Source organism: Thunnus maccoyii, chromosome 4 (assembly GCF_910596095.1).
Source record: "Thunnus maccoyii chromosome 4, fThuMac1.1, whole genome shotgun sequence".
Lineage (NCBI taxonomy): Eukaryota > Metazoa > Chordata > Actinopteri > Scombriformes > Scombridae > Thunnus > Thunnus maccoyii.
The window spans coordinates 30,697,157-30,978,516 of NC_056536.1; the positions used below are offsets into that span (position 1 = coordinate 30,697,157).

The 281,360-nt window shown below is 39.2% G+C and overlaps 7 protein-coding genes, 1 long non-coding RNA gene and 2 other non-coding genes across 17 annotated transcripts; 8 read left to right on the top strand and 2 right to left on the bottom strand.

Annotated features, from left to right (window-relative positions):
• The first annotated feature begins 17,636 nt into the window (after positions 1-17,636).
• Positions 17,637-23,583, top strand: rps21 (ribosomal protein S21). The gene is made up of 6 exons (XM_042407752.1): positions 17,637-17,736; positions 18,196-18,275; positions 19,341-19,404; positions 21,850-21,921; positions 22,495-22,550; positions 23,515-23,583. Exons 2-6 carry the CDS (start codon positions 18,226-18,228, stop codon positions 23,522-23,524), a joined length of 252 nt encoding a protein of 83 aa, XP_042263686.1. The 5' UTR covers positions 17,637-17,736; positions 18,196-18,225; the 3' UTR covers positions 23,525-23,583.
• Positions 23,584-25,399: 1,816 nt separating this feature from the next.
• On the top strand, positions 25,400-28,722 carry LOC121896105. Its single transcript, XR_006095923.1, has 3 exons — positions 25,400-25,615; positions 25,875-27,777; positions 27,977-28,722. It is a non-coding gene; the product is annotated as an uncharacterized LOC121896105 (long non-coding RNA).
• An 11,220-nt stretch (positions 28,723-39,942) lies between these two features.
• Positions 39,943-159,688, top strand: lama5 (laminin, alpha 5). Of its 2 annotated transcripts, none has more exons than XM_042409250.1 (80): positions 39,943-40,690; positions 47,936-48,088; positions 85,769-85,886; positions 89,209-89,327; positions 90,006-90,176; positions 91,486-91,583; positions 107,358-107,473; positions 112,201-112,319; positions 112,772-112,862; positions 112,954-113,088; positions 113,193-113,255; positions 113,882-114,022; positions 115,183-115,320; positions 116,609-116,743; positions 117,264-117,398; positions 117,719-117,856; positions 118,686-118,738; positions 119,200-119,299; positions 119,406-119,458; positions 119,892-119,997; positions 120,144-120,243; positions 121,247-121,403; positions 123,119-123,248; positions 123,572-123,714; positions 123,912-124,015; positions 124,265-124,418; positions 124,508-124,671; positions 125,488-125,596; positions 125,792-125,889; positions 125,996-126,209; positions 126,900-127,026; positions 127,140-127,279; positions 128,129-128,244; positions 128,493-128,704; positions 128,854-129,055; positions 130,417-130,561; positions 130,678-130,818; positions 131,557-131,718; positions 134,482-134,589; positions 134,775-134,858; positions 136,293-136,523; positions 136,695-136,808; positions 136,937-137,067; positions 137,296-137,376; positions 137,954-138,168; positions 138,386-138,486; positions 138,873-139,056; positions 139,896-140,036; positions 140,233-140,384; positions 140,513-140,623; positions 141,103-141,214; positions 141,683-141,856; positions 143,343-143,539; positions 143,624-143,740; positions 144,507-144,661; positions 144,882-145,011; positions 145,124-145,226; positions 145,353-145,466; positions 146,231-146,413; positions 147,309-147,451; positions 147,565-147,744; positions 147,909-148,048; positions 148,803-148,962; positions 150,411-150,544; positions 150,694-150,859; positions 152,145-152,279; positions 152,575-152,726; positions 153,653-153,785; positions 154,502-154,645; positions 154,774-154,904; positions 155,012-155,173; positions 155,270-155,402; positions 155,503-155,657; positions 156,788-156,983; positions 157,147-157,284; positions 157,571-157,730; positions 157,826-157,956; positions 158,392-158,485; positions 158,596-158,715; positions 159,524-159,688. In XM_042409250.1, the coding sequence occupies exons 1-80, from the start codon at positions 40,388-40,390 to the stop codon at positions 159,670-159,672; spliced, it is 11,097 nt and encodes a 3,698-aa protein (XP_042265184.1). In that variant the 5' UTR covers positions 39,943-40,387; the 3' UTR covers positions 159,673-159,688. The 2 variants fall into 2 exon arrangements, with proteins under 2 accessions (XP_042265184.1, XP_042265183.1); XM_042409249.1 differs by lacking the exon at positions 123,119-123,248 and adding an exon at positions 122,542-122,680 and having other exon boundaries at positions 39,944-40,690.
• Positions 159,689-160,751: 1,063 nt separating this feature from the next.
• On the bottom strand, positions 160,752-168,752 carry adrm1 (ADRM1 26S proteasome ubiquitin receptor). 2 transcript variants are annotated; one of them, XM_042409252.1, is made up of 10 exons: positions 168,668-168,752; positions 167,019-167,255; positions 165,475-165,591; positions 164,842-165,052; positions 163,898-163,976; positions 163,416-163,552; positions 162,571-162,702; positions 162,323-162,480; positions 161,887-161,989; positions 160,752-161,330 (listed from the first exon to the last, which is right to left on the bottom strand). In XM_042409252.1, the coding sequence occupies exons 2-10, from the start codon at positions 167,226-167,228 to the stop codon at positions 161,242-161,244; spliced, it is 1,236 nt and encodes a 411-aa protein (XP_042265186.1). In that variant the 5' UTR covers positions 167,229-167,255; positions 168,668-168,752; the 3' UTR covers positions 160,752-161,241. The 2 variants fall into 2 exon arrangements, with proteins under 2 accessions (XP_042265186.1, XP_042265185.1); XM_042409251.1 differs by having other exon boundaries at positions 163,898-163,979.
• A 176-nt stretch (positions 168,753-168,928) lies between these two features.
• Positions 168,929-199,596, top strand: dnajc5ab (DnaJ (Hsp40) homolog, subfamily C, member 5ab). Its single transcript, XM_042409253.1, has 5 exons — positions 168,929-169,010; positions 191,899-192,055; positions 193,383-193,596; positions 194,277-194,448; positions 195,447-199,596. Exons 2-5 carry the CDS (start codon positions 191,949-191,951, stop codon positions 195,542-195,544), a joined length of 591 nt encoding a protein of 196 aa, XP_042265187.1. The 5' UTR covers positions 168,929-169,010; positions 191,899-191,948; the 3' UTR covers positions 195,545-199,596.
• Positions 199,597-201,216: 1,620 nt separating this feature from the next.
• Positions 201,217-221,606, top strand: trim101 (tripartite motif containing 101). 2 transcript variants are annotated; one of them, XM_042407955.1, is made up of 12 exons: positions 201,217-202,061; positions 203,450-203,659; positions 209,080-209,261; positions 209,361-209,535; positions 211,223-211,318; positions 211,791-211,868; positions 212,431-212,586; positions 214,010-214,032; positions 214,274-214,398; positions 215,782-216,209; positions 219,811-219,940; positions 221,546-221,606. In XM_042407955.1, the coding sequence occupies exons 1-11, from the start codon at positions 202,050-202,052 to the stop codon at positions 219,895-219,897; spliced, it is 1,572 nt and encodes a 523-aa protein (XP_042263889.1). In that variant the 5' UTR covers positions 201,217-202,049; the 3' UTR covers positions 219,898-219,940; positions 221,546-221,606. The 2 variants fall into 2 exon arrangements, with proteins under 2 accessions (XP_042263889.1, XP_042263888.1); XM_042407954.1 differs by lacking the exons at positions 219,811-219,940; positions 221,546-221,606 and adding exons at positions 217,482-218,561; positions 218,697-219,683.
• Positions 221,607-226,129: 4,523 nt separating this feature from the next.
• Positions 226,130-253,631, top strand: tpd52l2b (tpd52 like 2b). 4 transcript variants are annotated; one of them, XM_042407956.1, is made up of 7 exons: positions 226,130-226,386; positions 230,306-230,463; positions 230,642-230,790; positions 240,550-240,597; positions 244,664-244,765; positions 251,380-251,428; positions 252,800-253,631. In XM_042407956.1, the coding sequence occupies exons 1-7, from the start codon at positions 226,368-226,370 to the stop codon at positions 252,884-252,886; spliced, it is 612 nt and encodes a 203-aa protein (XP_042263890.1). In that variant the 5' UTR covers positions 226,130-226,367; the 3' UTR covers positions 252,887-253,631. The 4 variants fall into 4 exon arrangements, with proteins under 4 accessions (XP_042263890.1, XP_042263891.1, XP_042263892.1 ...); XM_042407957.1 differs by having other exon boundaries at positions 252,806-253,631; XM_042407958.1 differs by lacking the exon at positions 240,550-240,597.
• Positions 253,632-257,613: 3,982 nt separating this feature from the next.
• trnae-cuc lies at positions 257,614-257,685 on the bottom strand. Its single transcript has one exon. It is a non-coding gene; the product is annotated as a tRNA-Glu (tRNA).
• A 528-nt stretch (positions 257,686-258,213) lies between these two features.
• Positions 258,214-265,266, top strand: ppdpfb (pancreatic progenitor cell differentiation and proliferation factor b). 2 transcript variants are annotated; one of them, XM_042407962.1, is made up of 5 exons: positions 258,214-258,338; positions 261,835-261,930; positions 262,780-262,857; positions 264,685-264,778; positions 264,984-265,266. In XM_042407962.1, the coding sequence occupies exons 2-5, from the start codon at positions 261,876-261,878 to the stop codon at positions 265,096-265,098; spliced, it is 342 nt and encodes a 113-aa protein (XP_042263896.1). In that variant the 5' UTR covers positions 258,214-258,338; positions 261,835-261,875; the 3' UTR covers positions 265,099-265,266. The 2 variants fall into 2 exon arrangements, with proteins under 2 accessions (XP_042263896.1, XP_042263894.1); XM_042407960.1 differs by lacking the exon at positions 258,214-258,338 and adding an exon at positions 260,246-260,420.
• Positions 258,813-258,894, top strand: trnas-aga. Its single transcript has one exon. It is a non-coding gene; the product is annotated as a tRNA-Ser (tRNA).
• Positions 265,267-281,360: the final 16,094 nt, after the last annotated feature.

Sequence of the window (281,360 nt, forward strand, 5' to 3'; positions counted from 1 at the left end):
TATTGGTGAGTCATGAAGTGGTGTTTAGGTTGCTAGTTGACACTTTATTTGTGTCACTTTATTTGCTTCATTTATTTGTTCTCATTTAAATTAAAGTGAAAGTACAGATCCATGTGTATCCTGTGACTCAAAGGCCAAACAACAATTCTGTTTCTTAGTGACCAAACAGTAATAAAGTGCCACAGCCTGCTTTCCATGTGCGTGAGTGTGTGTGTGGAGGGATTCCCTGTGTCCATACATTAAAATTAGAAATACTGCCCAATATGTGAATATAGAACCCAACAATACAACAATACAGCAGTGTGGAATAATTGCCTGCTTTCCATTTTGTGTGTGATCGCCTTTTGTTCTGCTCTCCTGCCCTCTTGCACTTCCTCAATCCACCAACCTTGTTTGCTTTTTTATGCAAAAACAACAAAGCATCCAAGGTTCTCTCTAGGAATTCCCAGATATAATATGACAAAGATTCAGAAACAGAATAATGAACACTTGGCCTTGATGAAGTACCAAAATGTGGTTTAATAGCAGTAAATTCATGACAGCAGACCATTTAATCCCTCTTGTGGTTTTTGGTTGTTTTTTTTTTTTATTTGTTGTCATGTTGTAAACGTCTCTTAGCTTTGCAAGACAGCGCTTTGTGAACTACATTCCAAGGCTTGTTGATGTTGGAGTAATGCCAAGTTGGAAGTGAGGAAAGTGAAACAAAAGACTTAGTGACTCACTGCCTGCAGGACATGTTGTATATGATTCATCTACTTTCATTGTGAAACTCTTAATTCAGTCAGTTCCCAAAGAGGAATTGCAATGGATGATGTCAGGGTCATGTCACTCACAATTTCTTTTTTCTTTAATCTTTATTTAGTCAGGCAGTCTCATTGAGATTAATATCTCTTTTCCAAGAGAGAACAAGAAAAATTCATAAGACGAGAACACAATCAGCAGACAGAAACAACACACAATCACACAGTAAATAAGAAATGAATAAAAACAGTTTCGAGAATCATAAAAAAACATCAGATAATAGAGCTTTAAAATCTCCAATAGGAATGTAAGACTTTAGGGCAGTTTGCAATTCATTCCTTTTAAAAGGTGCATAGTACCTGAAACTAGCTCCGCCAACATTAGTGCAAAGATGAGGGATATCTAAAGTTAAGTAGTTACTCAATCGTGTTCTGTAGTTAGTAGTGTGCACACTGGCACACACATCGTCTCCGTCATCTTCGTCTTTAATGCTTTGTTGCTGCATGTCCAACATGTAGCTAAATCTCTGCATTTCGTCATGGTTGACAGAAGTTGGCAAAGAGGTAAAATACAGAGACAGATGTTTTTTAAAGAAACCTGAGCTGGTACTTTTTGTGCGCCAGGAACATTCAGGTTGGCTAAAAGTCGAATGGAAAATTTATATGACCCAACATCTCAGCCCACTCTTCTACAACTATGAAGTAATCAATGATAAATGTATGCATCACTCTCGATGTCTCTGACTGAGGAAATGACACAAAGTTCAGGACAGACCATTTCATCATGCCTGAAAATATCTGATCAGATATTTATAAATAAACAGTATCACTCAAATATTAATGACAAAATAATCAAAATCAGAACTCAATCACAGTTTCAACCCTGATTAAATACTAAATGGCTATTTAAGCATGTCATATAGACACTTCTGTGTTTCATTTCATGCGATTAGTTTTCATTTAATTCAACAAAGAGCAAAAGTAGAAGTAACTCTGCAGAAGTAACTCTCACAGAACCAGCAGTTTCCCCATGTCTCAACTCTATAATTATCATTATAATCGTCATTCTAAAATTACTAACTTGTGGGTATGAACAAGAGACAGATATTTCAAAACCTGGGGAAATGAAATTAAACTATCTGCATCTACTGTAGATGCCTTCAAATTGAACAACTTTAGTGATGGCATATAGCTGATCAACAGGTGGCATTTCACTTCCTCCTGTGAGCTTAAAATACTAGGCTCCAAATTCTGTACTTGCTTTCTGTCCAAACTCTGTCACCATATGCTTTATGATTATTATGTATTGAAATTCCATAATCCACTAAAAGCAAGGGAACAGGCTAGTTGAAGACAAAACAGGGTTTGAATATGAGTCAGCGTAGGTAGCAGACCAGTTAACACACGTCTGTTGACGGTAGCCCAGGGAAAGCCTCCTGAGTGGGCGTGTGTCTAGGCTTCCCCAAGGCAAATTCAGAGGAAGCTATTGTTCTGTAGTAGCGGATTCCCCCGCCACGCCTCCACAATCTCTCTCACCTTGTTTGTTGCTGTTTGTTACATGGAATCAGTCCATCAAGTCAGACATATGATGAAATAAAGGTGATAGAGTTAACTCCACACTGATGTCTTGGTACTCAAACTAAATTTTGTCTAGTCTTTTGTCTGGTTGTGTCTGTCTTGTACAGTACTCATACTACTTTATCAGACAATGATTAAGATTAAAAAGTTCATGCATCTAAAAATTACTCAATGATTGTATAAATATAAATATAAATATAAATATAAATATAAATGTAAAATATAATATAAAATATCAGCTCCACAAATGACCCTTTCCCAACAGGAAAATGGATTAAGCCATTATAAAGTCAGTATATTAGTTCCAGCACTGAGTTTACATCAGGTTTGGGTTTTAAATCAAAACTTAAAATGGGTCTGACTCTAAAAAATCATTTATATTGAGTGTTTATGTTGAAGACCTTAAAAATTAACCCTTCAGAGAATTTAATGACTTTTAAGCTCTGATATTTACTAAATTGAATGTATGACTTTTTAAGGACCTGCAGATAACCTGGAGGTTCAGATTAAATCCAGCCAAAACAGATAAATAAAACAGACAAAACACAAGTTACAACTGACAATCAGAAGTGAAATATATTCTTGGCACTGGCCAATAATGCCCGCCTCCAGTGTTTCCCCTTTGATGCAAATGTGGTGTTTCGTCATAGCCAATGAATATAAATGCACCGTTGCCATTGACAAAATGCACTGAGCTCTATAAAAAGCAGAGAACACCAAGCCAGAGTTTAAACAAGATAGTACAAGGACAGCTCCCATTCAACTCTGGTTTCGAGGCATTTGATCCAGCTTTTAACCATCATCATGGACTACACTGCTTATCTGGTGAGTACTGACAAAGATCTGGGGGGAAAAAAAACAAATATGACAAGTGTTAACAGTTTGACAGTTGATACGTGTGAATGCTCTTTCAAGGGTTCTTCATTTCTGTGTTTCAAAAGTTAGTGCCTGCAAGTACTGAACATGCAGCATAATAATAATGTTTGACTTGTATGTGACTATTTGCCTTCTGCTTGCAAAAAGAGGTCAGATGGTTTAGAACAAGCCGCCATGATTTGGCCCTACTGGACACCTAAAAATAACATTTATTTCAGTTTTATTTCAGTTGTTGTTCACAATTTTTCAAAAAGAATGTACATAGAAATAAATATATAACAATAAAGCCTTAAAGGCTTAAAAGGAAAACTATATAAAATAAGCTATACAAAAACAAAACAAAAAAGAAACAAAAACAAAAGTTCCAAACGTTTCATACTCAGAAATGGTCACAACTCAGTTTTATATTTGATTACCACCTTATTTTTAAACATTTTTTTATTCTTTCAATCAAAGCTTTCAAAGCTATTTCATTCATAGAAACAGCTGGTATGAGACCATTTTCCCAGCAATATTATTAATTCTTTTATTTGATAGTTGATAGTGACAACAGAAATGCAGAGAAAGAGCTGACATGCAACAAAGTTGGAATAAGAGGAGTTCAATTGGCATGATCTCAGAACATTACCTGTTTGGCTGTTGTGGTGAAGCATTGATGATGTGACTTATGTCTCATTGTATTTGTGTTTCCAGGTATTAATGGCACTGATGGGGACAGTGTGCAGCAGCCCTACTTGCCCTGCAGACTGTGTATTGGTACACAAAGACAAACACCCTACTCATCATTCCCACTTCCAACACGTATCGAAACTTAAAGACTCTTCAGTTGCACCGTGGAACCTAACGTGAGTTTTCTTTCTGCCTGCCTATAAAGAGCGCAACAAAACATCTTACTTATACAAGTTGCATTTTTGAAGCTTTTCTTCAATAACGGTATAATTAGTGATGAATAAGTGAGTAGAAGAAAACCTAGCTTTTTACTGTGGATGTTCATTCTTGACCTTTGGAAACAATAATTGATGGAGAGAATCTAAGCGCACTTACGTGTAAGACTGTGAGATATGGTTGAAAGCGTCAGTGCTAGTAAGTGGACCTTTGTGCTTATACTTTCTCCATCAAACTTTTTAAACCTATTTGGGGGAAAATATATTGAGTTACTTTCCTCTGGAAGCCCAGGGGATCATCAAACTTGTTATAATTGATTATGTTGGGACCATGAATGTTTGTACCAAATTACATTGCAATCCATCCAATATTTGTGGAGATTTTTCACTCTGGACAAGCTTAAGAATATAGTAAGAATTGCAGAGAAATTTGTATAAAATTATAAATTAAGTAATTGTGTAATTGATGTAATTTTGCAAGCGTAAAAAAATTGGCATCTTGGACTTTAATACTTAACTGAACTTCAGAGAAATTCTGTAACAAATCAAATCTGCAACTTTTTACACTTTATCTTCTGTGGCTGCAAAAAGCCACCTGACACTCAAGCCGTTTATCAACCAGCCCGGGTTTCCTCTAATCAGTCACTTCCACCCTTACAGTTGTTTCTGTTTCAATTATATATAGCCTCCATTTATTCATGGATACATTTCTCTCTTTTTTTTTAAGGAATGATGTCACAGAAGGCAGAGAGCCCGAGAGGATCCAGCAAGCCAGGTGCATGCATTGCACTGTGGAGCACATGATTGCTGAGCCCATCGTCATACAGATATCAGTCTACCAGAGGATACGCAACAACACCCGAGACGCCTGGTGCAAGTGTCCTTACAAAGTGGCTGTTGGATGTACATGTGTCAATAAACAACAGCAATAACCGGCAGACATTAGCTGTTGTAGATGTAGTCTTTGATGTAGTAGCAATTGCAGTTGCAGTAGTAGTAAAAAGAAATAGTGTAATATTATTTGGTTTAGCATAATTAATAATAATAATGCATCTGATTTGTACTGCACTTTTCATTCATAGTGAAATGCAAAGTGCGAGAGTATTAATAAAATAGAACACACAACATAAAGAAAATAATAATAATAAAGAGTTAAGATGAAAAAGCCTTCCTGAATAGAGAGGTTTTTAGGCCTTTTTTAGACGAGACTAGGGTCTGTGCTGCCCTCAGATTGTTAGGAAGGCTGTTCCACTAGCGTGGTGCAGCAAAGTAGAAGGCTCAATCCCCCATGGAGCAGAGCTTGGTACTGCTGGCCTGGAGGAGAAAGTTACTGGCAGATCTGGAGGTTTGTGATGTGATCAGTTCCTGTAGGCAGGAAGGTGCTTAGCCATTGATGGATTTGTATGTGGGTAGCAGGAATTGTAGTCAACCGTGAAGGAGACAGGGAGCCAGTGCAGTGAAAACAGGATTGTTGTTATGTGTTTGTGTTTTCGCACTCTCATCAGGATCTTCAGAGTGCTGTTCTGAATGTACTGGAGCTTCTGCATCCAGGGATCCAGAGCTCCAGCCTCTGGGATCCCTGTGAAGAGCACATTGCAGTAGTCCAGTCTTGAGGAGATAAAGGCATAGACGAGTTTCTCTGCATCTGACTGGGTTAGAGGAGTTTACAGATGTTTTTGAGATGGTAAAAAGAGGTTTTGCATGAGGGTCAAACCTAACACCCAGATTAGTGACTGAGGAGGAAAGGGGGATGGGGGATGTCCTGGCCATCAAAGTTGAGATGAGGTATGGGGAATGCCTGAACCTGATGTACTTGATTTATTTATTAATTTATTGGTTACAATTAAATATCGTATAGATGGATAATATTTATACCCTTTATTTAATTCTACAAGCAGTCATAACTGTAGTTGTACGTATGTATGTCAGTGACATGAATTAACTCTGTAACATGTATTTTACATGTGATGAAATGTTATAACTTGCTGTGTTTTTGGCAGCGTGGCATTTAAGAATATGTTTTACATTGAAAAAAACCCAGATGCTTTATTTAAAGATTTGTTGTAAGATGTGATATGCAGTAAATATATATCACACAATTATTACATGTATCATGTCATTTACAATATCAATGACTTATAATCATAATTTCAGAATATTTGTGTTCAATACAAATGTGAAAAATATTTGTTTTGCATTATGTGCATTGTAAAAGTCTTCTTGATTGATTTTACTTATTAAACTTTATTGAATTTAAGTGCAATCAGAGTGTTTGTACTTTTTGTATTGATGACCATTTAAACGATACCTGTACACTATATGGCCAAACTTATGTTTGGCCACTCCTGTCCTGACTTAGATCAAATGAAGAGAAATCTTAAAGCTACAGCATACCATGATATTTAAGACAAGTGGGTTTAGTGTGCTTCCAGCTTGGCGGCAATGATTTGGGACGGATCTTTCCTGTTTCAACATGACAATGCCGCCATGCCAAAGACAGGTCCATGAAGAAATGGTTTTCCCAGTTTGGTGTTGAAGAACTTGACTGGCCTGCACAGAAACCTGACCTCAACCCCATCCAACAGCTTTGGGATGAACTGAAATATAGACTGCAAGCCAGACCTTGTCACCCAATATCACTAATGCTCTTGTGGCTAAATGGGAGCAAAACTTTTCAGCCCAAAATCTGGTGGAAAGCTGTAATGTTCCGGGTGTCCACATACTTTTGGCCATGTAGTGTATCTAAATGTAAATAGCTGTTTTTGTGCTTTTAAGCTGAGACAAAAAACCTAAATATTTCATAATACAGCACTACAACATAATGAAGTTGGCAAAATATCACATAAACAATTACAATTGTTTTCCGTTAATCTAATCAGGTAAGTAGTGGTTTATTTGATTCATATAACATTATCTATAACAATCAAAAACCCAAAGATATTCAGTTTGCAATGCTGAGCCCATTACTGTCTATAAATCTCATCTTTTTAGCTGTTAAGTGTTTTCATTATCATAGTTTTTTGCTTGTTTTGTATATGTAAAGTGACCCTGGGTTATTTGAAAGGCACTTCAAAATGATTTCGTACTTATTTATAGTTATTGTTAATGATATATGAGGAAGAAAAGCAACAAATCCTCTCATTTAAGAGGCTGTTACTAGAAACATTTTGGCTTTTTTCCACAATTTTTGCTTGAAAAATGACTGAAATGGTTGAAGAATGAGTTCACAATTTTTCAAGTCTGTCTTAAAACAATAGGCAGGTTCCAAAATGAATATTGAAACAGGTTTTTCTTGACATAATCATTCCTCCTGATCATACTGACCATTAGAAAATCTCTTCATAATGCACTTACAATGTAAGAAAATAAAAGGCAAGGCAAGTTTATTTATATAGCACATTTCAACAACAAGGCAATTCAAAGTGCTTTACATAGAGCATAAAAGGCATCAAGACGGAATATAAAAGCAACACAAGGCAATGTAAAGAGACATTTAAATACAATTAAAAAGTGTTACATTTGGAAATAAAAAAGAAGCTAAAATAGAATAAGACTGGTCTAGATGATTCATAATGTAGCAGCAGATCAGAAATGTATTTCGGCCCTAAACCATTCAGTGCTTTATAAACCAACAGCAGTATTTTGAAATCAATTCTTTGACAGACCGGAAGCCAGTGCAAAGATCTGAGAACTGGAGTTATATGATCCACTTTCTTTGTCTTAGTGAGGACTCAAGCAGCAACGCTCTGAATCAGCTGCAGCTGTCTGATCAATTTTTTAGGGAGACCTGTGAAGACACCATTACAGTAGTCAAGTCTACTGAAGATAAATGTATGGACAGGTTTTTCCAAATGCTGCTGAGACATAAGTCCTTTAATTCTTGATATATTCTTCAGGGGATAGTAGGCTGACTTTGTAATTGTCTTAATGTGGCTGTTGAAATTCAGGTCTGAGTCCATGACTACACCAAGATTTCTGGCTTGGATTGTGGTTTTTAACATTATCGATTGAAGCTGAGTGCTGACTTGTAATCATTCTTCCTTGGCTCCAAAAACAATTACTACACTTTTATCTTTGTTTAATTGAAGAAAATTCTGGTACATCCAATTACTGATTTGTTCAGTGCATTTACTCAGTGCTTGTATTGGACCATAGTCCCCTGTGATATGGTTACGTAAATTTATGTGTCATCTGCATAACTATGGTAACATAGTTTGTTGTTTTCCATAATCTGGGCCAGAAGGAGCATGTAGATGTTGAACAAAAGAGGCCCCAGAATAGGGCCTTGGGGAACTCCACAAGTCATTTTTGTCCGCTCAGATGTGTAATTACCTATAGACACAAAGTAGTCCCTGTCCTTTAAGTAGGATTCAAACAAGTCCAGTACAGTCCCACCCAGTTTTCCAGTCTGCCTAGTAATATGCTGTAGTCGACCATGTCAAATGGGGCACTGAGATCCAGTAATACTACTACTGAAATTCAGCCACAGTCAATGTTTAAGTGTATGTCATTGAAGACCTTAACAAGAGCAGTCTCAGTGCTGTGTTGTGGTTGAAATCCAGACTGGAAGACATCAAAACGGTTGTTTTGTGTCACAAAGTTGTTCAGCTGTTGAAAAACAGCCTTTTCAATGATTTTACTTAAAAATGGGTGGTTTGATATGGGCCTGTAGTTGCTCATGAGTGAGGTGTCTAGATTGTTCTTTTTTAAGAGTGGCTTGTTGACGGAAGTCTTCAGGGCCTGTGGGAAGACACCTGAAAGAAGAGACGTGTTGACAATTGGTAGAAGATCTGAGGACATGCAATTTGAAACAGTTTTGAAAAAGCCTTTAGGCAGAATATCAAGGCAGCAGGGGGAGGATTTCAGATGTTGTATAATGTCCTCCATGTTTTTAGGGTTGATCGGATAAAATTGTGTCATACTATTTGAATTGATTTGAAGTGGACACAGGGACAACACATATCCTGTACCTGATATGGAGGCACTGACTGCTTGTCTAATTTTCTGAATTTTATTTGTGAAGAATGAGGCAAATTCATTGCAGGCCCTGGTGGATAAAGGTTCAGGGGCTACTAACACAGGAGGTTCTGTTAGCCTGTCGAAAGTAGCAAATAAGGCATGTGCATTATTATTGGTTTTGGCAATTTTGATGTCAGAGAAGAAGGACTGTCTTGCATTTCTCAGTTCCAAATTAAAAATGTGATGTCTCTCTTTATAGATGTCATAATGAACCTGGAGATTTGTTTTTCACCACCTGTGTTCAACTTTTCGACACTCTCTTTTTTCTACTCTGACCAGCATGGCATTTCTCCATGGAGTTCTTTTCTTACCAGCGACCAACTTCACCTTAGTGGTTGCAATGGAATCAATCACATTTGTAATTTTAGAACTGAAATTATCTACAAGCTCATTAACTGACCCAAGAGAGGGCAGGTGTGGACAAGAAAGCCTGAATAAATATTTCACTGGTGTTTTCAGTGATATACCGTTTTGTGATTACTTCTGTTTGAACATTTGTGTGCACGGAGATAGTACTCTCAAAGAAAATACAGGAATGATCAGAGAGAGCAACATCAATCACCACAACCTTGGAGATGATTAAGTCCAGAGTATGCCCCTTGTTGTGTGTGGGCTCCGTCACATGCTGAGCCAGTCCGTAGTTATCAAGAACACAACATATTTCTTTAGTCCCTCTGTCCTGGTGGTTGTCAACATGGATGTGAAATCACCAACAATAACTACAAAGTCAAAGTCAATACACATAATAGACAGCAGTTCAGCAAAGTCATCAATAAAGGTTGCACAGTATTTAGGTGGCCTGTATATATTTAGAAATATAGCTTTAGAGGAGAAATTCAACTGAAGAGCCACATATTCAAAAGAATCAAAATTTCCACAAGACATCTGCTTGCATTGAAAGAAATCATTAAACAAAATGGCAACTCCACCTCCTTTCTTATGCACCCTAGCTTCACTCATGAAACTGAAGTTGGAAGGGGTTGACTCGATAAGAACAGCTGCACTGTTATCTTGGTCTAACCAAGTTTCAGTTAAAAACATGAAGTCAAGATTGTGCTTGATGATAAAATCATTGATTAAAAATGTTCCTCCTGACAAAAAACCATATGTTTAATAAAGCTAAATTTAGTGTGTTTAAAGCATAATCTGACCAACATTTTGGGACAAGCAGTGGCTGACAAGATACGGAAGCTAAATTTGATAAATTTGCAGAACCAATTGAGTGTTTCTTGATTGTTAGCATATTCACCATTCTTTTTCTATTACCTATCAAGACAGGAATTGATAGGCATACTGGCCAATAATGCGTACAACTTTAGTGATGGCATATAGCTGATCAACAGGTGGCATTTCACTTCCTCCTGTGAGCTTAAAATACTAGGTTCCAAATTCTGTACTTGCTTTCTGTCCAAACTCTGTCACCATATGCTTTATGATTATTATATATTGAAATTCCATAATCCACTAAAAGCAAGGGAGCAGGCTAGTTGAAGACACAACAGGGTTTGAATATGAGTCAGCGTAGGTAGCAGACCAGTTACCACACATCTGTTGACTGTAGCCCAGGGAAAGCTGCCTGAGTGGGCGTGTGTCTAGGCTTCCCCAAGGCAAATTCAGAGGAAGCTGTTGTTCTGTGGTAGCAGATTCCCCCGCCACGCCTCCACAATCTCTCTCACCTTGTTTGTTGCTGTTTGTCGCATGGATTCAGTCCATCAAGTCAGACATATGATGAAATAGAGGTGATAGAATGAACTCCACACTGATGTCTTGGTACTCAGACTAAATTTTGTCTAGTCTTTTGTCTGGTTGTGTCTGTCTTGTACAGTACTCATACTACTTTATCAGACAATGTTTAAGATTAAAAAGTTCATGCATCTAAAAATTACTCAATGATTGTATAAATATAAATATAAATATAAAATATAATATAAAATATCAGCTCCACAAATGACCCTTTCCCAACAGGAAAATGGATTAAGCCATTATAAAGTCAGTATATTAGTTCCAGCACTGAGTTTACATCAGGTTTGGGTTTTAAATCAAAACTTAAAATGGGTCTGACTCTAAAAAATCATTTATATTGAGTGTTTATGTTGAAGACCTTAAAAATTAACACTTCAGAGAATTTAATGACTTTTAAGCTCTGATATTTACTAAATTGAATGTATGACTTTTTAAGGACCTGCAGATAACCTGGAGGTTCAGATTAAATCCAGCCAAAACAGATAAATAAAACAGACAAAACACAAGTTACAACTGACAATCAGAAGTGAAATATATTCTTGGCACTGGCCAATAATGCCCGCCTCCAGTGTTTCCCCTTTGATGCAAATGTGGTGTTTCGTCATAGCCAATGAATATAAATGCACTGTTGCCATTGACAAAATGCACTGAGCTCTATAAAAAGCAGTGAACACCAAGCCAGAGTTTAAACAAGATAGTACAAGGACAGCTCCCATTCAACTCTGGTTTCGAGGCATTTGATCCAGCTTTTAACCATCATCATGGACTACACTGCTTATCTGGTGAGTACTGACAAAGATCTGGGGGGAAAAAAACAAATATGAAAAGTGTTAACAGTTTGACAGTTGATACGTATGAATGCTCTTTCAAGGGTTCTTCATTTCTGTGCTTTAAACGTTAGTGCCTGCAAGTACTGAACATGCAGCATAATAATAATGTTTGACTTGTATGTCACTATTTGCCCTCTGCTTGCAAAAAGAGGTCAGATGCCCTTATCAGGTTTAAAATAACATTTATTTCAGTTTTATTTCAGTTGTTGTTAACATTTTTTCAAAAAGAATGTACATAGAAATAAATATATAACAATAAAGCATTAAATTAAAAGGAAAACAAATATTGACTGAAAAGGTGTAGGTTAAAGCTATAGCTTATTATATTGATCTACCCTTTTTACACTGCTAGGTTTAGGCTATACAAAAACAAAACAAAAAAGAAACAAAAACAAAAGTTCCAAACGTTTCATACTCAGAAATGGTCACAACTCAGTTTTATATTTGATTACCACCTTATTTTTAAACATTTTTTTATTCTTTCAGTCAAAGCTTTCAAAGCTATTTCATTCATAGAAACAGCTGGTATGAGACCATTTTCCCAGCAATATTAATAATTCTTTTATTGGATAGTTGATAGTGACAACAGAAATGCAGTGAAAGAGCTGACATGCAACAAAGTTGGAATAAGAGGAGTTCAATTGGCATGATCTCAGAACATTACCTGTTTGGCCGTTGTGGTGAAACATTGATGATGTGACTTATGTCTCATTGTATTTGTGTTTCCAGGTATTAATGGCACTGATGGGGACAGTGTGCGGCAGCCCTACTTGCCCTGCAGAGTGTGAATTGGTACACAAAGACAAACACCCAATTCATCATTCCCACTTCCAACACATATCAAAACTTAACGACTCTTCAGTTGCACCGTGGAGCCTAATGTGAGTTTTCTCTTGTATAAAATTTTAAATGAAGTAATTGTGTAATTGATGTAATTTCATAAGCGTAAAAAAATGGCATCTTGGACTTTAATATTTAACTGAACTTCAGAGAAATTCTGTAACAAATCAAATCTGCAACTTTTTACATTTCTGACTCTTCTGTGGCTGTGAAAAGCCACCTGACACTCAAGCCGTTTATCAACCAGCCCGGGTTTCCCCTAATCAGTCACTTCCACCCTTACAGTTGTTCCTGTTTCAATGAAATATAGCCTCCATTTATTCATGGATACATTTCATTTTTTCTTTCAGGTATGATGTCACAGAAGGCAGAGAGCCCGAGAGGATCCAGCAAGCCAGGTGCATGCATTGCACTGTGGAGCACATGATTGCTGAGCCCATCGTCATTCAGATATCAGTCTACCAGAGGATACGCAACAACACCCGAGACGCCTGGTGCAAGTGTCCTTACAAAGTGGCTGTTGGATGTACATGTGTCAATAAACAACAGCAATAACCGGCAGACATTAGCTGTTGTAGATGTAGTCTTTGATGTAGTGGCAATTGCAGTTGCAGTAGTAGTAAAAAGAAATAATGTAATATTATTTGGTTTAGCATAATTAATAATAATAATGCATCTGATTTGTACTGCACTTTTCATTCATAGTGAAATGCAAAGTGCGAGACTATTAATAAAATAGAACACACAGCACAAAGAAAATAATAATAATAAGTTAAGATGAAAAAGCCCTCCTGAATAGAGAGGTTTTTAGGCCTTTTTTAGAAGAGACTAAGGTCTGTGCTGCCCTCAGATTGTTAGGAAGGCTGTTCCACTAGTGTGGTGCAGCAAAGTAGAAGGCTCAATCCCCCATGGAGCAGAGCTTGGTACTGCTGGCCTGGAGGAGAAAGTTACTGGCAGATCTGGAGGTTTGTGATGTGATCAGTTCCTGTAGGCAGGAAGGTGCTTAGCCATTGATGGATTTGTATGTGGGTAGCAGGAATTGTAGTCAACCGTGAAGGAGACAGGGAGCCAGTGCAGTGAAAACAGGATTGTTGTTATGTGTTTGTGTTTTCGCACTCTCATCAGGATCTTCAGAGTGCTGTTCTGAATGTACTGGAGCTTCTGCATCCAGGGATCCAGAGCTCCAGCCTCTGGGATCCCTGTGAAGAGCACATTGCAGTAGTCCAGTCTTGAGGAGATAAAGGCATAGACGAGTTTCTCTGCATCTGACTGGGTTAGAGGAGTTTAGAGATGTTTTTGAGATGGTAAAAAGAGGTTTTGCATGAGGGTCAAACCTAACACCCAGATTAGTGACTGAGGAGGAAAGGGGGATGGGGGATGTCCTGGCCATCAAAGTTGAGATGAGGTATGGGGAATGCCTGAACCTGATGTACTTGATTTATTTATTAATTTATTGGTTACAATTAAATATCGTATAGATGGATAATATTTATACCCTTTATTTAATTCTACAAGCAGTCATAACTGTAGTTGTACGTATGTATGTCAGTGACATGAATTAACTCTGTAACATGTATTTTACATGTGATGAAATGTTATAACTTGCTGTGTTTTTGGCAGCGTGGCATTTAAGAATATGTTTTACATTGAAAAAAACCCAGATGCTTTATTTAAAGATTTGTTGTAAGATGTGATATGCAGTATATATATATCACACAATTATTACATGTATCATGTCATTTACAATATCAATGACTTATAATCATAATTTCAGAATATTTGTGTTCAATACAAATGTGAAAAATATTTGTTTTGCATTATGTGCATTGTAAAAGTCTTCTTGATTGATTTTACTTATTAAACTTTATTGAATTTAAGTGCAATCAGAGTGTTTGTACTTTTTGTATTGATGACCATTTAAACGATACCTGTACACTCCTGTCCCGACTTAGATCAAATGAAGAGAAATCTTAAAGCTACAGCATACCATGATATTTAAGACAGATGGGTTTAGTGTGCTTTCAGCTTGGCAGCAACAGTTTGGGGACAGACCTTTCCTGTTTCAACATGACAATGCCGCCATGCCAAAGACAGGTCCATGAAGAAATGGTTTTCCCAGTTTGGTGTTGAAGAACTTGACTGGCCTGCACAGAACCCTGACAACCCTGGTACACTGAGCCCCGGCTTTTCCTGGGAAGAGTCATAAGCCTTGCAGCCTAGACCCAGCACATATCAATTAGAGCTTGCTGTATTTTGAACAGTAATTGGACGTGCTGTACTTTTATCAGGCTGTGGGTATCAGGATGATTGTCAGGGCACTGGGCTCTGCCTGTTACTTGTTCTCCCATTTTCCCAGGAAATGATTTACTCTTGGGCTTTGTTCCAAGAGAGTTCCAAGGAGGACTACCACTTGTAGAATTATTATCTGGTACACAGCCCTCCTGTTTCTTGGTAGTCTTGGTGGTGCTAATTAGCTGTGTGTTAGCATGCTCTTGTCCACTGTTTTGAATCCATGGTAAGGTGGTGTCATTTCCACATAGTCCATTCACTTCTATGTTCACTTCTAACCAGTGAATTTTGGTTTCCAGCACTGAAATCTTCTGTAGAAGTTTGTGGTAGTCATCCGTGGAAAAGGGAGGCATCTTGCTGCTGATTAGCTTTTGCTAAGTACCAAGTTTACCGTCACTGCAGTACAGGCTTGTGCTGTTGGTAAGCCTCACTCCCATAGTGCTGAGGAGGTCATAAAAATGTGACTTAAAAGTATCCGGGAGCCACTGCTCATAGTTTATCACAGAAGAAAACAAAGAATATCAGCAGAAAAATCCAAGCAGAAGCAAGAGCAAGTAGCAAAAGCATCTGCACTGTAAGAAAGCCACACAGCCATGTTGGGGAGGACAAAATCCACAGTCCGCCCCCTGTGCAAAAATGTATTTAACTCATGGTGCTCCTGTGGTTTACTCTGGTGGCTAACTCAATGCAAAATTTTCAACCAACACCGAACCTACTGTTTGTTTTATAAATATACACAAAGATTAGATTGTAGAGCGTGTCCCCAAGCTACTAATTCACCATATGAGCTGCAAACTGTTGAGTGAAAACCGAAAATTCACAAATAAGGTGTGATACATTTTCAATAATGTAACTAAGATTACAACCCTGATTTAATTTAATTACAACTAAAGGACAAGTTCATAATTTTTCAAGTCTGTCTTAAAGCAGGATGACCACCGCTCCATCCAGCTTGCATGTACCCAGCTCTTTGTTAAGGTGCTGGAAGCATCAATGAGTCCAAACTGATAGAAGAGATTTCCGCACCCTTAGATCTATGCAGTGTTTCGCTTTATTTTGAGCTTTCAGTCTGTCCTTCAGACCTTCATCTGAGCAGACATGATTAAATAATGGACAGGCAGGTAAAAATAACCAATCCCACTGTAATCATTGGTAGTTTGTAAGACACCTGTGCATACCCTGGTAGTAAAAGCTCCACCTCTTGGGAATTGTAGTTTGTAGTACTGAATGGAGTACTGTGAGGCATACAAATGGAAGCCATACTTGTTATAGAAAAAAATGGGTGGAAGACAGTGAATATGGACAATATAGAAAAAACACAGCACCATACATATATAATATTTTATCACATAGTAAATGGGGAGATCCACAGATCTATAAGAAAACAAGCATCTCAGAAATACAACAAAGAGCTACAGTATGTATGGAGGGGTATCAGGCAAGGGCCATCATGAACAATAGACCCCAACTTCAACACTAGAAATGAAGAAAAGAAACAACTTGGATTACAACATAACACACCCTCCTTATCAGCAGGCTTGATAATAATCTCTGAGTCATTTGAAAATTTTTGTAAAGCCAAATGTCCATCTTGACTGAGATTAGAGAGAAAATGAGTGTATCTGTCTTAAAATAAGTCAATAGAGGGATTTGAGATGTAAGGCATAAATGTATTTTAGGCTTAGATACATTTTTATCAGACCTTTGCCTATCAGAGATGCCAAACATATTTTTCAGTTTAATCTTTCTAAGGAAACAAGATAAATCTATCTTCACCTCAAAACAGTTTATTTTGCACGTGGGGACAAAACTTAAGCCTTTTGTGAGAAGTTGATAGGGAGTGAGTGCCTTATCTGAAAGGTTAATCATAGGATTTCAGCTTACTGGTGGGTGCAGGGCTTGTTTCTTTGTATGTCACCTGGTTACCATCAGACATGGACATCAACAGCATTTTTAGATGTTTGTTTTTATGTAGACTATGTGGTGCTGTTTTAAGATGGATGAGTTAAGATTTAGGCTATTTTGTGTATGTTTTATAAATTATTTCACTTACCCACAACCCGAAAAAGTTTTAATGCAGTAACTCGCTTATATTGCTTTTATTTTGTGATTTCCCATAAACACGGAAGTGCTTTATTTTGAAAATCCATTAGAGGCATGTAACACACATAGCTTGACGGTAAGTCACACTTGCACGGTGCACAGATGAGTCTTTCCTCACGTAAATGTCACACGACAGTCTCCTTCACTGGGTTATTGTGGCACTATCCACTTGCCATAGTAAATCCCTTCATAATGTACTTACAATGTAAGTGACGGAGGACAAAATCCACAGTCCTCCTTCTGTGCAAAAATGTGTTTAAAACTTTATCTGAAGCTGATATGATGCTTGAGCCATCCAAATGAGTCAAGTCAAGTAGGTATGTTTTAATGTTACAGTCTTTTTAGTGCCAAAATCCCTCTTTTTGTTACTATACTTCCACCGCAGCTCAACAGGGATACACTGTCTCAGACTGCTGAAGCCTCATATAAGCTTCAGATAAACTTTAAAATGCATTTTTGCACAAAATGACTGTGTGGACACACTGTGGAATTTGGCCCCCATCGCTTAAATTGAAAGCACATTTGAAGGGGATCTTTTAATAGTCAGTATGAGCAGGAGGGATGATTACAGCGAGGAAAATCTATTTCACTGTTCATATGGACACCTGACTGTTGTTTTAAGACAGACTTGAAAAATTGTGAACCTGTCCTTTAATCGATTATCAAAATTATCTTTCTGTCGAATCATTTCAGCTCTATATGCCCACATACTTAGGGGCATTTTTGTGGTTGTAGTAATATCATCCAGCAGATGGCGACAAAAACAATCAGAAAGGGATATTTTCATTTCCGGGTCAGCAGCTCTTCCTTTCCTGTCAGCCATTTCGGCATACGGTATGTATCTGTCGTGCTCTCGTCTTAAAATGTTAAAAATGTGCTGTCTTTTGGTCTAAAACCGTACTTTCTGTGGCGTTGGTTTACATTAACATGAGTATTCAGCTGTATGTCGTGATTAAATGGTGTTTATCACCGAAATAAAGTGTAAACATTAGGCATTTGTCGGTGAGCAGCCGCACGCGGCCGTACAGTGCACTCCGCACGCTAACTGCTGGCTAACAGGCTAACACTGTTGTAACTGCTGGTTTCTATATAGACACACATTTTAATGTTTTATTGTGGTATTTTATGCTGCTTTACGTCGGGCTACTTTGGAAACAGGTGGCTGTAAAACCTCTCACAGTTTTGAATATGTGCTGGTTTGATATAACGTTATGTCGGCAGAGTTACGGTAGCTAGTTAGCATTTAACGCATCAACTCCTCTCATCTTTTTGGTCCAAATTTGTTTCTTTCAGATTTGTAAGCGACCTGTACATCCCCCAAACATGCAGAACGACGCTGGCGAATTTGTGGACCTTTACGTCCCACGTAAATGGTAAGAAGGCTGAATGGAGTTTTATACTGACTCTAAGATAAAAAGGGGGCATCCTTTAGACAGTAAAGAAATTACTACTACTACTACTTAAGTCTTTATCCTGTACCCGCTGACCCCAGAGGTATACTTTTGTCACATCTCAGGTTCTTTATTCTATCATTCAAAGTTTTCATTCCAATCCAATCCATTTTCGTTTTACTCTATATGCAAATCAACTGCACCTTTCCAAAAATATTATGGGTTTTTTTGCAGATGACAGTAATTACATAGCTAATGTTCTTGAGAAGAAATAAGCTAACATTTTGCTACGATGGTTGTTTCTTACAGTAGTTTATTCTTAGGGTCCCCATGGATCCCAGTCAATAGTCCTTGTATGTTAAAATATGGTTAAATATGTTGGTAGGATGAGGGTTAAAGTCTGTGATTTGGAGGTAGAATAATCTGAAATGTGTGAGGAGGGTCTTCCCCTAATGCATTTCTATTACTGTGCAACAACATAGACGAAGAACATATCTCACTCCAGTACCTCAAACCTTTGTTAAAGATGTAAATCTCACAGAGGAACTTCAATTAATCTGTTTTGGTCTTGTGACCTTATCCAAACAGACTTTAATATGTTTAATAACTTTTTCATTTGTGGCAAAGACGGTATTTTACCGTTTGTGGTCAAAGCCACACGTTCCCTCTGTTAATATGTAGCTGGAACAGATTGCTGTCCTAATGCTGCTGGAGAAGCTGACTTATGATTTAAATTAAAAAAAACCAAAGAAGTTTGGGAGGATCTGGGAACCATTATACTTATTTTTGCAAAGATTCTGTGTGTATTTTTTTTATTTGTATTATTTTTTTCTCTATCTTTTAATTGTTGTGGTGCACCATTGGGTGGGTCGGGTGTAGGTCCTTTTCTGTGTCATGTTCTGTATTTTTTTAACTTTAATTATAAAACACTATAAAAATAAAGTAACTACTATTTTTTATTCAAACCACTAGGTAAAAATTAGTGTGCATGACTGTGAAATTTCCTTTACAAGAAAACTGAATTATAATACCGTGTGTCTGTTGCAGCTCTGCTAGCAACAGAATCATTGGAGCCAAGGACCATGCCTCCATCCAGATCAACATTGCTGAGGTAAAAAAAAAAAAAAAAAAAAGAAACATTAAAAAAAATGTAATGTTAGCCATGAAGTTTATCATGATATATTGTGCACATGATATGACCCTCAATATGATGGGATTTAGCCTGTGTTGGACATGCTGTGAGTATTAACTGTAAGAGTAAGACCACAGCAATACTTAAAACTTACTTCTTTTTTATTAAACAAGTCAAACATAATTTGTAGATGTGTGAGAATACTAGTTCTTGTAAAAAGTTGCATGAATTCATGTACCCTAAAGTTAAAGAGCACCATATTGGACTTTGTTCTTCTTTTTTTTTGGAAATTATACTTGGAAAAAGTGGATTTATAAGCTAAGTTGTCTTGTACTAAACTATCTCAAGCCGCTGAGTAGTAGAATGAGTCCTGTTTCTAAACAAAATGGCAAAGCATTTGATACGTAACGCTTCATGTGATACACACTCAAATGCTGTTTCAGAATTTTGAAAGAAAAGGTTTCATTTTGCAGCTAAACGGTGTGTTATAATTACATGTGTTTAATGATGCCAAAAACCATTTTGATTAAACTTCCAAAGATGATTATCACTTAAAAGCTAACATGGATGGCAGTTTCTGTTTGCAGAAAAGTCCAAAGTTGGATTAAAGGAAAGGTTCACAATTGTTCAAGTGTGTCTTACAACAGTCAGTTGTCCATATGAACACTGAAAGAGGTTTTCCTCACTGTAATCATTCCTCCTCTTCATACTGGCTGTAAAGATCCCCTTCAAATAACCTTATTAATGTAAGTGATGGAGGCCAAAATCCACAATCCTCATGTTGGGCAAAAAAAAGAGGCTTCAGCAGTCTGAGTTAGTCATATCAAGTGGATATCTGACACATCTACAGTCTTTTTAGCATCAAATTCTCCTCTTTGTGTTTCCTCGGACAGTGTTTCCCTGTTGAGCTGCAGGTGGAAGTATAGTAACAAAAAGAGGGATTTTGGCACTAAAAAGACTAACATTGAAAGATATCTACTTGATTTGACTCATTTGGACGCTGGAGCTTCATATTAGCTTCAGGTAAACTTTGAAATACATTTTTTTGCACAGAAGGAGGACTGTGGATTTTGTCCCCCATCACTTCCATTGTAAGTACATAATAAAGGGATCTTCTAATGGTCAGTATGAACAGGAGGAATGATTATTAATGTTCATTTGGACTCCTGACTGTTGATTTAAGACACACTTGGAAAAACCGTGGACTTATCCTGAATACTAAATGAAGTCAATATTTCAGTCTCATTGTTGAAGATGTGTCACACTTTTTTGTTTTCACGTATCAGTTTGCAGCTCACATTGCAAACCTGTAGCCCGGTGACACATGCTCTGCTATCTAATCTTTGTTTATAGTTGTAAAACAAATAGTAGGCTCAGTGTTGGTTGAAAAATTTGCGTCGAGTCAGCCGCAGGAATAAACCATCGGAGAACCATGACAGTGAGGCTGAATAGCGCAGGGAAAATTGTAAGATAACATTATGGAAGACACATTCAGTTTGGAAACAGGCTGCACGGCATGGAGGCAGGAATACGACTGGAATAGTTCTGTAAGCGGCAACCCACAGACCCATTACGTCACAATGTGAAAACAAATAGGCTCCAATAATATCAGTAGTTTGAGTCTAGCTGTCACGGACAGACAAAATGCACATGTACTTATATGTACTTAATTTTATTGTCAGCCCGCACAACATGCTACTGTGTTTTTTAGATTCTTTTATGGCGGGGGAGTGTATTTGTTCTACAGGCAGTCATTGATTTTCATTCATTTCCATATAATATTGAAATGAGAGCAGACTTGTGAAACTCGCCTCATGTTTAAGCCATCACAGGGAACATAGAGTGCAGCCTGCATTACTTTTTGAATGCATTAGAGCTGCAACTAACCACCATTTTCATTTTTTACTAAATTAATCGTCCAATCCTATATGTCCGAAAAATACTTGTTATAATTTCCCACTGAGATGTCTTAAAATATATATCATATATAACACAGAAAAGCACCAAACCCTCACATTTGAGAAGCTAAAAATAGCAAATTTCTTGCTTTAGAACATGACAAATGATCATTCAGCTATCAAAATAGTTGCTACTTTGTTTTTTTGATGGATTAATCGTTACATTTCTAGTATACATTCCATTATTGTGTAGTTACTGGTTCAATTGCAGATTGCTTTTTGAAGTCTACACTAAACTATCATGCAGCAATAACATTGACAAAAATGTAATGTTCATTGTGATGGATTACACAACTTCTGCAAGTTTCAAAAGTCTGTCGGAATTAACAAACTAATTGATGCCTAAAACAGGTCAAAGTACATTCTTTAATCTAAATCTGTACGGCGTGCTTAAATTAGCTGAAAACTCAACTTTCCTGTGTACAACAGTTGTTTTCAAATTATTCTTCTTGTCTGTTTTCTGCAGGTTGACAAGGTGACCGGTCGCTTCAATGGTCAGTTCAAGACCTATGCTATCTGTGGCGCCATCCGCAGAATGGTGAGTCTCGGTGTAATCTGTGGTGCATTGTACTTTTATTTGTTGTCAGCCATCGATAACAGTCTTGTAGCTGAGGATTATTCAGTGAAGTGTCTTTGTTTTAAATCTGAATTAATTTTCCCCGCAGTAAAACTGAATTATTAAACATTTCAAGGCCAATTTATCTTTCTTTCTTATGACTTAAAAGATCAAAGTGACACTTGTGCATCAACTCATATTTCTCATTTGTCATCAGGTGATCCTCTAATTGAATTTAGAGAAATTCCAACATCAATTAGAATTGTTTGTAATTTCACCTGTAATTGGATTCTAGTGCAGAATAATTTTTCTAGATGTTTGTCTTCCTTTAAACAACAACGAGACAGTAGAGGACAAGTTTGCATGTGATTGTAGGACAGACTTGAGATTCTATTTGACTAAATCCGAAGGATATCTTGTCTGTTCTGCAAGGGAAAAGGCTTTAACCTTAGTGTTGGGTGGTTGTAACGACCTAAAGTCTTTACTGGAAATGTGCCTCTGCTGAGAGGTTTTCCTCTTAACGCTTATATCTGAACATCTTTTTCCCTCCTACAGGGTGAGTCTGATGACTCCATCCTGAGGCTGGCAAAGAACGACACCATTGTTGCAAAGTAAGAACCTGCTCTCGAATTTCATGATTACAACAGAGTTACAGTGTGTGTCTGTGTGTGTGTGTATGAGAATATTCCATGTATAAAGATGCATGAATAGGGACAGTGATGGGAGACTGATGAGTCTGTCATAGTTTGCATCACCAGTTTTGTTTTTACCAGTTTCGTTACTGTCTGGGTTTCGATAGAAAGAAAATTAATCACCAACTGTTTTTGATAATCGATTCATTGTTTTGAGTCATTTTAAAGAAAAAATGCTAAAATTCTCTGGTATCTTTGGGTTGTGGATTGTTGGTCGGGACAAAGCAAGACATTTGAGGACGTAACCTTGGGTTTTTGGGAAACAGTAAGCAGAGGTCGTGTTGTTTGACACAGATGGAGAGGGAGTCAGTAAACACAATGCAAGAAACACATTCAACAGTTTCACACTCCTTTTAGAAACTTGTACCTTTTTCCCATCAGACATTCTGATTTGTCATAGTAGGGAAGCCACAGTTGTTACCAACACCGTTAAAAATGGATCCATTCTATTGAAGTGTCCCAGTAAATCATGAGTTAGACAATGAACCAGTAAGCACCCATACCAGGACCCTGAAAGCTAAATGGAAATCAGCCGTCATTCATTTTAGTATTTACACCTTTACTTTTCCTACATGTCAGAATGGGGGGAAAAAGTCAAATTTAAAGCCGATCAATGGCTTCGTCACCTGATGAATCATTTGTCCCGTTATGGAGATGATCTCTGTGCTGCAAGTTGTGTTGTTGACATTAGAAAAAAGGTTTCACATTAAAAATAAATAATGGAGTCATTAGTGCTCCATCATCATCCATCAGTTTATTTCTTTGGCAAATCCATTTGTGGTATCTGTTCAGGCAGGATGTTTATCAGTTTAGATCTGTATCAATCTACAACTTGGACATGGCAACTAACAACTTGTTCTCTCTTTCTTTTTTGTTTTTACAGGAACTTCTGAGTGTAACATTGGAGCTGTGGAAACTTTGTTAAATAAAATGGAAAAAAAACCAACTGTCATCACTATTGTTGTTGTCATTTTTTAATAACTTCTGCACCACATAAAGAGGTTTCTCATAGTCAGCCTGTCAGTCAAATATGTGAGTTTTAATATCAGGCTTCAAGGCAATATTTCAATTCACTGGAAAGTTTTCAATCTTGATAAGACTAAAGCCAGACGGTAACGCTCTATTTTGATTCCAAAATAGGTCACCCCGCATACATTTAGAATTAATTTCATTGTAACACCTGATAAATTGCCTGAGGGATCAGCAGTGTGGCTGTCAGACAATCAGTTAGATTTTTGGCAGGCCAGAAGTTTTGCTTGGCTGTCTTACAGTTGCACTTTCTGGCATGACTGCTGTAACTGAAACGTGTAGCGCAAGTTGAGACGACACAGATTAGTAACGCATTGTTTACCAAGCTTTTTAGCTTTAACTTTTAATGTTTTCTGGCTTGTGGAGTCAGTGGACTCACTCTGTGAATTCAGTCATTGGAACAATGGCTGGACATTGGATGATTTATGGTTAAAAAATGTTAAAATATTCAGTTGAGAAGAAATTAAACCGATCACATGTAGTAAAGGCCTAAAAATGTTTGGCGTCATGGTAAAGATACTCTTGTTCAAGCCTTGTTTTTGAAACATTATGCACAGTAAAAATTGAAACAATGCATTCATATAATAGTCTTTTTACATAAAGTGCAGGTGTAGCCATAACATATTATCTAAGTCATAAAATGTGTCTTTGTCCAGACGAATAAGTTTGCTACCAGCAAGTAAAACGCTGATGCAAAGTGGTGTTTGAGTGTAAACTACCGTTCAGTGTATGTGATTATAGTAGTAAACATGATTAAGACATAACATCCCAGTATGGACTGTTTAGTGATCAGCTGGAGAAAAGAAGGTGTGTTTTGCAAAAACAAGTTGGTTTCTTCAGAGAAAAAATACTCAAAAATAGTTTAACACCACGATGAACGTGAAAAACAGTATGACATGAAACCAAAATGTGAGTCAAGAGTCCAGATTTTAGACTTCTGAACAGCAATTTTACAGTCAAACTGTAATCTGAAAGTTAAATGCTAACACTCTGCACGACAATGATTTTTTACAGTTATTACAGTTTTACAGTTATTAGTGTAATGCTGTACTGAATATGGTTTAATTGATCCAGTTAGTAGAAAGTCCAGGATCTTGCAGACACAAAACGATGAATAGAACGTGCATGACATGATATTTAGTGGTAATCTGCTGAAATAAACCAGCTCAGTGAATGTGTGTTGGGCTATAACTTATTTTCATTGATTAACCTGCAGATTTTCTCAGTAGTTTAGTGAATGAAATGCTAAGAAATTGTTTGAAAAAATAATAGCATTTACAATTTCTCAGAGCCCACAATGGTACCAACAATTTTTTCTTGTTTTTTGTGTCAGTACAAAACTGTAGGATTCTCAATTTACTGTCATATATTACAAAGAAAAATAAAAAATTTAAGAAACTGGAACCGAAGAAAATTTGGCATTTTTGCTTGAAAAATGAAACAATAAATAGATTATCAAAAAAGTAGTTTCTTTTGATCAACTTATTGATTTATCGACTAATCGTTGTAGCTCTAATAATGTGAGTGAAATGTGGCCTTTTCACATTCTGACAGTTTGAGTAGTCCTCTAAATCATTTAAAATAGCTGTTTAGATCTGAGGTAATGTTTACATTTGGGAGTATAACCTGAATGAACTAACAGATTTTCTGGTATTTTAAAATATACAGTATTCTTCCCAGCGCTCCATCCCTGTCACTGTTAGTTATTTTGACCAGCAGAGGGCAGCATGTGACAAGAAATGGGCTTATTTTAAAACTAGAAAAACCTGTTCAAACTCTTGTAGTATTGCAGGCAGCAAAGAAAATTCACCTTCGGCTCACAGTGTCAGAGCTGTAAATGTTTTCAGTTTTTTGTACTTTAATTGGATGGAAAAAAAGAAAAACCTCAAGAAAAATACAAGAGGAAACGTCTGCATCTGATGCCATCTCTTACATGTTTCAGTCATCTTGATACTGTAATTATATAACGGCACATCACTCCCGATTTTCCATTATTTACTTGAATGATGCCTTTAAAAATGAGAGCTGATGAAACGCAGATAAATGCTTTTCGCCCCTAAATACTTTTTTAATGATTGTCTTTCTCTTGAATTTTCCTTTATTTCCTCTTTTACCCTCTTAATTTTGTTCTTCAACCTATAATCTTAATCTTAATGAAAATATTCAAACGTTTCTTTGATTATTTTACGCACATGATGGTTACAATTCTCGCAGCGCGGTCCTCAAATGTGTGAAACAGCGCCCCCCTCGAAGACAACGCAATGTAAAGGCCAGTGCGTGTGTGGTGGAAGCGGGTATTGCACCCGCGCTGTGAGTTCTGCGTGAGGGAAAACAGGTGAAGTTGACGTCCTTTGATTAAAATAGTTTCAGCCATTTATATTTATGCAGCAAGGAAACTGAATGGTTTTGAAAACAGGCTGTATCTGCTGTTTTTTTTTTACTGCAAAACCATAAAGTGTTGGCATTCAAATGAAGCACCTGGGAGAGGTGGCTTATTTTTTTTTTTTTATTATTTATTTATATGTGGTATTTAGCTAGTTTGACTAGTTAGCAGTTGAGTGATGGAGGACAACAAACGAAAAATAAAGCCAAAAGAAGTCTAGCCATTTGCTACAAATACTTTACGTTTTTATCAACCAGTTAGGTTTTATATTTTTGGATGTATTTTCATACTTTTCCAGGCAGCCATTTGTTTCCATTCATTTCCTTATGGTTTCAGTTTGAATGCAGTTTAATAACAGACTGACTTGAAAAGTTTGGGGTAAAGTTGGCAAAAAGCTGACTTGATCTTCACTGTGATTGTGTTTCCAATTTTCTGATTTTCATACCATTTGGGAATGAATGGAAACCATGGATCTAAAAATCTAAAACTGCAATTGAACTCAACACCTTGCTGCCATGAAGGAGAGTTTATCTTCACAAACTCTGGTTTTATTAATGGCCAGATGTCCTGCTGTAGCTTTGTTCCTAAACATGCTGGACAATATGTGTGATTATGTGATCATCTTGCTTAAATGTATTAGACCTTGTTTGTCGGGATTTAACTGTTATATCTGTTATGTCTGTTATATCTAGGCCTATTTAAGTTATTATATCACTTGGATGCTATCGATAATAGTTATAGCCCAATATCATTAATATAATAATTTGCGTCAGGGGGCTTTATAATCTGTACAGCAATACAACATCTTGAATTTGGGGATGGTGGGGTGAAAAATGGAAGAACCCTCAGGAGGAGCAACAGAGGATGGATCCTGATCTATGACTGTGCTGTCCTATATTGCTGTCAGAGTGAACCCACCCATTTCTGGCATTCACTTCTCATAAAGTTTGACAAATGTTAAAGGCGACCCTTTCAGTGATCTATCAGGAGAGAAAAAGTTTTAATCTATTTCCATAAAAGTGAATAAAACATACATGCAAAATCTAAGATGAGGCTAATTTCTTTTTTACCTTGCAAGGCAGCTGGATTCACAAGATCACGTTTATTAAATCAGGTCAAATTTCTTCATCTGAGCTCAGAGCCCTCACTAAAGGCTGGAAGCTTCATTACAACAATACTGATGTTGGACTACTTCTTCTAGTAGATTTTTACTTGAAGATCTTGGAGCAGGGTGGTTTACATGTTACTTACTGTCTGCACCATCTGGCTGGTTAAAGAATGAGCAAGCAGATGAAATAGAGGTCAAAGTGGGAATAACAGGGCAAGGTGAAGGCATGGGAAGGTTACAGTGGTCATTAGGCTAACCACAGTGTGGAGCTGACGGGACCAGTGGTGTGTGAGAGCGGTTTCAGGGCGTCTTTAACCTCGCACAGGCTCAGAAATAGCTGTCATCAACTGTTGCTTTACTGCTTTGTTCCCACACATTCTCCCTTTTTTCCTCCTTCAGGTGAGTAGCCGAGTAGATGAGAAGGATGTCATCATCGTCTCTCTCACCTCCTCTCTCCCCTCTCTCTCTCCCTCTCTTTTTCCCAGAAGGCCATGTGAATATTTGCTTCCACAGAGGTGACCACTCCAAGGGCAAACGTTGCAAAGTGCTCTTGCCCTGTCGACTTCACATATCCTGCAGCCAATAAAAATGATGATGCGGAATTATTGTTTAATGAAAGAAATCAGGTGTGTCACTGATCACCACATGTGTGTCTGATCATGCAGTTTTATAAAATAAAGCTCAGCAAAAACAAACTACTGGAATGAGGAGACGCAGTGAAGCAATTTGCAATTCTAAAACATGGTGCAGATTATGATTTAACTTTTTTTAGGTCATAGTAGCAACACTAATGCTGTAGGTAACTATCTCTCCCCTCCTCGGCAGTCTCCCTCAGGTGGAATGACAGACTCCAGTGCAGGTGCTCTGCTGTTAAAGCCTTTTAATTGCATCACTTCCCATCCATGGGCAAATTACAAACCTGTCTGCTGTGAGAGAAACTCACTCAGATGCAAACCCATCTTGTCTCCCATGTGGCTTCCAGTGTGCAAAGACACTCAGAGAAAGAGGATTTCTTAAGGCTTTAAAGATGCAGACTTAAAAACGGACGTAAAAGATGACGACAAACAAAAAAAAAGAGAAACAACTTTGTTACTTTTGTATATTGTGTATATAGCATAGTCTTGAATATATCCATTTATATAGTAACATTTTATGTATACAAAGATCATTAAATACAAACTTCATTTCCCATTGTATTATAACAAGTTCCTCATTAGCATATTAACATGCAGGTATTTGCTTTAACAGCATCGTGTAGCATTTAGCGTGTTATAGTATGATAATGTATGTGCAGCTAGGATATTAGCATGTTAGCTTTTGTGTTAGCAAACGCATATTACTAGGAAATATAACATCACATTACCATGTGTACAATTACCATATTTCCTTTTGAAGGGATGCAACTAATGATTATTTTCATTATAAATGAATCTGCCAATTATTTTGTTATTTAATAGCTTTGTCTATAAAACGTGGTAAAATAGTGAAAAGCGCCCGTTACAATTTCCCAGGGTCAAAGGTCACGTCTTTTAATGTTTTATTTTGTCCGACCAACGGTTCAAAACCCAAAGATATTCAGCTTACTATAATGACTATAATGACAAAGAAAAGCATTAAATCATCATTTTTGAGGAGCTAAATGTTTTGGCATTTTTTATTAAAAAAATAAAAGGATTATTTGATTATCAAAATCGTCGATTAATTTTCTGTTGATTGACTTATCGATTAAGTCACTAATTATTTGCAGCTCTAAGTATCGGTCAAGTGGATATTCTGACTTGTTGATGAAGAGAAAGTAAGTGGATCACTACCTGTGTAAAGCACACACACACAGATTGCATCTCCTTGTGGAGCCAAACTCTTAATCTGAATGAAATGCTAAACATGCGTGGTGTTTCTGAGCCTGTGGCAGGGAGCGCCCGGCGAGTCACAGCTCGCCAAACAATGATCTTAACATGAAGGGATGGAAACCCCTCACGCTCCCCCTGAACCCCCTCACCTGGCCCCCTGCATACCTCTGACACACAGAGGACAAAGAACACCCTGTTTCTGCCCCGAGACGAGGGACAGAGAGCTAATATGGTTTTATGGCACAACATCTGTTTAATACTAAATATTCTATATAGAGATTTTGATTGCATTTGTGCTGATATATATATGTTCTCTATCAGAAAGGTCTCTTTGGCTCTTTCCTGCTGCACAGGAAGTGTAGTTGGTAGCAGCAGTGGCAATCAGGCCTGAATGTTGAAACAAGTACATGAGCACTTCCAGCTGCAGTTCCTTTAATGGCCACTAGATGTCTACTTGAGCAAAACTCAGACTCTATTTAACAGACTATATTTTATTGAACAGGTGAACTCCCAACTTAGTAATATTAGTAACGGACAAAGTAAAAACACTGAAAGTTTTTTTGATCCCACATTTTTTTGTCCAGCTCTCAGAATCTACATCCTGCTGTCTACACCTCACTTTTTTACTTTTTTACCATGCTTCATTCCCTCTTCTCAACCTGCTCCTTTCCTCTTTCTCTCTCTCTCTCTCTCTCTTTTGTCATGCTTCCTCTCTATCTTTCCATCGCTCTCTCGCTCATCCTTTTGTCTGTCTTCAGAGGCAGCCGGGCTCATCTCTTTGTGTTTCTTTGTCCTCTTTTAGACGCCAGCAGACTTCAAAGTGGGTGGGATCCGTGAAGGGAGAGGAGGTGAAAGAGACACAGGAGAGAGAGAGAGATGGAAAGAAAGCTTGACTGGATGGAGAGAGAGTGAATGGCTCAAAGAAAGGGAGGAGACTGCAGTTTAAAGTAGAATTCATCCTTATTTCTATACTAAAAATCTGCACAACCCAGCTGCACAAAACATTTATTATCAATAGTACTATACATCTATTATTCTGCAGTTGCTCATTTCTTTGTTGTTAAGTTACATTGGGTAATTGAAGCAAACATAATATCACTAATAAGCTTGTTTATTGCTTTTCTCAAAACAGAAGTTGTTAACATGCAAGTGCTAAAGTGGCAGCTGAAATTAGGGCTGAAATAAATATACGCTTAACCTGATTGGTCCATTGATAGACAGTTAACAAATCTAAGTCAGTTGAGCATTTAAATCATGGATCAGGTATTTATTTAGACAAATTCCAAGACATGTATGTATCTACGTATTAAAAATCTTTCAAATATTGGACTGATCATTGGACAAAATGAGCAAAAATCAGTAAAAATCAGTGAACGGGTAATCAGTGACAAAATAATGGTTAGATGCTGCCCTAACTTAAATTATGTAAAGGACGTAATGCTTCACAACAACACAGATTCAGTCATAACAAAGATAATACACTGAAAACAGAAACACTACAGGAAAGTGTTAAAGAAAAATGACAGAACAAAAAAACCTAAAAAAAATTTTTAGTGGGACTAAAACTGTGAAGTTTGTCCTGAAGGTGGAGCAAGAAAAAGGTCACATGATCATTGAAATCCACAGGTCAGTAAATTTCATGGTGAGATTATAAAACTATCATGCTTGTAAAGTTTACTGTCCTTAGGGTGGCAATAGAAACTGAACATGTATGAATGTTCTTATGAAACCTCATGGCAATCTGTCTGTTTGATTTTGATATTTTTGGTGTAAAAGCAACCATGTTGACCTGGAAAAAGCAGGACAAAAAAGGGCAGAGGGTCTCTAGATGTCGTGGTCTGGAGTGTGATGTGTAAAGTGTTGGGTTGGATCAGGTTCCTCAGGCTCTGAATCCTTTTTTAGGGAAGTAAAAGCAGAACTCATATAAGGAACAAAAGAGAGACGGGGAGAGGAGAGGGCCCACCAGGAGTGTGTGTGGTTTCAAGTGTTTTGTTGAGGAGACAAAGAGAAGGGCATGTAGGTACCTGCTTCACACACACACTATTTAGTCCGCTGTCAACCCAAAACATCCCCTCCCCGGCCCACAGCACTTCAAACATATCCGCCCTCAGCACTCTGTGTGTGTGCATATGTGTGTGTGTGTGTGTCCATCTCAAAGTCCTATCTAGATCCAGAAATGAAGGTGGAGCATCCGAGGAATGCTGGGAATAGACACAAACAGTATTTACTCAATACATTTATCATCTCTATATGAAGTTATGGCTCCAAGAGAGCGAAATATGAACTGTATGCAGGCATCATGTGTGTGTGTTGTGTGTGATATCTGACGATAAGAGCATTAAGTTAAGTTTTGACTGAAGGCAGGTATCAAGATGGATTTAGATAGAAGCATCTGGTTTTCACTAAAGGGTGAGGTTCACATTCAGATTATGACAATTTAAAGCTAGCAAAAGCCTGTAGCTTTTGGGGCATGTCACATCCATCAAGAGTGACGCAAACTAATTCCTGGAAGCAGTTGCATGCTGCCAGTGATGAGACAACAGTGGTCCAAAGAGTATGCTAGCAAATATGCTTGGAAAACCCAGGACTATGCTCCTAATATTTTTTTATTCAACATTAAAGGGGACCTATTATGCTTTTCCTTATTTTCTGTCATATATCTGATGTTACAATGACAAATGTTGATACAAAACGTGGCCAAAGTTTCAAATAATGAGGTAAAGGTATGTAGAAGTGAGCAAAAAGCACCAGCTTCGGACTGCTCTGAACACTCGGTTCCCAATAGTTTTTTCTGCTTTCAAACCAAGCAGATGTCAGCTCGTGACAGATTTATGTATATGGTCAGCTGCTCTCATTGGATTTCACTGCTCCGCTAATATTATGGCATTTCTTTGGCTGTTTCTGCTTGTACTGTTCCTCTCTGCATTATTTCTAACTGATCTGCCGAACAAAGAAATCCAAATATCTCCGGATCTTGTGTCAACCAGATTTATCAGAAGACTTGCGCCGAAGCTCCACCAAGACGGTGGATAAACACCTTTCATTTCCTGTAAATTCTTCACAATAAAAATCTCCTGTTATATAGTCATTTAATCTGAAACAGCAAAAGCAGGAAATGGTTTCATTAGGTTTTCATCAGCAGTAACTTAACACGACTGATACGGCTGAAAGCGATCAGCAAAAATAAGGCAAATATCTGAAAATACAAACAGTAGGGCAGAGAGAAACTAAACTTCAAACCAGAGAGGTTCAGTTAGAAGCTACGAAAGTACTGAGAGCTGAACACAGAGAGGATAAAGATATCTAACAATAAGCAGTTAATGAGCCTTACCAAACAGACACATCCTGCTGTAATCTTTGTTGCTGCAGATGTTCATGCTGTCCATTCGCATATTTCAGATCGGATTTCAGCTCCAACAAGTACAGATGTATTTGAGAAGCTTATATTTTGAGTAAAGAACAAGAACAAGACGCAAAATCCGACTAGGCTACTATGTTTGTTTACGCTCCCTCCAGAGCCTTTTCCTAGAGCTGGGGAAAGCTTCCTAGGTTTTGAGTTGAGCTCAATTTTTTAGAGGTCTTAAAACTAATTCAGCTAATTATAAGAAACATCATTTGCCAATTGGCGTCCCTGCAAAAGAGGACGCCACAAGCAGTCGTTTTTTGGATTTGATTTATTTGGTCCTTATTTGAACAGTGTAACAAAGGGGTACATATATACATAGTTGAATCATAACAAATTATATCAAACAAACGAAGAAGGAAACATTATTAACTGAAAAACTGTAGGCTGAAGCTTCAGCTTATTATGCCAACCCTTTTTACCTCATACAAAATACAAGCAATGCAAAACAATAGTCCCAAAATACAAAATCAAACATTTCATTCACCTATATGTTCACACCAGTTTTATATTTGTTTAATATCTTATTTTTTAACATGTTTTAAATTTGTTAAATGTACTACACATTTTTTTTTATCCCTGTCCGTTATTCCATAAATTAACCTATTTAACAGCACTTGTTTTTTTAAAACGTAGATATTCTTCTAAGTCCATACTGACTCAACATTTATTGCACAAGATACTGTGTTATTATTGTGTTAAGAATAAAATATATGTATAGCACTCAGATATTAAATGCCTTTATTTTTCATGCCCATCATTGATTTATCTAGCCTAAACAGTCACAAAGATGTTTCTATTAATCTGTATATCTTTAAGTGATGACAAAAAAAAAAACATTCAAACTCTATTTTAGTGTTTATTCTATATCTTTGTTGAAACTTGTTTATTTGAGTGTCATTGTCAATACATTCATGTCACACTGTTAAGAATGTGTCAGTGTGTTGTACATATTACAGGGTTTTACATGCCAGCAGTGGTGTTATGCGGAAACAAAAGCTACTGTCAGCAGCAGCTGTCATTTTCATTTTGTATGTTAAACATGATTGGTTCTTCATTATATACAGTATAACGTAACGATTACTGGAAGTACAGATGAGGTGTAAGTCTTATGCTATGAGATATTTTTACTTCTTTATCAAAAAAAGAAAGAAAAAGTTAATGATTAATTTCACACTCCTGTTCCCAGCATCACACAGGGATGCAAGCCAGTTCCTGGAGGTAAGTGCATGCAGTGGTCCAAAGAGTATAGTTTCAAAGTTTCAAATCAAATCAGTTACAAATAAAAAAACATTAAAAAAATAAAATAAAATAACAATACATGGTAACAGCAAAAAATCAGTAGAGATAACACCACAATACTATCCCATAAGCATACACAAATAAATAAGGAAGGGAACAATTGGAGAAAAAAACAGAAGAGAAATATAAAACCTTAAGCACATTCAAAGGCCTGAGAGAACATGTGGGTCTTAAGTTTGGCCTTAAAAGTGTCTACAGAGGGGGAACACTTAATTGAAAATGGTAAAAGCTTTGTGATGGCTATGGCAAACGCACGATTGCCCCTTCACCTTAGCCTCAATCGACGGACATCCAGGAGCAGCTGGTCTGAGGAGTTCTGGAGTTGGAAAGGGGGCAGAGGAGCTCAGAGATGTACCGGGGCGCCAGGCTGTGTAAAGCTTTAAAAACAAATAATAGAACCTTAAACCTTAAAGTCTTATACTTGACCAGTAGCCAATGTAGGTACACCAGTACAGGTGTGATGCTGTCTCTCTTCCTGGTACCAGTTAGTAGTCTAGCAGCAGCATTCTGCACCAGCTGCAAGCAAGACAAGGATGACTGGTTAATTCCTAAATAAAGAGCATTGTAGTAATCCAGCCGAGAGGAAATTAAGGCATCTGTGACCATCTTCAGGTCATTAAATTAGGTTTAAGTTCAGCAATATGTTATTTGTGTTATTTGTTTGTCAAATTTTAAAGCTGGATTGAAGATTTCTGGCATGGGCATGAAGGTTGGGCGCCAGGGGCTCTAAGTGATCAGTTATTCCCCTGATGGAGTTGGAGGGACCAAATAAGACCACTTTGATCTTATTATCATTTAACTGAAGACAGTTCTTTGTCCATCATTTCCTGTATAATATTGGATGGTTTAAACTGAATTAAACCAGCTGAAGTGACTTTGCTCGGCTTTGTCAAACTTCAAACACCCTAGTTGCTGCTCGCGGCTTTAACTTTTGGCCAATTGAGCTGCTTCCTTCTGTTGAGCACAAAAAGGTTTGGACAGTGCATCATAGGATACTGAAAGCTGCAGATGAGATGGCAGCAGTTGTGTCCTCGAGGCTGCAATTCTCACTTACTATATTTCCTCCCTTCCTCTTTCTTTCTTTCTTTTCGGACAAATTCCAACCTCTTCATTTGTGTGTGTGTGTGTGTGTGTGTGTGTGTGTGTGTGTGTGTGTGTGTGTGTGTGTGTGTGTGTGTGTGTGTGTGTGTGTAGAGAGACCAGCAGGGGGTAAGTGGGTTCAATTGATGGAGCAGTTAGCAGTTACCACGACAACAAGTGGCCTATCCCTCACTTCTCCTTTGGTCTCCTTGGTAACCAGGAAGTAGATTAGTTATAGAGTTCAGAGAGAAAGACGGGATTAGTGAGGTGAAGTCCTCTTTCCTCCTCTCCATTTGTTCGTCTCTCTTCTCATCCTTTTTTTTTCTCTTTCCCAGGTTTTCTCTTCACCTCTTCTCAATTTCTCTGTTGGAAGATGACAGGATTCCTCTTTGCTCTCTCAGCCTCTTCTCTTTTCATCTGCTCGTCTCTCACTCCTCAGAACAAGTTACACTCTTCTCTCACCGACTGGTCAGCAGGCCACCTGCATGTCTCACATCATATTTACATGCACTCACAAGTCACTTAAAGCAGATAAAGGCAGTACATTGATTATCTCACTGTAATAAAAAGCAGCATTTTGATGCATTACGAGGTTTTACTTATCACCTGTCTGAATACAGGTGTGCAACGATTGCTCTTCCTGTATTACTATGATGCCTAAAACTTACAGTCAGTTGCCAGTTTATTAGGTACACCTAGCAGGAACCTGCAATAAATCCCGCTTTCATCAAGGTTATAATATTCCGTTTTTGTTTGATTAAACCTAACAGTTATTTTGTATATAAAAGGTTATAGGAAAGGTGTTTTTTCACCCAAAACAAGACATTAGAAGATTTGGGCTCTGACAAATTGTCACAGGCATTTTAAACTATTTTCTAACATTTTGTAGACGTAATAGTATAAAACATGGCGCTCAACATAAAGACGTGGGGGAGGCTCGGTTGCGTGTAACTAAAGTCAAAGAAAGGAGTTTGCACACCCAAACCAATCAGCTAGTTTCTTTTTATTTTATTTAAATTGTCCAATACAAGCACAGATGGAAAATGCACAGATGTTTCAGCTGTGCCTTCCTCAGAGTGTAACAGTCCTCCAGTTTCCTGGTTTGGTTCTCTTTACTTTTCACCAACAATGAGTGTCAATCAACTTATTCACAACAGGTGTACCAACTGACTGCCTGTAATCAGACGCACCCTCAGATTTGTCTCTCTGAAAACCTCATGAGGCCCCTTCCCAACATTAAATCCCATAAACTTTACAGCCAAAAACAATTATACATACATGCACAGAACTATATACTGACTATACAAGCAAACTATTACTAATATGGGCCATAATGGCAGTTCCAAAACATAATTTCCAACTACTATAGACAACAATGAAAAAACTACATGACAATGAAAATATATAGATTGTAGATGAAAATGCTAATTGATTGAAAAAGCAATCAACAGATTAACTGATAATCAAGATTATCATTCGTTGCACTCGTGAAGCAGAGCACGCTAACCATGGAAGTGTCTTCACTTTGACCTCATCACCTGCAAACAGCCTGTGGAATGTTCTAGTGTGTCAGTGAATGAAGCGCTGCTGCATTAACACACTGCCTCGAGACTCCTTTAAACTATAGGAGGTCACTGACCCCTGTGTGTGTGTGTGTGTGTGTGTGTGTGAGTGTGTGTGTGTGTGTGAGAAACAGACATCAGTCCACAGGTTAGAGTTCAGCATGTGTTACACAGACGATGGAGGAAGTGGCTGTGTGAGGTTTCTGGACTCTGGACAGTGTAGACGATGCACAAACACGGCATCAGTTTTACCCGACTGACTGCGTTATATATCTACCTTTCTGTCTTCTTCTTTCTTCCCTGCAGACTCTTCAGTGAGGAGATTTGATTCTGATATAAACATCCTTTTGAAACCAAAAATGCCTGAAAATATTACTTAAACTCACCTGACCAGCTGTCATCTATGTGTGTGTGTGTGGGTGTGTGTTTGTGTGGTGGAAAAAAAAAAACTCTTTCATCTTCTAAAGTGGTTCCTGTAGCTTAATTAGATGGTGGTGCTCCACAGTCCATGAGAAAACACACACACACACAGCTGCTCAGGTGTTTCAGAGTCTGTGTAGGCTGTGAGGTTTTTGTCACCTGAAGTGATTTCTGGTGCTTTGAATTTTAACTTATGTTAAAGGTGCAGTGTGTAAAATTTAGCAGCATCTAGTGGAACAAACTCGGCAGAAATTGAGTATAATATTCACAAGTACGTTTTAATTGGTCTATAATCACCTGAAATAAGAATTGTTGTGTTTTCGTTAGCTTAGAATGAGCCCTTTATATCTACATAGGGAGCGAGTCCTCTTCCGCATAGTCCGCCATGTTTCTACAGTAGCCCAGAATGGACAAACCAATCACTGGCTCTAGAGAGGACCTTTCGCATTTTTTGCGAGTTTTGTGGCCACCGTTGGTTCTCCTACACGCTTAGAAGGAGAGTGGGGGATGGGAGGGGTATTCATTTGGCTGCAATCTGCAACCTCACCACTAGATGCCACTAAATCCTACACACTGGTCCTGTAAATAATCCTCCCTATTTCATTCAGTTCCATATACACTTCGTTCTTGTTTAATATTACACGCTCTTACACAAGTTATGCATGTTTATACATTCTGTTTGTTAAAGATCCCCTCCAGACATGTTTTAAGACTTTTTTTGTTGTAAAAAAATACTCTGCTTTGAATGGGAATGTGTTTCTGATATTGTTTTTCCACACAAATCAATTACCAAGTTAAAAAATTCTTTGAATTTAATTCATCCTAACACATCTCTGCACATTAAAATGATAAGACAATCCTTTGGTCTTTCTTTACCTTTACACCTTCTCCTTCGTTAAAAAATCCATAATGTACGATTATGCAAATATTGTTTATTTTAAAAGTTTACCTGCTGGACACAAGATGGTTCCTACTTCACTGTAAAGTCCATTTTCAGTGTTTGTGCACTGGAGGTTTCAGGTTTCCATATCACACTTGTGTAAGTTGCGTACTGGACAACGATTGGCCCCAAACTAGTTGTGATTCTATTGTCAAACTCTGCACAGAGAAGCTCAAACATCTAGCTGAAGTAACAATAAGCAAAACACATTTTTGAGTGAGTGGAGGGACTTTAAGACTTTAAGAAATGCGTCATCCTTTAAATTTCTCAGGTAGAAGTTTCTTGTGATGAAATTTTCAACAACCCCCAGAAAATGCGCCTGAACTTGTTGCATCGTGTTTGTTTCAGTTAAGATGTTGGTGAGTGAAAAGTGGAAAATGCGTCATTACTGATCTTGGTGCACTTGAGCTACCGTGGAGGAAAAACATGGAGGCCTGTGGTAAAGTCTTCGTTTGGCTGCTCATGATCACCGAACAGCCTGGGAGCTTCTACACCCTTTAATCCATCCTTGATGTTTGTCCAGTTCTGGAGGAGGAAACAGCCACCAAACAAGAAAGAAGTGCAACGTAAAAAACGCTCTTGAGCGTTGCTTGAGTGATGAGTCGACCGAGTACTTTACTCTTGTTCAGCCGCAGCCTCCCTCACACATTTCTTACACTGAAAGAGACAGATATATTGTAGAAAAAGAGAAAGAAGACTTATTCAGAAGGACGACAGCAACTCTCGAAGGGATTCAAACTGAAGACTGTTGAGTTAAAGACGATTATTCTGGTGTCTGTTTCTCAGCGGAAGAGGGTGACAGGAACAGTTTAGGGGTTTAAGAGAGCAAGTGTCAAGAAGGAATACTGAGTGGACACACTGTCTCTCTCTCTCTCAGTCTGTCTGTCTCTCTCTCTCTCACACACACATACACACTTACATTGAGCTAAACGCTGACTGACAGCAGCAGCAGCAGCAGCAGGAGGACAAAAGTCTATACGGGACAGTCTGACAGCTCCCAGGGAGAGAGACAAGATTACAGAGGGACAGACAGTGAGAGGAGAACGGATTTATAAGCAAAGAAGAAGAATGACAGGCTGCTCGCCATCTCCTGGGGGTTAAGCAGACAAACACACACAGTCTCACACATTCACACACACGGAGGGACGTAATCTCTTAAACAAACTTTTACTGTGTCGTCGTGGTGATCCAAACCTCAAACTGTAAAAGTATTGTAAGTGTAATTGTACATGCAGGTTTTACCCCCCAGCTGATAGAAATAAACAGGCTAAATCACTCATATTTACTCGACAAAATAATCTTAACTCAAGGTCCTCTTACTAGCTTTTTGCAGAGCTTTCAAGAGTTTTCTCAGTTGTCATGGAGTTGATCCGGTTGTCATCATGTGACCTAAGTATTTAACTTTGGTGAGTCACTAACAGCTGGTCTGATGTACAACACATTTTGATACTTAGGTCTGCGAGATGTGATTGAAAGCTCCAGAAAAAGCAACTTTAGGTAAGACTACTTTGTCAAACTTCTATTCTCAAGGTAAAAAAAAGAACTTTGATGCACTATATTTATTGTTATTGAGGTCATAATCATCAAAATAGATGTCAAACCAAACAATGTGTGTCTGAAGTTGCACGTCAGACTACAATGAATTTAGTTAATTACATGGATCTAATTAAAGCAGTGACATAGATGTTCACTTCTCAAACACATCCAAACCATTTGTTCGCTTTATGTTTGTTTTTAAAATGCTTAAAAGCTGCGAAATAACAGTTTTATATTCTGGATCTTCAAAGTGTAAAAGCAAGAAAAGTACAAAAAAGTAATAAGAAGTTATAAATCAAAGTTTCTGGTACCTCTGATCACTGTGATATTTCAGCTTCAAACCCTTCAAAATCTCTTTTCCTGTGTATTCTTGGAAATAGTCTGAGTGTGTGGCCGTCTGTGTGTGTGTGTGTTCAGCACCTGTCTGTGTGTTTTTATTTGTTTGTGTGTTTAAGAGACTCTAGAGTCATGATGCCTGTTTCTGTGTGTGTGTGTGTGTGTGTGTGTGTGTGTGTGTGGTTTCATTTCCCATTTGTTGTTTTGCTGCTCGGTAGGTTCACCGCAGGAAATGAATGTGAGATTAAAGAAAGAAACAAAGAAATCACATCGTCTCTTTCTCCTTTATTGAAATATCCTGAATCTATGAACTTGGAAATATTGATCATTTCAAAATAAGTGCTGGACGCGAGATTTCTCCTACTTCCGTTCTCTAGTGTCAAACTCTGCACAGTGAGGCTCAAACAACAACAGACATTTTTTGAGAAGGGAAACATTAAAACATTGAGAAGAAAAGGATTTATAGTGTTTTGTTGGCATTTGTTAGTGGCTGTGCCCTCCTCCAACCACTGGGGACAGGATAACAGAGAGAAAGAGGGAGGAGGGTAACAGATAGAGTTGGAATAGGTGTCTGGTGCAACACAGAGTGGGAGAGAGAGAGGACAGAAACCTCGACGCACCGCTCTCCAAGGCTACAAACTACCTCCGCTTTCCTCTCTTTCTTTTATAGTTTGCATCACATTTCCCTCCAGATGCATATTTCCCATAGAAGTTAACGTCTCATCTCTCCTTACACCTCTGATTTATTTATCCCTCTAACTTTTTCTCTCGGACCGGATCGAAGTGGGGGAGACAGGTGGAGAGAGGATGGCGAGCGGACGGGCGCCGCTTGTTGCTGCGCTCTCCCCGGCTCAGCGCACCCAGACGCGGGTCGCGCTGCTGCTCTGGTCGCTGGTTGTGACCCGCTGCCACTTCGCGTCGGCTCAGGAGCTGCCGACCAACGGGGTTAACGGGTACAGCCTGCACCCGCCTTACTTCAACCTGGCCGAGGGCACTAAGATCACCGCCACGGCGACCTGCGGGGAGGACGACACCGGCAGGACCGTGCAGGACCTGTACTGCAAACTGGTCGGAGGCCCGGTATCCGGAGACCCGAGCCAGACCATCCAGGTGAGCAGGACAAAACTGATTACTGTTGTGTGTCAGTGACTGTAATCTACCTAGTATAGTTATAATATCCTATAAATCATGCGTAACCTAAGCTTCATCTCCCATAATGCAGTTATAGGCTCTAATAAAGTGCTACAGTATTTTTATAATGACACTATTTTGCATTTTATTTCTCTTGTAGCGTTTTTTATAATACAATATTGTATTTATAATATTACAGTTAGGGCTTTAAAGTGTGTTTGGGATGCACATTAATGATTAATCATGTTTAATTGCAAATTAATCCCTTTAAAAGTTGTTATAATACACATTTAGTGTGACTTTGGTGCTCTTCATCACAGTTTTATCTTTTTATAGTGCATCTTAGTGCATTCATATAGATTCAAAGTGTGATATACTGTGTCTCTATAGCTATCCAGCAGTATAAATTAACACTAAGATTTGTTTTCCTTTAATATTTATAGGGATTTGTAATGAGCTATGATGTCCTTATCATATTTTAGTGCTTTTATGGATACAATATTTCAATATCAGGCTGCTGTAAAGACTTCATCGTGTCAGATTTACATTTATAGTATCCTTCTAATATTTGCTATAGAAGCACTTCAGCTCATTTTTAAGAGTTTTTTTTATCACTAAACAGCAACTCTCTTCTCTTCGACCTCATGCAGATGCCAGTCTACACACTTGACTGCATTCAGAGTAGAAAGCTGAACAGAGGAGGTCAGCAGTGTGCATGAATCTCCCAAACCGCTCTGCCAAGTCATTATTTCATGCACTGCTTCCTTTGTAGGACTTGGCAAACGCTTTAACACGGGCCACTTATATAAGGACAGGCAACATTTCAATTTACGTTTGAAGTTTCCACGTCATGCGTTACATTTGTTTAATAGATGACTTTTTAATAGGATGATGAGCTTGTAAAGACCAACCAACAGTGGGGCCCATTGTGTGTTTGACAATTAAGCTTCCAGGTATCACTAGTTAACACTCAAAGGATTATTGCGGTTTCATGAGTTAACCATTAAAGCAACCCTCTGGGCGATAACATGGCTCAGAGGGTTGCTTTCTATTGCCTTCTCTCCCTCTGTCTCTCTCTCTCCCTCTCTCTGTCTTTCTCTCTCCCACCTGTTTCCCACATTCCTCGCGGTGACTGACCCGTGTCCTCCAATCAGACCATGTTTATCCGCTCTGTTACCGCGAGATTATCAAAACCCGAACGTTGATTCCTCTGGTTGTGATGGGCATTTTCTAGATCCTGGTGTCTCTTTTAGCTCTTATGTTCAGTTTCTGTAAGTGAATTGAATGTGACAAAAGGGACTGTTGAACTGAACTGAAAAGTAATCAGATAAGGATGTAAAGTTGGTGATAAGAGGATAGATTGATCAATAGAGGGAGAGAATGAACAGCAAGCCTGAGATTAAAGCCAACACAAGACAAAAACATGTGCCTTCAGGGCTGTTTGGTTGTGTCAGTGAGAGGACCTTGAAGAAATATTTAACTCAAGAACTGCACAGAGAAAAGCTAATTCCACCTTAAATGGGAAAAAGAACAATTACAGTATATAGTTTACTGATAAGTAATTAAAGGTACTGTGGGGAGTTTTTGACCACTAGCTGTGTGAGTGGGTCCCTGCTTTATTTGTTCTAGTGGCTGAACTTAATGGCAGGAATGGTGTGACACACACACACACACACACACACACACACACTATCACGCTGATCTAGCAGGCGGATACTCACCAAGAAATGCACCAAAGCGCCAGAAAAGGGAGTGAAGAAAAAGACTGCTAGCAAGTAAACATGGATGTAAACAAAGCAGGTTGCAGAATTATTAAAGGAGTTGGTTTTCCAAATAATGTGTAAGGAAGAAAAAGAGACTTTTGTGTTTAAGAAAACTCCACAGAGCACCTTTCAACCCTCAGTTCAGCTGGTAAATTGGCCCTCTGCTGTTAAACGCCTTCTGAGATTCATTCTTCCCCAATTTAGAGGTGATCTCGACCACGTTTTGCCCGCCTCAGCTCCTCGACACTGAGGAGGATTAGCCTGTACATTTTCTCATCAGAGTTTTCATTCAGTCTTTCTCTGCTCTGCCTCCTCACAGCGGTTCGGTCGGAGCGGAGAAGTCGGTGCGTAATTAGCTCAGGAAATCTCCGAAAATGAACCCATGAAATCTGGTCATTAGCTCGAGGAATGGTGCATTATGTGTCCAGGCTAAGAGGTTTAGCCCACTTTGCTTCGGCTATTGTGGCTTGGCCCACTTGTTGGGTTACAGCTCCCCACTCGTCCCCCCCCCCCCCCCCCCCCCCCCCCCCTCACCGATATACACACACACACACTCGCAAAACCAGAAGACACACACTTTTCTGTGTCGAGGTTAATCCTGTTTTGATTTGACAGCAAGACACGAGAGTGTTTTTATTAATTAAAAACAGCAGGAGGAGGACCAGAGACTGGAATGTGTGTGTGTGTGTGTGTGTGTGTGAGTTAGTGTGAGTGAGAGAGAGAGAGAGAGAGAGAGAATAACTGAGAAAAAACGTGTTCTTACACTTTTCTTAATCAACAAGCCAAACCAGAAGCTTATTTTCCGTACCTCGGGCTAAATCACATCATCACTGATTAACATGTACTTTTATTCATCTTCAACATGCTCAGCATCATTTTTAGCCATCGGTACACTCATACCCCCCTAAGCATGAATGTTAATAAATTTGATCCTCTGACTTTTCATCAGGTCAATACTTTGGTTTATGACCAAATACCTGCAAAACTAATGACACTCCTATCAGCCTTAGCTGTACTTTGTGTTAAATGCTAATTAGTAATTTTTAGCATGCTAGCACGCTAAACTAAGATGGTGAACATGGTAAACATTATACCTGCTAAACATCAGCGTGTTAGGATTGTCAGTGGAGTAATTCTGCACATCAGTGGCCTCATATGGCAGCGGGAAATAAGTGTTGGACTTTATTACCCAGAAATCTTGTAACCTGACGCAAATAAACTACACTAACCTCTGTTTGCTAGCATAATACATACTGAAAACAATAAAAACTTACCAGACTTTTCAACTTTTCAAAACTGAGTTGAAATCATAAATTTAAAGGTGAATTTTGGCATATTTTGAGTGCTATCAGAGAGAGAACATTACTGACTTAATTACCCAGAAATGCTTTAAGAAATATCAGTAATCTAGATTTCAGCCTTCTGAGGGTTGAGGTGTGTCAGCTGTGAGTCCAGCTATGTGTGGACGATAAAGTTGATGTTTTTAGGAGACAGTTTTCAAGTTTGGGCATCTGTTGTGGGGTCAGGAGGATTTCTCTTAACTTAACTTTTGTTAAATGTCATGAAATACGGATATCATGTAAGCACAGGAAGGTGAGACAGACTGGAAGAGGAAGAGAGGTGCAAGAACAGAGGAAAAGACAAACAAACGTAGAAGGAAAATTAGAAAGCGACTTAAAAGGATGTACGATAAAAGCCGAGGGTTTTTATTAAGAGAGATAAAAGATAGATTACATAAGGTGGCAGATGTTGCCTGAGTAACACACCGGCTATGCCCTGAGGACATGGATTCCTCATTCAGAGAGACAGAGAGTTTTGCTTGAAAGAAAGAAACAGGAAGAGAGATGAAAAACGATTTGAAAGTGTGTGTAACACAGAGAGAGAGAGAGAGGAGAATGTGCTCCACGTGTTCATTTCCAGGTGGCCTTGTCACTGAGACTCTGGCTTTTCAAAGGAAGGAACAAGAGAGGAGTGAACGGGTGTAACAGAAAAAAAAAAAAAAGAGCGAGATATACAGTGTGAAAGAGAGTTTGACAGTCAGGCAGAGATACAGAAGCAGACATCTCACTAACACATACCTGGGTAGGAAATCTGCTTTTTGTCAGTTATTTCAAACCAAACTTACACAGTTTTTAGATCAGAGAGGCGACTTCAAATGATGGTTTGTTACCTTCATTTCCCCACATCCAGCTGCTGATCGGAGGTGATCTACCTCCCTGTTGTTACATTGCTGTGTTTTCAGAGCGATGTGAGCTGCTGTGTGGATGCAGATTTGACAGAAAACATGACAACAATCAATACTGAAGGAGATAATTAGTTGATTATTGATACAGAAACAAAAAAAATGGGAAAGAGGAAAAGTAAATGACTACAGAGCCTCATAGATGTTGCTTAGGTGAATATTTTATAAATTATTACTTCAAATTAGTCATCCATGCTTTAAAATTGCTTAATTTGTTCCCTCAAATTGTGTGTGTGCTTGAATCTATTACTTCATGCTCTCAAATTAACTTAAATTATCGAAGGCAATGCACCTTCGTCAAGGAAAACTGCCACAATTTGAAGTATATCAATATATCTCAGTTAAGGATCAAATGAATCTTAGAGTGATAAAGTGGTAATGCAGTTCTTTTGAGGGAATGAATTAAGCAAGAGCAAGAATTAAATAACTCAGAAGTGTAAATTACTGAGCTAAACTGTCACACAAATTGCTAATTAGAGGAAATGATTTGTAATTTTAAGTGCACAGATTGTTTTAAAGTGTCTGCTGACATTTACCAGGTCTGTTCAAGATCCACAGAAAATCTAAAGACAATGCCGCCTGCTCGGGTTGATTGACAGGTGATATCTGGGAAACGTAGAGAGGAAGTCGGGACAGGAGAAGGGGAGGGGGGGGGGGGGATATGGGGGGCAGATAGGGAGCAGTGACCTCTGACCCCAGTGACCTCCAGTGATAACATCTCCTAACCCGGGCTTTTGTTCAGGTCCACACTTGTTTAGTTTATGCTAATGCTTACATAGCCAGCGTTAGTTGGGCTAAACGCTCAGACAAGCAAACTGGATTAGCTGAGAATGAGGAGGCTTTAGAAAGCAAAGAGGTGGAAAGGCCACTTCAAGTGGACATGTTCACCTCTGCTTTTGCACCAACTATTAAAGCAAACCATGGTGTTTTGGATTTTGTTTCCATATATGAATACTGGGCTTCCACAGGAACGCTCCCCAATTTCTTGCCACATTTCACTAAGGGCCAAATCCACAAAGAATGGATTGCACCCGCTAATAGACCCATGAATTGTGCAGCATTTGCACCCACAATCTGCCCTGTTTTAAGGTCCTATTCACAAAAAGATTTATGGGCACAAACACACCCATAAAGTTTTGCAGCTGAGTGCAATTTACCCTTGTTTTGCATCTGATTGAGTAAGCAGAGCAGTTTCCAATGTTTCTGCACGCAGATTGGTTCATAATGAAAACTGCAGAGAGCACGAAAACCTCAAATTGTTTGTCTTTAATTAGCAGACGTGCACACACAGAGCTCTCTACAATCACAAACCAACTTTCTTGTATTTTGCTTCTTTTACTTCTCTAGGATTTGGCATCTATAACATGATCTACTGACATATCCATCAGAATAGGCTACAGCTATTATTATGGCTCAGGCAGGTCTGAAACTTGTTAGATCAATGTCTGAATCTTACAATAAAGTTGTTCAGGTGTCACTGAATGTATCAGTACTGATGTTCTGTTTGATGCCCACGGTTGGCTGCAGCATCACGCAGCAGCTGAAATGATAAGTACATCTCCAAACTGAAGAAGAGGCTGTGCACATTAACGCACACGGCACAGCAGCAGTAACATCATTAACACCGGATCAGCCAGGATCTGATGGTTATTAATGTTCTGCTGCACATCTACAAAGATCAGCTGTTACACACAGTTTCCAGGTTTATAGGATGTAATTGTTTGTAATAAAGCAGCCCCTTACTGCATGGATGAATCCTGAGCTCTGTCAGAGCTGTCAGGACATTTTTTTTATTTTTAAGTAGCTGAAAGTCCGAGATAAGCCTACCGACCCCCGTACCCACTTGATCCCCCCCTGACGTCTGACTGAAGATTTCACGCTTGATATCTATTCAATATCATTCAAGCCTCACAAGCTTGAAGATTTGAAGACAGAGAGAGAGTGAGTGTGCGAGCCATTAACACCATCTATCTGCATTAGTGGTCTTTGTTAATTAGACTGTTTTTGCACCAACGCTTATTTGCATATATAGGGGCCAATTTTGCACCAAATGTATGAATATTACCTAATTTACATACATGCAGATGGCACAGCTGCACCATGACATTATTTGCGTGTGCTTTGTGACTGCAAAAGATGTGCAATCCTTTTGTGGATTTGGCCCTTTGTGTATTGATAACTAACCACATTATGAAAATCAACAGGCACTTTAATCAGGTGTAAAAAAAAAAAGTAGAAACAATTTGGTTTTTCCAAAGTGACAGTTGCCCTCCAACTTTTTCTTTTTTTTACGGTTGATGGGTCTTTAAGTGCTGTTTGAAAAAACTTGTACGAAACAATTTAAATTGTAATAGCACAATAGAATTAGACATTTCTTTTAGTGACATAAGCTACAGTCAAGTCATATGCCTCTGTCCCATATAGTCAAACCCTGGTGTCAGTTTTGTATATAAGTCTGTAGACTGAGTGAATTTAGCACAAAACAGGCAGAGTGAGGAGGCAACCTGATTGCAGAAAAACACTACAAGCGCACGAGTATTACTGTCAGAGTAACCTGAGCAGAGTCACCTTTCTGTTAGAAAATAAGAAACTTGACCCAGGTACCTTCAGGGACAAACAGGAAATATCTTCTTTTCATAGATGTTTACTGTGACTCTGAAAAATGCTGCAGTCATTTTTGGTGACTATAGAGGCCTGGACTGTAACTTAAGTCTATAACCATGTAATCTGTCAAAGTGTCTCAGACCTTGTCGCAGGGATTTGGAAGATTACAGCAGATGTTTTCACCGATTAGTTCCTCATCTCCAGTTGAAAGTGTCCTGCCCAGTAGAACCACCTGGTGTATTGACTGATTGGTGTAGAAAGCTGCTGTTGAAATATCAAATCATCAAAGCATAATTCAAAAGGCGAAAACATCTTGGGCATACTGTATGATATGGTGAATTGATTGATGAGAACAAATGCCCAAGATTAATTGTGAGGATGGTATATCACGCAGTCTGGATGTTGGTAGAAACAGCTGGAAAATGTACAGCAAGTCCATGTCAAGCAGGGAAGAAGCTTCTCTCATCTTTCGTGAGAAAGGCAACTTTGGGGGAAAAAAAACGGTTCCCACAAGGTCTCAAGGACAAAACTCCTGCCCGTAAAGCACTCTTTTATGACTTCTGCAGCTTTATATACTCAACTGAGGATTAAAACTCGGATATGTCTTCTTCTCAGGGCCAGTACTGTGACATCTGCAGCCAGGGGGACAGCGATCGCGCCCATCCCATCACCAACGCCATCGACGGGACGGAGAGATGGTGGCAGAGCCCGCCGCTGTCACGCAGCACCGAGTACAACGAGGTGAACGTCACCCTGGACCTCGGACAGGTAGGACTCATTAGATATATATACAGTATATAGACTGAAACACATGTAGACATGGATGTTTGTTGCTGTTTGATGGAGTACAGATTTACCCTCTTTCTTTCTCTCTACGGTATGTTCTTGAGTGCTTTTAGAGAGTACAGACTATTTTGAACATTATAGCTGTCCGTAAGTTTGTAGGATGCTAGAAGGTTTGCAGTATATCACAATGTTTTATGACATTTCTGGAATATTCCCACAGAATTTAGAATTTTTTGGTTGTAGATGACAACATTTCTTAGATTCCTGACTATTTATAGTAGCAATTGTAAAAAAAGTAGATAAAAGGAGGCTATCGTAGTGCTTGGACAGTGTAATCTTTAGCTTTTTTCAAAACAAATTGTAGGATTCTAGGCTGTCAGATAGTTTTTTCAGGTTGAAGACAGTAGATTCTCAACTATCATATGGCAGCGACAAGGCAGTGTGGTATGGATTGCGGTTTCCTGGGATTTTGTCCTTTTGAGATTATCATGTATTTCATAAAGCCTAAAAAGTGTCTTGTTACGCTGATGATGTGTTTTTGTTTCTAAGATTCTTGAATGTGTTGCTAACGGTCATAATCGTCTTTGAAGACTCTGTCAGGATGCATACAAAAGTGTTCAAATAACATTTAAAGTATGCCTTTCAAGTTTTCTAAAATTTCAGCTTGAGTACATTTCTACTCCCTTCTCATTGGTGCTATAAAGGGTAGTTTCCATCTACCAGCCATAATCGGCGGCATAATCCAACATCACCATTAATCTCAGGTGTTTTATCAAAGTAGTGATAAAACTGATCGGATTTCAGCCAAAACGTCTGGTAGTAAAGTCACCGTCACCCTCGTTGGCTGCTGGTAGACTCTCATCCTGCTACTTATCTGTTATAAACCGTTCAACCTTGCCCACTGTTCGGCCCGCTAATTGGTTTAGTAGCTAACCTGAGTGATAAATCAGCCTCCAGTTTGAAAAATGGCTTCACTGTCGGTTGACTTAGAGCTGCTGTTCTTGGCAGGACGCTCTGTTTGTTCTAGTTTGTCTTGTAGTGAATCCATCAGAACGACACACACTTGCATATAAACCTGTATTCGCATACACAGGTACGCATTCAGGCACTCACACACAGAGCACACAGAAAGCTTCACTCTCTGTCCTCCTGTGCTCTTAAGTCAACCTTTTTGTGTTTTTGAACGTCGCTCTTCAACAACCTTTTATATGTTTCTGAATGTGGCTCTTTTGTGCCGGGCTCTCCTGCTCGAGTGCCTTCCTCATTCATCAGCAGAGAGACATTCGCTCAGTGTGTCCCTCTTCCATCTTTTCCCCCCTTTTTATCCTCACTTTCTACTTTTTTTTTTCACTTTCCTCTCTTTCTCTCTTGAGTTTGAAGGTCTCAATAGAGAGAAGCAGGGAGCTGTGACTGTCACTGCGTGTGTGTAGGGCTTGTAAAAGCTTTTATAAGCCTGTTTACCTCCTGACAGTAATAAAAAGAATGAATAAGAAGTCTGTGGAGAACAATATGAATACTATCAATGCCCAGCTGAGTTTGTTCTAATAATCATGTTGGCATTGAGTGGCTGGCGTGCTGTCAGCAAAATGAAGGTTGCTGCGACTTTTTTTTTATTCGTCTGCAGCGACTGTCTCTGTTTTTATTTGTTTTTTCCCCACTGTGCCATCTTAATGTGATGTATACAGTAAGAATTTGATAAAGTAGGAGATCAAATATGATGTATATATTAGAGCTGCAAGTCAATTGATAGAATCGCCAACTATTTTGATAATTGATTAATCATTTTGAGTCATTTTTTAAAGAAAAAATGCAAAACTTCTAATTTTTCCTTACTTCTCTATGACAATAAAAGGAATCTTTGGGTTGTTGACTGTTGATCAAGACAAAAAAAAGACATTTGAGGTGCATCTTGGGCTTTGGGAAACATTGACATTTATCACCATTTTTTGACATTTTATAGACCATAAAATGATTGACAGATTAATTGCAAATGAAAATAATCATTAGTTGCAGCCCCTAGTCTCTATTTGTTGTTTTTCATATTGTACTTTTTGAAAACATCTGGTTCAATCCTCACATTTAAGAAGCTGTAACCAGTAAATTTCTTGCATTTTTTTATTTTAATTTTGTCAGCTAATCGTTGCATCTCTAAAACCAACATGTAGCAGCTACAGATGAGCTTAGATGTTGTTTTAACTATCTCCAGAGTGTCTCAGTATTGCAAAAGAACGCTTGACGCTGTCTCTCTTCAAAATGTTTACAATCTACATCACATCAAAAATGTTTTCTGGGTGGCATCGACGCTAAACTTAAAGGAGAGAAAAAAAAGAGAGAGAGAGAGAGAGAGAGTAGAGGAGGAGGGGGAGGGTCTGGAGTTACCAGGTTGCAGTTTAGTCTTGAAAGAATGTAGGTAGGCTAAGGGCAGGGTTTATGAGTGTATGTGTGTCAGTGACAAGGGTGCAGAGAGTGCGTTGAAGACCCCACCACACACACACACACACACCTAAACTGCCCCCCCCCCCCCCCTCCTCCTCTACCTCTGCCTGAATGAAGGAGAAAGAGAGGAGGGAGAGATTGGAATGTCAGTTAACCTGTCTCAACCCGCAGAGGGGAAGGCTTGTTAAATTACCCCCAAGTCCTCCCCCTTTCTCTCTCTCTCTCTCTTTCTCTTTCTCTGTCATCCTGCAGCTTTGACGCTGCTAGTAGCACTTTATTATTGTGTATCACCCACCATCTGTGAAGTACAGTAGTAATTTTCCCGTGCGAAAAAAGCCCTGCTTGACCAGTTTTACTTAAGATAGATTCAAAGGCTTTTTGGTATCAATTCTAGGGCTGCAACCACCAATTATTAATCTGCAGTTTATTATTTACTAGTATTAAACAATTAATCATTTTGTCTATGAAATGTCAGCAAATAATGAAAATGCCTATTATTATAATTACTTTAAAGGGTCTGCTGGACTTCTTCCTGACACAGAAATCCTTTCCAGAGCTCTTCAAGGACAAGGAACATGTCACCCAGATGTGTTTTTAATAATTTCTGGACAACAACAGAGGTCTGTGGCACAGAGGAATAAGATATATCAAACTTTGGATGTATACACATCGATATACATCAGGGATTTTACAATAACGGTTATACTGTGGCAGCTGTCCTTTTATTATCTCTGGGTCTGTGATAACATGGTAGCCAGTGTTGCAAATCAATAAGCAGGTCGTCATATTTGGCATTTTTGTTTCATGAACAGTATAAGATGTAATATATCACAATATAAAAAGACACACACACACACACACACACACAGTGTCAGATACTCCCGATCTCTCTGTTCTTTTGGGACTTTGATTGAAACTCTCAGTGCTAACAGAAGTAAAGCGCATTAGTCTGTGAAGAAATGTGTGTGGTCGGTGAAGATTAAGATAAAAGACTAAATTCTTTGGGTGTGGAATTCAGTTGGCAGTAAATTCACTGTACAGTCACTATCAGTATCAGTATATCAGACATTACGGCAGCAGGTGTGTACCAAGCACAGACTGCACCCTCCAGCACTCAATATATTACACATATTTCACTGGAACCCGCAGGATGGGAAGTTGAGCATTTCAAAAGACCTTGGCACCTACTCATGAATCACTTCTACATCACTCTTTTTTTGATCATCCTACAATCCCTTCTAATTCTCCCTCTTTTGTTTCTCCAATCTGTTTGGATCAAATACGATGAGTCAGATTTTTTAAATAAGGAACATCAGTACCTCCCCCTCCTCTTCTTCTTCTCCCTCTTCTCTTTCTATATCTGTACCAGTCATTCAGCATATCTTTTTTTACAGATAACAACCAGCCTAATATAGAGCATGTCTATCTCCTCTACCTTTCTGTCTTCTTTCTTCTGTTATCCCCTGGTGAAGGCATCTAAAAATGACCTTTGACAGCTCAACAGCAAAGTGTTTTTATTCCTCTGAATGCTAACCATTCACATTTTACTGAAGAAATGGTCCCTATTATAACAACTGATACTGAGATCTGTGGATTACCAAAGTAATCGGGACAGTCGGCCTCATGCAAGAACTGATTGACAAGATTTGTCACATTTATCTGTTTTGAAATATTTTGAATTTTCTCTTTGGTAAGAACAAACACACAGGGAAAAACACTTGTTTGAATTATATTAATCTGAATGTCAAAAATGTTACAGAAATTAAATATATTGTATTATGAAATGAAAGGAATAAAATGGCATGTGCATGGCTTAGATTTTTAGAGAGGTTTGACAATGTTTTAGAACAATCCAGGTGTTGTTAGGAGGAGTCTTTCCAGTGGAACTTACTCCATTGCATCCAACAATGTTTTATTACCTGCTGTATAATATTCTCTCCGTCTTTGTGACCGTTACCTCCCCTTGACTGGCTCCCATCATGTACCGCTTGGCTTCAACAAGTTGTGTTTTGGTATCTAACTTCAAATCAGACCGTTCATTCTTTATTTACGCCACGATACTGATTCCTGATTCCTGACAGCAGACCTTGAAGCTCTGTGGTAGCATTTCAGTGAATGAATTTCATGTAGAACAGGCAACCTTTCATAGCAAGTTAGTGCACTGATTATGCTAATGATCAAATGTGCACCTACTCAGAAGAAAGGTGTCATTCATTTAGTTGAAACTAAGCAATTTACATCAAGTTTGTGCAGTTATGAGGGTTTGCTGAATCTGACTTGAAATATTTTGTACGAGCAAACCTCATGGAAAATGTGAGAGATTTAGGTAAACAGTACAATAATGTTCTTGTGTGCAGCCCGTTGAATCTGGAGGAACAAGTTGCTGTTGAAATTTGTAATTTTTCAATGTTTTCAACAGCACAAACAAAATTCCTCCTACTGCTAACGCACTGGGGTGGCAGGAGAGACGAATATCTGAAAACCCTGGTAGAGCTTATTTCACTCGTCTCAAGCCATTTTCACATATGAACTCGATGTTGTCTGGAGTTGCCCTTTCACACAAGTAGCACACGCCAGGAGATTGTGTCAGACACCTTATCACCTACTGGAAATACTCTGTTTGGTTTAGGCGAGTGGTAGCACCTGGGATGCAAAAAATATGCTTCAGTTGTAATTCTGCATTTTTAAGCTTTTCGCCAGAAATAAAACAGGAAGTCCTCTCTCCCTTTAGCGCTAGCTTCACAGAGGAGCGTTCAGGCCCAGTCAAATCAATGCAGCTTAGCTGGCCAGAAACATCATCAACACACCCGCTCGCTCGCTGTGAAATCTTTGGGAATTACCTGCTGTTTTCACACATAGGCTCAGTCAGACATTACACGGACTTTGTACTAGGGAGATGGCAGGTTAAAGTCCGTTAATTGTGGGGTCTGATTGAGTCGGACATTTGAGTTCACTCATGCAGCTTCTCCAGACAGTGTCTGGAAACTTTCAGGGTTGCAGTGCATGTGTTAAAGAGGCTTTTATCTTTACCTGTAGTTGCCTCAGTCTTTGTTTGTTATTGTTTTATCTGCACGCTTGGTGAGGCAGAGAAGGTGGAGGAGAAATGACAGCTTCCTGATGAACTGTGGCAAGAACATGAATCATCCAATGAGGTCATACCCAGTTCGACACAATTCACCACTGTCCTACATATATATATGTGTGTATATATAAGCTGTGTGATCTGAGCGTGTAACGTTAGTGTGTGTGTGTGTGCTTTCTCTCTGTGCACAGGTGTGTGTTTGCGTGCAGTTTCATTCCTCAGGTGTGCGATAGTGGAAGGATTCTGTAATCACAGGTGAAGAGGGGAGGGGAGGGGAGAGACAGAGGGGGAGGGGGGAATGTGAGATGGCATGAAGGAGTGATAAATATAGTACGATGGCAAGGTGAAACACAATTCCAAGGAAAAGGAGGCGGACAAGGAGGAGGAGGAGAGGAAGGAGGGCTAGAACATGGAATAGAGGAGGGAGGGAAGAAGGAAGAGGAAGGAGGGTGATGGCATGGAAAGAGGAGGAGGAGGAGGAGGAGGAGAAGGTGACATGAAAAGACCAGGGGATTTCTGTCTGTTTCAGCAGTGTATTATTAGAGTACAATATAGGCTTCAGTGTGTATGTGTGTGTGTGTGTGTGTGTGTGTGTGTGTGTGTGTGTGTGTGTGTGTGTGTGTGTGTGTGTGTGTCTGTGTGTGTGTGCATGTTCTTCAGGTGAGGTCTTCTCGTTTCCATAATCCTCCGAGTCTCTGAGTAAAAGAAAAGGTCGTCTTGTTGTCAGAGTCTTCAGCCCTTCACAGTTGAATCGAGCTCTCTGCAGTTTCAGATTTGAAATGTTTTTTGTCTCATCTCAGCAGACACTTAAAGGGTCAGTTCACCCAAATTAAGGTGCAGAAAGCCGGCCATTCATAACTCAGGGTCATTTCAGCACGTATTTGCTTTCTTCGAGATAAAAAAATGTGTTGAAATGTAAGACAAATATTGCCAAAAGATTGCATTTGAGTCATGACTGTGCGGCTCTCTCCTCCTTTCTTTGACTTCTACCAGTGAGAGTAGATGTGCAACCAAATAAGAACCTCACTGCATGCAGATAGTTCAATTACATTACATTTAGTTGGCTGACACTTAAGTCCAAAGCGACTCACAATCCATTCATTCATTCATTCATTCTTTCAAACCACAGCAGCAAGAGCTTGATATCATCCAAAATTGGGAGTGTATCCCCTTTTAATTACACAATTAAAAGCGTGTTCAGTTCTACAGTACAAGTGTTTAGAGATTTTCTAGGTAATTAGACCTAAGTAAGTGCCAGCAAGGGTTGTTGAGATATAATCTGAAATGGTGGATTTTTAACCTGTGATGGAAAATGGGTAGTCCTCTGGGTGATTGTAGTATTTTTGTCTAATTTCAGCAGATACTTAAAGCGTCACTTCATCCAAATGAAGGAGCCATAAGCTGGGCACTCATAACTCAAAAGTTATTTTAGTGCATATTTACCTTCTTCAGGATAAAATGGCTTAAACATAGGCCATACGTGCAGAAAAAGATTGAGTTATGACCGTGCAGCTTTCTGCTTTCCTACCCAGATTCCTCATAGTCGGCATCACCATGGTGTTGTCATTGGTGATGGACAGGTCTCAGTGAGGGGATCCCTTCCCCTAGAGGAACACAAGCTCAGTCTTGTCCAGGTTGAGCTTCAGGCGGTGCTTTGACATCCATGCTGAAATGTCAGCAGGGCAAGCGGTGATGTATGCCTCCACCTGAGTGTCACATGGGAGAGTGAGAAGAATAGCAGGGTGTCATCAGCATAGCGATGGTGGGAAAAGCCATGTGGGGGTATGTAGCCAGGTTTTGAGATATCCAATGGTGCTACCCCAATACAATGGAAGTGAATTGAATTTTTTTTCTTAATGAAATGACAATTTAAGCTTCAACTTCTTTTTATTTGAACAATAAAAGCAGAGGTCTGTGTGTTATCCAGAGTAACTGTGATATTGTTTCAAGAAGGAAAACTAGCTTAAATGTTATTATCACCTTGTATCTCAAAACCTGCAGAAATAAAACCAAAGCTATCTCTTTGGAGAGATACCACAAAAGGTTAGAATAAATATTTATTTTGTAATTTGAATGAACTGACCTTTTAAAAAGCCTTCAAAGTGGACTTAACCCCACAAATCTGAAGTAAACCAAACATGGCAACACAAAGATGGACTTCATTCGACATTGGACGTGAGTTATTAAGGGATTTGAGTGTTTCCCACTGTCACATGGTCCTAGTTTCCTGGTTAGTTGGCAGGTTTCCTCATAGGACAAACACAAACACTGACACACATACAGATACACACACCCACTTGCAGTGTTGAGGTTGCTCCATTGTTCACCGTGCATAACACTGAGAACAGTGCCAACTGCTCCCGATTGAATGCTTCCTGCTATTGATGTGGTTTGGACGTCAGAGCTACTTTTTAAGTGCCAACCAGCTCTGAGCTGCAGGGTCGAGGTTAGTGTGAGGTTTATATTTGGAAAATCCTGACAATTTCTAAGAAGCTTTTTGGGATTGTCAGATAGTTTTGGGTGTAATTGAGCAGCTGTGGATGACCGTCACCTGTAGATTATGCATTTATTGGGGTTTTTACTTATTTTTCATGTCTGCCTTTTCTTTTCTTCCTCCACCAGAAGAAGACTGTGCCACTGCTGTGCAACTTTTAAGAGCCAGTTGCAACTTTTTATGGGACACATTCTCATTCTTTCTGTAACCTGACCAAAAAAACAAGCCAACTTAGACAGATTTACAGTGTCGGGGAAAATTGTATACTAAGCATATCCTGACTTGTTTAAACAGATTCACAGTAGCATGAACACTGTAGCTTTGTTTGTTGCTTCAGTGTTTTTTTTTCCAGTCACTATTCACTAGTTATTTGCTCTCAAGCAAGCACAGTCGTAAATCAATCAGTCTGTCATCTATCGCCTTTGAGTTGTGTTGAAGTGAAAATTAACAAAAGACATCACAAAGCGTTTGATCAGTTGGCCTTTGTTGGCACTAATGGTCTGAACTTCAGGAAGACACAAAATCAGCGTGCACGTTTGAAAAATTGAAAAAAATCAACGGAAAGGCAACTGAAAGGAATTTACAAATATAAAAATTTTTAAAAAGTTGCAATTTATAACACAGAGATTCCTGAAATTTGTGTCTTTTAACATGAAATTGTGATATGACCCCCTAAGACAAGGGTTTATGGGTATTAGGAGATTAATTTTACCATCTGATAACCAGCAGGCGCTCGTACACAGAAGACAGCGTGGAACAAAGATGATTTTATCAATTAAAACATGACAGACATTAACATAATGTGTTATCCTCTCTGCCTGCCTGTAGTCTGAGATCTCGTGTGTGTGTGTGTGTGTGTGTGTGTTTTGTATTAGCACTGTATGAGGCTTGCAGATTACAATCAGTATATTCTCTGCCAATTTTGCTATTTTCGAGTAACAAGCAGGGGAAGCACACTCTCTACCCAGAGCCTGTGTGTGTGTGTGTGTGTGTTTTATTTATGGTTTGACTCTGTTCAGACAATTCCTGTTTGTTTTTTTCTAACACTCTTCAGGTGTGACGCCCTGTTTGTGTGTGTGTGTGTGTGCCAAGCAGACTTTAAAAAAAAAAAAGATATCATGTTTTATTCACTGTAGCGTCTCACGCTCCATTTTTTTCCCTTCCTGAAACCCTCACATCGCAATCGCACTTCGCATCTTTCCCTTCTCTCACTCTCTCCTCCGCTCTCTATTCATCTCTATCCAACTCTTTCCAGCCACAAAGAATCTTCTGTCAAGTGTTTGACCCGGTAATGATGAAGGACAGAGAAAAAGAGCGGATAAAGATGGATATGATGGACATCAAACATCTCTCTTCCATTCCTCTGTGTCACTGTTTTCTCCTCCCAGAATCCCTCTTTGTCACTCACTTTTTGGTTAGTGCGAGTACAACTAAAAAAAGCACACAAGCTGTAGTTCACTATTGAAATTCCTCATTAATCATTTATAATTAATCTACATGCTGTTTAATCTCAAAGCCAGTCACAATACTTTGGAGTTCAGCAGCCTGCCACTAAACACTGCACTCTTCCATATTAGCATGGGATATCTGTGTGTCCCAGCTCTATATTATATGCTAATAATGTGAAGTTTACAAATATATTATGCTGTAACATTTTGCACTAACAAGAAATAATGCAAAGAATGAATGCAATTATTATCATCAGTTATTTTTGACCACGAGGGTGAAAGGTCTCCAACACAAACATGACAGGAAAGGAAGACAGGAATGAGTATTTAGCTTATCCAGTGGTTATAGCTTACTTGTTAGCAAATAGTCGCCTACCTACGCATTCAGCAGAAACAGAGAAACATGAACATCACATTGACGTTCTAGTCGTAGTCCACCTGTCGAATGTAAGGCTAGTATTTAATCGTCTTTTAGGTCTGGTTTGCTCTGCTGATTACTTTGAAAATGTTTGAATTTCTTTCAACAGTCTCTCATTTCTGCTTTTTGGAATTTTGCACTCAACATGTAGCATAGTACAGTTAGCTTGTGTATCGTTGTATGCCAGCTGTTTTATACAAAATAGCAGACCATAGTCTGAACTAAAAGTGGCTGAAAGCTGCAAAGAACTGCATAGTTGGGTGTTGATCCTCAGTGGGATCGGCAGTACTAGCAACCCTTTGACATAATCAGGAGCCATTTGATTACTATAATTTTTTTCCACTTCATGTAACTTTGTATTTTCTGTCCCCTTTCTCAGAGCTGTTGCACCATTGCTCACTTTTTTGTTGTCATTCAGCTGTGAGTAGCTGCTTTGTTGCATTTGAAATATACTCAATTTTGTAATTTTTCCAGTGTGAATGTGCTACATTGTCAGCCTTACAGATGCGTTATATGTTACCATCATTATCAAGTCTTCAGAAAAGTGACGTAATTTATGTGTGTGTGCACTTTCCTTCTTTCCTTTCTTTCTCTTTCTGTTACAGCATTTTCCATAATGACTCAGTTAACCACACGTTTTAGTCACATTTTATAATAGTGGCCCTCTTTCTATGTCTTAGTTTAGACTTTGGCTGTCATTTTGAGCTCTAACAGTTGCACTCATTCATTCATCCGTTCTCTTTAGTCACTCTTATTTCTGTCACCATCTTCTGATCATTCCTCATCTTCCTGTTTCCCCCCCCCCCCCCCCCCATCTGTCCCTCTCATTTAGGGTTAAACGTTGCCTCTGAAACTGCGTCCTCTCACACAAACACACAAACACTGACACACAGTGCACATTTTTCTGTCATTCATTATGTGTACTGAGCAGGAAAATGAGCAAAGAGAGGGAGGAAAAAAGAGGTGGGAGAGAGAGAGAGAAATCTGACCTTAATAGGAGTGATTCAGCTTTGAGTGAACAGAGAGAAAGAGGAAGAAGGGATAAAGTTGATGTCACAAATGGAGGGAGTTCGAAAAGAAAAAGAGAGTGAAGATGGAGGGGAGGGCTGGCAGTCTGAAATAGTTGGCTCCTATTCCAGAGGTCTTTTTTTTTTTAGTCCTTAGCTGTCTGCTTCTGTATGTTGTTGTAGTTGATATCAGGGTGTGTTGATGTTGGCGGGTTAACACACCCTCACTTTTAGCTTCAGTTTGGTATTTTGACAAATTAAGATAAATGTAGCGTCACAGTTTTTTCTCTCTTTCTCTCTTATTCTGTTCTCTCTCTGTTGGAGCTACTTAAAATAAGATGAATAAATAAGATATTTTAAGTGTCTGACATAAAACATGATGCATTTTACCGACACTTGAATTCCACTTTAGTTTGCTGAAATATGTGAAACAATATTGATGTACTATTTTTGTCTGTGCCTTTGTTTGGAGATCACTAATGTTGTAGATTTTCTAGGGTTTTTTTTTTTTTAGCCATTAACCAGTGCAGCGAGGTGACTCATTGACGTGTTTTATAATAGTTTTTACACAACAGAGGCACATATGGCACAGAGGAATATCAGGCTTTGGACACACACACAGTACTTAGTAAGTAAGTAGGACAAGTTCATTGTTGGTCACCAGCCATGTCCTTGATGGTTAAGGTTAGTATTAGGTTAGGGTTAGGGTAAAGGTTAGGGTTAGAATTAGGGTTAGGGTTAGGATTAGGGTTAGGGCCAGGGTTAGGGTTAGGATTAGGGTTAGAGTTAGGATTAGGGTTAGGGTTAGGGTCAGGGTTGGGATTAGGATTAGGATTAGGGTTAGGATTAGGGTTAGAGTTAGGATTAGGGTTAGGGCCAGGGTTAGGATTAGGATTAGGGTTAGGATTAGGGTTAGGGCCAGGGTTAGGGTTAGGGTTAGGGTAAAGGTTGGGGGGTATTGTTGTATTGGTTAGAGGCAAGAGATGGCATTATGTCAATGAGGGTCCTTACAACTATAGAGAGACAAATGTGTGTGTGTGTGTGTGTGTGTGTGTGTGTGTGTGTGTGTGTGTGTGTGTGTGTGGCTCCCTCGTTATGCGTGATATCTGTTCCAACCTGTTGATCCGTCACGGTCAGCCTGTCAAAGGTCATTGTCAGGCTCTTTACTTTTTAACTTCCTGCCGCTTTGAACTCAATGACCACTCCCAGTGTCTCACATGCACATGGTTTTTCTTTTTCCTTCAAATGTATCTTCTTATGCTCTGTCTCTCTTATCCGTTGGTTGCCCTGTTCACCTTGTCAAGAAGAACTTATCTTCTCACCATAAATCTCTCTATATCGTCCTCATTTTCTGTTTCTTCCACTGATCACTGTACCTGCCTGGTCCTGATTTCTTTACTTTTTCTGCCACTTTTCTGCCTGTCTTTCCTTTCTGGTCTTTATTTTTACCACCCATCCATCTCCTCTGTCAGCCTCTCTCCTTCCATCCTCCTCCCTCCATCTCTTCTTCCCTTCAGCTCTGTGTTATCACTGAGACAAACGGCCTCAGCTTCCTCCTTTCCTGCTACTGGAGGGCAAAGAGAGGAAGACAGATAAACTAAGAGACTTACAGCCTGAAAGAATTATGGAGATGGATGGAGTCACATGGAAAAATGAACTGCAGTGATGGAAGGAGGTAGAAATTAATGGGTAGAACACTGGCTCTACTCCAAAATCAGGCTGATGGTGTAAATGTTTGAAAAGCCGTAGAATAGTCTGACTGAAGATGAGAGCAGGGACAATTGGCACTGGTCTTCTTATGTAACTTTTCCATTAGTCTCATTATATACAAAGACTTCCAGAAATATAGATGTACTTATCTGTTAAAGTTTGCATGATGATGCAGTTGACAAGGTCGTCCTGGGTGGTGCCAAATCGATTAGTCGAAAGTCATTTATTAAGCAAAAATTGCCAAACCTGATTAGCTGAATATCTTTGGTTGGACAAAACTATGTGAAGTGATTCCAAGTGACACTTTTTAATATTTACTAACATTTTATATACTAAATGTTTAATCAGTAAACCAAAAACTGATCAACAATAGTTGTAGCACTATTTTATATAATTGTAAATTGAATGTAAATTGGGTTTTGGACTGTTTTGGATGTTTCCTTGGGTTCTAGGAGGTAGTGATGGCCATTTTTCACCATTTCCTGACAAATTAATCTGTACAATGTTAGAAAATAGTCAAAAATGCTCATCACAATTTCTTCGAGCCCTAGATGAGGTCTTCAAATGTCTTTATTTTGTACGACTAACAGTTTAAAATCCAAACATATTCAGTTTACTATCACATAAGCCAAAGAAAAGCAACAAATCCAACAAGATTGAGAAGCTGAAACCAATGAATATTTGACATTTTTACTGGAAAAATGACTTGACTGATAGATTGGTGATCAAATCAATTTTCCCAGCTGTAAATGTGTTCCTGATGTGATTAAATGTGGCTCTTTAGTGATTGGTTTTCAGTGCTTCTTCAATACATTTGGGTACATTTGTGTCCATTTTCACAGCTGTCAACTTGTGATTCAATCCCACAAGACATATTTTAGCGCTTGGCAAGAACAGGACCTTTCGTGATAGGCAAAAGGCACAAGCTCTCCGCAATCTGGTTCGTACATGTTGACTCTTTTTCTCCAAGCAGAGCGGCCCAAAGCGTCTATTCGGCTCAGTCCCTTTGTCCCGCCGTGTTTGCTCACCCTCACAACCTCCTTTTATGCAGCAGTGGTCCTGAATCCCTCCCAATGACTTAGCATTCAGTAGACTTGTCAATGGGCCCTTTATCACACCATTGTGTCAGTGAGAGTGTTTGGCCCATTCAGTAAGACTGCAGAGAACAAACATGAAGGAAACAGTTGGTCGTGAATGGCTGGTGAAGTGTCTTAGATCCTTAACAGAGAGACGCAGGAAATGGGATTCAATGGGGAATTAATTAAAAAGAGAGAGATTAGATTGGTTAATCTTTCACTTGAGGAGCATTTCACGTATTGTTTTCATGTATTTACCTGCAAACATAATATACATCTTGTATTTCTGATTGGGTTTTATTTATTCTCTGTAGGGTAGGGATGTATGGTCTTTCCAAGGACAAGTACAAGAACACATGAATGCATTCATGTGACACACAGATTGAGTTGTCAGTAGGTCAGTGGTTGGTATTCAAAGGATGTTTAATTTTTTCAAGTTAGGTCTGAGCCGTTGACACACAGGACAAAGCTGTATCAGCCTCAAAAACACAACCTGGTTGAGGTGGAAATCAAGATGGAGAAGTTTAGATTGTTGTTGTTAACTTGACTTGGGCTGATGTCTTCAGTGACCAGTTCCAACATCAGATCTACACATTTAAAAATCACCTACTGTGTCGTCATGAAAATAAAACTAATCAGGGAAATTATTACTGTTGTTGGCAAATCTAAGACTGAAGGGAAAAAATGATGCACAATGATGAGCAGGAACTAGTGAAGAGAGCTTGTTTAGCTTTTTTGGTCTTTATTGGATAGTTGATGTTGATGAGACAGACAGGAAATGAGGGGAGACGGGGAAAAACCTCCATCCAGCTTTCGCTTTTTCAACTTCTCTCTGTTATGTTTCGGATGTTGGATGTTTCAGCTCACTGAACCAAGACTAAATTTCTTGGTAAATTTTCTCATTGCGGTTCGCCGTCTCAAATTCCTGCTGGATGTCGTCCTCAGCAAAAAAGGCCTAACAAAGCCTGGACATCATCATCATTCGATCTATCGTCACATCTCTTCTGTAGCAGCGCAATGAACTAAAACCAAACAGACTTGTTTTTTGATCAATCAGACCAATCAGAAACGCTCAGTGCTGCAAGCTCCACCCTGTTCCTGTACTTTTGGAGAGTACCAACCCCCAAGGATGTACTTTTATGGGGGTTGAACAATCTCCCAAGAACTTCGTTTAGATCCTGGTTCCACCGGCAGCTACAAAGATAAAAGACCTGAGGTCTTCAAAAGGTTCTTACAGCTGAAACAGGGCTTTGTTGTATCTTGTGAGCCAGCAAGCTAGTCACAAATAAGTCCAAGGATCAACTGGGTTTTGTTGAAAGTTGTCATAGTGGTAGAAGCTGGCAACTTTAGTATGAAGATGAGACTCCTACGAAACATAAATAGATAATGTGTAAATATTTGGACATGGGTAAAGAATCTTATTTATCAAAATGAGTATTAAAATGTTTTATGGGTCCTTACATGTAAAAAAAAAAAATCTAAGTTCCAGACTGAGGTATTAGCATCAGATTCTTCATGGGTCAGGTTGTAGATGTATGTCCAGCTGCAGTGTGTGAGGAGTGTGTGCAGCTTCCTCTCTCGACAAAACCCAGACAGAAAAACACTTTCTGTGCCAGGTTCATCTTCCCTGAAGGACACCAGTGACTTTGAGCGGTATTCTGCCTGCTCTGCCAAACCCGGACTAAGAATAGATTGATGCTAATGTCTGCCCGCTATCACACAATGAGCTCATTTAGTGTGATAGGAGAACCGGAGTCAGACGGGCCGGAATTAACTGTGATACTGTGTTCACTGTAAAACCTCCAATGACTTATTTTTACCACTTTCACATTTAAGCCTCATCTGATTTGGATTTGACAGCTTACCGAGTTGATATGAAGCAGACTCTCTAAATTTGGCTCGTTAAGATAATGGTGGGATTTTTTTTTTAATGAATGTGAGTCATATTATGTCCCTAAGCAATACTGAATAAACCAGTGGGTGTTTGCAATAAATGCAAATAACTGAAGAAAAAGCAAGTTAAGTGGAACTCAAGTTTAGGGCTACAACTAAAACTTTCATTATTGATTATTTTCACTTATCAATTAATCAGTTTATCTGTAAAATGTCAGAAAACAGTGAGAAATACCAGTTATAATTTCTTAGATCTCATGGTGACATTTTCAAATTCTGTCTGATCAACAAGATCCAAAGAAATCGGGTTTACTATCATGTATAACACAGAAAATCTTCAAATCCTCACATTTGAGAAGCTGCAACCAGTAAATGTTTGGCATTTTTCCTCAAAAAGTTACTAAAACCATTAGTTAATAATCAAAATAATTGCAGATGAATTATCTGTCAATCAACCAATTGATTAATCGACTAATCGTTGCAGCTCTACTTGAGTTAAAGATTCTTTGTCAAACTGCTATTTCATTTCTTCAGGTCAGAAACAAACTTTTATGTTCAGTGTTTTCATGTTGTTTTCCAAAACTCTGCATTATGCATTAAAATTGCAAAACAATAAAAAACCAGTGTATTCAGTACAGCGGAGGACCGCTTGTTGGGACGGCTGTGTAGCAGCTGGAGGTTTGAGGCAGAAGTTAGTTACAGACCAACCAGGTGTTTATTTCACCCACAATGAAGACATAGCAACAATAACAGTCATAATTCTCCACAGAAAATACTGTGGACCACAGGCAGCATGTGGTCCTGACAGCAGCAGCGCCTTATATAACCTGCCACCGGCAACGACCTGGACCCCTACCACAGTATAGGGAAATCAGCCCCTCACCTGACGTCAAACTACACAAAACCTAACAAATACTTTAAAATACATTTATACTACACTAATGTCAAATAGTCTGCATTATTATTAATTTATGTTACACATTTAAATAAAATCATAGAACACCTGAACAGCAGGTTAAAGTACACTAACACCCCTACACTAATTACCACATGGTATCTCCCGAACCATTTAAATTGGTGCTCAGATACTCTGGAGAGGAGACACAAACATTACACATTATATTAAAGCACAATCAAACAATGATTAACCATGCATTGAGTCCATCATCATTTTGACAAAGGTTGTATCACAATGAGCTCATTATGTTGATATATAATAACCAAACTAGCCAAACTGAGTGTATATGTTTGTCTCTACAAGGCTGAGAGGCAGCTACAATATCATCAAAACACACATCATTAATACGCACATCAATTTCAATAAAAAAACAAGTTCAAGTTTGTGTCTTCTGCCTTTTACCAGTACTGTACACAAATTGTGCTACAAAATACCAGTAATGAATAGGACCTTCATTAAAGTGCTGTATTCACCATGTTTTTAGTGTGGAACACTGGCCAAAACAGAGAAAAACAGACATTTGGAAATTGTTTCCATATGAAAATCTTCCTAACGAAATTAAGCTTAACTAGTGTTTTTTACTTCAAATTCAAATCTGAAGATGCTTAAATGATCATTTGTCATGAATCATATTTCTGACACTGTTTTAAAGTCGTGGTTCCTCTTGTTCTTCTTTCTCTGTCAGTCTCGTGCTTTTTAAAGTCTGGAATGCAATTTTCCTTTAAAATTATCTGCAGTCCATCAGTTATCTTTCCCCATATTTCACTTATCAACATTTTCCATGAATAGAGAAAAACAGGCACACAAGCGATAAAAAAAAAAAAAGAGAGAGAAGGAGAGTGGGAGGAGGAGGAGAAACAGCGGGGACAAAGAGAGAGGTTTGCCTTGTTAATGTGACAGTAAATATTGGTTTTGACCAGGTCAACTCCAGCAGACTGTTTGAGTTTCTCTTCTTTTCTTAGCTGCTGAATGAAACAAAGGAGCAGGGGAAGAAAGAGAGAAGGAGAGGAGGAGGAGGAGGAGGAGGAGGAGGGGCTGCAGAGTATTACGAAGTCTAGGTCACAAAGTTAAAGTTCATCTTTTATATTAGACTTCCAATGATGAACACAAGTGGCATTTTACTGGTCTTCATATAAAAACCTCAACAAAACAACACAGAGAAAGCACACATTCTCACCTTATTAGTCATGATTTCCACACAGGTTGTCATATCTAAATCACATATTTTCCGAGGTTTAGTTTAATCCGGAGCATGTTTTAGTGTTTGCTCGAGATCTCACGCCAGGCAGGGATGCGACGCATCACGTAGGCAGGGCGGAGCAGGGTCTTTGTAGCATACGGTTGCGTGCCAGCAGTGTTTTTCTGAGGAGATTATGATCAGCTTCACTGCGTGCATATTGAGTTTTGCGAAGTGATAATGCAGCAGGGTTTGGAAGCAGCTATAGTTTATATTAACTGATACTGAATTAATTAAGTTTTAGCAACAGGATCAGGAAAACACATTGATTTGATTGATTTATTTTAATGTACAATGTAAAAAAAAAACCCAAAAGGTTGCACTGCTATTTATTTTAATCATTTTTAAACAGATTTTACTCTTTTTTTCTTTTTTTTTTTACACAGTCCTATGTAGTTTTTTAGTTTTTACATGGACCTGAGTTGGCCATGCCTGCACAGTTGCACGCGGCTTCCGTGGTCATTGCAGCAGCCTACATTAGATATCGGTGTGCAATCTTCAAGACATTTGATTGGTCAGTGCAGCACTTTGCAGCACTTTGCACATTCGAAATGAAGGAGAAACTTGTGGTTTTGATACAGCGCTGTTGTCGCTGTGAATGCGGCCTTACAGTCGTGCAGCTGCAGGAATGTCTTTAACCTCGTACAAACAGAGGAGCGGAGGGGGGGCGGGAATGGGAGGGGTGGGGGGGTGGGGGCGAGTCAATGGAGAGAGAAGAAGGGGTGGACAGCAAACAGAAGGGAGTGTTTTCCCATAGTTAAGTCATAAAATGGTGAATGGGAGTGGAACGGAGGTGTGTGTGTGTTTGTGTGTGTGGTATGGGGGTTCGTCTGTTTAACACACACACACAGTCAGAGGAGGGTAAGGCGGCGGGGGGGGGGGGGGGGGGGGTGTGCACACATGGATTGGTAGCACACAGTTTTCCAATTAGAGCTGCAATGCTTAATTGATTAGTTGATTGACAATATATTAATCTGCAACTATTCTGATAATCAGTTATCGTTTTGAGTAATTTTTTAAGAAAGAAATGCTATAATTCTCTGGTTTCAGCTTCTCCCAAAGTGAGAATTTGCCACTTTTCTCTGTTTTATATCGTTGTAAAGTGAATATCTTTGAGTTGTCAGTGGACTTAAACACAGTAGATCTTTATTTCCGTTTCCTGTTTCTTACCAACATTGGTTTCATTTAACCAACATTCCCTGACCTACAATAATAACCACCATCAAAACCTTCCCTTACCTTAACAAAATAATGATTTTAAGGTTTTTGCAACAAACAGAAAACAGTTTTACTTTTCAAACAGTGATTTTTTGATAGGGGCGTGAGATCAGAGAGCACTTTTTATATGCCTGGGAGTTGCTAGATGCTATTGGAGAGCAAGGACTAAACATTAACTAAGTATCTTATCATTTACTTTCAAGGACTTGTTGAAGAAGATTGCACTTGCAGATACGTATTTGAATCATTTCAAACTATTTTGTATTCACAGAAACAACCAAAACTGAACCAAAAAACTTTTAAACTGCTGACATGACATGAAAAAGCACCTCTGATCGTTTACTACACTTAGCCCTCATGTAGGAATTTCTCTCTTGTTATTCTATCTGTGTTTTCTTTGTTTTGTCTTTCTTTGAATCCCCCCCCCCCACTTTCACACTCATGCTGGACTAGCTAAGTGAAGAAGCATTACCTTAATCTTCTGTTGATCCTTTAGATAATATATAGCTTTGACTAAAAGCTCTCAAGTCTAAAATCCATGAAAAATACTCTTTGGATGTCTTAAAAAAACTGACAGACAGTAGATTTCTCAGATTGAGAGATTTGGTCTTCATTTGGTTGTGTGTGTGTGTATGTGTTCCCTCTCATTCCGGTATGTGTGTTTACATGAATGTGTGTTTGCTTTTGTCCAACTCAGCCAGCAGTTAACGGTGTCTTAATGAAGCTTAGTCAGAGTTCAGAGACTGTGACTGACCGCGACGCGCTCCACGGGACAAAGTCCACATTTAAAACTTCATCATGCTGGGAAACTGGCTATAACCTGAAAGAGAGAGGGAGGGAGGGTGTGCGGTCAGAGAGAAACATGTTATAAGTGGGGTTTTTTTAGCCGTTTTCAGATCTCTACACTCGTTCCTCGTCACATATCTCTCTTAAAAAACTCCTCTCTTGTGGTTCAGACACATTAACGGGACACCATCAGCTGCTGGCAGGGATTGAACTCGTGACCCCGTGAACACGAGCGGCCGGGGTCGACCCGCCATCAAAGCAGAGACAGATACATAATACATTTCTACTGACAGACTGGAAGAGAGAGGAGGAGATGTTTATTAGTGACTGAGCTGAGGGGGAAACAAGCTGAGAGGGAGCTGCGGCAACTGTGTGACTGGTTCCATTAACGCCAACAGCTGGGGAGCCTCCGCACTCCCAGTCACCATTAACATCCAAACTGTACACTGTATCGCATACTGGGGATACTTGGCGTCGTAGAAGACAAATCTATCTGTCTATCTGTCTGCCTGTCTGCGTGCTAGAAACCAACACTCTAAAAAATGTAAAGCTTTTCAATCAGAGTCCTAAAATTGTTAAAACGAGAGGTTATTCCCAATGTTTACAGATAACAACGAACTCCCAAAAACATGATTTATTAAGCGCGATTACGATGTTTCGACACGTTGAAACACTTGTTATTTATATACTGTTATGATATCAGATGTCTGTGTTAAACAAATGTGCTTTCAATTGGAAGTGATGGAGGCCAAAATCCACACAGTGTGTCCACACAGTCTGTGTTGGAAGTATAGGCTCTCCTCCTCCTTCTTCATTCACACAACCTGTACTCCTCTTTCCCTTATCGCTCGCTCTCTTCCCTCCTCTTCCTCCTCCTAATTATGGAATTCGCCCCAGCTGTCTGTTATAATGAGAGATGGAGAGAGAGAACACACACACGGGAAAAGAAGAGCGGATCAAGAACGAGGAGAAAATCAAGGTCACAGGAGAGGAAACCTCCCGTCCGTCTCCTTCTGTCCTCCCTTTCAGGGCCTGTTTCTTTCATTAATTTCTAGTTCTTCTTCTCTCCTCTTTGAATTTGGAATATTTTCAACCTCAGTATCCCACAACATGTCAGCTGACTTTTGATTTTAGGGAGTTTAGAATCCTCTTATTCCCTCAAATTAGTAGCGTTTCTGAATGTGAGATATAACATATGAGGGGTTTTTATGAAATGTGACAGAAGGATGCCTTTCACTGCTGTGTTTAAACTTAACAGCTGGGTTGAAAAGCTCAAGGGAAGTGCTGCAACATCCATATGTCAGGCACGATATCTCAAATACTTTGTGAGTTTCATTTGGGCTCTTCAATCACCATTAAAATGTTGGGAAAAATGAATTTTGTTATTAATTGAAGTCTCAGTGTGTACAGTGTACAGTTTTTCGTTTTAGTCATTTCTTAAATCATAAATACCCAATATTTGCTGGTTGCAGCTTCTCATATTTGATGATTTCATGCTTTTCTTTGTCATATATGATAGTAAATGGAATATTTTGGGGGCTTTTTGGACTGTTGGTCAAACACAAAAGAACAATATAGCGATAATGCAAATATTCATTTGATGCAGCCGTAGTACAGCGGTGATGTAGGAGAGCGTGAGAGGGTGATGGTAATAGACGAGGACACGATGAGGCTAATTCGTCCTGGAATGTCTAAATCCTGTTTTCTCACCTCCTTCGGACCCACAATCCCTCAGTTCTTAACCAGCAATCTGCCAGCAGAGCACCAGCGATCATAAACACACAAGGATTGAATGTTCTCATACGTTTGCGGATTGACAAAATGCATTCCTCACCCTCTCAACACATAATAAACCATCATATAGACATGTCCGAACACCTAAACTTAACCTTAACATCATTCTAAAGCCTAGTTTTAACTCTCTAACATCCTCTTTGAAGAATCAGCTACTGGCCAAGTCTGTTTACGCATAAAAGGAATTCGACCGGACGAAATGTCCTCACTTTCCAAAGAATATCCTCTCTCTCAAGGTCTAAAAAAGTACAAGAAGAGCACACACACACACACACACACACACACCTATAAAGAGAGGGTCTTTCTGTCAACTAAAACATCCAACAGTAGGCTTTGGCTACACAAACACAGACATGGGGAGTGCAGGAGTTTCCACATCCTGAGGGGATGTTGAACTGTCAGACTAAGTTGTGGATCAGGGCATCAATCTGTAGAAGAGCTCAGAGGATGAACTGTTCCTCCTCTGTCGCCTCCCTCCCCTCCCTTCCCCTTCCTCTTTCAGTCTGCTCTTCCACCATCTTTTTCTCATCCCTGCGTTCACACTTTTTATTCTGCTGTTTGTTCATTTAAGCAATTAGCTCGTGTTTTCTAGATGGGGAGTTTTTGCACTCAGGTGGAACAAAGATGCTTGAAACTGCAAGTTTTCTTCTGCAGCTGTTTGTTGTTTGTTAGAAAGTACAATTGTAGTTCAAATCGGCTGTAAGAAATGCAGAATTTTATGCTTCAACGAATCAAAAAATATATTTTTTATCACTTAAATCTGTTAGTTAAATAATGTTTTTGTTTAGGTTTGTTTTCTTGTATTTCATTTTATGCTTTTATGAACATGCAAAAATAACAAATGTACATAATCTGTAACTAAAACACTTCATAGACAGTAAAGTTCATCATCATTTTCAACTTAAAGTTACTGCACTGGATTTATTTTCAGCCTTTTTGCTAATATCTTGTCACCAAAACTCCAATATTTGTTTTCATGCTCTCGTAATTTCTTCAATAAGTGAATCTGAACACATATAAAAATAAATACAACTGAACTTGCAGCGGCAGTAGCAGAACAGGTGTGACCACCCTCCCTCCTCCTCACTCCTGCCTTCCTCTCCTCTTCTCCTCCACTTCCCTACATCCCGTCCTTGCTCTCTATCTTCCCTCTCGCCCTCTTTCTCCCTCCCTCCTTCCTACGTCTGTTCTGATAAGAATTCTGTGAGAAGAGGCCTCAGTCGGTATTTCCATGACCAGAGTCGTCTGTCTTATCTTGTCTCCTCTCCTTCTCCTCCTCTTACTCGTCCTATCTTCTCCACGTCTGCTTTTCTTTTCTCACTATCTTCACCACTCTTCTTCTCGCTGTCTTCGCCCTTACATCTGTCACCTCGCTTCTTCTCTCTGTCACCTTTTTTCCGCTTTTATTTAATTTCGTGCTCCCTCCTCTTTGAGGTCATGATGTCTGAACATTGGAAATGCAGATGTTCATGAGATCTTTTTGGCCCGAATCTTGTTTCCTGTGCAACAGCTAATGTTATGCTAATATTATTAGCATCATTTGCAGACTAGTTAAAATAGAGCGTCTGATATTGTGAGTGCAACTTTGCAAATATTTTTTTGCAAAAGTGCAATCATCTATGTTACAGAAGCACGATGCATGCAACAAAAACAAAAAAATATAGATGTTTTGTCAGAATTCAAAAGAATATTTTAAAAATTATAACTTAACAGTTTGTAATTACGTCTACTAGACTCCATAAACTACGACTTCTACATCTTGTAACCATGAGAAACCCTAAAGAGGAAGAAATCTCATAAATGTGAGAAAAAGATCTCATAATTAGTAGATACTGATCTAATAATTGATAATAATCAGAAAAAGATCTCATAAGTCATTACAACAAGTCAAATTTACAAGAAAACTAGAGTCATGTTATGTGTGATAATGTTGAATATGACACATGAGATCAGCTGGAGGTTTCCTAACAGAGTTAAAATATTGATCAGATTTCCAACTTTCCATCCACTGCATTATTCCTCGTAGGAAGTCAGTATTTCCGACTTTGTGACATCCCTGGAACGCAGCCTATCACCAAGTCTTAACCAAGCTTTTCTTCTCTTGCCCCGACATGTGAGAGATGCTGGCATACGGGTATGTGCAGAAGTTTAAACACTGTTCAAACCGGCGTGAAGATGGAAAGATAAACACAGAGTCTGTAATCTTAACATTTCTGAAGCGTTTTTAGAAACACTGAGATCACTGGTTGAGCATGTATGGGCCGGCTGCATGGATGTATAGGCGCGGCGGAGGTGTGAAGGTGCAGGCTGTCTTCTTCTACTGTGCATCTTTAGCCTCTGGGCAAGTGAAATGCCACCTGGAGAGCTGTGTGGTTGGAAACATGCAGGCTGTTATTAGCTACAGTTGTCTAAAAGTGTCGGTTGGGTTTCTTCTTCCTTCATTTACAGGCCTGTAGGTAATATGTAGCTCCAGGTGACACCGTTTATGTTATAGTGAAGAAAAAGACATAATGAAGACAATACAGTAAACACAGTGGCTGCTGATAAGTGACCAGGGATTAGATTTCTTTTTGATATTATCACAGTTTTTTTGAGGAACATTAATATTTTATTAAATGTTGAATGTTCACGTGGACTAAGACCCCTGTTAGCCTAGCGCTTATAGCTCAGTTAGCCTTGAGCTAATTTTCCATCATCACTTTGAATGTGGGATTTTCCCACCTTTAGCCCGAGGCTAACTAAACCCCTCTCCGGACCAGAACTGTGTCTCAAATCGCTTCACTTCTGTACTTACGCTTAACATTTTGAGTGCATAAGTGCGTTCACACTGAGAAGTATGGAAAAATGCAGTGCACTGTGAGTACCCGATGGTGCACTTAAAACGGTCAAAAAGTTGAGTGTGGAACCATGGACACTTCTCGCCCTTAATGGTCGCCATCTTGGCTACAAAGCCGAAGGGGAGGGACCGCTTTTCAAAGTGGAAATGGCGGCCGAGTACGTTGTAACTACGGTGAACATCGCCACATTATACAAATTTAAGTTATACATGTGTTTTTTAGCACTAAGCACCACTATACTGTTGTCAGATATAAGCCATCAGTATGTTTTTTGGGTTATTTTAGCAGTCTGTAATGATTTGGTTCAAGCGAACGATAACGCGAATGCTAACGCTAGCTAATGCTAATTTGCGATCGTCATTTCCGGTGAGTGCACAACGGCTGTGTTTGATTTTAGACGACACTACCCTGTCAAAATCCGCGCACTACGCCAGTAATATATAGTGTACACAGTGTACTAACAGAAGTATGTGATTTGAGACACAGCTCAGGTTTATCTCTGTCTTTTAAAGAGGTCATATTATGCCCCTTTCCCAGTTTAATATTTTCATTTTTGTGTTCTATTTACAAACATTTGCATGTTTTTATGGTCAAAAAGCACCTAGTTAGAGCTATAAAAGCCATGGATGCAGCTCCTCTGCCTCACTCAGTCTGAAACAGGCAGTTTTGTTTGTGTCTGCTCAATGCCCCTCTCTTCTGATTGGCTGACTTTTTTATGAGTGACGCATGCCCAGGCCAACCACAGCTGACTGTAGCAAGGAAAAACCAGGACTCTGAGTAAAACTCACCGTTAAATTGCAATGGCCACCACTGAGGATAATGTTACCCAACAGTTAATAATGATAATAAAGTAATAGAAGTGTGTAATAGTTGAGTGTAAAAGTTAATTCTTGACCTTGGAAACAACATCTCGCTCAAAGTCCACTTATTAGCTTTCTCCAGAAAAATCTAGTTAGCGCAATAAGTTTAAGCTACATTTATGGGCCGGACAATAACGTATCCTGACGTGGTGTCAAATCAGCATTACGGTTGTTTTTACACAATCATTCATTTTGTTTCAAGCATACTGAACCCCCAACTCCTTCAATACAAATGGACTGAAAACAGGTCATTAAGGCTCTTCGGTTGTGTCGGAGGATAAATCACTCCGCACAGTGGGAAAGTCAAAGCCTTTGCTTTGATAGCTACAGTATCGTTTTCAGCCCAGCAGTGTTGTCTTCACTTATAATTCAACAAGACAAGTTTTATAGAAGTGTGAAACAGTGAAACCTGAAACAGCCAGAATATGTCCTCACTGAAATCTAAAGAGCCGTGAGAGTTTTCTCTCCAGACTCCCGGGCAGGAATTCTGTCCTGGAATTCTGGAGGAAGAGTAGACAGACATTCCCGAACCCCTGGAGAGAGAGAGACCAGCTGAGGTAGAGACAGAAATGTATTTCCTCTTCCAATATGGTTGACATCTCTCTGACGAGCATTTGAAGTAGATGTTGAGCTGTTTCACTAAAACTTTGACCTGCTTGAGGTTCCAGAAGAAAAGTCAGAGGAGGGCTAAAGTTTTGGGAACGTATCCTCAAGGGATCTTGAATAAATGTAGCACATTTCATGGCAATCCATTAAATAATTCAAGTCATTTTACTCTGAACCACAAATGTTAACGTCATGGTGGCAGAAACATTGACGGAAAAGTCCGTAGGATTCATCCCCTGTACAAAATTTCATATTAATTCATCCAATAATTGTTAAGGTATTTCAGTCTGAATCAAACTGATAGATCATAACTGTGGAAAAATGTGTGGATGACTGATTCATCCTGTCACAATTTCTAAAATAGACCTCATGACTTTTAACTGGATTTTTGTGGCAGACTGGGACTTTAAATGAGGATAAAAACATAATCAGGGACGAACAACTGAACCTTTTGTGAAGTGTTATTTGTTTTTGATGAACTGGACCTGATTTAAAATCCTTAACTGATTCATACACATATAAAAACTCTATTTGTTTGCCAGTAAAGAGCATCCATTCTTTATTGTACTCTGGCATCACAAGAATCCTTTTAATGCTAATGAAGCCGCTGAGAATATAATCCTGAGTGTGTGTCTTGAAACAAGAGATATTTAAAGAAAGAGAAAGATAAAGAAAAAGAGGAGATGACTACATGTTCGGTGGAGGAAAGAGGAGAGACACTTAGATTGACTTGGAATGTCAGGAATGACCCTCGATCTTTGGGAGCTGTCCAAGCCTGACACACACACACACACACACACACACACACACACACACACACACATTTATATATATATATTCTTATACTGACTCATAAACATAGCAGTTGCCATCCCTCCAGAGAAATTCACTGACACACTCTACAAGGAATAAATCAACTTTCCACCTCTTTTTTGTACTGGAGATTATGTGTGTGTGTGTGTGTGTGTGTGTGTGTGTGTGTGTGTGTGTGTGTGTGTGCGTGTGATATTACAACAGCTGCTCCTCAGTCTGGCACCACTGGATCTGTGTGCAGAGACAGAGTGAGACAGATTACACCCTGACAGATAAGTGACAGATAATAAGAAGAAGTCAGTGGAAACAGGAATGAATGGATGGATGGAAGGTTTTATGTTTTCGAGGAGTGTCGGGAGGAGGGAAAAAAAAGCGTCAAGTTAAGCTTTTTACATTTCACATCTTGCCCGTGTTAATTCTGACACTATTGCGTGCAGGTATTATTCACTCTTATCCGGTTTCAAAGAGAAAAAATAACTTTTGAGTTTCTGTGTTTCGTCAGTTAAAGTGTTATTTTCGTTTGTCAAGAAGCTGACGCGTCACATTTTGCAGATTTGTGCAAGAACTTTAACGTGAAGATTATAAAGTTATAGGTTTTTTACTCTGAGAAAGACATGATATGTGTTTGGATTTAGTTGTTGCACATACTTAAAGGCTTTAAATATAACTGGATGCTCCAGATTTCATCACTCCAGAGTCATTGTCCTGTCTTTGCGTTGGCTGTTGCATGGAAAAAGCTTTTCAATTTGTCTTTAACATGTTGTTTGTTGAAATAAAATCAAATTTTGCATAATAAATAACTTAACAATTAATCAGTTTTCAATTAAATTATTAATTTTCTCTGTGGATTAATTGACTTTGTTGCAGCTCTACTTGCAAACTTTGCCAGATGCTGATCAGACTCAATCTCTAGTGGATGGATAAATATGTGCAGTGTTTCCAACTATATTCATTCTGCAGTGGTGCTGCTAAAAATGTCACATTATCATTAATATCAATGGGCTACTAATGATCTTCATTTGCACACTGTGGGAGCATGATAACACCCTCATCGACTAGTGCATCAAATCCCAGAATCCTCCCTCTCCTCATTCTTAGAAGGACGTCTACGTGAAAGGTTATAAGAGTAGCGTAGCTGCTTTAAGGAATAGGGCAGTGCGTAATGTGCGTGTAGCGAGTGTGGCGGCAGAAAAGTGACGGTGGATGCGAGCGGAGCAGAGGAAAAGGCTGCAGCGTGTCAGTTAATAAATGCTGCAGCTTCTCAAGACTAAGACAAGTCTTTCCTCACCTGCTGGAAAAGTGAAGGAGGGTTAGCTCTGAAGTTAGCAACAGTGGGTTAGCTTAACCTGACCAGGCTCACTTAAGGTGGACTGACCTTTTAAGATGGACCAGTTATTCTCATTTTGGTGTCAATCTCTGCTGCTCTGTAACAGAGGATCTCTGAGTTCTCAGCCGCTGCCCCCCCACCAAAGCCAAAGCCAGTCAACTTAGGGGAAACACTGTATTTATTAATATGACCTATGAGATGGGTATATGTTGTCATGCTTTATTAAAATAATCTTCCAGTGAGTCATTTTTTTTCTTAAGCAATAACACGGATCACGACACATTGGTCCTTTAAATCTCTTGTATTCTGACAGATGCAGCTGCAGCTCCGTGTCTCCTTTACAACAGGCTTTTATTCTCTAAACCCTGTATCTTATCACCCTCTCTCTCTCTCTCTCTCCCTCCCTCCCTCTCTCTCTCCACCTCTGGACACATTTCCTAACACACACACACACACACACACACACACACACACACACACACACACACACACACTCTAACACTCTCTTTCTCAATTCTGACGCCCTCAAGACGCCAGAATAATCTGCCCATCCGCCTGGCTTACTGTCGGAAATATCTCACACGCGCCTCCACACACACACACACACACACACACACACACATAGAAGAACATCTGTCTGTGCTGTGTGGTGTCAGTACATGTATGTGATGTTAAAGACTGCGAGCTGTGATTTAAGAGCTTTTTTTCTCCAGGGACACAAACTTTAACGGCTCAGTTTGGATGGATTCCAGTACATTGATAGTACATTTAGAGTGCATTTAGAGTGCATTAGTGCTGGAACGAAGGATCGATTAATCAGTTAATTGATGACTGAAAGTTTGTCAATAGCAATAGCAAGTTTATCATTGCAATTATGATCATCCCTTAATTGTTTAAAGTAATTTAACAACCTTAAATACTAAAATTTAAAAGTTTCAGCTCAGTTTCATGTTGCTAAAAATGTACTTTACAGGACTTTTCTTCCTGTTACACTTAAAGACTAAATAATAACTTAATCAACTGAAAAAGTATACAAGCACACTGTAAGTCAAGGTTCTCTTACTAGCTTTAACAGAGCTTTTGACTGTATCTCATGGCCTTCCTGTGATTCGCTGAAGAAGACGCTGTGAGATAACAGTCCAAAGCTGCAGAATAATCTCATTAGTAAACCTTGATGTGAGATATTTCACAGATATAGTAAGTTCATACCATCACTGAGCCTGCAGAATCTTGAAAACTGTTATTTAAATAGCAATTGATTTATCATGAAGAAAGAAAAATGATATTTTTAAATAAGAACGACACATTTCTCTGGTTGTAACTTGTCAGTATTTGCTGTTTTTTTTGTTTTCTATGAATGTAAATTGAACATCTTTTGGGTTTTGGGACTTTTATTTTGACACAACAAGACATGAAGACGAGATCTTCTGGGGAAATGTAACTGGCTTCATGAGGAAATTACAACAATGTGAAGAAATACTCATTTCAAGTCTTATTAGGATTTAATTTGATGTCATTACTGCACTGAAGGTTTTAGAGATAACAGCTAAAGTGTGTCCTCTAGATACACACACACACACACACACACACACACACACACACACACACACACACACTTTCAGCGTTGTCAGTGATGTCATGGGTTGATTGGCAGTCGTTCACAGCGCTGTGTTTTCTCTGCTCCGGTTTTCTGACAGGAACGTTTATTAGCTGTCCAAACTTCTCTCTGTCTATATGTCTGTCACACGCTGTGATACTGCACTATCTCAACACACACACACACACACACACACACACACACACACACACTGTTATAATGCATAATGACAGTGTCCAGCTCTGCCCAGAGTGTCTTTTTCTGGAGGCCATTTGGGTAAATTTCCTGTCTGTCTCCTCCAGTCATCCATCCGTTCTGTCTCTCAGGTGTTCTTTTCCTCTGTAGAGTCACAATATATTTACATTCATTAGATTTATTTCAACAATCATATCACTTTCATATCGGATTTTTACAGCTTTTCCATTACAGCCGCCCCGCAGAGACCAAACTTTTCTTTTCTTGGAGCCAGAAAACGGTTGATTAGATTTTGGAGGTGATCCAACATTGTGGGATATCAGCCGTTAGATTTTTTTATCATTACTTAACGCTGAAACTCACAGAACAAAAGGTTCTGATTTCAAAGCCCCAAAGGTACGTTTAGATAGTAAAAACATCAATTTGACTTGATACTCTGACGTAAAAAGAAATGATGTGTTTGAGTGAAGCAGTAAATCAGAGAATTCATCTTGCAAAGACTTATTTAGTAATAATAATTTATTTATAAAGCACTAAACAAGTTCTTCACAGATATAAAAACAGAAAATACACATTAAAATGAAAGTTCAATGCAATCAAGAAATAGATAAAGATAGATAAAGAGATAGATAAATAAATAAAAAGATAAATAAATAAAAAGTAAAGTAGACGAATAAAAAGGAGTAAAAAAAACTAAAAAAAACTAAAAAGCAGTTCAAAATGTTGTCTTTTGAAGAGGATGCTTGGCCTTGGCATCTGCTAAAAGATTAAAATCTTATTAACTGTGTTTCATGGTTTACAGAAGCATCTTGTTTATGTGTATAAAGAGAAATGAATATATAGTAATATGTACAAAATGTTGTGAAATCTGAGGATTTAGCCTTTTTTTCCCCCATAAAAGTGCAAAAAATCATGACCAGACTTTGTCTCAACAGGTGACTTTTAAAGTTAATCTGTCCGTGTTTATCTCTTCAGGGTTTGTACATGTTAAAGTGTCTCCTCCCTCCATCCCTCCTCCATCCCTCCTTCATCCCTCCATCCTTCCCTCTGTCCCTTTGTTATGTGTCTCCCTGTCTTATCTCCATGGTTACCTGAGGCACCGGGAATGTGGTGCCACCAAGGAATGTGTACAATTATTAAACCAGCCAGGGGCCACACACACACACACACACACACACACACACACACACACACACACCTGCATTCCTCAGACATATACACACACACACACACATCTATATCACAGCAGCATCTATACTGCATGTACACATTCAAACAGTGTCTGCTGTCAGGGGTCAGTTAGTATAGAGTTAATAAGTTAAGATGTTGATATTTTATAATTTGCATGTTGACATTTATTATACTTTTTGACTTCTAGAGAAACTACCAGAAAGTCACTTTTAGGAAGGAATTGTGCGAGAAAGTTTGTATCAGGTGTCCAATCAGGTGTCTAATTTTGAGAATCACACACACTGAGGTCATACGTGTCCATTTAGAAAACATGAAATATTAAAGAGTCATGTGACTTAAACTCTGATGGGATGTTTATAGATCTTTGATTTAGCCTTGTATAATCATCCTGGATCACTGGGAACCATCTGAGTTGACTGTTGTCAAGCTACAACTAGAAGAAATTTGGTTAAAAAAAAAATTACTACTATTATTACTAAATATTATTACTTATAACCTAATTTTACATACAGCCAAGCCACAACAATCTTTTCATTTATGTATTTTTACCTTTAAATAGCACTCATGCGGTCATATTTTTGACATATTCAAAGTGTTTTAGCTTGTGAGAACTCTGTTACAATGTAACTGATAATTAAAGGGAACATCACCTCGTTAGCTCTCCAATAATGGTTACTGATTTTGTCTTTCATGCATTTAAATGTTATGTTAGAAAGAAGAAAGGGTAGACAAAATAAAATAAAAAAACTTGCAAAATTGTGAATACCACATCAGTGTATTTATCATTTAAAGCCGTTACAGTATTTTATATTCATTATCTCCATGCTGTTGTTATATGTGGTTAGTGAATATATACTGTAGCCAGGCACATGTACGCACTATATCACCATTATTACAAAACAGTATAAACAGTAGTAGCTGCTCGGCCTCAGGTTCAATAACTGGGCCTTCTGATTATCTCCACTCTCATTCATCCTGCTCTTATCCGGTCTGCACTCCCTTCTGTCACCACGAATCATGAATCATCGTAGAGCTTAACCTCTTCACGTATCGTCCTTAAGGACACGGCGCTGCTGTTGTGGAGAGAGTCCGGACGTGCGAGGTTTACGTGATGAAGTCATGCTCGTGTCTTTGTCTCTGGCTTCGCTAAGTGCACTTTTAGTAGCTTGTATAGCTGTTTGTATGAGACAAAGTGGTCTCTAGATGGTCTTTGATGGCTGGACTCTGCGCTGAGTTGTGAGGACGGGGGCTGTCAAAGAGAGAAGCTGTCTCAACACTGACTCATAACTTCAACAAAGAGCGTTTACTGTAAACCTTTTTAGTTTCTTTTTGTGTTTTTTCAGTCGTATCCAACAAAAAAGTTTCTTCTCTACTGTTTTCTTTCCTCGTTCTCTCCATCATTTCCCCCCCTCCTCTCTCCCTCCCTAGCTTTGACCTGTTGCTGTCTGTTCGTTGCCGTGGTAACAACGCTCTGATTGATGGGTCTGCAGGCAATTCAGGGAGGCTGACCTGGGAGGCCGCCACTAATCCATAAATCCTATGGAGGTGTGTGCGTATTGGGGGAACAAGGGGTCAGCAAAAACTTTTGTTGAATGTGTGTAAGCGTGTGTGTGTGTTTGTGTGTGTGTGTGTGTGTGTGTGTGTGTGTGTGTGTGTGTGTGTGTGTGTGTGGGCCAGGCAACAGACTGGCTCCCACCGAGAGCTGGAGACAGACAGCTGAGAGAGTGACAAAGAGTAGTCGTGGTTTAACTTTGCTTTTTGCATAAAGTGACACCTTTATGTCACACCAGCGGGGTTTTCCAGAGCTTGTGATTTAAAAAAAAGCAAATTTCCCATAAATCTCATCTACTATAAAGGCTGCATCTACACTTCCTGGTAAAAGATTCCTGATTCATCATGAAAATTTGAAATATTAAATGGAATGTGATACTTTCAAATCGGTTTTTGTGCTACGTTCGTGTGCAACTGTGTGCTCAATTTGCACGTCTCCTGGGGCTTTATGAATCTAAAGCGTATAATGACAAGAGAGGAAAAAGGAGACTGGAGGGAAATAAAGAATTTCTGGTGAGTTCTGAGTTCAATCAGAGGTTTAACTGAACACAAACACAGGAACACTCCCACTGACTCGGTCGGTGTGTTTGTCGCTAGCTAATTTACAGCTAACATATGAGTTAGTGGGTATTTTGGCTGTTTGAGGCGAATAAACAAACGATCCAGCAGTTAAAATCAGGGTGAAACTTTGCTTTACATTCTGTCTGAACACACCTCCAACCTCAGCTGTCGTAGGGACCATTTCCACCAAAATTAATACTTACATTCACCATCTAAATAAACATTTTTCATTCACCGTTTTCATATTATCTGAATTGTCGGGGATTTCAAGACTTTTTACTTAATCTGGTGTCTCCAAACATAAAGATAAGCTTTACCCTAACACGGCTCAGCCTCCGGCCTCAGACACAGAGTCTGCTTCTTCCCTAAAATCACAGACTACAGATGTTGACTGTAGAAACACTTGACGTTTATCTGATCGGAGAAGAGACAGAGAGAGAGAGAGAGAGAGAGAGAGAGAGAGACCTGCACCGGGACTCGCTCTCCCCCCGATGCCTCCGTCGTCTGTCTCTCTCTCTCTCTCTCTCTTTTCACTCTCCTCACACCCTCTTCCTATCGGACCGCCACCGCCAGAGGAAAATAAATAGATATATATATACAAATATTCAGATACTGATTTTTGCCGTTCGAATACCATGGCAACAAACGGAGCTTTGAAGCCTCAGAAGTTTATTCATTGGTTTATATGCAAGTTTTTGGTTGAAAGCAAAGGAATCCAAATGGCTCTTTTAAAACTAGGTGGCCAAAAATATTGGATGTAGACAAAGCTGGGGTTTCGTGTCTTGCAGGTGTAAATGTAGGCAAAGTAGATCGTTGCCTTGACGATTAAAGACTACATTTTTCACTACACTTTCTTTCAGTTTGTTACAGAAGTCATACCGACACGTTCAAAGGAGGGAGCCATCGCAGTGGATGATTATCAACGTCAAAGCGCCGCAGCTTTGAGTCAGGACAGAAGTTCAGTTCAGAGCAGATCACCTGATTTTTTTTTTTTTTTTTTCTCTCGCATGTTCAGTCGTGTGTTTCCACTTAGAAACGTCTTCTGTTCAGAAGGATCTGCTCAGAGTTCGCTCCCTGAACAGGTCAAAATTTAACCCTGAGATCAGTGGAATGCTTCTGGATTTTTCTTTCAATATCTTCGGGCCCCCGAGGGACGTGTAGAGGCCTTGCTTTCTGTTTCCTGTCCTTCAGATCTCTCTCTCTCTTACAAACACACATGTACACATATTCTTATATATATATATATGTGTGTTTGGTGAAGCCTCCGTCTGTTGTTGAGCCGAGGTTTGGTGGATACATATGAAGTAGAATTCTTTCATTTGATCATCTAAAAACAAAGTTACAGCGGATAAAGAAATCTCTAATAACCATTTTATGATTTAATTATTTGCTTCTTGTTCATATTGAAAGATATTCCAACATAGTTTGTGTCTTTTAGGGGAATGAAAGACACATTTTACTCACTTTTTACTCAGTTTGAGTCTTTTTATTGTTTCTGAAGTTGTCGAAATTACGTCAGAAGTGTGATTGGAAGGTGAATAATTATTCTTCTATTCTTTCTAGTAACGGAGTACAAATGGTATGGTAGGAATGGAGGATTGATGGATGAACTCGAGTCTCCTCTGTCAACAAGAGAAAAGATGACACGTTCCTCTCCTCCTCCGTTCCTTCATCATCCTTTCCTCTCATTCGTCAGCCTGAAACACACACTTGTGGCATTCCTCAGTGATGGAGGAGTAGTTGTAGTGTTTGTGTGCTTTGCGTGTTGTCGTCACCTCAGACAGAGCTGGCCCGTCAAAAGGAGGAAGTCTGGAGATCACAGGCCCAACTCAACTGTGATGGATGATGAAAGAGAGAGAGAGAAAGAGAGAGAGAGTGTGTGGTGAGACAAAGAGCAGCTTGAACTTGTAGGAACATGAACAGAAAGTGGTTTTTTTTTACACACAAGCAGTTTGTCTACATCAGCTCCGTGCAGCTTTTACACTGTAAAGTCTAATGTTGCGTCTGTTGCATCAGGACTGTATGTGTACACAGAAAATGTACATTTGAAGGCACCGCAGACACATTCGGAGGCAGTGGAAGGAGATAAACACGTTCAGATAGATACAGTTTTGCTCTTTGAAGCAGCAACAGAGAGAAATGTTTCACATACCTGGAAATTTCTCCCAACAAATTTTACAGCTGTAAAAATGCGTTTGTTCTTCTCCACAAAAGTTAAATTCCTGCACAGTCCCTGTTGTTGCAAGAAATGCAAATTTATTTCAAGAATGTCTCATCGACTGTCTCATCTCGTACTTGTGAAGCCATTAAAAAGGCATCTTAGCATTAAATATTCATTCAGTATGTGTGATAAAACTTCAAGGAGGATCTGGAAGAAGCAGAATCTATAAAAAAGATATATAAAGAGATGTCAGTGTGAACCATTGTTATATATATATATAACTTTGAAACATTACAGCTCAAGAGACAATGACGTAAACTGTAAAATATTAAAGAAGTATTAAAGAAAATTATCAAAGAAGGAAAAAAAACAGCACAACATACAGAAGAAAATTGAAAAAAAGGTCAAATGTTTGAATATAAAATGACAGAATCAAAGCGACATGTAGCTTTGTGCTTCAACCTATCGACCGTTAAAGCCGAGGCTCTGAAACACTCGTTTGCATCTTTAGACTTTAAATCATAATCTTTTAAAAAATGAGGAAAAATGGTGGTTGTCTGGTTGCATTTAAAATTAAAGATGTCACGTAGAAATGTTTCAGGCTTCACCCTAAAAGTCAAAAAGTACCCATCGTCAAATCACTTGATCCTGATTCTGAGTCCTACATTTCATGAATGATGTCATCAAATCAATCACTTTATTTGTCCCCTGAGGAGAAAAAAATGGTTGTGTAGCAGTGAATCAAATGTTCCTGTAAACTGTCAAACTGTTCTCACCCTCAATTTATTTAATGAAAACAAGAAAGAAACGACAGATTTTTAATGTTAGAAAAAGTGTTGACTTGTGAGATATTTCCTCTGTCTATAATAAAACACAGTTTCATGTATCATGAGGAATATTTTGGCATCAAGTGCAGCATTTAAACTCAAATATTAAGTCAAGAACCCAAGAGAGATGATAATGTGAATAGTTTCAATTACTTACATACATACTAAAATCATCACAGCTATCAACACACACACACACACACACACACACACACACACACACTCAGAGGAGGCGATCGTGATTCGTTATAATGTTATTATGTGCGTCATTATGTTATTTCAGTGTGTTCTGTTTCAACTGGGGAGTGATTTCAAGGTCTGACAGACAAAACAGTGCAGCTGAGCTCTCTCTCTCTCTCTCTTTCTCTCTCTCTTTCTCTTTCTCTCTCGCTAAACCCATGAGAGCAGTTTGTCATCGCCGTTTAACCAGCCTCAGGGCCTTTCAGGAAATGAATGAGGGATGACAAACGAAAGAGAGAAGAGGCTACGGTCGAGCTGAAACCAGAGAGTCTCTATGTGATGGAGAGTGTGTGATGAAGGGAGCATCTGGTGCTCATTAGTGACAGGAATCAGCTTTTTTTTTTTTTTTTTGACTCATGACATGTAACACGACGTGATAGATCGAGACGTACTGTAGTTGGTTTTGATGTGACGTCTCCTCGGAGGGGAGAAGTTTCACAGGTCAACCGTTCGGGGTCGTCGCAGGGGTCGACGAGGCGGCTCGCTTTTCCTGTTGTTTTCTCTTCTCTTTACCCGCTTTTTTTTTTGTTTCCCCTTTAATTTCTCATCCTTTCTTTTCCTCCTCTCTCAGCTTTGTGTCTCTGCTCTCTAAATGAACATTTAACTCCATTTTAAATCTTAATTAAACATATTTTTATCCATGAAGGATGCATTATCCCTCACAACCAATCAGTCAAAGTCACAAATGGTCGAATATCCATCATTTTCATCCTTTAATTCTTGCATCAACAGCTCTGATTTTAAAGGCTGAGATTAGAGTCAATCAATCAAAAGAAAGATAATCAGCAACGATTTTAATAATTGATTAATTGTTTCAGTGGTTTTTCAAGGAAAATACACCAAAAATCCTTTTTAAATGTGAGGGTTTTTTGCTTTTCTGTGTTTTGTATCGTTGTAAAGTGAATTCTTGTTGGGTTTTAGACCGTTGGTCAAACAAAACAAGATATTTGAAAGTCATCTTGGGGGCTCGGAGTAATTAATGGACAGTTTTTACAGACCTTTTTTGACATTTTATAGACTGAATGATTGATTGATAATGAAATATTGTTAGTTGCAGCCCCAAAGTTTTGTAAAAAACTGAGCTTCTTCTGTGATTTTTCTTGTGATGAATGCATGAATAAAGAAACAGAAACTGGTTCTATTCCTTTCAAGGTGAATATTTTTATAAGTATTGATATATTTGTATTTGTGGTGTGTGTATTATTACCTCAGAGGTCATTTGTAATGTTGTGTAAATCACTCGCTTCATTTAGCTGCAATGTTCAGGAACAATCCAACAATAACTATGTTTGAATATGTAATTTAACAGGAATTTCTTCTTCTCTTTGTGTCTCTGCAGCTCTTTCATGTGGCTTACGTGCTGATTAAGTTCGCCAACTCTCCTCGTCCGGATCTCTGGGTTCTGGAGAGATCCATCGACTTCGGGTTGACCTATCAACCCTGGCAGTACTTCGCCTGTGAGTAGAAGCGCGCAGACACTATTCACCTATACATCACGTACATACACACGCGTGTGAGTCCAGATGTTTGGATATCAGGACCAAACCGAGTGAGATTCCATCAGCATCACTTCATGCTTTCCTAACCTCCCTCAGGGCGGGATTTAATTCTCCCTCTAATCTCAGAGTGAAACAGCAGCCCCGAGGGAAGGCGGCTGATTGGTTGATTGGTTTGTTGGTCAGATCGGAGGGGAGTTGAGGGGTTTGGGGAGAGGGGGGGGGTCATTACATCAAAGAGCTGCCAGCTGATTGGTTACGGCAGCTGTCAGTCCAGGTGAGCTGGAGGGGAATTCCAGGCATGTCTGCCAGCAGGTCGCAGCTTGATGTTTTACCTGAGTAAAACAGACAAGGTGGGGGGGGGTTTGGGTCGGGTCTGGTTCTTGTGTGTGTGTATGTGTTTTAACAGTAGTAGTGACCTGGCATTAATTTGCATCATTGAAAGCTGCTCCAGGTCTCCAAGAAGACTGGTAGATAACTGAAATCTTGATGGTTTGTAGGACATCTTAACTGTGAAATCCTTCAGTAAACTTCACCTTTACGCTGACGATTCACCTCAGTATGTTCTCACCGTTGAATATGTTGATGAAGGCTAATATACCAGTATACTCACAGGAGCTTAATCATTATGTTTACATGCACTTAAGTAACCAGGTTACAGTTTGCTTTCTCAAGAAAGCTGATTTCTGAAGTGTTAAGTAAACAAGAAACTTGATTTTCCCAGCTAAATTTCTCCTGGAGAGCACCGGCTTGTGTACGTCCATAACAATAGACTGCAGACAGAGAAAGCACATTATAGATCACAGATCATTACACGGTGCAGTATGTCCTCGTATTTAAAATGATTCCATCCAAACTGAAAACTGAAGCTAAAACAATGTTAACTGTCCGTTTGCCTGTCAGGCTGCTCCGACACGGACACACACACACCAAAAAAAAAAAGTTACCTGGTTACTGATCTGCTGCATGTATGTGTAGATTTACAGTAATGTGGTTGTTACGCCCAACCCTCGGTCGGCCCTACAACAATCCACCATTTACCCAATTTAAAACTCTTAACAACCTTGTAAAACACCCAAACCATGAGATTTATTAATGAAAAACATACAAAACAACCAGAACACTAAATAAATGCTGTAAACAATCAAAATACAACAGAAAAACTAAAAAACATAAAATCCCAGGCTGAGAGGAAAGACCAGCAGTCCACAATCAAGAAACCTCAACCTCTTCCTCACTGGGCCAGGTGCATCTCATTGTGGACTGATTGTAGATGGGCAGAGCAACAGACAGCAGGCAACACATATGAATGTGTAAATGTGTTCCCTGCACTGAATGTCTGTCTGCTCAGGGTTGTTCATACCAGAGAAAGAGGTCAGTGAAAATAGTAGATCTTGAACTTTCCTTAAAAAAAAAAAGAAAACAGTAAAACTGAGTAAAGTAAAAGACTATGCAGCCAGAAACCAGTCACTCTTTATTTTGTAGAGTACATTACCAAACACTTTCTGTTGTTTAGGAGTTGATCTTTTTCTGCTCTGATGTTTCAATTAATCACAAGTCTTAGTTATGTTGCGTACTTGCCTGAAAATGATTAATGTGTCAAACCTTCTTGGCCTAAAAGCATCCAAAAGCAGCTGAAATGAGGGTCAAACGATATAAGCTGTAGACTGACACCGGCTCACAGCTGACCTTAATCCTGCTAACTGGAGCTGATTTTCAGCTCAATCCTGCACTCCCAAAATCCAGCAGCCATGTTTGTACCAGAGCTGGATCACATGTGCTCATCTGATCATTGTTAACCTGACTCAGCTGACAACCTGGAGTCTTTACCTCCATCTTTACCTGAAAACTCAGCTTACTAAATAATTTGATGTTTTTAACAGTTTTCTCTTCACCAAGTTAAATAAACTGTACTATAGATGCATTTTATAGGTTCACATGACGACTGTGGAGCAGCATTGATGAAAGAAGCTTCTCCAACATGAAACAGTCTGAGAGAAGGCAGGATAGTAAATAATGAAGAATAAATCGGTGTTGACCTCAAAGCTGTAAATCTCAGAACCATTGGACTTGGCTGCAGCTGTTAGACACACACACACACACACACACACACACACACACATATGCACAAATAAACTCCAGTACGGCTGGATTTGGCATCTTGGCATTATAAAACCAGAGTTTCTCTCCTCCTCTTTGTCTTGTTGTTCACGGTTATTCACTCTCCTTCTATGTCAGGACGAATCTTAAGATAAAGTGAAACTATTGCAGGAATGTCTCTTCATGAAGAAACAATGTGACTTCTGACTCAGGCTGAACTTCTCTCTCTTACTGTCAAACATCCTTTTACAGTTTAATGAATTCATTAAAAGACTGTGGATGTCTAAAGCCAGAGAAACAGAACGATATTTATACAATGAAATAAAATTAGATGATCACTGAAACTTGACCTCACAACTGCTCGACATATGGAAAGTCTTTGTCACATTAGCATTTATATACTGGGAGCTTATTGGTAGCATACTTAACTCAACTTTTCTTTATACAGCACAGCACCTGAAACACAGTTTATCTTCACAGCACAGAGAGAGAAAGAAACAGAAAAAAAAAAGGAGAGAGAGCGATGAACACATAACATCTTTTTCATTAAGATCCAACCAACCGTGTAGACTCTCCAGATTGATATCTTTTATATCTGATTTCTGTAAAGCGGCTGAATTTTGGATTATTTCTATTGCTTTAAGAGTTTAGTTTATTAACAGAACACTAATCAGCTACAATTTTGATAATTGGTTGTCATTTTTCAAGAAAAAATGCTCCTTCAGAGTTACTGTTTAACGTCTTTATTGCCTAAATGATTCACTGATGGATAAAAAAAAGAAAATATATTCAGATCCTGCATTTGGGGTTTGAATCAGGTTTACAGCAGGCTGGGTTTAAAGAGTTATACCGTGTCGGTGTAGTCAGTGGACGCTGATTATTGTCACTTCCAGCTGTTGTGAAGTTGTAGCTGAGGTGTATATTTAAGGAGGGGTGTCGGGTTAAACATACAGCTCTACCGAGTCGGACCCTCCTCTAATTATTACACTGAGACACATCATTAAAATGCCACAAGATGGTTTAAACTGCTGAAGTTTTAACACGAGGGGACCTTCACACGCTTCCAAATATGTGGTTGTAACTGATTATAAGCTTTTCTTTTCTTCTCTCCTCCCTTTCTCTGACTCTTTCTCATCTGTCTGTGTGTGTGTGTGTCTGTGTGTGTGTGTCTGTGTGTGTGTAGCCTCTAAGTCGGACTGTATCGAGCGTTTCGGACAGAGGTCCATCGAGAGAATCAACAATGATAACGACATCGTTTGCACCACTGAGTACTCGCGTATAGTGCCGCTGGAAAACGGAGAGGTGAGTCTGTGTACAAAACACTCACATAATACTCCGTCAGTTCACTGTTTGGTCCATAAAATGCAAGAAAACAGTGAAAAAATGTGCGTCACAGTTTCCTAAAGTCCAAGGTGATGTCATCAAATTTCCTGTCCAAAATCCAAACATATTGAATTTACTATCACACAAGATACAGACTAGAAGCACAATCCTCACAAATAACAAGCTGGAACTGGGACATGGTTGGCAGTTTTGCTTTAAAAGTGACTTAAACAACTCAAACGTGAGGATTTGCTGCTTTTTTCTTGTCTTATTTGAAACTGAATATTTGGAGTGTTGGTTGGACATAAACAAGCGATTTAAAGACGTCACCTTGAGTTCTGGAAAACTGTGATGGACGTTCATTTTTCTCTAATTTCTGACATTTTATAAAACCGACAATTAATCAATTTCTTGACAAAAGAATCAGCAGAATAATCAATAATGAAAGAAATGGTTTGTTGCAGCCCTGTTGTTGTTTTGTCTTTTTTCAGAGATCAGGAACATCATTATAATTTTACTGTAAATCTGCCACAGATTGCAAAAAAAAACCCAAAACAACAAAACCAGTTTTGTGCTTGATTTGGTTGATGTTATCCCTCCCAGTGCTTACTGGAAATCTCAGGCTGTAATGTTTATGTTTTCCTCCTCTTCTATCAGATCGTGGTGTCCTTGGTGAACGGGCGTCCCGGAGCGATGAACTTCTCCTATTCGCCAGTGCTGAGGGAGTTCACCAAGGCCACCAACATCAGGCTCCGCTTCCTGAGAACCAACACGCTGCTGGGTCACCTGATGGGAAAGGCTCTCCGCGACCCCACCGTCACCCGAAGGGTAAAACAACGCAAGACATTGATTTAGTAATGATTGACAGCAAGAGCATAAGACTTACCTCTGAATATGACTTACATTATTGGCTGTTTGTAGCTCCATATATGTAAAAAATATGTTTTATGGATGTAAATATCAATTTTCTGATAGAGTATTTTAAGTACTTTACATTTATGAACTTCTTAATTCCGCTTAAATCACCCTAAGCTCCACATAGCTTTTAAGGGAAAAGGAAAGCTCCATTTATTCCACATCTTATGATAATATCACATACCATATCTGTACCTGCTTATTTTAATGAAGCTATGTGGCTTAAGGCAGTTCAGACTTTGCAGGTTGCAAAATGTGAGGTGCACTGCTTTTTTTGTCGAAGCCTACAATTTAAAAAAAGAACAGCTGGCTGCATCTTTTTTTAATTATTGCTAGGCAACCACTGAATCACCTGTACCTTAGCCTAACTGTTATTTTGCTGTGAGGTAAACTCAATCCAGGCCTGCTGCTTTCTATTCACATCATGGTAACTACGGTCGGTAAAGTCATATAGCTCCAAGTATCCAGCAACAGCTACCACTAGTTTGTCCTCCATGATTGTTGTCTCCACTTGTTATCATCACCATCACACAAGGCCCGCCTCTCATTTCATCCGATTGGACAATGGGGGAAAAAAACGCTAATAACATTAGGCATTTTTCTGCTCTGAGTTTTCTCAACATGAGGCGTTCAGGGCGCATAGTGCAACAAACGTGAGGCACTCAGCAACACAAAAGCAGCGAGCAAAAAGCTTCACTCTAATTGAAAACAATCAGAAAAAGCCTCCAAAGGGCTGCTAAAAAGTGTTCTGTCTGATCGGGGTTTAAATGTGTAAATGTTTTTTAATCTGGAGAATTTCAGCAAATGACATATTTGGTATTTCTGGAAACATGATTCAGGATTTTCACTATAATTTAAAGGAATAGTTTTGGGAAATATACTCACATGTATTTGCCATTTCGCTGAGATTCTAATGTGAAGATTGATACCACAATTGTTGATTAAACAATCAGCCTTGTTGGTAGGTGTATTTTTTAACTTTAGAAAGAGCCAGGTTAGCTGTTTCCCTCAGCTATTTCCCAAACTATTCCTTTTTTTTTTTTTGAGTTGTTGGTTTAACTTGCAAACGGCGGGTCCAGAGAGTTAGCATCAACAAATGAGAATCTGATGTGTCCTATATAGATCCAAAATTTGTGTTTAGCTTTAACATTTAATTAAAACATTATAAATGGCAACATGTTGGTAATGACTCATGTTGTGTACTATTATTATTTTTCTACAGTATTACTACAGTATCAAGGACATCAGTATCGGAGGACGCTGTGTGTGTAACGGTCACGCTGAGGCCTGCAATGCCAAGGAACCCAACGACCCCTACAAGTAAGACACAAATCTGCACCCAGCCTTCAAAGGACGAATGAATATCAGACACACAATCAGAGTGCACTGTCATGACTCACAGACCTGCAGAACACCAACATTGTTTTGACTCAACTTATGAAGTTTAGCTACGTGTGTGTGTGTGCGCGTGTTTGTTTGTATGCTCGACTGAACAAAGATGAAATCTCGGTAAACACAGCAGGTCATAAAAATGATTTATATGATATTACAGAGACTCAGATGCGTCTACCTGCTCACACACACACACTCATCTCTGCAAAAAACACATCACTAAATTTATGCCTCTGAGTTATGACTGATCTGAAGCACCATGGTTTTAATTATTCTGGTTGTGGTTTCATTGGGTGCCAGCTCTGTCTATCTTTACCTGCATACCTTTTAACACAAATAAGTGTTCAGGAACAAGTCAGAAATCAGTTTGAAAGTCTACAGATGGAAATCAAATTCAGGCCATTAGTGTCAAATCTGAAGCAGAAAGCTAAGTCAGAACAAATGAAGTGTCTAGTGCCAACTCGACATCTGTAATCAATTAAAATATCCTGTCAGTGGAATATTGCTCTTTTATTGGATGAAGGCCAGTGTCAGTTATGATTTCAGGTTACTTAAATACAAATTTACAATGCAAATTCACATTTACAGTCATTGAACGACATCTGAAAGTTTAGGCTCAAACTGATTCATTCTGTAAATAATCAGAATAATCAGAAGAACAATTGATCTAAACAAAATATAAGGGACAAAATGGACCAGAAATAAATATGTATGAAAGTATATAAAATTCTTGGAGTGGCATTTCCTCCACTAAAGTCCCTATTTTCTATGTCAGGACACTTCAGAATGCGTTTGTGGTTATATATCAGGGTCAAGGTGTGTTCAAATTTTTGTCAATTTTGTAAAGTGTGTTTGTAGTCAGTTTAACTCAAGGTTAATTTAGTTTCACTGGCATGATGATGGTGTATTGTTGCTAGAGTTAACTGCTGTTTAATATACCGTAAACAGCAGCTACATACAGTGTGTACATGCTACCTCTTGGTGAAATTTTATGGCAGCTACGGTATCAAATTTCACCGTTACGCGGATGACACCCCGATTTACATACCAATTAGACCTGATGATCGTTCACAAATTGCAAATCTTGAATTATGACCAGTAGCTGTTACAAACTGGATGTCACAAAACTTGTTATGACTAAATGCCAGTAAAACTGAGATGCTAGTTGTTGGCCCAAAGATCCAACTCCCTCTTCTTGCAGACCTTACTCTAAACTTCGGGGACCGCATAATTATCCAGAGCTCCACAGTTAAAAACATCGGTGTTATTTTTGATTCAGCTCTCTCATTTGATGTTCACATTAGGGAAATTCTAACACATGCTTTTGTTTCTTCACAACTAGATTACTGTAATGTCTCATTCTCTAGTCTACCTAGCTGCAGTTTTAAAACATTACAACTTGTGCAAAATGCTGCTGCCAGAATACTAACTAGAACTAGAAAATTTGACCATATTACTGCAATCCTAATCTCTCTTCACTGGCTCCCAATCCAAGCCAGATCCGACTTTTAAGGTGCTTCTCTTAGCTTATAAATCACTACATGGGCTTGCACCATCATATCTTTCTGACCTCATCACCCCTTATACTCCTCCTCGTGCACTCTGATCTAGAATCAAGAAAAAAATCAGTAGGCAGTCGAGCGTTCTCCTACCGAGCTCCCTATCTCTGGAACCAGCTACCTCTTACAATCAGGGAAGCTACCTCGGTTGAAATCTTTAAATCTAGACTCAAAACATACATATTCTTGCAATCATATGACCTGTTTCATATGACCTGCTTCAACACCAGTGGTGTGGGTTGCTCTACACCTCGGGGTGCGTTTGTTGGGCTGTAGAACAGCTTATATCTGCATTCCTGCTATCATTGGTAGTGATGTGATAACATGCGTGTGTCACATGATGGGCTACTTCAGATGGTTTTCTTTGTTTTGGACCCTCTTTAAATTTTCCATAATTTATCATTTTGTTGTCCTTCCTCAATTCTTTTAATATTGTTCAATTCTTTTAACATTGCTTTACTGCTGTAAAGCATATTGAGACACCTGGTGTGATTTTGCACTTTAAATAAATTAACTTTAACTTACACAGACATTTAGAACAGTGTTTAAACTGCTCAAAAACTTTGTTTTGTTTTGTTTTTTCAGGATGTTTGTTTCTTTTTTTTTTATCCTGTATTTAAACAGGTCATCTTATTGAGATCATGATCTCTTCTAGCAAGAGAAACCTGTGGATGAGAATAAACATATACTGTTTAAGCTTTGACAGATTCACAAAAATATCAAATGAAATGAAAAGCAATTCTTATTTTTGATTGCGACAGCAGAGAGATGTGTGTGTGTATGTATTAGTTTGTTTGTGTCCTTGACTGAAAAAGATATGTGCAAATCTTGGTAAACACACCAGGTCATAAAAATGATTTACGATATTACATACTCAGATGCGTCTAACTATTCACACACACACACATATTTAAACACACACTCACTCATCTCTGCAATTCATGCCCCCGAGCTACGACTGATCTGAAGCGCCATGGTTTTAATTATTCTGGTTGTGGTTTCATTGGGTGCCAGCTCTGTCTATCTGTACCTGCATACCTTTAATGCAATTAAGATACAAGAGAAAAACAAGAATGCAGTGAAACAAAAATGCTAATCTGCAACATTTTTATTTAGATAAATGTCTTTTGCCACCAGAGATTTGACCAAGACTCAGTTCCAAGTGTTCAGGAACGAGTCAAAAATCATTTTGAGAGTCTACAGATGGAAAATCAAATTCATGCCATTAGTGTCAAATCTGAAGCAAGAAGCCAAGTCAGAAAAAATGAAGTGTCTAGAGCCAACTTGACATCTGAAATCAAGTAAATTATCCTCCGTCAGTGGAATATTGCTCTTCTATTGGATGAAGGCCAGTGTCAGTTTTCATTTTAAGGTTACTTAAATACAAATTTACAATGCAAATTCACATTAACACAGTCATCTGTAAATAATCAGAACAATCAGAAGAACAAAATAAACAATCTAAATAATATAAAGTGGACAAAATGGACTACACTACACTTGTTATGTGACATGGTTGACCAGTTGCAGATGATTGTGTGACTCAGCGCAGTGAATGAAGCCTTGTGAAGGTTTTGATCAGTTCAGCCAGTAAGCACTGCAGCAATCAAAGCTGTATTTATCAAATCAACCATATATGAATATGTTAATCTCAGTTTTGTTTTGAGCATAACACAGTATAGTGTATTTTAGCAGTAATACATGATGAGATTTAAGCAGTCAAACAAGCTTTATTGTCATTGTCTCAGACAAAGAAGTGGCAAATTGTAACTCCAGTCAGGTGCTGAGTCAGAGATCATATGCATATCAGATATAAAAGATATTAAATATACAATTTATCAAGAAAGAGTTTGTTTTTGATTGCAACAGAAAATGCAGGGAGAGAAAAGAGGGATGACATGTGGTTTAACCCCTTTCACCAAAGTCATTGCTTAACATAAAAGATGGAAACAAAGCATATGACGGTTTAAACATTTAAACACAGAGTAAGAGGACATCTGCAGGGAAAGAAATGAGGCATCTATACGTAACAGACGGGGATGACAGGAAGAGGTAAAGAGAAATTGTTACTTTCCTCAGGTAGTTTATGCGATTGCAGGGCAGAGAAATAGCCAGAGGCGGAGAGGAAGATATATTTTCTGATTACAACTCGGTTCCAAATAAATTTCCTGTCTCACCTTTTTAGTTTTGTATTGTAGAGGCAGACGGAACAAGACGGAGCTTGCTCTAATACATGTGGGTGAACCATAGACTGTGTGTGTGTGTAGGTGAATTTCTTGATAAGTAGGTCTCTGATAAAGGTGGAAGTGGGCAGTGTGTTATTAATTTAATAATACGTAAGCATATGTGTGTGTGTGTAGTTTAGCTACCTGCAGGCTGTGTGGGATTTTACAATAAGCCATCATTACTCTGTCAAATCCAACATCAGTCACACACACACACACATGAACAGTCACATATCCGCCTATAAACATTGTTCACTGTCTGTCTTTTGTTGTGTGCATGTAAACACACACACACACACACACACACACACACACACATGCACTCTCTCTTACCCACAAACGTACAGACGATCACACATGTATCAACACACACACTCGTACAGACTTGTTGAAGGTCTCTGCTTCCTTGTAAAGCTGGTGATGTAACTTTTTTTTTTCCATGTTGTTGTACATGAGTGATTTAGGGAATTTGGGGAGGAAAGAAGGGATTTTAGAGGGTGGAGAAGGGAGACAGGGGAGAGGAGGTAAGATATATCAGATATATATATGTTGATGTACAGTAAAAGGAAATACACAGCAACATCCCACAGGAGATATTTAATCTATGATTTAACTGACAGTAGATAGAGAGACGCAGGTGGCTCTGTTTTTGGTTGTTAACCTGGAGGTCAGGATCTCTCCAGGGGTTGTGAGAACATATGTAAGATGAGAAAAAAAAAATGACATTACTGCCATAAAATGTTTCTCAGATTTTTTTCTTTTTTTTTTATCACATGGGAAGAGCAGCTTCTTCCAGAAGTCCATAAATTCCCATTTTAAAGTTTTCTTTTAAAAGAAACTCATTTCTTAGCTTTTATTAGTACGGCATGGGAGATAGCACTAAATACTATGACACCCGTGAGCCTCAGCTGTCGTCGCTGTGCAGAAGAAGGAAGTTTAAGGCGCAAATCAGCTTTCAGACCACTTTAAGTCATGAAAAAAAATAACCAGCAATGTGAAAAGTGAACTTATTTAAACCACTCAGTTGTTTTATCAGGTTTCTATCTTTTGCCTCAGGTCGCTGTTGGTGGCACAGTTGCGCAAACTCTTGTTTCATGTCTATTCAAGCCTTTTGAAGTACTTCAATTACATCGTATTTACTCAAGGCAGTGTCAACATACAATATAATAACGAATAAATGATGGCATATAAGAGGAATGCAGGTGCAACATGAATTACTTGAACAAAGATGAGGCGTTCGATATGAAGGTTTACATATTTCTTTGCATTTATCTGACTTTAATAACAAAATTAACTCAAACATGGAGTATTAAGTGTTCTTTTTCTGCCTTGCTGCCACCCAATCCAATGAAAAAAAACACCCTGAACAAGGTGAAACCAGTTCTCCACTTGAAAGGGAACCAAATTTACACATCAGAGTCTGTTTACAGGTGTTGGGGAGTGTCACTGTATATGTGTAAACAGTAGTATAAAGCCTTTTGTGTCTCCAGAGTGAGCTCTATGAAATCTGATAAACCGCCTGAAGTATCACTTGAGTCAGCGTCGGTCGCTGGGCTGAACGCTACAAGTTTGAAAATGTAAAAAAAAATAATAATAATAATCTGTGGGGGTGGAGTTACAAAGAAGTGAGATTAGCCCGCTCCCAAAGCTACATTAGACGCTATTAGCATAACACACCTCAACCTGTACAGTCGAGTGAATCGAGTTTAGTTGAAATGTAGGCACCGGTCATGTGTGGAATGAAAAAGACAATATCTCTGACAATGTTGTAGAAGTGCAAAGCTCCTCTCTTTACTACACGGCATATTAGGGGTGCAACGGATCACAAAACTCACGGTTCGGATGGTATCACGGATTTGAGTCACGGATCAGATCATTTTAGGGATCAGCAAAAAAAAAAAAGGGGGGGTAGGAATAAATAAAACTTTGCTTTCTTTTGTCCATGGTGTTAAATGAAAACGACATTCAAGATGACCAATGTTTAAATAAAATCTTAAAATATATAAAATACTCAACGCTCAATTGTTAAATTAAATTGCAATATGAGGCCTGATACCTTCCTCTTTTAAACATGGTAGTGAATGAAACAACAAGTCTGTGTCCACATCATCACAACTTGATAACTTACAAACATGAACACACGTCTTGTCCTGCAGTTTGTTGAATGAGCCATAAAACAAACATTCAGCGGGGAAAAGTGCACCGCTGACGTCAGTTAGCAGCTATGTAGCTAATTAGCTGCTCAGCTGCAGCACATTAAACATCAGGTAACATACCTACAGACGTCACTGTGGACCCGTTAGATGCTGGTTTGGTCATTGCTCTTCAAAATCCCTGTTAACGACACGCTGTCTGTTCATTACTTGTACTTACAGCAGTTTGTTTACATTGTCTTAAATGAGTGGGGGGCGATCTGTACGGATCATGGATCAACTACGATCCGTTGCACCACTACGGCATATAAAGCTGCTGATAGCGGCTCGCAGGTAGGCAGCGCTGTGTTTTAAGGGGCCACAAGTCAAAAGACTGATGAGGAAAGTGTCAGTTTTACAGACCAACCTGCAGGGAACCACTGAACGAGATGAAGAAAAATGTAAAGATGGGATAAAGCATTGAGAAAACTGAAATATGGATGGTAGGATGTGAAGAAAAATACTGAAAAAATGGGGGGAAATTAATAAAATTGAATAATGTGGGGGAAGAGCCATGAAACAGACCGTAAAACTCATTGAAGAGTGAAACATAGAGGTGAGAAAAGGAAAGCAAATGTTGAAACTAATGTCAGTGTCAATGCATGATGGATGAGAAGAGAAAAGAGGGGGAACCTTTGAGAAATGAAGAGGAAAAAGCAAACATTGCAATTGAAAAAATATTACTATGAAAGATTAGCAAAGTAGCAATATTTTAGAACAGGTCTTTGGTTACAGGTGAGACAGTGATTGATACATTTTAGTGGTTGCATTCCACAGTCATGCTCTCTGCGACTTGGATAGAAATGTAATCATCATAGTTTGACATCTTGACAGTATTCCTGCCTCGGGGAGTTTAACACGCCGATTTATTTTTTCTTCTTTAGCCCTGTCAGATACACAGATATGCTTAACTACAGGATGTGTATGTTAAATCTCAAACTTTATCTTGTTCGGAAGCTGAAGGTATGCAGTTTGAGGCAGTTTTTCCACTATTTCTCGACAAGATGAGTTTTAGTCATGCGAACATTTCTGGTTCAGTGATATTAGACGGAAGATCAGTGAGAGACGAAAGAAGATGTGAAGCTTAATGCTTCACTATTAAACTGTTAAAAAATAAACTCCAGGTCGCCAAGTTCAACCATAACCATAATAGCTTTAAAAAAAATCATTATTACGTTTAAATATTTTATTATTTCATCTGACGTTCACCAGTAACAGCTGACTTTGGAATTGATCATCTTAAAGGACCATCAATCATTCTTACAGCTTCATCTATAATGTTGGAAAGCCTAAAACTAATATCTGCATTGCTTAAAGGTAACATACTGTATGCTTTCTGTGGTTCTCTGTTATTTATATACTGTTATGATGTCAGATATCTATGTTAGACATGGTCAAACTTCCAAAACGTGAGGTTAACGTATGTAGAAATGCTCCCTGTAAGTCTAAAAAAGTTTTCTCTATTTTGTCAGCTCATCGTCCATGCCCATAAATGGCCGTCTGTCCGTAGCCTTGGTTGCTAAGGTTGTTGATAAGGTTTCTCCATGTGTTGTTTGCGTTGTCCACACTCATATTTCGGCACAAACATGTACGGATGTATTAGAGAAGTTCACATTTTGAGTAAAGAACAAGAAAAAGTAGTGAAATCTTGCTACTATAGTTTGTTTCATAGTTTGTTGATGTAGCCTCCTCAGCTGGCCAATTAGAACAGAGTGGGCTCATCAGGAGGCGGGCCTTAAAGAGACAGGAGCTAAAACGGCCTGTTTCAGACAGAGGCTGAACTGAGGGGCTGCATAAAGGGCCAGTATAAGATAAATAAGGAGTTTTTTGAACTTTAAATCATGCAAAGATATTCTAGTAGAGCCCCAGAATAAAAATACAGACCTAGAAATGTGCGTGATATGTCCCCTTTAAACTGTTAATTATGATAATTTCTAGATAATAACAAATTATTTTGACTCTGAGGAGGTTTTGTGTTTTTTTACCTTTACATATATAGAACTGAAGTAAACTTTTATTCAAGAAATCTCTTCGAGATCAAGATTTCCTTTGCAAGAGAGAGAAGAGAGAACAGATTACATATAACAAAACAGAAAACAATCATCGCACACAGTCACATTAAATAAATGCACCTGACTTCAGCCTGAGTACCCCAACACTTCTCCATCATAATACAGTCTGTGTTTTGTGGCCTTTAAACTGCAACCCGAGTTTCTCTCAGTCGTGATGATATCAGCAGTGCAGCTGCGGGTCGAACCATTCAGTCACCTGCTGCCTTTAAACACAGACCTGCTTTACTCTATAACACACCTGCTGGATATAACAACCTTAAACAAAGTCCAGCGTTGATTTAAGTTCTCGGATCAAGTAAAAGCTCTACATTCCTTCGCTCTGACGCACACCGGACCAGCGAATCTCTGAAAGCTTGATGAGGTCAGGAGGAGATTTATTTGAATTCCTTATATCGTGTTCCCATCAATCAAACACCTGTGTACATGAAACAAGAGTAAATATCTGTAATAAATGTATTCAAACCTAACAATGATTGCATGATTCAAAGGGTATTATTTTAAACCTTTGAAAGTATGAAGAATATTTGAAGATTTTTCCATTAAAAATATAAATCACATTGCAGCAGATCAATCCACATCTCTGCTCTGACTGTTTAAAATACCAGAATTTCCCCTGAATCACATATTTATATCCACTGCATTATCACAAATATAATCGTTTGAATGCCATTAACAAAGCAGAGATTTTATTTGAAGAGTACTTTAAACAGTTTGAAAGGCTTTTTTCCATTAATGTTATTCATTGTTTTATGTGTGTAATACCCAGATGAGTCACAAATTAAACACTTGTCTGTCTCCTGAAGCTCAGTCTATTCTTAGATAAAGCAGCTGAATCTCAGGGTAAAATCCATCCAAGTCTTTTTTTTATCTTTTTAATTATTTTACTGATAAAGATGTAGGCTCATTCAACCTTCAGCACCATGTTAGCTTTCAGTAAAATATGTCTGGACTGGAGCTGATTGCGAAGAGCTCTGAACGTCTATTAACAACCTCCTCTTCATTCTTTCCTAACTTTACATTTTTCTTACTTGTTCTCTTTTTTTTAGTATCTGTAGGGTTTGGTGAATTATTGGTTTGTCAGCTACAAGTGAGGTATTACAGGTGTGTGATGAGTCTAATAACAGCTCATATTATAATGAAAAAGGTTCACTATAAAATGGTTCAAAGAAACCTACAGATGTACTTGTAGTGGCTCTCAGTCAGTTCAGTAACATTTTAAAGTAAAGTGAAATGTCTGAGAGATAGGTCTATGTTCTTATCTAATGGTTAGTTAAGTAAAAACTGACTATAAACTGTCTTTTTTTAAGTTTTAGTCTCAATTCCAAAACCCTCTTGGAGATTGAGGAGCATCAACTCTGTTAGCTAGCTAGCCAGCGAGTTAATTTAGCAGACACTGATGCTAATCTTAATAGCTTAGCCTATTTTTGGGTGTTATAGATGTGAACAATACTACAATCAAATTGAAAAAAAAGAAGAAAAGAAGAAGTACCAACATTAGAACATTTTCTCATAGACTTCCATACAATCGGACTTCTTTTTGGAGCCAGTGGAGTCGCCCCCTGCTGGCCATTAGAGAGAATGCAGGTTTGGTTTCATTTTTCAGACCCGCAACTACCCGCTTGGATCAGAAACCTGATGGTGCTGGATAATGGATAATAATCTATACATGTAAAGTGCCTAAAACCTTTGCACAGTGCTGTATTTAGCATTTATATCAGTACGTACTTCATAGTATTGCATAGAATTGGAAAGTACGTTAGCTCTCAGTCACAGCTATAATTAACTTTGATATAATTTATGTACTATATTCGCTAAGGGATAAACTTCTCCTGCAGTTCCTTCCTCCTTTTCCTTGATTGTTATCTGAACACTTTGCTGAAACCCCTAGGAAAAGTCTGTTTTCTCTTACTCCCCCAGCATTTGCAGTTATACACACACACACACACATTCAGACACAATTACATTTGAATACACACACACACACACACACTCACATACACCAGCTGTGCTAATGAGTAATCCAGATGTAGTCTCACCTCTCTGAGCTGTGATCCTGAACCAGAGGTGATGTAGAAAAGTGAAACCAAATGCTGCAGAACAAAATAAACTACGTCCAAATAGCCAACTGGCAAGAATATGATCCAACATGATGCCTGCACATACTTTATATACCTAATCAGGCATAAAATGCTAAAATACCAGGCTAAAGCAGTATTTACTCCCTCTTTAATAAGGAGTTTATCATATATCTGGATGTTTGGGTCCTGATGTCGGTTGCAGCAGCTGTATGTAAGTTCAAACTTAGCTTAGTTATAACCAAAGTGTCTAAGTGTAGATTAATGCATCACTAAATTAAAGCTGGTTGCACCACGCAATCTAATTCTTACATAGAGATGAGTTGTGACTAAATATTTACAGCTACTAACTGGCAGGTGGAACTGTTGTGTATACTAGTTGAATGAACCAGCTGACAAAACTAACAGCATGCAAAAAACAAAAAAACCACACACAATATACCTCACATTACAAAATGTGCCAATAACTAAATGACCGAACAACATCAGTTAGCTTAGCATAATCTCACTGTAAACTGCATGAATACTACTAATTCTTAAATACACATTTTTCTCCAGGTATGTAAATATGTCGTACCTACATTAACAAAGGATTGTCAGTTACATTAATTACATTTTTTGGCCCCTAAAACTATTATTTTTGGAAGTTATGTTACAGCTCGTGATGCTACAGTGACTTCCTGTTTACATAGTTGGTTGCTTCTCATTGGACGATGCTACAGATGTTTCCCTAGCAACTGATTTACACATTACTTAAGTATTTATTAGATAAGACATTTCTTAAGTTTTAATAGTGCAACCTGATTTAGTAAATCACTGGTTTGAAACTAGCTAGTTTCTAAGAATTTAAGGACTTAACACGCTAAAGTAATAATAATAATAATAATAATAATAATAATAATAATAATAATAAGCTTTATTTATAGAGCACCTTTCATGACATAAAATGCAGCTCAAAGTGCTTTACAAAAGAAATGTAAAACATAGATACATATGCACAAACACATAGATACACACACACACACGTACATATATATATATATATACACATACATAAACTCACTGTAAACTGCATGAATACTATGGGATAAACGGGATAAATATCAGTTAAGACATAGTAAAGTAGTGATCTCCTGCCGAGTAATGATCATAGAGTGTATCAATTACATTATACATATCTTTATTTAATATTTTCATGCTATCCTGAAACTGTTGTAAATCAATCTTTTCATATTAAAATGCTTTGTACCTCCTACAGTTGATTATAGCAGCTGCACACTATAAGGTGTGACATTAGCACACACCTTATACACCTGGTTACTTTTTCTTTAACATTACATTTACACTAAAAAACACATTAATTGTAAGGAAAACATTCCTTAGCTTGTGTGTGCAGCTTCAGTGAATTACAGTCGTGCCCAAATTAGTCTCGTGAGATGTATCAATGTGCTTCTGAAACCCCTCCGATGCCACGAAAGGGGAGTGAAGCCAGGACTCCAGAAACGAGCCTCGCTCATAAGGGTACTGTATATTTAGGTTGACTGTGCACTCGTTGTGGGCTACTCATCATTGGCCTGCAGACACTCTCTGTTAAACTGTCATACATTATCATGGGCAGTATAAACACTCTGTGCAGTTAAATACATACCAGCTTGCAGAGACAGATTAAAGCGAACATACTGTATGAAATCTGAACTATACAACCAGAGCCATTAAAGCACCGCAGTGTGGTTGAATTACACATAATTGTGTTTTTAGAAGATATTTAAGATGTCAGTCTAACCAGCTCTGCAACAAATTACAGTGTTAGAATTAGTTTTAAAATGCAACTACCAGATTGGTGGCATTAGCACAAGAGTCCTGCAAAGTTTGGAGTATTTCAATTTGTCATTTTAGCACATCTGAAGTTTATAAGCAGTATGTAAGCGATACAAATCTCTGGACAACGGCTCATTTTTTTAATAAAATAATGCCTATAAAAGAGAACCTCTTTATGTTTCTGATTCTATGATCTGCCTTCAGCTTTACACATCTAGGGGAGAAGGTCTCAATATATAAACGTGTGAGGTTCTGTGTGCGTCTGCAAATGTGAGCGTGTATGCATGCAAGAGCAGATATGTGAAAGTATACACTTCTTTATGCAGCACCTATCGGGCCCCCAGAGATATTACAAACACACAGTCCTATACATCCGTCTGCCCCCCCCCCAAAAACCAGCCGCAAATACTGACAGACGCACAGAGGACACAAGGTTAAGTTTAATTTCAACAGATTCCTGCTTTCGTTTAAACACACACACCTGACAGAGTGACAGAGAGGCCCCGAATCTGCTCTGGTCTGTGTCTGCGTGATATAGACTCAAACACAGATTCAGCTTTTTGAGAGAATTATTGCGGTTTGTGCGTTCAGTGTAGCAGAAGATCTCCAATTCTCTGTCTTAGAAAAATTACATTTTATTGTATGAACACAAAGAATAAACAAACAAATAAATATGCAAATATGCCAACTGAGATACAGTACATCATGTTCAATTTAAGGGCAGCACTTAAGGTCAATCACTCACCAATAAACTTGCATAAAAAAAGTGGTACAATTACAGAATTCAGAGCACAAAGTACAAATAAATGACTGTTTTCTCTCCGCTGCAGATGGTGGAAGTGAAGAGTTTGAAATATTAACCCTTTCCGAGTTCCTGACGCTTATTGGGAAGCAAAATTATTTGTACTTATTTATGAGAAATAAGTAAAAAATAGAAGCAAAAACAATAAAGCAGGAAACGTCATTCTTGACCTTGAAAACTTTAAAGAGAAAAAAAGTAGTGGCTTTATTAATCTTTAATTAATTTAGCTAATTTAGTCGCTTTTTCCGGAGGTTTCAACTGTATCTCACAGCCTTCATCAGTGGATTTTAGTTGTTTTTTTTTTATATATAGGAATAAAATTCTGTTCAGGAAATAATTAATGAGAACATAGAATAGCAAACTGTGTATTGTAATACCATGAATATTACTGTATTGTTCTGTACTATATCAAACAGAAAACACATGTTAATACTGTATGTGTGTGCTTGTAATGTCAAACTATTACAGATTTACAAATAAACGCGAAGCTGTAATTCAGCTGAATAGCCTTTATAGCACTGACTGCCAGTCAGGAAGCTGCTGGTCCGCAGCTAACGATCAAAACCAGGAAGTAGTGAATTTGGGTGGAAACCCTCCATTGAAAGTCATTTCCCTAAAATGCTTGAGTGGAGCTGATCGCCAGGGAGGAACAGAGAGCCAGAGAGTCAGAGGATGCACGAGGGAGCGTGTGAATTAAATAGTGTGTGTGTGTGTGTGTGTGAGAGAGAGAGAGAGGGAGAGAGAGTGAATGAATGGATCTGATAGTAGGTGAAAGCTGGAAACACAATCAGCTTGTTGAAACACAATATACAGACATGTTATCAGCACAGGCCAGAGCACAATAACACACCTCCCCACAGCAGAAAGACCTTTATAAAAGACATTTTTAACTGTTAAAATACTTTTAACCTTTCAACTCACATTTGAAGAGGACACTACTGCTTCACAACTCCCAAAAAACACATGAGAAGAGCTATTTCTGGAGACAAAACGAGCTTGATTCTGCCGTGTTATTATAACTTTGAAACGGAAAGTAAAGCAGAATGATGGTAGTAAGTACGAAAGGTAAATAGTTCTGTAATCTAATCAGGTACAGGAAGAGTTTGCTTCACCACAAGGACCAAAGTGAAAGTTACAGGCTGCTGAATACGAGTGGATGCAACCGTCAGTATGCTAGCGTAGTTCATCGGGGACTAAAGCTGTTATCACTGTAATTTTGACAATCTAACCTGTGACAACACATTACCTAAGGGTGTAGGGACTATAGTTGTCGGTAGCTGTTGTTGATTTCGTTTAAATATGTTGAATTGTAATTTTATGTGTTTCTGTTTGTCGGACGATTGAGCTAAGCTAACTAACGCTAACGTTAGCTGTCACTTGTTGCCATAGCAACGGTAAACATTCACACGGGATGTGGGAGTCATTGTAAATATAGTTAAGATATATTGTATTTAGCACAGGAAGTGGGATTTTAGTAGTTAGTTAATTGTTAGAAAAAAGATTAATTTGTAATAATTAATTTATTGTAATCTTCGGGTTCATATATTCTACAAAATATACTAGTCATAAGAATTGATTTTTATACAATACTGTGATTGTTACCCTATTTTGTACATTGTTCGAAGCCAGATGAGTTGGCAGTTACACTTAGTAAAGAGTGAAGCTACTGTTTTCATTTATTCTTTCAGAATAAGACCATCCCTCCTTTTTTTAAAAAAACAAATATGTCCAGTGTGATTCGTGGGTGCAACATAGACACACAGTAGATTCAATTCTTTAAAAAGAGAATGATTTTTTAAAGAAGAAATGAGATACAGGATCCCTGCATTACATTAAGAAGAGAAGAAGAAGAACATATACATTTCCCAGCCTGATTCTGATTAACTAGATTACATAAATACAGAGTTAGGATGCTAAGAATAGTCAGTTAACTTTTTAACACTGTATTGATTCTTTCCAAATGTTTTGAACAGTAAGTTAACAAGAAGATGCAAAGTATAAGAGCAGCTATACAACCATTAGAGTCACTCTATCTATGTAAACACCCTTTAATATAAATCATGTGTGCTATAAATCCATTAAATAAATATCTCCATTTCCTCCTACTCTAGTATAACTTCAGCCAGGCCACTAAATCAACGCTGTAGGGTAGATTTAGGATCATCTAGGGGTTACTTTTAGTCTGGAAAAGATAAAAATTCAGTTGTTTTCTTTCTTCAGACACTTAGTTTCTCCTAAACATGAGAAGTTTAAGAGTTTTTTTTAGGAAATATGATCGACTGCAGGAGAGAATCGTCAGCAAAAGTTAAGAAAAATAAAGAACTTTGCTTTCTGCTCCATTTTGAGTCATATTGAGACATTTGCTGAGCAAATAGTTGTTTAGGAACTTCATTTAAACTAAAACCACATGAATAACATTTGTTTTTGGTGATCTCGGTGGATTTTTTTCTTTCCTTTTGATCATACTTCTCTCTCCCGTGACTCCGCTCCTCTGTGTTTGTCTCTCTTTGACCGGTTAAGGGTACTCGGAGAGACGAGAGAATAGCGTTCAGAGTGGGTTTTCTCTCTCTCTCTCTCTCTCTCTCTCCCTGCTGTGTTTTGGCCACACTCGGCAGGCCGCAGGTTTTCACACTAAACGGATTAAAAGAGCCGAGGTGAAGCAGTCAGCCGCTGTCGATGGCGGAGGAAGATTAACTCCTTCATTGTTGTGGGGACCCCTCCCCGCTTTTCTTTCGTCTTTGATGTGACATTAGCAAGTATAAGAGCTAGATGAACTTCAGAGAAGAGTTCAAATCATGTTTTACCCAAAACACAATAGGCTGAGATAGTTACATACCACAACATATTTCAACCTTTTGTGCCTGCAGTGTGTGTGTATATGTGTGTGTGTCATTTATTTATGTATTTCAGCGTTATTTTACTCAAACTCTTGTTTTTTTTAATTTTATTTTATTTACAGGTTACTGTGCGACTGTCAGCACAACACCTGTGGCGTGTCTTGTGACCAGTGTTGCCACGGATACAACCAGTTACCGTGGAAACCGGCCACGACCTACAGTGCCAACGAGTGTGAACGTGAGTACATACTATGCAACTACTCGTGCTTGCTTGTGCACACACACACACACACGCACATACACATGCACGCAGGAGCCTTGTGGACTCCTCTGAGTTGAATCACTGATCCCTGCAGAGGAATGTGTTTTTCTTTCATGCGTTGGTTCAACAGAACTAGTCGGCCTTCGTTTGATGAAGCTCAACAGATGCAATGCTGCTGTTAAGTTTCACACACGCACAGATGAACAGTGTCTCTAGAAAAGTGCTTCATGGCTGAAGTCATCACCAGTATCTGGAAAACAAGTAGATTTGTCTATTTAAGCTGTTAAATGGGGGTCATGGGAGCCAATTTCTTTCATTTTATTCAGTTATTAATTGTTTTCAGCCTTTTGACTTGCGATCCTCCTTACTAACCCTGTTTTCTGGGTTTTTATTTATTAACTTTTTGCTCTTTTTTTGTATTTTCTTTACTTTTTTTAAAAACTTTTTTCCTTTTGTGTGTACGTATGTGATCGTAGTCCTTTTTCCTCTTGTCATTTGGTGAACAAGTTAGATTTTTCTGTTTTAATTTAAAGTTTCTTTTCTTTTTTTTTCACCTAAATCCCAGTAATTTAGAATTTAGAAATAACATTTTCTCTGCTTTTTGTGTTCATAATTCCTGATGCATACACATTGACTCAGGCATCTTAGAAATACAGTTTACTGCAGCATGAGTGAGACTATTGTATAATATTATATAGTTTTACTCATGCACATGTATTTTATATCATCAACACGGATGATTTGAAGCATTTCATCCAGATTATCAGCTAAAAGTTTTTGATCATGCGTCGTCTGTTTCTTATAACATTCAGTCGGGGTGAACTTGGTCTTATCAAAACTCCAGTTCTATTTACATGCGAGGGCCATCTGTTATCAAAGCTGCAGTTATATTTAACAAGGGACAACATGGATATCACAGTGACAGAAATGTCACTAAAGGGCAACATGATATGAACAGAACTACACAGAGAGGCAGCACTGGTTGCACTGCTGCAAGGTTGCTTTCAAAATGTGACTCGTACTGCAGCTACAGTGAGATTATAGCGGATAAAAGTCTGCTCACGCTGGAGCAGGAAGTGTGTTTTCAACCACAGATATAACACATCAGATTCTAACTGAACTTATTGAATTAAGAGATGAAAAATCAGAGAGCTGGAGGCATTAATGTGCAACCTGCTGTGTAACTGGAAACTCAAATCTGGCTCAGCAACCTCCAAAGTCTATATATAGACTCTTCTCTGGTCTCCAGGGCTGCAACTATCAATTATAATCATTATCGATTAACCTGCAGATTATTTTCGTGAATGCTTACTCTCTGAATTGATGATAAATTGTCTAAAACAGTCTAACAGCACCTTTGAGAAGGTGCAACCAGAGAATAGTTGTCATTTTTGCTTGAAAAATTGTTGCAGCTCTACTCTGGTCAGCTTAGATGCTCATTGGCTGAGATTGAGGTGAACATACTGTTGCAGAAATTATATTGTTTGCACTCAACAACAACATATCCCCTCAAGTCTAAGCCTCAGAAGCTCTACCAAAGCCTCATTGGAGCTGTAATCTCGATGAAGGGCTCAAATTTTACAAGCCGGTACAGACGTAGATACTCATTGATCAGAAAAATCTCAGTATGCTGTCATTTTTTAGCTTTTTAGAAACATAAAATGAGGAAAAGCTGTATTTGGTTTGTTCCTAGGCTACAATAGTAGAGCAGAGGCTGGGTATGAGGTCAGGACTTCATTATTCAGAGTTATCCTGGTCTGCTTTGCTTATCACTTGACTCACTGCATTAGTAGGTAGCTCTTAAATCTCTCTTTTTTTAAGTTTTTGGGTCTGAGAAAAACACTCAGTATTATCAGGCTGGAGTCAAAGCAACAGGATAAGGAGCCCTGGTTTATTCAGTCGGCACTTCTCAGGCGCTGAGGGGCAGATAAGAACAAAAAACCTCCATCAGGGTTTCTGTATGAAGAGTGAAGTTTGGTCTGGGACGTGCATGCGATTCTCTTTATTTTACTTATCTACTTCTTTGTGTGTGGGAACGTCTGTTCTGTAGCTATGTGACCGGGACCAGTTCTTGATTTAAAGGACCAGTCTGTAGAATTTATTGGCATCTAGTGGAACGGACTCGGCAGAAATGTTATATAATGTTCATAAGTATGTTTTAATTAGTTTATAGTCACCTGAAAATGAGAATTATTGTGTTTTTGTTATCTTAGAATGAGCCCTTTATATCGCCATAGGGAGTGGGTCCTCTTCCATGGAGGCCGCCATGTTTCTACAGTAGCCCAGAATGGACAAACCAAACTCTGGCTCTAGAGAGGGCCTTTTGCATTTTTTTTGCAGGTTTCGCAGCCACTTTAGGTTCTCATATACGCTTGGAAGGAAGGGAAGGGGGAGGTATTCAGTTGGTTGCAATCTGCAACCTCACCACTAGGAGTCACTGAATCCTACAGACTGGTCCTTTAATACATCAGACTTCCTCTTTTCATAATTCAAAGTTTGTTGTAGCCTAGAGTTTAGCTAGTCCTTCCTGTATTTTAAATAAAAATGTAAACATTTGCTTTCAGAGCAGTTTTCAAAAAAAACAACTTTATAGCTTACATAGCAGATGTTTGGGAGGCTGTAAAAAACAAGACTGTAGTCAAATAGATTATTGAGGCAGAGAGAAACCAGATGGTCCAACGACAAACTGGTGAGAACCACAACAACCACAACAAGAACTCTAAGGAGTTCTTTTAAAGATGCAAAATATTGTGATTAAATGAGGTTCACATGTTAGATTATACAGTAGTGTGTTTCATAATGTTGTGTTCCATAATGCAACATTTTATATCGTTGAGTCATAAATAAGGTACAAATATGTACAAAGAAGAGTTAACTTCATTTACCCGTCCTCTTTCCCAGTACACGCCATTTGTGTCATAATTTCTACCCCTTAATCTCAAAATTATAACTCTGTCAAACCACAATGTTCAGATGCCACACAGTGTAGAAATCAGAACCTACTCTTTACAGTGATGGCAGCGTCTCTGTGATCTGTTGATAAGTTTCAGCAAATCAACTTTAAAATCATTTAAAAAAACCAAACGCTCCTTATATTTAAGATCCTGGTTCATAATCATCAGATTTATGACTTTTCCTCTAGTAAAAGTAACCAGCTGATCTTTGTACAGATATGTTCATGTCTATGTGTAAACCACAGAGTGTAAATCTATGGAGCAAAATCACTTTTAAAAAAAAGACATTTTTCTTTCATCAAACATAACATCATAACTTTATCACTTAGAATGACGTCACAAAATGTATTGATGCCTCGCTGGCTTAGACAATCAGAGTGACAAAATCTATGAAAATGGGGGTTTTTATATTTTGTTCCTTTGACACAATAATGTTTGGCTCCTTTAATCTCGTCTATCCATTCATATATGGATATTTGTGCTGTATTAAAAGCTTTTTTCCTCATAAAAAGTCTTTTAGAACATGTTTAGTACCACTAACATGCAAGCTGATGTTATTTCTGAATAGTCTAATATATGTTAGTCTTGGTGACACATATAGTCTTACATGAAGGAAATTAAAAAGTACAAAATACACAATGAGTTTGCATGTATATATACAGAAGTTATGTTAAAATCAAACATTTCAGCTCATCTCATCTTGTTTCTTCTTGATATGTGAATTAGCAGCTTCTTAAAATACATATTAAAGAAACCTCAAAAAGTCCATCACAGAGTAAAACCCTACACCAGTCTGTGATCACTGACTTTCATCCGACATAAAAAGAACCTTTATGATTCATAAAATAACTCCAACCCTCCTATTTGTACTTCAGACTACTACAGTATAGGATAATCGGCTTTCACCGAACGTCCCTTCAGGAAATTATTAATTACGTGCGGTTGTGTTTAATTACAGCTTCTCTTCATGTCTGACTTTCTTGATTTGTTTGGAAACCTGCTAAGTATGATCCTTGTGAGTGTGTAATCTCCTGCACTAAGTAACACCTGTCAGAGGAAACAGCTTTTTTAAAAAACTGCATTTGAAGTGACTTCATAGAGATTCATGTTTGAAGTCACTTCAGATGTACGATGCTGAGCAGAAGACAGAATGATACTGAGGTTTTCTGTTCATTTCCTCTAAAATAGATGTATATCTTCTACTGAACTAACTGATTTGTTTCCCTGTGCTTTCTACTGTTTCCTCTCATCCTCCTCTTTTATTCTCTTTTCTCCTGTTTTTCTGCTTCTTGTCTCTCGGCTTGCAGCAGTTTTTACTCCTCAGGTGAATGTTAACACTTGTTTCTAAGCGATTTCTGAGCGTTTGTGCTTTTTAATTTATTATATATATATAAATTGTATTTCCAGATGTTGTCTGAGATTATATTATTTCTCCTTTGCCGTCTTATACTTATTTAATATTAATAAAAAAATGAATAAATATAGAACATTACAGGCATTTCAACTGAGTCTGTACCGAGAATTTAGTGACTATATATGTGACTTCATGAAAATTAGCAATAGATAGGAAATTATATTAAAAAAAAAGAAAAAGTAGGAAACTTGACATGAAATATATATTTGGGGAATAGTTCAAGTTGTCATTATTATTAGTTTATAGTCTTTAATTTGTTTTATCTTGTTACATAAAACTCTGCCATCTGGTTCATATTCTAACTGTGTTTTTACGTTCGGTGTTGTGTGTTTCAGCGTGTAACTGTCACCGTCACTCGTTCGACTGTTACTACGACCCCGAGGTCGATCACAAGAGAGGAAGCTTAGATATCCACGGACACTACCGAGGAGGAGGAGTCTGCCTCAACTGTCAGGTAACTAACAACTCCTCACTTGTGTTGAGTAGTGATTAAAGGAAAGATTCACAATGAGGGACAAAATCCACATTCCTCCTTCTTTTGTGCTGAAATGTATTAAAAAGTTTATCTGATAGCTAATATGAAGCTTCAACCATCCAAATGAGTCAAATCAAGTGGATATCTTCCAAAGTTAAAGTCTTTTTAGGATCAAATTCCCTCTTTGTGTTTCCCTGTTGAGCAGAAGTGCAAGGATAGCAACAAAAAGAAGGAAATTTGCACTAAAAAGTCCACGATATCCACTTGATTTGACACCATTTGGACACTTTTGGACATCTTAATGGTCATTATGAACAAGAGGAACGATTACAGCAAGAAAAAACTGTTTCAATTTTCATGTGGGCTTATTTTAAGACTCGAAAAAATTGTGAACTTTTCCTTTAACTGTAACTGAAACGTCTCCGTTTCAGCATCACACCACCGGAATCAACTGTGAGCGCTGCATCCCGACCTACTACAGGTCACCTGACCACTCCATCGACTCCCCATTGGCCTGCTCACGTGAGTGACAGCTGTCCATCGATTAACATGTTCAAACAGGCGTAAATCCATCATTGATATTATTATATAACCTCCGTCTGTCTTCCTGCAGCCTGCGACTGTCAGTCAGAGTTTACAGACGGTACCTGTGAGGATCTGACCGGTCGCTGTCTCTGCAAACCAAACTACACCGGGGAGAACTGTGAATCCTGCGCCAGCGGCTTCATCAACTTCCCCGACTGTTACCGTGAGTTACACTGACAGACAACAGTTTGATCTCCAAAGAGCTTAAACAGAACTAATTTTTTTCTCCGGTTTCTAATCTTTCTTCCATCTTTTTCTTTCCATCAGCCATCCCCACGTATCCCACCAATAATAACAACGGCGAGGCCAAACCAGCAGGAGAGATCATCAGTAAGTCTTTAAACTTTATCTCACTTTCCTGCTTTAGAGTCCTTTACTTCTTATTTTATGTATTTTTGTGTGATATATTATTGTTGCTGCTGGATCCCATCCAAGCAGCATAAAGCTTTTGGCTCTCGTATCTCATATCTAAACCTGTAAAAAGTATTTAAGAGTAAGTGTCACAAGGAAGAGGTACAGTTCAGAGAAAAGATTAAACTTTACAAAGAACATTTGATTGCAATAAAACAAAATCAAATGAAAGAAATGGAAAAAAAACCTCCCCAAAAAACGGGAACCTGACCTTGACTCAAATGTTTCATGTGTATTTTCTCATGTTCTCCTCTCACTTGTTCAGTCAGACGTTTGGAGGAGTTTTGGGAAAATTCAGTATGGTGAGAATCTCGCTGGAATGTGATAAGCTGGACAGAAAACACTGTTCGGCCTCACAGATACGTGTTAGTGTATTCTACAGAAACACCTGCTGCGGCTGCTCCTATCAGCCTGTTTGTGTGTTTGGTTTACTGACGGGACTTTTGGAAAGCACGTCCTGTTTTGTTTTGCTTTTTTCTCTCTATCAGTAATTGATTATTGCCGAATCATCTAATGCAACAAACGTGTTAATATTCTCTCTCCAGACTGTGAGTGCAGTGCAGCGGGCACCGTAGATAACTCCTGCAGGCCGGATCCCAGGACTCGAACCTGTGTCTGTAAACTGGGTTTCACTGGTGACCACTGTGACACCTGCGCTCCGGGTTTCTATGGACTCAACTGTCAGGGTGAGAGATGGATTCATAGACTTTAGCGCTTTACAATTTTTGCCTCTCATTCACAAACACACTCGCACACCGATGGCGGCGGAGCTGCCTTGCAAGTCGCTGGCGAGACCATCAGGAGCAACTCGGGGTTCAGCATCTTGCTCAAGAACACTTTGACACATGGACGGGAGGAGCCGCTTTTGAGTGGCACAGAATACAGACAGCAGAGCATTTTATTGTACTAGAGAAGAAGAAGAAGGAAACAGGATTGTGATGTGTTCATCACATTTCAAACTAGCTTATAACAGATTTGCTTCTATTTTAATCAGTAGCGCAAGTTTTATGCATGTTAACTGCAATCTGAAGGATTAATATCTACACTTTAAGTCTATTTCTTACATTTTGTAACTGCAGTGATTGTGTGTTGGCGTCTGAGCTCTGCCAAAACGCAGGTGACCTACACTCAATACTGTACCTGAACGCATCCCGTGAGACGCAGACAGCAGAATGAAGACGCTGCTGCTTTTGCTACGCAGGCTGTTTTAGGACTCAAAGTCCATGATGAAGCACATGTCACTTTTCATCCTAAACAGCAGCCAGGTTTAATGACTTTACATTACGTTAGCATGTTAGCACCGGCTAATGAAGTATGAATCCTCCAGTGTGCTCTAATTAAGGAGTGTGTTCAAATTACCAGACTGCAGAATTTGCAGCTATTTTGGTGTTAAGATTGATGGATTGCAGCCCATTTGTTTCTTTACACACACACACACACACACACACACACACACACACACACACAGACAAAATACAAATACACAACCAGAGCCAGGAATCCCAGACGCTTTATTTATCAGTTTGTTTTCTTTATCCAGTGTTAGTTTGCCACCCAGGAGTAACTACACACACACACACACACACACACACACACACACACACACACACACACTCCTGAGTAAACAGCATTCCACCAAGCTGTGTTAATCATGTACACATTCCCATCTGTGTGACTAGTTAACACACACACACACACACACACACACACATACACACACACAATGAACTCTAAAATACTTTGAATAAATCAAATGTATAAACAAACATATTATTTATCGCTCTGTATTGTTGCTGTTTTGTTTATCTTACTCTATGTGTGTGTGTGTGTGTGTGTGTGTCTCCAGCTTGTCAGTGTTCAGGTCCCGGCTGTCTGGATGGGTCATGTGACGCATTGACGGGTCACAGCGTGTGTCGAAGTGGTTTCCAAGGTTACCAGTGCGACCAGTGTGCACCGGGCTACTTCAACTACCCGCTCTGCCAACGTGAGTCACTGGTGGAAACTCTCTCTTTCTATTTACCCCCCATCTGGAGACTTTTCCACTGTAAAAAAACCAAACAGACATGTATTTTAATCTGGTATAATCTGTTGTGGCTCTATATATATAGAGATCCAGGCTCTGTCTATGTCATCTGTTTGTCAGACAAGTACTTCAGTTACTTAATATCTACTTAAGACTGTATTTACATCTGGTATTAGACTCCGCCTGCCGAATTAGCTTGTTGAAATACACAGTGCAGGAAAAATCAAGTTAGGAGTGGCTGATTTGAAGGTGACACATCATGAATTTATCAGCTGTCAACAGATGTTTTTCTGCTGTTTATACTGCGGTTGCTACGCCTTTCACATCTCATCTGTGTAAGTGAATTTATGGCAATGCTGCAAATCAAGGAGGAGGACTTTATTAATGTTTTTTATATTGATGAGATGATTGATTTGTCAGGTATTTAGTTAACTGGTTTAGCCAAAGAAAGACTAACCTGTCTGCCAGGTAGGGTGAGTAATTTCAAAGGTCACAGGAGCAAACGCAGTACAAACACAGACGACTTGACAAAGACCGAACTGAAAACTGGACTATAAATACACAGGCTGTGATTGCAAACTACACACAGGTGAGGGGAAAACTAGACACAGGTAATCAAACACAGGAAGTAAAGGTGATAAGACACAAGGAGAAAAAATTTTCAAAATAAAGCAGGAACTAAAATAAACAAGACAACAGGTGACACAACACACGGGAAGACACTGAGAGCAGGGCTGGGCTAACCAGGGTGATGCAGGGCAGGTGAGAGGAGGTGCACATGAACACAAGAGGAATAAAGGAATACACAAGGGAAACAGAGAAAAAAACCAAAACCAGACAACATAAATGCAACACTGAAAACTCAAGAGAACAAAATACACAAAGAGTCCAAAAATAACAGATAAAGTCCAGGCAGGACGTGATACTGTCAGGTTTTCATCCATTAAGCTCTATATCTCGACATTGTAATGTAAAATTTCATTTTTACTCATATTACACAATCCGAGCATCAAGATAACGAGAACTCTTATTAAAACCAGCTGAATTATAGAACCATGTGATCAGATGTCCTGATAACACCAGCTGGAAACGGGGCACCAGTCTCTCTTTCAAATAAAAACCAGTAGAGCCACTTATAAAAACAGATCATACTCTATTAAAAACTGACTGTAAAATGTAAGTACAGAGATGAATCAGTTGCATGTGAGTAGATATATGTAACATTACTCTCTCTCTTCTCTCTCTGCAGTGTGTGGTTGCAGCTCGCTCGGCTCTCTGCCTGAAGGCTGCGACGCGTCCGGTCGCTGTCTGTGTAAACCAGAGTTTCAAGGTCCTCGATGTGAACAGTGCAGATCTGGATTCCACTCCTACCCCAACTGTCAAGGTATGCACACGCCAAACCAAATCCACACATACCGTAATGAAAATAGAGAATTTTAATATCCCGTTAGACTGAGCGCATGTGGACTCGCACATGGAAACACTTAACTTTAACGCACCTTCTTATGAAGTGTTATATTGCCTCGTTAAATTTTATGATTCTTTATTGAGGTTCGAGCTTTGCGGTGTGAAGTAGAATGAGTCAGTAAGAAAGAGGATATACTAGGTATATAGGAGCGTTTTTAGGATAAAAATGCAGGACAAGCTGGTTAGACGGCTGCACAACTGGAAGGAAATTTCATTCAAAGCCAAAATATGGAAATAAAATTGTCAAATTGAAACTTCTTTTTCCATTGCTGAGACATTCAAACACTCAAAACTAAAAAAAACAATTTGACGACTCATCTGTACCTAAATATCAACTTGTATTTCTTACCATTGATTCACATTTTCTTTTATTTTTTAAATTGCTTGTTTTTTTTTTTTAAATTTTTCTAACATGTCTCCCTTCCTGTTTTTCCCAGTGTGCACCTGTGATCCTCGCACCGCACTGGACGCCAGCTGCACCGCATCAGGTCACTGCCACTGCCGGCCCAATTACAGCGGAGCGTCATGTGACCAGTGTGCACCCGGTTACTACGGTTACCCGAGCTGCACGCGTAAGTCGCCGACCGACCTTCAGTGTGATGCCTTAAACTCCCGTCTCTGTCTCAGCCTTGTGTGTTTACACTCGTGGACAAAATAATGGAAACGCTTTGTAATGTTTGGAAAGCTCGTATGATTGCCAGACTTCCTTTGAGGCCAGTATTTAATGTTTACCAGCAGTCAGATAAATATGTGTCAGTGTTGTAATGTCTTTTTTTGTGAGGTATTTTTGTCATTTTGTCCACCTTGTGTATTCAGATTGACATATAAAAAGATATATTGATACTAAATCAATCTGTTGATCGACTAATGATAAATAACCCTTTTTTTCCAGCCTGCCAGTGCTCTCCAGAAGGCTCCCGCTACACCAGCTGCGACCAGGTGACGGGACAATGTGTGTGTCTGTCCAATGTGGTGGGACTGAGGTGTGACAGCTGTGCACACGGCTCTTACGGCTTCCCCAACTGCCAAGGTAATAACACACACACACACACACACACACACACGTACGCAGAGTAAAGACAGGCGGATTCTGCCTAACATAATGGAAGTGAGGTGTGACAGCTGCAGTTAATCACACACACACACAAAGAATGTTTAAAGTGAATATGATTATGATTACAAGCATGTTTAGAAAGTATAAATGTTTTTGAAGGCAGAAGTAATGTCTCTGGTTAATGCTGCTTTCACACAATGTTCAGAACAGGAAAACCTCCCGTTATTCCGACTTTGGAATGTTCATGCATTATTCCAAGATAGTTGCTCCCATTTCTAGCCTTAAGTAGCTTAAATTAGGTAGTTTTGTTTTGTGTTTGTTGGAGTTTTTGAACAAGTGAAACCAGATACAAACAAACAGTGTATGCATCTTTTAGATGATCTGGATTGATTGTATTATTGGATTTTAGTTTGTCAGTTTGTCAACACTTCCGTAGTTCTTCAGTATTGTCTTATATGATTATACAGCTAACACATATTGTCACTTACATCCAAAATAAAATGGGAGCAGGTAACAGCAGCTTTATGTAATTAATGAATAAAGACAGCTACAAACAACTAGCATATCTGACATTATGCTAATTGTTTCTTGCTATTTATCAGCTACACATCTAACAACAATAGTTATTCATGATATAAATAAGATATACAGTACATAGCACAATGCACCACCAAATATGTTTATACAGCCAGTCAGTTTAACCAAAACTTAAGTCAGGAAACAGCAAATGTGTCCAAACTCATTAATACATCTACAACCAACTGAGTCATGAACAAATATCGTTTTTTCTCTTTATCATTTGCAGCTGGTACCTGCCATCCTGCTGGCTCTGTTCAGTATGTGGTGCCACCGCCAGTGGTGAGTTTTTATTTGTTTGAACTGTATGTGGTAAAAATTTCCGAAACAAATTTATGATACAAACTAATCGTAACTCGAAATGATGCCAACAGAAAGAGCTGAATCAAGTATTTTGTATCCAATTCGCAATTTAGCTGTAACAGAATACATTTTATATTGTTTGATTTTTACACATTCAGTATTTTTACCTTAAAACCTCATTGCATTTCCTTCATACAAACAGTCCACAGCTATTCATGGTATAAGGTATAATTTCCTCTCTTTTAAAGATATTATAATTCTATAGTTTTACAATTCAGTCATATCATGTTGCTGTTAAAATGTCTTGAGTGTTTCATAGTGTTTTCTGTAAATGCTGCACATACAGATTTTAGGAATGTTTCCTGTAGCACAGTAATATCCGTTATACTGACAGTAGAAATTGACTTGTTGGTTTATTTTCCTGTCGATCTTCCTCTCAGGGTCAATGTGAGTGCCGTCGCCATGTTGAAGGCCCGGCCTGCGACACATGTAAACCTCTGTACTGGAACCTCTCCCCAGACACTCCTGATGGATGCTCCAGTAAGATACACAACAAACACACATCGAACATATGTCCAACTGTTTATAATGCGGTAAACGGAGCATATAAATTAACTATTGTTCATGTGTCTGCTTTCTTCTTCAGACTGTGAGTGTAACATCGCAGGGACTGTTAGCGGTGTCGCAGAGTGTGCACAGGTGAGCAAGTTAAACCTGTACTCCTTCCTCTGACTAATACTGCACTTCCTGTCTATATTTAGACTTTTAAAGATGTGTTTTTTCCTCAGTATTAATACTGTCGTCCCATCCTGTGGAAGTGAATATGCTGTGATGCAGCTAACATATTGATATTTATGCTTAAAGACAGAAATTCAAATCTAGGATTGATGGTTGTGTCCTATTTCTGTGTGTGTAAAACAAATCAAGTATGAGGTTGCATTACGGGATGATACACATGCTGTTGCCATTAGAGTTTGGTGTTGAAACTTTGGTAATTTTGTCTCAATTTTCAATGCTTTGTGATTAATACCAGAATAAAAAGCCTTAAAGATCAGTCTCCATGTGACAGTGCAGGTTCAACAGGTTATCTTCCTGTTATAATACTTAATAATGTCTTTCTTGTTTGTGACAGGAAACTGGTCAGTGTCACTGTAAACCCAACGCTTGCAGTGGAACCTGCTCTACCTGTAAAGATGGCTACTACAACCTGCAGGAACAAAACTACTTCGGCTGCCAGGGTGAGTGTTAGTTTAGAAAGTGAATAAAAACTTTAAAGTAATTGTTTGATTTCCCTTTACAACAAAAGCTTGGATGCTTCAATGCTGCCATGTTATATTTGTTAATCTTACTTTAAATGTGTGTGTATGTGTGTGTGTGTGTCCAGGTTGCCAGTGTGACATCGGAGGTTCAGCAGGTCAGTCATGTGGAGAGAGGAACGGCCGTTGTCGCTGCAGACCCAACATCGAGGGACCAAAGTGTAATCTGTGAGTTTAACAGCAGCTAAACAGACCTGAAAGGAATTTATTTTATTATTATTAATTTTATTTGTATTTTTTGTTTAATTGCATTAAATAATAAGACGATTAAGGTCAAGTCAGCTAACATCACGATGATTAGTGGCCCAGTGGTAATCAAAACTACATTTCCCAGAGTCCCAGTTACCTTATATCACAAAAAAAGATGCTGCTTCTTGACTATATTTACATTTTTGGGTTTTACCAGAGGATAAACATGCAGAAAAGCTGTTTTTGTTTATTTATTTGTTTTTTTTGTTTGTTTTTTGTTTGTTTCCTTCCCCTTTCTGGTGATGGATGATAAATGATACAGAACTATATACAGTGTAATACTGTAGGAATTCAGTAAATCATCAAATTATATACAAATAAAAAGCGCAAAAAATTAACCGTAATAGTTTGCATCTGAAAAGGAGATATCTTACCTCATATTGTTAACTTTGTTTAGATTAAAATGTAAAATGTATAGGGTTAAGGTTAGGGTTAGGGTTAAGGTTAGGGTTAAGGTTAAGGTTAGGGTTATGGTTAGGGTTAAGGTTAGGGTAGGGTTAGGGTTATGGTTAAGGTTAAGGTTAGGGTTATGGTTAGGGTTAAGGTTAGGGTTAAGGTTAGGGTTATGGTTAGGGTTAAGGTTAGGGTAGGGTTAGGGTTAGGGTTAAGGTTAGGGTTATGGTTAGGGTTAAGGTTAGGGTAGGGTTAGGGTTAGGGTTAAGGTTAGGGTTAAGGTTAGGGTAGGGTTAGGGTTAGGGTTAGGGTTAAGGTTAGGGTTATGGTTAGGGTTAAGGTTAGGGTTAGGGTTAAGGTTAGGGTTAGGGTTAGGGTCATAATATATCTGAAGCATTATCAGTAAATAAATAAAAGACATTTTATCAAAGAGAAACATCTCACACCTGCTAGAGACCTCTTGACATTTAATCCAGACCAGGATGTTTCCGCATTAAATCTCCTACTTTCTAAATCCTTTTGTCTGCAGACCTCGTCCGGATCATTACTTCCCAGACCTTCATCATCTGAAGTTTGAGATCGAGGAGGGAACCATGCTGGATGGCAGACCGGTGAGATTTGGCTACAACCGTCTGGAGTTCCCAGACTTCAGCTGGAGAGGTTACGCTCAGATGTCCCCCATCCAGGTAGGAACTTAACCTTTCACCTTTGACCTTTTCCATTAGTCCACACAGTATTGAACTTGCACCAACACTTATAGGTTAATAAAATGGATTAAAGATAAAGATACAGATTTTTTGTGTCTACTATTGTACTTAACTAATGTGACTATTTATGTAGAATTGATAAATAATTATAGACTCGATCTAAATCTCCAGATGTTTATATTTCTTGTCATCTCACATAATTGTCTCACAGCAGAAAAACATTAATATAATATTTCATTTACAATAATAGTATATGTGAATTTATTCTGAATTATTTACTCTGCATTGCATACAGAGATATTATTATGACTGTGGCCCGTCATTTATGCTCCTCCTGCATGAAATAGACAGATTGCTTTATGGTTGAATGTTGCATGCATCATTTAAAGGGATATTTCTCTTTAGTAAAACTACATTTCAGCACAAATACATCTGTAGGATTTATATTACTACTCTTCTGTGGATGTAGTAGTTGGAAGACAGATTCTACTTGTCTAGAAATTGTTCTGAAATTAATTTTGTTTTGTCTGTTAATGATATTAAAACTTTAAAATAGATCTTTTGGGGGGAAATAGTGTTGAATGTTGACCTCTATGGATGTGTGTGTGCTGAAAAGTGGAAATCCAAAGATAAATATTTTGGGATTATTAGGCTGAAAGTGAATCTTTTAAGTGGAAATGTGGGTTTTCTGGTTTGCTTTTGGTGGTGGAGGTGATGGTGTTTTGCTTTTGGCTTAGTTTCTCTTTCTGTGTCGGTGTTGTCCTCCCTCTCTCCTTCATGTATTCTCTCTCTCTGTCTCTCTCACATCTCTCTCCCCCCTGACTCTCTCCTCTTCTTTTCACACCCCCTCATCCTTCTTTTTCTCTCCTTAACCCTCTATACCTCCTCTTATATTTCAACTCATCATTCCCCCCACTTCCTGTAATACTTACCTCTTTTTTCCTTCACCTCCCTTCTCCTCTCCTCCATCCTCCTGCTTCCTAATACATACATCCTACATCCTGTCTTTCTCTCATCCCTCTTCCTCTTCATCATCCCCTCTCCTCTTTCCTGTTACTCTGTCTTTTATCCCTTTTCTCCTCCTGCTTTCCGTCTCGCCCGCCGGTCCTTTTGGCAGTCCAAGGTGTTTGTGTCGGTGTCTGTCAGCTCTCCAGACCTCTTCCATGTGGTGCTTCGCTATGCCAACTGGGGGGGTTCGGATGTTCTGGGCAGGGTGGCGGTCATAGAGGACGGCTGGAACTACTACTGTCGTAACTGTAAGTGCTGGACGAGGGACATATAAATCTTTCTGGCCTTCTATCGCTTATTCCAGGATTGGTATAGGAATGGATGGACTGTCCTACTTCTTATGAGTGGAAATCTTCTTTCTTCTCTTCTTTGTATTCCTGTACGTTATCCCCTCGCTGCTGTATCTTATCTGTCAGATGAGACAGATGATGCAGGGATGTGTGTGTGTGGTGGTTGGTGGCTTTAAACGGCTCTCGGTGGCGTCTCTGCTCTCATTCAGCACCTTCAGGGCCACAGATCAGTTCAGGGATTTGAGACTAAGGATTTTTGTTCTATTCTCTACACTCTCCTCCCCACTTTTCTCCTTTTTCCTCCTTACTTCATTTACTTTCCCACTTCTTTCCTTTCATCCTCCTCTGTCTCGATCTCCTCTTCCATCTCCTCTTCTGGTCTCGACCCTCTTGTAGACCGCAGTGAAGCTTCAGGTTTATCTGAACGAGGTAGACGTCTATCTGACTCGTTTCATCCTCAGATATGTAAACTCTGAGGGCGCCACCTCCAACGGTAAAATAACAGCCTATCAGGTCAACCGCAGAGGTAGGTCTCCACCAATCACAGGTTTACCAGTGTGAGAGTTTTTGACTGTTGGAGGAGGTGAACGTGTGAGTGTTTGTGTGTCTTTTGTCTGAAGTATGGTCTAATCTATGCTTTTTTTAATGATTTTATTAAACATTAGTATTTCTCTTCAAATATTTAGATATATTTTCATGCTGTTAATTCATGTTCCGTTGCACAATTTTCATATTTTCTCTCCTCAAATGCATCTATAGTATTAACCCTCTTCTCCGTGGCGATAGCATTTTCAGTTTTAATATCTAACATCATACATTTCTGGTGTGTGTGTGTGTTTGTTTTTTAAGGTTCAGAACAGTCCAAACAAATCGTCTTTGCTCCCAGTACGGAGCCGACCTTCGTCAACGTTCCCCAGAACACCTTCGCGGAGCCCTTCGTTCTGAACCCGGGAACCTGGACTGTGGTTATAGAGGCTGAAGGAATCCTGCTGGTGAGACACACACACACACACACACACACACACACACACACACTACACATCTGTTTATACTGTACATGCATACAAACTGTGTGCAGGTAACAAGCGACATAAAGCCTGAAAAATACATGTTTTGTCGATATAATGACCAAAATGGATGTAATTTGTGCTCTAAAACTTCCATAAACATACATTCTGTTGTTCTTCAGGATTATCTGGTCCTGCTTCCCAGCGCCTACTATGAAGCTCCCATCCTGCAGATCAAAGTCACAGAGCCCTGCACCTACAGCTCTGTGCCTGACGCCAACCAGAAGTAAATATACATACAACACATACAAACATACATCATTTAGTGGAAGAAAATCACCATCCATTAGCAGATTAAAAATGTCTCTACCGTGCCCTCAATGTAATGCTTTTTCTCTTTGTGACAAACAGTCCTGTAACGTTGTCGGACTCATGATGGACACATGCTTATAAAAAAACAAAAAACAAAAAAGGTTTATGGTTTTACTGGTCTGTCTGTCCTCTCTAAGCTGTCTCTTTCTCTGTGTCTGTCTAGCTGTCTGATGTACAGGTATCTGTCTCTGGACTCCTTCCCCTCCATCTCTGCCAATGACGCCAGCTGTCGCAACGACAACCACCTGCCGCGCCCCTGCCAGACCGAGAGGGTCACCCCACGCCATCCCGACATGGCCGTCTGCAGCGGCTACGATGTAAGAGCGTTAGAAAATGTACTATATTGTTTTTTGAGAGAATGAGCAGAGCAGAGGTTTAATAAATATACTTTCCATTTTTTCTGCAGATCAGCGTCGAGCTGCGAGCACGTCTTTCGGCACCAGGTGATTACGCTCTGGTCGTGGAATATTCCAGCGAGGAAGAATTGCCACAAACTCTGTCTGTTGCCGTCAACATGCCGGGAGCGCGGAGTCATCAACACCGCGTCATCCTGACGCACTGCAAATACAGGTAGGAGGAGGATGTGTCCTGAGATTCAGATCTTTCCATAAAATTACACTTATTTACAGATCTCATGAATAAATGCAGAAATCCTGAAACAAAATTAGAGAAAGATGTTTATCATGCTATCTATTGTTGTCGAATTTACTGTCCTATTTTTATTAATTATTTTTTAAATGAATAAATCCAAGCCATTAGAGCCATCAGCTCTGTTTTGGGGGGAAAAAACACTTATTTCCACCAATTTTACTGCTTCTAGTTATGATGGTGGACCTGCAGGTTTTTTATTAGTCACAAATTGTATTATATGAAATCAGATGAGGAAGAAAACTTTGTCATTTAATGATAGAAAGAAACTCACCAAGGGACAAACTAACTGCTGAGAAAAAACATTCGTCATTTCATTAAATGTAACCTAGTTGAAGATACTGAAATAGTAAAGTAAAAAACATAAAAATTAAAAACATTTTATAACATCTGTGTTACCTCACATCACAATTTAAAACAGATGTAAAAAAAAAAAAACCTTCTCAACACGCTTTCAGGCATCATTTTACATCTCTGTTGTTTTTAAATTAGACCAGAGTGAGACATGATGTAATATAATTGCTGAAAATGAAGACACACTATAGAAATGTGATGATGATGAGTTGACAGGAGGATGTAACTCATCTGCCGTCGCCCCTCAGTGTGTATTATCCTGTAATGTGTGGACTCAGCTGCAGTTCACTGTTACTGTCTTTGCTTTATTAAGGATGTCAACAACTCTCAATCACTCTGTGTGTGTGTGTGTGTGTGTGTGTGTGTGTGTGTGTGTGTGTGTAGCTTCCTGTGTCGAGTCGTGGCCATCGACGGACAGAACAGAGTGGCGTTGTTCTCTCTCCCCGCTGACACTGAGATCCAGCTCACCTCCGACCGCGCCAGCTTCTTCCTGGTAAAAAAAAAAATTCCAAACGAGTCACATGATCGACTCAAACGAGTGTAGCGGTCACATGATGAGCTCGCTTTAGATCCTTTGTGAACATTTTTCAAGTGTTATTGTTTGCGAAGTGATCTTATTTTTTTGCATTTGTCTTCCTTAAAACATAATAAACTTTACATGTGTGTTTCTTCTTCTTCTTGTCTTCAGCACAAAGTCTACCTGGTACCTAAAGAGCAGTTCACCATGGAGTATGTTGAACCTAAAGTCCACTGCATCAGCACTCACGGACAGTTCTCACCTGACAGGTGGAGTAACAGGAGATATCTGTGCACACTTTAAACGTTCTACATAAACATTCAAACAGTATGCTTGATAAAAAACCTTCTCGACCCTCCTTCCTTCTCTCTTCAGTTCCTCCTGCGTCCCCTCACGCTTCCAAATCCCGTCAGAATCTCTGGTCCTGAAGGAAGGCCAGAGCTCCTCCATGCGGGAGTCCGTCCTGGCCTCTCCTGCCGCAGCTCCTCCTCTGCTCCTCCACCAGAGCGATGAACCGGTGTGGATGGGAGGACACCGACCTCCTCACGGAGTGGACAACAGCGACCACGTCAGGCTGGACTCGGTGCAGGTATAGACGCTGATGGAGGATGAGTTAATTAGTTTACTTCATGATATTTTTGATTATTTGTGTTTTATGCTACATTTCAAACAGAAATGTAGTTTTTTTTAAAGTTACTTCATAAATGAGACTATTACAGGCAAAACTGATGATCATTAATCATTAAATTATGATGCATTACCATAGATTAATCCATCCAAAAGAATATAAAGTGTATGAAGTTGTTAGAATGAGGTGCAGCTGCAGTAAGTCTGATCCCAAAAGAACTACAGTACTTTTGACTGAAATCTGAACCAACGACAGGAAACGACCCCGACATGCAAGGGTTTATGGATATAAGGAGACAGATGTTAATGTCTGATAACCAGCAGGTTTTAATGCTCGGAAAGCTGAGAATTATAAAAAATGGACTATTGACAACTACAATCTGCACTGATACTTAATATTCAACCATTTCCTCATCTGGTCTTATCTGGTAGTACGAGCAGCACCAGAGGAATAAGATCATTCCTTCATACTGAGCTTCAGTTATAGGAATAAGAAACAGATTTGTTTGCTCTAAAAGTACGACGGTTACGTTTTTAAATATTATTTGGATTTACTGAAGTGCCTGACTGAAAATAGAGAAGCTCAACAACAAAAATCTGAATTATGGATATTTTTTTAGCGACTAAAAATCACCATCTCCCTCTTATTCAGAACGCAGCGGTGTACTCGACACGTGTCCACAGCCTGGGGCGTTACGTCTTCATCCTCCACTATCACCAGCCTCTCCACCCCTCCTATCCTGTGCAGGTTTACATCAACGGGGGACGGATCTGGCAGGGTAAGAGCACTTTAGGGTTACAGAAGGTTACAGAAGGTCTGTTGATTGAATATTTAAATAAAGATCATTCATAAACAGACTCACCTAGTGTTTCTTGTCACTTTCTGCATCAGGCCACGCCAACGCCTCCTTCTGTCCTCACGCGTACGGCTGCCGTAACGTCCTGGTCTCTGAGAATCAGATCATTCTGGATGTGACTGACTACCAGGTCTTCCTCACGGTGCAGATACCTGCAGGCAAAACACTGTGGCTGGTGAGTTTAACCGCCCAATCTTAGTTCTCTCCTCTCTTTGTTTGTGTTTCTACTCTATTATGCTCTTCTTCTCTCTGTTTCATCGCCATACTTGTACCAAGATATTTTTAGGTTTTCATCTGTCTGAATTGAAAAATAAAGTGGGTTTTTTTACAATCACTTCCACTATAAAAGCTCAACATGTTGTGTAGTTTTTCCATTTCTCTGGTGTTATTGCTGCATTCAGGTCCTGAAGGGAAAACCATGACAGCGCATTAGCATTAGCATTAGCATTAGCACTGACTCTGAAGTGTACAGTGTTTCATGTCATTTGAAGCCGCCAGGACACAATGAGTAATGTTTTCATTTTACTTTGTTTACTACTGATCAGATTTTATACATTTAATTGGCATGTGAAGTCCTTTAATTGTGTCCAACACATTTTTTAAGATTTTTCTGTCCTACGAGTGTTTTAGAAAAATACAAGAAAGGAACGAGATAATACCAAAGTGAGAAAAACAGATAAATACACAAAATGTAAAAGAAATTATCATCACATTCTCATTTCTAGACTTATATATGATGTAGTGTCTTTTTTTATTAAGAAAGTAAATATCATAACGTTTAAAATACTGTATATGAGAAATCCACCAAATACTTACATACATATGGGGTTTCGATCACTTTATTCTTTTATAAATATTTACGTTAAATGAATACAACCTTGTTAGGAAATTACAGCAGATATCTCCATGCTGATGCTGTTTTTTTTCTAGTTGGAAGTTTGTATCTTGTTGTCTTTTACCGGTGTCCCTTCCTCTCTTCTTCTTCTTCTCTTCTGGTTGTATCTGACGTTCTGTTTCTTTGCAGGATTACGTGCTGGTTGTTCCTGAGAACAGCTACAGCTCCAGCTACCTGAATGAAGAACCTCTGGATAAATCTTACGACTTCATCAGCAACTGCGGACAAAACAGCTTCTACATCAAGTCAGTATCAAAGCAGGAGAGGAAGCTTTACGTAGAACTGACTATACAGCAACGTTTCTACAGATATCCTTCACTTTTATAGCTGCTATAATCTATATTTTGAAATAAGCAACTGTTTGCTAACAAGTTCAACCTATCAACTAGTTTCTGCTGCCAAAGTGGCCAAAAAATTGAATGTTTAAGGAGTGATTTATTACTGAAAATAGTAATACATCACTCATAATCTCTCTCCTCTTTCATCCCTCCAGTCCCTCCACCGCCTCTCCGTTCTGCCTCAGCTCGGCTGTTTCTCTGTCGGCCTTCTTCAACAACGGGGCGATGCCCTGCGCCTGCCACGAGGTCGGAGCCGAGAGCGACACCTGCGAGCAGTTCGGCGGTCAGTGCCGCTGCAGGCCGCACGTCATCGGCCGAGACTGCTCCATGTGCGCCACGGGCTACTGGGGATTCCCCAACTGTAGACGTGAGTGTCTGATCGGACGCTTAAATGACAAATAAATAAGTCTAATCACACTGATGCATGTAATCTTTTTCTTCCTCCTTCCTTACAACAGAGGACTGTATTTCAGCTTTGATGGATATTGTATTAATCCCTCCTCATCTCTCCTTCAGCCTGCGACTGCGGTACCAGGTTGTGTGAACCGGTGACCGGTGACTGTATCTGCCCTCCGAGGACTCTCCGCCCTGACTGCACCCAGTGTGAGCCCCAGACGTTCGGCTGTCACCCGGTGGTTGGGTGCGAGGTCTGCAACTGCTCTCGGCCCGGTATCACCAACCCCGACGTCAGCTGCGACACACTCAGCGGACAGTGCAGGTACGACAAGAGGAAACAAAGGAATTATTGATTGGCTCAAGCAGAAGCAGACCCACGTTCCCCTTCAAACATTAAAACTAAACTACTACTACTTTCTTCCCGTCACCGCCACCGCTGTGTGATAGATAACACAATTATTGGTTCAGCAAGCTCGACTCTCAAATGTCGAGCCTCAGTTTGGAAATACTTTAAAATGGGAGTTCTTTTTTTTTTTTTTGGCTGTTTTGTCTCCTGACATGATTTTGGCTCTGACTCCTCCACTAGGATTGATTGCCTGTGTGTTCAGCCAGCTGTACTTGCCAACTCTTGTCTGTAGAAGCTGCAGGTTTTAAAACTTTTAAAGCTCTCAGTCAGTCAGCAACACAGCAGCTTTCTCTCCTCCTCTGTCGTTCTGTGTTTTATCTTTATAACATGAAAGTGGGCTCCGTTTTAGGCAGTTTTGCTACCATAGCTACCAAACTATCTCTCACTTTGCTCTGACTGGAACAGACATCAGTTCTCTGCTACTGACGACCTTTCTTCTTCTGATCATCAAACTGTAGTTTGACAGGGTCTTTAAAGGACAGCTTCACAAATGAACGCTGACACATGTTTTTCTTGCTGTAATCTGTAATATGAAGCTTCAGCCATTCAAATTAATTAAAGCAAGTTGATATCTTTTAAAATTACAATCATTTTAGTATCAAATTCCCTCTTTGCGCTGCAGCTGAGCAGGAAAACACCCGTGTCTGTGGAGACACAAAGAGGGAATCTGATGCTAAAAAAGACTTTAACTGTCTTTTGATTACACTCTGCTCGGCCTCAGGAAGATGCTCTTTCTCTGTTTGCAGATTTCATATTTCTATATTTCTCTCTATACATCTGTCTTCTCCTCCATCTGCCGACTTTTTTCCGTTTTTCCTGTCCTCCGCCTCTCTTTCGACCTCCTCTCTTCACGTCTGTCTGTCCATGTTTTGCCACGCTGTATGCATTAAGGCATTCAAAATATCTTGAATCACTATCATTACCCATTTCTCTCTCTGTCTCTTTCACACGCACAGTCAAAGTGAAACACAAACACACACACATGGAGGAATGCATCAGCTCTGTCTGGACAAGATAAGGATGTAAAGCTGAAAGTATTTCTCTGCCTAAAGGCTCTCAGCACACAGTTGCATATATGCTGTAGCCGGCAATGCCTCCTTTGAACACGTCAAAATATTTCATTTATAGTTGATGATGGGAAGCAATAAAACTTTCATCTCCTGCAAGATTTAGATACTTTTGAGCACATAAAAAGAAGACGTGTACAGTATATTTGATCAATTGACCTTGAAAACTGACTCTTAAAGTTGGATTAACAGCTGTTTATTGATTTCCAGATGTAGGAACAACATCGTCGGCCGTCAGTGCGACCGCTGCGCCCCTGGTTTCTATGGCTACCCCAACTGCAGGCCATGCGACTGCAACGAGGCGGGAACCGAAGAGGAAGTGTGCAACTCCTTCACGGGACAATGTCTCTGCAAGGTGGGACACACACACACACACACACACACACACACACACACACACACACACTTCTGTCCTCCTGAACCCACTTTTGTGTGTTCTGACCCGCTGTGTGTGTGTTCTTTCACCCGTAGGAGAACGTCCAGGGTTCTCGCTGCGACCAGTGCAGAGTCGGTACGTTCCACTTGGACCCGACCAACCCGAAGGGCTGCACCAGCTGCTTCTGCTTCGGAGCGACGGACCGCTGTCGCAGCTCTGACAAAAGACGCACCGAGGTATCCGTGTTTGTTGGTTTTAAACTCTCTTCTGTCATCTGCAGAGGTTTATCTTCTCACCTTTATACAGTCTGTGTTTCTGCAAAAAAACAACATCGTACTAAACTGGTATTGATCCAAATCTGGGAATTCTGCTGTTAGGTGTTGAACTTGTTATAGTCGTCCTGCTGCAGCATAGAGAGAAAGAGGCTTGATTCAAAGTCTGTACTGTCAAGAAATAGTTATTATGTTTTACAAGATCGAAGATTGTGTTAAACTTGTACTTCACATGTAGTTCCTCTCAGTCGGAGACTCAGTGCCGCTGTGGTTCTTGATGCTAAAATATTGTTGCTACTAGGCCTGCAGCTAATGATTATTTTCATTATTGAATGTTTGAGGAATTTACGTTGATATAAAATGGAAAAAAAAGCAGAAAATCCTCAAAATGAAGAAGCTTAAACAAGCAAATGTTTGGCATTTTTGCTCTAAATGATTAATCGATTGTTAGCGTTGCTGATTACTATGTTGGTGATTATTTTCTGTTGATTGACTAATCATTAATTGACTGTTGAATTGTTTCAGCTCTATTCGTTACCAGTTAATATTATGAGTGGTGGTTAATACTCTTGTGGTGGTGTTGAATTTTTTGCCACATCTCTTAAATTCTTGCTAGTTATCACTGCAACATTTTCATCCAGAATGACTAAAGTTAATATATTCTAATAGTCGTGTTATGATGATGCCTTTTCTCTCCTGTAGATCATGAACATGGAGGGCTGGGTGTTGCTCGGAGCTGACAAACAGGAAGTACCGGTGATAGTGTATCCCGGTCAGGACCTCGTAGAGGCCGACCTCAGCGATGTACCCGATGTCTACCAAGACCTCCACTGGCACGCACCGAAGACTTACCTGGGAGACAAGGTAGGTCATGTCTGCTGGCGGCCATGACGGTCACATTTTGACCCAAAGGTACAATGAAAATTTGAGGAATACTGAAGCAGTCATGAGAAAAATATGCAAATACCTGTATTTTTTTGGTGATGTTGCACCAAAAACAGAACAATAAAACATAAGAACAAAGATGAGGAGACGCAACGTGACGTATCAAAGCTTTTCTGATGTAACAATAACCAAAACTTCACTCTGATCTTGATGAAAATTACTCTCAATCATCTAAACCAAACTTTTCACACCATCAAACCATGAAAATGTCATATTTGAGCTCTTGTGCTCAACACATAATGGTTAAAATTATGTGAGAACAAGCTGCAAGAGCTGAAGTGAAGTTATCATTCCTGTCTTTAATTTAAGCAAGATCTTTATGGGAGGATTGTTGTTCTTCAGAGGCCACGTTCAGCACATAGATGAGATATTTCCATCAAATATCAACAACCTCAGTTGTAGTAAAAACGGGTTGCATGACCAGGAAAACTAGATTTGTCTTTTGCTAAAAGTTTCTAAGCTCTAAGTGGCTCTTTGCCTTTATCGAAATACTCTTAACATGGTGGTTAGTTTGTTTATCTGATGGATCTGTATTTACTCAGGAAAGACTCACTGAGGATGTTACTTATGAATGTCAAAGCTGCTGGTGATGAGGGTGAAGACGAGGGGGGGTGTTTCTGCAGAGACAGGTGAAGATGAAAAATAAAAAGACAGACAACACGGTTCAGTTTGACAAAGCTTGGATTGATAGTACACTTGACTGCAGCTTTAATTTTCTGCTCACAGTTATAATATTTTTGGTCTTGAGGCGCTAAATGTGTCAAATGCACTTGACTCTATTAGAATAAGGAAAGAAAGAAAATGTATGTATCTGTAAATCTGCACAGCGATTCAACACCAAACTGCAGATAAGATGCAACGGGGGGCTGCAGTTAGTGCTGGTTTGTACCTCTCATGTTTCTATTACAGTTGAGTCACAAAGATAAGTTTCTGCTTGTCTGAGAGATGAATGAATCCCTTTTTTCAGAGATAATTTCACAGCTTTGAAGGCATTTCAAGAATCTTCAATCACATTTCTGTCCATTCGTATCAAAAATATTGCGTCCGCTGTTTTCCATCAGGGTGGGAACGGTTAGAAATGTTGCAATTCTGCTACTGATGCAATATCTGACTGTCAGTAGCTACAATCAAAACAAAACATTTTTATTCCTTATCTTCAGGATTATTTCTACAAAACCCTTCTTTTGGTTAAAGGAACAGTTCGATTTTAGGAAACAGGCTTATTCGCTGCCTTTAGAGTTAGATGAAAAGATTGACTCTCATTTGTCCATTAAATATGACGATACAACCAGGAAACGGTTGACTTAGTTTAGCATAAACTAGTCTGGACCAGCACATGTATGTAAAATTAAAATGGCTGCATATATATAGTGCTTTACAATGTTTTTACTGTTGTTCACTCATCCATTCACACTCACATACCGATGGCAGCAACCTACAACTCAGGGTGCTGGTGCAACCATCGGGAGCAATTTGGGTTCAGTATTTTACCAAAGGACACTTTGAGGGATCGAACCGCCAACCCTCTGATTCGTGGACGACCCGCTCCACCTCGTGAGCCGCCACCGCCCCATATATGTAAACCCCCCCGTAAAACCAGAATTGGACAGATTAAACAAACAATATATAACATGTTAGTTAGTGAGCTGTAGAGGTGCTGGTAGGTGGATTTTATAACCTTTAAACAGAGCCGGGCGAGCTGTTTCCTTCTGTTTCCATTTTTTTATGTTAATTGTTGATTTATGTTTTTTATGCTAAGCTTCTGGCTCCAGGAGACAGTTTGACTCTCATCAAGAACGCAAATAAATGTCAAACTATTCCTTTAACAAAACAAGCCAAACCTCTCAAATGTTAAACATTGTCTAATCTCGAGCAGCTAAAATAAAAGAATTAGTCTAAAACTTACAAAATGATCATTTAAACAAGAAACTGTCTGATCAATCTAAGTAAAAAACGGTATAAATACAACTACATTGATTCTTTATGTTATGGACACATTTCAGTCAGGTTCAATACATTCGACACAGCTCTAGTTCTCCAAATTTAGACTATTTTCTTGTTATTAGAAGTTTTCTTGCTTGTTTTGTGCAACACAAGAAAAATATAGAAGTGTTATTATGTAAGAAAATCAATAAAATAATTGAAAATAAACAAATATCCCTAATAAATGTGCCTTCAAGCTGTGATTCAAACATAATGATCAAACATGAGAGATACAAACTAGGACTTGGTCACTACTACATCACACAACACACACACACACACACACACACCTACATCACACACAGCGTATCTCGCTGATCATCGCTGATCCAGAGGCTCAGACGAGGTGTTTGGATACAGATCGGTGTCTCGTCTAGACGCATCAGTCTGATTTAAATCACAGAGTTATTTACGCTCTATAAACCGGCTTCAGATGTCAGCCAGCTTTGCCCAAAACCTGCATGGTTACCATAGAAACAAAGGCATTTTATCTCTCACAGATAAAACAGAGAGGGCCTTGTATCATGTTCCTTCCAGACCGTACAGTCTGAATGTAATCCATTGTTGTCTTAAAGCTCTGTCTTGCTATGTTATGCTGTATTCAATTTATACTGTCTATCTCAATTGCTGTTAATTCATATATCTGGTATGTATGTGTCTTCATCTTCATATGTGCTAAAACTGCCCTGTTTCCCCCAGGTTTCATCCTATGGAGGTTATCTGAGGTATCGTCTCCAAACTCAGGTCATGAGAGGCGATGTGTTGTCGCTGCCTGCAGAAGCCTCCAGGCCTGACATCATTCTCAAGGTACAAAACACACACACACACACACATGCATAGAAAGAAACACACGTTTACCACTTCAATGTAGTTTTACACCAAGACAACTGTAGAAAAACACACACACACACACCGATCTTTGTCATTATTAACATATAACCAAACAAAAAACGTTTCATGTGATATAAGAGATACGATATTTCCTCCTGCAGGGGAACCAGATGACCCTGGTGTTCATGGAGAGAGAATACTCCACACCTGAAGAGCCTCACCTGGGAATAGCTCACATGGTCGAGGTAAATTCACCTTTACGGGCTGTGTGTCGTTGAAGCTACGGGAGTCGGGAGGTTTATGGGAGAAATTTGTATCAAGCAGACGGGTATCAACATGTCGGATTTGACCTTTTCTTAAATATCATTATCATTTTTGTTTGGTGTTAAGCACCGGAGGGAAATCCTCTCAACTTACAATAACTATTATTGGTTATGTAAGTTTTTGCAGTTTGGTGACCTCAGGTTATATATGTTTGTTCTTTAAACTTCAGTCTCCCACTGCCATCTAGAGCTGCTAATATTGCATAATGCAGCTTTATATATATTAATATACAAGACCCCTAAGATGAGATGCTTCATACCGGCTTTACTAACTGCTTGTTTGGTGATTAAATTTTTTGTTACTGAAGGGCAAAGCAAACAGAGATTCTGAGTTATTATGTTGATCATATGTACATTACTGAACATAAAGTATTCTTATTGTTTGGATGGTTAAGTAAGAAAGATCAGGTTGAATCCATATTAATGTCAAAATCTGTTATGTGTCTAAAAATGGACTTATTGGCTACTAGTAGATTTTGATGAGGAAAATGAAGCACTGAAACAGAGACGGAGCTGCCTTTTTTTCATCTAACTATTTGATCTTTTGTTGTTTTTATTTTTGTTATCGTTTTTTTTACAATAAATCTCACAAGCGGAGAATTAAAGAGAGTAAAAATCTGGGATGAGAAAAGTTAAGACGACTGTTTCTTCTTCAAAAGGGTCAAATAGATAACCTTCCTCCTCCTTTTCTGATCCCTTCTGACCAGCCCCTTAATAATAATAATCTTCAAAAGCTTTATATAAACATTAAAAACCAAAATTAACCACCACTGCACACTGTGATGACTTTACTGTGACTTTATTAAGAGCGAACAACGTGTTTTCACCTGTAGCTTCTTCAGGTTCGCTCAGTACAACTGCTGAGTACTCACAGGTGTGATAAATACGTATATAATACTTGAAGACTGTGACAGTTAGTCATGTGACTCAGATGTATTTTTCACCTTATATATTCCTGCGACCGACCACAATAAATTACCCACAATAACAAATAAACAAAACACACAAAAGTAGAAGTTTCAGTCACGACCAATAAAATGAATACAAAGAATCTTATTGATGTTGTGTATGATTGTATATAAACGCAATTTCCTGATATAGTTTGTGCAAATTAAATTTAACTTCCGCCTTTCAAAAATGTGTTTGTAATTCTCTGGAGTTAAAATAATATAATATATATAATAATAATAACAAGATGGGTATATCTTATTTTGAAATACCTGTCAAATTAAGGTATTTGATCATTTTGATGCAAAACTCCTGTAAATCAGAGACCACAGATATTAAAGGGGCGATAAATATCTTCAATATATCTTCCTCGTCTCTCTTTCTTCCTCCTCCTCCTCCTCCTCGCAGGGAAGTTTCCGTCATGCTCAGACCGGTAACTCTGTGTCACGTGAGGAGCTGATGATGGTTCTGGTCGGTCTGGAGTCTCTGCAGATCCGAGCCCTTCACTCTCAGGTGGCTCACTCCGTGTCGCTCCGCGGCGCCGTGCTGGAGAGCGCCGAAAACTTGCCTACCGGTCGCCATGCCAACAATGTGGAGATCTGCATGTGTCCAGCCAATTACCTGGGAGACTCGTGTCAGGTGAGGGATTAGATCGGTTGTTAGAGTGATCAGTTGACTGTTATGTTATTGATCATATTTGAATTATTAGTTTTACTGTATGTTTCCTCTGCAAAATTTTGTTCGTTTGTATATTGGTTACTTAAAAAAATATCTCCTCTCCTCTCCTCCTCTCTCTTCTCCTCTCTATAGAAATGTGCTCCAGGTTTCTACAGAGACACTATCGGCCTGTTTTTGGGGAAATGTGTTCCCTGTAACTGTAACGGACACTCTGATCAGTGTCTGGATGGATCTGGAATCTGTCTGGTGAGAATTTTCTGTCTTGTTGACAATAATTGACACAAACACAAACGTTGTGTCCTTCACCTAACGTGTTGTTTATAGATTGCTCACTCGTCTTTTTGTCTTTTTGTTTGTTTGTCTCTGTCCATCAGAACTGCCAGCACAACACAGCTGGCGACCACTGTGAGAAATGCCAGGGCGGTTTCCTTGGCAACAACAGTCTGGACGGACAGGCGGTTTCATGCTCCAGTTGTCCCTGCCCACTGAGAGTCCAGTCCAACAAGTCAGTACATTTCACCCTCTCCTCCAGTCTTCCTCTTTATTACTTCTCTCATCTTCTCCAGATCCCTCTTTCTTCTGACACTTGACAATCGTCTCTCCTCCCTCTTCATCCTCCTGTCTCTCACAATTCGTGTCATCAGCTTTACAAAGTAATAATCTCTCTTCTGACAGTCCTTTTTACTGGACTATATATGTGTCAATAACTCCTCATTTCTCTCTCTCTGTGTAGTTTTGCAGAAGGTTGTGTGCAGAAACAGGACAGGATGCAGTGTCTGTGTATGCCGGGTTATGCTGGACCAAACTGTGAAAGGTAAACAGCCTCCACAACACAGTTTAGGTTTGTTCTCAACAATATAAATTAATAAAACTCCCTTTTAAAGGTCAGTAGTTCCTTATACAGTATGTGTTGAAGTACGTTTTTGCTGCCTCTTAAAGATGCTTTGTAAAAGTTACAGAGTTGAAAAAGTTTTGTTTTTGTGCTCGTAGCCTGTCATCTGTTCTTTGTTTGTTTGTATGTTTGTTTTTTTTAAAAATAATTTATACCTATTTGTTCTAGTATATGGAGTTCAAGAAAGATTATTTTTTAAGCGAACTACAATAGTTACCTTCGTCTGCTTTTATTCTGTCATAAAAACGACCTACACGTAACACACTTTGCACATATTCACCAAGAAAACTAACACAGCAAAAGCAAAGGTTAAAACCATGAACATAACATACAACAAACAAAAAATAAACAAACTTGAAACAGGACACAAAACATAAAGTTGAAGCACTAAAAACACTAAAATATACTGTATAAGTAAGATGTAAACATACCTTAAACAGGATAAAAGTAAACCTACACCATGTGCCGCAGATGAATTAACTACTGCCCTCTTACACAGGTGTGCCCCTGGTTACTATGGCAACCCCATGGTGCTCGGCAGCAGGTGCCAGCCGTGCCATTGCCACGGCAACACCGACCCAAACATGCTGTTCACAGACTGTCACCCGCTGACCGGCGAGTGTCTGAGCTGCATGCACAACACGGCCGGGCCTCACTGTGACATCTGCGCTCCCGGTTACTACGGAGACGCCATCAACGCCAAAAACTGCACCAGTGAGTCCGGTTCAGTCTCCCCCGCAGAGCAGAAACAAGTCACTCAGCTGCAAATGTGTTCATTTGATCACATTATGATTATTTGAGCTTTTATTTAACAAGAATAATAGTCAGTGATGAAATAAGGACTCTGATTAATGCTAACTTACAGATAAAGTTTAAAAAAGATTTATTATCATTTTAAAGAGCTGTGTGTGTTTTTCTTTTTGTCTCACAGGATGCAGTTGTTCTCCATGTGGTACCGAGTCATGTGACCCTCAGACTGGACAGTGTCGCTGTAAACCAGGAGTCACCGGACCGCGCTGCGACCGTTGTGAGGTAATTTATCCTCAATGCGGATTATAAATTCCAAAACTGAAAATATAATTCATTCTTATTTATTAAGAAACAACACAGAAAACAGTAAGAAGCTTCTTGTTTTTTGCAAAGTTGCATCAGAACACAAATATCTCAAATAGGGTGATACAGATGATAAATGTATCTGTTTGTGTAAAAGTGTCTTTCCAGTGTTATCTGCAGTTATGTTGGTTTAAAAAACAGACAAACCAAACCAAAATGTTCCCTCTAGCAAGCTACAATCTGAAATATATGAAATGTAAATAAAAGCTGATACACAGGTGCTTTAAATTGTGTCTTCTTCACTGGAAGTAAATGTAGCTACAATTAAGCCTCACGCCTGAATCTGTCGCGCTGTTGTTCGTCAGGACGGCTCCTTCGGCTTCGACTCGTGCTCCGGCTGTCGTCAGTGTGACTGCGACGCCTCGGCGGCTCTCGTCCAGCCGTGTGACCCTCGGAACGGTCAGTGCGCCTGTCAGCCCGGAGTCAACGGACCCAACTGCAGACAGTGCGCTCCTGGATACTGGGACTACGGACCCAACGGATGCAAGAGTGAGTGAATATGTGACATACAGAGACACGTTAACATACATTCGTTAACATTCTGCATCTCTTTACTTTACTTTTATTAATACAGATACAGACAAAAGTCAGTTAGTTGACATGGACAGCAGGATACTTATAAAGAAAAAGGGTCTTTCAGTCCATTTTCTCCTGTATTTTACATGTTAATCATATCGTCGTCTTAAGGTAAAGTTTCACCATACAGTTTATTTTTTGAAGGGTTTGCCTGCAGCTTTTCAGTGTGATGCCAGAAATATGTTAAAGAGGTGTTCATCCAGTGCCATAAGTTTATGCAAAATATCGCCAGGTGTAATAATAACAAAAGAGCAATAAACTTCTATTTCGAGTGAAATGTAGTAGCTTTTAAATGTCTGCTCAGGCTATACGTGATGATATTTTTAACCTCTGTTCATATTATTTTCATTTCATTTCATTTTTGTGCTAATTCTGTGCTGTTAAACAATAATGTTTTTTATTTATTTTGTTTGTTAAAGCACTTAGTAAAATATTTTTGTAAAGTTAATCAGACCACAGTTTGTGTGCTTAAAAAACGAGCCCACATGGTCCAAATTCCAACTGCAGCCAATATATTAGAGTTATTAGAGTTTACTCATTTCATATTCAGATGCAAACCCCAGAGGCTGTGTGAACACCGGCAGCTTTGCAGAAAAAACATTAACAAACAGTTGCAGATTGGTTGCAGTAGTATTAAAAACATCCATATATTTGCAGTGACACCTTATTTATTAATGTAGCTTCCATGTAGCTCGATTCGCAGTGGCTACTTTTATTTAATCAAACATGTCGACATGTTTTTGCTCCTCCAGAGTGCGACTGTAGAGGAGGTCGCTGTGACCCCCGGACGGGAGAGTGTCGCTGTCCTGACGGGATGACGGGAAAACAGTGTGACACCTGCTCAAACAAATACAGCGTACCTACAGAACACCATCACGGCATGCACTGTGAACGTACGTAAAACACTCAAACACACACACACACACACACACACACGTGCTGACAGCAACTGAGGGGAAAATCCAAATATGTTTGAAAGTGAGAAAATAATCAATAATAAACCATCAAACTTCCAACAAGAACTGAACAATTTCCTAGAAAGTGATGTGTAGGAATGGAATTAAGTGTGTGTATGTGTTACTTTTGCAGTGTGTGACAGCTGCGTCGTCGTCCTGTTGGAGGATCTGGACAAGATGAACGACGACTTCCGCTCAGTAGCCGGTCAGCTGACCAATCTGAACGCCAGCTCTATCGTCTGGGCTCAGCTGGACAATCTCAACAAATCTATGGAGGAAATCGCTGTGAGTCCACACACACACACACACACACACACACACACTACACGCTAATGATGCAGCTGTAGTGATGCTGATGTTGGTGCCATATTGTAAGCAGCTATTCTAATAAACTAATTTTCCCATGATTCCAGCGGGCCATAGAGAACTACAACAGTACACTGGATGACAGCAGGAGCCGCGCCGACTTGCTGGATTCTGATATTATGAACATCAACGCTGACATTGATGAACTGCAGAACAAGGTGTGTGATCACTGATGTCACCAACACACACACACACACACACACACTATTCACTAAAATGTGAATTGTAGGGCTATTTGAATTAATAATTGAATATTATTGTTGATTATATCCTTCTTCTTCTCCTCAAGATATTATGGTTAGTAATTCTTACCTTTTAAATGAATAATAGATTCATTAATATCTGTATGAGATCATAAATACTTGAGAATATGTTGTCTTTTTATTTTAGTGTTTTAGAAAACACAATATAACCTTTAACTTTTAACATACTGTATGAGATACTGCTTTAATAATTATTGGGATATTAATTTTACCCACATGCTCACCACCAGGATAAACACAAGGAACATTTTCCGCCGTAAATCCACTTTCACCCTCTATTAGAAACATTAACGCCACCATGAAATGTGAAATGAACATGTCGTAAATGTGTCTGTTGTTATTGAAAACTTAAAGTGCTGTTTTGGTGTTTTCAGACAAAAGCGACGACAGACAGAGTGGGTGAGCTGCGTGACAGTACCACTAACACACACCAGAGGGCGCAAGACCTGCTGTCCTTCATCAACAACATGACAAAGGATATAAACGGTAGGTCAGAGCATCAGATATGACTAAAAACATTATAATAATACAATATAATACATCATCGATATCATGAAAAGGCTTGGATGAGGGATTTTTCCCATACATGCAAGGTTTTTGATATGTAACTATGAGGTAAAATCACACTTACAATACAAAAAACTAAACATTTTGAGTTTAAAAGTTTGAAACAGTTAATGCATGATTTCAAAAATGGAAAATATTAAGTTAATCTTTCTTCAAACCAAAGATCTGAACGTCTGCTTTAAAATAATATATTGCCTAAGATCAACCAGGATACTTGTTCTTTAAATTATTGATAACATTTTGATGTGTACAATGTCAGAAGCTCATCTAAACATCAAAATATTTTTTTTATCATTTCCATCCATTGAAAAGAAGGTTAATTTACAAACGCTGACCGATTGATTGATTGATTGATTGACTGACTGTGATGCTCCCATCCCTCTGCAGACATCATGCATATGGCGAACAGGTCGTCACTGAACGACACAGACACGAATCAGGACGACGGTGACAGGGAGAGGATGATGAGGGAGGTGCAGGCCATGCTGAGGGAGATGAGGTTCAGGAGCTGCGTGGGACAGAAGAAACTGGCTGATAAAGAGAAGACGGAGGCCGAGAAATGTGAGTTTATTCGCTCGGAGAAACTCGTACATCCACAAATCACCTGCTGCATGGACACATTATGATTCCTCCTGCACATTTATCCTTCTGTTTTCAGTTTTATAACCCTTATAAACATAGAATATTAAACCTAGACTGATCTCATCTCATCAGGAACACTTTTACAGAACAGATTCGCAGCTGCAGCAAAAAGAGGAAAGTAGACAAAATTGATCTTTAAATAGATCAAAAATGTAAGATGACGAATGTTCTTTTGTTTTACCTGAACAAGAGCACATTTGTTTACACAAAAAATTACTAGTTTGGGGTGTAGACCAATTGTTTTACATCAGCTTTAACTGATTCCATCTAAATTACACAAATCGATGAACGAAAATTAAAACCTCCTATCTGAAACACTTTTTTTTGAGAAAACTAAAAAAAACTTGCTGTTTTCTTGCAGAATGCTATTTGTTAAGGATACCCAACACATAATACACTGTTTTTGGACTATATTACTATATTATGTGTTAACAATACTGTAATAACCATACAAACATACCCTAACCACATAATATAGTAATATAGTCCAAAAACAGTGTATTATGTAATAAATAGCATTCTGCAAGAAAACAACAAGTTTTTTTTAAACAAGTTTTCTCAAAAAAGTGCATTTTTTAAGCTAGGAGGTTTTGCTCTTTGGCCATCGAAATATAACATTTATGTTTAACACTGTACATGATCCCAATAAATAAATAAATAAGATCATAACTCAAAGCTGTCTGCTTTAGATGTAGTTTTAAATGAAGGAACTTTCCTGCTTCTTGCCCCAAAATCTACAGTTTTTGGAAGAATACGTGCAAATATTTTATCACAAATCCATGAGATTAAATTCCCAGTGGACCCTGAAATTTGCCTGCGAGTTAACTTCACCGATTTAAACCTGAGACGTTGTGACAATGCAAAGTTTACAGGAATCCAGAAACTGTGTAACACTAAAATGGAAATTAAGAAGAACAACATGTCAGTTGGATCAAACTAGAAAAATTACATACTGGTTGAGAAATGAGAGTGAAACCTTTTACAACATATTTCAGCCTTTTATTGATTATATGATATATGATATAATTTTGTCAAGTAATTATATTTTATCATGTAGGTCAATTTCCCCAAGGACAATACCTCTCAACTGTTGCACTATTACTGTAACCTAAATGTCTGTTTCTATTTTACTTTGACTATAGTTGCATTAAGTGCTCTTTCTTCTCTCTACTTCTTCATGTTTCACAGTTTTTAAAAGGCAAAACAAACATGACGTTCTTACTTGAAGCTGCATAAAACTATCCCAAAAATGTGGTTTTAATGTATTTTAACATCTAAACTCAAATACAAAAATGACACAAAGTCAAGTTTTCCATTTTTTGCAGCAGTTCAACCCAAGAGAGCAAAACCAAAGCTGTGAATGTGATCTTTTCCTCAAGCCGTGTCTCCTTTTCTCTCTTGCTAGTGTTGGATCGTGTTAACAAAGAGTTGGTGGGTCGTCAGGCAGGAAACGATGACGTGGTCAAAGCCATCAAAGACCGTTTGAACCGCCTCCACTCTCAAATGATGGACCTCCGAGACGCTCTGAACGAAGCCGTGAACAAAACCGCCAGAGCCGCAGAGATCAACAATATCAACGAGAAAACGTTGGAGGACAACAAGGTGAGTTTGGAAACCGACAAGAACAACCTAGAAGAAGAAGAAGACACCGATTCTTAAATACTATCGACTCTCTTTCTTTCCCAGAGGAGGATAGAAGACTTGTTGTCCAAGCAGAAGGAGGTGACCGATCAGCTACACATGGCTGAAGATGACGTAGCCCAGGTCAACGATTTGCTGTCCATGCTGCACGACTCCAAAGAGGTTAGAACGTGCACAAACGCAAATTTGATTGGTTCAATGATTTCAACACAACATAATAATAATTATAATAATAATAATAATAATAATCTACAACTGCATGCACGTTACTGTGGGGGGGACAAAAGCATTTCATTTAGCATGCAATATACTTACTAACAATATTAGCAAATGTTCAAAAATGTAATCTAAGTGACACCAACACTGATTTCTGTTTAATGTAATTAGTAACTTCAAAAGACTGTTTTTATATTTGCAATTACATTTACATAGTGTTAATTACAAGTACAACATGCACTTCCTTGTGTTCACTTTGTATATTTTGTTATTAGGTGTTAAAAAAAAAGTCAGTATTTCAAGTTGCACTGATTGTTTTTTAACAGATAAGTAAAAAATTGCTGTAACACAATTTGCACAGAGTGAATCTGATGAAGCAACGTGTCAAACGCGTAGTTCGCTCCTTTTGTTTTTTAATCTAATCCCAGTATCCTGGTGTGCTGAAATACTTTTTTGATTTTCTCTATTTGCCCTGCATCTTCATCTTTTTGTGTAAAGTTTGCTCGTGTTTTTGGTGGATGAGGTTACAGCAGGTTTTTGTGTCACGGCTAAGCTTCACTTAATGTGAAAGAACAGCCTGGTTGACTCTACATCCAGAGTAAAACAGATTCCCTTTCACACAACCTTGGTATATGATTACAAGTGTTATCAGGCTCAGTACAGTGATCCTCTCTTCTATTTTAACACTTTAAACGTCTCTCTTCCCTCTCAGGAATATGAGCGGTTGATGGCCCAGCTGGACGGAGCCAGGACGCCGTTGGCAAAGAAAGTGCAGGACTTTGCTTGGGTTGACTCCAAAATCCCCCTGGTGGAGGCGGCGGAGAAACACGCTGAGCTGCTGAACGCTTTAGCCATGAACCTGTCCAGGTAAGAGAGACCTGCTGCACTGCTGAACACTGTGGTGACATAATTCAACAGGTAAATTATGTCTTAATGAGATTATGAACTTTAGAGGCAGCAGCAGTGTAATCTTGTTGCCGCATTACACACATCCTCCACTGAGTGCACTTGTTTAATTAAACCTCCTTTATATAGAATTTAATTAAAATGACTTTCATTGTTTCTGGATGTATTTGTCCGTCTGCAGTTTCGTTGCAGACACCAAGAAGGATGAATTTGTGGACGTAACACAAGCCTACAACAGGATCATCAACAGCATCAAGGAGGCAGAGGAGGCCGCCAACATGGCTGACAAGGCTGCCACCAACGCACTGGAGGTACAGCACACACACACACACACACACACACATATGCATTCATATGAGCACACACACATGCACCAATGAACTCAACTCAAAGAACTTTTAAATGTTTTATGTGTGTGTGCAGAACATAAAGGACCAGGACCTCGGTCAGATCGCCGACTCTCTGAGGAACCACAGTCTGGAGCTGAAGGATGAAGTTGAAAAGCTAAATGACGAACTCAACAACGGTAAACATGTCATGAAATAAAGCAAAAGTTAGAGTCCCGTAGACTGTCCCTTTCATCTCCTTCTTCAATAAATTTAGATGTTTTAGTAGTTGAAGTGTTTTATTTTGTTTTTTGTCCGCTGCACAGACCTGAAGCCGCAACTCGAAGATGCTCAGAAGCGACTGGAAGACGCCAAAACCAAAAAGGTTCAAGTGATGAAGGACCTGGAGACGGTTCAGACCAACCTCAACTTCACTTCAAGTACGCACATTCATCACACGCACACATACGCAGACAGATGTGTATTCAAATTTAAGAGGAGCTAGATGTCAAAAATATAGCTAAACGTGTGTTCGGAGATATAAAAGCTGAACGATTTTTGTCTTTAAGACGTCTGACAAACATTCACCACACAAATTAAGAAAAAAACAGTTTAACAGTTTCTTCCAGCAGCAAACATGATATAAACAGTTCGTACATTAGAGCATATGAGATTTAACTCTTAATTTTTTTTTTAATAAAAAAAAACAACAACAAAATATCACATTTTAGTGTTTTTAGTCTGTTTATTTGTACAGTAAGATGAAAATGACTAGATGAAGATGCCTACCAGGATCAGAATTAATGCATGCAGTATTAAATTTACATAATAATAATCATTTCATAATGCTCTTTAAATATCTGGAAGTAGTGATCAAATCATCCATAAACACAAATCTGGCATTTATCCATTCTTACATAAGCCAAACTAAAAAAATCTGCACACCAGGACTTATGCAGATAAAATTATTTAATGCCAAGAAGTTTCAGGCTGCTTATTGTTAGATTAGCTGGTTAGTCAACAAGATACATCTGGTATAATAATCAACGGGACCAGGCACAAGGAAACGCCGGTGCATTGAATAATATTTTCTGCAGAAGTCAAGACAAAGACTTTTATATATTAGTTTTGAAGTTCCAGCACCAGTGTGTGACGTTTCATAAAACATCTGTTATCTGTTATGTTCTCTCCTTGCGACGAACAGATGTGAGTCAGGAGATCGACGAGGCGAAGCGAGCGGCGGATCAGGCCAACACCACGGCGACGCAAGTCAACGATGCCCTGCGTCCCATCAAAGAGCAGCTGGACCAATGGCAGGAGACCTACGGCGACGCCAACGTCACCAACGAGGACATCAACAACGCTCTGATGGAGGCCAACAAGACTGGTAAAGACTTATGAATGTGTATCACTACGGAAATGATTTATTTCAGTAAATTATTGCCTCCTAAGCAGTTTCTGTCAGTGTCGGTTCTTCTTTCTGTGTGAATATTTATCTCTCCTTTAATTTTCTTATCTCTACACATAAATCAGTAAATGTGCAACACACCCAATAAGTCCTTTACCTTATTGGGAAATCATAAATTTGCCTTAGGGGGCTTTACAATCTGTACAGCATACACAAAACTCTCTATCCTTTTTATTTATTTATTAGTTTATTTGTCAGGGACGATGCAAAAAAACCATTGTAACAGGTTAAAATAACATTTAACAGATATATTTGCATATAGGATTTCTAGCCAAGGCTAATTTGCGCTTTTCTACTAAAAAATAACATTATCATATAACATATCATTACCAAAGATACATTAAATTAAATAAAGCTCATAATAAATAGTGACATTCTCAATAACAACAGTATTTACATCACATAACAATCAATTTACATGTGTGTGCATATGATGTATTTATATGTATAATTAAAAACAAAGTCTGTACATTGTGCAGGTTTTTTTTTAAGTAACTGGAATTTTTTACGCAACACTCCCCAGTTTCTATCATTGTTTGAAAGTGCATTTTAAGTCTTTCACTGTATTTAAAACATTAAATCAGGAGTTAACTGTTTGTCAGGGTTTGACATGGATTTTCACATTTTCTTTTCATGGTTTTAACCAAAAATCTACTATATGAAAGACATTTAAAAGTGAAACTGTTCTGGGTTTTTTTTTTTGCATTAATTAATTCCAGATATCTTATTCTAATACAGTTATTAGTTACCATGACGATGGAGTGTGAGTGGAGCCTCAGTGATGTAACTCTTGACTCTCTCTCTCTTCCTGTAGTGAACATGCTGGGTGACACTATTCCCGTGCTCATGAAGAAGCTGGATAAACTGCAGAATCACTCGGTTCAGATGCCAAACATCTCTGAGAACATCAACCGCATCCGACAGCTCATACAGCAGGCGCGCAACGCTGCTAGCAAGGTACACACACACACACACACACACACACATAAATAACACTTAAAGTTAAAACATCTTTTCCCAACAGCAGCCTCTAATGTTTTTTCTTCCTGTCGCTCCCGCCTCGCGTCCAGGTGAGCGTGCCGGTGAAGTTTAACGGGGAGTCCGGCGTTCAGGTTCGTACTCCGTCTAACCTGGCTGACCTGGCTGCCTACACCTCCCTCAAGTTCTACATCACCCTGCCCGAGGCGGCGCGGGCCAGGCGGCAGGACGACGGCACAAAACAGTTTGTCTTCTACCTCGGCAACAAAGATGTAAGCATCACCACGGCAACATGTGTAGTTATAGTATTAAATGATCCATGTGCCACTCTGGACGTCACATTCATTTTGTGAACTTTCGATTTCCAAAGCGACTAATATCCAGTAAGGAGTACCTGTGCATTGATTTGGACAACTGTGCTGTCTGGTATTTGTAGTCCAATAAGGAGTTCCTGGGCATGACGCTGGAGGGGAAGAGACTGCGTTGGTACTTTAACGTCGGAGGACAAACTGCTGAGGTGCATATGAATGAAGACGTCAAGTCTAACGGGAACTTCAACAACGTAGTACTGGAGAGGTAACACACACAATTAAGTTTCAAGTTTATTTTATTTAAATAGCACTTTAAAAGCAAACAGGTTTTGCACCAAAGTGCTTCACAAAGACATGCGTATGTATACAAATACAAGCATAAAGACATATACGTGCATAACAGATAATTGTAAAAAAAAAAAAAAAATAGAGCAATTAAATATGTATATGTGCATATGTGATTTCATTCTTCCACAGACATGTTTGCAATTATCATTCATGGACAACTTTTGTCTTTTCCTTCTTCACATTATTTTGTTTTTGGGAGGATTTTCACACAATATTCTGAAAGTTTTCTTCCATAACGAAAGACGACAATAGTTGAAATACACAGAAGAGAAGAAAAGTAACACATTTATGTTTAATAACTAGAGTTGCAGGGAAATAGTAAATATCCTGGTTCTCTAATTTGCTTTGAACACAAAGCGAAATGTCTTCATTCCAGTGGCTGCGTTGTTTTATTACTGTTAAACCAATTGAAAGGGCTGATATTGGGTTTTTTTAATAAATATATTCATCTCCATTATGACTGATATCATTATTAGGACTAGTCTAACTTTTAAAGTGTCAAAAGTTGCTCTAAATGTTGTTTTAGAAGCTTTTCAAACACATTTATGCCAAAAAAAATGTAGTTCAATATGCAAGTTATGATACTGAACATCATTATCAGCCTTCAAAACTCCCACATATGTTCTCCTTATTGTGTATGTGTCTCTACTTCTCTATCTTGCTGATTGTAGGATCCTCCAGTATGGTCAGATGTCCATGTCTTCAGAAGCCACTGAGGGCGACCAAAGAGTCACCAAAGCCTCTGAGAATGCTAAAGGAGATCAGGGGCTGCTCAACCTCTTGACCAACGACACCGTCTTCTACGTTGGAGGATACCCCAGCACTTTCAAAGTAAGTACAGGGAGGACTGTATCCTGGGAAATCTTCAGATGGGCCAATAAATCATCTCATTGTGGCCGATATATGCTGAGGAGACTATTATGCATGCAAGCATAGATTGTACTAAGTATGATCAAGAAAGACAATATATGAAGGAAGAACTTAGGAAGACTGGAGTTCAGGAGCTCAGCATTAAAACTTTAATGAACCTGCCAAGTGGGTGGAGCAGTAGAGTTTTCTTTGAGTTTATGAGACAGACAGGATTAATGTGTAGGATTTAATCTCTGGTCCACACTCCGGAGCAGAAGGTGGCGATAATGCACCTAATATGCTGGTTGCCAACCACCGTTATAAACCAAAAAGAAGAAGTTTTTTTTTTCCAACAGAGTGGTACATCCTGTCAGCCAACGTGTTACCTATCTGTGCAGCCAAACATAGCAGCTCCTCTGCGGACTGTTTCACCCTGATGGTCCCGGTGTTTCCTCCGCCGGCTGCACTTCACTCAGCCGCCCGTCAGATCAGCTGCTTCTTCCCACTTTAACCTGAATAACAAACCAGGGCTCGGTGCTCCGGTTGGATCCACACGGAGAGCCGGGGCTAACGTTAGCTGAGAGGCTAGCAGAGCGTTAGCATCAGCATGACCGGAGGGAAGCACAGCCAGCTAGCCTCCGCTAGAAGAAGCAGCTGGTCTGACGGGCAGCTGAGTGAAGTGGAGCCTGCGGAGGAAGCACCGGGACCGTCAGGGAGAAACAGTCCGTGGAGGGAAGCACAGTTATGCGGCGGAGGAGAAGGCAACAAATCGGCCTCTCATAATCGGCAGAAAATGTTCATTACGGGTGATGCCGATATTTCATTTTAGAGCTTATATCGGCCGATACCGATGACGTGCCGATAATATCGTGCATCCCTAATTATATTATATACTTTTCACAACCCCTCCTAATGTGGAGCTTATTTTCTATGCTCCACCTCGTTTGACCATGACACTCTGGTAATAATCCAACATGTATCAGTTGCACCTAGCTTAGAAATAATACTATCATCCCCCTTCCCAACTTCTCTGGGAACTGTGTCCTATTGACGTAAATGTTGTCTTTGCACATTTGTTTGATCATGGAAAGACAGTTTCCACCACAACTGCGTGATTTTGTCATGGGGTTGAGCTCCATTACAGCTGCTACAGTCATGGAAGTGAAATAAAAGCTACTGCTTCGACCTATGAGAGCGTCCACATTTACACATTTTTGACTCCCTATGGAGTCACTGAAATAATTAGAAGTCATAAAATAAACACTTAAGGTGGAACTAGCAGTTATTTTTGTTATTGATTAATGTAAAAACATACTCTTCAAGGCAGATAATTCAGTTTGTTTCAACTAAACTTACATACTCCAGATTTTGACCCCTATACTTATCCATATCCAGCTCTTAAGTTCTTTTATCTTTTTTTCTGTGTTTAGCCTCCTGCCCCGCTCGCTCTGCCTAACTTTAAGGGCTGTATTGAGCTAGATACACTGAACGAGGAGGTGCTCAGTCTGTACAACTTTGAAAAGATCTTCAAACTCAACACTACAGCGGACAGACCTTGCGGCAGGTCGGTGCACACAGTGTCATACTGTCATTTAATGTATTTAGTTGAAATCTTTGCTGCATGTTGACCCTTGCTTTCTCTCATGAGGTCCAGTCTGTATTTGTGTGACCTCCCGTGTTTTCTACGTATCTTCTTATAAATGCTGAAAACAGGTTGAAGCCGGTGCTGACTCAGGCCTGGGTGAATGACGCAGCATTTTTCGACGGTACCGGCTTCGCTACCGTCACCTTCACCGATGAATCGACTCGCATGCAGCGCTTCGAACAGGAAGTCAAACTGCTCTCGCACAACGGAATACTGCTCCTGCTGCAGAACGGGGTAAAGACCTCACTCTTTCATTCATTCATTCATTCATTCATTCATTCATTCATTCATTCATTCATTTATTCTCTTAATAAATTACTTGTTTCTGGATCATTGATGCATCACAACTTCACCATCATTCATTCAGTCACTCATTCTAACATCTGTTTTACTCTTTTACATGATTTCATTCATTTTAGAGCTGCAACAATTGCTTGATTAATTGATAACTCGGAAAAATCAATCAATTGTTTGTCATTTTTCAAGCAAAAATGGCAGAAACCTGCTGCTTCTTGCCTCTAAAATATGAGAATTTGCTATTTTTCTTTGTCCTAGGTGACACTAAATTGAATATCTTTAGTTAGAGGCAAATTGAAAACATCACTACGGCCTCTGAGAAGCTGCGAATGTCATTTGTTAAGAAAAAGTTATTAAGAAAATACATTGGCACATTAATCAATATTCATTCATTAATCTCTTCAGCTGTTTGTTCCCAAAAAAACGTTATTTACCTGCATTCCTGTCACATGTTCAACTGATCCATGCATTCGTTCATCCTTTCATCAATGAACTCATTAATTGTGAAATCCTCCCAACTCCACAATCCACTCACTTACTCACCCGTTCATTCATTTAATCCATTTTTAAAACGATTCTTTAAGTTCATTCTTTATCTATATTTGTCACATGAACTCATTCATTCACTCCTTCAGTCATTCATTCATCTATCCCATTCCTTATTTAATTCATTCACCCATTTATTCATTCATTTCTCCTTTCAATCATTCAGTCACAGCATCAACTCATCTATATACATTTACTTTCAAACACATGTCCAGTTTTTAATACATATATTCGTGTTTTTATCGTGTTGTATTCATTGCTGTTGAGTTATGTTGTTATTTATAAGGAGCTTGAATGATAAATTGATTATGGAGCGATTAATATGTCAGTATTACTGTAAATGTCAGCCAATAAGGAAGAAGGAATTGCAGTACAGAAATACCAGAGATATATGTACGGTAGTTTAGAGAAGAAATGTTTTTAAGGGATTAAAAATGTTTGTTTCTCTTTTGCATCTATGTTTCAAACACTCATATTAGCTGATATATATATATATATATATATATATATATTTGATTTTTTAAGCTGAAATATCAATATCAGTATCACCTTTAAAAGTCCAGTATTAGTGGGATTATAATCATTAATATATTGAGTGTACGGTTAAAAGATAACAATGAAAAGTTGGATGCACTGAGTGTTTTTTGGTTTTTTTCGTGTCTTTCTCCTCCACCAGAATCAGTTCCTGTGTCTCGGGGTACTTCAGGGCAGACTGAAGGTTTTCTATGATTTCAGCGGTGATCTGGTGGACCTCATGCCTAAAGATCCCACATCAAACTTCCTGAAGATCAGCGACGCGGACGCCAAATCTGTGAGTCTGTCACTGCTATGTCTTTGTCTTGTAACACACAAACTGCACCAATTTTCACCAGGATTGTTTCAAAAAACTCTCCACTTCTTTACTAAAAATGTCTTGATGTTATTAGTCAAATTCAGCTCTAATGCCATATATATATTCAAATTTCCCATAAGTATTATAAAATCCAGCAATTAAAGGTATAGAGACTAAAATAAAATAGAATAAAATACCTGAAATATAAGCTTGTCCTTTTGTTAAGTTGTCTTTTATGCTGATTACTAAAGTTTTATATTTGTGGCATTTGTAGCTGGAGATTATCATCCTGCGTGGAACTCCGGACCGTGTCGTGGTGAGGAACAACCGCAACATTCTCTACAACCACCATTTCACAGAGAACATCCCTTCGTTCAGCGGCAGCTACTACCTGGGAGGAGTACCGGAGGACAAGATGCCGGAGAAGTAAGTGGACGTACAGTCACAGTTTTCTGTCACATTTCCTTCTTCCTATGGACAAAAAAATCATTCTCAGTTTGTAAAATCAACTTTTTATTCCATTTTTATTTGTTGTTATTTATTATTAGTCTTTAGATCACCTTTAATTATTATTTTTTATATTAATAATGGATGAAAGATGTTGTTAACAGTGGTAAACCCAAAGAAAAATACGCTAAATCTGCAGCTCCACATAGCTTTTTTTAGCAACAGTTAGCTTATTATTTTGGGTTATACAGCACATTTCCTCGGTTTAGTTTCAGTACTCTTATCAACCATCAATCTCTAATGCAGACAGACATGTGTGTACTAAAGACCAATCAGCTGTGTGACCACATTATTAATTTCTAATTGACATTGTAGCTGTATGTGATGTGCTGTTGTGTGTAGCTTTGTATTTTGTATGGTGTGTTACATGTAGTTTTTTTTGTTTTGTTTTATTTTGGCGGGTTTTTTAGTTGTTGTTTTTTTTTTTGCTTTGTACTGTTTATTGTTGTGATGTTGTATGTTTTTACTGTGGGGGACTACGGATGCTAATTAGCTTCGAGCTAACTCCGGTACAGTGCATCTTTAATGTTTAAAACTGCACACTGTCCCAATCAATAGAAATCAAATCAATACAGTTAGCATCTAGCTGGTGAAGAAAGTGAAGCATTTAGCAGTTCAAGAGCCAGATATTTTTCTCAGGAGTTCGAATAGAGCAAACCAGTGAAACCAGTGAAAACTGGACATAAACACAAGTTCACTATGATGATTGTGTTGCTCTGTGTCTGCTTCCCTAAAAAAAAAAATCAATGCAGCTTTAAATGTAGAAATATTTCGAGGGGTTTACTGTAAGTTAAGTAAAAAAACTCTCTGAGATGCTGTTTCATGCTGCCTTTGTCTCTTTTCAGGTTGAAGTCTAAGTTCCCTAAGCAGGGCTCTCTGAAGGGCTGCTTCAGGAACGTGAAGGCCCAGAACTCTCACATCGACCTGAAGAGGATGACGAGCTCCGGAGTCAGCTTTGGCTGTGACAGCGACCTGCTGGTAAGAAAACACAGATCACCTTTCAACTTCAATAGAAAGGAGAAAAAAATGCTGTTTTTTTCATGTATGTTGTCTTCTGAGGTCACATAAAAAGACACAGAATCATTACACATTTATATATAGTAGCGTTTGAATATGTGATATGAAGGCAGTGTTTCCAAATTAAGTTTATCTTGTAAATTCTGCCAAGCTGAGGGTTCATAGTATGAAAATGCAGTTTTGCCAAGTTCCAAGCAGACTGTAGGGATGGTAAAAGTTATCCATGTACATGATCTGGTCAGAAACAGGAGAAATTTTGCAGAATTAGACAAAAGGTTTACCGAGAATGGCTTAAAAGATGACATGTACACATGAATGTCCCTTTGTATTTTCCCTGAGATATCTCCAGCTGACATATATGAGTTACAGTGATGTTTGTGTGTCAGTTTCAACATCTGGAAAGTTTCTCCACTTGATAAAATCAAGCAAAATCATTTTAAGTAGTTTTTCCTACAAGTTTTCTTTCATTACACTTCAGTTCTTGCAGAAACTGTCATATTTCCCTTTAAGAGATTACAAATAGTCAAAGTATTTCCATGTGACATTCTTATAATCCCAAAGGTAACACACAAATCTGCTCACTGAGAAAATAAACACAGATAAACACATACTAATACAGTGTGTCTTGACCTGTTGTGTGTGTGTGTGTGTGTGTGTGTGTGTGTGTGTTTGTGCAGGTGGCTCGTGAGGCTCATTTCTCCGGGAAGAGCTACCTGGATTTGGCTCTGACCAACGTTCCCAGTATCAAGAAAAACTTCCACGCCGGCTTCGGCTTCAGAACCGAACACAAGGAAGGACTCATGTTCTACCACCACGATAAGGTCGGACGATCCTCTTCAACAATTCCTGTTTCCCTCGTTGTCTCTCTCTTTCTTTCTGTTTTTAAAAGTGACAAAGCTCGATTCTTTAAACCTGTGGCTGTCGTGTGTGTGTGTGTGTGTGTGTACAGGACGGAGTGTGTCAGGTGTTTTTGCATGAAGGCCATATCGTGGTGAGAGCCGGTAACAGTGAAATTAAGACGCAGAAGACGTACAACGACGACAACAGCCACTACGTCACCATCTACAACAACGACAGCGGGTAGGATGACATAAGGATTTCCTTTTTTTCAACATGATGACATCTTAATTTTGGTACATTTCCACTTTCAAACCAGCGTGTTGAGACTCTTATCCGCTCGCCCTCAGGATACGTCTGTACATGGACGACGTGCTGGAGAAAGGGAAGGAGACTATCAGGCTGGGACGTGGTGTGACGTCGGCCACGCAGGGCAGCACCTACCTGGGAGGAATGCCCGACCAAATCCTCGGCAACCTCACCGGATGTATCAGCAACGCCTTCATCAAGAGGTGAGAAGAGAGTCTCGTCGTCATGGTCTGAACAGGAGAAAGTGATTGATGTGTTTGATGTATTGATATGTTATAACCTGCCGTTCTTGTCTTCAGGGACATGATTTCTCAGATGGTTTTGAACCTGCTGAAAGCAAAAGAAAACGTGAATGTTCCTCTGGACTGTCCCGCTGCCAAAAAACCTCAGCAGATCGTGGCTGCTCCACCTAAACACAGCAGCAAACCCAAGGTACACACACACACACACACACACACACACAGAACAAATACAGTTCTACCTGAAATTAAAAAAACTAAAGGTACATCCTCTCTCTCTCTCTCTCTCTCAGGGTAAGCACAAGAAGCCGTCGGGGTCTCGCAGTCGTAACACCAGGGAGTCCTGTCAGGGGGAGACGTCGCAGCGGGAGACCGGAGCGACGCACTTCAGCGGCTCCACACACAGCTATCAGAGATACGACTCTCTGCCCAGCTCGCTCAGCTCCATGTGAGTGTCAACACACACACACACACACACACTTAGAATATATAATATATGATAGGAAGTAATACGATCCTTTGTGTTATTGAGAGAGCAGGAAAGTGTCTCAAGATGTTTTTTTTCTCTCATGTCAACTGAGAAAAGTATCGTTATAATGATATATATATATATATGTTATAGTTGTGTATTTCTTTAATACTTGAGGGAGGTACAGAGCTTTTTAACCTCTTTTAGCTCAGTGTTTAGGCACATTTACAGTAAGGTTAAGTCATCAACATTGTCTCCAGCAGAAGCAGGAAGTGGCTTTCAGCAAATAAACTCTCATAAACCCTTTACACTACCTGCCTAAAGTGGTTGTTGGACACCCAACCCAACTTAAATACATCATGGGGAGACAAGCATGACTCGCTTTATTGCTAACACATTGACTTTATAGGAGCACTAAATGTTAGAGATGTGTATTTTCCAGCTTGTTGTGAAGTAGACTGAAAGGGTTAATTAAAGGGCAGGTTCACAATTTTTCAAGTGTGTCTTAAAACAACAGTCAGGTGTCCATATGAACAGTGAAAGAGGTTTTCCTCGCTGTAATCATTCCTCCTGTTCATACTGGATATTAAAAGATCCTTCAAATGTGTTTTCAATGGAAGTGATGGAGGATAAAATCCACAGTGTGTCCACACAGTCATTTAAAAGTTGATGCTTATATGAGTCTTCAGCAGTCTGAGTTAGTCATATCAAGTGGATATCTGACACATTTACAGTCTTTTTAGCATCAAATTCCCTCTTTGTGTTTCCTACGGTGGAAGTATACTAACAAAAAGAGGGACTTTGGCACTAAAAAGACTGTAACGTTGAAAGATATCTACTTGATTTGACTCATTTGGACGCTGAAGCTTCATATTAGCTTCAGATAAACTTTTTAATACATTAAAGTACATTATGAAGGGATCTTCTAATGGTCAGTATGAACAGGAGGAATGATTACAGCAAGAGAACCATGTTTCAATGTTCATTTGGGCTCCTAACTGTTGATTTAAGACACACTTGAAAAACTGTGAATCTGTCCTTTAAATCAGTTGCTAAAATGGGATTTAGATGTTCTAAATAATATTTAATCACCTCTCTTTCTCTGTCAGGCCTCACATCTCCATGTCTGTGAGGATCAACTCGTCTGACGGTTTGGTGCTTTACGTAGCCGGCGGCGGGCATCGAGGAGGAGCCGTGATGTCACTCAGCCTGTCGGACGGCCACCTGCTGCTCTTACTGGACGGAGGGAAGAGGAAGGCCAGCCTGCGCAGCCACAAGAAGTACAACGACGACCAGTGGCACACGGTGAGGTCACAACGCCAGAGTCACGTGATTAGGCTAAACCAGGAAGTATAGATGGAGGTTGTAAGAATATGCTGTTCAAGATTGTGTCTAGTTTCTGTCATATCTAACCTGCTCCGTCTCTCTCTCTCTCTCTCTCTCTCTCTCTCTGTGTTTGTCACTTCAGGTGTTTATAAAGCGTGAAGGAGAGAAGATCAGTCTGATAGTCGACGGTATCAGCGCTCAGTCTAAGAGAGTTCCTGGAGGAGACCGAGCTCGTCTCACTGGGCCTTTATATGTCGGAGGAGTCCCGCCCTCTCTGGCGGTAAAACATCCCCACTCTTCTTCTATTTATCTTTACTTATTTGTTTTTTTAGCTTAAATCTATAAAGATGCACCATGAATTACCCTGCACCTACATCAGTCACCATCATTATATTATTAATCGTATGGAAAAACAAATAAAGAAAGATACTCTTTTATTCAGATGAGGTTTCAGCCCTCAGGTCTTCTTAAAATATTTACAACATTGTCTCTGCTCTGACAAACAAAGCACCTTCATCGAACATCTGTTCTTCTTCATGTCTGTGTCATTTTGTTGTAACCTTTAGGCCCCGGGTTCCGGTGGTTTTGTCGGTTGCGTCAGGGACCTGACACTGAACGAGGCCCCTGCGGGAAGCCCCGCTCACAGTCAGGGGACGGTGCCCTGCTTCCAAAACCCTCTACAGCCCGGAGCGTACTTCTCTGGACAGGGAGGACACATCGCGATAGGTAGTTAGCATCACTCTTCTTCTGTTGTTTTTTTTTAAAATTTGAGTGGTGTTGTGTTTTTGTTTCCTGACTGAAGTCTCTCTGCTTCCCTGCAGATGAGTCCTTGGTTCTGGGTCGGGATCTGGAGATCCAGCTGGAGGTTCGGCCCATCTCGGACTCTGGGCTGCTGTTGCATGCTGGGACGTCACCTGACCAACAGCTGAGTTTGGTCCTGAGTCAAGGAGAGGTGAGACCACCGCAGCGAGGGTCTTAACAACAACCTGAGACGCTCGTTTTTATTCGGTCAGGAAGGAAATAAGAGCTGCAACAATTATACAGAATTAATCAGCAACTATTCTGATAATTAAATAATTGTTTTAATACTTTTTAAAGCATTAATGGCAAAAATTAGCTTGTTCCTCTTTCTCAAATGTGATGATTTAATGCATTTTTTTGTCATATATGATAATAAACTGAGTATTTTTTGGTTCTTGACTGTTGGTTGGATAAAAGACACTTTGGTTTGTGGGAAATCATAAGAATTTTTCAATTTTTACTGACATTTTATACACAAAGCAATTATCAGCTCTTTTAAAAGTCAATAAAAAAGAAAGTGTTTAATTAATCTCTCTTTTCAGGACAAAATCTAAAACCTAAACCTGAGATTACTTTGTGTGTGCAGGTGATTGTGTCAGTAAACAGCGGTAAAGGTGAATTCTCTACCTCTTTCACTCCTGAAGAAGCTCTGTGTAACGGACGCTGGCACACCATCACAGGTCAGTTTTATAACACTGTCACTGTGTTTTTAAGGATTGTTGTCGTCCTGCTGAGATAATAATGATTTATAACGCTGCTGCTGTTGTTGTTGTTTGTTTGTGTGTGTCAGTGGTGAAGAAGAACAACATCCTGCAGCTACATGTGGACGCAGCCAGCGAGCACAGCGTCGGCCCCAAACACAGCCGCTCAGCGGGGGCCAAGGAGACCGTTTACCTCGGAGGAGTACCTGGTCAGCGCGCGCGCGCGCACACACACACACACACACACACACACACACTCCTCTGTTTTATCCTCTTTAATGATTTCTCATGTAGAATATTAAAGAGCCAAAGCAGATCAATCTGAGAAAGCCAAAATGTTGACGCAACACTGATATAATTTATATTGTTATATTTATATTGTTAATATAACATATTCTGTCATATTTTTTTCATTTATTGGTTTATTTAACACAGACACACGTTAATTAACATTGCTGTAAATGTGCCACAGTTAGCCAAGAAACTATTTTTCATCTGTCGTCACTGGACAGATGTTACAAAGTCAACCTAAATAAACAATATAATACATAATATTTCTTTAGCTTTGCAACAAATGATTGTTTTCATTTTCAATTAACTTTTCTTTTATTCATTTTTTGATTATTTGGTTCATCTTTCTGTCTATAAAATGGCACAAAATAGTGAAAAATCACAATTTTCTAGAACTCAGTCCAACATCCTGAAATAGATTTTGTCCAACTGAAGTTAAAATCCTGAAAATATTTTATTTTACAACAATATGAAACAGAGAAAAGTAGGAAAATCTTACATCTCAGAACGTGGAAACAACATTTGGCATTTTGCCTTTTAATAATGATCATTTTCTGTCAATAAACAAATCAATTGACTGTCCTTAGTGTCATTAAAATGTCTACACAGAGGCCCTAACACCACTTTATACGATGCACCCTGTCAATCATACAGTCAGAAGCAGTTGGAGTCTCGTGGCTGCTTCCTGTTTTCCTCTAACATGTCGTCTCTCTTTCCATCCACCAGATGGCGTCACAGTACCCGGTCTCCCCGCCGGCCTGCCAGCCTTCCAGGGCTGCATCCGCCAAGCGACCATCAACCACAGACCTGCCATGTTGTCCAAACCGCTCGCCGTACACGGAGCTGTAGGGACGCAGGGCTGCCCACACATGTAGACCCCCCCTCCCCCTCACACATACACACACATCAACACATACAGTCTTATCCTCACATTCCCCAACTACAAATTACCGGTGGCGGGTGTCATGTTACTGTAGCTAATTTAAAAAATATATATATTAATATTTATTTTTTATTTTCAAGAAAAATGTATATTTTATATTTTCCCATTTGTCGTCACAATATTACTGGTTTGTTTTTTTGTGCTACAGGGTGCTACAACAGTGAAACTGTCTGCACATAGAGATGCACTGATACAAGTGACTGGTACAAGACTCTAAACTCATAAATCAATCATTAAATGTGTATATTGTAAATAAAATGGAAAACACAGCTTGATTTTTCTTCGCTTTTGCAAAACAAATGGTGACAAATAAATCCAATTTTTGCCCTCCAGCCCCCAAACAAATCTCTTAAATCTATAATGTAAGTATGGTGCATCTCTAGCAGAGAATGTTTAATATACCTACTGAGTCAGGACACTGTGAACACTGTAATATATGAGTAACGTCCTCAGGTGGCGCAGATGTGTGACCTTACCTGCAACAGGGACTGGAGCAGGAATCTTTTCAAAATAAAAGTCACTTTTAACACCGGTTCATGTTACACCGGAGTTACTGTATTAGCCAGTTAGCGTCGACATCCAAGTCATAATTTACGAATGGGGAAAGATTTTTCTGAAAGCTTAAAAATACAAAAGTGCCTCAAAGTCCATCTGTCAATGAAATAAACAGATTTAGAGAAACGACCAATCCTGCAATCATACGACAGTCTTAAACGGTTTAGATGAAGTCCCTCTCGTCCCACGCGACGTGAACGCAGCGTCCCGTCTGTCGGCTCCTGTCCAGGTTGCAGGCAGCGTTTGCCGTCTATTATGTCATAAATGTACCAAACATTGAGTGTGAAGCTTGTATGTAATATAACCACTTTAAAAAAAAAAAAAAAAAAAGATCTCACAGTAAAAATAAGCTGTCCATCTTCCCCCCTGCACTTCCCGGCCCCCCCCATCCATATGTGTTGTAAATGTGTTTCTAAATAAAGTTTTTTTTCATACAAAAAAGACAAAAGCCTTGAGTTGTTTTTGTATGCCAGTATGATTTTTTTTTATTATCAAGAGTAAATAAAAAAGCCTGAAAGTATCAGCACTCACTCTGACAGTCTGTGCTTTGAAATATAAGAAGAAAAAAAAATTTAAGGCTCAATCCCAACACAGTCTCTCTTTGTTTCATAAAAAAATCAAACAGTGTCTCCTCTTTCTCTTTCTGATTAAAACAAAAAGGACAGCAGAACAGAGCTGTAGATAAACAGAAGTCAGGTCAAAATAACAGTTAACGTGGTCACAGTGGAAAAAACTGACCTAACTCATCTGTTTTACAGCTCTGTTGACGCTGTGGTGGTGGTGGTGGAGGTCGTCCTGAGTGGGAGCGCGAGTGTTGCCTTTGGTTATAGAAACATTTAAGACAACATTAAAGAGAATGGAGGTAAAAAAGGAAAAGAGGAGAAAAAGGAATCAGATTTAAATCTAGAGGCTCGGCGGTGTGTGTGTGTGTGTGTGTGTGAGAGCTCTAATCCAGACTCATGTCCTCGTCGTCGTCCTTCTTCTCTTTGGAGTCTCCTTTACTGCCCTGCATGGCTTTAGCAAACGCCTCCACATCTGACGACAAGACAAGATACATATATACAAGATCAATGAACAGCAATAAACATAAGAATCACTGTATTAAAAACAATCTTATTGCAGTTCTGCTGCACATAACAAAAGCTCATGTTTGCTGGTTGTCATAGTAATGCGACGCTATGACAGCCGTCAGACTTTGTGAGCATCAGAGCAGGCGGTGGAAAGATTTGCGACTGTAAATAGAGTTCAAAGAAATGTTGATCATCATTGTCTGACACATTGAAAGCTTCTTGGCTCACGGCTTTAAACTATTTTTCCTGTCCTGCCTGGTTCTGTGCAGCTGTTTCAACTGCAAAAACATTTTTAAAAAAGGCACAAATCTACGTCTAAATTTAGTTCCTGCCCCTAAAAACAAAGTGCCTGATCCCGGGGTAGAACTTTTTAATCTAATACAAGTATAATTTAATTAATCTTCAAGGTTCTTCGGATGCAGAGTAAACACAAACAGTGATGCAGACACTTGAGACTATTTGGTGGATAAGGGGCCATTTAAACAATACTGTGTGTGTGTGTGTGTGTTTGTTTGTTTCACCTCCTCTGTTGGCAGCATCCACAGCCTCTGCTGGCAGACCAAACTGACTCATGAGAGGGCCGAGCTGCCCGGAGGCCAAGGCACTGCTGAACATACTCATGGACTGAAGGAGGAAAGAGTCACAGTCACTGGATTTACTTCAACACTGCAGCATTGACTAACACTTCTAACATAATGACATGAACTGTGGGACCTCGTAATAATTACTGTTAACAGATGACATCATGAGGGAGAGCGATTGGTATTGTTCTACCCGCACCTGATTACCTAAACCGAAGGTGTTTAGCCAATCAGGTGTGGGTAGAGCAGAGAGAGGACTGAAAAACACATTATTCTATTATTAAACTTCTATTATTATTTCCTCCACATCACTTCAAAGAATTCAAGTGTTTCTGATGCTCAGTACAGTAAATTCATGTTAATCTGCGTCTCCTACCTGCTGGAACTGAGGTGAGCTGAGTGTGTTCTGGATCTCTTCGGCACTCTGAGGTAAACTCTCTCCGCTGGGGAGGAAGGGCAGCAGCCTCTGCTGGACCTCAGCGTTCGCCAGGATGGGAGCCATCATCTCTGGGGTGCAAACACTCGCCAGGTCCACTGAAGAATGAAGAAAAGAGGAGTTAGTCCTGTTAGTTCTCTGTCTCCTTCATTTCTCTGACAGACTCCATCAGTCCAGCTTTCTCTCACCTGCTGATCCCTGAGCAGCTGCCATTGGGACGCTCATGGTGGCGAGGATGCTCTGAAGGTCACTGAGCTGGATGGGCTGGTGGGATGAAGGGCTTCCAACAGAGGCTGGGACCAGCGGAGTCTGAGCTGCAGCTGTGAACAAGTCCAGCAAACAAGGAATGAGTCAGGGAGATTTTTTACATAACATGATGCAGAAAGTAAAGTAGAAGATAAAGTTGAGCTCTTAACTTCCAAAATATCCAAGGCATTTCCTGTTTAAAGATCATTTCGAGATGAGGGACAACACAAGGAGGGATCATTTCAAACTGTAGACCGATGGGATGTTTGTACGTTTGTTCAAAACTTCTAAACATTAAGTTGAGTTACAGCATGAGGTCACTTCTGGCTTCTTCGAGTCTGAACCAGTGAGATGAGAAGTTTCGTACATTCACTCACTGCACAGAAGTTACCAGACAACTTATGCAAATTTAATTAACCTGGAACAATAAGCCTGATCTACCAGATTTATTAAACATCAACGCAGAAAGATATAAAGAAACCTGTCAAAATTCACAGAAAAAAAAAGGGAAATCCAAGTTAAATATAATTTTCTAATGATCAACAGGAAGCAAAGTAGAAGATATGATACCCAGAACAGAGGAGCAATGCTATAAAAACAAAAGATCACACAATAAACACCAAGACTTCTGCAGAATTATGGTAAATTAATATGCCTTTAACTGTAAAGATGCCCTTTGCAAATGTGTCTCATAATGCTTTAATGTGTCACATAAAGTGTCAACAATAAATTGATTACTGTGCATGTCCACTTGGCAGATGACTGTAATGACGCAGCTATAATGTACCTGGTGTAGAAGGAGCAACAGTAGTAGGAGACACAGCAGAGGCAGCGGGAGTCACGGGGGTGGTGGGAGCCTGAGAGGAGCTCAGTCTGGGGGCTCCGCCTGATGAAGGAGTGGCTGCTGCAGACTGGCTACGAGAGCTGTGGAAAGGAAGGAGGCCATAGAAGGTAAAGTAAGAGGATAGTTTATGATATCATTTTTAAAAAACTTACGTTATTTATTTACTTATTTAATCTGTGGCTTATCTCATTCAAAATCTCACTGACGTTTGTGTGTTCTGTTATAAATAGTCTAATGTTGTTTATTCAATATTTCTGTCTTAAGTGGCCTTTAAAAGCTGTTTAAAAGTGCTGCAGTCGATGCCAGTTTGTCCTAAAATATGGAAAATAAATTTATGTCTGTTACATAACACATAACTCTGTGATGACAGTGGTGATGTGAGCTGATGCTGATGTGGGTTTTTTTTTTTTGGTGTTTAGTCTCACCTGGATGAGGAGCTGCTGGTTGCTGGTCCTCCGCTGCCCAGCAAGTTGGCAAGTCCTGGTCCTGCTAGAGCTCCCAGACCTCCTTAGACAAAACACAAACAAATCAAAAAAAAGGCCGAAATTCATCTCTGTTGTGTAAAACAATTGCTCGTGGCTGGCTGGCTATGTCAGAGTGGAAGTAAAGAGAAAACAGCCACAATGATTGACTGCCTATCTACAGCTTCTGGATCACTTGTGTTTGAATACTGTATCTGACTCTGACAATATGGATTATTCATCACATAGTCTGGATGATCTCATATTGAAGCTGGTCATAATGTCTAGGGGGTTCTGGTCTAACTGCTGGCTGGACCCTCTTTTGTTTTGCTGTTTGTGTTAATTGGTTTTATATTGTCTTGTTTTTTTGTCTCTCCTATTAAGGGAGCTTCTCTGTGTTCGTATGAGTCATTGTCATTGTGGATACTGGTTGTTACTTGATTTATATTTATAAAATATATAAATGATGTTGTCTGATCATGTGAATTTATTACCAGACTGCCTTTTGTGTTTCTTATTGTTCAGCTTGGTTAACAAAATACAGACAAAAATAATAGCTTGTAAAAAATAAAAAAAAAAACCCAAAAAACTGTATGATGGTATATATATGTGTCAAAAATAACAATAAAAAAGATAAAACAGCAACAAAAACATCTGAGGAATGAGATTGGCCCTTTATCCTAAAACTGAAATGGACTACTTTAGTATATCTAATAAAATTACATGGATGAAAGTAAAGTGAACAAACTCAAACAGTGAGACTGGTGGTGTGACTCTCTTGAGGTGTTGTGTGTGAGGATTACTTCCTGGAGAAGACTTTTCCTTCTCTTTACAGCAAACTACAAGTCTGTGATGACGGTATGTGAGAGGATTTGTACACGTTAGAGGAAATATCCAGTGCTGCTCACCCAGTCCGCCCAGTCCTGTTGGTCCGATGAGCTGCATCAACTGGTTGTGGCTCATGTTTCCCAGCAGGTTTTGCAGGCCTCCCTCTCCTCCGAGGGCAGAGAGCTCGTGGCCGCTGCCGCTTCCGCTGCCTGGCGCTCCGGGAATGGGAGGGTTGTTCAGGTACTCGTTCACCTTACGACAGTATTCCTCATCCTTGTCGGTCTTTGGCTCCTGATGGAAATGGGATGAAATCACAGTGAAATTCTTCACAGGTGAAATAAACAGGCTCAAATAAATCTTCATTATTCCTCTGTGGTGACTCAAGGCAGCAACTAAACCAAGATGAACACTGTAAGTGAGCAGAAAAGTGATTTTAACAAGAGTTCAAATCAATTTAAGTCCACAGAAGGACACAACGTTGTTTGTTTGACTAAAAAATATTCCTCCATATTTGAGAAGATAAAGGAGAAAATGACTGGTGAGCTAAATGTGTGGCTGTATGACAAATAGCCTAATAACAGCTGTGCACTCTCCCTCTTCTCTCCATTAAACATCCATCTGCCTGCACACAGATGGGCACAGATGTCCTGCATCACACAGACAATCTCTAATTCTCCTCCCTTTAAAACGATGATGGGGCATCTTCCTCTCACCTGCATCCAGAAGAACAGTCTCTTGGATCCGGCCTTGAACTTCAGCACGTAGACCCGTCCGGTGGTGCACTGGTTCACTCTCTTGAATTCACAGTCATCAGGGAAGATGATCAGGTCCTGAAACAGGAAAAAGCACAACATATGACATTTAGTAAGGATGGAGAGGAACAGAAAATACACACAGTGTTTGCTCTGACACAGCAAATCATCATCAAACAATCAACAGAAGGGAAAAAAACCAAGGCAGCAACATCACTGCAGCTCTGAAATAAAGACACGGTCACCTTGTTTGTTCTGAGGATGGCCGGCTAAATTTAACTTAATTTGACAGCATTGTTTGAATGAAAACTGCTTGTATGTACAATAACAGAATGAAAAAGAGGCAGAATGTGAGCAAACCAATTATCAAAGTCCTAACAGATAATGTCCAGGCACAACCCAGTTGTTTACTGGAAGCCTGCACCATCATTTGATGGCTCAAGTATAAAGATCCGATGATTTGGGTAGAGATCTTAGTGACATGTACAGCACCAGTCAAAAGTCTGGACACACTTCCTCATTCAAAGGAATGAGAAGGTGTCTAAACTTTGGACCAGTACTGTATGTCTTTGTGTTCAATTCTACTCATGGACCTTAAGTTGTCAAATAAATTGAGTGGAGTGCTGAAATAAAATATAAATATCAAAATACAAAATAAATATAGTATGGGTAAAAGGTGATAAGTTACTTTATATACATACATGACCAACTACTGTATGTATATAAAGTAACGAATCACTTTTTTTCAATACTTTTTTCAGCACTCTTTCACACTGTTGCACTATTTGTAGTCTGTTTACAATTTACAAAAAAAGGTTCCACCTGTATATAGACATTGTATGTTGTTGTTTCTATATCTATGTATCCATTTTTTCCACCCACATGCTTATACATAACAGTGATATGTTTATGCGTCATTATCTTTGTGTGGCTTGTCGTCCTTTCTGTATCTTTCTGAGGATTGTTGTGTGTAAACACATTGACAAACACTAGAAACCAGAGTCAAATTCCTTGTATGCATAAACATACTTAAACAGCCAACAAAGCTGATTCTGATTACAAAGCAAAGCACTAGCATGGTCAGATTTATAATCTCACCTCCACTGGAATCACAGGCTACTTTAACGATATGTAGGTCTTTGAATTTACTAATTTGCAAATAGTTACTAGTAATCTCACAATTTTAGCTTTTCTGGAGGTCAGACCAGCAGTCATATTGTAAATGTAATATATTGTAAAACGTATTGGAGTTTGAACAGTGGTTTAAGGAGATTGTAGGAATTTCCCTAACCTACATAAGTCTACGTAAAGGCTGGGGTAAGCTCTAAGTGAACTATTTCATAAGACGTGTTGTCGGATCACGTCAGAAGGTAGAAGTATTAATAATATTAATCCCTCACTCAAAAGTCGGGCAAAAAGCCTAACTCATGATCAAAATGACAACCGGTAAGATTTGTTAACAAGGTTTTAATTCTATCATACAGAAAATTTTTTGAGTAACTCACATCATCAACATTCCCACTGGTCCTGTCCTTCCAGCAGAAGTGAATCAGGGAGTCGTCGGACTGCTGGATGTACACCATGCCCTTGCGTTTGTCCGGTGTCACTACGTTCCCCTTCAAACTCATTTTACCGGCACGAAACTCTACCAGGTACTTGCTGGAGCTTCCTCTTGAGCCGCTCACCAAGCTGGGAAACAGAGCACCTGACGACATCTTTAGATCTCCTTGTTAAGTGGAATACTGGAGAGAAAAAGAAAGAGAAAGAAGTCAGGGTTACAAGAACATATATGCATTTCACTGGCGTGGTTATTATTGGTGTGGGCATCCTCATAATCTAATACATCATTAATGATACATCTGCCAATTATTTTCTCAATTAATCAATTTGTCAGTTTGTCTATAAAACATCAGAAAAAAGCAAAGAAGAACAGTTATAATTCCCTAGAGTCAAAGGTCACGTCTTCATATGTCCTGTTTGGTTCGACCAACCCAAAGAAAATCACACTACCATGATGATGAAAAACATTAAATCATCACATCTGAGAAGCTGCCAATCAGCCAATGTTTGATATTTTTATTTAATTACTAAAATGATTATCAAAATAGTCGCAGATTAATTTTCTTTCAATCGACTAATCAATTAATCAACTAATCGTTACAGCTCTAGTATAGAGATTTATGCAAAAATGTCAAAAATTCACTGGCTTTACGTTTTCTTTGTCTCCTATAACAATAAACTAACTAAGTGTTGACTATAGACATTGCCACCTTGGGAAATTGTTCTGGGTATTTTTCACAATATTGGCATTTTATAGAACAAATGATTAGTAAAGGAAATAATCTGCACATTAATCTATAATTCAGTTAATTGCTAGTTGCAGTCTTAGATTGAAACAAAAACGTCAAACAGTGAAAAATTACCATCATGATTTTGAGCCCAATTTGACATCTTTGTTGCTTTTTTATAATCGATCATCAGTCCAAAGTCCCAACATATTCAATTTCCTATAATGTATCATACTAAAAAGCAGCACTGAATAGAAGAAACCATCAAATGTTTGACATTTGTGCTTGAAAAATGACCTTTCAGTCAACCATTTTATTTCAGCTCTAGTTCTGATTACAACAAAACACCTGGCTTAATACTGAAAATATGTTTGATAAAAGTTTGACTAACTTTTCAATCTGAAGTGGGCACTCTCAGATCTTCAGAAAAGTTAGACATTTAACGTTATAAGCTTTAGACATAACATAAACACAAAGAGTTAGCCAGCATACTGTTCTGTTGGTTCGAGACTAAACTCGTTAACGGTTTGTCATTGTGTTTATAAATACTTTTGTAAAGCATTAACCTTGTAAGAGTGATGTCCAGCTGTTGCTGTGACGTCTAAAAGTAAGTGTGGAGCTGTTTGTTTAAGTTTAGAAGACTTTTTAAAGCTAACAAAAGTAGCAGTTAACTGTATAACGTTAGCTAGCATTAGCTGTGCGGGCTGTGTCATGCTGATAGTCAATGCTAACATTAGCCCATGACTTGGCTAAAACAGTTACAGTTTTGCCAGCGAAAGCCTTTGAAAATTGAAAAATAACAACTAACTTCGTGGGGAAGTAGCTTTTGATCAGCTTCATGTAAAAATATAAGTTTGTTAAAATACCTTCAAAGTTGTGTTGGCAGAATTAACCAACAAGTCTTTCTTCTCTCGTCGCCTGCTTGTAACGTTAACGTCCGTGTTTATTTCCTGTTATGTCGTGAGCGCGCCGCTGTCACGCCAGGCGCGCGCAGTGGCAGAGTAGGCGGGTTTGCGCGCTCCCTCTCCGCCAGGATTGACGACTGGTTTCTTTCTCAGAGTGGCAGTTAGCTCGGTGCTCCCACTACCTGCTGTTTGAATGGTTTAGCGGCGCAAAGCAAAGCTCAACTGGGATGCGAGTATTATAAAAATCGAGTTACGCTTCACTTGAAAAAAGAGACAGAAGCCGCACTGCCCGGTGCTGAGAAAGGTAAGAGATGCACCGAGTTAGCCGGCGGGCTAACATTAGTCAGCTTTGCTGTCCTTGGATTAGTTAGCGAGCTAAGTGCTAGCTGTTTAGTGAAACCAGCATATCGTTCGGCGCAGGCTCGGCTATGGACGGGGCTAACCAACATGGATGCTGTGTGTGTTCCTTTGATGCGGTGTCTGGAGATTATCCGCTTTAACTACGGTTTGATTCCCGAGCCGACCGGTATTTTCTAGTTCGGTTGCCAGTCACGAACCGAGAGCCTTACACAGCGTGAGAGCAGGCAGACGTTGGATTCAGAGCCCGGGGCGTCATATCGATTATTGTGGGTTTTAAACCTGGTCAAGTCTTGAGTAAAAACAGTGAGAAGACACCAGGGGATAAATCCGGATTTGCAGTCTGTAGCTAAGTGAGGGGTCAATGTGGGATTTTTTTTATGTTTGAACTAACGTCTTTCTTTATAAATGTTTAACAGGCAGGTGCAACTTAAAACATTCCACTTCCCAACTTCCAAACATGACTTACAAGTTAGTAGCTCGGCTGTGTCATTTGACTGCTCTTAACGGGTCAGTTTCCTATTATTGGTTTGACTATGAGCGAATCTGAAACACGTCAACTGAGCAGAGCTGCTGTCTTTTTCTGTCCTCATGTGATGTCTATGCGGAGTGGCAGGTGGTATTACAAACTGGCTGACCGTGTGGATGTGTGTGAGTGCATGCATGTTTGTAGCAGATGTTAGAAAAAACAAATGTGATTAGGAGAACTTTATTATACAGTTATACAGTTTTGGCTCTAGGCAGGTCCTCTGGGTCTTTCATCAACTGCAACTGTAATCTTTTTAATCAAATTGAAGCCAGCAGTTCAGTCCTCTGTTGTAAGTAATAGTGTTATGGATATCTGAGCTGGCAATGCATCACTTCTTTCATCTTTTCCCTCCCATTAGTGATTCTTAGTTGCCAACTGTTAAATAAATCTCCAACTATATTGATAATCAATTAATTATTAGTCCAAATTCTCTGACTCCAGCTTCTCAGATGTGATTATTTTCTGGTTTCTTTAGTTCTCTATGACTGTAAACTGATTATCTTTGGGTTGTGGACTGTTGGTCGGGACAAAAGAAGACATTTGAGACATTTTATCAACCAAACAAGTGATCGATCAAGAAATGAATCAACAGATTAGTCAATAATGAAAATAATCGTTAGTTGCGGCCCTAATTCTGAGCATAGACCATCAAAGTCTTGTTCCATGACAAGCTCCTGCCAGATCCCCCTTGAATACAAGATAATACATGTAAATAATTGAAATATAATGCATTTTTTACCTTATTGTTGTTATTATTTATTAGAACAAGCAAATGCAGGAAGTCAAAGTATTACGGTATTAGTCCAATGTTAACTTTTAGTATTCGACTGACTGTAGATTTGGCTTTTTGTGATCATTTTTCCTGGAGTTGTGTCACTTAACATAATTGTAAAACTAGCAGGGCAATAAAAGTAGAATGGGGGGAAAAACAGTGGTCAGTTTAAGAGCTGATACAGTTCAGTCACTTGGCAATTACAAATAATCAATTTGTCTGTTTTAGAAACCATGACCAGCGCTTTGAGGAAGCTCTTAGTAATAAAATTCTTCAGAAGGTTCATTAAAATGTATGCATAAGCCTAATGAATACAGTTACATAATTCATTTGCACACATTCATGAAATAGTTTCTAGTGCTGAAAACGACATGTATGACTAATCAATGAATGCTCTGATCAGCACATGGCATCAGCTGCAGAGCTTACTGAAGTACATGTATGTAAAATAAGCTGTTTTCACTTACATTTGTGTTAATACTCTCTCAAAAGTGCTGAATATTGTATCACTATAAACAAATATAATTATAGTGGTGCAGCTATAGTCAAATGACCATGTTGACAGTTTCATAATGGCTCTTCTTGTCCAGATACTGTTAGTGAAAGGTATAATCAGGAACAGAGCATCTCCAACCATCAGGGCAGACCGGAAAGTATTTTCACAGCCGCTGTAGTTCGGCCTCAGGCTGCACTGAATTCACAGGCGTGACTAGTTAGCATCTATTCTTGTATTCTGTTTTAATTCATAAAGTGCTTAAATGATTCATAAATTGCATCAACTTCAAGAAGTGTCCTTCCCCGGCAAGTTATCCCTTTTTAAAATTTCACAACAGAATCAGTTTTGTTCTCCAAGTACAGTAAATGTCCAGGAAACATTTTTACCAAATCATATCTGTGTGAGTCAGCCGGTCTGCGTAAGGGGGTTGAGGGGAAAGGCATGATGTCATCAGTATGAGCTCTCCTACGTGTGGTCATCAGTGACTCATTTAAGAGCCAGTCACATCAAATCAGGTTATACCTAGATAACAGAGCAGTAGGAGGTCAGAGAGGGAGATTATCACTGCTGCCACACTGCGGATACGCTGGGAACCTAATGTGGTTCACCTCACTGGTAAGAAATTTGTTTATAGAGCCATATAAATCTAGATTACTGTTATTTTTTAGCGGCTATAGATAATGTGGGAAAAATATCAGATCTTGTTTTTTTTACCTGATTTATTGTGCCTATTCTTGTCTTTGCTTTGATAAGCTGCAGTGCTACGTGACAGTTTCCTGTCAGAGTGTCTCTACCACACGACCCTTGAAAACCTAAAATTATCCCCCAGCTGGGATTCCTACTTTGGCTCACTGGTATTTGGTGCTGATATTTGGTCAGTGTGTTCATATTTAGTCCGTGACACTGAAGTCAGAAGGGTTGTAGACAACTGCAAGAACTGAGCTTCACAGAACCACTCGATTTATGATTGATTGATTCTCACTTTTTATCCCAATTAATAAGAATGATCAGCCTAGATTACATGTTTATTGTACAGTGATACAAGCTACAATGATTATTAATCCATTAGTTAATCAACAGAAAATCAATCACCAACTACTATGATAATAGTTTTGAGTCATTTCAAAGAAAAAAAAAAGCCCAAATTCTTGATTCCAGCTCCTTAAATGGGATTTTTTCTGGTTTCTTTAGTCTTCTATGATAATAAACTGAAGAAGACGTTTGAAGACACAATTTTAGGCTGTAGGAAACAGTGATCGACATTTTTCACCATTTTCTGACCTTTTACGCCTAATAATCCTTAGTCGCAGCCTGAGTGATATGCATTCATTCATATACTATTATCTTGTTATTTACTCTGACTCAGACGACCTTTTTTAGTACCTTTTTTTTTTTGGTAATTTTGGGGCCTTTGAAGCCAATATACCAGACAGTAGAGAGATGACAGGAAACGAGGGGGAGCGTTACAACAAAGGTCCCCAGCCAGACTTAAACCAGGAATGTTGCAGTTCACGGTCGGTGTCTTAACCCCTAAACTCAGGGGGACACCTGTTTTTAAAGCTGCATTCGATGGGAGAGTTTCTCTCAGAACAGAGGAGCGAACGCTGCTGTTGCAAAGCTCTCTGCTGGGTCAACATTTTCAACGGACAATGATGTCACAGCAGGTGTGGCCGGAATTGCAAATTTACAAGTCACACAGAGGAGTACAGTCACACTTTTATTGCCTTTTGGTGAAAAAATCCACCAACCAAGCATCTTTTTTACCAGCCAAAATAATAAATTGCCTTTTTGTGCCATATACACGTTAGTTTCAGTACATTTCATTGAGATAATAAGGTAAAATTTCCATAAAATAACCCCAATAAACATACATTATTAAAGCATGTTAGTACAGGCCAATATTTTATGTTTATGGACAGCATTTATATAGCACCTTTCTAGTCTTCAGACCACTCAAAGCACTTTATAATACATGTCAACATTCACTCATTCATATACACATTCATACGCTGATGGTAGAGGCAGCCATGCAAGGTGCTGACCTGCTCATCAGGATCTAATCTTATGCACATTCACACTGGTTTTTCATGTTTAAAAAAAAAGATTTCATAATGCCAAAATGAGCAACATCTGCTGATCCAGACTTTCACTCTGCCATTCTGTACAGTTACATAAAACTCAATGTGCAAGACAGTTTTTCAAGGATTAAACACCTTAAACTGCATGCAGAGACAGAAGAAAGGCCTTCCTTAGTTCATGTCTGTTAAACTGCCCGTGGACTGTAGTGTTACTACAGGTGTGTCACCCTCCTAATCAGAAAATCTTCATATATCCTGAGGGGAAAAACACACTTTCCTTGTCGACTGAGATGGTGGCCGCCGATAGCCGAATGTCATGAGACTCTTCATGAGCGCGACCTCTAGACAGGTCGGCGTAACGGTCCTGTGATTGCAAGTCACATGGGGCTGTCAAATATTCACTTTCACTTTCCCTTCTCCTTCAACTCCACACTCTGTCTCCTTCTCTCTCTCTCTCTCTGTCTTTTAGCCTGAACCTATCCCTTCTTTATTTCTGTCAAACTCTGACCCGACGGTCTCTCCTCTGTCTACATCTGTCGTCGTTCCATCTTCATCCCACTGACTCCCTCACCCTTCTCTGGAAATCTTTTGCCTCTTGAGCTTTGTCAGTGATTCACCCTATTCTGGTTAATCATAGATGGGTTTTTTTTTATGACGTCCAAAAGTTCCCAAGTGAATTTAGTCGGTAATGAATGGTGTGACGAGAGAAGCTTTGATGTGAGAGATCCGCAGCCAACTTGTTCATTATGTTTAGCCACAGTTTGTCTAGGGAGCCTGTTTTATCAAGATTAAGTTACAAAACACATTTTCTTTTAGTCGCGCTGTTTTCACAGTTAAGCTTGAACTGCCTGATACAACCACAGATTTCTGTTGTTGAGCACCAGCAAGATCTACCAAGCAGCAGGTCATGTAATGCCTTGCCCAACAGCACCTCAGCTGTTGCTATGGAGAGATGGGAACCCTGTTGAACATGTGTGTGTACATCCCATACTATGTTTAAGTTAGGTCCAGGACAATAAATGAAATTAGTATTTTTATTATTGACTAAAAAAGGAAATATTTCAACTCTACCATATCTTCATCAGGCCAACATGATAAATAGCAACACCAAGATCACGCCAACATCATCACAAACACAATTTCTGGCAACAATCGACACTTGATCAAGATCAGCTCATTATCAATGCCTGAAGAGAGTCACAAATAACAGTCACAACAATATATATCCAAAGAAAGTGACAGTAATTAATGAATGTTTGTCAGTCAATAATTAAAAAAACTCTACCTTTTTCTAACTTTATTGAAATGGCCACAAATTTCAAACAATATGCAGCTTGATTGTTTTCTTTATTGTAGTAGTGTAAATGTAATTTGAACTATAGCTAAAACAGTCAATTATTTGATTTGTTGATAGACAGAAAAGTAATCGGGCAACTATTTTTGTCATCGATTAATTGTGGAAAGATATTTTTCAAGCAAAAACGCTAAACATTCCCTTTGCTCCAGCTGCTGAACTGTGTGAATTTGCTGCTTTTTCTTTGTCTTATGTAACAGTAAACTGAACCTCTTTGGGGTTTGGACTGGTAGTCGTACAAAACAATTGTGATGTTCACTATTTCCTGACATTTTATTGACTAAATGATTAACGTTGACGTCGATGGACCTGTACAGTACTGCTCAAATGAATTACTGATCAATCCGTCAGGTGACAGATGTGTTTCCTTTTTATCATTTAATGAACATCTGCTGATTCACAAATTGAGTTTTACAGTCAGCTGTAGTGACTCTGTACAGTACGTCCACACACAGTTTGCTCACTGTACCTTAAAGTCATTACTGTAATGTTTCCTCCTGCACTGCTAGCATGTGTGTGTGTGTGTCCATTGAGAAGAGCTGATGCAAGAATGCTGACAGGCAGCTGATTGGACATTAGCTAATGAATTGGATTGGCCTTTTTTTTTGCATTGGAGCATCCTCAATGTGCCAAGATGTAAAGACTGAAGGGAAAGCAGGCTGTGGAGAGTTAACTGTTTCTCTGTCAGCTTCTTTTTTTATGTGCTCAGTTGGTATTGTTTCTTTCTGGTAATTGTTTGGTCTGTAAACAGGCAAACAGAAGGACATGATGCTAGAGTCTAGAAGTCACCAGTGAACGAATACTAAAAACGCTCCAGTGCATAGTTTCCTGCCCCGCATGCATGTGTGTGACAGCTGTGTTTACTGTGCCAATGAGGTCACATTACCATCTATTGATTGTCAGGGCAGAATGATTAATGTTGTGTGTGTGTGTGTGTGAGTGTGTGTGTGTGTGTGTGTGTGTGTGTGTGTGTGTGTGTGTGTGTGTGTGTGTGTGTGTAAGTAAGCTGATCTCAATGACTGGGGAACAGCACTCTCTCATAATCAAGAATCATAGACTGACTTTTGCGCTTGTATCTATCTGTTTGTCTCTTATAGTGTTGAAAGTATTGATTTGGGCAGATTTTAATATCTCACTTAAATGCATTTTCATTCTCAATTAATCAGCATATTATTGTCTCGAATCAATTAATCGGTTGGTCTATAAAATGTCAGAAAATAATGTAACTGTAGTCCAAGATGAAGGCGTCAAATGTCTTTTTTTTTTTTTTTTTTTTTTGTCCAACCAACAGTCCAAACTCCAAAGATACTCAGTTAACAATCTGACACTGACACCAGAGAATGATTTGCAATCGCCTAGAAAAAAACATTTTAAATGATTAACAGATTATCAAAATAGTTGCGCTTTTGATGTGCTGTGTTTCCACTGTTTCAGCTCTCATGAATTTTGGCAGTTTTTATTATTTCTATAAACATCTCACAGCTAACAGGACCAGTTTTTTCTTCTCTCATGCCTGTTTTTACTTTGAGTATTGTTTGTTTTTTTCTTCTTTTTATATCAGGAAATTGTTCAGACTTAAAAAAAAGCAAAAATAATGACAGATGCACACCCAATATGTCTGGCCAACAGCCACAAAATCTTAAAAGTGAAGTTTTTGCTTTAACTTATCATGAAGTAAATGTTGATTGCACAGTATAATTGCTATAGAATCTACTTGAATGTACAGTGATTTGAAACAATAAAAGCAAGTAAAACATCACATTTTAGAGGCTGAAACAAAGCAAATGTTTCAGTTAATCATCACATTCAATCATCACTAATTATTTTCTCTTAATTCACTCATTACTTCCTCACATGCACATCTGCGCTCTCTGTCTTTTTCTTTCCGTCTCCCGGCTGTCTAAATATCATAAAAGTGATTATTAAGCAGCTGACACAAGGCCTGTGAGTACATAAACCGCTTGACCCGGCGTTCCTCAAAACATTTTTACTCCCTTATGAGAATCATATCGATAAGAGCCGACACGAGTTGTAGTCACATTCCTGGAAGACCACTTAAAGATTAATATCTGAGCTGTGAGAGAGGCGCTGAGGAGTGTGTGTGTGTGTGTGTTACCTCCAGTGTGACATACCACACACAGCATGTCTATTTTCCATTTACTGAGGGCCTTATGGGCTTTAAGATGAATGTTTATAATGCATTTTTTAATGAAATGAGTGCACTAAATTGTAAAAAGGTTCATGTAATGCAGTAATTCAATAATTAACAGACTCCCATGTAATACTAATGTCACTAATGTGGGGCTTCAGAGAGGAGGACATCGGGAGGAAAAGGAAGCAAAAGCAACACTCAGAAAGAACGGTGTTGAGAGAAAAAAACAAGGGGATTTGAAAGCAACATGGAGGAGTATAAATGTAGAGAGCAGGATGAGAGAGGAGATGGTGTGAGACGCTAATGACAAACTGATGACAAAGGTGTTGAGGAGAGAAAAGTGTGATGAAGGCAAGAGTGTGTAATATTGATGTGAGTTGATGTAGAGGAGAGGGGGGGGGGGGGGGAGGAGGAGAAGGAGTGGCACAGTGGGAGAAATGTGTGGAGCGAAAGAATGATGGAGGATGTCATGTAAGATTTCATGTGAATTAAGTTCTTGTCCATCAGCTGGAGAAGCAAAATGGCGATAAACATACCAAAATTGTGACATCACATCATTGGATGCCATGATATGAGGAAGTCGAACTGCGTCTGACTGCGTCTGCGTCTGATAAGCTTTCATTCCCAGCATGTCAGGAAGCATCTGACCTTGTGTTTACTTTGTTGTGTTAATTCCATTTCTTAGTCAGAATCCTGCTGCTGTTATTTGTCACATGATTTCCTTATTGTGTCATTTAATTCTCCTTTTTTTTAATATAAATTATGAAATCTGGTACATCCTCACACTCATTTAAACACAGAGGATGTGAATAAGGCTACAGTTAACAATTCTTTTCATTTTTTATTGATCTGGTGATGTTTTCTTGTTAAATTGGTCAATCGTTTTGTCTAAAAAATGAGGAAAAATAGTGAAAAATGCACATTATAATTTCACACATCCCATTCAGTCATAAATGACAAAGAAAGGCATCCCTAAAAAACTAGATCAGATTAATTTTTCTGTGGATTAACTCATTGATTTATCATTTCACCTCGAGTTTGCTTCATATTGTTAATCCTGCTGTCACATCTATAGCTAATTAAAGATGATTTGGGAACACTTTAGCAGTGTGCAGGAACTCTTTTATTTTGTTAATTCTCCTGTTAAGCCATAAAACTAAACTCTACCTACAAGTTACTGTGGAAAAACTGATTTGTCCATTTGTGAAACTTGATTATATCCTCATTTTAACAAATTTAAAGAACAACAAATGATGACGGCGGTAGAAAGGACGGAAACAGAGAGAAGAATAAAAAGAAAGTCAAAGCTCAACAGATATTTTTTGTCCAGTGGCCTCACATCATGAATTTATCAGCCACTTTTGTACTCAAACCAAGTTAAGATGCAGAGTGAACGGTGACCCGTAGATGATGATTATTGAATATCTGTCCACTTCTAAGCTGCATCAACCTGCTGCTGGTAGTTTGCCATCAGCCTAAAGAGCCTTGACTTTACTGTCAGTGTCTTTTCTTTAATAAGACACATTTCTAGAATAAAAGAGCCGATTGGTCACCTGCCAAAGTAGGGCTGCTAGACGAAACAGTCACAGCTTGAACGTCCTAACATGTGGCTGATGATGATGCGCGTTTCCATCCACTACTGTAATGCGATTGTTAGGATAAGCAGTGAGTGGCTCCAATTCTCCAGTCAGGTGCCATTATACCACTACAGAAGAAGATGACATAATTAAAAGCACTCCAGTCAAACCTTAAACAAAGGAAAACGTGTCGCTGTTTCCCATCTAATATGGTGTTTATGTTTGTTTCTTATATTAATTAAAGGAACACTGCACATGCCTGATGTTTTCGTCTGCCGCCATTTTGTGTCTCACCAGACACTTTTGGCACACACACTCCTTTAATTTGTCATCAGTAAATGTGTTTCCATCCACCTGTTTTAAAGCGCATTTTCAATTTGCAGAGCATAAAAAAAACCTGGAGGAAGATTGAGTGACATTTAAGTCATGTGATTTCTGTATATCATCATTTATTCGCTGAATCTGTTTCCATTTCCCCAAAGCGTAAAACTTTTTTGCAGTATCTCGAGATTTTTTCCAGATTTTCAGCGTTTCCACTCAAGTTTTTTTTAAGCACAAATTGAAAATGCGCCTTAAAACAGGTGGATGGAAACACATCTACTGATGACAAACTGAAGGAGTGTGTGTGTGTGTGTGCCTGCAGTGTTTGGGGAGCTGTGTTGTGTTTTGTGCTGCAGACAGATGTTCATTACATTAAAAGCAGGACACAGCTGAGCAGGGCATGTGCGTACATGTTTTCTCCACAGCTCAGATATGAAAGCAGACTGCTTGTGTTTATGTTTGACAGTCTAAGTAATGATGAGGGTCTGCAGATAACGATCCAAGATCCAACAAAAAGGCAGAAGAAGTACTTCTAGCACAGAAGTACTGCGTCTAGTTGTGATTGCGTACTGTGACGTGCAGCGGTTCAGGCTAAAGCTTGTGTCACCCAGTACTAATGTTATATATGTAAATTAGAAAGTATTGAAATGTTTGTGTGTGCAGGCGTCAGCAGAAGAGTTTGAGAAGTATAATATGCTCCCTGCATAATTTACATTCCATTTACACTTTCTGTATTTCATTTTGGCTCAGGTGTGTGTGTGTGTGTGTGTGTGTGTAGCAGCTGGTAGCTGGTGTAATCAATAATTCTGGCTAATGAATCGTGTCTTCCCCACTGGGCAGCAGTGGAGGAAAGAGAACAGTTTAGAATAAATGAGAGCAGACTCTTGTTTTTTTAAAGAGGCTGCTGTGTCATTATGTCACAAAACTCACTGTATACAGGCTTGTAAGCTTAAAGAAATACAATTAATGTTCACAGTCTGGTTAAAAGCATTGATACAGCTGCAAAAACAATGCATCATTTTCATTAAAGTGACTGAGCAGCAAATATTAGGCTAAAATCTTATGATAAGATAAGAGTAATTTATAAAGTTAAGAGGAAAAAACTGATTATTCAGCAGTGCAAGGTTTGGTTTATTAAAATGCTCTGAGATTTGATCAGGGATCTTTGATGTTTCTGTATCTGTGGTCGAGTAAAAACTCCAACCATCTTCGGTTCGATACCACCAACAAACTGTATCACCTCCCCTGCTACTGCTGGATGATATCTGAGTACAGTGTTTAAAAGAACTATTGGTGATACACCTTAAGCTCCTGGTTTTGTTTTTTTAGGATTTAATTCTTCCTGTTCATAATGAGCTCTGCATGGGGTGGAGCCGTCTACTTTGTCCACAGTGACAAAGGGTTGGGTTTGGTATCTTTTGGAGTGTTGATTAGACAAGACAAATGGACAACCAGCATACAGGAAAGCCGCTCTTATAGTGGACAAAAGCAGGAAAAGCTCCATGTGTCATCTCTTTGTTAAAACTTTCATAACGGCCGCATGTCACCACTGTATAGCATCTGTTGCTGTTTTATTCCTCTCGCTTCCTTGTCAATGGTCGAGTATTTGGTTGCCTGGTGGGTGTTTTGAACGAGGCTCCAGGGTACCACAGACCAACAAGCCAATCCTCAACAGGAAGCCTCACACAGTCAGCAGCCACAAACCACAATGTTTAAAATGTAAATTTAATCCGATTCAGCTGTTAGATTCCGAAAACACTCACCACAGTTTCAAACAGCAATGGAGTTATGTAGCAGTCCCTTAAAACAACTACACATATATTCTGACTAAGTTGAAGACAGGTTATATTGAGCAGTGTCACTGAGTGGAACTGGAAGCTGCTGGGAAAGAGCTCTGGTGTTCAGTGAACCTTCCCTGAATAAACAGGTTTAATACCAGACACACACACTTATCCCATCAGGAATGGGATTTGGCTTGTTTACCTGAGTTTATACTGCACATACTATAAGACTATACTGTAGTATGAGTGATCATTATGTTCATCTTATCCTTTTTTAATCAAGTAAAAAGTCTCATTGAGATCATGTTGATACAGTATTTGTTTAGGTCAATCATAACACAGCCTAGCAGGTTTTTAATAACTGTAGTTATGATTCTTCTGTTCCTATTTGTGTAAAGCATAGGTTGCAGTCTACAGTCCTTTAGTTGTTGATGTGTATGTGTGTGGAGTGAAAGCTTCTTCTAATGCAAACTGACAACAGGAACCGCGGCCTATTTTTCTCAGTTTCTCTTCCAAACACATAGAGACACAACACAAGTGAGCACACACATCAAATGCATGAATAGCTACTTAGCTTCACAGTTAGGAAGCACACAAAGGCACATAAACATCAGCAGAAAATAACCTTTAGTTTCTCCAGCCGTGTGGCAGCAGTGTTGCCAACTATTTCTACTGGGAAGTAGCTGAAGCCTGCAGGAAAAGTCGCTAGATGATGTCACGTGCTAATTTGCGTATGTGACGTCATGAATTTAAAGAAAATCCATCTGAAAAGTTGCTAAATCTAGTGACAAAGTTGGCAACACTGTGCGGCAGCAGAAATGGACTTATGACAGGAGAACTGCTGATTTGAATCCCAATAAAGGGAAGTAAACCAGTCACACACCCATCTTACTTTTCATGTCTTAAGCAAGGCCAAAAACTCCCAACTCCCTCTGGGGAACTTCCAGTTGTGGATGTTAAATTGTTGTTTATGCTGTTGGTTCACATTAAGCATGTGTAGGACATGTTTGTTTGTTTGCATTTCATGTCTTTAAAGTTTTGCTCAGTCACTTCCTGTGGTTAAAAAAAAATATATTGTGTTATCTTAAAATCTCCAACAGAGAACTTTGAACAGTTGACTTGTGAATATGCTCATGTTGTTTCCCATGTAAGAACAACACAGATTAAACATTTTAATCATAACCATATTAAAACAGTGCATTTCTAAAAGGATGTTTGGCTCCAGCCTCTGTTGTTGCAGTGCGTTCCGGCTCATTGGCTGAGCCTCTGAATATCTTCAGCTATGTTCACTATTTGTGATTTATGTACATGTATGGCTGCTAAGGCAGGAATTATAAACACACACGCTCCTTATATTTCACTGCGTTTAGGGTTATTAATCAAGCAGGCGTCGAGTCACAGCGAGTATAGAGACGGCATCGTGTTTGGCAGCCGTTCAGATTTTCACTCATGTTGTTTGATTATGTTTTGCTCGTTATGGAGACGATGTTAACATCTTGACGGAGCACAGCTCCTCGTGAATGTGAAAACAGCTTCTAGTGTCGAACTCTGCACAGTGAAGCTCAAACATCCAAGTGAAGCAAAACATTTCGTTGAGTGTAGGTCGACTTTAAGATATCTGGTTGTTTTAGTTCATTGTCTGTAAAGGTTACAAGTCAAAAAGAAAGACTGTTCAGAAATAGTGATGATTGAGTGTGTTGAACATTGATTTGTCAGATATTTAATTTGCTGATATTCACATCTGGTTATTCTATCTCTTGTTACACATAGTGATATCACTTTTACGGCTGCGATTTTTATATGTGCTGTATATTTTATTCCTTTTATGTTCTTGAATATTGATTGTTGTTGCTGTTCATTGTCATCAGTGTGTTCCTTTGACCTGCGCGTTAATGCCTGGTAGCAAACCAGATATCCTCCAGGTTGATAATAAAGTTTAGGGCTGCAACTGACGATTATTTTCAATTCCCAATTTACCAACAGTCCAAAACCCAACCACATTTGAGAAACTGAAACCAACACATTTGGCATTTCTGCTTTAAAAATGACTAAAACGATTCATCAGTTATCAAAATAGTCGCCCATTTGTTTTCTGTCTATTGACTAATTGCTGCAGCTTGTACCTCAATATAAAATAACATCTATTGTAGTAGAGGGTTTATTTGTATGCATCACTCAGTGTGTACACAGTATGAACCTACATGGAATAAAATACAGAATTTATCCAGTTCAGATCATAGAAAGGTAACTGTGGCTGTAAAATGAATATGAACACAGTGAAAATGCCTGAATGGATAAAACTGTGTGAAATAATAAAAAATAAATGTGAGACTCAGGTGTGGAAGCATGTACTCTACACACATTTACTCACTCACACTCAAAGAAACAGACCATATGCTGTCACCTTGTGTTAATTCTTTCCAGTCTGTTTCTTCCTGTGAATGGCCAATTTGACCTTAAGCTCATTCAACAAGACAAAATCTCATTGGTTGCTCGGATCAGGTAGGCAGAGTGATTGGTTTAGGCTCACTGTGGTGGCTGGACATGACTATTACACACACACACACACACACACACAGAGGAATATTTTCCCAGTGTGTTGATAATCCCTGGAGTACGGATGAATCGTGCTTATTGGTTAATCCCAGCCAAGTGGGAGGTGCGTCTGTGTTGTGACTGGTTAATCCGAGGAACAGTAGTGGGCGGGGTTTAGGGAGGCGTTAAATCGATGTGTTGTCAGGCGTGTCGAGGTGTTGTAGGGTTGCCATGGCAATAGCGGCCATCTGGTGCCATATAGAGATTTTAGAGAGACTAATGGCTGACACACAAATGATTCAGATGTTTTTTGTCTTATTTTATATCAAAGTCATTTTTTTGTCATCTTTACAAACAATAGGACACGTTTACGTGCAGTTTTCCATGTATGGTGTTTGTTTTGGCGTGTATCTCTTTATGCTCACTGCACATTGTCCCTTTTTCCCATCCAATGTGTATTTAAGATTATCTCTGTATGTACAGGTTACAGGCCAGTGACAATCTCCTCCCACTGACTGCCTCGATACAGACAGATTTAGAAAAACGTCTTTGTAAGTGAATGATGTAGGTGAATGATATGACCAATACATCTATATGGCTGATATTATTGGCTGTTTTTTAGCTAGATATGTCAGGCAATGTGTGCCAAGAAATTGCTGTACAGAAATACACAACAGCCTTGCAATTTAGAGCTGAAACGAGGGCCGCAACTAAAGATTATTTTCATTATTAATTAATCTGGCCATTATTTTCTCGATTAAGCAACTATTTGTGAAAAATGTCTATCTCCAGTTCCCAGAGCTCAAGGTGAGGTCTTCAAATGTCTTGTTTTGTCCAACCAGAAGTCCAAAATCCAAAGATATTCAGTTTACAACGATATAAAACAGAGAAAAACAGCAAATCCTCATATTTAAGGAGCTGGAACCAGCAAATTATTGACATTTCCGCTTGAAAAGTAAATCAAACGTGTATTCACTTATAGACTTTTGTCTATTGATCAATTAATTGAATTTTCAGGTAGAGATGAAATGATTAATGGAATAGCCCATCAACTGAAAATTAATCAGCAGCTATTTTAATTACAGAGGAATCATTTGACGTCTTAAATGTGAGAACTTGCTTTTCATAGTAAAGTAAAGCAGCCCTAGTTTCAGCTTTAAATTGCGAGGCTGTCGGACTGTTAATCAGGCAAAAACTAAAGCAAATTAAATATCTTCAGTCACCTTGGAAATTGTGATGGGTTTTGTCACTATTTCCTTATGATTTACAGACCAAATGATGAATTGAATAATCAAGAAAACAATTGATCCAGAATTGCATTTGTTCACTAGACTAGAGAGAACTGACAAGTATATTTTTTAGAGTAAAATGGTCTGCTCGGCACATATCTTGGCCACAAATCGACTAGATTTAAGGGATCTTTCATGTCAGATTTTTTAGTCTCTAAAACTATCACTATCATCCTCTAAATTCCTTTATTTTTCAGGCTCCAATTTGTGATGTCACCTAAACATTTCTTAAGGGACCAAGAATTTGGATGTATTGCCTTCCACTCAACTGGAGTCAGAATATCTAAATTTGGGCAATTGGGTAAAACTTGGGTGTAAATAAAGAGTCTCTGCAGCGGGTGTCTTCGTTTTCAGCCAAAGATTGTTTGTGAATGAACAGACACATCACTCTGTAACACCACTGTATGACTGTCAGTGGACTGTGTGTGTTTTTGTAGTTTCAGACTCAGTTTTTGTAGTTGAGACTCATCTCTAGATGAAATGATCAACTCACAGCAATTTACAAATCCCCCAGGTAAATGTTGGTTTATATCGTATCATATACAACTTTAAACTGAAACATGAATTAGGCTGCCACTAAAAACTTCCATGTTTCTGCCTTCTTAGACAACAAAAGGTGATTAGACATCTTTGAGTTGTGTTATTTTAGCCTTTAGTTACTTGCAAATGTTGAAAGGTAAACCTAATAAGATTCAATTAGAGATTCAAAGGGATTTGTTACTGAATTTTAATGAAATAAAATGTAATTGAACCTGATCTCTAATGATGGGAACCATGTCCTCATTAGAATAATCAGCCTCTGAATCGTTGTGTGATAAGGCCTCATCAGGAAGGTGCAGGTCTAGTATGAAGACAGCGTGCAGCTTATTTTCTTGCTGTTAATTTAAGTCCAGCAGTCTGGACCAGTTCAGCCGTGAAGCTGAATTGGCTTACTGTGGTCTCTAAGCCTGCTAACCCCCATACACCTGCTGTCTGACATGGTTACATTGACCAGGGTGAGGGCTCAGTTACTGCTCAGTGATCAAAGGTCAGGAAGTGGATTTTGCTCACTTCCTGACTGAATTTGATTGTTGTTTTTGTTGTTGATGGGTGTGTTAGTGCATTATGGGTCTGGCTGAATGAGCTTATCATGATGTCTGCTGTACATTAGCCCTGCAGCCCCACAGCTGGCGGATTTAGTGTTTTTCATTGTATCTCTGATGCAGTACCCTCTCTATTTCTACTAGACTCCTTTGCATTCTGAGGCTTTTACCAGATGATTTTAGCATGAATGCTTATATTAAATAACATAAACTTTAACTCCTAAACATAGACTGTAAAAAACAAAGGAACCCAGTCACCTTGATGTCACCCATTGGTTTGTGGAGTCCCATTTTGAAGCCTTGAGTTCGACATTTTGACCTTCACCATCTTGGATTTGACTGTTGCCATCTTGGATTTTTGGAGCCAGACGTGGATCTGACTGAGAACCCGAGGACACAATGCACAGCCACTTATACCAGCAACAAGCTACAGTCTGCTACGCCGTGCTAACATGCTGCTAACAAAATTAGCTTCCATAATTCGAGGTGAACATTGTAGCTGAGTGTTACTATGTAAATCTAAGTAGCTAATTGCATACATGTTCACATTTGGCAAATATTACATATAAGAGGAGTAACCTTGTAACGTTATTTTAGTGTAAATTAACGTTAAACTGTGTAACCGCTGGGTTATTACAGTTTTGCTAACTGTTGGTGTCTCAACATGCTGTTTGTTCAAGAGCCAGCAGATCAGCAGATGAAAATTAGCTCATTTACCTAAGTTAACGTTACATGGCAGAACACTGTTATTTATTAATGGGGCTGAGAGAGCTACAGACACCATGGGGAACGACCTTGGTGTTGATGGTATCTTCACCCACTGGTTCTGCTGGGGTGGTCTGAGGTGGAATAGCCTTCTCCACTTCTTCGACCAGTCCCTACGAGGAAGAGAAGTACCGGACGTCCTCCTCATCAACTATGATGGGAATGACCTGGGGGATGTCTTTAGTGTCAACCTCGTCACAGCAATGAAGGAGGATCTGCACCACATCCACCTGCAGTATTCAGAGGTGAAGATCATCTTCTCTGGCAGCACCCAGGGATGCAGGTGGAGGGCTGGTGTCAATCTGGGGAAGATTGACAAGGCTCGCAGGTTTGTGAACAGTGTTATGGCTGCATATGTTCATGTTTTGAGTGGCAGCTTTGACCCCCCTGGGCTATTTTTTCACGATGGAGTTCATTTCACCACGAGGGGAAATTATATTTTTTAAACAGTTTTGCCAAGTCCATTAAAGCCCGACTTTTTTTTTTTTAGCCCCAAACATATCCCTCACATCTTTTTTTTAACACTTGGGGCCATAACACTGTTCAGCTGTAACAGCTATGCTCTTCCTTGTTCCCTACACCCTCTCCTATTCCTAGTGTCTTATTCCCTTACCACCCCAGTCTTACCACCACATGGTCTTTGACATGGTCTGCCCCTGTGTCAGACGGAGCTGTAACAAATTGTAAATAATTAAAAACATTAGAGTTCATAGTTCTCAATTGTAGTTAATATCAGTGTGCTGTTCCAAGAGCATCACTTATTTATAGAGAGGTTGTTACTGGGTCAAATTTACATTCACATACTCTGTCAGGTTGCCCTTTTGTCCCTTTCATAGTGACGTAAGTAAACTAAGAAACTGTTAACATGAATAGACTCCAGAACAGCTTCTTCCCCCCCAACTGTGAGCCTGCTACATTTAAACTGTCTCACACACGAGGACTCATTGAACTTTTTGAACCTTACCTCCATTACTTATGGACTACTGGAGCAGCTTTCTCAACTATACGTTACAGCTGACCTACAGACTGTTGCACAATGCTCACTTTAATTGTAAAGGCAGCTTTTATTCCTTCACCCAGGCTTTGGACTTTACTCATTCAGTGTACAGATTGCTGCACCAAGCGCTGTAAACTATATATAAGTATTATTTTTATATTGTGGTTTCTCATGTCTACCATTTGTACTGTAATTTATACTTGTCACTAAAAATATGTTGCACTGGAGAGTCAGCTACCTCTTCATCATGCAGACTTGTCTTGTGGCAGTTAAGTTCACTTTTACCTTGATCCACAGCTGTATTTTTTAATTATTTTTTCAAGTATTTACACTTGATTATAAATTGCTCACTACATTATTTAATTAATCGTTTGTTATATTCTTTTATACATCTTTCAGGTGTTGTTGATGGATAATAAAAAGGTTTAAATTAATGGTGCTTTTAATGTGCAATAAAGCTATTTATGAAGTTTTTGCCCTGCGTTTGTTGATGGTTTTTATGGTGCAACTGGTATGATTTTAACAATAGCAACATATACAGTATTCTAATCATACAAGAACACATTGATGGAGGTTTTGCCAAAATTTGTAATTAATTACAAGGGTATTTCTAAGTTAGCTTAAATCAACATCATGAATAATATAAATTAATGAATTAATAGACATCAAATGTTGCCATCCTTGAACATTGACAATGAAGAATCAAAAGGTAGATATTAGAGTTTGTGCTTTCCTGTTTGTCGTATTTACTTATCAATTTTAATGACACTGAAAACACTAATTCACCAAAGTGTCCCGTTAGATTCATTACTAAAGCTTATGGTAAATTTGGAAAAACCAGGCAAGAGTTTCAATTACAATAACTGTAGTTACGAATAAAACTAACATACATGAGCTCTACTACACTGACATTTGACAAGGACATTCAATATCAATTTATAAGCTTAACTGCTTTGAAAGACTGTATGCCTAATACATACTGCTAAAGTGGTAACAACATCTATTACAGGAGTCACATTTAGCTTCTGGGCGCACTTCTGATCGACAAGTTCCAGCTGTTTCCTATTGAAGAAACTCTTGATGTCAAATTGGGAAATACTTTGGTCTGTGAAGGTGGTGACTGTGCAAGAGTTGGTCCATCACTTAACTCATGCTGTTTTTAAAAACGTTACTACCATCACGTAAAAACGTGGTCTGTCCTTTCATCAGAGGAAGCTGAACTGGAAGTGGTTTTCATCACAGCCCATTTGAGAACTAAGATTGTTGTCCATGTAGTTTCCCTTCTTCACAGCCAGATGGCACCAAATACGCAGCTCCAGTACATGAGGTTTTCCTTCTGTTGGCAGTTTTCACAGTGTGGATACCTTTTCAATTACAGTAAACACTTTACAAACACTTTAGGTAAGATATGGTGGATTATAGACCAGCTTGTCAGGATAGGTGCATGTCTGCTTCAGTGGAGGACTATCATGTATGGACTTATTAGTATTAAGTGAACAAACTCCTACGTGACCAATGCTCTACTACACATTGTGTATTGTACATATCTTAAAACATTCTTCTGTGCTGACAGAACTTCCTCATATTGTACATATACATATATACACATATAGTGTAACAGCATCAACAACAAAGTAACATATTGAAAAGATTTCCTGTTTTGGTTTTCCATGTAGCTCAGGAAAGGGCTGTAGTCACTTCACATTTAGGTGAGAGAATCTCCAGCTTATCTGTGCAGCAATTTAAATTTTATATTTAACTGAAGGGTCAGTCACTACATTGATCATCTTCTAGGTGTTTAATCTTCCAGTCTGCATTGCAGTAAATAAGTCTTACAACCTGTGAATTTGTTTTAGCTCTACATCAAACTCAAGAATTAATGTCTATGATTTGTGTAAATTGTGGTGCATCCCATTGGCTTATTCAGCACCTTCATTTCCTCTCGTCTCGTCCTTCCCTCCCACATGAGATGCGAGCTGAGGAGGCGAGAAGAGGAGATGCTTTTTGTGCCTTTACTACTTTTTAAATTTCTTTGGTCTATTTACAAAAAAGATGAAACAACACCTGGGAACAATGTAAAATAACCTTCGACATATGGAGGTGGTGTTATTTTCACATGCTACAAATTGTGCCCCTTTGACTTCAAGAAATATTGAATTGTTTGGTCGGGGGATAAGTAAATAATCTGGTACGTAGGCCCCATGTATGCAGGCTCTAAGTAAATGGTATGCAGTGAAGATCGTCCTCAATAAACATATTCACCAGCTGAGTGGGAACATCAGATAAGTTGAGCAGTGTCTGGCTTTAGTGTTTAGTGCACGGGCTCTGATTGCAGACAAGAACAGCTCCAGGTGATCCTGACTCAGCTTGTGTGTCAGACGGTATCTGCATGGTACACTTGGCCTCTCCACAAGATCTTTGTAGATGTTTAGTTCACTTCTACCACAAGCAGTGAGGCCCAAGACAGGAGCCCTCTTCTGAGTTGCATGTAGACAGAATTGTTGCCCTTGTTTTTAACCTTGAGCCCACGGAGACATGACTCTGCTTGTTCTAAAATAGCCCTGGCACAAACTTTTGTTGAAGGCTTGATTGATGCTTTAAATCCTTTCCCAAATGGATTGCAGTTATTGAGGACGCCAAAAGGTGCATCAAGAACTGAACTGTAGCCGTGCATCCTCTGAACTGCGGATAATTGAGTTCTTGCTCACAGTACTGTAAGGCATCAGCTGATTAACAGCTGGGCTGCAAGGTGGACCTTCAGTTTCTGTTGTCGCCACTGGATGTTTGCCATTCTCAGCTTGGTGCCAAGCCGCTGACCTTCCTTTTCTTTGAAGTTTGTGGAGTTCTTCAATGTTCTGCCATCTGAGCTGTTTCCCATGTTAAGTGTCCAACACTTCTGTAGAAAGTCACAGAAGCTGTTTCTACAGACACAGCTGTAGAGAATGCATTTCTCGTGAGTTTTAACATGTGACATGGATCCAAGAGCACTGGCGTCTTTTGTGTTTGATTGTCTGGATGGAGAAAATGAGGTCTCATGTTTGTGATGTCAAGTTTGGCACTGAGTTCTTGCATCATGGTGAAGTTTTGCGATGGTCCGTCACCTGTCAATGAGACAACCCTGAACTCCAGTAGCATGAAGGCAACCATTTGCTGTACCATTTGTGAATAGTTTGAGGATGTGACGAAGCAAAATTGAACTTCCCTCTGACAAAATGAATGATGAGAGTAGAAGTGTAGTCAAACTGCTTTGGTTCTTCAGAAAATGTTGCTGACTTCTTCTTTTGTTTGTTGTTGACTGAAAAAATAGTTTCAGGGAATAATAGTTACTGTGATGTACATGAAGAATTTGACAAAGGACATGAGAAACTGCAGTGTGACTGAATACTTTATCGCCATGGTGATAGTCACCACTTCCTTATTTAATGTTGTAGATAAAGAAAGAACATGTCATCATTTCATTTACATGATTCATCCAAATTAAATATGTGGATGAATATTTCTATATTTTTGGGGTTATTTAGGGGTAAAACTATCTAAATATATGTTTATATGACTCATACACACGTGTTAATGTTTTTAAAGGAACTTGCTGATTCATTTTTAGTTTACTAAGCAACTTGGCAGTTGAACCACAACGTTACTCTGCAACTGCTGCATGTCATCCTGCTAATAACAGTCAGAGAAACATACCTTGAACATGACCTAGTCCTGCTTAGAGTTGAGCCAGTATCATGTTTTCATGCTATAAATATTGTGCCCTGAAATATGACGGTATTTTCACAATAATCATAAAACTTTCCTTTATTGGAAATTGCTTAAAGGACGGGGTCACAATAAAAAACAACAGTCAGGTGTCCATATGAACAATGAAAGAGATTTTCCTCGCTGTAATCAATCCTCCTAATATTAGAAAAGCAAGTCATGGCTGCAGTATGTAGAGCGAACCAGACAAGGAGCCTGGTTCTCTGCTGCTGCTCAGACTCCTGCGTCTCTGTTTGACAAAAGGTGTTTTTTTGTGGTTTATCAAAATCAAACTGCTGATAGAGACTGTTAGCGGTATTGTTACCATCACAGCTGTGTTCTTGTAGTTCTGGTTAGCGTCTTGCTTTTCTGCAGCCACTGGTCAGCTGACTTACTGGATACAAATCATAAATATCTTCTGCCTCACACACCTGCCTGGCTGACTGTGTGACATGAAAGGTTGCAGTGATTTAACTCATTTATTCCTGTCTGCCTTTCTCTTCCTCCTCTCACCCGTTTCTACCTCCTCTTCTTCCCATCACGACTTTAAACCCCAAAACACCATGTCAGCAGAATCACATCAGTGTCATCATCTGGCCAAATACATACAGCTTTACATTCACTGTAAAAATTATATATGCTGTATATTTTATTGCTTTTACATCATCAGTTTATTCCTGTGAGCTGTGTGTTAATGCCTGCCTGCAAACCAAATATCCTTCAGGATTACAATGAATGAATCTTAAGTTCTGCAACTATTTTTCTCCTGTGCTTGTTTTGGACAATTTAAATAAAATAAAAATAATATATCTGATTGATTTGGGTGTGTGAACCCCCTGTTTGTGCTTTGGATTTATACACATCCCGGCTCCCCCTCATCTTTTGGTTAAGCTTGATGTTTTTTACTTCCACATTATTTTAAGAGTTGCCAGTTAACTTTCTGTCCATTGATTAATTGACTAATTGTTGCAGCTCTAATGAAGTTCAAGTTCAAATGTGTCCAAATATTTTCTGATGATATTTCGTCTAATATTAAAGGCAAAGAACTGCAATCCTGTCAATAAATTGTCTTGAATGAAGCTGTTTCTGTTTTCTCCTGTTGTGCCTCGTGGAAAAACTCTCCAACCTGGTTTTGTTACGATCTGAGCTGCTGCAAAAGCCAGAAAAAAACTCTGCCAAGTGTTATTTTATCAGGAAGCTTAATGAACAAAGGAGTTCATTCTGTTCCTGAATGTGTGCAGGAAGGAAAGTAAAAAGAACTTCTTGAACTGGAGAATAAGACCCAAAAAAAACTGGACTAAACAACAAATCGCTTTTTTTTTTCTAATTTGACCTTTGACCTTTGTCGTTATTTTCTTTGTGACAGGTGAGAGGCTGAGTGAGCGAGGGAGCGAGTGAGAGAAGGACCGAGAGGCCATGGAGCAGCAGAGACAGAGGGCTCTCTCCACATCAGGAGAATCGCTGTACGCCGTGCTGGGAGTCGACAAGAACGCCACGACAGAGGACATCAAGAAATGTTACAGGTACATGTTCACACACACAAGAATATACTTATTATTTATTGTTATTCTTACTGGAGCTCCATCTGTAATACTGATGGTTTATGTTAAACCACTAGAGGGAGTCAGACGTCTGTGACCAACTCTGACTGGATCAAAAAGAGAAGTTTAGTTTTGAATATGGTTGCCCAAACATTTTCCTCACTCTCTTATTGATCGGTTAATCTCTTGAATTCAGCGTTTAAAACCATATTTAAATGGTGAGTTTTAAATTGTTTTTTAAGATTTCCTCTGTGTTCTTAAAGTCAGTTCCTACATTATATGAGAGGTTTGTTGCCAGTTTTTCATTTTGATTTCTTTAATTTAATGTTTTTAATTGCATTTGCCACATATTTCCATGTTTATAAGTATTTATTACAAAAACCTCTGAAGCTTTTTCTCCTCTTCAGTTCCAAACAGCAAAGAAAACAACTCGACATTTTAAATTCAGTCTTTAATGTTAGTGCATCAATAATATCAGACTATAGACTTTGAGATTTTATAAGAAATTACGTTAATATTTTGGTCTTAAAGTGAACATTTAGTAACAATCAGACTTGTAGCTTTTAAACAAGATAAGACAAGATGCTGTTTTGTGTTATTCTGTTTCTCATTTTGTCTTTTCTTCTTCAAACTAAATCTTTAAAAAAAAAACAGCTTTTAAGTCAAATTTAGCCACAAGGGTCGACATCACATAACTCTGTCCAGCATCCTTACAGATGTCTGTGCAGACAGTACCCAACTAAAACCAGCAAATGATTATTTTCATTATTGATTCATCTGCAGATTGTGTTTTCAATTAATCGTTAGTCTAATAAATTTGAAAAATAGCAGGAAGATGCCAGTTGCTACTTCTCTAAAACCAAAGTAACATCTTCATATGTCTTTGTTGTTCAACCAACAGTCCAAAACCCCAAAAAATGTTGAGTTAACAGTGAAATGTGACCAAGAAAAACAACAAAGCTGTACATTTGAGGGGCTGGAACAGAAGAATATTTGACATTTTTTCATTATCTTTGCTTGACAAATGATTAAAACGATTTATCAGTTACCAAACTAGTTGCCGATTATTCTTCTGTTGATCAGCGGATCAATTAATCAGCTAATTGTTTCAGTCCTACACAGAGTCCATGTCTGTTTTGGAGTACAGCAGCACTCTTACTCCACTCATCATAGTTTTTTGTTTGTTTGAGGTTTTGCTCTCGTCATGAGGCCTTTAGGAAGCTTCAGAAGAGAACAGAGAAAACTTTCCACGGTGTCACTTTACTGCAGTGTCAGAATCCTTCATCATTCCTGCTGTCTTTTATTACAGGAAACTGGCATTGAAGTTTCACCCAGATAAGAACCCGGACAACCCAGACGCAGCTGAAAAGTTCAAGGAAATCAACAACGCCCACTCCATCCTGGTCGACGCCACCAAGAAGAACATCTACGACAAATACGGCTCGCTGGGTCTCTACGTCGCAGAACAGTTCGGAGAGGAGAACGTCAACACCTACTTCGTTCTGTCCAGCTGGTGGGCGAAGGTACGATGATGTCCTTCAGCGTTCAGTCTTTTTCTCAGATTATTTGCATCTTTGTCTACAGTAAATGTTTTTTGTCAGGAAATTGACCAGCCAACTGTTAGACCTTCCAGATATAGGATAGGTTCACAATTTTTCATTTTTCTGTCTTAAAACAACAGTGAGTGCCCGTATGAACACTGAAACAGGTTTTGCTTACTGTAATCATTTCTCCTGTTCACACTGACCATTAGAAGTGATGATGTAAGTAACAAAAAGAGGGAATTTAGCACTAAAAAACAGGAGCTTGTTCACTTGATTTGACTCATTTTGAACAGCTGAAGCTTTATATTAGCTTCAAATAAACGTTTAAATACATTTTTGCACCGAATGAGGGCTGTGGATCATCACTTACGTTGTTTTAAGACATAATTGACATATTGTGAACCCGTCCTTTAACCCTAAAATCACTTTTCACATCTTGATTAAACACACATTCTCTATTTAACTTGTTATACAACTTCTGGAAACATCTGGCTGCACCTGTGATGATTTAGGGATGATTTAGTTGCAACATCCAATGTGATTTAGTGATAAAAACATTTAAACATATTAAGGGAAACATTTATTTTAACTGATATAAATGATGTTTGCTGGTCAGTAGTTGAACTCTTCGTCTCTCTCTCTCTCTCTTCATCCTGCAGGCTTTGTTCGTCTTCTGCTGCCTTTCCACAGGCTGCTATTTCTGCTGTTGCCTGTGTTGCTGCTGTAACTGTTGCTGCGGTAAATGTAAACCTCGGCCGCCCATGGACCAGGAGCCCGAGTTCTACGTGTCCCCCGAGGACCTGGAGGCCCAGATGACCGCTGACGAGAGAGGTGAGGGGGCGAAAACATGACCCTTGTTTGAAAGAAGGCTACAGTTAAACTTTTTAAAACACATCGTATATTTACAAAACCGCTCGTACAGTTCACAGATTCCCTAATAAGTCTTGTAGTTCAAGTATTTTAAACATGAGATTGAGACAATGAATTAAACAGCACTCCATCATAACCAGTATTAAGTCCAGTCCTCTGTGATCCAACCACAGTAAACATCTAACTGCTACATATTAGCATGTTAACCCTGAGCTAAATTTAAGCCTGACTTTACTGTAGGTTTTCTTCTGTTTGACACTGTTTATATCACAGAGGCAGCTATTATTTCCATAATGTAATAATCAATTAGTCAATTCTTTTTTTAAAATAATCAGACACCAGTGAAAAAAATCATGAACACAATAAGATAAAAGCCTCAATTGACATCTTCAGATTATTGTTCCTTGTTCTGAACAGTCCAAACCCAAAGATATTCAATTCACAATTATATAAAACAGAGAAAAGCTGCACATCCTTCCCTTTTTTTAGGAGATTTTTTCCTTGATAAATTACATAAAATTATACATTTATATAATAGCTAATGTCATTTTCTTGTCTCTTTTATAAGTGGATTATGTGTTGACGTTATTAAACTTTTCATGCACAAGGAAATTCAAAGTGCTTTACAAAATGCAAAAGAAAAATAACAATTTAAATAAAAACAAGACTGAAAGAGGCAAGTAAAATTAATAGAACAGTAAAATACATTAAATTAGATAAAAAGTAAAGGAGGATTAAAAAGGCAGCATAGTTTAATGAACCTTGAACATAAGAAGGTGGTTAACTGGCTTATTTATACCATCGTGGCCTTGAATTTATTTCTTTGGTCTTTTCTATTTGTGTTGTTTTGTAGGTTTTGGTTTGCATGTTTTCTAACGTGTGTGTGTGTGTGTGTGTGTGTGTGTGTGTGTGTGTGTGTGTGTGTGTTTGTGTGTGTGTGTGTGTGTGTTTCCCCTCAGATGGCAGTGAGCCCATCGTGATGCAGCCATCCTCCGCCACAGAAACCACCCAGCTCACCTCCGATGCCCACCAAAGCTACAGGACCGAAGCATACTAAACACACACACACACACACACACACGTATACACACACAATCAGCTCACACCTGACAGTTATGATACACACACACAGCAGCAATCAATACTACAAGACACACACCAGCAGATACGACATACCATCACTCTACATACAGTCACAGTCGAGCTCACCGGCTCGGCTCAAACTTTTCTAAATTTGAAATTTAACCCGGAATGAGGAGAGAAGGAGTGAGGAAAAAAAACGGAGGAGGAAGAGAGAAAAATAAACACTGATGAACAAAACTTTTAAATGTAGATCGACTGGATGTAAAGAGTCTTTAGTGATCTCAGGACAGTTTTATTTCCCGGTGTAACATCCTTCTTTAAGAGCGACTAACTAACAGAAATGACCCTGCCAAAACGTAGAAACATTGATACAGACAATACAAATCATCTAATTGACAACTACGTCCTCTAATTGGATGCTCAGTCGTCACATTCAGTTATATAGAGCTGTGAAGTGGGAGAGGCTGCTGGTTCCAGGAGTGTTTTTCTCCGTTCTGTATTCCTATTTCACATTTTTCTTTTCAAAATGACTCAACATAGAAACACAGGACTCTGCTGGATAATGTAACGATCCTGCACATTTATATTCTGACCGCCAGTTTACATTATTTCAACAATTATTTCACGATTTGTCTGTGATTTTGGCATAACAGCGAAGAATACTATAAAATCCATGAACCTTGTCTGCTGTTGCTATGGAGAAGAAGCCAATCAGAGGCGGGAATCAGAGCAGTAATGAGTTCGAAGCATTTCGTTGTCACAGTTGTAAACAAAACATTTGACCCAGAAATTAAAACCGACTCACGCTGCAGATTGTAAAATCAGTTCTGCACATGTGACTGAATTTTAAGCTCTGTGATTGGCTGTTTCTTGCCGAATTGCACCTTGGGAGATGTAGTTAACTTCTACCCTGAAATCTTTGTGTAGAAAGTCTTGTACTTTCACCTTTTTACTAAAACAAAAAAACAGATATTTTCTAACACAGTTGTTCATCTTTTGTACTGATGATTCAACCGGTCTTCACTTCTGGAACCCAGAGCAGCTCCTCCGACTCCGCGACTCTATTAACTTTTATTGAGTGTTGTGTTTCTGTGCACACCGGCTCAGTCCTGAGGGAGACTGCTGTCAAAATGTTGTGGAGGTGGTTGTTTTTTGCTCTGTTTTTGCAAAAATCTAAAACCCAATTTATACTATCCACATGTATGTAGCAGCAGGGGTCTGGGTTACGTAAATGTTGTCTCGTGCCCCTGTCTGCTACCCTCTGAATGGACCATCAGGGTACAGCCCAAACTGTACGACGCAGACTGTATGCGGGGATAATCAGAACCATGTAGACATCTTCTGCCAGCTGTCTGTGTCTGTTTTCGGACAATATCAGGCCCTCCAGTGTTGTTGAGACTAAACAAGGATCTTCAACTTCCCAACTCAGACACAAGGAGGAGGAAAAAGCTGGCACTCACTCTTTTTAAACAAGGATTTTAATACCTTAAATGCTTCATCCTTGATATGTAGAAATTAAAAGTTTCTAGATGATGTTAATCAGTCTCAGCTTGTGGATGAGAATCAACTCGTCTACTCGCTTGCTGGAAAAACACTCATGCTGGCTGGAAGTAGGTCAGTGATCTTGTTTGTGAGTTCAGTGAAGGGTTAATGGGACTAGGGAGGGGCCCGGTGGTGTTTATTCGTCCTCGATACCCTCGTGAACATCACCACAGGAGACCCTCTCTCTCTATCTCTGTGTGTGTGGAAAGCCATTAACAAGGCTCACACTTCAACAGGTGGAACTGGCATCAGTTCCCCCCCCTCTCTCCCTTCTCTTAAACCAAACGCTGAAGTAGTCTTCTCACTTGAATCTGATGCCTCTCTCTCTCTCTCTCTTCTGAAGTTATTGAAAGCTTTATAAAGATGGCAAGTTACAAACTGTCAGGACTGTCAGAAGAAGAGATTTCTAAAGATCTGAACTAATTACGGTTGATAAATGTAGGCATGCAGCCATCCAGGGCATGTCAGCTTTCTCTGTCATCCGGTAATGTTATGATCCGTGATTATAACCACACAAGGGTTCCCGTAGTCTTCCATAAGGAAACGCTGGAATTCATGCAGCTGCTGGGATTGAATCTTAAGCAGCTTTTGGCACACGTGGTCATGACCGAACAAAATAGCTGGAAATCAACACCAGCCCAGCAGATGAATACTGCCAAATGTGTTTCTCTGTCAACACAGAACATCCTCGGAGAGTCTGAAAAAAGTTTCCTAGTTATCAGTTACTCTTTATTATTTATTGAAAAAAGTAATCACACTCCTTCTCTCTTCTTCCTCTTCACTTCTTCCTTCGTTTATGTTTAACCTCAATCCACTTTTTTCTTCCACGTATGAAGGATTGAGCTCCCTGTTTCACATTGAAAGCTGTGCTGTGTGCTTGCAGAGTCCAGTGTTATTTAGTACATGACCGTACATTAGTGACTACTCGCTGTCACCAGGAAGAGCTTACATAAAACACTGATTGAGCCCCTTTTTTTTGTTTGTTTGTTTGTTTGTTTTTAGTTTTCAATTTGTTTTGTGAGAAAGTTAAAAAAAAAAAAAATGCTGTACATGTCGTGTAAGCTGTATGTTTAGATTTTACGTCACTGTATTTCTTTCGAGTCGGTTGGAAAATTTGAACACTTGTTTCTATTTGTCTGTAGATTTGCTTTTCATTGTTTCGGTTTTTCTTATTTATGTTGTTCATGAAGGGAGGATATTGATATCCAAAGTCTTACTTGTTTCTGTGGCAGCAGTTTTGTAGATGATACAATCTTCATAGCAAATGAAGAGCAGTTTAAAACAATCAGACTGATTAGTTACGTCAGTAGTGCATCATTTTCCAGAATAACAGTCAGTTTTTCTCTATTTGTCACACACAAGTAGCGCTCCAGTTCTGCTATAGTAGAAAATACAGAAACATAACAGTTGTTTGTGTCAACAGTTTAATTTGTTTTTTATTTTAAAAACCACCTACATTCAATCAAAGAGGTTAATTTATTCACATTTAATTTCTTTGATTGCTCAATCAAACACACTCATGTATTTATGCATATCATGAGAAAGTGCAATAAGTGCTAATAAGCGCTAATTAAGTCTCTTCCATGGCTGTCCTCCACTCCCAAACCCCCAACCGCGATTTGAAAGGTTGTTTCAGAGAATCTGCAGGTCCTCAAAAAGCTTTTAAAAAGTCTTAATTAAGCTGAGTTTGGGGCAACAAGACGAATGAAATAAAGTTAAATTAAAATTATTAGATGTGTTTACCATCAAGTCCCTCAAATACTATATTCCATCAATATAGAGCTGAGTTAACACACATTTGAACTTATTTTATTCCTTGTTTCACTTCTTAAGTTAGTTTTTAAGTTTGTCATTTCATTTGGACTTGAAAACATCTTTCAGGGGCTTTTTAAAACGTTTTTATAAGATCTTGCAGGTTCTCTGTTTTAACCAAATTTCTCTTTTCTTGATTAGTTTTGTGCTTCATGTCATGTGATCACCAGCCACTGAAATGCCATGTTGTTGAACCCAAATCCCTCCTTTTTCTTTTTTTCACTTTTTTCTCTATTGACCAAACATGCAGCAGTGTCTGAGTGAAGCCTGAAAATACATGAACCTGGAGTCAAGAAACTTCCATCGTTTAGATCCAAAATCTAAAACAATGACATAAATAACAAGAACTGATGCAAGTGTGAATATAGCGACCAGATAATAATATTGAAGCATTATTTTATTTATTTTATTTTTCTTATCTTTTTAATAATTGATTAACGACTAGCTGGTATGTCAAGGGGATGTATAGAATTTTAGATGTGAGCCATTTCGACGATGTGACGAAATGGCAGACCTGCTGTATATACACGCAGTGGCACAGTACATAGACTCATAGAGGTTTTCTGTATTTAGCATGGGCTGATAATGTTTGCGTCTGTCAGGCAGACGTTTGGGTAAATGAAGTATCTGATGTACTGTTGTAAAATAAATGTTTATGATGCTTCAAAGCTCTTTTTCGCACTGTGAGTGTCTTCATTATGACTTTGGTTTTGTCCCATGAAATGTATATTTGAATGTAAATAGCATAGCTGTGATAATGTTATCTGATATTGCTGCAAAGAAGCTTTTAAAACAAGAAAAGAAAGGGGACCAAGACAACTGCCCTGTGGGACGCCACAAGGTACGTTACCAGTTCGGTTAAAGGGAACTTATGAAATGACTTTCTGTGCATACAAGTTCATAGAAAAATACATTTATGTGAAAACCAATGCTCATATCAGACAAAAATAGAAGTTTTTAAAACATGAAAAGAAGGGGACCAAGACAACTGCCCTGTGGGACACCACAAGGTACGTTATCAGTTTGGTTAAAGGGAACTTATGAGATGACTTTTGTTACATAACCAACATTATTTAGCAGATAACCAAAGGGGAATTAATTTATATAAGGTAGTTAACTTAAAATGTGACCCACAATAATCGGTGTCAGATATTCAATCCAGACGTCCACTCAGCTTTTCAATTTGTATTGATTTAGTGGTTTTGTGCACCATATTGACGACTTCTTTATTTCATAACGTGGAGCTGAGTGTCATCAGATTTAGACATGAAATGAATGTGAAATATCTCTCACTTTTTATTAGAAAAAGTTCATACCAACTGATGTGAAAGCAAATTCACAAAATAAAAAATGAACAAAAAAAATATATTATGTGACCAAAAACAACTGTATAACGATTCTTGGCTAAATATCCCAAATATCATTTGGTGTACATGCCATCATATGCACAGATCCATTGTTTTGTTTTGTTTTTGTTACCTCTAAGCCATAAAAGCGCTGATCAAACTTCATGAAAACTACCAACTGCATGTAACTATAACCATGTTATTAGGGAATTCATGTATTATATATGATCTGCAGTAAGTGGTGACACACATATTCAATCCAGACCTCTGATAGGTTTTTCCCTGATCAATTAGTTTTGGGTAAAAGCCATAAATAATTAGACCATAGACCACAACTTTTAGGGGTTAAACATAGAGGTACGTCCTGATCGAGAGTTTGGCAGAATTTCATATCAATTTACAGCATATTCAGATATGATATGATATATGATATATATGATATGAACATAAGGTAATGCTTTTAAAAAATATATATCAGAAAAGCAACACATTTTGCAATATATCACAAGAAAAACAAAAAAACAAAACAAACACTTGAGCTGTTAATTTAGTTAGACGCAGGAAACATCTTATATTGTGTATGTACATATCATGACAGTAAGATGTAAAGGTTGACGGCAGCTTACAGTAAAGTGTCTCCGTTGTAATGATGATATATTAAAATCTTACAGGTAGCACCGTTAATAGGACAGGACGAGGGGTGTGTGTGTGTGTGTGTGTGTGTGTGTGTGTGTGTGTGTGTGTGTGTGTGTGTGTAACAGTAGAAAGAGCACAGCCTGGCATAGTCTTAATCTGTCCACATACCAGCCACTGCCTGATATGGTGTGTGTGTGTGTGTGTGTGTGTGTTGGGATCATTTCAGAGGGACTGGTCTGAAACCTGATGCCCTCCTAACTCCAATCCACCACCCCCTGTGTCCTCCTTCTCTCTCTATCTCACACACCACATCACATTAGCTGTGTGCCGGATGGCGAAGAAGCCGTGAACACAGTTGCTACTTGGGCAGAAAAACAGGAATGGAGTGAGAGTGTTGTATGAGAGAGGGAGGGTGTGTGTGTGTGTGTGTGTGTGTGTGAGGAAGAGGAAGAGGAAGAGGAGGACGGGATTTGGAAGCAGACAAGAGGCTGAGAGGAGAGACTCCGGGCAGATTTTAGTGCCAGAGTTCGGTGTCACAGGAGCTGAAGAGGAGAAACTGGCTCCTGCTTCATTTCTCTTCAAAGACGTGAAACTTAATTCCTTGAGCTGATTGACCTCGATGTGACCTCGATTTTTGGGTGTGTTTCAATCGGTGGCATCTGTGAATTTTTTCCACATCTGAAAGCGAGCCCGCAACGCTGAAGATTAACTCTCAATTCTTTAAAAAGTGACGGCTCCTGTTCTGAACTGTCTGACTGAGTGAGTTGGGTATTTCCAGGCCTGATTCAGACGCTCTGTGGTCTCTGCACAAGTCATAAATCCTGGAAACATCACATGAAACTGCAGCTCATTGAAGTCCATCTTGAGGAGAATGTACTCCAAGATATAATTACATTTGATTAGTCATTTCTTAATTAAAACTGGACATATTTGCCCTGAAGATCAGCAGCTCTTCCTGCTGTTGCTGCTTTTTCAGCATCTCAAAACTGTCTGAGTCTGGATTTACTGCTTGATTTAGAGAATCACCTCAACACAAATACATCTGAAGAAAAGGAACATACGAGTGAATTTAGAGACCAGACGGACATGCAGGAGGAAGTAAAATAAATAACAGACTCAACTTTCACAGAACACAATCAGCAGATGCAGAAAAGGGTAAGTAAACAGATTTATCTGTTTAGTGTCCTTTCATTTTTTATTCTTTCTTTTTCTTTTCTTGTTTTTTTTTTCTTCTTCTTTTGAATCTCCTGTTGAATTTTTATTTTACATTATAAGTAAATGTTATTTATTTAATTGTTTTTATCTTGTCACATCCTGTTTTACATCTTCACCTCTTGTCCTGTTCGACCTGTTGGGCAACACTTTACTTTAAATCCCCCTATTCAGCAATTATAAGCAGTAAACAAACATTTAATAAACGGTAAACAAGACATTATAATAGAGTTGTAAGAAGACATAAGGGCATTTTAAGTGTTTTTTAATGTACAGTATTTTTCAGCAATTATACCTTCCCCTATGAAGACATATTTCTTATTATTACAAATGTTTTATATTGTTTTCATAATCTGCTAACAATTACATTACAGTGTGTTATTAACGCTTTATTAAATGGTTGTATGCTGCTTATAGATGCTAAATATGGGGACTTAAAGTAAAGTGTTACCACTTTTTGTCTTATTCTGCATTTTTATCCTGCTTGTTTTTGTCTGTACTAATAACTGCATGTTCAGCTCATGAACAACAAATCATTTTTCTGCAAGTTTATAAATTATATTTCAACTTTCCAGCCTGTTATTAGTTTATCTATTTTGAAAACATCTGGAAGAACATTACTTTACTTTTTTATCATGACAACATGATGGTATATTACAAGCAGATACTGTAATGATGATGTATTTTAAGAAATTCTTTCATTTTCTAATAGTATTATGATGTGTGTTTTGGTAAAAATTGAGCGAGAGATACAAATATTAAAAACCCAACTGACCCACCACTGGTTAAATAATTATAAACACATTTAATGCAGCCAAACATTGTTCAAATCCACCTTTTCTTTATATTCTAGTGTAAATCCCAAAGTTGCCAAAGATCCTGTTTATGCCAGATGGAATTTTGCAGAAATTAGTATAAAATGATGCAGAAAACATCTAGAATATTGGAGCTATTTGACTCTGTGTAAACATCATGTAGCTTCCATGAAGAGGTGCAACAAGATGATACAGAATAGATACAAGAAACTGTAATAAGTTATAGTTTTTTCCACATTTAAAGCTACTTAAAGGGTAAACAAAGGAGGGAAACTGGATGTTAAAGGTTGAGGAAAACATGAACATTGTGAATTTGGTGATTTTTTAGCTCATATATCTGAGTTTCCTTCCAGTGATTAAACATCTCAATAGTTGATTTTCACAGAACTGAACACATTATTAGCAGTTTATAGTTATTGGTCTAAAATGTGCAAAGGCAGCAGTTCAGTCCCATAAGAACAGTCAGGCGTTTATAGCAGATCGGTGCAGTCATTTAATCAGTTTTGGTGTCAACAGGAGGAGGTGAAGTTCGGCGCAGCGGCCATGTCACTGACTGCAGACCTGAGCTGCCTGCAGGGCAGCAGGGGAGCAGAGCGCGAGGCGGCACTGGAAACACTGGAGAAGCAGCTGATCTGCCCCATCTGCCTGGAACTCTTCAACAAACCGGTGGTCATCCTGCCCTGCCAGCACAACCTGTGCAGGAAATGTGCCAACGAGCTCTACCAGGTCTGTGGGACGACTCACATGTACAGCAGGACACTGCTAACATGTAGATATCCACACATGTATGTACAGTGTGTCTCTGCACATATAATCCCTGTTTGTACATACAGTTGTGCACATGTATGACCTGTATATACAGGAATATACTCATCTTTCAACACACACTTTATATACCACAAGACAGGACTGCATTATTCACAACACACACACACACACACATACATGTAAAATAAAGTGTGTGTGTGTGTGTGTGTGTGTGCGTATGTCCGTGCAGTGGATTATCAGTGTCTAAACTGGGACGTGTGGATGTTTAACTGGTTTGCTCATGTACATGTAAAACACCTGCCATGACCTACATTTGCTGCTATTGTCCAGTGTGTTTATGTGTTAATGTGTGTGTGACCATCTTCATATCAACTTTTAGACAATTTTAACTTTTAATATTTTACATATAAAACACACAACAAGCTTGTAAACACAGTATGATACATTTTTATTTATTAATTTGCTCAACAATACATGGAATACATCAGATTATCTTCCACCAGCTGCAAAATTAAAATGCTGCTTACATTACACATAATAATAATAATAATCCAATAATATAAAACATACTGTAAAGCTCTGACATGGGCCGTTCTACATAAAGACCACTTCTAATACTTGGTTATATTCTGCCCACTATTTCTGTTCCAATCAATGATACCTCTACGTGATGCTTTAATCATCAAAGGCAGGTGTTCACCAGCTCTGCCAGGAAACTATGTTGGTATCTGCTCTGAGGTACACAGTAAAAGTGGGAACAATGTGCTGGCAGGCAGAGCCGAGAGAGCATTAACTACTCGTACAGACTGAAGGTCGGCAGCCATGCTGCCGGCTCTGTGAGGCTGTAGTGAGCTTAGTAATGAGCTAAATGCTAATATCTGCATGATAACATGCTCACAATGTGAATCCTAACATGCTGATGTAAAGTTTACCATGTTCACTGTCTTAGTTAGCATGCTAACATGCTAATTAAGACTAAACACAGAGAACAGCTGAGGCTGATGAGAATGTTGTTGGTTTTTCAGGTATTTGGTCAAGTGTTTAATTGTCTAATGTACCAAATTTCATTGCAAGTTGTTGGTGATAGTTGTTGAGACATTTCACTTAAAACTAAAAATGTTAATCTCATGGTGGCGCTAGAGGAAAAGTGAGCATGAACATGAATGTGAACATGTGTGTATAACATTTCATAGCGAGGGGAACCCTGTTAGTCTTCTGGTTTAGACTTGTACCACATAACAGCAACGTCTGCAGTTTGGTTCTAACTGTGGACCTGCCGCAGGTCACACTCCTCTCTCTACTGATGTTTCCTCTCTTTGCACTTTTGAGTATCAAATAAAGGCAAAAAATCATCCATTCAATACTTGTTGAGATATTTCAGTCTGGACCAAACAGTGGACCAGCAGTACCATCCACTGAGCCACACTGCTGGCATGGCCACAGTAAAAATAATGAAACGTGTGTCTTCATGTTAGACTCATACATCAGTGAGGCTTCTTATCTGAATCCAAGGTTGCTGCTCTTGATGTTATAACGACCTGCACATGACTTTTCTTCCTGTGAGAGTAAAGATTCAATTTTAACTGTACGACAGTTACAGCAGAACCTAAGAACATTTATGTGGAGTCTGTTCCAACATGTGAAGCTTTACTGTGGTTGTTTCCAAACCTGCAATCCTTCTGAACCTCATGTCCTCCAAACCAGGATTTGACTGTTGGATCAACACAACAAACACGAATGCACACACACATATTTTTCCACTAGATGAGAACAGAACATACTTTACTCGTGTGTTTTGTGCATGTCCCGGTGTGTATTTGCATGTGCTTGGTATGTGAGAAGGAAACCTAATAGACTCTGCCCCCGCTGTCATGCTCAGTGTCGTAACCTTTGACACTGATCCCCCAGCAAATCCTCTCCTCCCCTCCCACCTGAGTTCAAACAGTTTTTCCATCTCATAATATTTCAGCTCAGTCTGCCATCAATAGCTTCTGCTAAACAGCTGGACTTCCCTCTTTCCTCAACTTTGAATCTCTAATCATGAGTAATGTCCTCTCTCTTTAAGTCGTCTCAGGCTCATTAAACCACAGATTATGATTAATATTAACAGATTCCCAAGTCAAACTGTCTTATTGTCGGTTTATGGTTAGCAAATAATAGATCCAGATTTGCATTTGAAGTGCGGGGGCTCAGGATTAAAGGGATAGTCCAGTGATTTAGTGTTGCACCTCCAGAAAGTTCATGAAGTCTGAGGGACTTTCAAAAAACAGATTATAAAACAAATAGTCAAAATCAAAGCAGCAGAAGCTGAGATATCCAGATTTTTGTGTGTCAAACTCCCAAAACACTGGATCCTACTATTCCTGAGTAAGAAAATGGGAAATGATTTTGTACATTTTCTCTGTATCGTTGACCCAGACTATAAAAGCGTAGAAGAAGAGTTTTGCGATCAGAAGAGTTGTCGCTGTTGCTAGTCTGACAGGTTCTGTAAAGCTGAAAAATGCTAAATAAAGTTCCAGAAAAGTTCTTGATTCCCGTTATGTTCTGTACAGCCGTTTAACCGTCCTGTTGTCCTCCCGGGTCAAAATTGACCCGGGAGGACAACAGGTATCATCAAAAAAATTGAAATGGTTTCAAAACAGAATCCTGACTAAGAAATTATGAATTATTTTAACTATAGTTGAGATCAGAGGAAAATATGTTGATGGATTATGGCAGACTGGTATATGTTAAAGTTTAGTCAGGATACTGTTGTCCTCCCGGGTCAAAATTGACCCGAGGACAACAGGAGGGTTAATAGAAGAGGAGTGAACATAAGAGCTGAAGAACATTATTTTTCCCTGAAGTAATATCGTAAAATAGTCCCCTCCTCCAGGTTGTTACTAAGGCTTTCTGCTACAAATTCTCCAAAGTCTCCAAACCCAGACAGAGATCATCTCAATGACATCACTACAACACGATTAGGAGTTATTTTATTACAGTAGTGTTCAGAAGGCAACAAGCTGCAGTTACAGTAACCGACCCAAACACTGCAGAGTGGTTTAAAATACTATGAGACAGGATTTTATTTTGACTCTGGAAAACTATCATGGTTCAGCAATTATTTCATCTTTTGTTGAGACGATTGCGTGAAGTAAACAGTAGAAACAGAGTGTTACATTACAGAGTAGTCCAAGAATGTGTGCTTGCATGTGATTGGACTTTAAAGTTCCTCCAGAGCCACAGAAGACGTTATCCAGCATTTTTCACAGGCTGACTAGTGCTTCCTAGAACTAGTAGAATGAGTTTCCTATATAAAATAGGTGGAGTGTCCCTTTAATTTGGTATATTTTCTGTAACACAGTGAGTGTACAGATGGGCAGCTGGTCCAGAGGTGGTTTAAGCAGTTTGTTTGAATGTTTTTATACCTTTTTCTTCTTTTTTGTAGCCAACATGAATTCAAGCTGAGCCAATGATTTTTATATTTCACATTAAAAAACCCCAACACAGATTCTAGTTGAAACCAGGTCTCTGTTTGAGCCTTCAGGCCTCAGTGTTTGTCTCTCCACCAGCCGCTGCCTGAGCGGCTCTGATCCCTCCGTAAGGCCCAGCAGCAGCTGACGCTGATTAAAAGCCACTATTTCAGGACGCTTTAGCCCTCTAACCCTCCATCAGTCTCTCTGCTCATCTGTCCTTTTCTTCACTCATCTATCTGTCCCTCTGTTTCCCCAACTCTCACTCCTCTAATCTGTTTCCACTTCTGCCCTTCCTGTTTTCTCTTGTGATCTCTTCTTTTATATTACTGTCCTTATCTGTCGAACTATCCATCCATGTGTCTATCTTCTTGTCTGAAGCACCAACTGACTGCTGAGGCCTTGGATACTTATTTGACCTTATTCATATGGTGCCATTTTAAACTATGTATGTAAATGTGTAGATAATATAAAGATGTTTCCCCCTGCTTCATGCTAGGCTAAACTAATAGCGCTAATAGCTCCAGCTCTACACAGACATGTGAATGGTATAGACTTTCTCGCTCTCATAAAGAAAGCAAATGTGTTTTTTTTTCCATCAATAAACCATTTCTCTAACCCTCCTGTTGTCCTCGGGTCAATTTTGACCCGGGAGGACAACAGTACCCTGACTAAACTTTCACATATACCAGTCTGCAATAATCCATCAACATATTTTCCTCTGATCTCAACTATAGTCAAAATAATTCATAATTTCTTAGTCAGGATACTGTTTTGAAACCATTTCAATTTTTTTGATGACAGCACATAATGATACCTGTTGTCCTCCCGGGTCAAAATTGACCCGAGGACAACAGGAGGGTTAAATCTGAACTTTAGATGGATCAAAAAGTTTTCAAATTAATTAGTAATCATGGTAGCAGTAAATATTATTGCTTGAATTCAAGCTAGCTATTGCTAGGGCCGAATATAGTAAATGTGAAGCTTTCTCTCTCTCTCTTCATTTTTAAATACAGTTTGTTTCTAATTTGTAATTATTTTTTGGTCAAATTACAGAAATATGATTTCCAACAGCAGGAAGTTTACATTAGACACACTCAGCAGGTCGACATAGAAAAAGCATGAAGGAAAGTATCTGAAACGTAACAATTTAAAGCCTTGACGCAACAGTGGATCCCCGCAAATGTTTTTATTTATCTTCCCTGATTAGACCTTTTAACAGGACCTTACAGCATATACAATATATATGTTTGATTGACAATCTCTCCACACTCTACTATTAGTTTTGTTTGGACTTCTTTTGCCTCATAGTTGTCAAAAACTAATTAATGCAGCTTTAAATTAGTTTTTTTTAACTATACCTGAACGTCCCTGCATAATCACATTATTTTTCAGGATTCATGCTCACTTAGCAAAATGTGATGAGATCTTGTTTTGCTCTTTGTGATTAGATTGTCCAACTTTGATGTACAAAATGACAGCAGTGTGAGTGAGGGCGACAGAGGCTGCTGGTTTATTTTTACTTGATATACAGACAAGGAGAGTTAAACGTTGGGTGCTTGATGAGTGTTTGCAGCCCGGTGAGCTTCAGTGTGTTTATGTGCTGGACGGTGAACAGGGGATCTCCCAGGTCTGGTTCTTGCCCAGTAACCCGTCCTGAACCAGTTCTGACTTCACCCAGGGAGACATTTAGAAGATTTTACACATTCTTCACCGGTGACTCTTTACTGAAGATTAACACTGTTGCTAATTATTGAAATCCCAGCATGCAGCTGTGTTATACACCAACAAACTCCAACTGTGGGGGTTTGTTGAAAGGCAGTCATGGAGAAGGTCAAAGGTTATGCTGAAGAGCACAGCTGAGAAACTATCACTGTTATATTTATATTTACAGCATTTTCTATTATTATGAATCTCTCTGTGCAGCCGTCCCTGTTCCAGGCTCGCACCACCATGCAGGTGAACAGCGGTCGTTTCCGGTGTCCGTCCTGCAGACATGAAGTGGTGCTGGATCGCCACGGCGTCTACGGCCTGCAACGAAACCTGCTGGTGGAGAACATCATCGATGTCTACAAGCAGGAAGTCAGCAACAACAACAACGCCCCAAGGTGAAGAGAAACAGGGAGGGTAATGATTGCAAATAAAAAAATCATGACAGTACATACATGTATTTAAAGACCTGGCATTTCTTCTGTCTCTCCCTCCAGCCCTCTCCCTCCTTCTACACTTCCTGCTAAGGTGAAGTGTCCAGACCATGAAGGTGAGAAGATGAACATCTACTGTCTGACCTGCCAGGTTCCCACCTGTTCCCTCTGTAAAGTGTTTGGGGCTCATCAGTCGTGTCGGGTGGCTCCGCTGACAGACATCTACCAGCAGCAGAAGGTATAAACACTCTATAATGGTGTGTGTTGAGTGACTGTATGCATGTGGGAAAAGAGTCCATCTGATGTGTTGGGAATGGAAATAGATCTTTAAAGAATCATACTAGTACATTTGTTACATTTGTTTAACCCTTTCATGTATAGTGGTCACTACAGTGGACAGCTATTCAAAAGCTGTTTTCTTATATATTCATGGGTTTTAATGGTATAGTTGCACATCAGCCAACACAGCGGACTCTAGTGTGTCATCCAATACACTCCCATCCACTGGCCAGCCTTTGTAAGCGCAACACAAATTTCTCAAAACAAAGATGGCCGCCGGCTGGCCGGAAACACTCTACGGCTCAGGAATATCTTGCCAATCCTTCTATGGTAGTAGACCCTTGCAGGTAAATAAAATTTTGTAACATCAAGTAAAAACCAAGGATTAATACAGTTGTTAAAATTTCCAAGTATTGATTTCATGTTGGAAGAAAATGACGATTAATCATCTGTCCACTAAGTTGGACATCATGCATCGCTGACTACATTACAACTACAATTATACTATTACTGTGACTTTAATGTTCTTGAAAATATTTAATCTGCAGTAACTTTTTTGGCTGTAAATCAATTGATCTATGTTATTAGAATGTAACTTGCAGTTTTGAGGGGACTACGGATACTGAGGGAGCTGAGGATGCTGGGGGGGCTGGACATGGGGGTTGAAGGGGATGAGGATGCTGAGTGAATGCCTGGTACCTCAAAAGAATGTCTGGATTAGAAAAAAGGATTTTCTGCATTTCAAGTCATCTGTAGCTCATGTGCTAATAAATGCAGTAAGACAGAGGGGAGAGGCTGAGGAGTCAGGAACAAGGTTCAATACAGACAGACAGATAATTGGAGATTATCTTGTGGATTTAGTAGAAATATATGAAATGAGGTATGTTGAAGGAAAAACAAACAAACAAAAATAAAAACAGAGGTGCTTTTTACTCTTAATTACATAATCTGGTATGGTCTGTACAAACGATGCCCATCTGTCCAGCTTTGCAGTGAAATAAATGAAATAAACCAACTTAATCCTTTCTGTCCACTGTACTGTATCTGCAAGCTGCAGCTGTGATCAATTTCTTAGCCATCAGAAAGTAAAGTCTTTAATAGATAATCCAAATGTTCATGTGGTTTGTTTTACCAAGAATAAAAAGTTCTGGTTTCAGAGTCAAAGTAATACCCAAGATCAACGTTATCTCTTTTTGAACATTTTGCCAAAACTGTATATATAAGTAAAGTGATACCATTGTTGTTTTCATGTTCTAGTACCTTTGTGTTACACCTATTTTACTCTGAATATTCAAAGTATACCACATTTTTAGGTGTATTTTTCCTACCTGAAATTTCTACTATGGAAATCAGAGTTCAATAGTTGTCATGTTAGTGGTTGTATGTGCTAATGCAAGCTTTTTAAATCATATTATCGTAATAAATAATGCAACACTACACCCCTTAACAGTAATGCAACAAGATGATTAGTAATAAATGTCCAACATCTCAAAATCACTGAAGAGTAACTGATAGAGAAGTGACCCTGTCTTAAACGTATTGTGTTGACGATTGATCAAGATTAAGATGTAAAACTGAGTGACTTTAATTAATTAATTAACTGCAACCTTTTAAAAAAACAAAAATCAAGTTTATTTGTTTCTCAGGATGAGCTGAATGAAGGAATCAGTTCTCTGGTGACGGCCAAGGACAAAGTCCAGGCTTTGATCGATGATCTAGAGGAGAGTTGCAGGAACATAGAGGTGAGTGTTTCCATAGTAACCTTGTGTAAGATGCATACTGGACCACGATTGGCTCCAAACTAGTTGTGATGTCACAAATAGACGCCTTTAACTCAGATATAAGGTGAAGAGAAGAGAAGAGAACAACAGCCGAGTGAAGAAACAGGTCCACAAAACACATTTTTGAATGGTTTAAATTTAATTTATCTACTCTAACTTTAATCATAAGTAGCCTTTTTGTGATCACGGCTTCTCATTAATCTCAAATTAAATTCCAGGTGATCCTAAAAATATCTTTAAAAGGTCTTAATCCTGATTTTCTGAAACCTGGAAGGATCTCTGTTTGAAAAGTCTGTCTGTGAAGTAATAACACTGTTTTAAGTAAGCTGTAGTGTCACACGTACAAAATTTAATTCATATAAAGTGTGAAAACATTCAACGCTGAAACATACATTGTGTTTGTGTTCATTAATCTCTGCTCTGCCTTCTGTAGGAAAACTGTAAAACTCAGAAACAGAGTGTGTGTGACAAGTTCAGCCACATGTTTTCCATCCTGGAGGAGAAACGCAAGGTCAGATACTCAAACTACCTTCAACTTATCAGACACCATATTATATCACTTATAGTACACATATACAGCTTATAGTACACATACACCATATTATATCACTTATAGTACACATATACAGCTTATAGTACACATACACCATATTATGTCACTTATAGTACACATACACCATATTATATCACTTATAGTACACATATACAGCTTATAGTACACATACACCATATTATGTCACTTATAGTACACATACACCATATTATATCACTTATAGTACACATACACCATATTATATCACTTATAGTACACATATACAGCTTATAGTACACATACACCAATAGCAGTTGTAATAGCAATGCCAATAGTAGCAGTGGGAGAAAATGAACCTCTAGTGACATAAAAACTACATTTCAATATGTGGATGTACTCATGTATTTTACATTTGTAGAATATGGTAAATATATGAGAATATATGTAAAGATCTTGTGCAATACATGAAAAATAATGTGAGTAGAAGCAGTAGTAGAAGTATCATCATCATCATCATCATCTTTGCATCGTCTCCCTGAAGGCGATGGCACAGCGAATCAGCTCGGAGCAGGAAGAGAAGACAAACCACGTCCAGGCGCTGGCGCGTTGCTACGGAGACAGCATGGAGGCCAACAACAAGCTGGTGGAGAGCGCGATGAGCAGCATGGAGGAGCCGGACATGGCTGCTTTTGTTCAGGTTGTTTCTAAGCACCAGTGTTCAGTTTACTAAATGTTTTGGACAAGAATATCGTGACGTAGTCAAGGAACAGTTATATATATAACACAGTGACCTTTAGGCTAAATTATAACAAATCAAACGACAGAATAAAGTGAAACACAAAACACGTTGTCATTCAAGTTACTGTCATTATTTAGCTTTTTGTCATTAAGAAAAATAATGAATTGCTTTTCATTGTGACATGAACTTTTCATGCCACATTAAAATCAATACAGAAAACAAAGTGAAGAGGTGAATTGATGTCCAGCAGAGAACAGATACTAAATACAAAACGCTGTTGTTTGTTTTCACGAGGAGCTTTTTCTTTCCTGAGATTGGGAGGCTCTGCTCATGCCAAAATTAAACACAATCAACCGTCCAATCAGAGCATTTCATTTCATTTAATTCATTAATTTAATTATGACAGTAAATTCATACATAAAAGGGAAATACATTATCAGTTTCACTTCATTTCATTGTTCCATTTATTTTTATTTAAGCATCTTCGATCTTCCATAAATCTCAGCCCCATACTGTGTCTCTCATGTATTAACACCATCGGTTTCTCTTAAAGATAATCAACCTGCAATGTTTAAAGACAATTAATAGTTTGGACCTGGTAACCTCACTTATCTCTGAATTGATCTGGTTTCACACAGCTCCCTCTGGAGCCACTAAATACTTTATACAACCCTCTTCACCTATGCAGCAGCACTATCCCCAACACCTCGAAACACACTTTGATATGTAAATTGTTCCCTTTTAAGTTAGAGCAAGAAACTGCTGATACAATTTTAAGTGAAATGGATGTCTTCGGATGAAACAGCAAGTTGCAGAATAGTTCAGCATCATCAGAGGTTCAGAGTAGGGCTGGATGACCAAATACCTCGATATTGATATTGCGACAGTGTTGTAGGGACGACTATTGGTGCTTTCACAAAATATTTACACAATGAGATTTCAGATAAATAATCATCAGTAATGTGGATATAATGATGAAGTGGGTAGAGGCAAATAATAGAACAGCTAGAACAGTCTGGTAAGTTTAGATAATTACATCACTTTACTGTAACGCAGCCTTTAAATCACTTATACTATATCAAGATATTACGATATCCAAAATCTAAGACGTTATCTAGTCTCATATCACAATATCGCTATAATATCAATATATTGCCCAGCTGTAGTTCAAACTACTTTTGAATTTTTTAAGTGTTTTGTTCCTGTTCCTCTTCTCTTCACTGTATGTTTGTGAGATTGATGTTTTGTCCTTTTTCAGTTTGTCATATGTGTGTTTAAGAGTTTACTCAGATATTTGCAGGATAATTTAAAACTGATCCAGTATGTTATAATCTTGAGTCACTTCTTCTGTTTTCTCCACTCGTCCTCATCCTCACCTCAGAATTCAAGAGAGCTGATCACAAAGTGAGTAATCTGACTAGATATACTGTATATGTTGTGTATTATGTGATTAAATACTCTTGTGTAGGATACTTAAGTGTGCTTAATTTTTATGATGTAGTTTGGGATTTTCTTCTCTGTCTCTCCTCTTGTCCTCCTAACTTCACCTCCCTTCTTTTCTCTTCTTTATTTCATTACTCCTCAAACCTCTTTCTACCTCTTTTCCTTCTCTCCTCTTCCTCTGAACTTTCCTCTCTCTTCTCAGAGTAATAACAGCGACCAGCTCCTGTCCAGCAGAGACGCTTAGACCAGGTTATGAGAATATGAGCCACTACACATTTAACTTTAGCAGACAGGAGAGCGCTCTGAAGAACATAGACTTCATCAAAGGTAAGAAAAGACAGACATCAATGCTGGGAAACCACTTAGACACTTTATTTTTTATAAGTTTATGAGTGTATTTTTTTTATATTTCCAATTCATTTGCATTGGAGGAAGTTTAGCTGCAGCAAAATCTCAAAGAAAAATGCAATTTTACCTTTTAAGAGATGAAAGAAGCAGCTGAATTTTCACTTTGTAAAAATGTTACTACTTAGAAAAAAGAAAAAGAGGTTGAATTATTTAAAGTAGATGATAGAAAATGTTTGCTGTTATAAAGCCTGAACTGTAATACTGCCTGCCAGAAACAAGAGTGTGGATGCAATAAAAACTAAGTAACATTATCTGTTTGGAGATTTGAGGTCTGAGTCCAATCCAAAAATAGTTGGTAGCTGCAGTAAATAAAGAGCCAACGAGTAAGCTGGTTCCTGCTCAAATAAACAAAATTATTAAAATACAACAGAGTTGACAGATTAACTGATCAGTATCAATGATTCAATGAATGCTGGTCAGATGTTCTCGTCCTGCCGCTTTGATTTAAAAGAAAAACTCTGATGGATTTTAAGACATTCCTGTTTTTAACTTTGTGAACGGACACACGGTGTGACCTTCACTGTAAGTCCATTAAACTTAAATCATTACGTAACTGTTCTGCAGCAACGCCATGTTTTAATCAACATTTCACCAGAAGTAATTTCTTTGCATATACAGTCCTTTGATCAGTCACGTGACTTTGACCTATATATCACCATAAATACTTCACATACAAAACAACATTATTAACATCTTTTTTAGCCGTGTTAGTGGCTGGTGCAATGGCTCTTGGGATGGTGATGTCTGCTGGTCAGTCGATCCAGACTGAAATATCTCAACAACCTTTGGATGGATCGCTATGAATTTAATGTGCAGACGTTCATGATCCCCAGAGGATTCAGCCTACTGACTTGGTTGATCATCTGACTTTTCCTCTAGCACCACCATGAGGTTTATTTTTAGTCCTTTATAAAATAGCTTGACAACTATTGGGTGGATCGCTGTGAAGTTTGGTTCATTTTGCGCTCATTTAAACTCATCTTTCAAAACATTGCATACTCAAACAAAGTCAATCACAACATTGTTCACCCCTGAGACCTGTTGATGTTACTGTCATCCATAAAGTTTATGAATAAAGTTTGATAAAGATCTTATCATTTAATACTTTTTAACTAAGTGTCTAAATGTCAAAAACTGATCAACACAAAAACACTGCAGAATGTGAATTTAGTCCTGAAATGTAGATAAATGTAGTTAAAATACTTTTATTATTTACAGTGAAAGTTCTCCTGAACGTTTTTAAATGTCTCATAAACAACAAACACACATTCAGCTTCATCAGGTTTTATTGTCTCTCTTCAGATGAAGAAGATGTTCCTGAAGAACCAGAGATTGAACCAGAGCCAGAAGAACCCAAAGAACTCTCTCTGCAGAACGCAGAACCAACACCCCTTCAAGAAACCTCCATCCAGAACCTGGACTCTGTCAGAGAGCCGATCCCAGAGCTGGTTTCACCACCAGTGAAACCAGTACAGGCAGCTGCACCAGAACCAGCTCTGACTGCAGAAACAGCTCCAAGTCCGGTGATGGACTCTGTGGAGCCTGCTGGTGCAGTTCTGCAGCCGGAGCTTGACCTGGACTTGAACAATGAAGGATCGGGTCAGATGAAGGACAAGGAGGAGGAGGAGGAGGAGGTGGAGGTTCGAAGAGAAGTGGAGGAATATGCGACTCCTGAACCTGTTAAGGACGGAAACGTCTGTGAACAAGACGAGGGAATGAGCACACAACAGGTACAGAACCACATCACCTCTATGAGCTTAAAAACTTCTTATTTTACATCTTTGTCAACCACCAGAAAGTATTTTTATGTGGAAATGAGTTCAATAACACACAGATAACACAAGTTCAATCCATCAAACTGTTAACTTGTAAGTGTTAATTATATAACAGCTATTTTGAGAAGACATGTGTTGATTGGAAATTAGTTTCAGCTGACAGATAAACTGTTAAATGTGTGAAAATGAATAAATCTTCTTTCAGCACATCTTTAAACACTTACAGCTTTCTACCCTTCAGTCTCTCACAGCTCACATTCCTCACTTTCTCGAACACTTTAAAGGACGTCTGAGCCCTTTAAACCATTTTCCAAAACATGGAAAATTATACATTTTACAAATTATGATTTTAGACTGATTTCTTACCTTCCACGCACCCTCTGGTTTCAATTAATCCAAGTGTGATGCAAGTGATCCATCACAGGGAGCCACGGTGGTGCGTTCAAAGACTTCTGAGGATTGATTATCGGCTTCCAAACTTCATGCCATTAATGGACTCAGATTCAGTGGACAAACAGGAAAATAATAATGGATGCAGACAAAAGGATAACATGAATTTCTTGCATCAAAACAGTTCCTGCTCACAATTGGATTACCACTGAACTATGAAAATAACTTTGACAAAAAAATTAAAGCCACTATGTGTAGCATTTGAAAATGTCTGACTTCAATGCTCCCTAGTGGTGGCATAAAGAAGACACCGTGGCAGACAGTGATGTTGCAGGTGTTTCTTGAATGCAACAAGAGAGTCAGCAGACCGTGTGGAGCTGAAGCTCATTCCACCATCGCAGAATATAATGTTAATAGCTCAGCAGCCAAATATATGGGACAGTTTTCACATCATGATTGTTTCAGTAGCTTTCATGGTATTTTATTAAGCTTTTAATATGGAAGTAACATACTGTGCATCACACAGAGCTGACTACGGCGCTCTCAGTCACCAGTAAGTGAAGCTCCACTGCTAAAAGCTACTGATTTGGTCAGTGACAATGTTGATTCAGTATATTTAGTTCAGTTTGAAGATCCAGTGTCTGAACATTAAGCACTAACGACTGTTTTTAAGTCTCTGCAAATTGATTGAAAATTAAACTAAACCAAAAACAGGCTGGAAGGATGGAAATCAATCTAAAAACTTCTATAAATTGGAAAATAGTGAGTCGTGGTAAATGGGCTAAAATGTGCAAAATCTCCTGCATGTTCCTTCAACTGTCTTCCTTTATATATCAGTGTGAGGGGGGAGAGTCAGAGCGTGATGCAGGTGATCGGACGGCACAGAGAGAGACTGATGGAAAACGAGATGCTCAGCATGAAGAAGAAGAAGAAATGCGGATGAAAGAGGAAACTGGTGCTACATTTTACCCCGGCTGGTACAAACCCAGCAGCTGGTGCAGGGTTAGCCCAGATTCTGGAGAAATGATTTATGATACAGAGGAGATGATGAGCTCACCACAACCAGCTATGGATTCCCCTCCTGAGGCCCAAATCCAACCTCCATGGATGCAGGGCTCTCAGCTCCTGTCTGAAACTCAGGCTCCGACCCCGGAACAAAGCACGTCTTACTCCCAACAACCTCCCCTTGGACTTGACCTTTTAACCCACCTGCAGCCCCAACAGCTCCCACTTTCCACTCAGCTTCACCCTCAGCCGTACCTTCCTCTCCCTCAACCCCCACACCAGTCAGAAAACCCTTCTCAAACTACACCCCCGCTTACTGAATCTCAACCCCAGATGAAGCCTTTAGAGCCGGACGGTGCTTTGACACCTGTTCCCAAAGTGCAAACAACCAGGCGAACAGGAGAAGCTGGTATCATGGAGGAGGAAAATGAGGAGGAGGAGGAGGATATGCAGGGCTGGGTGTGCCTGCCTGGTACAGAGGGTAGTTTTGAGCTTAAAGATGGTAGTTTAGGCAGTTTTCCTGATAATAATGAGAGTCTAACATCCATTCTACTAGAGGAGACTCATCCCGTGCCAGAGAGAGGTAGTTTAGGGATGAACAAAGACAACTTCGTTGAGCTTCGTTGTAGTCAGGTAGAGCATGCAGAAGAGAAAGAGCAACCTGAAGAAGATATTTTAGGCTTGAAAGATGCTTTGGAGCTGAAGGAAGGAATCTCAGAGATGGGAGAGGGTAACTTTGAAGGTCTCATACAAGGAAGTTTAACGTCTGATGAAAGAAGTGAAGTGCTGGAGAATGATTTAGCTACAAAGGCGGATGTCTCTGAACAGAAAAATGACAGCTCGGATGTAGCAGATCATGGTGGGGAGACGACAAACGGCTTAAAACAGACAGACAAGGATGCAGAGTTTGAGGTCAGTGATTCAGAATTTACAGAAAACAAACAGGACGACGGGAAGAACAGCGAGTGGCCCGAAGATTTTAACCCCAAAATGGAAATGAGTGTTGCTGAAAATGAGGGGAAAATAACCTCCTGTGTCTCTCTCCAGGTCAGTGTTGTCTGGTTTTACCATCATCGTCATCATCCTCATCATCATCGACCAGGCTCTCTCACCATCCACCCACCTGCTGATGTGGCCACACCTCCACATTGTCTTCTTCTTCTTTGTTGTTGCTGTTGATGATGTTTTTTTTGCAAGAGTCACTTTTGCATCTTGGATGAAACTGCTTCAGCACTTTCACTTGGGTCACAGTGTTGTTGTCATGTTGGAAAATACAGTTGGAGTGGAGAGGAGGAGGAGAGGATGAAGGCTCATTCCTGCTATTAAACAAAAAAATATAGTATCCCAAACATGCATTGTCCCAAAAGTCGTAGTAACCCCAAAATAGTTAATCAGATGTCAGTGAAAAGCTAGATCTGTCTTTCCACCTGAATTCATGACATTCTTTTTTATTTCTATCATCATTATTTTGGAGAATTTTATGCCTTTATAGTCGAGAGATGAGAGGAAACGAGAGGAGAGACAGATGGACACGAACCAGAACTTTAATTACAAGGCCATCAGGGCCTGGTCAAACTGAAAGAGTGCCTGTGTGAGTCCAGAAAAGAGTCGTCCTTCCTTCCTCCTCTCTGCAGTTTTCCGTGTTAGTCATTTTTTGATGCATCATCACTCCATCTCTCTTCTTCTTTTTCAATTCCTCTGCCAATCTCCTCCAATTTTCCATCATTATCCTCCCTTTTCCATCTTCCATTGTTCTGATTCCTCAACCCTCTTGTTTTCTATCTCGATCTGCCTTCATCCTCATGTACTGTCCATCACTCCTCCATTTTTCTGTTTTTCCTCTACTTTTTTTCTCTTGTTTCTCTCTATCTCTACTGGCCTCTCTCTCCTTATTCTATGAAATTCCTTCCTCTCCTCCATTTCTCCTTTCCTGCATTATATTTTCTATCACCTTGTTTTCTTCTAACTGCTTCCATAAACTCACAAATTCCTTCTACTTCTTCTCCATTTTTCTTTCCTGCCTCTTTCCTTATTTTATCCTCCTTTTTCTGTCTGTTTCTTCATCCCTCCTCCTCCATTTCTACCTCTTCATCTCTTCTTTCTCTGCCTCTCCTCCTCCCTCCATGCTCTCGTCCACCCCCCCACCTCCATCTTTCTCCAGGCTGTCACTCTGTTCTTCTACCTGCTGGCCTTCCTGGTCATCCTGCAGAGGGTTTGGGCTTACATCGGCTGCTTCATTTGCACATAACACCAGCAGGAGACACATCCATCCTCACTGTTGCACAACTCAGGTACACACACACGCCTGCTGGCTCCACCAGGAAGTCGACACAGGACGTCTACAGTAGAGCTTCAGATTTAGAAGAGTGTCGTTCTAAACTAAGTTTTGTGTGCCGGCATGAAAATGATGCTGATTAATGTTCGGTGTGTCATTAATGCTTTCAAGACCTTATTTAAAAATATATCTTTCGTTATGGAAATGATATCATCTGTATTTTTTTTAACTGAATCAAATTTCATCAGCAACTTTCTACAAAATACTGCCAATACTGTGCTTTTAGTAAAATGATAATAATAAAAAAAGACATTTACAAAAAAAACTATGATGCTAAATAAGAAATACAGTAAACTGTATAAATTGCAGTAATACAGTAAATAAAAATACAGTCGTTGAAATGAAAACTTTTCTATAAAAATTTTAAAAAAAAAATGTTTTACTACAATATAATAATAATAATAATAATAATAATAATAATAATAATAAGAAGAATAATAATAATAATAATAATAATAATAATAACAATAATAAACAGAGCAGAAATTCAGAAAAATACTATAATGTCAAATAAAAATACAGTAGTTGAAATAAAAAGATTTCTGCAAAAAAGTATTTTAAAAATGTTTTACTACAATATAATAATAATAATAATAATAATAATAATAATAATAATAATAATAATAATAAGAGAAATTCAGAAAAATACTATAATGTCAAATAAAAATACAGTAGTTGAAATACCACTGAAAACTTTGCTCCTCTTTGCCTCTTCTGACACCTGGTGGTGAAACTGTGTAACTACAGTTCAGAATCAATCAGAAAAGGCAGCTCACAGTTTATCAAACAAATGATGACGAAATAGAAATTACTTTGAATAAATTACTAAATTAATCTGTTTACTTTTACTGTTTGTTTTTCTTGCTAACATCAGTCTCTCACTGCTGCATGATGATGATGATGATGATGGTGGCTGCTCTGTTTGCATGCTCATAGAAATCTCATAAACATTCATAGGATTGATTTATTATCAGCATCTACTATTGCATGCATAATGTGAAGGCTTTATTATTATTATCATCTCATAAATACATACATGACACATTATTTGTTTTTTGTGAATTATCTGAACAATTTGTGGGGAAAAAAGATAAAAAGCAACTTACCATTCTTTGAATGTGTTATGTGTTTAAATTTTAGATCTACAGTTACACTCAGCTTCTCATTAGTATATTATTATTATTATTATTATACTATTTCAGTTTCAGTAGTTTTATCAGGGGTAAAGAGAGCAGGAACAATCTGTCAGGTAAAGGAATAAATGTCATGTTAGAGCTGCTTTATGTTCTTGGGTTTTAGCAAATCTATGAAAAGTCTTTGATAACAAAGATATTTCATTATAAAAATTCAAAATGTCATAATAATATGTAGGACGCTTTCTCACATTGTTGTAAATGATTTCTTATCTAATCAACAGCTCTGGTAAGTCAGAATCAGTGGTTTTATTCAGCTTGAACAGTAAATGAACAGCTTCGTGACATTTATTCTAATGCATATTCAGTTTAAAATTCACAGTCCTGTATTTTTATGTGAAATCATCTGTTGTTCCTCTTTGCTCCAGATGGAGACTGAGACTAGGAGTCCTGCTCAGACCAGCCCTCCCTCCTCCCCCACCTCCTCCTCCTCCTCTTCCTCCTCCTCCTCCTCCATCCTCAGCGAGGCTCCCCGTCGACCCAGTTTCTGCTTCTCCTGGCTCAACCCCCTCCACAAGAAGAAGAAGTAGTGGACGGAGACGGAGAAGCGTTTGGAGACGAAGTTTCTCTCCGTGGAGATAAAGAAGGATGCTCTTCACTCCGGAGTCAGCATCAGCGGCAGGTGGTTTCATCAGCTCAGCGCTGCTCTGAACTCAAGCACAAATAACAAGGAACAAACTCTGCTTTGTTCCAAATTTCCATCAAGTTTTAACACATACTAGAACTTTTGTGCTGTAGGGACAAAACAGGAAAAGATCTGCTCCGGATTTGAGTCAATACTGAGAGAAACACTCTCTCTCTTTGTGTTTTATTATGAAAAAAAACTTATTGAGAATATATTTAGAGGTCATTTTTAAAAAAGAAGTTGAAGTGGTGGCACTTCACAACTGGTGTTTTGAAATTGAAGTGTGTGACTATAAGTAGCGACAGTCGAGTACTACTTATAGTAGTAAAAGAACTGGTAGTCGTAGCAACAGTAGTAGTAACAGGGTAAGTACTGTAGTAGCAAAACTAGTTGAAGCTGTGGGAAGAATAAATAGACACCCTGCTGTTGTAGCAGAGCAAGTTTTGGACAAGAAGAAGAAGAAGAAGAAAAAGAAGAAGAAAGAAAGAAGTTGTGACCTTGCAGGTTATTTGTTTACCACATCCTATAACTGTAAGTAAGGGTGAGTGATACTTTCATTATCACGGTGTTTGAATCACAAAGTGGGCAGTTAAACATATTTGTCCAATTGAGTCATTTTTTTCAGCACTGTACCAGAAAGCAGAACATACTATAAGTTATGTTTTGTAGTTATTTCTATTGGTCAAAGATCCAAATTACTGAGGAAAACAGGAGTTCTTCATGTAACAGAAGAATCACAAGTACCAGTGTAGGTACAGTAGATAAAGAAAAATAAAAATAGAAGATGAAATAATGTAGTTTAATAGTTGTAGTAGCAGAAATAGAAGAGGTTGTTTTGTTTTTCTTGAATAGGAACATTTTAAAAAGATTTGTTTTGAGTTGGTTTGATCTGTTGGTGTCATTCTGCTTTAGTTTCAACATCGTGAATTATATCTCCACTTTGGTACAGAAAAAATGTTGATGAATGTCATTTTTGAAGAGGTGAGAGGTCACTGTGGTATGTTTGTGTGTTTGAGCACTTTGTGTTTTGAGAGTGTTATGTGAGCTGGACAGACTGGAAATGTTGGTTGTTTTTTTTTTTTTTTGTTGGATAAATTTATAGATTAAATAAATCTGATCTCAAACCAAAAATGTTTACAGCATTTTGGCAACAGCTGTCTCTGTGACGTCATTTGACCACGCCGGAAAAAAGGAGCCCCTGAGGGAAAAGCCAACATGTGTGTGTGCTGAATGAGGAACACGACTTCCTGTTTGGAGGACTCGCCTTCCAAATAAAAGCATGACTGAATACAAACGAGCTGAACATTCAGATCACAGAATATTTTAAAATGAGTGTGAGTGTTTAAATACACAGTTTATGGGAAATGCAGAGTTTTTACCACCAGGTTAAATATAAAATAAGTGAAACTATCTGAGACCAATCCAAACAGCTATAATCTTTGCTGATGAACACTTTTCAAAATCCAGGTTACACCGTGCAGCAAAACCTATGGGCATAGTTTAAAAAAAAGCAAACTTAAATATGAATACTACTACATATTCACATTGAAAGGAGCCAGCTGAGGTGGTTTGGGCACCTGGTTAGGATGCTTCCTGGACGCCTCCCTCTGGAGGTTTTTATAGGCTTGTCCAACTGGTAGGAGACCCCCGGGGCAGACCCAGAACACACTGGAGGACTACATATCTCTTCTGGCCTGGTAACGCCTTAAGATCCCCCAGGAGGAGTTGCAGGGCGTTGCCAGGGGGAAGGATGTCTGGGTTTCCTTACTCAGTCTGATGCCACCGCGACTTGGTCCTGGATAAGCGTTGGAAAATGGATGGATGGACTACATATTAGTAAATGTATAAGTTACTGTATAAAGTCCAGAAGTAACATGCTGCTCTAACACTGATGCTTCAGTATTAATAATCTAATGATATCATATATAATAATATATCAGTCAGAGGCACCAAACCACTATTTTTACTTTAATACTCTAAGTATATTTTGCTGCTAATAGTTATGTACTTTTACTTAAAGCAACAATATGCAAGTTCTGGGAGTCAAGCTAGCGCAAGCATGAGACTCAAAAGCAAACCGCTCTGCTCCTCCCTCCCCTTCCTGCTGCGTTGTGCTCCACCCAGCCCTTCACCTCCATCCTTGTGACCCGACGTATTGATTTCTCCCCAGGGACTAGAAGTAACAGAACTCTTAGATTGCAGATATTGGGAGCTTGCTAGCCTCTGAGTAGGCAACGTCTTCCAGCAGCTAATGTTAGCTTGGAGCCTCGGTACCAATCCCCCAGGTAGTGCGCTGGGCTTTGAAGCCAATTTTGACATAGTGGCCAAACTGTGGAATGACAACTTCTGGGTCTGTCTTGGGCCCCAGAAAGAATTTTTCCTACACACAATCATGGGAAAAGGAGCAGCTGTAAAATGGTGGATAAACTTTTTGTTTTTTCACAACCATGGATGTATAAAGAGAACTGGATACAGCGTTGAAGGCGGGGCCCCGTTCATTCCTATGAAAATTGCTCAGTGGCACATGAAGCCAAAAAAGTTTGACGTTCGGGTATAAAATTACCCGGATCTTCTGGGATCATGGGGCCCATAGAGCAAGCGCAGTAGCGACTTTCGCCGGCTGAGCGGGCTACTTCCGGTTTAGCCCTCTGGCTCACTTGAATGGGGATAAAACAATTCAATCGTTTGACTCTTCTAGACCGTTGAAATGTGGTCGGACCGAATAGATCAAATTCTGATAGTGAGACGAATCATTTTTACGGCGGTTGTGATGCTCAAAAAAAATTATCCGCTGATTTACAGACGCCTCTCTCACAATGTAAGTCTATGGGAAAAAGTCTTTTTGGGCCCAATAGCATCACGTGACCTGAAAATTATGCGGTTTGGCCACTATATCAAATTGACTTCAAAGCCCGCCGCTGTTCCTGGGGGCTTGATCACAACCCCCACGAAATGATTCGTTTCACATTTGGTCTTGTGATGTCATAAATCATGCTTGTAGGTCCAGCCCTTAAAATCAGATTTTCAATGAGCACAGAGAAACTTTCCACTTCCAGCAGATGAATGTGAAAACAGTCTTCTAGTGTTAAACTCTGCACATACATCATTATGCACAGTGCAGCTCAAACATCCAACTGTAGGAACAGGAAGAAAAACACATCTTTGAGTGGAGGGGGAGTTTAAGTAAAGGATCTGAGTACTTCATATGATGAATAGAGCAATTCATCATCATCATCATCATCATGACAAAGAGTCTCATGCAGAATGGATGCAAGGAGAGTTAAAGAGTATAAAGAGAAGACAGACAGCTTTAAGATGAAGAGGTTTGACGAAGTAGTTAATGGAAATCTCATATGCTTCACATTGATTTGGAGCACTTACCTGAGTGTTACTGGACCACATGTCGTACCCAGTAAGGCTCCACTGACTCCAGTATTGTTTCCAAACCTTTGCAGAGCAAGAGTTGTTGCAAGTTTGATCATAGTTTGTTTGTATGTAGGAGTGATTTTGCCACATGTGTTAAATGTGGGAGAATGATTATGAAACAGACTGTGAGAAAGATCCAGTTTCTTCTTTGCAAAGGAAATAATGCAGCACAGAAGAATAATTGTCTAAAGTGAGTAACTAAGGGAGGCAGAAATAATCAGGGTTAGATCTACAAAGAGACTTTTGCATGAGGAAGTAAATGTTATGATGTGAGACAAGAGGCTGAGGAGGACAAATCAGTCAGGAAGCATGCTGAATTTTGCTTTTGCAAGGATCAAGTGAAGTTTTTAGCCTTGTTGGTAATTAACTGTACTGCTGTAGTAGAAAGAAAATCTGAGAAAATTAACATTACTGTAGATGCAGCAAGGAGATTTCTGGGTGTTGTAAGAGTTTCTGGAGAAGTTGTGCAGCAGCTGTTGAGAGAAGCTTCTGGTTTCTATTAAACAGCTGAAAAATAGAGAAGTTATAACAGTGTGGGAACTAGGTGAGTAGGGGTTATTACATATTACATTTAGGTTTATTTTGAACATAACAAATAAGTAAAAAAACAACCAAAAAACAAAACAAGAACAACAAATAAAATGAACATGAAAATTTCTCATAAACAATATAAATAAACAACATAAACAAATATTACATATTACTCAAACAACAACTTCAATATTTATCATATATAAAACTCACAACCAACTACTCCAATGCTATTTTATTTAATATATGGAGAGTTTAGTTTAAATCCAGTAGGTGGCGGTATGAACCTTACAGTTGTCTCTGCCAGTAAACCAACAGAAGAAGAAGAAGAAGAAGAACGTGTAAACGTCATTTTGAAACTCCTGACCGGAAGTGCTTGTGCTGCTGCCGTTAACTTCACAGAAGCTCTTTAAGCTGAGCTGGCTGTTGGGCTGTTTGGGTTGTTCCTGTCGACGACTTTCTCCGAGTGGGAGCACTCAGTAAAACCAGGAAGATCTCCACACACACGCACGCACCCTGTAACGTTACCAGTCTGCTCTCCCAGTTTAACACCAGTCAGGTTTAACTGTCCAGCTAAAAAGGAGTTCCAGCTCTTCCAAATCGACGCCATGGACCCCGCCAGTCAAGGTAATTGTTAGCTAGCGTGTAGCTTAGCTTAGAGTCAGCGATACGTCAACTGTTCGCTAACCAGACAGCAAACCGTTGTAATAAATTAATCTATAGTCACGTAGCCTGTAGCTTTAGCATTTAGCTTGTATGTTTGGTTTGTTTAGAGGGTAATAAGTCGTTGCAGTGCAGCCGTGAGGGCAGGACGGGCCCGCTGGTAAGTGACAGGGACAGAGGAGAGGAAGGCGGATCGTGTTACTAATGTTACCAGTAACTTCCCGACACAATTTAACCTGATAGGACTGAAGGCAGTGGGTCAGCCAAGAAGTGATCAGAGAGACTTATCTTCTCTGTGAGGCTCCCGCCACTTTCCCCCAAAACCGAGAGCCGAGCTGAATGCTTGTAAACAAAAAGACTAATCAAGTGTTAACAGCAGTGGTGGAAGAAGCATTCAGATCCTTTAGTCCAGTAAAAATACAGCTATGTAAAAATACTCCATTACAAGGAAAAGTGAAGTAAAAGTAAACAAGTATTATGAGCTTCATGTAGTTAAAGTATTGCAGTAAAAGTAGTGGTTTGGTCCCTCTGACTGATATATTATTATATATGACATCATTAGATTATTAATACTGAAACATCAGTGTTAGAGCAGCATGTTACTGTTGTAGCTGCTGGAGGTGGAGCTAGTTTACACTACTTTATATACAGTTAGCTAGTTTAGTACAGACCCTTTGGAGGTCAGCAGATAAATCTGAGGGGTCGTGAGATAATTGATGGGAAAGGAAAGAAGAAAAAACTAAAAAAGTGATACTCAAATCTGTTTTCCATTTTTGGACTTTTTCTCTAATCAGTGTTTTTTTGCTGAAATATTGGATCATTTGAACATTTATTGAAATGAAAGCATGTGAGAAGTTTAGAGGGAAAAATCACTATTTGGTGGAGCTGTTAACAACTCATAGACATGTGAAATGTGACCCCGACTACACACTGCTTTTTGTAAGACGTCAAAAGCCCAAAAAGGTTGGAAACCACTGGTTTCATCTTTAACAATGTGTTGTATTTTAAAAGCTTGTTATATTATCCATTGTCTTCCAAAATCTTCATCTGAAAAGTAACTAAAGCTGTCAAATAAATGTAGCAGAGTAGAAAGTACAATATTTCCCTCTGAAATGTAGTGGAGTGGAAGTATAAAGTGAATACATACATGTTGTTGCAGTCAATCTTTATCCCACATTATTCATTAACAACAGCCAGATTTGCTGACTAACCGAGCAGTCATGACAGCCTTGTTGCTAGCATGCTAGCTGCTGTTTCATCAATGCCTCTATTGATCTGTATTGACAGATCTTCACTTCCATCTTCAGCTGAGCAGAAAACTCTCTTTTAACAAGACAAATCTAATTGGTTTAAGATGGGAGAAACTTCTTCAAACATATACTTAATACTTCTGCTTTATCATTGTTTAACCATAGCTGACCATGCTTTCTGTTTTCTTTCAAATTGGCTTTCTTGTTTGTTCTGATACTTTGTACTGAAGGCAGAAACATAACAGACTGAGAGAAATAGAGCAACTATATATGTTATTTTATATTGTGATGGTAATAGATAAAATATCACATTGAAATGGCTGTTTTAAAAGAATAAAATACCCAAATTAGTTAAGGATATGATGTCATCACATTGGTCCAAAAATTCAGTGTATCCAATACTGTCATGAAGCAGTTAATTAGGGCTAAAATTAGGGTATGTGACCTAACATATGGGTCATCTATATATACAGTTGCTGAGATGAAACAATCATCTGGAAATGTATTAATTTAACTAATAGCATGAAAAGCAGCGTTAAAGCTATGTCGCAATATTTTGATAATAACAGCTAGAGGAAATATCAAGTCTCATATCACAATATTTATTCCTCATTATACGTCTCCCGGCCATTATGACTGCAAATTCCCTTCAGGGATGTCCTAACGAGACTCTCAGCACTGTATCATGTAGTTCATTATAGCGAGCCAACATGATAGACATGTCGTGGCGCATCACGCTTCCTCTGCCTCGGGACGATCGCTGTCAGGAAGTGATTTAAGTTTCCTACATTTGTCTGACTTCAAATATGACAAACCGGCGTAAAGTAGGGCATGTCTGTCCAATTAAGATCCTGCTATTAATGTTTTTTTTTTTTTTAATGATGCTGTGAAACCTGAGAATAGGATTCAGGGTTGAGTTGGGGACTTACTGATGCAGTCATCTGTGATATGACTTTGCTTTTTTTTTTTTGCTGTAGTGATGAATTATTTAGTTTTTCCCTGTGAATAATCAGCTTAAAAAACATCTTCATTAATCCAAAACTCCCAACAGTAAGCGTCAGGTTTTGGTGTGAGTCAGAAGAAGAGAAAGCAGGGATTTCTTCTTTTTGTTTTTGTTAATTTTTATGCAGGTGTTCAGCTATCATACAGGGAAAGCCCCCATTGTAGAAGAGCCACAGAGACTGATTTCTACATCAATATCAGCTGTAAATAAACCAGAATGCAATGCAGCAGCAGGGTTGGGTTCGGGGTGTGGCTGTGATTTCACAGTGTTTACCGACTTGTCGGACAGCTTGAGTGACATGCAGCAAATTATTTGACCTTTATCTGCAACTATCCTTTGAGTAGAAGCATCTTGAACGGACTGGAAGGAAGATTGACAACAGTAGAAAGTATCTGAGATTTGGTCTTTTCCTTTTTTTAAGTCTCAACTCCAGGAAGAAACAATCTATTTGTAGCTGTCGGCTTTTCTGCTCTCATACTGTTGTCTGTTTACAGCCTCGCTGTTGTTATCTTTGCGGGCCGGTCTGAATCATTCCTGACTTGAATCAATATACCTTGAGGGTGGAGCTGGTGTCGTTTTTCCTCGCCGGCTCGTATGCGGATGTCATTGCTGAGACACACACAGCCTCACCAAGACCATTATGTGTCCTATTTAGTTGTAAATACATGAATGTTGTCTGCTGGGTTTTGTTGTGTGCGCATCAATCATCTAGACATGGATACCGTGGGAATAATGGCGAACACGGTGTCGCAATCAGAACTTCTTTTCATGCTTAAACGCGTGAAGATTTCAGTACAAGATGCTTAAAAAGTGAACTCAGATAACCCAGTCCCACGCTCAAATACATCGACTGTTCTCTGGCATGGAAGTGGGTGTGTTTTGTAAGCAACTTGAAGTATGAGGTTAGCTTTGATAATAGGTTCCCCTACTGTGTAAATAATGTTCGGATGTCGGGCTATAACTGCATGAAGTCTATTTTTACCCCCCGTGTTTCAGGCGGTTGACTCATGTTTGTCTTTTCTTTTTTTTCCCCCCTTGTTGTCTCCTGTTGTCCTTCATGCCAGCTCCGGCTGTGCCAAGCTTCTGTAGCTGCCAAAATGATGATGGTACCCTCAGGTGAATGACGCAAGATGAAATGCTGACAGTACATATTTCAGCGTTGCTGTAAACAACCTCCTGAATAAAGTAAAGTTTGCACAAGCAGTAGAATAAATCTTCGGATCTGGAAGTGTTTTTGAATCGTTTCTTCCTGCTTTTGTTTGTGTTTTTTATGTTTGTGGTGGTGTTACTGTATTTCAGAAGGTGAAAGATGTTGTTTATCTCAGACAGAGGGATCTTATGTTACTCTCCCAGAGTGCGGTTGGACTCCTGTCTCCGCTAATGGCCACTTTCTCTTCCCGTCGGATATCTCCTGCTGGCAACAATAGCCTCTTCCTTGCCTCGGTTTAAGTGTGTGTGTGTGTGTGAAATAGATACTGAGAGGGATCATCTGAGTAACTACAACTCCGCTAAGTGTACATTTTGTATCTGTCGACTCCGTCTCCATTTCATTTACATCCTCTGTTCTTCTCATTGTCTTCTTTCCCTTCCCCACTTTCTCTTTCTGTTTCTCTCCTGCACTTCCTTCCAGATATCAACCTGAACTCTCCCAACAAGGGTCTTGGTGTGGATCATTCGGACAGCCTGGCTGACGTGCCGGTGGAGGGAGCAGTGGGGAACTCAGCCAACCCTCTTCCACCGGGCCTGACGGAGGAAGAGGCTGAAGAGCTCCGCATTGAGCTCACAAAGGTGAGGCCCAGATGTCCGAAAATCACCTTGTGTCACTAAGGAGCTAATCGCTAAGCGCTAAGGAAGAAGTAACGCTAAAATCATTACACTTCCAGGAATCTAGAAAAAGAAAAGGGCTGAAGCAGGAATGAACCCTAGACTGACTCTTTTTGTGTGTTGCGGGTCTGTTGTGTTTCAGGTGGAGGAGGAGATCAACACTCTTCGTCAGGTTCTGTCAGCCAAAGAGAGACACGCCGCAGAGCTGAAGAGGAAGCTTGGCCTCAGCCCGCTCAACGAACTCAGGCAGAACATCACCAAGAGCTGGCAAGACGTACAGACCTCCAACGCGTATGTATCAATCAGACTGGATCATTTATTAACACATTTTTGAGACAAATGAGACAGAAATCCACTTTGAACTACTGTTTTGGATATCAGTTCTTTAAATAAGCCCTCATTTTTCTTGTCTAAAAAGTTAAAATATTCAATTTATCTCTAAATGATCCCATGCAACTTCTGGCTAGATCACTAGATTTTGGTTCTTCAGTGAAGTTGCCTTAATTTTACGATCCAGGACAGTAGTATATATTACTTTAGGTTATGGGGGGGGGGAAACGTAACGCCCAAAAACCAATTCAAAAACACCCTAAAAGAGAATCATCCTGTAGAAGAAACAAAGATTTTCAGTCTTTCCAGTTCAGTTTTGGGAAGCAGCTGAATATGATTTGTAGAAATCACAACCGTCTAAAATACATCACAGACATTTTTATAAACTTTTTTTTTTTTACAACAATTTTTTTTTTTTTTTACCACAAATGACTTTGACCACAGTCCGTTAGGATGTCCGTTGAATCAGCACCGCCTGCAGACAGTAAGAGCGTTATCTAAAAGAACCAGTCAAATAATGACTCATCCTGTGGTGACGCATCCAGGCTCCTGAAGTCTTTAGATTATTTTCTGCAGAGGTTTTACATTATCTGAGATGATTGAAAAATGTTCTCAGCAGATCAGAGACGGGCCCCCCTTGACTTTAGCGGAGGTGAAGGTGCAGTGTCGTCACGTATAATAAAGTTTTATTATAGTATATTTAAGAGACTGAGATCATAATCAAGCTGGTCACAGTTAGTGAATTAATGTTCTTTTTGAAATGAACTTTAATGCTTTAACATCATCTGATTTGGCAGTTAATTATAATATCTAAAATTGATTGAGCAGCCATAGTTAATAACCTCAGTTGGACGTTGTTTTGAAGAATCTTGATGAGCACACAACAAACTTAATTGCACTCCACCTTATTTATGAAGATGACGGCTTGTTTCTGTCCACAGGAATTTATATTTATCTGTCTTGACATTTTCAGTTGTCTTGTTTGGGGAACAAGTACGTAGTTCTACATTTTTTACATTTCATTCAGTGGTTATTAAAACTATTTAGTGGGTTTTCTAAGGATTCGATAATCTTTATACGTATTTTATTCAATATAAAGTCTGATCTCATTGGTTTGTTTGGACTTAACAGGTTTGACTCTTGAATTATGTCGGCTCTGACTAAACAAGCTCATTCATTTAAGGAAAATTAATTAATAAATGATCAGATTTCTTAAATCTATCACTCATAGATGATATGAAGAGATATAAACTGTCCACTTTGTCACCTAAAATATACTGTTTATATCAGACGTGTTAAATGAGACATACTAATGTGTCCAACAAGTGTTGTTTAAGGTAAACACATGAAATGTTTTCATAAGTTAATAAAGGATTAATATACACTTTCATATCCCAGTTGCAAATATTGCAGTATTTACACAAACAGAATGTATAAAATTTTGTAAATTGCATCTTAAAAGTGATAAAACTAAACAGTTAGAATCTGATATCAACACTTTACTTTGTTAGACATCAACTGATGCATCTAAATACATTAATTAGCATGTAAAAGCTACTTTAATTACCTTTCTATCATCATGAAACTGTTATGTACCTTTCTCGTGATGTATTGTTCCAGTAAGTCAGACAAACAAAAGGAGAGAATTAAAGCGTCGATTTGAGCGTCAGATCAGATTTTAGTTTGTTCCATTTCGCTGAGTCATCCTTAAATGTGAAACACTGAATTAGCGATTTATTGATTAACCGAGCTGCTCACTTGCACAGAACTGTGATTTGTACTAATTTCTTGGTGAATAAGGTTCTAACTAATCAGATTTTCCTCACAGTGTGACCTTGGTGAATGTTTCCATGAATTTCCCAACAGCAGCCTGCGTTTTGACCCTTACTAACGAGAGCAGGAGAAAAGACAATCATAAAGTTCTTTTTACATTATCAAGACCATTTAATCTGATCCTTGGCCTCCTCTTTGAGCCAGCCTGCTTTTGAGTGAGTCCTTTTGCTGAACCTCTACAGCGTAACACCCTCATGTCTCCTGTTTCTAGCTATGTGAGAACCACTGAGAAACTGGGCGAGTGGAGTGAAAGAGTTACCAGTTCGGATCTGTGAGTCCACGCACTGTTTGCTGCTCGCTCGCTCGCTCGCCAGTGATGTCTGGGCTTCTGCAGTGTTTGCTCTCTCACGCTCCCTCACTTTTACTCACTCAAACACTCTCTGTCCATCCTCTGTCCTCCTCCCCTCTCTCACCTTCTAACCATGTTTGAGAAACACTTCACATTTCAACAGTTGGTGTTTAACTTCGTGTCTGGTAGGAGTCTGTTTATCCGTTTTGCTCATGATGAAGGAGAGACACTCGTTACATGATGATGGTGCTCAAATAAGTTTATATTAATCTGCAGAACACAGTTGGTTGAAGATTAATAGATTTCTGTTCCAGATGTGATAAAGCTACACAACTCTCACAAGAGAGTGAGAAAACTGGAAGGAGACCAAAACCAGCAGTATTTTCTAGGGATGCACGATATTGGATTTTTTTGCCGATATTTCCAACTCATTGTGGCTGATTGCTGATGCCGATACATGCACATATTTTTTTCCAGCTGGCTGAGACTATTATGCATGCAAGCATAGATTGTACTAAGTATGATCAAAAAAGACAATATATGAAGGAAGAACTTAGGAAGACTGGAGTTCAGGAGTTCAGCATTAAAACTTTAATGAACCTGCCAAGTTGGTGGAGCAGTAGAGTTTTCTTTGAGTTTATTAGACAGACAGGATTAATGTGTAGGATTTAATCTCTGGGCCACACTCCGGAGCAGAAGGTGGAGGTAATGCACCTAAAACGCTGGTTGCCAACCGCCATTATAAACCAAACAGAGTGGTACATCCCGTCAGCCGAAGTGTTTCCTATCTGTGCAGCCGAACATAGCAGCTCCTCCGCGGACTATTCTACCCTGACGGTCCCGGTGCTTCCTCCGCAGGCTGCACTTCACTCAGCTGCCCGTCAGATCAGCTGCTTCTTCCCACTTTAACCTGAATAACAAACCGGGGCTCAGTGCTAACGTTAGCTGAGAGGCTAGCAGAGCGTTAGCCGCAGCATGACCGGAGGGAAGCACAGCCAGCTAGCCTCTGCTAGAAGAAGCAGCTGGTCTGACGGGCAGCTGAGTGAAGTGGAGCCTGCGGAGGAAGCACTGGGACCGTCAGGGAGAAAATGTTAATTTCAGGCCGATGCCGATATTTCATTTTAGAGCTTGTATCGGCCGATACCGATGACATGCCGATAATATCATGCATCCCTAGTATTTCCTTTAACTGTGATAACGTATACAGTCAATTTTTATATCTGATGGATTTGCTATTATGTTTGAAAGTGTTTTGACCTTGTTTAGGAGCTTTTCTATACTGTATCTCCTGGATCCTGCTGCCGTCAGGATCCTGTTGCATATGTGGCTAGACTTGTAGCACTGAAGTGGGATTTGGTGTGTGTCTGTGTCCTAACCACTGCAGTCTGAGTTGCATAACTGTTTCACCTGAATCTGTGCTTGTCCTCTGTGGCCTCCCGCTCACCTTTTTCAGTGTTTGATAATGAGGCGGTGCTTTAGGTCGAGACAGCAGGTTGGAGACGTGGCAGCGTTTCTTTAATGGAAGTTGACAGAAGTAGAACTACCTGTCTGTCACTTTTCTTTTATAATATACACATATATCATTCTCTATTTATATCCTTTTATCTGTAAGTTTCTGTATTTCTCTCCTCAGTCGTCGTGGCTCTCTCTCTCCTTCCAGTATCATCTTTCTTGGTTTTTTTTACTTCCTCTCCCAGGGGTCAGACGTCTTCTCTTCTTCCATCCAGAAATGATGACACATGTCCTCTTCTCCGCTTCCTTTCCGAATCAACATTCTTTCATATTTTTAGCTTATTCAGACGCTTCCTCCCTGCTTTTATTATTAACAATGGACACGCTGAAAACAGACACTGTTGTTGTTGTTGTTGTCTTTGCTTCACAAAAACAGATCATCACAAGGATGTTTTCTTAGCTCTGAGATGAGGGTAGGAGTTGAGAAGTTTCATGCAAAGGAAAGGTTTAGAATTAATACTCAAGGCTTTTGTTTTATTGTATGATTATATGATAAAACAGCCATGAGTCTTAGTTTGTCTGGTAGCTTTTAGCAGGTCAACACCTTTTTTATCAAGAGACTGTTGCACTCTGGTATGTCTTTACATAGATGGCACTAAACCATTTATATGTCGAAAATCAGAGTCCATTAGGCCACACACACGCCGGTAATGGTTTCCCACACACACATAATGATTTCAGCCTGAGGCAAAATGAAATCAATTGTGGCACACGATGGGGGAAAAATAGAAACTATGTAATGACATAATAACCGGAGTTGAAGGAGATGCCAGATCTGACTAGTAAAGGAAGCGGTGACTTGCACTCATTGCTAATTGTTTTTCTGTCTTTTTTTCCAGTGATATTTTGCAGGTTAACTATAACTCTGCTGCTGTCTGCACTGGAAGTTCGGTATTTAGTTTGTGATGAAGATAAAGAGAATTTAACTCCTTTCCAAAGCTTCAACTGACGCTCGTATCCGCGGGTATTTTACAAAATACTGTGGGGGGGAAACAGAGCTGCAACGATTAATCGATTGGTAGATTGACAGAAAATGTATCGCCAACTGTTTTTGTTCATATTGGTCGACTTTCAGTTAGATAACGCACCTGCAGGTCACACATGAGTCAGTTACAACTGTCCCCCAAAGTCAACAGAACAAATTAGCTTCACAACCAGAGATGGCAATTAACTGAAGGGGGGAACTCTGACGTCTTAGTGAAGTTTTTCTGAGTTGCTAAAGTTTTCGCAGGAGTTGATTTGAGATAGAAATGTTCAAGATGGTTCTGTGTGGCTGCTGAAAGAATCTGGGGGGGGGGGGGTTCTCTGTAGGTGTCAAGAAAAACATTAAATTGGCGAGTTTTCTGCCCGTTTCCACCAGGCTGCTGTTGCTGTGAGGTCTGAAGCTAATGGAATTTTCCGTTTGGCCGCTTCTGAAATGAACTGGATTGGCAAGCTCACTCAGCTAGTTAGTCTAACCTGACAGGGTGACACCGCCGACTGACACAGTCTCTTGACTTTTACACACCCAAACACACACACACACACACACACACACACACACACACACACACACACACACAAGTGGCAGGTGCAGTCTAGTCTCGGTAGGTTTGTTTCACTTCCTCACACAAAAATACGCACTCATGTCAGTTCACACATTTCTCACGATATCAGTCTCGGTTTCTAGTTATGCGTTCAACCCACATCATAGCCGGAATAAATGTAGATTATAACGAACACATATTCGCTTAGAAATGCAGGAACAGTTGGCATATTCGTCTTGGTTCATTCCCCCTCCAACCCCTCCCCACACACACACACACACACACACACACACACAATCCTAAGCACAGCACAGTACAGGAAAAGCATTTTTCTATCTCTTACCCACGTGCACACACACACACAGGCATGCGCCCTGGCCGTGCCTGGCGACCAGACGAGCGACTCAGACTTGCTGCTGCAGGAATGAGTGGGAGGAAAGGAAAGGAATGTGAGAGAGAGATGGAGGGAGGGAGGGAAGGAGGAAGGGGAAAGAGACGGTGTTTTGCTAAGTCACATGACATGTGATGTCCAGAGAGAGAGAGAGCGAGAGGGGGGGGGGGGGGGGATGGACCGAACTAAACAAAGAAATAAATGGGTTATGAATTATGAATATGTTGGAGGCACAAAGACTCTCAGAGGGTTGCCATGAAAACTGGAGTGGGTGGAGAGAATCAGTCAGCAGATGAACCCAATTTTCACTTCAGTTTATGTACTTTATTAGCATGACAGAAAAATCAAACACCGTTAGCGACAGCATGTCATTAAATTAATCAAAATTCAGAAATGAAATCTCTTCTCTTACTAACAATACTCGCAGCTAATCTTGCTCTCTTCTTTTTTGTCGGGTCAGCTGGTTCTTTGCTTCTTCTTTCTCAAAACTAAATACTTAACGAAGAAGGTGGAGACACAAAAAAATGTTTCTACACACATATTTAAATGTTAAAGAGACAGAAAACCCTGTTTCTGTTCAAATATATGTGTGTGTTCTCTCCTGCTGGGAAAGAAATAAAGTGGACAGACAGGGTGTAGTGTGACAGGGTTTGCTATGTATGAAGTCACTGTGCTGTACAGTAAGCAGCATTGTGCTGATGTTAGTCAGGATATAGAGAACAGCCTTGTCTGGAGCAGAGCGGTACACAAGGAGAGCCGTCTCCACTTACTGTAGCACAGGGAAACTTATGTAATTGTATAGAATCTGGAGAAATAATCTACACCTGCTATCTGCAAGGTCATCTTTTATTTTTATTTTTTTGGCATCTTAAGTGCTACGACCCGAGTGCTCTGCTTTTACAATAGATCATTTATGAGTCTGGCTTTTCTATTCTATCTACATAGTTTTTGAAAGGTCACACTGGCAGATTTAACACCTGAAATTCTTAGTCATCTTTGATTGCAGACAGACAAAAGCGAAACATCTCAATTCTGGTTGGTGAAAGTTGATTTTTGCTGACTGAAATGAAACTGTCGCTGGCAGATTTCTATCATAGCGAGTCAGCTAATTAGCATTAGCTCCATGTGTTGGTTAAAAACTCTATAAAGCTAAAGCTGAAACCATAGACTGTATAAAAATATGGACGTAGTTACCGTGACGACACCCGTTGGTTTCTGAAGAGCGGTTTTGAAGCTCAAATCGAGCTGCTCCGGCCGTCGCCATCATGGCGGTGCGTGACTCTGCCTAACTCCCAGCCAATCAAAAATGGGCAAAGAGGCGGGCGGAATGGCTGAAACAAGCCACCTGTCACTCGAAGCAGCCATGTCCTTCATTATGCATAACTTTACAACTTAATAACATTCAAACGGGTGAGTTATACAAAAATTCACTCCCCATACAGTTGTCATGAAAGGGGAAATTAGCTACAGAGACCAGGCTGTAAACATGTTTATTTCTGCTGTAAAGTTGGGCATTTTAACATGGGGCTCTATGAGGATTTACTCGCTTTTGGAGCCTCAAGTGGCCATTCAAGGAACTGCAGTTTTTGGCACTTCCGCATTGGCTTAATTTTACAGCCCCAGAGTTTGCCGCTTGGCTGAAACTGAAGGCTACATACATGATATCAGGCTAAAAGACTGAGGCTAAAGCTACTTGAAGCTAGCTTAAAACCAGCATCCTCACCCGTCGATGATCCATGTAGAAGACATGGGAATAAAGGAGCGGTGTGTTGGTTTTTTGGGTTTTTTTTTGCAACCTACGCTGCAAAAAAACCCAACAAACACATTTTTTGACTGGAGGGGGACTTCAAGCTGTTTACACTACATTCATAGTGTTCGGGCGTGGAGTCTTATGACCTCCAGTATTCAAACACACACTCTCTCCGGTGGATGAAAGCCTCCACCAGATGGCTGTTAAGTCAGACCTCCCGTCATTCTTGTGTTGTGTTGGTTGTGCTTCCTCAGCACAAACACACTTCCTCTCTTTTTTTTTTTTTTCCTAGATGCCATACAGGCAGGACTGTGTGTGTGTGTGTGTTTGTTTGAAAGTGTGTGTGTGTGTGTAAGCTTGCTTTGTTGCTAATCCTGAATAGGCTGTGTTATCTGGTGTTTTGATTTATTAACCTGTTTTGTGTTTGAGAGTTAAGTTATTGGACTGGTTTCCTCCCCCGTCCACTTTGCTTCAAGCTTCAGCATTTCCACTAACAGTCCCTTTGCCCTCCCAGCTTCCTGTACAATTGAACTGGATTGACTTGTCTGCTCTTTATCACACTGATGTAGACACACAAATTGGCCGAACAGTTACTTGTAGTACTTGCTGTAGGAGCTGCAAGGAAATCAATGTCTGTTATCAGCCGACACTGATACTCATGTTGTGATGGGCAGTTTCTTTCTAAATCAAGTCAGTCAGGAAAAGTAGAGTTGCTCTCCCAAAACACTTTAGACTTATAAGCAAAGTAGCCACATCACTCATAGCTTGTTCTTGTTTATATGTCTTAAAGATGGTTATTTAAACAAAAAACGCCACTAACACCCACTAACATCTGGCTCAATAACGTATTATATTGCCAGACATTATTAAATTATGAATTTAAGTGCTAAAATAAAAGACTCAAAGCGGTTATAATTGATATTTTTCATAATAATACAACAAATGACAGTGTGTAGAAATATCAGTGACTCTCAGCGCTCTCATAGTGTCGTTTTCGGCCGCAGCAGGCAGCTGTTTTACGGAGAAAAAGCCCTAAAAAAGCCACTGTACACTACCTGCTCAGCACCAAACGGCAAACAGACACAGTTAGCTGTAGACTAGCTGGTGAACATAGTGGAGCATTTAGCAGCTAAAGAGCCAGATATTTCCCTCAGGAGTTGATAGAGAGCAAAAACAGAGATAAAAGAGAGTGAATATTGGATTTATATTCACCAGATGGACAGAAACACGACTCCAGATGAATGATAACGTCGCTATCAAGTTCAACATATCAGCTTAAAAGCTGATGATGTATCAGTGTTGTGTTCACTGCCCCACAAACGGACAAAAATAATCAGTTAATGCAGGTTTAAGTCTTAAAGTTTACTGATTCATGATGTTATTAGAGTCTACAGTTGATACAAGTAGATAGTAGGGGTGTGCCCGAATACAAATACATTATTCGGCAAAGCACAAATAATGCGTTTTTGTTTTTTTTTAACGAATATTTGTTTCATACAAATATTTAAAAAAATATTTGTTAGTTAGAGTTAAAGTTTTAGCTCAGTTGTCAGCACAGTCATCTATGATCTGGGAGAGTCCAGTTCAAGACCTCCTTCATAAGGTAGTTTATTCATGAACACTTATTGTAACACTTTAATTTTCTAAAATTAAAAGCGTAATAAAAACAAAAACAGGATTTTTAAGCCTCTTTCCACTTTTATTCGAATACAAATACAAATAATTTTGCTGCCTCAACAAATACAAATACTGGGCTCTCTCTGCACATCACCAGTAGATACACAAGTGGTTGAGGAATATGGATTGCTGGCTCTACACTTTTTCCATTTCAATGCAATATTTGTTTATAAAATATCAACATAAATTTGAACATCTATTCATAAACTGGTAGATTCTCACATGCTTTGGAGAAACATGTTTTTCATTTTTATTTTATTCTAGAGGAGCATTAAACAGTTTCCCACCACATTGACTTAATTTTTTGTGAGTCATATATTTAATATTCTGCAGAACAAAATCTAATCTCACATTAATATTCTGTAACTGTCCTCTTAAAGTTTATATTAATTTTGTTCTTCCCATTTAAACAATGAGGAGCAGATTTATGCTTGACTGTTTTGTTCGGCTCCTGAAAGCCTGGAAAAAAAAAAAATCAGATGACAAACGATTATTTGTAGGATTTAATAGGTATTGAATTATCTTTAATGGCATCACTGCTATGATTTTACATTATATTGTGTTGTTAACGCTGTCATTTCACCTGTGAACCTTTTACAACTACATCAGCTTAAATGAAGGTTAGGAGTTGTTATGGAAGTTGTAAAATGACTCTACTGAAGTCTCTACTGTGTTCTACTGTACTGTATTGTGAGTGTGTGTGTCTCTTCCCTGTGTCATTATCCTGCTGTTGTGTCTTCAGATATCTGTCTGCCTCAGCCACTTTGGATGACATTACCCACTCTGAAGCGTGAGTTGACCCCTTTCTCTTTTGTGTTCTTGTTTTGTTTTTTTGTAGATGAGCTAAGTTTTTTTTTTTTTTTTTAAGTTTGGTTTGGGGAGCTTTGACTGTTCGAGCTTTTTTCCTTTTTGTTGTTTTTTTTTATTTGTTGCTGTGGTGATGAGGGTGTCGCAGTAGAGATGTTTGTTTGTTGGGTCTGTTAGCGGCTGAATTTAGTAATATTTCACTACTAACATATTACAGAACATTTCTGTCAAGGGTTAGCCGTTAGCACGTGTTCATCTATAAATAACAATAGCAATTTTTTTTTTTCACCGTCTGGATCCACCAGATGGTTCAGATTTCTGATGAAACGGTTATTAACTTCAGAAGTGGGGAAGGTCGGCCATTTTGACGGACACAGTCGTGTGCGTGTGCTGGTTCTTGCCACACCGGCTTATATCCAAAATTGTATTTGCTCAGCTTTTGTGAACCATCTGCTCGCTGTGTGTTTGAATGGCTCAGCTGATCAGGATGTTGGCATTTACCTAAGATGTGTGTGTGTGTGTGTGTGTTTTGTATGTGCATATAATAAGCCAGTGAGTGTGTTTATTTTTGGCTGTCGGTTGCTTTTGGATGTATTTTGAGTGAGTATGTTTGTGCATTGTTGTGTGTATTTTTGCACATATTAGCAGGTGTAGTTTGACAACACAGCTCGACTTGTTTCATCCGGTTGCTCGAGTGGTTTCCTGTCGACGGGCTAACTTTCCTTCTATCTACTTTCCTAAAAGGATAAATATGAAATATGCTAGAGTGTGTTGAGAAGGTCGATACCGCTCTGGTGTCTTAGCATTAAGATTGAAGGTGGAGCTGAGAGACAGTTAGCATGTAACAGGACAGAGTGCACCGTAAACTCAGCAGCCACACATTTCTCTGTTCTGTATTTCTCTGTTTAGCATCTTCAGGTTATGCTAGCCCATTGTTGCTAACTTTGGAGCTAACCCCCTTTACTTTTCCAGCATTTGAGGGAAACAACAGACGTGACTTTTTAGCATTTATTAACTGACACACTGTAGTCTGTACTGTATATTTACTGCCAGACTGACAACTTACTACTAACCTTTTCCTCTGCTCCGCTCGCATCCACCGTCACTTCTCTGCCCCTCGCTCTTTCCCGCTCGCTACGCAAACATACTCCTTAACGGAGCCACGCAACCAGTGGTTTCCCAGGCGACGACAAAAAATAAAATGGACGGACAGTAAATCTACTACATAGTAAACAGGAAGTGATTTTAGACACACTTTAGTGCATCATTGCATCAAGGTGACATCTTCAACTACTGCAGATAGTTTTTTTTTTCAGCTGGTGGTAAAATTACTCTTAATACGTTATATGCGGTAATCTCAACCTGGTTTGTTTTGGCGGACTGGAACAAGCTTTAGGGCCTAAAAATCCCTTTTTTAGTTGTTGGTGTGAAACACTCGGAAGCAGAAATATCCAGACGAGAGTAAACAGAGGCTCTTCAGAGTGCAGACAACAGGAATGTACTAAAACCAAAGACGGCCCGTAGCGGTTCAACATCACTGAGATACTCAGTTTCAGTCTGAATCGATTCGATTCGTTTGTTGGCAGTTGAAAACCAAAAAAAAAAAAAAGAGATAAAAGTCTTGATTCTAACCTGAGGAACGTCTCATGCTCAGTTTAGCTAAATGACGCCTTCGTTTTCTCTTCCTTTTTAAACTGATCAGTAATCATTAATACATGAAGAAGTCTAAATTTGAGGTAAGTTTCTAGATTTTATCTTAACAAGTATTTTTGCAACAGCTCACTGGAAGCTTTCTGGTCCCCAGCTGAGCAAACTGCGGTCCACCACACCCAGACTGCTACATAAAACACTCATTAGTCAAACTACCGCTGAGAGAAACTGAGATTCTCTCTTTCAAGTTGATTCTCTGTTTCTAGCAGCTTCAGTCGAACGTTATGACAAAATCTACTTAGTTGTTGTACTTTAAGATGGATGATTTCATCCACTTGTTCTTGTTTAAATAGCCTTCGTCCTTCTCTTCACCCTGAAAATAAATGTTTCCTGTCTGTTAGAACATTGCAGCATTGTGTTTCATAACAATATCAGTTTATTAGAAATTGATCTGAGTGTGTGTGTGTGTGTGTGTGTGTGTGTGTGTTTCCGTGAAGGTTGTCTGGAGCCATTTTTTTTTTAGCTTTAGCAGAAAATAACAACATCGAAACTGTGGGGTTTTTTTTTTGTATCTTTCCAAAACTAACACATCCAACAGTCTTTGCACTGTGATTGGTTAGATGTACGGAGGTTTGAACTTCTCTTTCTTCTCATCCTAACAACACGACTTCCTTCCCTTTTTAACGCGAGTGCTACACCCAGGGCGGGACATTAACACCAGCCGCCGGCCGACTGATGGTTAAATATGAAAGTAACTGAGCGGCTGGTGAATTTGAACATTTATCTGTCAGTAGGCTGGTAGATGTTCATGTTTTAAACAGTTAATTTCCCGCCCTCGCTCCTCGCTCCTCGCTACACCTTTGAGGAGAGACTCTGTCCAGAAGTGTCGGCGTTATCCTGATCTGTGCAGTTCGTCACGTCTCTGTCTGCTCTCTGACGGCAGCCTTTTCTCTCTGCTTTCATGTGTTGCCATTTGAAACTTTTAGATGTGCTTTAATGACATTTTATACATCCGTCTTTATTTGAAAGCAGAGCTGCAACGATTAATCAATTAATGGGTTGACAATTGATGATTGAATAATCACTTTGAGTCATTTTTTTTTTTAGGAAAAAGCTTCTCAGATGTGAACATTTCCTGGTTTGTTTAGTCTTCTATGATAGAAAACAACATATCTTTGCTAGCTGTCGGTCGGGACAAAAGATATTTGAGAACGTCACACAGTTATTTGTCATTTTTCACCATTTTTGGACGTTTTATAAACCAAACAACTAATCAATTAATCGAGAAAATAATCAACAGATTGATCAGTAATGAAAATAATTGTTAGTAGCTAGTTGGAGGCACATTGAACTCTTAACGGTGTCTTTCTTGCCTCTGTCATGTTGTCATAGCAACAGCAAAAAGTGAGAATTGACAAAAGTGAGACAGCGACAGTTAAAGACAAAAAACAGGTTGTTTAATATCATAATTCATCAAAAAAAAGAAATAAATCGTGCTTTTAAAACTTATTTCAGGGCTGCGGTCGCTCTCAGTGCTCCAAGGTACCCAACGAACCTGAAGTAACGAGTTCAGAGCCCAACCCTAGTCTGCAGATTAACCTAGAGCATTGACGTCCCTAATACAGATCATAGTGATTGTTTCCTTCTCCTAATGTGCATTAAAAACATTCATATTGTGGATCTGGACATATTTCCGCAGCCTAATGGATGCGGTTCATGTCTGCTATTGATTTTAGCATCATGAAGCTTCTTCCGTTGTTCACTGAAACAAACAACCGTCAGTCACACCGTCTCATCCTCTCGGGCTGCAGCGGGACATGCTGAATCACTACTGATGATGATGGGTTTCTGCTAATAGGAGCTAATTCTCCTCAGACGCAGTAGATGCTGAAAAAAAACAAACAAACAAAAAAGGAATCTCTGTAAATGAGTGTAAGCTGTCAAATTCAGGTTGGGCATCATACAAATGTTGGTACATTTTTTTAAAAAAAGAAGAGAAGAAGAAGGGAAACAGGAGGTTGCTGGCTGTTCTTTCTTTAAATAACAGCAGCCTCTTGGTGTTTGTGGTTTAGATTCCTGTAACGTCTGAATGTTATTTCTGTGTCAAAGTTGAGCCGTAACTGAAATCACTGTTTGTTTTTGGTCTTTGTGTTTGCTGTGGTCAAATGGTCTAATTTACTTTTCTTTTTTTTTTTTACCCTCCTTCCTCTTCCTCCTCCCATCCATCTGCTTTCTCTCTGCACTATTTTCTGTCTTTCTGCTTGCTGTCCATCCGTCCTTTTCCTTTTTTTCTTTCCCCCTTTTATTCCACTCCTACCATCTGTCCTCTTTTCTTCTATTGTTCTCTTTCCATTGTCCTTCCTCCCACCTTTCCTTCATCCCTCCATCCCTCCATCCAGATACAAAAAGACTCAGGAGACTCTTTCCCAGGCGGGACAGAAGACCAGTGCAGCTCTCACCACAGTGGGCACGGCCATCAGCAGGAGACTGGGAGACATGAGGTAGGATGCCGCGGAGCCAAAATGGCCGACACTCTGGCGAGGCTACAAGAACAAATGAGTGGACAGAGTTGAAACACAAACTGGGGTATCATTACGACAGATCCGTTTATATTCTGGGACAGCAGAGTGAAGCAGGGAGACACGTTTAGAGATTTAGATTCACAACTTTAACAAGTATTTTGATAATTTAGTAATAGTTTAAGTACATTTTATGCAACAAATGCCAAATATTTGATGGTTTAAGGCTCTCAAATGTGCATTTGTTGGTCTCCATCATAGTAAATTCAATATTTTGGGTGTTTTATGTTTTTATATTTTATAGAACAAATGATTAAGCAGGAATATAATTGGCAGATTAATCTATAATGAAAATAATTGTTAGTTGCAGCCCTAGAACTGATTAATTGATTAGTTCATCTACAGAAAATTAATTGCCAACTGTTTGGATAATTGATTAATTGTTTTTTTTTTTTTTTATAAGAAAAAATGCCAAAATTCTCTGGTTCAAACTTCTTAAATATGAATATTTCCTGGACTGTCGGGACAAAAAAAGACATTTCAAGCTGCATCTTGAGTTTTTGGGTAACTGATCAACATTTTTCACCATTTTCTGACATTTTATAGACCAAAGAAGAAGAATAATTTAAAGTGTACGGTATAGACCTGCTCTATGTGAAAACAGCTCTGTTGTTATATAAATAAAACTGACTTGACAAACAACTAATTGATTTAATCCAGGAAATAATTGGCAGATTAATTTATAATGAAAATAATCATTAGCTGCAGCCCTGCAGGAAGCTTCCATGTGAACATCTTCATCTTTCCTGTTCTCATACTGATGTTCACCAGGAAGCATCTAAACATCATCATCATCATCATCAGTGTGTTGCTGTGTCACTGCTCATTTGTTCTTGTAGCACTGAACTTGTCTCTTCTTCTTCTTCTTCTAACCTCGACCAGTAGTTCTGTAGATAACCAGTAGAACATTTTGGTTTATTTACTGGACAACTTTAGAGGCAGAAAGATCTTTTTACTAACTTAGTTTGGTTCAACAGGATTTCATTTGTTTTCCATCTGTAGAAAGTAACGATAAGAATCTAATCAAAGAAGAAGTAAACATCCTCTGATATGTGTTTAAAAGTAGCAGATGTTTTTAAAATTGAAGTATGTAAAATGACATCTTTAGAGAGAGAGCTCAAACAGTTCATTGATTAATAAATTAGTTGACTTTTTTAGAAAAAATGGCAAAAATTTCCATTTAAAAGTGAATATGAAGTGTTTTTTTATCCCTCTGTGATACTAAACTGAATATTTTTGGGTTTTAGTTTGTCGGACTAAAGAATGTTATTTGCCAACATTCTGTAGACCAAATGATTAATCTGTTTATGGAGAAAATAATTGGTAGATCAATCAATAGTGAAAAGGATTGTTAGTAGCCCTAATGACTGTATGTTTAGATAGCATTCCTTTGATGTAGACTGGAGGTCTTCACAGGTCCAAAACCAACACATAGGAAACTTATCTGAATTAAAGTTAATCTTCAATAAAGGGAGCCGGTCTCAAAGTGACCCAAGGAGAGTCCCGTCTGGTCTGGTCTGGTCTGGTCTGGTCTGGTCTGGTCTGGTTTGACCCGGACAGAACAAACACAGCCGCTGTTGAAAAGAACAGAAATACATTTAATTTCTCCTGCAACTCAAACTCTCCCCTTAAAAAACAGATTACTCTCAGGCTACATTCATAATGAGAGTCCGCTCGGATCCTCTCGGGGATCAGACAAATCAACACCAACTAAACAGGATGAGACTTGGACCCGGCCGGCCTGACTCTGGTCCCGGATCAATTATCGAATCAGGATTAGAAAGGACCTGTGGAGACCTCTGATGTAGACCGTTACTCACCCTGAAATCACACCTCACGAGAACCTCACAGCTCAGACTCACCAAAACACGAGAAAAGAATATTAACGAGACACGGTCGAGTCGTTTAGAAAGAGTTAAATTGATAAATGAGAAGTTCATCGAGTGTGATTAAAGGTTGAGACGTCATTTAGATCAAGAATAACAAATAGACTCATCAACTACCAGCTCGTCTCATCACTGTCTGCTGCTTCTAACACAACCGTCCGTCATTATAGGAACGTCTCCATTTAGTCGCCCATAATTGATATTTGCTCTTCATGCCTGTGTGTGTGTGTGTGTGTGTGTGTGTGTGTGTGTGTGTGTGTGTTTGCAGTGTGCTGATAAATGTTTATCACTGTTGTTCATTAGATTCTCATGAAACGTTTCCCACTGATGTATCTTCATGCTTCTGCCTCGTCCGTCCCTGCATGTTTTACTTTACTTTATTTAAAGTCTTTCCTCTGCAGCTCAACTGTTCATTCTGTTTGTTTGTCCCTCATTTACTCCGAGATATATATATTTATTTCTTCTGCAGGTTGTGATACTAAAACTTTGTAGTTTGGATATTTTAAAGCATTAATTGGAGCACCGCCGTTGTTTTAGAGGTGGAGACTCTGACTGTGAGTCGCAACTTCACCTCTCCTCAGTCTCCTCACTGTCTGTAATAAAATCCTCCCAAAAAAGCATTAACTACACGCACTGAAACAGTAGAAGTGAGAGGGAGTGAACAACACATTTATATGAGAAATCAGATCAAATTGTCTCTTTTTATTCAGACAGAGTTCACAGTAAGTGTTGCAGTGCATGAAGCTGATTTCAGCAGTTGTTGAAAAGGAAAATTATATTTTTCACAGTTCAGGTGTTGACAGGCGACAGTCAGTCAGCATTCATCAAAAAGAAACAATAACATCAAACATTTGCGATTGATAGAATCACTTCAATGGATCCAGAGATCAAAGTACTTTAAGATATTTATTCAGATTAAAGTTGAAACGCTTTGGTAAAAGTTTCCTTTGAGTCCTTCTGTTTAGCATCAATAAGCAGAATATTAACACTTAATAAATGGTTTATAACACACTGTAATGTAGCTGTTAGCAGATATAAGTGTTTATTAATTAACAATATTGTCACAAAATCTGACAGTAAAGTAAAACACAGATGTAATGATGTAGAATATATCTTTACAGCAGAAGTTATAATTGTTAAATATTGTAATAAACACTTTATGTATGTATGAATCTCACACTGCTATTCACTGGGTTCCCACTGGTCCTAAAAATCCTTCAAAGTTTGTGAATTTGAAAGGGAAAAAAAAAAAAATCAAGGCCTTGAAAGTTTTTGAGAGCAGACATAAACAGACACGGGTCATTGAAAGTGCTTGAATTTATATATTTAGTGCAAGAACAGAATATTATTTTGCTTTGCTTCTATTAAACCTGCTAATTCTCATTATAATAAATCTGTGTTGTAACAGGATTTAACCTTGATCCGCGTCTCAAACTATGCCGGGACCGTGGTGGGTCCTTGAAATTGAGGGAATTAGGCTTGGAAAGTCCTTGAAAAGTCCTTGAATTTGATGTTTAAGAAGATGTGGGAACCCTGTATTCAATCTGTCTTATTCTATGTAGCTTATTTTCTGTTTATGTTTTATATAAAGCACTTTGAATGACCTTGTTGTTGAAAGGTGCTTCACAAATAACTTCTAACTACATGATAGTGTGTTTTAAACCATTTATTAAATGTTTCTATACTCTTGAATACTTAAGTTTCCAATAGAGACCTCAGATGATTAGATTTATTAAAATAAAATCATAATATTAAGAAAACTGATTTAATTTCACTTTATTTCATTGAACTTTACGTCACAGCAGGACGAGGAAACATTCAGACATCAGTTCACTCATGAAACAAACTCTCACCTGTGTTTAAGACCAGAAAACATGAACATCAGACAGTTTTAATCAGATGTGCTGGTGCCTCCTGGTTACACAGCAAACACGTCGCTGCTTCCCTTCTTCCTGATCCGATCCCTCCCGCTGATAACAGAGCTGTATGTCAGCTGTGTGTCGTCTCTGTCTGGTTTGTTTTTGTGTTGCTGCTTTTGGCTCACCCTCTCTATCCTCTCTTTCTTTTTTTCTTTTCTTTTTTTAACGCTGCCTTGGTTTTGATCTGCAGAGCTCTACCTTTCTCTAATTCCTTTAGGTAAGACTAACATGTCCTGTTATAACAACCAGGAGTCATGTGACCTGAAATGTGTGATGATAAAGAAAAGATAAACATAATTAACTCATCATAGAGGTTTAGCTCTGCTGTTTTTATTATTGATACCTGACTTCTGCTTTACTTTTGCTGTTTTTTTTTTTTGGACTAAAAATCTTAAATCCTCTTTTATTTTATTCCCTTAAATTGCTTTAATGTAGTTGTTTAGTTTTATAATACTGTACTCAAGAAGGGTTCATTTGGTAGCTGTCTATATGTCGCATTATGACATCATTAATGATCAATATGCTGAACTGCATTTATGTCTCAAAACAGAAAGAGGGACTGTGGTAACACTTAATTTTATGGATCCTTAGTTTCCTAAATATTCTTTCATGTTGAATTATTATAAACACTCACCAGTGGCTTTATTAGGGACACCTGTTCAACTGCTTGTTAACGCAAATATCTAACCAGCCAATCACGTGGCGGCAACTCAATGCATTTAGTCATGTAGACGTGGTCAAGACGATCAGCTGAAGTTCAAACGGAGCATCAGAACGGGGACGAAAGGTGATTTAAGTGACTTTGAACGTGGCGTGATCTACTGGGGTTTACACTCACAACCATCTCTGGTTTACAGAGAATAATCTGAAAAAGAGAAAATATCCAGTGAGCAGCAGTTCGAGCTGATAGAAAGACAACAGTAACTCAAATAACATCTCGTTACGACCGAGATGAACGCACAAACACGTGGAACCTTGAAACAGATGAGCTACAGCAGCATCAGACCACAGCAGGAGTCACTTCTGTCAGCTGATAACAGGAAACTGAGGCTACAGTTCTCACAGGTTCACCAGAATTGGACAATAGAAGATTGAAAAAACGTCACCTGGTCTGATGAGTCTCGGTTTCTGCTGCGACGCTCAGATGGTAGAGTCAGAATTGGCGTAAACAACATGATGGTGTAGATTCAGGCTGCTGGTTTGATGGTTTGGGGGATAATTTCTAAGCACTTTGAGCCCCTTTAATACCAACTGAGCATCGTTTAAACACCACAGTCTACCTGAGTGTTCTTGCTGACCATGAGATATATAATATATATATAATTGTGTATAACATTTCTAATATATTTTGCCCTAGTTTCCATCTCAATGAAAGAAAATACAGAAGTAACAGAGTCAAAGATCTTTAACTCGGCTGTAAACATCTACAGGAAACAGAAACTGATGAGTCAGTGTGTTTGATGCTCACAGTCAGTAACTCTGTTCTGTTTCTCTAAAATTACCTCCGAATGACATCACTCTTTTATAGGAAACCTGTTGGACCCGTAAAATAAAGTGTTACCAAGGTTGTTTCCTCTCAAAGTTTCCTATTTATGTAAGAGAATTAAAAAAAATGTGGAAAACGGCAGCTTCTGTCTGTCTCACACAGCTGGACCGAACCCTTCTGTTGACAATAGTTATTAATTATAATTAGTATAATTAGTACTATAAACTTTACAGCACTGTATTACTGTCTAACATGTACCTGTACATGATGTGTTAAGAGCTAATTAATAATAACCATCGTTCTTCAGCTGCTGTACTGTGTGTGTGTGTGTGTGTGTGTGTGTGTGTGTGTGTGTGTGTTACTGCTCGCTTGCTTTATAACACTTGCACTTCTCTTTTCTCCTCTTTAACGCTTACAAAGTAGCAACTATTCCATTCGCCACTCGATAAGTATGCCGGCCATGAGGTAAAGTAACACACAAACCTTCTTACTGCACTCTTAATCTGCTTCAGTGTAACGTATTTAACACTTATTACTATATCTGTATCTGTATCTTACTCTGCAGTATTTGTATTTGTATTTGTATTTGTATCTGCAGCTCTGAACGACTGTACGTTTGCTGCTTTCATGACTGTCAGATCTTTTGAGTTAAGATTAAATAAAATAAGTGGACAAAATATTTGAAACTCCGTCCTCACATTGTGGAGCAATAACAAGTTTTTTTTTATTTCTTAATATTAAAAAAAATTAAATTAATGGCTGAAACCAGACTATAGTACCTGCACTCAGTATTAACCAGTATGGGACGGAATGAAAATTAATTTTTGTTTGTTTGTTTCATTATTTGCTGGTGATGTGTTGAAACATGTTGAAATGTGTGAAATTCAACCTTTATGTCGTCTTCTGTATGTTTTTATAATTAGATTATTATTATAATTAGGTTGTGTTCAGTGTCTTTGTGTCACATTAACATGTTTTTACAATGAACTGAAGTCATATTGGAACATTTTCTACTCTCTGAATATGTGTCAGTGTTAGAGAGAGACGTTATAAGCTGATATATACATTATATTCTTTTGATTGTAAGTTTGAGTGTTTTTTTTTATTATATTAATGGTTTTATTTGAAGTTATTAGTTGTTTTCCGTACAGCAGCAGTCTACAGTTAACCAGCCTTTTTATTTACCAGGTTATATTAATGTGTTTTTTATGTGTGTGAATGTAACATTGAGTCTCTGTTCTGCAGGAACTCTGCAACCTTCAAGTCATTTGAAGATAAAATGGGGAACCTGAAGGTGAGCGGACGCAACGATCGGCCATGAAACGACAAATCCTGGTTAAATACAGCTGCTTCATCAATGTCATGACTCATGTTATCTTACATAAAAAATATTCCAATGAGAACAACTGTGAGTTTTATATATATATATATATATATATATATATATATATATATATATATATTCTAGTTGTTTAACAGTTAGATCAGAAATAAATTTGAAGGTTCTTGATGGATTTAATGAATGAAACGTACATGTTTGTATCGTAGGATTCACTGAGCTGAAAGTGTTTCTTCTTCTTGGCTTCATATTTGTTGACGGAGGATTTTATTATATATTATTTTAAAGAAGCATTTACAGTAACATTTCAGTGAATCAACAACCTGTTAACTTTAAAACAGAATAGCTGCATAAATAACATAAACACTTATCTACCGTTTTTATTGTGTAAATGTTAATTAACTCACAAACAATCTCAACATAAGGTCCATTTAGTAGCTGATGTTGAGCTTTTCGTCGGATCATGTGATCTTCCTCAGCAGATGGGGTTTGCCTTGTCGTCATGGAGCTGTAGATGCTCAGATTTCCATTTTTCTGAGCACTTAAAGGCTTTAAAAAAAGTTTTGTTTCCAGTGTTGGAAAACCAGATTGAGTCATGGTACTTGTAGATTTATACGTTTACCAGTAAACACAGTGAGCAGAGAGATGTTAGTTTATATGGTTTGAAAAACTGACTTGCAATCAGAAAGAAACACTGCTGATATTTTCTGCTTTGTAACAATGAACTAACATACATTTATAATGTATTTGTCCCAGTTTCCATGTCAGTGAAAGAAAATGCTGAAGTAACAGAGACGAGGATTTTAAATGTAGTCAAAGAGCTTTAACTCGTCTGTAAACAGGAAACAGAAACTGTGATGAGTCAGTGTGTCGATGCTCACAATCAGTAACACTGTTCTGTTTCCTCTTGTCATCCCTTCTTCCCCTTTGTCTCTCCTTCCTCTCTCTCTCTCATCTCTCCTTCCCCTCTCTCTCTCTCCCTCCCTTCCTCTCTCCCCCTCTCTCTCATCCCTCCTTCCTCTCTGTCTCTCCTTCCTCTCTCTCTCTCATCCCTTCTTCCCCTTTGTCTCTCCTTCCTCTCTCTCTCTCATCCCTCCCTTCCTCTCTCTCCCTCTCTCTCATCCCTCCCTTCCTCTCTCTCCCTCTCTCTCATCCCTCCTTCCCCTCTGTCTCTCTCCCTCCCTCTCTCCCTTCCTCTCTCTCATCCTTCCTTCCTCTCTCTCTCCCACCCTCCCTCCATCCCTTCCCCTCTATCTCTCTCCCTCTCTCTCATCCCTCCTCCCTCTCCCTCCATCTCTCCCCCCCTGCCTCTCTCTATTCCTCTAGTACAAGGTTGTTGGCCCCAGAGGGAACGGAGATGCCGTCACCTCCCCTACTGACACCACCCCCACTCAGGAGAACCCACCATTCTGAACACACCCCACCACCTCCTCCTCCTCTTCCTCCCCCCTTCCTCTGCCTCCTCCTCCTCGCCGCCACCACCTTCCTCACAACCTGAGACTGTACTGTTATCACCTGACATCGCAGAGTCAATCCTGACCTTTCCGACCCTCCACCTCACCGACACATCGCCACCACTCACTTCGCCCCTTCGAGGTCTGTAAGAACGCGGCGGGCAGGCGGGAGGTGAAAGGGCTCGTGTGGGGTCGAGGCGGGACGAGCTCCCCCCCCCCCCCCATCGCCGCCGGTCCCGCGGCCTCCGCTCCTCCTCTGCCTCACTGTTGAGGAAAAAAATGTTTTGTTGATGTCTAAACCTGAATCATTTACAGCCCCCCCCCCCCCCCCCGTTAGATCCACGCTGTTAGTCGCCTTTAGCGAATCACCTGGCTTAAAAAAAAAAAAAGGCATTATAGGACGTCAGGTTCTTAAACTAAATGAAAAACTTCCACCGTTGATTCTGTGATCGAGGTTGCGAAGAAGCAACCCTGCTGTGAATTCTATGTTTAGGAACCAGACTGATGGCGGAGGAGGATTTTCCCGGGCATAAGCGAAACAAACCTGCTGTTCCTGTCTCTGTTATCAGCTACTTTAATCATGTGATCACACTCTAGTGTCACCCTCCTCTTTCTCAAACAGTTTGCACCACAGCTCTGCGGGTGCCAACAGGCTTATAATCGCAGGTTAGAGGTTTAACTGGGAGAAGGGTGGAGGGTGGGGGGTGGGGGGGGGGGGCATGGGGGGGGGGGGGGGGGGGGCAGGATCCAGCTCATCTCACCCTCCTTAGACCTACTACTGCTACATGCATGTGCATATCTCATCTCAGTTGTACCATACCAACCATGCAAAGACGACCGAGGTCTCGTGTTAACACCCTTAAAAAAAAAACAAAAAAAACAACACCCCCCCGGATGTAAAAAAAAAAAACCCAGAAAAAAAACCCCATTTTGTATTATATACTATTTTACACTGCTTTGCATAATGTTTTTACATAACTTTTATCAATATGTATAAATATATATGAATAAATATAGTCACTGATGCTGCTGAATGGTAGTAATCAGGTTGGGAGGTTAAAAAAAAAAAACACAACAAAAAAAAGCAGCAGGAGGCAAAACAAACTGAAAACACGAGGAAAACAAAGATGTGGGTCAGTTTCACAGATATGAGATATTGTCGGGGGGGGGGGGGGGGGGGGGGGGGGGGGTCTGTTTAAATTTGTTGGTTCATGTTTTTGAAACTGACTCATAACGAGCTGCGGTGGTTTTGTGACCCATCTGGGCGCAAGACTGATCAGACCAGAGCGAGAAGAGAACAAAGCTGAACTGGTTTCATTTGATGTGAGATGTGCTGCAGCAGCGTCGTATCTCCGCCATCTGCAAGTCAAAACTAAAACAAAGCACTTCTTAAGGATGGAAAAATGTTCTGAAACCTCTCGGACTGTGTTTCTCATGACTCTGGTTTGACTGCGGTTCGCTTCCTGGTGTTTTAACACACACACACACACACACACACACACACACAGAACTCAATGTGAGACGATGCTTTGCTGTGTACACTACCTGGTGAATGTCAACGCTTCTCTATCGGCCTTACTCACTTTAAATGGTTCACCTCTTTATTATAATTTAGCTGGTAGAAAAGAATTAGATTTTTTTTTTTTTTTTATTAAAGTTGTACAGATCGGTTTGATTGAAGGAAGGAAGGAGGGGGGGGGCAGTTAGTATGAGATATTTAGAGTCTGATGAAAACATGCTGCCATCGTAGAAACTCCAGCAACTTCTTAAAGGATACGGCTCATGATTCTCTATATTTTCATTATTGTCAACAAATCTCATGTTTGGAGCCGAACCGACAATGAATTAATCTACTTACAAGTATCGTCTGTGATTCCAAAGTCTGATATATCTTCTTCCTCTGTGCTGTAAACCTCCGTTATTGTCCAAAAACTATTAAAAACACATCAGTGAGTCACACGGCTGCACTGGGTGACATGTTCCTTCATCGTGAAGATGTTAGTTTGTTTAGAAACGGCTCCAAAGACTAATAACAGCATCATGTTTCCAGTCCGTGTAGAGTAGTTCTGTGTAAAGCTCTTGCACATGCTCAGTGGTGTCTGCTTTACACAGAACTACTCTCTGCAAGCTGAATGATCGCTGATTTTAATCTTTAGAGCCGTTTTCAAACAAAGGTGTCACCCAGTGCAGCGGTGTGACGTGTTTATAATAGTTTTTGGACGATAACGGAGGTTTACGACACAGAGGAATAAGATATATCAGGCTTTAGATACACACATGATACTTGTTAGTAGATTAATTCATTGTTGGTTTGGATCCAAACATGAGATTTGTTGACAATAAGAAAAAAGAAAGAAAGAAAAATTGCCAGCCTGATCCTTTAATGCACACAAATGCACTCCTCTTAACACACACTAATTGCCCTTATAACACACACACACACACACACGCTGCACGAGGCCAAACTAACAGAAGGTCACTGTTCGCTTGTAACGCTGTGCACCGACGCCGCCTGGTGATGAAACAGAAGCTCTTTACACACTAAACGGCCTCAGAAACTGTGACGGCAAACCTGAAAACACACACAGAGAGCTGTGTAGCACCGCCACTTTTCTCCTGAACATGAAAAAAAGAGCAGAAGGTTGAAGTCTAGTCTGTCTGGCACTATATTACCAGTTGATACAAGGGCAACACTGCCTCTGGTGGTTAAAATTTCCCAAAACAAGAAGTTAACTGCTACCAGATGTTGCCCTGCGTCACTGTTCTGGGGGGAACTTTTGCCAAAATTGTCTCAAAAATGTTGCTGAACTTTGAGTCATCTGATCATGGTAGGGTTTTTTTTTTTGTTTGTTGTTTTTTTTGAGGCAGTGGAAGTGTTGCCAAATATCCTTTTTTCACCCTTTTTACAACCACATACCCCCCCACCCCCTCCCACCACCACCACCAAAATGCTGCTCTTGTGTCCCGGCTCGACCTCAGCGCAGCAGAACGTCAACCAGCTGCTTATCGAGGCATTTTAAAAGGGTACAAACATTTTTTTTGGATCATTAAACCAAATTTAGGAAGGTTTAAACTGCCTTGTAGATCTGAGAAACATGCAGAATATTTTTAAACCACTGCGGCCAGATGAACCAGAATAACTCCTGACTGTCGGGCTTAATATGAACAAACATGAAATTAAAAAAAAAACAGCTTCATCACGACTTCCCATCAAACTGCTTCAACACTGTCGTCAGTGTGTCATAAAGTAAATGTTTGTTCTTGATTTATTTGTTTTGTGTTCATCATTTTGGTAGTTAATATATTCCTGTTAGGTGAATTATTCTTTTTTTTTTTTTTTGGCTTCTGTCGGTGTAGAGGTGAGACTTTAGAGATGATTTGTTGTTTTGTTCCAATTAATTTGCCATCAGTTAAAAAAAAAAAAACAAGTTGCCAACGTTTGAATATCTGTTACAAAAATCTCTCTTTCTGCCTCTGAACTTCATGGAGTCTCTTCACTTTCCGCTTCGCCGAGATTGGAAATGTAGACGCACGCTACAAGAAATGTAAATCTGAAGTCATTTGCTTGAGAATTTCCCTCTAAAATCATATTTTTCTGACACAAAGTGGAGAATTTTAGAAGGTTGAGGACATTTCTCTCATATGATGCCTTGTTAGGGAAATTATTTCACCTTGTACACTCCGTTATTAAAGAAAACTAAGATTTTAAGACTGAAATCCTGATGAAATGACTTCAGATGGACTTGTTTTTGTAGTGTAGCCGCCGCCTGTTTAAAGCTGCATCGGTTTTTGGGGAGATATGACGGATAGAAAAGGATGATGATGATGTACTTTTAGTTTTGGGTGCCAGGAAGTGCAGCACATGACGAGGCTGCAGAGGCTGGACGACAGTAGAGTATTTATAGCTTTATTTAGGTCCTGGGCCTAGCTGATGTAGAATATTAAAAGGGATCAGATTTGGAAGATCATGGTGAATGAATTAAAAAACATTTTTTTTTGGTTTTGTTGTATATGTTTGGATATCAATAAAGCATTCCTTTAAGTGAAGAAGTTCTTTGTGGTCAATATTTCAAATTTGCCAAAGGTGGTACAGAATTTATCCTTTCAGTTTGTCAAGTGTGTAAAGACGACGCAAATGCTAGAATCTAAAATTCTAACTATGTTTCTGAAAGCTGCATTTCAGTCCAAAATAAAAAGGATTTAAAGACATTTTTCACTGAAATTCAGTCAGAAAAGAGTCGTCATAGAGGTGTCAAACAATACAGGTCTGGTTTGGATTTGATGGGCCCCAAAGACACTTGTAAGAAATATTACATCATGACTGGGACAAATTTATATTTAATAATTTGGGAATTTATTTAGTGGGTACAGCATTTTCACTGTACATTCCAGATATTACATAAATGTTTCTTTTCAGTATAAAGGGCAGGAAAGAACATCTTTCATATCTATCATATTCATTCAATGTGTTGTCCATCCACCCTGTCAGTCCTCTTCACTCGCCTTTAAGAGAAAATAAAACTGCATTGTTCATATGGGCTTATTAAAAAGTATCGTTCAACTAAAATAACCAGTTTCCATGACAGACCAATCAAGTGTAAAATAAATCAAGTGTATACGTTAACTCATATAACGCAAGTTGTGGCCACGGATTCAATCTGGCTGTTAAAGCCGCAAAAGAACTTGTTCCCTGACCGGGAATCGAACCCGGGCCGCGGCGGTGAGAGCGCCGAATCCTAACCACTAGACCACCAGGGATAGTTGAAGATACGGGGGCTCAACTGCGTATTTAAATATAACAGGCATACGGTTCTATCCAGCTCTATACCACAAGGAAACGTTGTCCAGCCACTGTTTTTCGATCCTTGCCTTTCGAACTCAAGCTAAAGCCATAACGTGTTCGCCTCCTACCAGACAGCAACCTCCGGGGCTGAAAAATGAAGCCATCACGGAAGTGCCAAAAACTGCAGTTCCTCAAATGGCCACTTGAGGCTGGCTGCAAAAGTGAGTCAGTCCCCATAGACCCCCATGTTAAAATGCCCAACTTTACAGCAGAAATAAACATGATTACAGCCTGGTACAAAAAACGGTTTTGGTCTCTATAGCTAATCTTCCCGCTCAAGACAACTGTACAGGGGGGTTAATTTTCACAATAACTCACTCGTTTAATTTTATTAAAGTTTAAAGGTATGCATAACCGTAGCCGCTTTGAGTGACATGTGGATGACGTCACGTGCAAGTCGCTACCATGGTAACAACATTGGTTAGGTAAGGTAACACGCGAAACGCCAGATTCATTGAGTATAGCCGTAACCGTGGCTATTTGGGTGTGTTTTCAGGTCACTTATCATCATTTATCAGGTCAGTTAATTGGAACATTGTGGGTCGAGTCGGATGATCAGTTTCTTCCGGTAAGTACATTTTTACTATAACGGTTTTAAGCCTGTTTTTTCGCTAGCAAAAATTAGCATTAGCATGATCACAGTTACCCATACAGTGTAAGTGCAGTCAAATTCGAACTTCTGGCTCCAAAAATCCAAGATGGCGACCGTCAAAATGCAAACTCGAGGCTTCATCAAAGAACTTACATTGATTCTAAATAGAGTATGGTGCTTCTATACTCCTGGGCTTCATGTTCGAAACAGGAGGTCAATTTCTTTTCCCACGATGAAGTCATGACCTGCCCTACTCTGCTTCTGATTGGCTCGTTGCCTCCGATTGGTTGAGGTTTAGGCATGAGGAGTGAGATTGGTTAGAGTTAGGGTAACGATATCAGGTCAAGCCAATCAGAGGCCAAGAAGGGCAAGCAATGATTTCCCAAACTGGAGTCAACTTACCAATGAGTCGTATCAGTCGGTATCGCGAGATTTGAGTGCACCTGGCAGGTTGTCGTGGCCGAGTGGTTAAGGCGATGGACTAGAAATCCATTGGGGTCTCCCCGCGCAGGTTCGAATCCTGCCGACAACGCACCGCTTTTGTGTCGCTTCAAAGTCAAGTTTTATCACACCGTCGCCCTGTTTGGCACTATCTGTTTTGTTTTCTGTAATAACTGTGTGATTTTCAACATATAGGCCATACAACAAACAAAAATACCCACGTATGTCTCCTTTATCAATTGAAAACGTCTTTTCCCACCAACCAAATCACCTTTTTTCCCTGATGTTAACTGAGTGCTGCAATTATTGAGTTTCACCACGAGAGAGCGCTGCTCGTACAGGGGTTGTGTTCAGGTTAGACACATGCTCTCCGTGGATAGTCAAATATAATGAACAGTCAGTGATAAGACAGAATACTGTGTGACACTATGAAAACCACTGAGCCCTGTTTCCTTTAACTGTGCGACATGTAGGCTGAAGAATACAGAGAAACATGGTAACAAAAGGCTTGACCCAGACTAACTATTGTGAAAATTATTGTAACAAGGGAGGAAAAAAAACATAAAAATGTAATAAGACGGCAAAACAACCCCCACCTGTGAGTCACTTGTGGATTTTTACACTGAGCAATCTATAAACAATGAAGACAAACAGTATGCATCACATGTTGTTGATACATTTTGATAAATACGGTAAAGCGGGTGAAACAAAATGAATCAACATCAGGGAGAGGTCCAATGTCAATGATAATAAAATCTAACCTAATGTTGCAAATAATGGTTGAATTTACAACAAAGAGTTTGTTCCAGCCGCCCACGATTCGAAGTTTGGAAACTTAGTATCTGAGGATAAAGTTAAAGATTGATAGATCTAAAATGCCACAGCAGCCACCTGACATAAATCCAAATCAAAATACAAAAACAAAGAGGCATCAAAGGGGAAAGAAACGAATTAAATTAAAGGTTTAATTATATACACTCCAATATAAAATATGAAAATATTACGAATACAACAGATGTGATGGATAATGAAATGAAATTTAAAAAAAATCCCCACTGTCAGAGGAGGAGGAAAATGGCAGAACAGTTGTATAAATGATGAATAATTTTCAAGAAACAGGAAAATCCGGTACGTTTTTCAAGATATATCTATTTTGGGTGGGGGTAGGAGGGTTGATGTCAATCAATATAAGAAAATATGACAAATATGAGTTAATTTTTGCATAATTCAGAGAAACATGTGAAATAAGATACGGTTTTATGTCTTTATGCTTTGTGTTATAATATGAAAAGCTGTAAAAGCTCAATGTTTGGACTGTACTTCTGTTTATTGACCAAATAAAGATGTAAAAAAAAAAAAAAAAGTTAAGGGCGGGTGAGCAGTCTTCGCCCCGCCCCCGACTGATGCTACGTCACTATCCCCTTCTGTATAAAAGCACGCGCAGCCGGTTAGAGCCAGAAAGAAACAGCGTTATTATCCGCTCGGACGTTGGAGGGTTATATTTACCCAAAACTTATTTTCAAATGGGCCCCGTCGCCTAGCGTTTACTCCCCCAGCCTCGCTGACTGAGTTGAATCGGGTGCTACTGAACATCGAGCACGTCTGGGTCCCTGAAAGGTGAGGGGGTTTGTGCTGTTGTGGTGTGGGGGGTTATAAAATGGTGGTGGAAGGGTTGTTTGGATGGGGATTCCTGCTAAGGGGGCGAGCTAACAATGCTAAAGTGCTAAATGGCTTCAGTTGCATAACCTTAACTGTTAGGGTGGCTTTTGTTTGGGGAAAAAACGTTAAAACAAAACATTTGGTTTGTAGTTAAGTCACGCTGTATTCTGGTTTTCATTTGAACCAACACCAACCGTCCTATCACCAGTGGTGTCAACACGTAAAACGTCAACTCAACAGTATAGATTTAGTTTTTGTCTTTGTCTTTTTGTCCTCGGTTAAAGAGGAAGTGACCAGCTACACGTTTATTTTTTCCATCTTCCTTTTTAAGACATATTTCATTTATACTCACCATCACTTTTGAGTTATGTCTTAACATCGTTTCGCTTGTCATGAAACAGAATAACAAGCAAAATGTCGGTTTGGTGCAGTGACAGTCTTAATGTAAACAAGACCCCTGCATAACATGGGGTGACGCCATTATATTGAAGCAGTGGACGTGATTTACCAGTTTCTCCTGCTGACTAAACACTGTTAACCTCTCCGGTTCTATAAATTAAGTATTTTGGCCGTGAGAAATGACCAGTTTATATGCATTTAATTTACAGTTTTGTTTGTATCATATATGATGTTGTTCGAAGCAGCGAGTGTGTTTTTTTCTGCCATACACAGCCGGAGTCAGTGATGTCTTTGAGGCTGTTTTTGTTTGTGTTTTTTTTTTTTTTTGCATATGAATATTGCTAAAACGATTAGTGTTTTAATCTACAGCAATTTTAGTAACTGATTTATTGCTTAAGTCATTTAGGGACGGGGGGAAAAGCCAAACATTTGCTTGCTGTAGTAAACCATTAATCAAAAAAGGAAAAAGAAAACCATACCATATCATTTGTCGTCCTAAATTTTAATAATAGATTGTTTTCTTTACATTAAAGTGCCAACAATTCTGTGGTTCCAGCATCTTAAGTGTGAAATGTGTGGGTTTCAATATGTTAACTGAATATCTTTGAGTTTAGAAATGTTGGTTGGACAAAAAAATAGATTTTCAATATGTCAAAATGAATTTTTAACTCTTTTTCTGGCATTTTATAGACCAAACGATTTGATCAAGTGAGAAATGTTGATCAAAAATGAAAATAACTGTTAGTTGCAGCCCTAATTTCAGTAATTGGTTAATTATACATTAATATAAATCAATGACAAAATGATTTATCAAGATAATTATAGATATAAGATTGAAATTAGATAACTCTCAGTTAATTCTATTGTGAAATCATCATTGCTGGCTTCCGGAGTATGAAGAAATCTCTGCACTGCTTTGGTGATTAATATGAGTCAGTCTGGTTTTGCTCATACTGTTCCCTTTCCCTTCCAGGTTTCCATCAAGCACAGCACAGAGCCACCAACAACAGTAGAATGGCAGCTATTCCAGCAGGCGGTTCTCTTGTGGCGACCACTGACTACTACCGAAGTGAGTCCCTCTCCCTCTAGTCCCCGATCACATCGGTACACTGGGTCAAATTAACACCTTCCTCCTATCTGGTGACTTACGATTACTCTGCCTTTGGATTTACACTTTATTCCTGCTACATAAAGCATCATTAAAGTGCTTAAAAAATATAATGAGTCACAGTGGCATTTATAAGATGACTAGTGTGTGTGGGAAGTGACATCACTTGAGGCAATTCATCAGAGTCTGGGAAGCTGAAGTATAAAGAGCTTTATACAATTTGTCTTTACACGTGCATGAACTGTCCGAGACTGTAAACAGTGATGGGTGGAGTAACGGTTCCTCCAGCCAGACTTGTTTAAGCAGCGCAATGAGGCGAAAAATTACAGGAAGTTTTCTCAGGACAACACCCTTCCTTTTTGTCCTTTTTGTTCCCATATCAGGGAGTAGCATCACATTAATCTCTAACTATCTTTGGCTTTAGGATCATATATGGTTCTGCATGTGTGAATATTTGTTCCCTGGAGAGTTAAATAGACTTTGTTTCAGTAAATCAAATGAGAAGTGTGAACTGCAGCTTCGGACTCGTCCCTCAGGCGAGGGTTATATAACCAGAGGAAAAAGGATTTTAATTTTCCACCACCCACTGATGCACTCTTCCTCATTTTAGGCGAATGTTTACATATAATGCAAGTTCTCCGTTAGGCTCAAAGAATGAACCCTTCAGTGTAATCCATGCAAAATGAACCAGGATTCCAAACAGAGAGAGTTAGCTCCTCTCTACCTGTTGCATTTCACATGTTTAAATTTGGTTTACTGTGTTTAAACCAAACACTTTTTCACCTCCTTCTGCTCATTCTCTCCCCGCAGGGCGCATCGGCTCTACGTCCAGCAGCAGCTCTTGTGGCAGTTCGGAGTACAGCGGAGAGGTCATCCCGCACCATCCAGGTGAGTGTTTGTGTATATATATATGGAAAAAAGAACATTGAGAAAGTCTTTGTACACAATTTAAACCCTTGTGGGAAGTGAAAACTCACTATCAAGACACTACTTCACTGACACATCTGTCCTACTGTACATAAAAGGTTTTATTGGGTAAACTCTAGTAAAGTGCTTCAGATGAACTGAATCAAAGATGCAGCCAAGAAGCTTTCTGACTTCTGGTTTTCAGGTCAAGGAATAAAAGCACTCAGCGTCAAGATAGAACACATCCACTACTGGGGGAAAAAATGAATCATTTGTGGTTTTGGACAGAACAGTTTGTTCTGCTCAGCAGCAGCAGCAACAAGAAGGCGTGTCTGGGCCACATCCAGATGTCTATCCAAGCAAATCTCCATGAGTTTTAAATGTTTTGTTTTTTTTTTCCAACTCGCTCATTTCCTGTGTGCAGTTTGGGCAAAGATTTCATAAGATAGTAGCATTGCTCAACCTACGTCACACCACCGCTCACTGATCTGGTAATATTGCGAGCAGAGCGTCAGTTTCTGAAACCTCAGGATTGCTGCGGTTGAGTCAGCTGTTGCCTCAGACCCAACAGTTGCGTCATCCCGGACACCTAGCTCAGGTTGTTCTAGTCTGATCTGGCTCTTTCTAATCCAGCAGGAAAGTAGTTTTAAGTCATCTGTTTTCACTTTTCTCTCAGGATTTTGGGGGGGGGGGATTTCTTTAACCTGCCACTCCCACTCAGGATTCAGCCATCAGTGTTAGCATAAAAAAGCATCCCAGCCCTTGGCACACGTGTGTTTTCAGCCCCACTGGTGGACCAGTATCACTGTCAGCACCGGTTAATATCTGCTGACTTCACCAGTAATCCTGGATCAGTGTGTCAGTGTAGCTTTATGTAAAAACCATCTGTGCTGCCAGTTAAGTGCTGGCTCAGGGTTGAGTTGTCATGCCTGCTTTAACCACTCGGTCAGCTTTTTAATGGTGTCAGTGCCAAAATTGTCTCTCTCTCTCACACACACACACACACACACACACACACACACACACACACACACACACACACACACATACTCCCTCTGCCAGAGTACTGTACATGAAAGTAGGTGAAAGGGGAAAAATGTGTGCGCATATATACACAGCTCGGGGCACATGCCTTTCGTTACTGTTTATATTCTTTGTGTAACGGAATTAAAATGAACTGGAAATGACAAAAAATTGCATAAGAGGAATATTTTAGATGTTTTCATTCAGGCAGGCAGGAGACTAGTCCACATGGATGACTGTCAAATAGTTTTTTTGGGGGGGGGGGGGATATACGTGTCCCTCGCTGACACCAATTTGAAAATAATTTGACCTAGAAGCTAATCTCGGCACACAGCAGTCGTACTGTAAATATAAATGCAGCTGCTCAGTCGCCGATTGAGTTGTCAGACAGTCTTGTTTGACACGGAGCCAAGCACGCGGCTGAGTCCTGAGAGGGGAAACCCGAGTCACAGCTCCCGCAGAGTGTGTGTGTCTGATGAAACGCACACACTCAACTCAAACACTCGCTACAACAACTCCCAGTAGACTACAGTTTCTGGTACTTTCCTCAGTTCACAATGAAGATTAATCTGATGAGGAATGTTAAAACCTTAATCCACACTGTCCTGGAGTGTTAAAATATCAAATTAGTTCACGTGACGCCTGTTAATGAAGGCTTTTGCATTCGCAAATCTGGCTCTGGAAGTAAATATGAACAAATAAAAGAAAGCTGCCTTCACAATTCAAACCTCCAGAAAGTAGGTTAAATAATTTAAAGCCTCATGCCTTCATTATCTGCCTCCACAGGACTCCCCAAGCAGGACTCTGGCCATTGGTGGTCCAGTTTCTTCTTTGGGAAGCAGCCAGGGATGACCCCTCTGACTGAGGAGGCACAGCAGAAGTAAGTACAAGCGCACACACACACTCACACGCTGCTGACTCATCCCCTAACGCTTCCACTGTATGCTGTTTCTTCTAATCCTGGTCCTAATCTCACAGCGTCAAAGTCAAACCACCCTTTCTATTACGCAGTATAAAGAATCTTTTTTTTTTTTTTTTTTTTTTTTTCTCAATCTAAATATATCTCTATCTCTCGTCTCCCTCAGGGCGGGGGTCCCAGGTGCGGTGACGAATGGTCAAATCACCTGCGTCGCCAGGGAGATGGTGATGCGACGTCAGGTGAGTGAGAGCAGCGACGCAGGAAGCCCCACCTCCTCCTGATCCCGCTGCGTCACACCCATCCACACCGCACCTCGGGGGGAGTCCAACCAGCGACCAATGCTAGGTGACGGGAGGATGTCCCGTTTACAACCTTTTTTTAGTTTTTAGTTTGTTTTTTTTTTAATTCATTGTAGTATAGGCTGCCTTACTTGTTTTTGTTTTGTAACCTTGTTTTTTTTATTGACAACCAAAAAAAAAGAACTGAAAAATTCACAAAAAAAAAAAAAATGACGATGATGCAACTGATAAGCTCCTGTTTGTTTTTTTTTTTTTTTAACATTTGTACTGTTCTGTGTTTGTAATACTGTGGTGCATTGACACACTGTGGTGCATTCACACGCCTTTTGTCAAATGTTTTTCACTTTTGTCACCCTGTGATTGCAAATGCAATAAAGTAGACTCTTGCAGCCTAATGTTCTGTGTTTTGGGTTTACTTCTTTGTTCCTCTCATACACTGAATTTAAAGCAAAAATACACATAAGAACATGATTTTGACTGTTAATAAGATGCTCACCAGTTTATTTTTAATGACTAAGTGATGCGTCCATAGCTGTTGGCTGAAAAAGCCTTATAAGGACCTCGGAGGACAAAGTGTCTGTTTGCCAGGGAGTGGTTGACTGGTTTTGTACAGGGCTATTCCAGGAACAGAGTAAACACAGAAAGAGCAGTGCTTCACATCCTCCCAACTGTCGCTGGTAAACCCAGAATGTGGAGTTGTGTAACTCTTGGCACAGTGTCTAAACACACATCACATCTGGAAACTGGTTCCAGCAGTTCACATGGATTTTAAAAAAAAACAAAAAACACTCCTGCTCCAATTTGGCTTAAATCAATTCAATCTGTTTCTTTTTTGTCTTTTCAAATTAAAAGTTTCAACTGTATTTGTGAAACGGGACAAATTTTAGATGCGTTTCTGCTTCCAAAGTCAACACAAATTTCACATTCCTTCAACTTCCTCTCAGAATTATTTGTCTAGCGAAAGCCGAGGCTTTCCTGAGGTTACAAAACGAATGAATGAATGTTGATAATGTAAAATCAACTTGTGAATTGCTTGCAGTGCCACAGGTTTGGAGTCCAGCAGCATTTATTTCATGCTCCCCTTACTCTCTGCTGTGCACAGTCACAAAGAAAGAAAGGCAAAAGATGATGTAGGCCTATTAATGAAGCAATAATTCATTTACATTTTGCCTGCACTGATAAATAGATGTTCACAAAATGGTCACAGCTTGCTGCAGGGTGCTTCTGGAAGACAATACAGAAAAATGTCAGTTCAGTACACCCAACGTGAAGGGGAGATAGTCAAATATACTTAATGCAAATCATCTCAAGCACACTGTCTACTACGAGGTTGGTCATATGGGTTTTCATGCCATTTTATCAGTTGGTTTGAACTTGACAGCGGTTTCTTTTTATTAATAAAGTCCGTCATTATTTTGACCTGGCAGACCATATTTAGCTTCTAAACTCTCCATTAAACGCACCTTCTATAATGAGGCGGGTTATTTAAACCGTCAGTTCTCCGCCCTCTGATTGTGTTTGTGATGCAGCTGCTTGTTGCTTATTTTGACTTGCCAATCAACTCTACTGTGAGTTTACTGTAAACTCTTTTTAATACCACTATCGCTAGTGCAGGATTATATAAACAAAACAAGCTACCAATACGGGTGTTTTTATAGAGGAATATTAATGTTTGTGTCGCTTTTAACTGCTGCTAGCAGCTACACCGTTCATCGACCGTTGGTCATATCAACAAGCTGCAAACGCCATTTTAAACCGTAAATCAGGAGTTTCTGTTCCTGCTGTTTGAGACCATCAGCGAGGACGACCCTTCCTTCACTTTACCACGGTAAGGGCTGCTTATGCTAACTTAGTTTGTGTTTTTGTGTGAGTGGATGTCTTGGCCTGGTCCGCTTTTTGTTTGCCTAAAAACTATGATGCTGCCCAACAATGTCACTGGCCATCTAATGCTGTTGGTGGATATGATATTTGTGGCTGATGTTATGGTATCTGCTGCATGGACGTATTATAAGCATAGACTGTAAAAAAAAAAATAATGTATGTAGCCACAGTGATATTACCCGTTAATTTGCGGACTCCCGTTTGGTTTTGAAGCTTGAGTTTTCATTTTGACCGTTGCCATCTTGGATTTTTGGAGCCAGAAGTGACCATATATGGACAAGAGGGTGGAGCTGACCCTAATGCTAGCTGCTAGCTTGGTTAGCACAGTGTATTTATAGTCCAGCAGCTAATACTAATTTTTTGCGAGTGAAAAACAGGCTTAAAACCATTAAAACAAAATGTACTGAAAGGGTCTTTTAGTACAACGAAACACTGAACAAAATTTTTTTAGGCGACCAAACTGTTACAGTTAACTTTCATAAACTGAAAAGATACTGATGGCTACTATATCGATGGCTACAGCCATATGTTATAAGGGATTGTTGGGCCAAGCCATACGACAGCTGAATACAACAGACATTGTGGCACACGAGGTCATTGACGGGACCAACACTGAGGACCACCTCTACTCAACTGAGAGCATAGGACCAGTCCTCAGGCAGGAGGAAATGGTTCACCAATCTAAGAATGAGTGGTGAGTCTCAGAGATGTCAGCTAGATTCAGGGGCAATATGTGGTGTGATGAGCATAAAAGACAAGAGGAGACTGGCACCTGAGGTGAAGCTACTACCGCGCCAAACCAAGTTAGTACTGTACTCAGGCCAAACAATATGCTCTATTCGGAACAGATGGAATGTGTTGTGAGGGGCAAAGCACATAAACTGGACTTTGAGATAGTGAGAAGCAATCAGAGACCCCTTTTGTCAGGCTAAACCAACGAGCGCTTTGGCTTAATGAAATTCACCATCCCTGAGGAGCTTCTTAAGGTAGAGCATAGCAGCACACAGCCCCTAACCAAACAGCAGCTCGTTAGCACCCATGATGATGTCTTCAGTGGCCCCATTGAATTGCTCCCAGGGGAAGAGCTGGGCAGGAAAATAGCCCCAGTACAAGCTTCCCCACGTAATTTGGATGTGGCACTCAGGGATGCAGTTAAGGCCCAGCTGGACAAACACAAGAGAGAGGGTCACTTGGCCTCAGTGTCAGAGCCCACCAAGTGGATTAGCAACATGGTGATAGTCAGACAGCCAGAGAAACTCAGGATCTGTATTGAGCCTATGTCACTCAATCAAGCTTTGAGGATGTCTCATTACATAATGCCAGCCCTTGATGATGTATTATATAAACTGCCCAAGGCTCGCATCTTCACCCTTGTCGATGCACGTGATGCCTTCCTACAGTGTCAACTAGACGAGGACAGCAGTTACATGACCACATTCTGGACATCTTGGGGCAGGAAGCGCTGGTTGGAGCTGCCATTTGGTGTATCCGTAGCCCCTGAAGCATACCAGCGAAAACAGCACCAACTACTGGCAGGGCTCAATGGGGTAGGACCCATTGCAGACGACATACTAATAGTTGGCTGCGGGGAGACAGATGAGGCTGCCATACAGGATCATGATACAAAGCTGATAGCACTCATGGAGAGGTGCAGAGAAGTTGAGCTAAGACTGAGTCTAAAGAAGCTGCAGTTCAAAGTCAGAGAAGTCAAGTTCCATGGGCACATTCTGTCAGCAAAGGGACTCACGGCAGACCCAGAAAAAATCAGGACAATCCAAGAAATGCCCCACCCCACAGACGCTACGGCAGTGCAGCGGTTCATAGGGTTTGTGACCTACCTTGCAAAGTTCATGCCACGTCTCTCTCAGGGATGTGAGCCAAGGATGTGACATGGCACTGGCTACCTAAGCATGACACAGCAGTTGAGGAAATCAAGCACCTGGTCACAGCAGCTCCAGTCCTGAGATATTATGGCATGACCTAGCTGGTCACCATCCAGAGTGATGCAAGCCAGAAAGAACTTGGCTGCTGTCTACTACAGGATGGTCAGCCAGTTGGGTTTGCATCCCGGGCTCTAACACAAACAGAACAAAATTATGCACAAATCGAATAGGAATGCCTGAGCATTGTGTTCGCACAGGCCAGAGACACTTTGTACTGGCCCAACATGCAAGGTTAGATCAAGGACTATGTGAGCCAGTGCTCAGCATGCAATGAATACTCACATGAACAACAGAGAAACAATGTCACGTGCACTCCCCACATGGCCATGGCAGATCTTTAGCATGGATCTGTTCAGACAAGAAGGCAAAGACACACCCACAGAGGGCATGCATCAAAGACTGGCAGCAGAAAGACTGTTGGCTCAGAGACTGAAGACTCCTCTCCCAGTCTCTGACACAATCATGGAGTTCCTGAAAAGCTGCGGGCTAAACACCAAATAGCCAAATTCTAGTACGACAAGTCAGCCAGAGATCTGCCTGAGCTGTCTATTGGTCAAGGTATCAGAATGAAGCCTCTACCTGGAGACAGGACTGGCAGGTGGAGGAAAGGAGTGTGTCTTCAACAGGTGGGCCCCAGATCATACCTGGTGGATGTGGAGGGGATCTTCTACTGGCGTAATCGGGTGGACCTGAGACCAGCAGAAAAGGAAACTCTAAGACACCACCCTGAGCAACACATCAGGCTGCACAGTAGTCCTGCCCAAACCACAGTGGACAAGGATAAGGACGGTGACACTTTAGACAGAGCAATGAGCAGCCAAGAACTCAGGCTGGACAGGCACCTTAATAAAATTTAAACAGTGAGTTATATAAAAATTCACCCCCATGCAGTAGTCTGGAACGGGAAGATTAGCTGAAGAGACCAACACCGTTTTTTGTACGTGTAAACGTGTTTATTTCTGCTGTAAAGTTGGACATTTTAACATGGGGGGTCTATGACATTGGCTCGTGACGGATGTCTTCATATGGTCATCTGCTCTGCAGTGCTAACATTATGGTGTTTTTCCATTATTTTGGGGGTAGTCACGCTGACCCATGACTCGAGTCAAACTGGCACGCTGTGGTTGTTTTTCCATTACACAGCACTGCAAAGAAAAATAAGTAGTTTACTTGTCGTATTCGCCTGCATTAGAACTGATCTGCTGAACAAAGGGCTCCAAATATCTCCATGTGTTGTTGTGTCGACTGGTTTTTAGCGCTGCTAACGAAGCTGCACTAACTTGGTGAGGATGTTTCATTTCCTGTAAATTCTTCACGATATGTCTCCCGTTATTTAGTCATTTAGAAGCTTTTAATTTGAAGCAGTGAAGCAGTAAAGCAGGAAATGATGGGTTTGCATCAGCGGTAACTTAATGCAACTCTGATACAGCTGCCCCTCGGCAGGCTTCCGGAAAGCTGGCCAGTCAGAACAGAGTGGGCTCATGGGGAGAGGGTCCTTAAAGAGACAGGAGCGAAGACTGCCTGTTAGAAACGGGCTGAACTGAGGGGCTGCAGAAAGGGCCAGGAAAAGATAAAGGAGTTTTTTGAACTGTGAATCGTGCAAAGCTACTCTGGTGGAGTCCCAGAATAAAAATAAAGAGCTGGAAATTAACATAATAGGTCCCATTTAATTATGCCAGTAAAACATCCCGCCTACAAAGTGCTGTATCAAAGTGGAATAGAATTCTTTCTATTCTATTGTCAAATACTTAATGCCTCTTCTGAAATGGCCTGTGTTGAACAATGAAAAAAAATTATAAATATACATACTATTATAACTATTAAGTAGGCTAATACTTACGTATATATTTAATTATTACATTTATGAAGGAATCACAGCAAAAATTTGTAAAATATTCATTCAGAATTTCATTTATTAAACAACAAAAACTTTCAAATCATGGGTTCAGATTTACAAATTCTGAGTGTTCCAAATAGAAAGACATGAAGACATGATGAGAGAGGCAAAAAGTGAGCAATGGACATAAATTAAAACTAGAAAAATCCAGCACTGTCAGGATTTTGCGAAACCAGGCAATCTCAAACTTTTTCCATGTCAAAATAGATGCACAATAGATCACAGACCCGTGTTTTAGAGGATTTTGTCTGAAAGAATCCCCTCTAAGAAGATACATTCCTTGGAAGTTAGTGCAATAAAAGTGAGATTAATCTATTTATCCTTTTGCTGGGAACTGCCTGCAGCCCTCTCAATAACCCCTGGTGGTCTGTGGATCCCAGTTTGGGAACCTTTCTTCTAAACAACAAACAAAATGAGTGGTTGGTGTCAGAAGCCCATGCAAACAAAAAAAAAAAACAGATGTGTTTTTTGCTGTGGTGTCACCATAGATACCGTTGGTGTCTTGTAGGAGGTCAGTGATCAGCAGTTGGCTTTCTTCCTCCAAAAAACAAAAAAACGACACCCAAAAAAGTCATATTTAAATGCACAATCGCATAGTTTGTCTTGTATGTAATGATGGTTTGGCAAGCAACTTCCTAGTCTCTGCTGTGATGAGCTTTGATGTGTGCTTGCAGGAAATGTCTATATTGTGAAATCACATGAATAAATCTGATCCCTCAAATAAATTTACAGTTTTTTTTGACACATGACTTTTTGCGGTCTTATGTTCTCACGCTAATTTCAAAACTCACATATCACAGAGCTTATTGCTGCACTTTTTTATCGCTGACTGTGCTGCTAACCGGCATTCAGAATAACATGACTCACCTTGGCAGCAGTGTTGATAGTTGTGATTCATAGTCAGTCTTTTTTCAGTGTAACCTTGTACTATGTTGTACTCTATATTTCATGGTACTATATTCATTACATCTTATGTTACAGCTACTCTGGCTGCATTGCTGTAAAAAAAACAGGTAAATTTAGATATTTTATGGATTTATTACATGTAGTTTTAAGCTTGTAGCCTTTGATTGTTTTATTAGCTTTGTGATTGGCAACATTATTTCCATCTGTTGTAGACTATTTTGATAATTGACAATCATTTAAGATTTTAACAGTATAAATGACAAACATTCATTGTTACCAGCTTCTTAATTGTGAAGATTTGTTGCTTTTCTTTGTGGTATGTGATAATTAAATATCTTTGGGTTTTAGACTGTTTTAAGATGCCATCTTGGGCTTCAGGCAATTGCCATTTTCTGACATTTCATAGACCAAACGATTAATCAATAATGAAAAAAATCATTAGTTGCAGCCCTAATCTGTGGACCTGGTTGGTGATAAGCTGATGCATACATTCCCTTTACAGGGATACTTAAAGCTGTAATGAAAAGAATAGAATTAAAACATCGATTTGTACTATAAACCCTTCAGTTTATGTTGAGATCTTGCGTTCAAACAGCTGAGGAGTTTCTGACCAAATTTAGATCCAAGTCCATCCGGGGAGGGGGGGGTGGTCATCACAGTGCCCTTGACCCGAAGCCCATAGCCCACTGAAGCCTCCATACTCGCACTGGGAGGTGATGACAATTGAGAAAGCAAGCACCACATAACTTTTCAGCCTTTTGCAGTTCCCCCAGATTACAATTCCATAAAAACTCCCCTTTATCTTTTGACCTATAAAGGTTCTCCTGACATGCGGAGAAAAATCTCCCTGCTGACTGTAGTGCAGCACAAACCCTGACGCGAGGATTTTCCCAGTTGACTGTAAAATGGATTTGTGTAACCACCGCTGTCCCCTATTCACCCCTCTCAGTCTCTCTGTCTGTCTCTATGAAACAGAGGAAAGACAAACAATGGGCTACGCTGCTGCAAAGTGGCCTCTCTGCATGACATGAGTTGAAAGGTTGAAAAGAGGATTTGTTCTGTGGCTCATTTGAAGAGCGGAGCGGCTGTTCGTCATCCCACGCTGCAGTTTTTCCAGGTCACTGGGTGCTCGGAGGGTCATCAAAGTGGGAGTGAAGGAGCTGATTTTCTCTCCTCTACCTCGATCTCAGTCGCTGTTTTCTCTTTGAGTTTGAATTTGTAACCGTACAACAGCATTTTACCCACAAGCAGATTCAGAGTCGCTGTGTTATTTAGATGCCGTAGTTTCTTTTAGGAGGTCAGAGACGAGCAGAGTCTTCTTCCTCCAAAAACCAAAACACACCTCTGTCCAAATAAGTCCAATTTTAATACGCAAGTCTGTGAAATCCATCATTTTTATTATTATCCTCAGTTACATTTAGATCAAACATGAGATTGGAGCTAAAACAGCTCACTGCAAACAACAAATTTTAACAGCAATGACCCACTGAAACAATGTAAATTTGAATTTCACTTTCAATGACAGTTTGTACAATACATTTACATTTTCAGCTACGTTTCTCCATAAAAGGGCTGCAAGTGGTTGAAAATATGAGAAGTCTTTACAAAAATCCAACTTTTTCAAGGTAACTTTTTTTTTTGACTGCTCTTGATGCTTCTGATTTCATATTTGTAATCCAAATTCTGCACAGGACCAACAGGATTTGATGTTGACTGTCTGCTACAGTCATATTTAAGTGTCTTTTCTTGGAATTCGTCCACTTTGTCTGTTCTTGTCCATTTTGACCCACACGGGTCAAATCCTGAGCAGCCAAGAGGGCTGAATCATGGGAAGTGATTTATTAACTTCCTTTCAGTCAATGAACCAATGAGGTGCGCTCGTTTCCTTCTACTTGACACCCCGATCAGCAGGGTTGGTTGGTTTGGAGGTGGGGAAATTAAAAGAAGATGAGCCGAGGGCAATGTTGACCCATAATCCTTTGGTTCCTGGTATACCTGGGGAAGATAAAGAGTCTCATATGAGTCCTAAAACAACAAAAAATAGTCTCAGATGTTTGTTTTATATGCTCAATGTACAAAAAAGAAATCAACAATGAATGCTCTTATATTCTAATATTTTATTTTATGATATAGAAGGATCATTTTAGGAGTCGAGTGGTAGGTTGTCCTCCTACGTTGCACATTTTTTCTAGGTCACATACACAGCTGGAAATAGTTTCCAGTACAGTAAATGTACTCTTGTTTGAGTAACGTTTGCTACAAACTACAGTGTCCAGCTGTTGTTCTCATTTAATAAAAAAAGAAACTATCTATTTGTAAGCCATTTTTAAAGATTTACATTAGAAACCAATAAGCTTGGGGGCTGAGTGCAACAGACAGGGGTTGGGAAATCAGAAAGTATTTAGAGATGGACTCAGGCGTCGTTGGTTTTAAATGTGTTGACAGTAAGAAAAATATGGAATAATGTCAGCCATTTAATTATGAACAAGGCCGAATCAAACTAGTTGGACTTAACCAGGCTGTAAAGACCTCTCTAGTCTGACTGTGTGTGTGTGTGTGTGTGTGTGTGTGTGTGTGTGTGTGTGTGTAGGGTCCTGCCTGCCTGTTGATTGCATAATATTTATGTGCTGTATGTTGACCTACTTACTGAGCATACAGGCATGTCTTTATATATACACAACATGTGTGCCATGTGTAGGGATGTGCCGGCATTAAACTTCCACGCCTCAAATATTGTAGGTTAAAAATATCACAGTAAACGATATTATCACGATAATCCTACTATTAGTGCTAAAATATGGTTAAATGACTTCACACTATGATCGCTTTGGACGTTATTCACTGAATACTGTATACTGCAGCTTTGTTGGACTCTAATTTAATAGTGTAAATGTAGGTTGTTCCAGGTAAATTACTAAATGCAGCTCAGTGTCCGTGTCTCTTCGATTCTATGCACCTGTTGATATTTTGAAAGTTCATAAGATGTAAGAACTGTGTCGTAAGTGTTATCTGCTGGGTTGAGAAATTCGTAACTGCACAAAGAACATAATAACATTTATTCTGGGCTCTTACAGGCCAGTAGTGCCAGTAGTCTTCACCACTACACACCGTCTCCACATCACTAATAAACACTGGCAGAGAGGAAGAAGGTGAAGTGTGTGTGTGTGTGTGATCTTGACACAGGAAGTTTGGACTCTCACTGAACATTATGACTAAACACTCATAAGATAGCATTAGTTAACAACAGACTGCTGTCATAAACTAATGCGTTTGAAGTGCATTTACAACATTAGTGATGTTGATATAAACATAGCACAAAAGTAAGGAAATTAGTGTTTGGTAGATTATTTCTTTGTTGCTTCTTGGCAATAAATCTTATCCCGTTGGAAAGCCTGTTTATTTCCCTTTTTAAATGGTGCCACATTTGTAATGAACATGCATTTGTGGGATGAGCAGCAGAGCTGAGTATGTGGGTTGTGCCCATGAAAAATTTGCCAAATCCTCTCTGGCAGTGCCAAACAGCTTATTCTGCTGTTGCTATTGATTCTTGTTTTGAGCTTCTGGTACCCCCCCCCCCCCCCCCCCCCCCCCCCTCCCCCAGGTGTTCTTTGTTTGTTTGATCAGCTGAAAGCTTTTTGGTTATCAAAATGGTTGGCAATTAATTTTTTGTCAGTCAGTTAATTGACACTCCTGACAGGCACAACGTGTTCTTTTAAAAAAAAAAAAAAAAAAAAGCAGAGCAGCACACTGATGATGTCAGAGGGCTGTGATTGGTTGATTACAGTGTTGATCCAGGAACACAATGTTGGATGTTGATCCAGGAACATATCGTATTTGGCTAAATCATGTTGTGTTCCCTGGCACGTACTTTTATGTACTTTCTGGTGCTGTTTTTTGTGGTTTGACCTATTGATATTTTTGACACTAGTGTGCTCCCAAAAATGTTGGGAAGGCTCACAGAGCCCCGACCTCAACCCCATCCAACTCAACTGGGATAAACTGGAACTCTGACTATGAGCCAGGTCTTATCACTCAATACCAGTGGCCGACCTCACTATGGAAACAAAACTCTGCAGCCAGCTTCTCAAATTTTGTCGAAAGCCTTCACAGAGGAGTCTAAAGCAGCAGATACTTTGTTGAGTATGTAAGGATTTATGCATGCACTGTGTGTGTGTGTGTGTATATATATGATGTTTACCAGTAGGTGTTGCCACTGTGACCCAGAGGGTGACTTGTCTCTGTTTGTGTCTGACAGAGTCGTTCTGACAGCTGAAGTCAGGCTTCATCGGCTCCGCAATGGGGGGCAGATCTGAGAGAGAAAGAAAAACCTTTTTCTGTTTCCGTTCTTATTTGACTTTGACACAAAAGATAGAAGAGAAGACAGGAAATAAAGAAAAAAAGAGGAAGAAGCAAGCAAGCATAACCGCTGTAGTGGTTGGCCTCCGTGCTGTTAAACTAACCTACATTTGAAAGTGGTGTTATTTTGGAAAGCAGTCCATCTTTGTTGTTCAGAGCTTGTTGCTTAGAGACCACCTGTCATTCAAACAGTGCAGGGTTGTTGACAGGATGTTGATGATGTTGTTTCTATAGAGTCAAAATCATGACGCCACATCTGGGCTAAAGTCTGTCCCGCTAGCTTATGTAATTAGGGATGCACGATATTGGATTTCTTGCCGATATCCGATATGCCCATATTTCCAACTCACTGTGGCCGATTGCTGATTATACACATTTTTTTCCAGCTGGCTGAGGAGACTATTATGCATGCAAGCATACTAAGTATGATCAAGAAAGACAATATATGAAGGAGGAACTTAGGAGGACTGGAGTTCAGGAGCTCAGCATTAAAACTTTAATGAACCTGCCAAGTTGGTGGAGCAGTAGAGTTTTCTTTGAGTTTGTTAGACAGACAGGATTAATGTGTAGGATTTAATCTCTGGTCCGCACTCCGGAGCAGAAGGTGGCGGTAATGCACCTAAAACACTGGTTGCCAACCGCTGCTTCTTCCCACTTTAACCTGAATAACAAACCGGGGCTCAGTGCTCCGGTTGGATCCACATGGAGAGCCGAGGCTAACTGTTATAAAAATTATGATTGAACTGTGTATGAGTGTTACTATTTTATCTAGATCATGATAAATTGTTCCTGTCTTGTACTGCAACTCTGCAACATCATCAGCTGAGGTTAAAGGAAGTTCAGCATTATATTTGTAAAGAGGAAGATGTAGAAGTTAAAATTCGTTGGAGACAAGGTGGGACGTGTCATCTGGGGGTCAGTTGGGCAAGAGGAGCCTTTTTCTTTGTAACCTCATCCTGCGTGTTACATTGTGAAACACTCCTTCTTGTACAAGAAAATAAATTCTGTTAAATTTTGATACTTTGGCTCTGATCTCTATTGTTTAATAGTCATTAAGAAGTCATTTTTTTAACACTAAAGGCTAACGTCCGTGGAGGGAAGCACAGTCAGGCGGCGGCGGAGAAGGCGACATATCGACCTCTCATAATCGGCAGAATTCCCCGATGCTGATATTTCATTTTAGAGCTTTTACCAGCCGATACCGACTACGTGCCGATAATATCGTGCATCCCTATATGTAACTCTATGTAATCTGTCATTCAGCGTGTCTTTCATCTGTCTTTATGAAGAGATGAATCGTGTTCTTGGGGTGCGGCGTCCACTACAGCGCTTTTGTTTGGAAGTTGAAACACTACAAACACCACAGCTCACAGTGTGGGTACCTTATCGTTCACCATCGTAACTTCCTAACACAGTCTTAGCTGTAATCTCTGCTGTTTTTTTTAAACGTCCACACTGTTCAGCGCTCTCTTTCCTGCTGTTATTACAGACGTGTCTGAGCTAACTGGAACCCATCGATTCCTCCACAGTCGAGCCGTGACATTTAACCTGCGATGGTGTTGGGTTTGTGGGAAATGTTGTTTGTTAAAGGCCACCAAAATAACTGCAATCATGAATAAACAAAAATATTAGATGGTTGTTTTTAAAAAAAAAATGAAATCCTTGTCTAAACATATGAAGTGAAGATGTAAAGTTATGTTCTAAGGCTGGATTCTTGGTTATTTACGTCACTACAAATGTCAATTTAGAGATTTTGAATGAGGAAGTATCACTGCTCGTGATATCACTGGTCACGCTAACTAACCAGTTCTTCATTTTCCATCACTTCCATCACTGTGCACAGAGGATATTTCTTTGAGACTTTCCTACCGAGCAAAGACAACAGCATCAGTCGTTTCAACAAATCCCTAAATGACACTTAAACGTTCATGTGACAAAGATCTCTAGCGACCGTAGGAATTATAACCCAAACTATGATCCTTCCTGAAACTGATGAAGTCATGTGTTTTTAAACTAATGATCGTCTCCTGACATTAACCCTGTGGTTATTATTGTAGTGGCCTAACTTTTTCAGGAACTTCATCCCACGCTACATGTTAACAAAGTGATCATTGTAACCCAAACATCATTATTGTTTAACAGTGATGCGTAATGGTTTCGGAAAGCACTGACACATGATGACGTCCTGCCGATAGAGGAACTAAACAACCTACGAAGACAAGCAGACATTTATTTGTATGACGATAATCTTTAACAGTCTATTTATTTACGCTACACTGAGCCAAACTGCATTTAAGGAACTGTGTTAATCTTATCATACTTAACTTGAAACTCAACTCCGTGGAAATATTCATCATTTTATTTTGCCTCACGCCATATTTGACCTTTTTTGAAGAAGAGCTGCCATGAAGATTAGTGAGGTTGTCTTTATATGTTCTGAATGTTCTGGGCAGCGATCCAAACCAACTGGTCCATTTCAAAAACATGTTTGTCGGTCTGGTGAATGTTTTTCTCAACTCTGAGATCTACCAAAGTGGTTTTTCAGGTCAGATCGTGTTTATGTTTGCATGACTTTGCTCCCAGATGTTTCTCGGAGGTGATATCCACTCCTACCTGTCTCTTTGTTGTGTTTTTTTTTTTAATGTTTTTTTGTTCCACCGTAAGAGAACAAGGTGTGCAGATAGTGTGAGTCACGTGCAAAGCCAGATCTGCAGTAGGTAGCTCTGTGGAAGTGCTGACTCAGTATTTGTGTGTGTGTGTGTGTGTGCAGGGGAGGTATTTGCATGTCTTTAGTGCGAGTCCACATTTTTTAATGTGAGCAATTTAGTTTCTTTTCCCTTTTTCACTTCTGTATTCAGTGCGTCAAAGAGTAGGTTCTTTGTCTCACTCATCCTCCAGCGGTTTCTAGTCGTGCAGATAGTTTAAGTTTTTTCTGCTGAGGTTATGAGATATCTGTCTTTGAGATTTCCACCTCTACCAGGGATGTTTTGGGTTTTTGTGTGTGTGTGTATTTAATGCTCACAGCACTTAACAATGTCAGTGTGTCCACAGAACACATAGTAACTGAAAGTAACGATTATTTTTGTTATGCAGATTGTTTTCTCAGTTTTCTAATTAACTGTTTGCTCTATAAAATATCTCAAAATATTACAAAACACCCATCAGAGTTGAACAGATCTGAAGGTGACGTCTTGTCTTCCTGGTTATGAGGCTTAAGATCGATCATGATATTATTCAGAATACTGAGACAATGAGTGATTACTGTCATTGTAGATTAATTTTTGGATCATTTTCCAACTATTTGATTATTCATTTCTATTGTGAAAGGAAGTGAAATTGTTTGTTTTGACAATTTTACAGTTATAGAACAAAGAAAACCAGAAATATTCACATCTGAGAAACACAAGAAATCAGTATTATTATTGTTGATTAATTTGCTGTCGATCAACTGATCAGTTAATTGAATAATTAATGGTATAATATCAGCTCTAGAACAGACTGTCTGCTGTTGTCATGGGGACTATTTCTATTGTAGAAAGTAGTTCCAGGTTTTATGTGATGGTTTGTTTGTTGGGATGAATCTTTTTGTTTTTGTCTCCCAGATACAGTTTCAAGTACTCGGATGACATTCCTGGTTAGCGAACTGAAAGAAGACGAACAGGATGTTATTTTCTGCACACGGAGTTCAACCAGCAAGGTCAAAGGTCAAATTTTCAGAAGTCAGTGCAGATTCTCCTAAAAAAAAAAACAACAAAAAACCACACACACATGATCGTACAGTTTTTGGAAGCCTTTTAGTCATGCACGAAGGAAACACGTGCAGGCACACATGCATGAAACGCACTTTGTTCCTGATCAAATATTTGTTTTATCTTTTGGGGAGAAAGTTAAAGTCAGACTTAAAAATAAAGTTTACTGTCTGTGTGTGTGTTTGTGTGTGTGTGAAGGTTGTGTATTGATACTGTGATACTTTTTCAATATCACGTGTTTAAATGATACGATAACCGTTAATTATACATTCAATGATATCGAAAGTACCAAAGCTATAAAAAAAAAAACAGATCTATGATCAGATTTTCAACCCGCGGCTGCACAGATGAAACAACAAGGAAGAAAAACAACTGTAACTGTGGCGGTTACGATATTCTCTCCAGCAACAAACAAACACCTGACTGGTCGGTCACGTGCCACTAATTAGACTTAGCCGAGGCAAATTTAATAAATAAAAAAAAAAGGAAAAACATGATCCTGTTTTGTGCGCCGAGGGCTTTTTAAAGATATTGAAAGATGTGTCAAGTATCATATTTTATACTAGTATTGTATCAAAGTATAAATGGTGTCATGACAACCTCAGAGTGTGTTTGTGTTTGTGTGTGTTTGTGTGTGTTTGGTCATACTTCTGTAGAAATGGTTGCGGGCGAGCAGACAGGCTGGAGAGTTGACGCTGGTCATGGCGTGTTTGATCTACGAGGTCTCTGACCTGCAGGGTCACCGTCCTAGAAAGAGAGAGAGAGAGAGAGAGACAGAGAGACAGAGAGGGGGAGAGAGGGAGACAGAGAGAGAGAGGGAGAGAGAGAGAGAAGCTGTTGGATGATGTCACTCTGAGTCAAAATGAGCTTCAGCAACAGTTTGACGGGAGTTTTTATTTTTTTTAATCAACTCGACGTTGCTGAGCGAAATCTTGTTCTTACAGATCGAAGTCAATAAAATGAAAGATACAAACACTACAGCTGTGTCTCAAATATATAATAATTCTGTTTTAATCATTAAAACAGACAGATGAAAATATATTTTACCAGACGTTTTTAAATTTTGAGCTTGTCATTAGTGTTCCAAAACCAGTTTGCTTTAACATCTATTGTAGGACTGAAGCTAAAGATCATTTGCTAAATAATCCAATGATGTAATTAATTGTTTATAAAATAGAAAAATAGAAAATATTTCTGAAAATATTTAGTTTTCAGAGATCAATATAATGTCTGAACAACGATACAAAACCGAAAGATTTTCAATTCAATCATACATGACGAACTAAAACAGGAAGTCTTCACATTTGAAAGGATGGAACCAACATATTTTTGACATTTTTGTCTTCAGAAAATGAATCAGCAACTATTTTGATAATCAATTAATCGTTTGTCATTTTTTAAGTAAAAATACCAAAAATTCTCTGGTTTCAGCTTCTTAATAAGACTTTGCTCTTCTCTTCAACATATGTAGTAATAAATATCTTCAGATACTTTTCAATACTTTTTAACATT

Bases quoted from the DNA above. Each gene is read 5' to 3' on its own strand.
- rps21 (XM_042407752.1), top strand. From the start codon at position 18,226: ATGCAGAACGACGCTGGCGAATTTGTGGACCTTTACGTCCCACGTAAA. The intron at 19,405-21,849 runs GTAAAAAAAAAA...TGTTTTCTGCAG, and splicing joins TCCAGATCAACATTGCTGAG to GTTGACAAGGTGACCGGTCG. The intron at 21,922-22,494 runs GTGAGTCTCGGT...TCCCTCCTACAG, and splicing joins GTGGCGCCATCCGCAGAATG to GGTGAGTCTGATGACTCCAT.
- lama5 (XM_042409249.1), top strand. From the start codon at position 40,388: ATGGCGAGCGGACGGGCGCCGCTTGTTGCTGCGCTCTCCCCGGCTCAG. The intron at 129,056-130,416 runs GTACGACAAGAG...ATTGATTTCCAG, and splicing joins ACACTCAGCGGACAGTGCAG to ATGTAGGAACAACATCGTCG. The intron at 134,859-136,292 runs GTAAATTCACCT...TCCTCCTCGCAG, and splicing joins GAATAGCTCACATGGTCGAG to GGAAGTTTCCGTCATGCTCA.
- adrm1 (XM_042409251.1), bottom strand. From the start codon at position 167,228: ATGTCGTCAGGTGCTCTGTTTCCCAGCTTGGTGAGCGGCTCAAGAGGA. The intron at 165,592-167,018 runs GTGAGTTACTCA...TTCCTGTTTCAG, and splicing joins CCAGTGGGAATGTTGATGAT to GACCTGATCATCTTCCCTGA. The intron at 162,703-163,415 runs GTACATTATAGC...ACTTGTTCACAG, and splicing joins TGTTGCTCCTTCTACACCAG to CTGCAGCTCAGACTCCGCTG.
- dnajc5ab (XM_042409253.1), top strand. From the start codon at position 191,949: ATGGAGCAGCAGAGACAGAGGGCTCTCTCCACATCAGGAGAATCGCTG. The intron at 193,597-194,276 runs GTACGATGATGT...TTCATCCTGCAG, and splicing joins TGTCCAGCTGGTGGGCGAAG to GCTTTGTTCGTCTTCTGCTG. The intron at 194,449-195,446 runs GTGAGGGGGCGA...GTTTCCCCTCAG, and splicing joins GATGACCGCTGACGAGAGAG to ATGGCAGTGAGCCCATCGTG.
- trim101 (XM_042407954.1), top strand. The intron at 203,660-209,079 runs GTCTGTGGGACG...CTCTCTGTGCAG, and splicing joins GTGCCAACGAGCTCTACCAG to CCGTCCCTGTTCCAGGCTCG. The intron at 211,319-211,790 runs GTGAGTGTTTCC...TGCCTTCTGTAG, and splicing joins AGAGTTGCAGGAACATAGAG to GAAAACTGTAAAACTCAGAA.
- tpd52l2b (XM_042407956.1), top strand. The intron at 230,464-230,641 runs GTGAGGCCCAGA...GTTGTGTTTCAG, and splicing joins TCCGCATTGAGCTCACAAAG to GTGGAGGAGGAGATCAACAC. The intron at 244,766-251,379 runs GTAGGATGCCGC...TCTGTTCTGCAG, and splicing joins AGGAGACTGGGAGACATGAG to GAACTCTGCAACCTTCAAGT.
- ppdpfb (XM_042407962.1), top strand. From the start codon at position 261,876: ATGGCAGCTATTCCAGCAGGCGGTTCTCTTGTGGCGACCACTGACTAC. The intron at 261,931-262,779 runs GTGAGTCCCTCT...CTCTCCCCGCAG, and splicing joins GACCACTGACTACTACCGAA to GGCGCATCGGCTCTACGTCC. The intron at 262,858-264,684 runs GTGAGTGTTTGT...CTGCCTCCACAG, and splicing joins GGTCATCCCGCACCATCCAG to GACTCCCCAAGCAGGACTCT.